Raw genomic sequence first — 288,358 nt, 5'->3', positions numbered from 1 at the left:
ATAAATTTTTTTTTCGCAGTATCTGCAGGAGCTGCTGAAATGTTCAACAAGGTCTCTTCTATCTTCAATAACCCATTCATTCTGGATGACCTTATAGCTCAGCACAGCAATTTCCTCAAGTCTGAAAGAGACAAGTTTGAGCTTGAGGTCCACAGGGGCAGGGTGGTTCTTGCTTACATGGTGCACCAAATTGTGATTCCACAAGACCATCATACAAAAAGTATATAGACCCTAATGGTGTCCTATGCACGAACCAGATTGCAAGCTAATTAAAGAATCCTTTGGGTTCCTTCTATTCTTAAATTTTATATTTGCTAGTCTATTGAATGATCCTTCAAAGGTGATGGATGAGGAGGATCTACCACCTGATGAACAAGATGATGAGGACTTGGAGTCCAATGAGGTTCCTGAGATTGAGGAGGATATTAATATTGAGGCAGAGGCTAAAGAGGTGCAACAAAGCAAAATACTTACAGTTAAAACATTTGACATCAAACTACATTTAGATGTCTCTACCTTTAATGAGAATCAAGACACATTGATGCTTCTTGGACTGCGAGACTTCAAATTTGGTGAGAGATTATACATTTTCCTCCATGACATTCAAAGTATATTTTATTTAAGGGAGGACTTTGCACTTGCCACACTCTCCAAATTTCAAAAGGGGAGGAGTGGATTTGTATCTGATGATAGCAAGGACGAGGAGGTGATGGAAACCTCTAGTAACCTGATGGAGTGCCTCAAACTCTACTTTGACAAGGCAGAAAAGTATAGAGAGACACTCCCAGATGAGGCCACCTTCCAAGCTATCAGAAATAGCCTTAGGCCATCAACCACTACTTACGAAGTAGAGGACTGGTTTCGCATCCCGCACAAGGGTCCACAAGATCAGTGGACCTATGGAAGGATGACTTATATATGCAAGATGAGAGCTACATTGTAAACCCCCCCCCCCCCCCCCCCCCCCCCCCCCCAAAAAAAAAAAAAAAAAAAAAATCTAGTTGTCTATGTCTTTCTCTAACTCATCCTTTTGTGTAGGTTCATGGATTGTTGAAAAGGATGATTTTCTTTGCTGTTGAACAAGATAGTATCGTGGAAGGGATGCAGCACTAGGACAATATCTTGCCAAACTCTGTGAGGCATCCATACTAGTATTTCACAATGGAATGTCCCAAGAGCAAATTACTACAACATTCGCCCTCAAGATGCTCTCACACTTCCTAGGTGGACCAATGCTACCACAAAATGCGGACAAAGTTATCCTCATCAACAAAGTTTTTGCTATAGAATGTTTTGGATATTGTCCAGGGTACACAGGTGGTCGTGCAGCTTATTATTACACGTACACAGCAATGGCACTCACTTTGGAGAAACAAAACCCAAATGAACTATTAGATTATGGAAAACATTTAATGATCCGATACAAGGGTAATAATGTACCAAAGATATGCACTATATGTCATCAAGTGGAGAGACTTATGACGTGTACTGTATCTATTATCTCATTAGGAATCTCTTGTACATGTTGTGACCTAAAATTAAAATCTCTTGATTCACCTATGGTTAACATATTGCATTGTCTCTCTCCACTTTCTCTGGCCTTCACGAGCACCAGAGTTGTTGAATGTCTCTACTCGTTTTCGTTTCCTTTGTTGCAAATGCCTAATTGCTTGTGTTGTTGCCAAACAGTCTCATACATGTTTTTGATGCAACCAATGAAGGATTCTATGATAAAACCACTGAAACAACTCTTTCAAACTGTTTGCCTTATCTCAAGGGCCACCATGACGTGTGTATTTGAAATATGCATTCTTGGGCATGTAATAAGGTTTTTCCAAGCCTTGGGTGTTCCATATGCCTGGGTTTCCATACTTTTGAATGAAGTATGGTAAGTGATTGAAAATGTTGCGCTGCAAATAAAACAAGTTGTCAAGAATTTTAAACAACCTTTTAGCCCTATCATTTAAAAGGGTGTGTTAACAATACAATGTAAAGAGTAATCTGTGTTTCAGTCGATGCTGACCTAAATGCTTTCTTTAGTAGCTGAAGGTTCTCCTTAAACCTTTTTAGATCATTTTGTGTCCACTCATCTTTGTCACACATCTGAAATAGCACATCGATGGAACGCCACATTTCACCCTTGGCATTGTGAGTTGTGGGTTCCTGGTCCTTCACTACCATATGGAGATTTTTCCATAGTTGAAACTCAATTTTGCTGACATAAGTTGAAACTCAATTTTTCCATAGTTGAAACTCAATTTTGCTGACATAAGTGGACTGATATATCCTTCCACCCTTGGTTAGCTTCTCATCTTTGACGCCTGTTGGCTTTGATAAAAAAACAACGTACCTTGACCCCACCAATAGATGGTTTGCAAGGTACATCTTTATCATTGGTTGATCTTCTCTTGTCCCACTAGATTTTCACATTGCCCCCATGGAGACCCTCTCTGACAGAACTAGCTCAAGTGTCACTACCGCAACCTTCTGTTCTTTTGAGTTCTTGATTTTCCAAGCAAACCCAATGTATGGATACACCAACTTCTTCACAATTGTGCAAATAGCATGCATTGTACAAATGTGGACATTAACAAGTGAGTATTTAGAACTGGGGGGAAATTAGGATCCTCATTGTGGCGACTAGGTGCCTTTCTCCACCATTTTGGGTCCATCGTCTTTGCAAGCTCCATACAATACAAAGTATGGAGCCTTTACCATAGCACCCATTTCATAATTATACATACACTTCAGTGTTTTAAGGTCGCCTGCAAGATGCCATTGGACATGAAAGTCTCCCCTCCGATTGACAACCAACACCTCTCCTTGATTCATTTGTTTATCAATGATATCAGGGATGAGGGTTTGATGGAACACCCAATATAAAATGTCATGGTCTTCTTTCTTTACCTTCAAGATTAACTCCATATGAGACGTTAAGGTAAACCTAAAATTAAATCTCATGAGGGCTCACCAAAGCTTAAGAGAAGGTAGAAATGGAATACCATAAAAGTAGCAAGCCACCATATGTTTGTTGAAGTATGAAGGATCATCAATGGTGCATTTTGAAAGAGCCCTATTCATCAATGTTATTGTGACTCGTTCTAGCTTCTTCTCTTTGAGGATCTCACACTCATCTAGCTTCAAAACAAAATGCAGAACGCCACCTGTCTCTTCATATGTTATATAGTAGAACTTAACCATTCTAGTTTGCAACAAAGTGAGGTCCATGAAGATATTGTTGTACTCATCGTAGGTTACAGTTGTTCCGTAAGATCTATAAATACCATCAATATGAAATGGACATCCAATCAAATTTGTTTGTGCATGGTTGAGTTGAAGTCTCTCTTTCCAAACACTTGTTGTTGTTGGTAGAAGTTTAGACTTTATTCCATTCTTCACAAAAATGGAGGAGATAGGCTGTTGAATAGCTGAGTACCCTCTTACTCACACCAAGGGAGTCAAGTGTGCCATGTATTTCACTTGCAGGCACTGCACTCTTTGTAGTAAATGGTCACATCCCGCTGCAAAACCTTATACTTTTTGTCATGCATTATATCCTTTGCGAGACCACTTGTTATCAAAGGCTTCAACTCCTTTCCTACATTGGCCTTTGGATCTATGTTTTATTTGTTTGGATATATAGCATGTCTACATAGAAATATAGCAAACATAAGAAAACAATGTATAGTTGAAATAAACTAAAAAGTTCACAATCCTGACCTCAATGCTTGGATTCTTTCTTGAGACCTCCAGAGCCAACCTTCAAGGTTTCAAGATTTCGTAGTCTCTTCTTTCGCACGCAAGCACCTAAGGTTGTATCTTTCCTTTGTAAGTTACACACTTTTTCTTGCAGTACCTGTATTTCTTGTGTGCATTGCAAAAGGGTTTTTTGGTCCTCACAATGCAAAGTATAAAGTCATATAATCTTATATGCTTGATGGTGAACCATGCTTTTCTGAATTTTTGATTTCCAGCCAAGTAAACCATTTTGTCTGTCACCTGCAAAGGTCAATAAAGTAGTCGGATTTACAAATGCGGGGGAGGCATTGGTCATAGGATTCAAAGGATAGAGGGAGCCATTTTTCCATAAATCTATGTGTTTTTCTCCTTCTACTGTGAGTCTTGCTTTCTTCGTGGATGTTACTATTGTGTTTGTTTTACTTCGCTTGCATAAAGGCTCATATTCAGGACTAAAATCAACGTGTAGATTATATTTATGATGTTCAGTGAGAAGGTTTGAGGGGGTGGTTGAAGGAGCCATGAATACACAATCAAGAAAATCAAGAAACGAAAGAGTATAGCGTCATTACTCCCTAGACTACCTACTGCATACATCGTATGGAAAAGAAATTCCCTCTTATGCGACGAGGTGCATTCAATATAACTGAAAAGGGAAATTCCATCAATCATTACGGCCGTTATGACTCTATCAGAAGAATCCACTTTGAAGTACACTTTTTGAACGGTTGATGAGAAAACCTTTTCTTTTACCACACCAATTTGAGAGAGAGAGAGAGAGAGAGAGAGAGAGAGAGAGAGAGAGAGAGAAGGCAAAAATTTGTACTTTCTTAGAAGGCCCTCCAAATGACCTACCAAATTCCCTAATGAACCATAATTTTTCACACTAGATATCTAATGATGTAGAGATTATTTTGCAAGATCAAATGATCATTTGATAGATCATGACCCGAAGAATATGACCATGCAAAAAAGTGAAATCTTTAAAGGTTTATTTTTTTAGATCTAGCTCAAAAGATAACAAAGACTACTTAGAGGATCTTGAGAGAGTTTTTTAAAAAATTCAAATAAATAATGTACATTGCCACTCATTTTGATTTTCATATATCTTATGACTCTTATTATAAGATCCTCATGGAAAAAATTTAAGTTAGGAAAAGGCATTTTTTCATTGTTTTACTTTTTTTCACTTCCACCATTCACTTAAGGTGTATCTTCTTAGGTTTGGTAAAGTACCAAGCTTAGGAATTTTGACACTTGTCTATATACCATGGTTTGGTCTGTCTCTTTCAATCCTAGTTGGCTAGTCCATCTCATACAAGGAGACCACCACATCATCAAAAGTCCATGTCATCACCCCATCTCACCTTCCACATCACCATAGTCAACAATTTGACCCCAATGCTTGGCTTGCCACATTACCCTAACTACCATCTCACCCACCACCCTCAAGCGACACTTTGCATGCCACCTCACTTTAGATGCCATATCATCCACCACCTCACGTACCACTTGTTCATGGTGCTTGCATGGCTTGCCATGTCACTCCTTGCAAGCCACTAAGAATGCCACATCACCAACTCTTCACCTCACATGCCACTTTTTCGTGGTGCTTGCATGACTTACCATGTCACTCCTCACCTCACAAGCCATTAAGCATGCTACATCACCAACTCTCGAACTCATCATCTACCTTTCTGCCACCTAATCATTCCATGGCACCATTTTGACATGTCATCATATGGCATGACAAATGAGGGGATTTTGTTTGCCACATCATCTTTCCATCTATGCATTCCATTTTGTCAATCATCCACACCGCCTTGCCACATAGACGATCATGGCCTCCATGCATGGCCACCTCAACAGCCACATCATTTATTTTTTTCTTTCAAAGTTTATTTCAAATGAATAAAAAGTCAAGATAATTTAACATAATTATTTAAGTGTCAATCAAAGTAAATTATGTTTGTTAATTTAATTATATTTTTATAATATTATTAATTAATATCAAAATTTTATTTATTTAAATAATTATTGGATGATAAATGAAACATTTAGAATTTAAAATATATTTTTTTTGTATAATAATATCATATAATTCAAAAAATAATTAATATTTTATGCAAAATAATTTCTATAATGGGATTGGTGTGATCTTATCAAGATTTATCTCTTTTTAGATTACATTAGGAGAAAAAGTATATAAACCTTTTATTTTAAGTTCACTTTATTTGAGCATGAGTGAGTTTTGGAGTCTTTAAGCTTCTTTGATTCAATCACTAACTATTCTAACACTCATTTCTCTAACTGAGCATGGGTTCACAATAACCAAGGTCTTGAAAGCATGATAGACATCACAAGGATCCCATCCACAAAGTTCGAAACATGGAGGCAATTGCTATTGTGCAACAAAATTGACAAAAAGCTTAAGAACGCAAGAAATACTCTAGAGAAAGACTAGTACATACGGATGTGCCATAAGAGCCCATTACCCTCCCTACAATCAAGGATTTTGAGATTTGTCACATCCATGTATCACCGTATGAGGATGACACTTCTTCTCTCCCGTTATCACCTAGCTATTCCCCTTCATCCCCTTTCTCAGTTCCCATACCACCAGCATATTTGATATCCATTAGCAAGCCACACCTCCCACAGTGGGTGCCGTTGGCGAGTCTCATATGGTATCTCCAGCTACAGAGCATTTTACCAGTCCATCAACACAACACAATCGCCTCATTTCTTGGAGTGGTTCTCCCTTGCTTGCTCTTGGAGTACTCTCTAGAGTTGGCATGGAGACGTGCGTGTGGAATGAGTTGAATGTGTTCACACAGCTATTCAAGGTTGGTGGTTAGAGTTAGTTCAGTTCAACTTAGACTTCAGTGCACTAGAAGACAAGACTGAAACTGCAATGACAAAATACTAGAAAAGATGATTGGAACTAAAATTATATTATTCAAATGATACAAGAGTACAACTGGGAAATTAGTATTGAATAAGTTTTCAGCTTAATGAGAATACAGAGCGCATTAATCAATGGTCAAGGTACAAGTATTGGGCTTTGGATTATAACTCAAAGTAAGCAAGAAGAAAGAGTCGAGGACTTGAAATAAAATTGTGGGTCCTATTTATAGCCTCTAACTCGGTGTCTAATTGGCTATACACTATCACTTATCATGGTAATTGTCTCTGGATTACTACTTCTATAAGCCTCTGGTGTAATTCTATAAGCCTGTGGTGTAATCACCCGCCAACCACCTGCTAAGAAATGTTCCCACCTTCTACATTTCTCCTCCCCGTTCTAAAATTTAGGTATAAATATTAAAACTTCTAGTAGTGTTCTGGTTTTACCGAGTATCTGTCCATTTAACTTTCTTCTTGTTAGGTGCCTTCTTTTCTGGAGGTTTGTGAAGCACTTGGAGCCACATTGTCCTTCTGAATCAGCTTGAATAGGGTCTCTTTCTCCAACTATTCTTTTCATGTTGTCTCCATTTCCCACTTCATAGGGTGTTAACTGAATCCATGTCTTGGTATCGGGGTCGTACAGGGTGCCCCTTGCCAGCTTATGGCAGTATGATGCATCATACATCAACTCGTGAGGAAATGGTTGCTTGCATTTGATGCAGCCTTGAATAATATCTCAACCATTTCTCTGAACTAGGGTTCAGAGCTTGCCTTATCAGCTAATTCTTTTTCTAGGATTTTGGAGGCTTCGATCATTAGCTGAAGAAGCTGGTTTGTGATCTTAATGAGCCTTCTAATTTGTACTTTTCATTGGCCCATCAAGAGTTGAAACTTTTGTAAATCGGCAATAAGCTCAATAGCCACCGTGTAATGGCTATTTCCCGCACTGGAGCAATAGCCATTACGGGAATGATTACCCGCAACTACATTATATGAACATCAACATATAGAATGACAAGAGAAGGAAGTACGCAGTACACAGGCACAGAACACCTCTTGCTTCATTCATGTATATTCCAGACTCAGAGTTACAACAGTAGATGCCATGAAATCATAGAGATTGGTTAAGTTACATCAAAACACAGGTATGCCCCTCCATATACAACCGCTGCTCTAGCACTGTTTGCGGGTCGCCGCGACGGACGTCCATAGCATAGCTCTCAAGCATCAACATAAAATTATCGATACAGGGGAAGCGACTCAGATGAGGCATGGAAACTCACTAGGGTGTCAATCCTAATGAAGTGAACTCGAAGAGATGCAACTACTAACTCTAGAAGCAAATCGATCGCACTAAAGCCAAGCAAGCTGCCTATGTCCTTCTACACAGCTCTGCAGTCATCACGCCCGTTCACCATGCAAATCATATCGAAATCGCACGAAACTTGAAGGGAAGCTACAGGGGACTATCAGAAACATATCCTATCACTGTCACAACATTCTGGAGAGGTACAACGATCGCGATCGTTCATCCCACAGTACGTAAAAACAGTAAACGAATGATCCGAAAGGGTCGTTTTTAGGTCCCTAAAGCCTCTCCTAGGGTCAAAACAACCTAAAATACGCATATAAATACTCAAAATAGCGATTTAAGGCCTAAACGGATGCGTTTGAAACTTTCACCGAATCTTGAATGCTTACACTTGAATGGAAGAGTAGAGTAAGAGGAACACAATGCAAGAAACAAAACTGAATTTGGATTACCGTAGCCACAGAAGTGATGATTAAAAGTTGGAGCAAAGAGGTAGCTCTCTGTACGTAACGCAGTAGTCCCTTATCTTTAAAAAATAATGCCCCTTTCCCACTAACCTTAGTGTATTATATACCTAGGGCTTTCTAAAGTGGCCGGTGGCCAACTTCTCATGGACCTTTACATACATCACTCGAAAAATTACATCTTTGACTCAGACTCGACATAGACGATTGACATTAGGCTTTTACAGGGTTTGATGTATTAAACATCGGAAAAATAATGTGACCACATCAAAACTTTGGCCGGCTGATCCAACGGCGCCTTGGCTAGGTGGGCACTTGTATGTTGTTATCACCTCCAAACACTCCCCCCTTCCTAGCTCGTGTCGTCCCTTGACACGACCTTGTGCAGTCTTGTCATAGGGTTGTCTTTAGCTTTGTCTTCAAGGTTGGTCTTCATCTTGGGAAGCCCGTTGTCGTTGATGACGCTCCCCCCTTCCTTGAGTGATGCATAGCTGTCATGTTGTTGATACATGATTTGAGCTTTGATTATTGAGGCAACGTTTCTTTTTGTTGTGCATTCGCCTCTTGGTTGTCAATCTTAGTTGCCGTAAAGATGGATGTTGAAGTGTTTGATCGTGTAGAACTGATCCTCCTTGTGGCGTGGACTTTATGATAGATTTTCATTCAAGGTCCACTGCAATTTGAGCTGTTTGCAATAGGTCACCAAAGTTGAAGCACTGTGTGAGCTATTTTTTATTGTTGTGGATAGCTCGCTTGCTAAATTTCTCATTGCTTGATGTTGTAGGCCATTCTTTGACTTGCCATTGTTGGATGGAGCTTTGTTGTCACCCTTGAAGATAAAAGATGCTCTTGATAATCATATGGAGACCTGCTGTTTTTGCTCCAAATTGTTGTTGATTGATTTGGGTAGCCCTTTTCTTATTGTTGATGTAGAAGGAATATATACAAGAAGTTGATGATGAGGTCTAGATTAGGGTCTTAAAACCTGGATGACCAAAGGGAAAAACCCAGTGGGAAAAAAGTGCCTTTGGTATACGCTCTTATTGGAGTTGAGCATTTGGACTGGAATTACCTGTCATGCAAGGTGAGTGCTTGGGAGAAACAAAGGAAGAGTGCCTAATGTAAGTGCCAATTATGGGACACTCTGTTGGGGTATAGGCGCCTGTGCCTTGCCCGGCCGCCCAGAGTCTGGGCGCCCACTGACTTGTATACCTTATACATAGCATAAGTGTATAGGGGCTGCTCACTCTTAGAGTCTCCCCACCCACATCGTGTGTGTCTCCTTCTCTCTCTCTCACTCTCCGTCTGTGGTGCTCCCCGATCCCCTTCAATTGGTATCAGAGCTATGGTCACCGCGGAGAGCACGACGGCTTTGAGAGCTTCGAGGCGATAGCTCGCTCGCTCTCGACGGTGGAGTTCGATCGCGGAGTTTCACGGAGAGCGATTTTAGCTTGAGGAGCATTGTCTTTGGAGCAATAGGAGCTTGGTGTGGTCAAGCTTGGTCGAGGAGGCGGTTGCGGCTTCCTTGGTGAGAGGAGCTTTTGAGCTCAGTGGAGCTCGTTAGAGAAGTGCTCGGCGGAGGAGAGCTTGACATTCGAGTGCTTGGATGCTGTTGTGGCAGAGCTCTTGTGTTGGAGCTTGCATTGAGAGGACATTGCATCACGCAGAGTGGAGCAGGAGCAGGTTCAAGACTGTGTGCAACTCGTTTTTGCCATTTTCGGGCTCTAAAACGCAGTTTTTTGCGTAGCTCCGTCATACAGAGTCAGATCTACATGATCCAGGAGTCTAGGTCAGGGTTTTGGCACGCTCTGGACGCGATGGTGATGTCTATTTGCTGAAATTATGCTTTGAATTACAGTAGGTACAGCAGCAAGTTTATTTGTGCACTCTCGGGTCCCAAAAACACTCTTTTTGGCATAGCTTTCACACCCGGACTCGGATACATATGATCCAGGAGTCTACCTTGGGGTTTTGGCACGCTCCGGATGCGCTCGTCATATCAGAATTTTAAAATTCTGAACGCTGAATTTTCTGCAGCAGCAGTTGTTTATTGTGTGTCGAGGATTCCACACATGGTTTGCTCTCAGATGTGAGAGTGATATTTGCTGCAAGTTTCCTCACAGGTGGGAGGATACGATGTATGCCTTATGTGGTTTGATGCTCAGGGAGACTAATGTGATTGCATTTTGAGCTCGGCAATGTATGCCTCGAGCATGTTTTTTGGCAGTCACAGGTAGAGCAGATATTTGTGTACTAGATTTGCAGGTGTTTGCAATGATGTATGCAAAGTGTGGAGATTGGTGCATGCATTTCGAGTACGGTTTGATGCGCTTTGGTTGCTCATGGTTTTGAGCGTGCAGTCAGTTTGGTTACTGGTTTTGTGGCCGTTTTACTGACGAAACTCTGGCGAAATTTTCCCAGGAGTTTTATGCGCATCATTTATGCGATCTAGGTAGAGATTGCGGGTTGCACTCAGCATTTGTGTGCGGTGTTCTCTGCAGGTGGGAGATTTGTGCGTGTGTATGCATCGTTACCGCACATTGTGGGCTTGGTGATTAGCTCACGGGTTTGACAGGCGTACAGTTATCTTGGCACACTCACAGGAGTGAGTATTGTGATGTATGCTTGTGTGGCTACGAGCTAGGTAGCCGGATTCGAGCACTAATGGCTTGAGGTTTTTCAGCAGGTTTCAGCTACAGGTTTACAAGTTTACATGCAGGTTTGAGGGCTTATTTGGACGCTGAATTTTCAGCCATTGTTTCCTCTTTGCAAGTGTCCATGTATGGCTCAGTTGTAGGCTGATCTGGGACACATTTGTGACTTGTTTATGCAGTTGTTTAAGAGCTGAATTTTGGGGCTGTTTTGGGGCTGATTTGCAGCCATATCTTACAACCATATTTGCAAACTTTTGTTTGATGCGATTCGAGCCAGTTTAGGGCTGATTTGGTTGACATTGCGGGAGCTCTATTTTGGAGTGTGTCTCACAGGTTTTACATTGTGTTTCTGGCCATATTGGTAGACAGTTTCCAGGTGTTGTTGGTGAGGTGGTTTTGCTTTCTAGTTTGCTACATTGTGCTCATGACAGAGACAGGTGATCGATCAGATTGTGACCTCTCACAGATGCGCGTGTTTGATGGGTCAGACTTTGCGGCATGGAGAGAGTGTATGCTTGATGCATTGACACAGCGAGGGTTGCATCGACCATTGAGTGGTGATGTAGGTAGACCTTCAAACATGTCTGACGATCAGTGGCAGGAGCTAGAGGAGATGGCACTATCTACGCTCTCTTTGCACCTTGCGGAATCTGTATATGCTCTTGTTATGTATGAGACTACTTCGAGAGCACTTTGGCGCAGATTACATGATATGTATGATAGATCTGAGTCATCACGGACTCGTGTGAGACATGTACATTCACGAGCACGCCGACATGTGACATGTTGGTATTGTGGTCATTCTGGACACGTTAGACGGCGCTGTTTTCGTCGTATGCGACATCGTAGGAGACATGGCAGTCTCAGAGATGTATGTAGTGATGCCATGGACTCAGTTGCTTTGACAGTTGAGGCACATGTAGTGTCGGAGTATACTAGTGACGGGGATGTCACTTTTACCTCAAGCTATGCACGAGATGCTATACATGTGGATAGTGCACTCCCTTCGCAGTGGTTGCTAGATGCAGATGCTATGTTTCATGTCACGCCGCATCGTGCATGGTTTTGTAGCTATTCTAGCGGGATGCTTGGCAGTGTACGTTTGACCGATGGATCGGTGCATGCGATAGCAGGTGCAGGAGATGTGAGACTGTCATTACCGAGTGGTGCATCTTACTTGTTACGACATGTGCGCTATGTACCAGATTTGACAGTGAGTTTGATCTCGATTGGTCAGCTTAGAGATTGTGGATGTCAGATTTCGCTACGAGAGCGAGATTTTGTGATGCATTTGGGTTCGCTAGTGATTGCGAGAGGTGCCAGGAGTGGTACACGTTACCCATTGCATGTGGATCACACGAGAGACAGTGTTGTCTCTGTGATCACGCAGCCAGGTAGAGAGCGAGAGAGCAGGCGAGTCTCTTTTGCTTGTGGGTTGCAGGATGCTTTGCATGGAGTGCAGAGCAGTGACCTTGTTGTGCATGTTGCGTCTACGGATGCACAGGTAGAGCAGGACAGCTCTAGTGAGTCACAACGGGATGAGTCATCAGAGGTGATGACAGAGATGACTCACATGGATGTTGAGATGTCGACTATTGTGGAGTCATTTCTTGATATGCTTATGCCAGAGCTTGATGCAGATTCAGGACATATGGATACACTTGGTACACATGTGATATGTGGTGGGCACGAGGAGTCACTCCAGAGCTCGGAGTCAGAGTGCCATGGTCTCTATGATAGGGGACAGGATTGCCATGTGTTGAGTTCTGAGTTGGAGGTGGCAGAGGTTGCCAGGGTTGCATCAACGTTCGGTGTCCTTATGTACGAGATGCTGATCTCGAGGCCCGACATAGCAGCTGCAGTGGGAGCATTTGCAGCAGGGTTGATCAGTCGTTCGATGACTGATCTCGGCATAGAGTATAGGGGAGGTTTGCAGGTATTGCGTACATACTTGCAGTACGTGTGCGGTACGTCTGGTGGTGTATAGACTTACACGGGAGCAGGACAGCCGGATGCACACGATCACAGCCAGCCAGTGGGCATCGGTTGAGAGCAGTTTTCTCTCACCTTTTGTAGTCTTTAGACTAGGTTCCCTTGCTTAAAGGCACAATCGCCTTTAAGTGGGAGGTTGTTGGGGTATAGGCGCCTGTGCCTTGCCCGACCGCCCAGAGTCTGGGCGCCCACTGACTTGTATACCTTATACATAGCATAAGTGTATAGGGGGCTACTCACTCTTAGAGTCTCCCCACCCACATCGTGTGTGTCTCCTTCTCTCTCTCTCACTCTCCGTCTGTGGTGCTCCCCGATCCCCTTCACACTCTATATGCTAATGAGAAGTTTTCAAACAAAAGCATGTAGTGTAAAAGATGGAGTTGATGCGTGCTTCAAGGAACAAATGTAGCACATGTGACATCAAAGGACGTCTCAATAGCTTGCACGTTTCCAAGAAGGGTTTTCGATGTAGAAGCTTCTCCACTCATTCCTCACTATGCATGGTGCGTGAGTGTCTTTTGGACTCTCTTCTTCACTTTACCAAACTTAAAATACATAGACTTGGACTCTTATGCTCACCTATACCAGCATGAGCAACACAACATAAATATGCTCAACTCCTCCACCTTGAGCAGTACCTAGAATAGCTAAGACTCTTAGACCATAGAGAATATTACTTGAAGCTTTGGGACTAATGCCTTGCTCATTTAGTGGCTCGGCTGCCCGACTCTTGACTTTTATGCCATGTATTTTTAATGGCGACTTGGACTTACTTGTTCTTGGCCTGAAACCCAATGCCATAAGTTCTTGAGATTAAGGCCTCTATCATTGTGTTGGTCTTTGGATGCCACCATTTTGTCGAGTAGGTTGGCATATTTTGGCTCCTCTTGGCTTGCTTGTTGTATGTTGATACTGCTTTGTAAAACAAGTCCTTCAGCACTGATAGGGCTTGATGTAGCCTTTGCATTAATTTCCATGAGAAGCGATTGTCGAGATGTGTGGGTTCTTTGTGATTGAGTTTCCACTAGCAATTTTGGAACCCATCTTGTTTTTGGTCCTTGTGTGACCGTCTTTGGCATTTTATCTTCTTCTACAATTTATTGACATTAGGCTTTGGTATCCAAACCTGATGATTTCGGGTGTAAAATCCTTGCTTTTGTAATTGATGACAAGGTATCCATCTATAGATTGCAACGGCCTTGGTTGTACTTGGATTCTCTTGGCTTTTGGTTTTCATTGCTTGCTTTGGGGTAGGAGCTCGTGTTGCTTGATTTCTCTTCGTTGTTCCCGATTGAGTTACAATTTTTGGTAACCATATTTGTGTGTTACCTTCATAAAATCCTTGTGCTTCGAGTAGCTTAACTGGAATCATTCGCTGATTCACCTGTTTGAGTTGGGCAATTTGACTAGCGAGTGACTTTGGTACCCAAACTTGTCGCATTGCCCACTTGGAAGGTCTTTTTGTTTGCCTTTTGTTGGTGTTCTTTCGCTTGCCTGAGTATTTTGTATTCCGTTGATAGCGCGTCTTGTTCCTTGTAGAACTCGTTGATTGAGGTGGGTAGGTCCAGGCTGTTACTTTAGGCTTTTTGGCCCAAACATTAGTGTTTCCTTGGAAGTAGCCTTGAGCAGTGATTGACTCATTTGATGCTATCCACCATGTCACCTTTTGCTGTTGTGGTTGAACTCGTGTTTCATGTATCCAAACTGGGTCTTTGACTTGGATGTGCTCTTTGGATACCAACACCTGCTTGACATTCTTCGGCTTCTTCTGGATGCTTTTTTGTGATGGAAACTTTGGTTGATAGACTTTTTGCTTTGGTTTCCATTGCATTGTTGATGGTGTTGCTCTTGATGTAGAGGCTTTGTGGGAAATTCAATGGAAGCTCGTTGAAGGTAAAGTCGTCTGGCAAGGTTGATATACGTCAATGTTTACCTTTGCTTTACCTTTTTCCGCGATGGTTGGCAATTTCTTCTCTGCATGGATTTGAGAAGATTCATGGAGTCTTACCGTTGTTGTTGTTGAAGCTTTTGATTGTTGTCGAAAGAAGATGTTCCTCCAGCTTTCTGTCAAGACTAGAATCTCTTTGATATCATGGGAGTTGATTATGTGGAAAATATCTTTATACTCCCCGGTATTCAATTTGAGCACAGCTTCTGCCACTCCAAAGCTAGGAATCGGCATTTTTGAACTTGTGTAAACTGTTTCTTCTAGCTCATTGATTGGTGGCTTTCCCATCATGATCCACGTTCCATAAGTCATTAGATTCTTTGTTGCTTCTGGATTTATCACAGCTAAACATGTGATTTTGAGTCCTGTTTCTCCGTGTATGCTAAATTTGATCGCCGTAGGAGACAGTCGATCTTCTTCTCTATCCTTGTTCTTGTCTTGATCTTGCACTTGTTGAAGATTTGTTGTTGAACTTGGAATCTTTTCTCCTTCATTTGCTTTCATTTGCACTTTTTCTGGATTCTGCTTCTTTGAAATAGCTTTTGTCGATTCTGCAGGTATGTCAATGATGACATATTCTCGTTGTTGCTCTGCTTTCTTCATGTGCACCTTGGCATCATGCTCCATGACGTAGCTATTTGTTTCACCTTTTCTGCCTTCACACTCACAAATCTCGTTAGCTTCCTTCAACACCTTTATCGTAAATACGGGAGTTATATCATACCCTTCCTCATCACAAAATTTAGTCGGGGTCACCTCATTCACACACACATCAAGAGTCGCCAGTATTTGGTCCCATCCAAAGGGTTAAAATAATTGCTCTGGAAAGGGTTCCGGTATGTAAGCTTCATCGTCCATTGATCTTTCTAGGATGCAATCCTCCTTCACTGAGCTTCCACACTTCGAAGCACCACACATCCAAAGTTCTTGTTTGGTTTGTAGCCACGCAGGTATCTCTTTCCCATTCACTATATAAGAGTCAATTTCTTCTAACGGAGTTCTATTCACATCTCTATAGCTATGGTCTTTTATGCTTATTTTTGTGGTGATCTTTTTATGTCTCAAGTAGATATAGTCATAGCCCCAATCTTGAACCATCTTAAGTTGACGCATGAAAGGTCTTCCTAAAATGATATCAAAATTGTTCCCTTTTCCAAAATCTATTATTGCAAATGTATGTTCATATTCAATTCCACAAGAAGTCACAATAATTTTCTCTAGGATACCCAAAGCTTTTTCCGTGTATCCATCTGCAAGTTGCAGCTTCATTCTAGTTTTTCTAAGCGCTGGTCTACCCCATTTTTCCCAAATGTCTTTTGTGGCTATGGCTACTCCAGCCCCACTATCAAGTATAGCCAATGTTTTAACTCCTTTGTATTCCACAGGTAAGGTGGTGTTTCCTTCTTCTTCTTTGCAATATTCCCCCACCTTGTTTATTGGCACAGGTTTAGCGTCTGCACTTTCTTGTTGAGTTTTGTTTGATTGTTCATTTGAGGGTAGATCTTGAAGAGGTATCTTTAATCCCATCTTCCCCAAATTGTTGCCTACTTCATCCCATACATGTGGTCTAATCTTAAGCAGTTCACATAGAGTAATGGTGCACTGTATTGGAGCTGACATCAACTCTTGCATACTCTTTGTATCCATCATCTTGGATATGTCTCCGAGCCTGCCTCATGTTCTTCTATGTATGAGGGTAAGGTCTTCAAGGACTCTGGTTTGCTTTCAATTGAAACTTCCGTCCCTGCATCTCCATTTAGAGATTGAATGTCTCCCTGATAAACTTCATTCCCTGTATTGACCTCAATTATGGGTGCAGATTGGAAAGTCGCACTTCCATATTTTGCACTTCTAATTGCTTCCCACAATTCATTTGGCCATGGCTCATCTATCTCTGGGATAGGTGCCATAAATTGTGATCTTGACCTTGCATCATTAGTGGTGTTGGCCACTACTTGATCATCTAGTTGAATTTCTAGGTTGTTGGTTTCTTGTGTTGTAGTCTTTGCTTGGATATCCTTTTGTGATTCTAGCTCAATGTTTCTTTGATTTAATGTTTCAACAACCTTTGCCTTAGGCATTTCAAATCCAACACTTTTTGGTTTTGTTTCTGGAGGTGGAATTGGTGCTTCAGGCTCCATCATTGCCTGTGCAGTTTTTACCAATTCCTTACACATTTTCAATCTCTCAATCTCTACCTTAGCATGAGGATATTTCATCCCTCGTTTCTCTAGGGTTTGGTTGGGTTTCAATCTAGCCTCATATGCTTCCAATGCAGCATTTAATGGCTCTAGGAATTTGTCTACCAACACAGATCCTCCCGAAGACGCCTTCCTTGGCTTCTTATCGCTCACCACCATTTTGTTTTCCCGTTCTTGTTTTAATTGCTCCTTTGTCTCTTGTAATTCTGTTTGTAGTGCAGTTTGATTTGTAATTGTTTTTGCTTTAATTCTGTCTCTTTTGGCTTTCCAGGATTTTCTCCCAGTCCTCACTGACACACTAGTTGTTTCCCCTGGTTTGGGTTGTTGATCTTTCTCCTCATTAGCTTGGGCCTCAGCAAATTCTTTTGCTTGGGCTCTCGTCACTACCTTCACAAGAATTTTGGGTTCTGCCTCTGATCCACTTGGAGAGGGTAACACTCCCACAACATTCATTGTCATTTTCTCGTGTTTGTTTGGGTGTTTTGGACAATTTGGAACAACGTGTGTAATGGCACACTCCGAACAATATCCAATTATCTCTACACGAGAACAATTCTTGGCCCAATGATTACCTCCACACTTGTAGCATGGTCCATCTTGTTGAGTCACTGGTGGCACAATTGATGGTTGTTCTTGCTTAGCCACAATGGTCTCTGGTCTACGCTCTTGATTGGCTATGAACATCAGAGTGTCCTCATTCAATGAATAGAGTTTTCTCATAGGTTCTTGCCCTAGCCTAGGTTGTGATACCTCAGCTCTTTGTAAAGCCCTTGATACAACCCTATTTTGAAATAATGGATGATTTGGTAGTGGCGTTTTTTTTCTATTTGATGTCCAAATAGTATCCCCCTCATGTGGGTTTGATTATAATAGCACTCACTCATCTCATGATTGGTCCATTTTTGCTCAATGGCACGCCATTTTATTCGTTGTGCTACTTGTGCTACTAGCTCATCTAGGTTGGTCATTAATTGAGACATAACCAATTGCCTTGTGTTGGTTTCACTAGATGCTAAAGGAGCATTATCCCTAGTGATCTTTGTATCACCAATTTCCTCGCCATAGGCTTTACAATTGTCAACTAGGTATAACGCTTCTCTCGTGACTTGTTCAAAGGAAGTACATCCTTTTAAGTGCAAATATTTCTTGAGAGTTTCATTTATCAAACCCTCTATGAAGAGAATTGATAATCTTTCATCCTGTGGTAACTCGCGTTCCAGACATCTCTCTATATATTGTTTGAAACGTAGCGATGCTTCCTTCACTCTCTCATCTTCTTTTTGCTTGAATGCATAGATTTGGGACACTTTGTTATCCTTGATTCCCCTTTTAGAGAACTCCACAACAAATTCTTGCAACAGTTGTTCAACGTTTGAGAAGGCATTTTTGTCCAACGGTTGGAACCAATTCAATGCTATCCCTTCCAAGGTTAAGCCAAATCCCTCATACTGTGTATGAAAATAAAATACTTGTTCGGCTCTTAACACTTGTTTGAACAAGGATGCATGTACGTATGGATCCCTTAATCCATCATACTTCTTCTTGACACATTTGGCCAATTGATATGGTCTCATTAGTTCTGGTTCTTGGTTCTGGTTCAACCATGTATCTTAGCGTGTTGTGTTCTCTCACAAGGACATCCCTCGTTCTTTCTTCTCGTCTTGGAGAAAATCCTGGTGGAATCCCCTTTGAGACATGTTTTGGAAATGTTGATGGATTTGTAAGTTTCATTGGTGGTCTCTTGGTTCCACTCAATGAGGTAGGAGCTACACTCCCGTGAATAGCTATTTTGGATGTTTGAGGTCCATTTGATCCCATAGTTTCAATGTTAGCTTCTTGCCAATCATTCTCAAAAAACCCTGGTACGCTTACACTCGGTTGAAAGTAGTAAGCAGAGATTGGATTACCCATGTATGTATATTTTTCTAGCTCAATTGGGCTGATAAGTTTGTACTCTCATCCATACTTATCTACCATTAGAACTTGCACTCCCTGGTCATCTGTGTATGTGAAGGCATAGAGGTTCTTATAGTCTGTCAACTCTTTAATGATGGAATTTAAACATCTATAGAAGTTGTTTTGATCCCCAATAGGTAACCTATAAAGGCCATCATAAGTGTAATCCGTTAGAACTCTCATGGTTTCATTGGTTTTGATGAACCTCACGTTGGGTTTGTTGATTAGAGGATGCTCCTCCTCTAAGTCTCCAACAATTTCCACTTTTGCTCTTCCAAACTCCCGCATTTTAGTTGATTGGTTTGGCATCCAGTGAGCTACATGATCACTTGAAAAATATCCATGAGCCCTGCCTTGAGGTTTGGCTTGATATGATTGATAAGCCTCATGGTCTTGTCTCAACCCTCTTGTTATAGGTGTTGCAGTATTTCTGGCTGTTTGTGTAGGTGGCATAGCTCTGAGTTGAGTGGGAAACCTTAATGATGGATGATTTGTCATGTTTAAGCCTCACTCAATACTCTCAAGATGGTCCTTGATAAGAACACCTTGGCTTAGTGCACACAATGCCTTTTTGCCCCTGGTCAAGTCTCAAAAAAGTCAAGAATTTATGACTTTTTGGTCTCTGGAAATTGGTTATGGGTACCCTAAAAGTTTGGATTTAGGAAACCTAGTAAAATTCAGCTCTAGGTGTGTGCTATTGCCCGCAAGCTTTCTTCCTAGCTATACCTGACTCAATTTGGAGTTGTCTATCAAAAGTTAGAGCACTTTTGGTGAACTGCACTTGAAACAACACTCAAAACAATTTCAAGATCAGGACACAGGAACTTTGGCTTGTATCTTGGCTTCTAGAGGGTATTTTTCACTCAAACTTGAGATTTGGGATGTACTCAAGTAGGTCTACATACTTATGAAGTCAGATACCCCCACTATGTAGAGGTACACCGATCACGATCGTTGACCCCATGTCACAGATTTTGAAGATTTTTGCACAGTAGCTAGCCTTTGATCTCCTGATACCAAGTGTCTTTGTATTTTTGAATTTGGAGATGTTTTGACCAATGAAAACCCAAATCCCAGGTGGTTTTGTGGTTATTGGCCTGATTGTGTAACTGGAAATTTTGACCACTTTCTTTTGCTTTTTTGACCTTGCTCATTTTGGAAAATATGTTGCACTAGATGTCAGCTACCTACTCAAAAAATTTCAATCCAAAATGTCACTGGGGTACACCAATCGCGATCGTAGTTCCAGCTCCTTTTTGCATGAAATTTTAGGAGTTGATAGACATGCGTATGATTAGTCTATTCCCAAACCCACTTTGCATTTGGATCACAAAAACTTGAATTTTCTCAAACTTCTGGTCTGAAGGATCAGTGATCAGTGTTTGCCCTATCTGACAACTGTCTTTTGGTTTTTTGACCCTGGTTCTTTTGAGAAAGTTGTTTGTCTAGTCATCAGCTACCTACTCACCAAGTCTCAACTCAAAATGTCAGTATGGTACACCGATCGCGATCGTACTTTTGAGCCCAAATTGGATGAAACTTGTGGATATGGTAGACAATGATGTGTACAGTCTACTCCCCAAATCTTTTTGAATTTGGACAAGAAAAGGTCATGTTTTCACCAAATCTTGGTCTGTTGCAATGGTTTCTTGACTGTCTACTATTTTTGGCTATTTTGGTCACTTTTTTGAATTTTGAAAACTCCTGCTATCTTATATAATCTAGGTGTATGTGTGGGTAAAGTCTGGTCAAAATCTGGCACTGAGGTACACCGATCGCGATCGCAGTTTGGAGCCCAAATTGGATGAAACTTCACCAGCTTGTTCACTAGGCTATTTTAAGACTACCTGCCAAATCTTTTTGAATTTGGACTCAAAAAAGTCAAGAATTTGCAGTTTCTTTGTCTGAAGTGTCTGATTTCCAGAATCTGTCAGTTTGATATGATTTTGGTGTTTGTTTTGGGAAATGAAAGCTATTTGGGACTGTCCTGTGTACAGGCTAACCCTCTGTATGGTTTCTTCCCAGTCTTGATGTGTTTTGGTCTTCTGAAAGTCAATTTCTATGCCAGTTTAGCAGTTTTTGACTCGGATCTGTATTCAATGGTTTTGACCTGTTTTTTGTGGTTTTTGACCCTAGGTCCTTTTGACTTTTATGTTTGTATACACTTGGGGATCCCACAGATGAAATCTGGTCAAAATCTGGCACTAAAGTACACCGATCGCGATCGTAGTTTGGAGCCCAAATTAGACCAAATTTGGCATGCTTGTAGACACTAATGTTTTAAGGCTATCCCCCAAGTCTTTTTGCATTTGGATCATCAAAAGTCAAGATTTTGCAGTTTCTGGGTCTGTCAGGCTAGTTTTACCCAAGTGGCCTAATTTCCTTGATTTTTGATGTTTTTGGGTGTTGTTGCTTTAGACAAACTTGTTTAGAATCTTATCAGGAAGGCACATGTCAAATCTTGTACAATTCTGACACTGAGGTACACCGATCGCGATCGTAGTACCTAGGCCAAATCTGATGAAATTTTGTCTGCTCCCTCTGACAAGTGTTTCCTAGTGTTTGGTGCTACCACTTTGTGATTTGAATCAATTTCAGCTCTGTTTGGTCAGATTTTCAAAATTTCAGAGTCTTATGGCCTTTTTGCCAAAGTTATGGTTTTCTGGTTTCTCGGCTCTAACTTTTACCCCAAATCTGACTGGAATGTGATTTACTTATCCTACTCCTAAGTACAGAAATGAAAGAACATAAGAAAATGAATCAAACAAAACAAATAGGATAAAAAACGGATGATGGATCAGTACTCAATCAATACAAAGAAATTTGAAGAGAAAAATGCTTAAAGCAACCTCACTCACAAATCCCTATATCTCTCAAGAGTAGATCTAGCCACTCCACCGACCCTAGACTCCACTAAGCACTAAACCCCTGTCTAGATGCTTCACTGAAATGTAAATGGAATGGAAATTATCTTTTCGAACAATAAGAAAACTCTGAATACGCACTCGGTCACTCATCACCTAAGATTCATTCCCTGGCAATAGCGCCAATGTTTGCGGGTCGCCGCGACGGACGTCCATAGCATAGCTCTCAAGCATCAACATAAAATTATCGATACAGGGGAAGCGACTCGGATGAGGCATGGAAACTCACTAGGGTGTCAATCCTAATGAAGTGAACTCGAAGAGATGCAACTACTAACTCTACAAGCAAATCGATCGCACTAAAGCCAAGTAATCTGCCTATGTCCTTCTACACAGCTCTGCAGTCATCACACCCGTTCACCATGCAAATCATATCGGAATCGCGCGAAACTTGAAGCGAAGCTACACGGGACTATCAGAAACATATCCTATCACTATCACAGCATTCTGGAGAGGTACAACGATCGTGATCGTTCGTCCCACAGTACGCAAAAACAGTAAACGAATGATCCTAAAGGGTCGTTTTTAGGTCCCTAAAGCCTCTCCTAGGGTCAAAACAACATAAAATACGCATATAAACACTCAAAACAGCGATTTAAGGCCTAAACGGATGCGTCTAAAACCTTCACCGAATCTTGAATGCTTACACTTGAATGGAAGAGCAGAGTAAGAGGAACACAATGCAAGAAACAAAACTGAATTTGGATTACCATAGCCACAGAAGTGATGATTACAAGTTGCAGCAAAGAGGTAGCTCTCTGTACGTAACGCAGTAGTCCATTATCTTTAAAAAATAATCCCCCTTTCCCACTAATCTTAGTGTATTATATACCTAGGGCTTTCTAAAGTGGCCGGCGGCCAACTTCTCATGGACCTTTACATACATCATTGGAAAAATTACATCTTTGACTCAGACTCGACATAGACGATTGACATTAGGCTTTTACAGGGTTTGATGTATTAAACATCGGAAAAATAATGTGACCACATCAAAACTTTGGCCTGCTGACCCAACGGCGCCTTGGCTAGGTGGACACTTGTATGTTGTTATCACCTCCAAGCAAGCGCAGATCAGGAACGGTGCACACACTCCTGTCCCATGATATCCCGTGAATAACTGCCGCTACAGCCGTCGCATACCGCATGACTCCTGATCCGCAGTGTCCAGACCTCCGCAGGACCGCAGGACCGCATGTGCGGCTAATGCCGTAACACACCATCTTCTTCAGTGCCTCCTACAACACTTGATTCCATGCCAACCACTCCGTGGAAGCTTGCTCACTGAGAGTCATCCTGGTCTTGGGTCCTCGATTGCTAGTCACAAGGTTTTCCAATAAGGTTATGACCCTTAGATCCAAAATTCCCCTGGCACTCTTCAATCTATATGAGCAATATCTTTCATACATTGATAGGTTGGTATGGTGCCTAATAATAGCTCCACATGTATCCCCTGATAATTAAGATCAATAGTAACTAAGTCCTTTATAGCTAAGTTTATTGCTTTGTCATCATTTGTCAGGCACCATTTTGAAACTCTTGCTAGTAGTTGCACATAGCTAGGATGTGGGGGTAATTGACACACTATTTGATCATAGTAATTGGCAAATTTATAGTCCAACATCATCCATCTGGCCCCACATATAGCATGTGAAACCTCTCTAGATCTGAATAGGGTGTGTCATCATCCAAGTACTACTAAATCTTGAGGTGTTTCTGCTTATGTAGGCTCTTGTTTACTGTCAATAGCTCATTAGAATGATTATGATCATATTCATAGTCACTCTCCAATAGGATGGTATTGCCCTTACATTAGCTATGATAAGCCTGTTGGCCAGCCTTTTGTTAGTCAGGTGGATTCTGTTGTTGGTTCTCACAGGCAGGTGGTGGTTGATCCTCAGCAGGCCTATCTGTAGCATGAGCTGGAGGCTGGCTCCTAGTGGTGTTGATCCACTTGCGGTTGACCCTGTGTTATGTCCATCTTGATCATCATCATCATCTTTATTTTGGTTCAAATGGTCCTGGGTCTGATCATCCTCTTCATCATCATCCTTCTCGTAAACATCGTCTTGGTTCTTCTAATTCTCCAGGTAATCTTTCAGTGCCTCATTTGCCAATGTGTCATGGTGTACACACTAGCCTTCTCTTGGAGGTCTGACTGAATGGACTCTATGAAATTTTCTAGATCAATGAAGTTCAAGGTCAGATTGCCCTTCTTTTCCACTATCTGTACCAGAGAATGATAAATATAATTTTCCATAATCATGTCCTTCAGGATGTGATGTTTCTAGTACAGCTTCTACTAGTCTACTCTTTTTGCTTCCAACAATGTTTTGAAGCAACCAACATCTCATTGAGCCTTTTCTTTCACTTCTTGCATGTCTCTGTTTTCCTCACTAAGTTTCTTTTGGAGGCCATTTATTTCTTTGTTGGCTTGTTTTTGTTGGAGCTGTGATTGTAGAATTTGTTGTGTCCATCTAGCTTTCTCCTTCTTAATCTTTTCCAACTCAGTGTTGTTCGTTTGAAGCTCCTATTTTAACTTATCTGCTTCTGAGCTGGATATTGATGTATGCACTTCCATCATCTGGCCTATGGAGTTGAAAATTGTATTCCATCCAGATTGTCTTGCTGCATCGCATCCCTATGTGATGACTTTTGGATTGGTTTGATATGTCTCATAAACAGTCATCAAAAAAGCATTAGGTAAATCAGATTGATCTAGTTCTTTAATTACTAATCTCCGTTTAGTGGTTGTTTTTGAAGGCTTTGTAGCCTATCCATCTTCACAATGGATAGCTGGTTGGGATTGGGGTGCTGAGCTGCTACCCGATACTTGATGCCCCTCCCCTTTCGGTCTGGTACTAGTTTGGGCATGTTATGTGCCAGCAGCTTTTCCCTCGATATGCTTCTCTTGTTGTTGCTACCCAGTGGTGTTGCTTTGCATTGTGTCAGCTAGGGTTTTTCAGTGCTCCCTTGCATTTGCGTTCTAGTTTTGAAACCTTTCAAAAGGTCAATTGTCTTCTACTTTTTACTTGATGACTGAGTCTCTGTCTGGTTGATGGTTGTTTTGCTCCAATTTGCACTTTGTATTTCCCTTTGCCTCCAGGTTTCTTTGTTGGAGTGCTTGTTTGTTCTCCAGTCTTGTTAGCCTCCTTGGTGGTCGTTTCTTCAAATGAAGTGGCTGTGATTTTTTGTGCCCTCTCCTTTGTCACTATCCCAAATTTTCTACACATTGTTTTGTGTTGGAGCCAAATCTGCTCGATAGAGAAACTGCCAAACGTACCATGCTTTAAACAAATTTTTGGATTTAGCCTTGGCAATCTGCTGCACTACATTGGTATACAAGAATTTTCTTATATTGATAATGGTTTTTGAGTTTTGTATCTTAGCCACAGTAACATAGCAAACAGCTTCTCTAAAAGATAAGTTGGGTTATTCTTTAAGCTGATGGTTTCAGCTATGAATCTATATGCTGGAGTGCATTCCAGTGTTGCTACTAGAGTGCCCTAGGCACCATCCTTCCTCTTCTTTCTGGCCTAGTTATCTTCTTTCAAAAACCTGTTGACCTCATCAACTATGGGCTGGTGGGGATTTTGGTGCATTTGGAATTATGAACACGTGGGCCAACTCACCAGGTGTCAGTTTGAGTGTCCCGTTGTTCACTACTACTATTGTGCCCTTGTCAACTTGGTATGTGGCTAACACTTGTTGAGTGATTCTTGCATTGAATTGTAGTGCCGCAGCCTCTACCATTACTTCTAAGCACGATAGACTTAACAAATTTTGCTCTTTCTCTTGAAAAACATATTCAGCTATCTTGATGTGGGCTACTACTCCTATGGCTTCTGCTAGATGCTTTCAAACTCTTGGTTTTTGGTCATGTTTTCTAGTGTTTCTTGAATTTACATGAGGTTGCCTTGCTACCTATGCATGACTCAAACAAACACATTAGGGTAGAAGAAGACTTACTTGTTGTGGTGACAGATCCGTAGAAAGAGTAGCATAGGGTTTTGGGTAGCATGATTGCAATTGTTGAGGGTGTTTGTTGTTGCTGCGAGCTTGAACAGGTTGTTGCACATTGCGATGCAAGTGGAACAGGAGGATGCAAGTTAAGTGAAGATGGGTGAACCCTTTCAATAGTTATACGCACATGCACCATGAATGCACCACTCCTCGGCCTTTTGGAAATGATGTGCACTGTTTGTGACGAGTCACACATGCATTGGTCCATTATAACCATTATTATTAACAAGATCCTTTTGATGATGGTGGCATTTATTTTTTGCTAGTGACCGTTCGGTGATGTGACTAAATTGTCCCACTGGTTCTGAACTAGCTTATAAATTTTGGGACTGGTCTGAGGTTGAGTCTGCACTAGTTCTGGAATTTTCCCCATTGGCCTGATATGAAACAAATTCAAAGTTTTATCATCTATTTCAAGTGATACCTCTGGTACTGGTTCTATTGGAATTTCCTATGTTCTAGCATATTATGGCTTGATCTTGGCCCCATTGTATACTCATGGTAGCAGTAGTCCTGACAAATCTTTAAGTCTTATAGCACCATTAGAAAACACCCAATTCACCTCATAAGGTTCTGACCAAGCTATTTTTAGATTTAGTTTCTTAGGTCCCAACTTGGACTAATAAAGTAGTACCAAATCACCTTTCTTGAATTCTCTGACCTTAATCTTACTCTCATGATAGTGCTTTCTCCTCTGCTGGACTACTTCTTGTTCTAGCATGGCTCTCTATATGATTTCATCCAACAGTAAAATCTCGTCCAGTATTTCCTTTAGATTCTTATTAAAGTCCATTTCATATTCAACTGCCATTCTGAAACTGGGAATAGCAAATTCCATTGGTACTACCGCTTATGTGCCGTACACTATCTGAAAAGGTGTCATGCCAGTAGTGACCTTGTAGGCAGTTCTATAGGCCCATAGTGCTGACTGAAGCTTAGTGTCCCACTTATGTGGTTCCTTCTGAAGTATCTTGGTGAGAATAGTCTTGATGGTTTTATTATTGCTTTCTGCTTGGCAGTTGCACCTGGGATAATACCATCAGGATTTTCGGTGCTTTACTATAAACATCTCAGTTGATATCTAAATAGTTTCAGTAATAAAGTGTGTTCCTTGATTTGAAACTATTTCTACTAGACATCTATATCTGCATATGATGTTTTCATACAAAAATGTAGTTGTTGATTTCGCAGAGTTGTCTGGCAAGGCCTTTGCTTCAACCCACTTGCTGACATAAGAGGTTGTCATAACAATATACTTATTATTTCTTGGAGTTACTTTCTTGAATGGCTCCATAAAATCCAAACCCCATTCCATGAAAATTCTCAGTGGATGCACTGGAGTTAGTGGTATCATATCAGTTGCAGTAGGCCTTCCCATCCTCTAGAAAATATCACACTTTTTGCAGAAAGCTTTGACATCAGCCATCACATTTTCCACCATAATCTTTCCTAAAGGATCTTCTTCTATGTGATATCAGTTGAAAAGTGCCGTCCAGCATCTCCATTATGAGCTTCAGTGATCACTTGCACATATGCAAAGCACACCGTCAATGCGTAGTCTGTACAGTGCTCTAGCAATGATAGTGAATTTTACACTTTTTATGATTAGTGCTTTACTCTTATTATGGGATCAGTCATTTGGAAACTTCCCCAACTAAATAAAATCATAAATGTCCTACCATTCTGGGTCTAGCTCTTCTTCAGCTATTGTCTGGAATAATCTGGCTCATCCCTCAATGAAGTTTTTGAACAATATTCTATGCTTCTGGAAAGGAAATCTACTCCACAATGTTTTTTTCTTGGCTTATGGAAAATCTTGAATTTGAACTCCATTAGAAACATCATCCACCTGATTAGCCTTCCTTGTGTAATAGCCTTGTTAATCAGAAACAAAGAGCTTGATGATTTACATAGAAGTGAAATAGTTTGCCCAGTAGATAATGCCTAAATTTGGTAGTGTTGAATACTATATGCAATTTTTCTCTTTCAGTACTCAAATACCCTTGTTCAACTGTATTGAACATGCAGCTCGCGGATTAGGCCGGGTAGTCTGTCTTCCCATCAGGCTGGCCATCATGGCTCCTATAGCCATGCTAGAAGCGTCTACATGAACATGGAAAATAGCATCCCACCTAGGCTAGCAAAGGACTGGCTTCCTGCTGATTTCTTTTAAGCACTAGAAACTTTGTTAACATTTTTCAGTCCAAATGAATTTATTTCCTTTCTAGGTAATGCCTTGGTTACAACATATAAACAAACCTCCTATAGAAGTTTATGTATCCCAGAAACGAACTCAACTCAGACATCGTGGTTGACGCTCTAGCCTACTTAATGCGCTTGATTTTATCATTTGCCATTTCAATCCCATTCCTAGACACTATACGTCCTAGAAGTTGTCGCTTCCAGACCATGAATACTAACTTGAAGGGGTTCAGACATTTCCTTTTCTCTTTACACCTTTTGAACACCATTTCCAAAAATAATAAGTTCATCTCTTCAGTGAAGAAAATCATGACGTCATCCACGAAGATGGTCAAAAACTTATTTAAAATTTCAATGAAAATTTCCATCATACATCATTGAAAAGTTTTTGGAGCATTGCATAGCACAAATGACATCACCACATACATAAATGCTCCCCATTTAGTGATGAATGTAGTCTGTAGTCTTGGTCATATCCTAGGTGCAATCTTTAGTTGATTGTATCCACTATAGCCACCCATAAAGCTATAGATTTTGCGGCATGCAATCTCATCAAGATCCATAATGGTCTGGGCATTCAGTTTTCTGTAGTCCACACATACTCAATTTTCCGTTCTTCTTAGGGACTACCACTATAGGAAACAACCAATCACTACTTGCTACCTTTGTGATGAACCGTGCTTTGAGAAGATTGTCAATCTCCTCCTTAACCTTCTTAGTATAGTTAGGGTTCATTTTGTACCTTTTCAACTTGACTATTCTAGTATCTGGCTTCAGTGGAATGCAATGTTAGTACACTTTTGGATCTACGCCTTTTAGGTCAGTGTATTCCCATGTGAATATGTCCTTGTATTTTTGGAACAGTGCCTTTGCCTTTTCTTTCATCTTTGTCTTCAAGTGTTTGTTGATCTTAATCATTCTAGGATTGTCTTCTGAGCCGAGATTCCACTCCTCAACCCCTTGATCATGTGGGAGTGACAAGTTTGGCCCTCCTCCCTTATGTTTGGCCATTGATTCTGCTTCCTTTTTTGTTTGAATGCCAAGATCATAATTATTGAAAGAATTACCTATTTTCAAAAAATCATTCTGAATTTCAAGTGTCAGTGCTGTTGGATTCCCATCATCATATTTACTGAGCTAGTTTCTTCCTCTGATCTGAAATCAAACTTTGTTGATGCTGACTGTTCTGGCAGATGGCCATCGATCTGGACATCGATCTAAAGTGGTCATTCTCTAGAATTCAATTCAGTAAACTCTTATGGATATGGTTGTTGTTCCCTTTCAACTTTCTCAAATCCATAAGCACAACACTTAGACCAATCTTGGCTAAAGGAAAAATATTCATTGAAGGAAGCATTCTTTCAATCTTCTTCGTACCATACTTCTTGCACAAATCCTAAGGTCTTAGAGCCTTCTTCTAGCTTTTGGTAATATCGTTTCTTATCTGAATTCTTTTGCTAGAGTCTTGAATGGTCAAGATCTGATTTTCATAATCATGGATGGCTTCAGAAGTTCTAAGCCAAGGTCTTCCTAACAACATTCCATAAGCTCTCTGCACATCTAATACCAGAAAACTAGTTTTGAACTTCTCCTTTCCTAGCCTCATCTCCATATTCTCAATGAGTCTTGCAGCTTGGACTACTCTGTGGTCAACCATCCTTACTCTGCATGGGAGCTAATTTCATCTCAATTATCCTCAACTTCTGTCTCAGATGCTTGTCGAGGATGTTTACTCCATCTCCCCCATCCAGGATTGCTCCAGACAATGGTTCTCATTGCTTCTTGAGTTTGTAGTCTATCTGAATCACTAGAACCTCGTCATCCCAAATGGCTGCCAAGTCCACTGCTATGGCTTCAGCTTTTCTCTCAGTTTGATTAATTTTACAGCCGCTGGTAATGTTTGTTTGATATCATCTAACTCAAGTGTCAGCTTCTGTATTCTTTCGTAGACTTTGATATAAATCTTGTCTTGCTCATTACCATAACTATTGTCTGAACTGAAAGATTTGTCTTTAGAATCTTCACAATTCCATTATGCTTCAGTGTTGGCCACTAGCTAGACCTCAAACAAACTCTCGGATTGGCCCTCCTTCACATACTGCCAACTGATAATGTGATGCCAGATTCCAAAGAGGAAGCAAGAAAGATTTTGCAAAACTTGGGGATGGATTACAATTCGATCCACGCTTGTCCTAACCACTGTATTCTTTTCAAACGGGAATAGTACATAAACATGGAGAAGTGTCCGAAATGTGATTTCGAGAGATATCAAGTAGATCTCCAAGGAACAAAAATTCCACAAAAGGTTTTGCGACATTTTCCTCAAGCTTCCTCGCATCAAGCAATTTCTTCAAATGTAAGTCCATGGCCACCCTAGCATCATGGCAACCAAGTATGTCCTGACTTGTTGTACCCCATTGGTCCAGGCTTTGTGCTACAGCTATCATGGACTCATCTAGTCCAAATATTGGCTTCTCCTTCTGTACCTCTGAAGACTCGAGCGGTAGTTTCTGAATCGTACAAACTTTAGAACACTCTGGTTGTTTTGACAGTTTCTTAGCCAAGTTTTTAGTGATTTTTTTTTGTGAGCTCCGTTTGCTCTTGCCATTGATCTACTAGGCTTCTCCTTGCCCTTAGCCTTTGAGAATGCTCTCTGTTGCTCCCACTCCTTAGTCTCAAAAATATGTTTGTCCTCCTCCTCTAGGATGTCTTCAATGATTACCCCTTTACTTCTGGTTACCACCCTGACTCGCACTAGTTTTGGTGCCTTCTAGTCAATGGTTTCTGGCTACAAACCTTCTGGGCACTAAGCAGCAAAGTGGCCATACTTGTTACAACCATAGTAGTTTAGGTTTCTTTTTTCATAACTTCCACATCCTCTGCCCCTGCGAGTGCCTCCTTGCCACTCTCACTTTTCTCAGTATGTTTGTGGCTCCTCTGAGATCCATGGGATTGGCTTCTCCGTACAGCTCGCTCAAAATTTCTTCATTAGGAATGAGTGGAGTATTGAGAATCCCTTGATTCATCACTTGTGCTTGTTCCTTGGGCCACATTCATCTCATTTCCTGGTTGTTGGTCCATTTTAGAGCCTCCCTCTGACTCTTCTAGAATCGAGATGACGCGGTAGGATCTTCCTTAAATATGGTAGCTAGTCTTTGATCTCTTCTAAGCGGCATGTCTAATCTATATTTTCTCTAACACCAATTGGGAGATAGTTCGATGTCGTGCAGCTCCGCTCCCATGCTAAGAAATATGCCAAGAAGATTCAGATCAAGCTTATTGAAAGCCTACTTAATTAATGGTCAGTGATGAGGGCTTGTTAACAGGCCAAGTTTAATGATTAATGTATTCCAGATGCGGCTTAAAAGGGCCAACACATGCCTTAATGATGCCACAAATGATTATGCTTGAAGTGAGCACAAATAGGAGTTTATGATGTAGAATTGTAGTGCTTGAAGTGCTCTACCGTCTTGTCTTTACGGCTCGTCGATTGGAGCTACGGTGAAAAAGTTATGGCAGTTTAAAGTTCAAGTCAATTGCAGATCCGTATCGGATTGGGCAACTGTAGCTAAGGTAACAGAATTGAAATGAATGTATGGGCCTAAAGTGCTCACTCTGAGGAGCACATTGGTCTTTTCAGATCAGTGATGATCGGAGGCCCGGTCGCCAAGATACTGGCCGATAAAGATTCATCGGGGGCTGGTTCAGTACCAATCCGGTCCGCTCAATCGGAGTGCCATTTGAGACCTTTGGCCTCCTCAGCAGGGTTGGTATGTGTTCTATGCAGCTTAAGAGGTCTACAGGGATTTACGGCTTACCAGGTAGAGTCCGACATGATCAGATAATACGGCTTGAGGCCGGTGTCAGTTGTCGGTACGGTTGAGCATGATGAATTTTGAAATCCGAATGTGTTCACTTGTACTTGCATCTTGAAGAGCATTAGATGCGGAGATGCTCAAAATGGCAATGGAGAGTCGGAGGAGAATGCCGTGCTTAGCAATGCCTTGACCGTTATCCATGTTAAATGTGGTGCCACTACAAGGGCCGACTGCTCAAGGGGGATAGGTTTAGTGCCCGCCCAAGAAGGTGGGAATGCCAATCAAGCAAAAAGGTTTTTTTTTAAGTGTGGAGGGGAAAAAGAGAGAGGTCAACGACGGAGCCGTCGTTGCCCCTCTTCAAAGAAATCTTTAATAGGTTTTTTTTTAGGGGAGCAAGGGTAGAAAGAAGCCATGCATGCTTAGAAGAGAAAGAAGAGGAAGGGAAAGGAGGCACCGTGGAGAGGAAGAAGAAGAAGAAGAAAAAGAAAGAAGGAGAAGAAGAAGAAAGAAAAAGAAAAAGAGAAGGAGAAAAGAAGAAGAAAGGAGAACGAAGGAAGCGCCGTGGAGAAGAAAAAGAAAGAAGAGAAGGAAAGAAAGGAAGAAAAACATAAAGAAGCAGGAGAAAGAGAAGAAAAGAAAGAAAGAAGAAGGAGGAAGGGGAGCTCTCACACGGGCTCGCCGGCTCTCTCGATGGAGTGTCTCTCTCGAGCTTGAACAAGAGGACGAGATTCCAAGTGAAGCAAGAGAGGTTGGGTGAGAGAGCGAAGGCAAGAAGCTTAAAGCAAGTAAACAAGAAAGTCTCGTGTTTTCTCTCTCGAGCTTGAACAGGAAGCAAGCTAAGTGGAGACAGGCAAAGCAAGGTTTGAAAGGAGAACAAGAAGGTGGGGAGGGCTCGGAGTGAGGAGCGGAAAGCAAGCTCTCGCTCTCTCTTTCGAGCTTGGACAAGGCAAAGCCCTTTCTCTCTCTCAGCTCTTGTGAAGCTTGAGAGGGCATAAACAAGCAACCAAGGTCAAAGCAATCAAAGGCGAGAAACTCAAGTCGAGGTGACGGAGGGAAATTTCTCTCTCTCTCTCTATCGTCCTCTTTGAAGAAAGGAAAGATCTCTCGAGCTCAGTGTTAGAAAGCAATGCAGATATATAAAGTTCAACGACATCCAAAGCATGGAAATACAACATGGAGGAAAATTTTGATCATCGGCGACGGCATCGTGAACTTAATTAATCCTTTTTGTTAAATCACGGAGCCATTAACGGCCCGAGCAATTGTAATGGGAGCCTAAACTCCTTGATTTCAATGAACCTAAGTGTCGGTGTTGTTAACAACCCGACTTGGCTATTGCCAGCAGAATGTACTCAGAGCTTAAATTGATTAATTGAGGGTTACAGTGATTAACAAAGCCTTTTTCACATGTTGTTCTTGTTCTCCTTACGCCTCCAACAGCTAGAGGCCCGTGCCTGCCCGGCTCACATAGCGAACACATATCCCCCGATATCTTTGGTGAACCCGACGCGAAACGAGCCAGGGTGGGAGATAAAAATGGAGAATTTAGAGCAGATGATGAAGATGATTGCAGAGTTAAGCGCAAACGGTTTTGATGATAAGTCAACAGTTCCAGATTTTTCAAAGACGCTTCAATGGGTTCAAGGATCTCTGCTTGAGATAGAGACCGTAAAGAAGAAAAATCAAATGGATGAAGCTTTAGATGCAGTATACGACGAGAGACGACTCTTTGATGGATACGATCCAGAGGGCTACCTAGAGTGAGCCACTATGAGCTGGAGACCAAGGTAAGAGGGATACCAGAAGAATTGATGATCAAATATTTTGAGCAGTTAGTGAGTTCATATGTGAAGGAGCAGATTCAAGAAGTTACCAAAGCTTGCAACGATGACTAGGAGTACTTCAAAGAAGCTATTGTGCAAGTACGTTATGAGCAGTATGAAGTTTATCAAGAACAGAGTTCAAGTCTACCAAACTAGGCAGATATTCGAGGACAAGTATGATCAAAGTTAGAAGCTATGATTGATGAGTTTATTGTGCAGGATGCTACCTTCTTACAGGCTAATGATGAAGACATAGTCAAAGCTGTGTATGCAAATTTGGGTTTTGCAGATGGCGTGCATTAAGTAGAAGTCTTTGAGGGAGAGTCTTTACAGCTTCAAGATACAGAAGGTGATTTTTCCCAAGAACATATACCTGTAGTACAGGAGGAAAAGAAATCAGGGGATCAAAACAAAAAAGTGTCTAAAGCTCACGAAGAAATTGTGCAGGTGAATGAGTGCAGTCATATTCAGGTAGACATGCAGGAAGATTCGGTTACAGGTGATACTTTTGCTACTGAACCAGAATTAGAGAAAAAATTTTCTGGTGCAGATTCTACCATAGAGGTGATTGAAGATATTGGTACAGGTTTTGCCAAAGAGTTTATTAATGGTACATATGTCATAGGTCAAAGTAGGACTGTTGTTGAGAGCAACAAGATCATGGATTTTGATATACGAGGTTTATCGAATTTGGATGTACCAAATTTTGAGGACTTGGCTAAGCAAGATTATGTGCTTGAAGATCTGCAAAATGTTGATTCAGAGGGGGTGCAGACTCCTTCATTAACAAGTTTTTGTGAAGCACAGCTACCAAATTAAAAAAATTGATCTTGAACGTGAGTATGATGATTCAGAGGGGGTACAGACTCCTTTGACACGCTTCTGTAACTTAGAGCTATCAATCTTGCAGACTGATCCTGAATTTGATGATGGTCATTTAGAGAGGGAGCAAACTTCTTCTCTATCAAGAATTTGTGACACGGTGCTCACACTATGGCATACTGATCGTGAACTGGATGATGTTGATTCAGAGGGGGTACATAGTGAAGTGCAATTTCTTGTTGATGAATATGATTGGTTTCATTGTGCCGATAATACAGACAGGACAGTAGATGAAATTTTCAATGTGCATGCTGAACTTTGTGCTACAGAAGTGCAAAGATATTTAGCTAAGGGTGAAAGACATAAAGAGCAGTTTACAGCAGATGCATTTGGTATGCATGCCACAAGTGGAAATCTTAGTTTACAGCAAACTGAGATGTCCAAGTTGGAGGAACCTTTTGAAGCAGTATACTTGGACCTAATGTGCTTATTGGACGAAGCTTTGGATGCTTATCAGACACAGATGCTAATGATACCAATCAATCTAGATTCATGCATGAGCAAGTTTGTTCAGATTCAGCAGATGATAAACGTATGCAGTTTTTAGATGATGAACGTATGCAGTTGTTAGATGATGCACTACTTGATTTTGAGCCTCTACGAGATAGGGAATTATTTTCAAATGCATTTTTTGAGCCTAATGAAGAGGATTTTACCATAGACTTGATGTATTCAGATATGCATGATCGGAATTCCAATACTAGTGAGAGTGAAGGTGAACTGCGAATGCTTTTACCTGTTATTGATGATCAACAATTGGATGAGCTAGTTGCACATGGGATATGGCATTTTCTAGTGATACCTGATGCGATATGGGATTTGATGTTACCCTATGATGTAGGAGATTTTGAGCTAGCTTTTGACCCAGGAGGTGACAGATATATGCATGGTCCTTTGCAAATGACTTATATGCCATATGATCCAGGCAGTTTGTATGAAGATTTGTGGGCTAATCTATGTTTATGTTGTAATGATTGGAACTTCTTGTATTTTCCCTATGATCCTGGAGGATGGTACAAAATTTTTAAAGGAATGCTCATAGTGGGACAGATGATTAGTTTCCCATTTGATCCTGGGGGACTACTAAAGTCCAAAGTTGCCGATTTGAAGACTACCAGTTATCTGTTGTAACAGGTTGCATGGTACAATATTTTGTTTTCTAGATTATGCCGAGTCAAAATAGTTTTTGTTATGCGGTCAATAAGCTTACATGGTTGGCTTCCAGCTGACTTCTTTGGACAATTGCTAAAGTATCTTTACATCTTTTGAGTTGGTTCTGCTACAAGAATTTGGGGTAAAGGACTTGACGGCCATTCTGTGTGCAGACAGAGTAAGGCATACTTGAGCTTGACAAGGTTCCTTAAAGAGAGCTTAATGGTCAAGCCGTGTGCATCATTAGCTGGAGCACTTGAGTCTAGCGGGGTTCACTGAACAAGTTATCCATGATTGAATGCTTTGAAGATACGGCAAATACAATTCAGAGAATTTTTTATGGACAGCTACCTAGTGATTAAGCTAGAACATTAATGATAGGGTATAAGCCTTATTTTATTTTTCATATGTTTCTCAGGTAAGTGAATTTGATGATGACAAAGAGTTAAAAGTACCCATAGCAGGCGTAGATTGAAGTGCAGTTGGCACAGACCGGAGGCTGTGCAGGTTCAGAGAGGGTGGATGTCGTACAGCTCCCTCTCATGCTAAGAAATATGCCAAGAAGATGCAGATCAAGCTTATTGAAAGCCTACTTAATTAATGGTCAGTGATGAGGGCTTGTTAACAGGCCAAGTTTAATGATTAATGTATGCCAGATGCGGCTTAAAAGGGCCAACAGATGCCTTAATGCTGCCAAAAATGATTATGCTTGAAGTGAGCACAAATAGGAGTTTATGATGTAGAATTGTAGTGCTTGAAGTGCTCTACTGGCTTGTCTTTACAGCTCGTCGATTGGAGCTACGGTGAAAAAGTTATGGCAGTTTAAAGTTCAAGTCAATTGCAGATCCGTCCAGATTGGGCAACTGCAACTAAGGTGACAGAATTGAAATGAATGTATGGGCCTGACTGCTCACTCTGAGGAGCGCGTTGGTCTTTTCAAATCAGTGATCGGAGTCCCGATCGCGAAGATACTAGCCGATAAAGATTCACCAGGGACCGGTTTCGCCCCAGTTTGGTCCGCTCAACCGGAGTGCCATTTGAGAATTTTGGCCTCCTCGGCAGGGTTTGTATGTGTTCTATGCAGCTCAAGAGGTCTACATGGATTTACAGCTTATCAGGTAGAGTCCGACATGATCAGATAATACGACTTGAAACCGGTGTCAGTTGTCGGTACAGTTTAGCATGATGAATTTTGGAATCCGAATACGTTCACCTATACTTGCATCTTGAAGAGCATTAGATGCACGAAATGCTCAAAATGGCAGTGGAGAGTCGGAGGAGAATGCTGTGCTTAGCAATGCCTTGACCGTTATGCATGTTAAATGTGGTGCCACTACAAGGGCCGACCACCCAAGGGGGATAGGTTTAGTGCCTGCCCAAGAAGGTGGGAATGCCAATCAATTTAAAAGGTTTTTTTTTTAAGTGTGGAGGGGAAAAAGAGAGAGGGCAACGACGGCGCCGTCGTTGCCTCTCTTCAAAGAAATCTTTAATAGGTTTTTTTTTTAGGGGAGCAAGGGTAAAAGAAGCCATGCAAGCTTAGAAGAGAAAGAAGAGGAAGGAGAGGAAGGGAAAGGAGGCGCCGTGGAGAGGAAGAAGAAGAAAAAGAAAAAGAAAGAAGGAGAAGAAGAAGAACAAGTGATGAATCACGAGGCCCGCCCTGCAAAGATACAAACTAAACATAGCATAGCTCTTTTTACATACCAGAAAGGAAACATTTCATGAAAGTGCTAATAGTTTCACCACATACATGTTGCTAGACTATTGTCCACACTTTGAGAAAAAAAATGCAACATAGGGTGTGGGTGTGTGTGCATGTGTGTAAATGCTACCAATCACCCCTAGCTTAACCACATCCAATGATTTCACCATCCGATGAGCAAAGAGAGACCTACTCGCCATTGTGTTGACAACAATGTTCAGGAAAAATCATTTTTCCAAACATACAAAATTCCTTTCCTTAGATTTGCCATGAGGAAATTTTAGAAAATTCGGTTTATTTCTTGGGTTTTTAAACTATTTTTCTCTATTTTGGAGCGAAATTTATCCCTTTCCCCTCGTTCTCTACCGGCACTTTTAAAATTGACGATATTCGGCTAAGACACGTTTTTCCCAAACACTGGTTGACAAGCATAGATTGGTTCTAATAGCACTCATGCTTAAACGCTATAGAAGACACACTCCTATCATTTAGCACTATACAGAAGACACTAGAAAACAACAATGCTTCCTATATAAGGTAATGTTAGGACAATCATTAATAGATGCAAAGAAAATTTCCATATACATAAGTAAGAGCCACGTGTAGTAGCAATCAGCCCTCAGTCGTACTAATAATCATCGTAGGTCCTCCGAGTTGTTCGAAGTGAGAGGCTTGCAAGCTTGAGAAATGCTGCCATTGGCAATTGCTTTCCCATGACTTTAGCAATGCAATGGCCCCATCCACTACATTTGGGCAAGTGAGAATATTGAGCTATAGCTCTCCAACCTTTGAAAGCTATGGTAATAGAGATCTTCCATGCTCCTGCCATGCATCCTTTGAAAGCTATGGTAGTAGAGATCTGCCACGCTCCTACCAATGCAACCTTTGAAAGCCATTATAATAGAGATATGATAGGTCATCCTCTGGTGGAAGTTTCTTGCTTGAGGCATTCCCTCATGTCACTACTCATGGATTAGAACATTTGATGGTATACAATATTCTATTTATTCAACAAAAAATGGAGATGCATCTGCCTCCCTATCACTCCATGGCTTTCATTCAGTAGCAACATAGGAGCGAACCATGGAGTCGTTGAGGTTCCACTCTCTTAATAGCATGCATACATGCAATGATTCATCTTTAAAGACAATTCTGGATACTACATTCAATGCCAAAGTTCATAGCTAGATTTGCAATACGCACCTTGGTACCGTCCATTGTACAAAGGTAGTCATCTATAAATTTCCAAATCCCTACAGTGGTGGTAGTTTCAAGATGGTGACATCGGCAGTTGCAAGATGGAGCAGCTCAAAGATGGAGTTCGAGAAAGTCCCATGTGAGGGACGCAATATGGAAAATTGCAAACTGACTTGACTACCATTGCCAGCTAGCTTGGAGTCTCTCCTACCCTATTGCAATTACCACACAAACACTAACATTAGTGCACAATGAAGACTTATTTCACTTGAAGATGATGTAATGGGATGCTAATGTAGTCTTTATGCTACTAGGAAGAAAGAGAGATAGAAAATAAAATTGTTATTTTGCATTATTCTTCAGAGAAGAGATCCTGTGAGATTTGGCAAAAGTAGGTTGGCATGAACGCGACTGTGGGAACATCCATCTATATGGGAGTGGACCGGAGCAGTAGGAAACGAGGGGCAACTCAACAAGGAGCACCTGACAAACACGATTGTGAGGAATTGTCTCTATGGGAGCAAAGCTGAGGGACAACGCAATAAGGAGCAGCTGACAATAGTGGGTGGAGATAAGGGTGGAGAGAGAGAGAGAGAGAGAGAGAGAGAGAGAGAGAGAGAGAGAGAGCCTACAAGAGCCTATTAATACACGGGACATTGCAGTCTGCAGCAACTCTATGGGGCAGCACAACGGCACCAAAGTGGCGCACATGGCAAGGACGTGCAGAAACATGAACGGATAAAGAAGACCGGGCTGAAAGAGTAATTGGAAGCACATAGGGGTGTTTGACACCAGCAACATAGGAACGTGTTGGCAACGGGTGTTGACAAGTCGAGTAGGAGTTGTGAACCAACTGTAGGGTGAGATGGGTGCAAAGCTCAGGAATGCTAGCACCAAGGCGAGGTGTGCAGGCACTAGATAAAACAAAGCAACAAGTAAGCTTTGGCAAAATCGATAGATTAGATAGAAACCAAGCAAGCTTTGGCGCAAACGGTAGATCAAGCCCGAGTGTCTTGGCAAGGTCATTGGTAATCTTGGAGACGACGAGCGAAAGCTCTTAGATCTATGGCATTCGTACATGGAGAGAGAGAGAGAGAGAGAGAGAGAGAGAGAGAGAGAGAGAGAGAGAGAGAGAGAGAGAGAGAGAGAGATGTGTGGGGAGAGAGTGGAAAAGAGGAAGAGAGCGAACCGTGGGGAGAGAGAGCAAGATCGAAAGCTTTAATTGAGAATCATTGTCACTTCTCCATATCTCCCGACTCTCGAGCTTTATCTCTTGCTTCATCATTTTTTTAAGAGCTTTGTTGCTGGACGCACAAGCACTCATGAGCTGCCTTCTATTTTACCACAAACATAACAACTATTTTATTTTATTTTATTAAAACAAGTGATAAAATCACAAAGCCTGCACATGAAAATCTTTACACAACCGGCAAAACAAACAATTAAGGCTTAGTTTCTCCATAAGCACCAACTTTCTTTCCTAATTTGAAACATTCCCTTTGAAATTGTCTTTCATGATGTTTATTTTGCAAAAATTTGTTGCAGCCTCTATATATTATGCTGGGTAGCCATTCTTGACCCCCAAATCTTGTGGGCATCTAAAGCTAGCTTTAAATGACAAGTTTGTGGCAAGTTGTTTGCTTGTCCATGCAGGTGGACAAGGCTAGAAGTTGGAAAACCACCTTCATATGAGGGACACCTAGCTACTCAACCTCTATTGAAAGGCCCAATCCACAATGTATAGCACAAGCAACAACAAGTATATGCACAAAAATATTTCTGTATTTGAAGCATTTCTGTGCAATAAATACTCACTTCAAATATCATATATATCAGAACAAGAAGTGGGCAACGCAAACCGAGCAGGAGGAGGAGGGCAACCGGTACTGAGCTGTGGGAGGACCGACAGGAGCTACATGGGAGTTTAGTGCATTATAAGGGGAGGACGATGGAGGTGGGGCTGCAAGACATACCGGACCAAGCTGTGTGCTTTTATGCTTTGAATTGTGGGTAATGACCCTTCACAATGGTTTAATCAAACACAAGAACAAGCAGACGCCAAGACATTGAATAAAATTAAAGAAACCGCTTTTTGTTTCATTGAAGAGCTCATAAAAATATCACCAGTATGAGCGTCTTCTGCATTCAGACAATGTAGGAGACCTGTATGCGCTGCATACGACCATGGACAACACACTCAAAAGCACCACAAGCCCAAGACACGACTCAAATTCTGACAACAACTCACTTGGCTTGCTACATTTTTACCTCCTGCTCTCAGCCATACATAACCCCCCCACCATCTGCTTTTCCATCAAGTGCCACCATGATCTCCACAATCGCCTCTACCCGACCTCATATATGAGGCCATTGCCATAGTTAGATCTTCCAAACCCATTTTTTTTAACTTATCCCTACTTAGCTACAACTGGCAGAGGTCATCAGGTGTTGCGCTACATGGCAGATGTTCAGATCGTGAACGAACCACATCACCCCAAAAATGGATGCCTTCAGTAGAAAAATCCAGCCAACAACCTCCTTGGAGCAATATTTCTAGCCATATTAGAAACTCACAAACCCTTCAAGATTTCTGCAGCTAAGATACCACCATCATATGCTGGCGAACTGCCATTTATTTCAGGTTTATCATCCCCTTTTGGTGAGAAACCCTACAAAATTTGGACTTTACTCACTGAATAAGAAGTGCTAACTCGCCTCTGGTGCTTATGATTTCTATCATCATCTTCATCATCAGATCCCATTTACTCAAAGTCACCAGAAACAACATTGTCTGCTTCAAACAGCTTCTCCAATTGAGAGCAACTTCTTCCATCTGTGACTACTCCAATGCAAGCAGCTTCGCACTTGACTCTTCTTGCTTCACATACCTCTGGATTAAGTCACACCTCATAACTCTGTCAAACTCAATTCAATCTCCAACTGTAATGTTTGCACTTGCATCATCCTCCCTTGTGTTTGCAGCAAAAAAGTGAATTCTTCTAAGCTAGAGTTTTGTGTAGTCTACTACCTTCACACCACTATCAGAGCAGGAGGAAGAGGAAGTATGTCTTTCTCTTGCACTCAAAAGTGCTTGTTTGGTTCTTCACAGACTTTCCAAAAGAGCCTCTTCAACCTCAATTTTGATTTCAACTCTTTGAAGCGAGCATCATCTACATGTCTCTTCTCCAAGAATTGCTTATATAAAGGTTCCTGCTTAAGGATCTCTCCTATGGAATTTGATGCAAAAACTGTTTTTGGAAGAGTCAAGCTTGTTTCAAAAGCTGCACAACCCACAAGGCCAGTTACAGGACATGAGAGGGACTTTGTCTCTCTGATTTTTGTCCCTCAGGCTGCTTGTAGACGCTCTCATAGCCCATACTCCCGGATGGCAAGGAGAGACACATCTATGATGCAATAAGTTCTACTACTAGCACTAAAAGCCAGGCTATGGCTTCTTACTATTGGAGAGTTATCCTCAAGAAAAAAGGGTTCTTGCCTACGCTAGGGGTGGATGGATGATGGAATAAGGCTCATCCTGTTCTCAATCGCCTATTATCTGCAAAATGTCCAATTGGGATCAAGGTGTTCTGAGACTGGGAGGAACAGATAAGTCTAAAGCAGAGTGTTGTCCATTAAGGGGAATCGCAATTGTTGCAGGCGCCACTGCCCCCCAACCCCCTTCCTCTCTATTGCCACTTCGATGCCCAGAGAGAGAGAGAGAGATTGTTGTTCATGGTTTCGTCACAACTCCTCCTCCTGTTTCACTCTCATGTCCTCACCCCTTCCCCCGTTGGCCTCCTCCTCCTCCTGATATCACCCTCACCCTCACTGCGCGGAGAAGAAGAGAGAGCTCATCCTCTTTCTCCTCGTGCAGCTCCTGTTAGGAAATAAGACGTAGCTAAATAGATAATTGAGTACATTACTTAATGGAGAGAGACAGATTTACATACACGAGATTATAGAGTAGAGAGAGAGAGAGTACACATGATATACGTGGCTCACCCAATGTGGGCTACGTCCACGGGAAAGAAGTCACTCAATGGCTTTAGTACTTCAAAACAAGAAGTAGTTTACAAAGGGATTATACCCTTAATGGAGCTCCCGCCTTGCTTCACTCTCATCACCTCACACTCACCTTGTTTCATCAACTTCACACTATGAAATGTGTGTAGAAATGGCCTCCTTTTATAGGCCAAAAAGGCTGCCCTCTCTTATGAGAGGCAGCCATATGTAGCCGCCCTTGTGCGAATAAGTCCAAATCGGACCCTCCAATCCGCCCATGTGTGGCCGCCCTTGAGAAGACAAGTCCGCTTTTGAATTCGGCCACCGGCCCACCGGCCATTGACTTCCGATCACCGGCCACCGGCCATTGACTACTACCGGCAAACCGACGATTGTTTTCCGACCACTTTCCGGCCGCCGTCCGGCCATAATATTCCGGCGAAAAGGAATATTCCGACGAGGGGGAAAAAAAGTCTCGGAGGCTTCCGTCCCCGAGGCCCCTAAAGTTGCCCCTGGTTTTTGACTGTGTGAAAATTTTGGTTTCCGGTGAGTGATTTACCTTTACACACGATGGCTTCTCCTCATAATGGGGGCCTTACAAATGTGTGCTTTTACCACAGAAAATTACAAGGGTAAATCAGGCTCCATACTCAACAGCTCCAGCTATTGCCGCACCTCCCTCTCCTACTGTCTAGCCTCCTGACTGCTGCTCCACCAGATTGCAGCTTCATGTTTCTCCAATACCCCCTTGACCTATTGTGAGCACGAGAGAGAGAGAGAGAGAGAGAGAGAGAGAGAGAGAGAGAGAGAGAGAGAGAGAGAGAGAGATGTGCACCGACACATACGCATAGAACCTCTTTCCATAAGAGCAAAACCTGCTCGTTTCTATAAATTTTGAGAGGGCTTACCTCCTGAGTCCCTAAGCTACCCTAACTTTCAAGGCTTCCCTACCTAAATGGTGGCATGGCCAAACCTCAACATCGACCTCATCCTGCACAAAGTAGACCTCGTCCTGCAGGTCGTCAACAATGAGCATCGAAAAAGATGCAAGGGACAAGAAAGAGAAGAAATATGTGTGTGTGCACACCTCCATCTAGCTCTGCAATCTCTTAGGCTCAAAAGCCTCCATTTTGATGTGAAGACGACGATGTGAAGACGATGAGCTACACTACTTCCGTCCTTCACAACCTCATAAGCTCCTACGCGTGACATTGCTATGAAGACAGTCATCATTTTTTTTCATAAAATTTAATCATTGTTACAACACTATATCTTTACAATAATTGACCACTACTTGGTTCCATGACTCACTCTTGAGTGTTGTAGTGATCAATAAGCATTTTCAACCAATCAACATTTTCGGCTATCAAAAAATGCTTGAAAATACAACTCTATGTTTTTCCTATTTTAGTCAGCAAAAAGAGAAGGCATCTCTATAGCCTTTGCCCTTTGGGCAGCCAAAAAAGACCACTTCCTTTTTCATTAGCAAAAAGGGAAACCGTCACTAAGGCCTCCCCCTTTGGGGCAGTCCAAAAAGAAAGAAGGAGAAGTTGAAGAAAGAAAAAGAAAAAGAAGAAGGAGAAGAGAAGAAGAAAGGAGAAGGGAAGAAGGAGGAAGAGAAGGAAAGAAAGAAAGAAGAAGGAGAAAAGGAGGAGGAAGGGGAGCTCTCACATGGGCTCATCGGCTCTCTCGACGGAGTCTCTCTCTCTCTCTCTCTCTCACAAGAGGACGAGATTCCAAGTGAAGCAAGAGAGATTTGGCGAGAGAGAAAAGGCGAGAAGTTTAAAGCAAGTAAACAAGAAAGTTTCGTGTTTTCTCTCTCGAGCTTGAACAGGAAGCAAGCTAAGTGGAGACAGGCAAAGCAAGGTTCGAAAGGAGAAGAAGAAGGCGGAGAGGGTGAGGAGTGAGGAGCGGAAAGCAAGCTCTCGCTCTCTCTTTCGAGCTTGAACAAGGCAAAGCGCTTCCTCTCTCTCGGCTCTTGTGAAGCTTGAGAGGGCATGAACAAGCAACCAAGGTCAAAGCAATCAAAGGCGAGAAACTCGAGTCGAGGTCACGGAGGAAAATTTCTCTCTCTCTCTCTCTATCGTCCTCTTTGAAGAAAGGAAAGATCTCTCGAGATCAGTGTTAGAAAGCAATGTAGATATATAAAGTTTAATGACATCCAAAGCATGGAAATACGACAGAGGAAAATTTTGATCATCGACGGCATTGTAAACTTAATTAATCTTTTTTGTTAAATCACGGAGCCGTTAACGGCCCGGGTAATTGTAATGGGAGCCTAAACTCCTTGATTTCAATGAACCTAAGTGTCGGTGTTGTTAACAGCCCAACTTGGCTATTGCCAGCAGAATGTACTCAGAGCTTAAATTGATTAATTGAGGGTTGCGGTGATTGATAAAGCCTTTTTCACCCGTTGTTCTTGTTCTCTTGACACCTCCCACAGCTAGAGGCCCGGTGCCTGCCAGGCTCACGTAGCGAACACATATCCCCCGACATCGCTTGTCTAGAGCATCTTTAGTGCAAGCCACCGTGATCACCAAATTGGAGTGAGATGAATGTGTTCAGAAAACTATTCCAGGTTGGTGGTTAGAGTTAGTTCAATTCAAACTTAGACTTCAATGCACTGGAAGACAAGACTGGAACTAAAATGACAAAATACGGGAAAAGATGACTGGAACTAGAATTATATCATCGAGATGATAAAGAGTACAACTAAGGAATTAGTATCGAATAAGTGTTTATCTTAATGAGAATACAGAGTACATTAATCAATGGTTCAAGATACAAGTATTGGGCTTTGGATTTACAACTCAAAGTAAGCCTAAAGAAAGAGTTGAGGACTTGAAATGAAATAGCGGGTCCTATTTATAGCCTCTAACTAGCGTCTCTGGATGTGCACTATCAGTTACCATGGTAATTGTCTCTAGATTAATGCTTTTAGAAGCCTCTGGTGTAATCACCCGTCAGTCGTCTGCTAAGGGTTGTTCGCGCCTTCTACAATTTGGACCCTAATTTAGCTTTGGAGCATATGAGTTAAAGAGCTTCAATGGTAATACATTCACAATTGGAGAAACTTTAGGCTAGTTTTTATCTAAAAATGTTGGGATCCTAGTACGGATGGCGATGAATTGGATTGTATTGATATGCCTAGCTATGCAAATGTATGCAAACAAATTCAAGCTACAATATCTTGAAGCTATTGTAGAGGAGTGTCTGCTTGAAAACAACGGGTTATTGCAAGATGTAGATGATGAAGAATTTGTATAGGCTATATATGCGAACCTTGGAATTTTAGATTCTACTTATCTAGCTATATACCAATGGATGAAGCTAATGATATACAGGGACTAGAAATACATGAGGATTAAGATGGCTTGGATGTACCAGAGCTGATGTCTAATGAAGTTGAAGATTCACATGGCTTGGATGTACCAGAAAATATGTTTGATAAACTTCCATAGAGAGACAATTATACAATGGGGGAGCAGAAGGAGAGAGGTCTAGCACTATTGTTAGACAAGACGATTGAACAGTTAGCTATTGAAAATTCGAAGCGCTCAATTATTGACAAGCCGAGAATTTTTTATGGCTAAGATTGAGAAGGGTATCTCGAGTGCTATGAAGAGGAATTGGAGTTTCATGGAGTATCCAAGGTAAATTACATTCTAAAATTTGATAGATTTGTGATTCTAGACTTTGCTGAGTGAGTTCAAGAGCTTCAACGGAAATACATTTACAGGTGGAGAAACTTTAGGCTAGTTGTTATCCAAAAATGTTAGGATCCTAGTATGGATGACGATGAATTGGATTGTATTGATGAGCCTAGCTATGTAGATGTATGCAAACAAATTCAAGATAAGCTTGAAGCTATTGTAGATGAGTGTCTGCTTGAAAACAATAGGTTATTGCAAGATGCAGACAATGAAGAAGTTGTAAAGGCTATATATGCGAACATTGGGAATTTAGATTCTACATATCTAGCTATACCAATGGATGAAGTTGATGATATACGGGGACTAGAAATACATTAGGATTCAGATGGCTTGGATGTACCAGAGCCGATGTCTGATGAATTTGGAGATTTACATGGCTTGGATGTACCAGAGCATATGTCTGATGAAGCTCCAGAGAGAGACCGTACATATACCTGTTTCACAATATCAAACAGTATCTGTGAACACTACAGTCGATCCAAAGCTTTTTGCACCTCCCAAATGTAGATCTTTGCAAAATTTTGAACCTTAGTGTTTCTGCATGCGAACGCACTCTAACTCCAAAACGTGGGTTCAAACGCGTTTGAAATGGAAATCTTACTGCACAAATGTAGTCCAAAGGATTGTATAGAACCTTGAGATGCAAATCTCCAAAAAAAAATTCACCTCAATCGGAGATCGTTTGGCAATGGCTCTCAAGAATCCTGAGATCACTTCCTCAACTGCTCTTGCTTGTTGCCCCAAGCTTCTTAGACACAACCAAGCTCTAATACCATGTTAAGAAAGAAAAATAGAGAGCTTGAGCTCTTGCAAGTGCAAGTGCACACACACGGGCACACACACACACACACACAAAAGATGGAGACAAAACCTTATTCTTCTTCTTCACTAGCTCAAGATAAGAGGTCTACATAACGTAAGGCCCAAAATAACAACATAAAAGGAAATTAATACAAATTATGGTCTATTATGAACCGCTAGTGAGTGAGGTGAATGAATAAGTGTGCCATCACTCCGATAAATAGACAACCTCGGTGTAATACAACTGTAATATCATTGGCAAAGATATGCATATCCACCAAGGCGGTGACAGTGATGATGACTATTAGTGATAATTATCCAAGAGTCGTACATGTTGAGCTTGACATCTTAGCAAGACGTAAAAATAACACTACATATTCTCTCACACATAGAATACGCAAGAAAATTGGCATAAGACAATCGCTTCACATTCAGAGATTTTGATAACAATTACATCCGCAAGTCAAATGATTAGCCATTTGTAATAGTTTTTGAATGGCATTATGTCTTTCCAAATCTCTAAGTTTCTTAATAAGGTTCATTCGGGGTCTACTAAATTCCCCTTCTACATGGATTCCAAATGGTCTAAATAAGGTGAAGGGCATCAAGATAACTATAGATAACTTAATCACACATGGCTCAAAGGACAAACAAAAGCAAGATCAAAAGCCATCTTGGCTCAGAGGCAAGTGTTTTGATGTTCAAAGGTTGAGCCACACATATCCTTGAGATGACTCAAAGGCTAGTCATTCCCCTTTGAAGACAGGGTAGAGCAAAACAGTGATTCATTAAATTAACTTATGCAAATGTTAAGAAAAGATGCATGGGTAGTCTCATGGCATGCGAACATCGACATTGTTTAGACCCAACTATATGCAATATTTACAAGTGAAAAGGAAAACCATATTATTCATGATTGAATAATCTTTGAAGAAATGCTAGGTGGTGATTCCCCTTGACCTAAACTTCTATGGTGAAGAAGCTTTGAATATGGTATGTCGAACTTGCAAAAGCTTCAAAATCTACTTGTAACACCATCTCTTGGTCTTGCGCTCATAGCATTCATAAGATCACCAATGTGTGTTTGGGCTAAAAATAGCCGTAACCAAGGGCTAAAAATGTTTGTATGTTGATGCTGCCTCCTTGTCGATGTTGTTCATGAGATGAAAATTTCAGCTGAGACAAGCTCCTAGGGGCTCTTTATAGTGATCTAAAATTTTCAGCCAAGAGAATCTCCTTGCGGTTACCCATAGAGAGCTAAAAATTTCAACCGTGATTATGAAAGTGGTGTACCTTTTTGAAGTGTCGAAGAGTGATGATGCCAATGCTTGAAGAGGGTGTTAAGGGCAAGCCTCTACGTATACATGGGTACATACGACCCTTAGGTTACAAGAAATCAAAGGAAAGGATGGCATGCCAAGTCAGACAAGAACATTATCTATAATTGTACTAAACCATTGTATTGCCTAGTATGATCTCCAATTGTTTAAGATAAAGTCCTGTTTAGAATAAAATGAATAAATCTCTTGGACTTTAATGACACAAGAAAACAAGGGTGTATGCTTATCAGGCGTACCCACTTTTTGTAGTTCCCTCCCAAGCGTGACATCAACAATGCGGATAACTGGACGAGATACTCTTGCTCTTGAGACACCACTACATGCCATGTGGCCTTGCTCCAAACTCACCGAGTTACAAGTCGAAGCCACCATGTAACTTGGTGCGTTACACGGTGACTCCACATGGCCTCTGTCACCTACTACCTCACCTACCCACACTCATCATGGAGGACATACCACACGTAACTCGGCAAGTTACATGGCCGTCTGACTCGACGGGTTGGGTTTGCCACACCGATCCAACTTCAAGTGCCACATCATGCTACTGTGTAACTTGGTGAGTTATGTGGCGGTCCAACTTAACAGGTTGGGTTTGCAACGTCAATTTGGTATCAAGTTCACAGCATGCCAACATTTAACTTGTTGCATGGTAAATCCAACCCGCCGAGTCAGACCGCCAAGTAACTCATCGAGTTGCGTGGCACGTCCTCTATGGTGATCATGCTTTAAATGTGTAACTCCATAAGTTACTTTTAAAAAATTAATTATTGTTATCTGCAAATTTTCATGGCCATCTGCTATCATCTCATTGATCAAGCCCTACGCAATCCCCCAATTTTTTGTCATTGTGCTCATTAAGGGCCCAATGACAAAAAATTGGTGATTGTGCCATCCCTAACCATTGAGACGATTTGTGATGGCCATGGAACTTTACACGGATGGGGAGTAGAGTACTTCCCCCACCCCTCTAAAGTTTCATGGCCATTCGTTGCCATCTCATTGGTCATGACCTGCACAATCGCCAATGTTTTGTCATTTGGCTCCCCAAGGATCCAATGGTAAAAAATTGGCCATTGTGCCATCCCTGACCATTAAGACGGCTTACAATGGCCACAAAACTTTGTAAGGGAAGGGATTAGGGTGCTTCCCCTACAAATTTTCATGATAAAGATGCGTCAAAACCCCTCACATCGACTTTCTACAATTGCATGGGAAGCAAGTAAAAAAGTTCAAAAGACGCATAAAAGCAAGATCTTGAGCACGGGATGGATGCAAGACATAAAGAAGTGGTTTGGGAGATGGGATGCATTACACTTGCTACATGATGCTTCAATTGACTCCCAAGTGAATGAAGCTTTTCTACAACGCCAATGTATTACGGCTTGGGAAAAATCCGGTGGGTCACGCTTCATACATTACACCACCCATATTGCCCCCAACTACAAAACCGTGTTCTTTGCTGAAACAGGAAATCATACTCACACTTACATGCTTGAGCCTATCCCCTTGTCGGCGATACGCACTATCGTAGCCATTCGGCTTAGCTCCCATTTCCTTTGATGCGAGATAGGGTGTTGGGGCAATGGTGAAGAGTCAAATCGACTGTGCACATTGTGCTCACTGCAAGTTCGAGAGTCTGAGTACCACACACTACTAGAGTGCTCAGCTTTTGGTCACATCCGAACTTGCTTCTCTCACATTTTCAGCCATAACTTAGACCTACACACTTTCCTCTCCCAGCCAAAGAGTGGGCTCTCCATTGCGACTCTCATCACCACAATTTTAGAGCATTGAGAGTCACTCATCAGCCATACACATACTACATCACATGTAACTTTGGTCCCATAGGTCATATTTGACCTCCGAGCATGATTTTTAAAATCTCTCTCTCTCTCTCTCTCTCTCTCTCTCTCTCTCTCTCTCTCTCTCTCTCTCTCTCTCTCTCTCTCACACACACACACACACACACACACACACACACACACACACACAAACTGCATCCAGTAGTGTTCAGGAAAAATCAATTTTTCAAACAGACAAAATTCCTTTCCTTGAAATCTCCAGAGGAATTTGAGGAATTAGGTTTATTTTTCTCCTTTTCCCCTTGCCCTCAACCGACACGATATTACGCTAAGACATAGATTTTTCGTGGTCACGACTCTCTCGTACATCCTACATACAATTTTTTTGTGCATCTCTCTCTCTCTCTCTCTCTCTCTCTCTCTCTCTCTCTCTCTCTCTCTCTCTCTCTCTTCAAAATTGCCTCGACTCTCGAGCTATTGGGTCCCTTGCCTTCATGAGCCTCACCTGGGACACATTTTTTCCGTGGTCACAACTCTCCTGCACGTCCTACAGAGACAAATTTTTTGTGCTCTCTCTCTCTCTCTCTCTCAAATGGCCTCGACTCTCGAGCTACTGGGTCCCTTGCCTTCATGAGCCTCACATGGGGGCCCTAGTGTTTGGGAAAGGTGTGCCTCCACTTACCTTGAGCCGGTTGAGAAATCAAAATTTCCCATTGAAGGGAGGAGGAGAAGGAGAAAATCTATTGCAAAAAAAGTCTGTTAATTTGAAAATTTCCTCTTTAAATCTACACTAAAGGGATTTTTTAGAACATTGCAGGGGTGGACTACCAGCCAATTTCTCTCTCTCTCTCTCGCGTGTGAACTGCCCTCCATGGTTTCCCGAACACTGCTCGGGCAGACTGCCGGCCAATTTCTCTCTCTCTCTCGTGCATGAACTACACTCCATGGTTTTCATGTGAGGTTACTGTTTACAGTAAAAGCACCGCCCTCGATTCGAGCGGTGGCTTAAGCCTTTCTCTTCAGCACCATCAAATGTGGAGCTAGCATGGTGCACCATGCACCCCTCTCTCTCTCTCGCTCTCTCGCTCTCTTTCACGCGCGCACACTTTGTGGTTGAAGAAAGAGTGTCACATATCCACTTTCATGTAGCACATGGCTGACTGAGCCGAAACCTGTCCGATGAAGCTTGTAGCACCACATGTCCAAGGGAGGTCTCTCTCTCTCTCTCTCTCTCTCTCTCTCTCTCTCTCTCTCTCTCTCCTCTCTCTCTCTCTCTCTCTCTCTCTCTCTCTCTGTGTGTGTGTGTGTGTGTGTGTGTGTGTGTGTGTGTGTGTGTGTGTGTGTGTGTGTGTGTGTGTGTGTGTAGTGGCTGGCAAAAATATCTCTCTCTCTCTCTCTCTCTCTCTCTCTCTCTCTCTCTCTCTCTCTCTCTCTCTCTCTCTCTCTCTCTCTCTCTCTCTCTCTCTCTCTCTCTCTCTCTCTCTCTCCGTTCATGCACTGGATGCTGGCACAATGCTCTCTCTCTCTCCACATTCATGCACTCATAGTCCAATGTTCGAAAAAAGTGTGCCTTAGCTTAGCTTGTGTCGGTTGGAAAATCCAAACCCACGAGAAGGCAGCGGGAGAAGGAAAAAATCCACTTGGAAAATTTAAGCAAATAGAGTTAAATTATAAAAAATGATAGGGGCACTTTGTATGTTTGCGAAATTGAATTTTTTTAATAGACGATTCCTCTCTCTCTCTCTCTCTCTCTCTCTCTCTCACACACACACACACACACACACGGTCTTAGGCTCTCAGGTATTGGAATTTCGGAACCCCCTCCCCCCCCCCCCCCCCCCCCCCCCCCCCCCCCCCCCCCCCCCCCCCCCCCCCCCAACACACAGTGTAGCATTCTCTTGGCTCTCATCGAGTGCATAGCTATCCAGCAGAATGTAGGTGGGCGCAATCTCTAGCTACGTGGTTGGTCATGCACCTCACGATGGTAGGCTGCTAGTCACAAGCGCTTGGTTGAAAGCAAGGATGTGGTGGAAGTGAAATCGGAGGGGGAGCATCATCGACGGGAATTCCTAGAGGCGGCATGCTTGGATCCTTCTGCTCAAGTGTGGCTCATCAACTGCCATGCCAGCTGCTTGCAAAACCAAGTGGTGTTGGTGGATTGACAGGATGTATAGGTCGAATATTTCGCGGCCATAGATCTCTCATACCTTCGGGATGGAGATGTACCAGGTGTTCGACTGCGAATGCACAGCCAAGTGCTTGACCAAAGTGTTGTGCTACTCTGGCAGACCTTGCCCGACACACTCAACTCCTAGCAATCTGCGCAACCATGTCGTGCACGACATCCTCAACATGTGTGCCATCCTTATGGGTGTTGGGGTGGCTTACGCCTGGCACTAACTAGCTCTCTCTCTCTCTCTCTCTCTCTCTCTCTCTCTCTCTCTCTCTCTCTCTCTCTCTCTCTCTCTCTCTCACCTGTGTTTCCGGACTGTAGACACCAGTGGCCGGATGAAGCTTGTAGCACCACGTGTCTGAGGGGAGGGGTCGGAATCCCTTTCCCCATTATAATAGTATAGATACACACACACATATCATTTGTATACCAAATAGTAACCAGATTATCATAAGATTTGGTAGCCCTCTAGCTACAGTGTAACAACCACAAACACCTCTCTCTCTCTCTCTCTCTCTCTCTCTCTCTCTCTCTCTCTCTCTCTCTCTCTCATTATATATATATATACCAAATAGTAACCAGATTATCATAAGATTTGGTAGCCCTCTAACTATAGTTAACTTGAACTCCACCTCGAAGTCTATTATTATGTCTCTTTGTCTTAGCCATGAGCTGGTTGTGAACCTCTACTCCACCTTGGCACGCGTGCACACACACACACACACACTCAAGAATTTAGTCTTAATGATTTCTAATAATTTAGCCTCCTACTATGGGACTTTTTGCAGTACGCTATCATAATGGTTGTGATCTACATCATACATCCACATATTTATCTAGACATGCACCAAATGTGTACCCTATTGTAGGTGTACTTTTAGTTTTTTATGGTCAGAGAAACCGTGATTTCTAATAATTTAGCCTCCTACTATGGGACTTTTTGCAGTACGCTATCATAATGGTTGTGATCTACATCATACATCCACATATTTATCTAGACATGCACCAAATGTGTACCCTATTGTAGGTGTACTTTTAGTTTTTTATGGTCAGAGAAACCGTGCATATTTGATACCCTATCCCCTTAGGAGTTTCAATTTCATTATCCCTCTCTAATACCTCGCATTGGTGTTTGCTCCTTCTTGAGATTTTAGAAAACCACCACATATTAATGTCTCTAATTGGAGAACCAATTGGAAGTGGTCGCACATGCACACCACCCACTGGAGTTTGGTGAAGGACAGCTCATGAATACATAGCCTCATATATCAAATTTCAAAAACATCTCTAGAGACGAGTGGCTTCTCTCTCTCTTTTGCCATGCGTGTGAAGCTTGTATACTTCTCTCTCCCCATTCTTAGCCCATATACTACACGCCCTTACTTCACCTTGTTCTATCTACCTACCCTTGCTCCTCAAGAGGTATGTACCCTCTTTCACTCTTCAAAAGATACATGTTACGCATTCCCCTCTTCCTCTGCACCTTCCCTCCTATCCCTCGACCCATGTGGCTACATGCACTTGACTTATGTAGCCACACACACACACACACACACATATCGTAACTCCTTATCAAGCAGGTACAGCTATAGAGCTTCCCACATCCATTGTGCCCACATGTATCTCGCGCACATAAAGTTGAGATAAGATTGGTGCATGATTCCTTGCATCCCCCAAAATTCGTACCATGCATAGGCTTGAGTTTTCTCTCATGGGATGAAGGTCCTCATGTGGATACACATGCCCCCTCACCCTCCTCCACTTGCATCAGCATAACATAGTCACGCACGCACATACACACACACACACAGACAATGAAGAGGACGGTTGGATGTTCGGTTACTGATTTTCCTCCGAGTGGTGGTTTTTGAAATGACCATCCTATAGATATGCGCAATTCCCATTCCCTATTCCCTATTTTTTTTATTACACATGGTTGTTTCAAACTGAAGTTATGCTCAATGATGATTAGCTAATTCACATTTAGAGTGAGTATTGGTTTGCATGATGTGGTTTTCTTGAGCCATCTTTCCAACCTCCTCATGATCTCTAGCTTGACTGGCTTGCCTAAGAGCTGGGCTTATCTCTCACTCACACAATCCCACGCTCAAACACCCACACAACATTAGGCTCCTTTGTGTTGAATTGAGTATTATATGGAGAAACCTGGCATGTTTTGGCTCTCTCATGCTCAGCTCAAATTACCACCATCTCAAGAAATGAGATTATCATGATTGTAGATAATGATACATATGACCATATCAGATTGTGATTGTGGGATTTTGCACTGTTGGTGGGACAAACTAGCTATCTTGTTTTGGTATGATATGCGGTCAAGTTAGTCAACCCTCTTCGTCTTCGTTCTCTGTATGAGATGATTGTCACTACTTGGTTTGCAAGCAACCTCGTGTGAGGATATCATAGGATATAGTTGTGGCTGAATTTTTTAAAAATATCGAGCAAAGACAAAGGAAATGTTGCCAAAAAATTTACACAAATTGATCGGCATACATAGAGTAGCTAAAAAATGATTGTTATCTATCTCATAAAAATATTATGAAAGCTTGTATAGCATGTTTAGCTCTACCATGCCTAACATGTTCAATATACTATCAACTTGCTGACTTTTTTAAGTTGTTGGCATTCTTCACGACAATTAACTTGTTGACCTTTTAGCTTGTGGCCTTTTTAAGTTGTTGGCATTCTTCATGAGGACAATCATCTTGTTTACCTTTTAGTTTTTTGATAGTGTTGCATATTGCTATTGCTACATTTTTTGGCTTGTTGAGGATCTGATCAATCGCTATGGCATAGCCAGTGGTGCTAACCATGGTAGTAGTTTTGTGGATTAAACATCTTGAGCAATATGGCTACTACTTTTTTCGCTTTTTCTTTACATTTAATACTTAAGTATTTACTTTGTAGTTAGTTTATTTGTAGTTCTTGACACCAATATAACAAGGGGAAGGGGTCATTAACACTTGTCTTCCCACTTAAATGCCATTACTAAACCATGCTTGTGTTTCTTGGATGGTGGCAGGTAAGAGTCTCCTTCTTTAGGATTACAACACCAACTCAGCGGTAGCAACATGTCATCATCCATAAGCTGATTCCAATCACTGACATTCTTTGAGGATAATTGTATACAAATTCCATGAATATAAAATGTTATATTTCTCATATTGCAAAGTTCACTTTGTATCTTTTGGCAAACTATGATTTTCATTTTTTGTATATTTATAGGATTTGGTCTAATTCCATTCTATGGTTCAATAGATTGTGCATGCCAAACTATTGTTAGGTAATCAAACATAAACACATGTATATTTATGTGTGTGTGTGTGTAGGTATATATATATCACACACACACACATATGTGTATGTGTATGTGTATCTTTGTGTGTGTATATATGTATATGTATATGTATATGTATATGTATATGTGTGCGTGTATGTGTGTGTGTGTGACACACACACACACAAATATTGACCGCATTGAGAATTTGGTTTCATTTATTAGCAACAAGTTGTATCACCAAATATGGTGCGGTTCGTCTTTATAAAAAGCATTCCTAGAAAGGAACCTATACCTTTTGATTGACAAGTTGTAGATGATTGGGACATGAAACTATGTTATGACCTATACCAACATTGCAGACTATAGATAGAGTTTTTGATGGTATTGCACTCTATGAACAAGTGAGTGTCTTTATACACGGGGTAATATTAATTGAGGTATGCATGCATGTTTTTTATTATTAAAAGTTTTTTCTCATGCATAGAGTCACCTCTATGCACGTGCCAAATACCCCTCGACACGACATTTTCGTGATGGAGAAGGTGGTATTGGTTGATCCACACTCACTTTCAAGTTTCATTTATGTTGATTGTGAATGGGCTGAAAAGGCTCTAAATCATAAAGCAAAAAAAATAAAATCAAGTGGCTAAAGCTTCCAATGTCTCTATCCAAGTAGCTAAAGCTTCCAATGTCTCTATTGTCGCAATTGGTTTTCAAAGGAGGTAAAGGAAAACATGATATGTTTGTAAATATTTTGTAGTAGTTGTTTTTATGCTTGAAAAGAGTTTATGGTCATCAACACTTACATTTGTTTACTTATGCATCGATAGTTAGAGTTTGACGCGACATAAAGGGTTGCCAAAGAAAGATTCACTTTACATATTGGCCATGGTTGACTATGCTTATTACAATGACAATGTGCTCAATAATACCAAAGTACACTTTGTAAGAATGGGTTACAAGCTTGCACAAATTGCCAACCGTGACATCTCCATAGTCGGTACCTTCAAGCTTCCTTAAGTTCTATAGCTAGCATTTGGCTGATCTACGCCCAACCTACCAATATATAGGCCCTTACCTATACATAGCCTTTGAATTGCCAGCTCCTTAAGGTTTGCCTCCCACAAAACCCTTGTCCTAATAGTGCATGTCTTCATAGTCAAGATAATTGTGGGTTCTTTCATATTAGTGACAAATTTTCCAAATTAAACAAATTAAAATACATTTCCAAAAAGAGATAAAAAAGTGTTTGAGGTGAGGGGCCTTAGGTGAAGTATCATAATTGATTGGCTAGTAAAGATAGGTGGACAACCATTGACTGTTGTTGGCAATGATAGAGTGTGCCAGGCTCGACATCTAAGAGAGGAAGGAATTTAGGCATTGAGAGTAGGCCGTGCTCACATGTACCTAGGACTCAATATTAAGAAACACGAGAATTGGAGGGGGAGGGGGTGCATCTAAAATCAAGAGTTGTCATTAAATCTCAAGTGGACGTTTTGTGGCCATTGGAAATTGGCCAAAAAGTGGGGGTTGATTCAGCACACCATGTACCATGAGGTCTTTAATGAAACCCAAGAGGTAGGATCGACGGAGGGTGAGAATCTTGAGGTGAGCCACCAAAAAAAAAGTTGAGAGCATTGATTAACCCCCTCCCACCAAAGTCTTGGACCCATGACCTTGCTACTGGTAGCCAAACACCCTAACTTCATGCATTTCATTCTCCCCTAGCCACTTTGCTTAGTTATAAAAATAAGCTCGACCATAAAAGCCTTGTCACTAATTGTCACCTCCCTAGGGAGTTGGGATCAATAACCCACATTAGGCATTGCGAGGTGGGAGCAATCTATGCGATCAGATCACATTTTTGAACTAGATGTGAACTAAGTGTTTGTGAACTCAGTGTGAACTTGATTTGAACAAGGTGTGAACTGAGTGTGAACCACACCAAAAAATTGGTGTAAAGTTGGGAGGGTATGTGAATCACACCAAATTTGTTGTGAACTCATCCGCAATGATTTGATCTATAAACTTCACACACACGCACACACTTTTTTTTTGGTAATGTCATTTTGAATTACCAATGGGAAACCTCAAGACGAGGAAAACCCATGAAAAATACTACAAACGGGAAAGCAGAAACAGTCAAAATAGAGCTCATAGTGACTAACATGAATCTCATCCAAGTCATAGGCCACTCGGAGAGACTGCAATAGAGATGTCTTGAAGAAGAAAACATAGTCCACTTGCATCTGCTGAAACATGAGGGAATTACGTGCTCTCCACACCGGCCAAAGCGCCCAGAATCTGATCCAGTCAAAAGAGTATGCATACGGACGAATCAATGGCAGAAGTACTCCAAAGATCTAGAAAGATCTACCAAAATGCATGCCAACAAAATGCGTGCGAAGAGCAGTAGAGATGTAGTCTGCAGACTGTAGCGTATTAGAACAAGACCACAGTAAATGTGGAATGGTCTCAACTACTGCACCACATCGAACACATCGTGAAGAGGCCAATCTCCTAGAACGTAGAAATTTGCCAATCGGGAGAACCCCAAGTATACATCTCCACAAAAACAATCTCTCCTTCAAAGGCAATTTCGCATGCCACACTTTCATGACTTTACTCCTCCACCAAATAAAACTCTTGTTCATATTCCATACCTTATTACAGTGTTCATAGATCCAAGAGAATGATTGCAAATGGCCATACACTTTCTTTACAGAAATCAAAGAGGCCGAAGAACCAGCATAGCGCCAATCACAAATTCGATTTTCTACAACCAGCGGTGGAACAGGAGATATGGAGTCAACCAGATTTTTAATGGTGTCCCACATGCGCCTATAGTGCATCCCAAGCCCAAAGATAAGAGCAGCCTATCTTAATGAGAGCACCTGTCCGTCAGCATCCATCACATCTGTTATGCTGCCAATACCTTTTTGTGAGAGAAAATAAGCTTGTCTTGGAGAGCATTGAACAAGATTTTGATCAAAAACCCGACTCCAATGTAAACTTTCTAATTGAAGCGAGTTGCCACAGGCATCATCTCTACCATGCCACAACAAGTCCTGTGTGACTAATTTCCAATCCGCTACAAGACTGGAAGCAAAAGGACATCCAGGTATTGCGGCCTGAAACTTACAAAAAACCACATCCCAGTACGACGGCTGCCAATGGCCAAAAGCTGGTATAGAAACCGCATGAGAGCACAAAAACACAAACATTTGCGTCCAAGGTTGCTTTCGCTCAACCAAAACCAACAACAATGTGGCCTTTCTTGCTATAACATGAGAACCCAGATGCATAATATTCAAACCACCACAACACTTCGGAGTACATAACTTATCCATCGCAAGCAAACATAGACCCTTTTTCTGAGAGGAAGTAGACCAAAGGTGCTCCAGTATCCGAGACATCAAAGCTCGAAGACGACGAGGTGGCCAACACAACATAGGCAGAAAAAATTGCATGTAGGCCACCAATATGGAATGCACTATTCTGAATCTTACATGTAGCGGCCAAGTAGATAATTTCCAATAGAGTAATTTGGACCTCAATTTGCTCTCAACCCAATTTAATAATTTTGCATTGATAACCGACCAAGCCAGCAGATATCCAAGATGTCTGACAATTTGATCAGGCTTTACTATCTCCCCTGGCCATAATATTGAGTGCCAATCCATTTGATGCAACGGTAACAATTTAGATTTTTGGAAGTTTACTTGTAGACCTACAACCAGTCCATAAAGATGCAATGCTTCCATTATACATTGAACATCCTCATGTATATTTCTAGGCCAAAACATGGAGTCATCCGCATATGCTTGCACCACAAAATGATCTCGAGATAGCAATTCCAAACCATGTAAATGCCCGGACGCAGTTGAGGAGTCCAAATACAACAAAAGAGGGTGCGTAGCAATAGCATACAGCATAGCACTCAAAGGGAAACCTTGCCTAACCGATCTACCAAGATCTCATAGCCGAGTCAACTCACCATCAACAATTCCAGCAGATTGACTATTCTCATGTAGGAAATAGACCACTTGACACATCTTGGAACCAAAGCCCAAAGCCGTCATAATTTGAGCAATGAAGTCCCACTGAATAGTTTCAAATGATTTTTCTATATGAACGTGCATAATAAGTACATCCTGTCCAGTATATGTCACATACTCGATCCCAACAAAAGCATTAGCAATATTATCCATAATGTGCTGGCAAGGAATGAATCCATATTGAGCAGGATTTATGCCTAAGAACAAATGATCTTTAATACAAGAAGCTATCATTTTTGACACAATTTATAAACCACCGGCATAAGCGTGATCAGACGCCAATGCGAGAAGTATTCACATAACGTTTGCTTGGGAAACAATCTTGCCAATCCTTCTTTCCACGACTTCGGCAATGACTGTGTAGCCCATTCCTGATTAATCATGAAAAGTAGAGACTACTTAAGGGACTCCCAAAAGCGAAGGAAAAATTCAACTGTAAGACCGTCCCATCCAGGGGATTTCGAATGCCCAAGATGCAACAAGTTGTCATGCAGCTCAGCCTCAGTAAAACTAGCCTCAAGGGTAGCTGTATCATTCATTGTCAATATAGGATGCACATACGACAGCAGTAGTTTTTTGGATTGCAAAACCTCACTCGAGGGAACTTCAAGATGAGCAAAAACTTGTTGAAAATGATCAACCATGAAATTCACCAATTGACTTTTGTTGGCCGTCCATTGCCCGCTATCAATCTTAATCCTTTTAATAGACACGGATAACCTCAAATGATGCAAATGCTTAAAGAGTTGCTTCGATGAACAAAATTTATCCATAAAAGCATATTATCTTTATCTAACTTTCCATTTTCAAGTTTCCTTCTGTTATTATGCATCAAAGAGGCTTTAGCTGCACATAATTTGTCTTGTTCCGATCGAGTAAGTCATCTAGTATCTGCAAGACTTTCCAAAGCTTGAGTAGTCAGCTTATCTTCCCGTACTTTATCTCTCATGCGGTGCATGTACCACAAACCATAATCCTTTATGACTGCTTGAATCCACATGACAAAACGGTACCAAGCCACATCCAAACCTATAAACATATGAGAGACAAGCGGCAAAATCACTGCTTCAATCTAGGTTTGGAATTCCTTGTGCGAGAGATATGCATTATTAATATGCAGCAGCCGCTTAGTGGGAAGCGAGGAATCTGTATCCAAGGCCTCCGTATGGATCAAGAGCCAAAGAGGAAAATGATCAGATAGAGTAAAGGAGCGATCAATCCTCATATCACATGCAAACATATCATATTGCTGAGAGCCCAATACATGTCACTGATCCAATTGTGCTCTAAATTTTAAGCGAGCATTATGAGCAAAAGTGTAGCCTCGCTCCAAAGAGTGAGAGCTAGCCCACAGACCCAAAACCCCTGTGCCACTGACCATAGCATTCCATGAAGAACGTTCCAAGTTTAACATATGTGAATGGCCAGTTGTATTGTCCGTGTTTTCCGGTGCATTATTAAAATCCCCACACCAAAAAGCATGTGAATGCTAGGGATATTTTCCCAAATCTTGCCAAAGACGAGATCTATGTGCCAAGGTATTATAAGCACAAATACCATCAAATTCCAAAATATTGCCTTGCACGAGGCATTGAACAACCATCCAACGTCCTGCCGGGTCATTATGGGCCAAAACCGGCTGCAATTCATGACACACCATAATTAAAACTCCCAAAAAAGAACCAGTACCAGCATAAGAAATCCAGAATCTTGCCTAATATGATGATTGACCAACAAAATCATGTTGATTATGCTTCTGTAATACCACTATATCTGCTTTATTTGTATGTACATAATGCCACATCAGCTTCCACTTGTCATGGGTGCACAATGCGTGCACATTATATGTAAAACATCTAAGGGGAGAATGCATCTGTACAATATTTACAATCAAACCACAAGGCACAATCATCAAGTAGGATTACCCATAGGCACATCCGCCTCCATACTAACATTCAATACAGCAGAATCCATATGCATCCCTTGCTGGGGAATTTGATCCATCAGCAAAAACGTAGATTTCGACCCAAGAAAAGCGTCTTTCTATGAATGAACCACTCTATCCCACACTTCAACCAACGACTTATGATCATGGGATGCGAATGCAGAGGTTCCACCACCTCTCTCATCCATAGCAGGTACATGATTCCTTGAGACAGGTGAATTACGAGGTTTTGCAGGCTTCTTAGGAATTTGCCAACCATCAGTGGAATCTACCAATTTGGCTTTACCTTTAGCATCAGCCTTTACAGCAGTCTACATATTAGCCAAATTCTTAATGGAGTCTTTACCTTGTTTGACTTGCATGTTTCCATTAGAATCCCCCAACTTCGGCTTCACGGACGAAGAGGAAAGAGGAGAAACACGAGTTCCAGTCATAGCAATAGCAGATGGTGGCAGTTTAAACAAAGATTCCTGGCATTCAGACTGCATATGGCCAAATTTGCCACAACCAAAACAAGCACCTGCAAACGTCCCCCATTTGAGTTAAAATGGCCTTTTTCCTACCATTGGATCACCAGAGTCAACCGTAATTCCTCACGGCATTGGCTTATCTGTATCCCATAGCATGCAAAATCTATTGGAATTAGTATCCAGGTTTGGGGGGCAAATCACTTTGCGCAATTGTGCAGCCAAAAGAGGCAAGGGATGTTATTAAGTCCGCAAAAATCCAACTATTTCCACCCAGACTGGGCACCTGTGTCATATCAAACTCTGGTAATCTTTAGTAAGCGCCCATGGCAGAACATGTGTCATCTGCATGTTGAAAAACAAAGGCGACATTTCCAACAAACACGAACAAGCATCCATGTCTTCCAAAAGCACCTCATAAAACCCACGGGCACCAAAATACACCCCTCGAACTACTTGTCTTTTCAACAAAAAGTCAACCCATTGACCTACATCTTGTGCCGATGGCATTTTGCTGGGGAAAAACAAAATAACGGCATTCAATGAATACTGTGAAACCGTATCCATCAACTGCTGAACTGGAATAACCACTTCAATAGCGGGTTGCTGACCTTCCCACGCATCCCGAGCATCTGCAAAATCCTTTGACAAACACTCTTTAATGATATTTGCAGCATCCATGGAGGAAAGGTCAACCTGTTTCCTATGCTTATATAGAGCCTCTTCTGCAATGACCAACAAAAGCCTTTCCTTTATACAGACAAAAGTCTACTTCTATTATAAATCACAGCTTGAACTCCACAAGAAAAACACTCTATTTTTTTTTTATCAGTCGTACCAACCTCAGGACTGTACATAAAAAAGGAAACCGCTCTACAAAATTCCGCACAAAACTGTACTGCTAAAGCTTGACAGAAAATCTACAGAGACCTAAAACCCCTTGCAGAAAATTCACCAGAGCAGGATTTTGCGTTGTCTAACGCCTTCACACTAAAGATCAAAGACTGCAACAGACTGACAGAAGGCCTCGAATCTGCAGGTCATGCAGCCGAACAACAGAGGAAAACGCGTGCGCAGGCTGAAGATGGATGATCCATGCGACTGAAGGCACTATAGAGGAGCTGGCTGACGAGACAAAACTCTGACGCAGGGGATCAGCAAGGTTCGCGCAATTTTTTCTCTTATCCACACACACGCGCGCACACACACACACCCGCTGGTGATGGCGCAGGTGCAGTGGGCTGCAGCAGTGCATAGGAGATTCTCGCGACAGAGCATAGATACAACCTCTTGTGCGTCATATCTCTCTCTCTCTCTCTCTCTCACACACACACACACACACAAGTCAACAAGTATGCAATAGCCGAGCGGTTAGAGGCATGTTGAAAGGGGAGAGTGCATATGGGTAGCCCCATATTCGGAACCTTGAAAATCTTTTGCATTTCCTAAACAATCCAATGATTACAATCAACCAACGATCGTAAGCCATTGATCCCACCTACCAAAGGCACTTGTCAATTAGTGACATGTCATAAAAAGTAAACTTGCACACATCAGATGGATCATAAGTGCGACGAAACTTGACAAGACTAATTAAGGGCGGCTAATGCCAAATTAGAGCACCCACATCGTGGGTAGGTAGTCTTGAGTAAGAATATTGCTTGGAAATTGACTTTGAAAGTGAAAATTCGAAGGGTCATTAGTTTTCATCTTAAAAATATAGTAATTTCTTTTTAAGTGGAGCTTCCAAGACTCATTCAAGGGGATCAAGCAAGGCAGCTCTCTCCCTCTCTTTTGTGAGCAGCAAGGCTCTATGCTCTCTCTCTCTCTCTCTCTCTCTCTCTCTCTCTCTCTCTCTCTCTCTCTCTCTCTCTCTCTCTCTCTCTCTCTCTCTCTCTCTCTCTCTCTCTCTCTCTCTCTCTCTCTCTCACATGGGACACTCCCGGAGTAAGAAACATGCCCAAGGGAGGGGGCACGAATCCCTACCGCCAGAGGAGAAAGAGGGCTATGATTTTTAGACTCTATGTAGGTTGCTCATAATGAGCCCATGGCTCGAGCCTACACCAATCTTTGCTTGGTTTGAAGTTCAAACATGGTAGTCGATCAAGATATACATGCAATGGTCTACCTTTTTCCTCAATTTTGATGCTACTCCCACTACCGTTTTTGCTTGAGGATGTTGTTGTCCCTCATGTTCTTGTCCAAGATAAGGGAGAAAGAGAGTGAGAGAGCATTGTCACTAATGTTTTTAAGTCCATAGGCAAGGCAATTGTAGGATGGTGTACATAGTGCAAGACATATCCCAGGTAGGCTATAAGTTGGTACACACATTAATTGGGTAATCTTCTTTCTGTTTGTTGGTGCTACTATATAGTGCACATTTTTTGTGTGCAACCAAACTAGGCAAGGTCTTTCAATGTTTAAAGCTGAGGACGAGGTTCAATTTCTGAATGTTGTCTCCTATGATTGCATTATTTGCAAGATGTACTCTAAAGGGCTGGGCCAAGTGCTCATCTATTTTCATAGAGTGTAGGTTGAGGTCTCTCCGCAAATTTCATCTCTTAGAATGCACTTATAAGAGGATAGGACGAGCTGGAAAATATGTTTTGAACTATTTTGAATGAAAACATTAATAGGAGGGATTGTTCTAAATGCAATTGATTTTATTGAATGTGCTTCATTCAATTTGTCAATTAAGGTGCAACTTGATAATTTTTCCTTTTGGGATATTATGTCTAGACATGTTCATAATGGTGGTTCTGTCATGGATGACCACTCTTGGAATGTGTTTGTTATGAGAAGGGCCAAGTAGCTCTGGGCTAAAGGCAAATACATAGCTTCTCTTCAAGTGTATTCAGCTATGCTTGCATCTCAAAGACACATGAGCTTACTATCTAGATGTCATCTCTTGGTCAAGAAGCTTTGGGTTGTTTTTGGCAGATCCACAACGATGGTTTCTCTCTAGATGCAATCACGCACGCTTGCATCTTGAAGCTCTGGGCCATGTTCGATGGATGCAAAGTGAGGGTGTCTCTCCATTCGCTTGGCCAAGAAGCTCTTGGATGTTTTTGGCAGATGCAAAGCGAGGGTGTCTCTTCAGATGCAATCACATACGCTTGCATCTTGTAGGCAAGGGTCCAGGTCAAGCAACTCTGCGCTATTTTGAGTAGATGTAGAGAGAGGGAATCTCTCCAAATACAATCACATACACTTGCATCGCGAAGGCGTGTGTCATTACACAAGATGCTGATATGGGCAAAAGAATCCACTAATTGAAAGATATGGCCAAGTTGGTTAGGGCCAAGGAGCTTTGGGCATTTTTGAGTGGACACAAAGCAAGGGTGCCTCTCCAAATACAATCACATATGCTCTAGGCTGTTTTCAGCTAATGCCCAACAGGTTTAGGGCCAAGAAGGTCTGGGTTGTTTTTGGTGGATGCGAAGCGAGGGTGTCTCTCCAAATGCAATCACATACGCTTGCATCTTGAAGCCTTGGCTGTTTTGGGTCGATGCAAAGCGAGGGTGTTTCTCTAGATGCAATCACATATGCTTGCATCTTGAAACTATGGACCGTGTTCGGCAGATGCAAATCGAGGGTGTCTCTCCATATGCTTGGCCAAGAAGGTATGGGTTGTTTTCGGCAGATGCAAAGTGAGGGTGTCTCTCCAAATGCAATCACAAATGCTTTGGGCTGTTTTCGGTGGATGTGAAGCGAGTGTCTCCCTCAAGATGCAATGTTGTCTCAAGGAGTGCATTGATTGCAGGATATGTCCAACAGGGTTAGGTTAGGAAGAGAGAGAGAGAGAGTTGTTTTTAGCATATGCAAAGAGACGACATCCCTCCAAATGCAATGATGTACACTTGCACCTTGAAGGCATGTGGCATTACACATGATGCAAATATGGGCAAAAGAATTTATAAAGCACAAAAAGTGTTTGAGGAGCTTCGTGTTTGAGATGTGCCCAACTTGGTTAGGGCCAAGGAGCTCTGGGTGTTTTCACCCCGTTTCCACTGGATGCGCTGTGAGGGTGTCTCTCCATATGCAATCACAAATAATCTGGGTTGTTTTCAGCTGATGTTGAAGCAAGGGTGTCCCTCCAGATGCATGTTGTCTCATGGAGTGCATTGATTGCGGGATATACCCAACAAGGTCACTGTCAAGAAGGTCCAGGCTATTTTTGGTGGATGCGAAGCGAAGGTGTCTCTCCAAATGCAATGACATACGCTTGCATCTTGAAGCTCATGGCTATTTTGGGCAGACGCAAAGCGAGGGTGTCTCTCTAGATGCAACCACATATGCTTGCATCTTGAAGCTCTAGACTGTGTTCGGCGGATGCAAAGCGAGGGTGTCTATCCACGCGCTTGGCCAAGAAGCTTTGGGATGTTTTTGGTAAATGCAATCACATATGCTTTGGGCTGTTTTTGGTGGATGTGAAGCGAGGGTATCTCTTTAGATGCAATGTTGTCTCAAGGAGTGCATTGGTTGCAGGATATATCCAACAAGGTCAGGTCAGGAAGAGAGAGAACTGTTTTTAGCAGATGCAGAGAGAAGACATCTCTCCAAATTTGATGATGTATACTTGCACCTTGAAGGCATGTGGCATTACACAAGTTAATATGGGCAAAAGATTTTGTTGGAATTAGGGTTGCAGAGAAACACAAACAGCTTGGAGAAGACGAAGGAAGCTCAAGGCACACAATAGAGAGTGTATTCCTTAGTGTGCAATGGAAAGATAGATAGCCCTAGAGTGATGGGCGTATATACAATGCACGGAGGAAAAAAACTCCTAAAGAGGGAAAAAATGCCCCGGCGGTCCTAGTGTGTTCACACACATCACTACCACATGTATATGGTAACAAATCCCCCCTGGAGTGATGCGGTGAACGAGAGCTGGCACATGAGTAAAGGGAAGTGCCATGCCCTGAGGACAGGATCAGTCCACAAAGGGGAGTAAGCCCAAAGCTTTGCGGAAAGCTTCAAGCTTCTCACGAGACAATGCCTTTGTGAAAAGATCTGCAAGGTTGTCCTGTGTTGGCACATAAGCCAAGCTGATCTCTCCTGCTGAGAGCCTCTCCCTGACATAGTGGTAATGCACCTCAATGTGCTTTGTGCGAGCATGAAAAACTGGGTTCCTCGCAACTGCCAATGCGCTCTGACTGTCAGTGTAGATAGTGTTGGCAGTGTCCTGTCCAACACCCAAGTCAGCCATAAGGCGTCTGAGCCATACACACTCAACCGTAGCTGTGAAGACTGCCCTGTACTCAGCCTCACAACTCGAAGTGGCCACAGTAGGTTGCTTCTTGCTCAACCATGATATACATGAACTGCCAAGCATGAAACAAAAACCACTTGTGGACACTCGCGTGTCAAAACAACCAGCCCAATCTGAGTCCGAAAAAGCATGTAAGTCTGGCGGCAATGATCCCCCCTTGGGATAAAACAAGCCAAGATGTAAAGTGCCACTAAGGTAGCGGAAAATCCTCTTGACAGCCTGCCAATGCTTAGACCCTGGGCTATGCATAAATCTGCTGAGCTGCGAGACTGCAAACTGAATATCTGGCCTCGTGTTGCATACATAAATGAGGCAGCCAACAGCAGTTTGGTAAAGAGTGACATCAGCAGGATCGCCAGCATCATGTAGACTCAACTTCAAACCTGTTTCCATGGGAGTGGCAATAGGTTTGCAATCCTCAAGTCCAAACTTACATAGCAATGTCTCTATGTAACTTTTCTGACACAAGGCAATACCACCATCACACTGCTTAAACTGTATACCCAAGTAATGATGCAACAGCCCCAAATCTTTCATCTTGAAAGTAGCATTCAAATCAGCCTTAAATTCAGCAATATGTCTCTCATTTGGTCCAGTGATCAGCAAATCATCAACATAAAGAACCACAATGAGAAATACATCATCCTCACGCTTTACATACAATGTGCTTTCTGTTGGACTGTTACGAAAGCCTCGTTTAACCAAATGAGTGTCAGCTTTCTCATACCAAGCACGAGGAGATTGCTTCAACCCATACAAAGCCTTCTTACATTTGCACACTTTGTCCTCTTGTCCTTTTATGACAAAACCGCGAGGCTGCGTTACATAAACTTCCTCAAATATGTCACCATTCAAGAAAGCAGTAACAATGTCTGATTGATGTACATCCCAACCAAAATGAGCTGCCAATGCACATAGAAAACGCACAGTAGTCATACGACAAGTGGGAGCAAAAGTCTCTTCATAATCTATGCCTTTTTGTTGTGCATAACCCTTTGCAACAAGTCGAGCCTTATGGCGATCGATCTCACCATCCGGCTTGCGTTTCAACTTGTAAACCCACTTCGTACCAATGGCCTTTTTGCCAGGAGGCAAATCACATAAAGTCCATGTGTCATTCTCTATAAGTGCATCATATTCTGATTTCATGGCAGCAATCCAATTTTCTGAATTCTGTGCTTCATCAAAAGACAGAGGCTCCTCAACATCATGTAAACTAGACACAGCCAAAGCATAACAATCTGATGCATAAGATGCATGGCGAGAGCCTGAACGAGTACGACTAGATAAAGGTGCATCCAATTTACTGTCACGCAAAGTGTGCACCAGCCATTTTGGCATACCTCTAGCCTGCTCATTTTCAGCCCTTTCCTCATCAAGTACATCATGTACATCTGCATCAGTAATAGGCTGTTCTAAAACATTTTCAGAAACCCCCATAGGCTGTACATTTGCCTCATTGGAACTTACATTCGTATTTCCACCACTGAAAAGAGGCAACAAAGTGTCATAAATGTCCTGTGAGCTTACATTACTGTCTCTAGTACATGACAGCAAGGGTTGAACAGAATCTTCCACAAACACTACATCCCGTGAAACCAAAATACGTTTTGTTTGCGGATGATACAACCTGTAACCTTTGCTTTCAGCACTATAACCAACAAAAATACATTTGACAGCCTTATCATCCAATTTTCTGCGCTGCACTTGTGGCACCAAAGCATATGCCAAACAGCCAAAAACACGCATGTGCTCAATAGAAGGTTTTCTATCATGCCATGCTTCATATGGAGTAATAGACTGCAAAGCTTTCGTAGGACACCTGTTAAGTACATAAGTGGCACACATGATGGCCTCAAGCCAAAAAGAATGCGGCAAAGCTTGACTTTTGACCATACATCGTGCCATTTCCGTTAGTGACCTGTTTTTCCTCTCAGCAACACCATTTTGCTGAGGTGTATAAGGCACTGTACATTGGTGTTTTATCCCACGACTAGCCAGAAATGCATTAAATTCATGAGACATATACTCCCCCCCTCGATCGGAACGGAGGGTGCCCATAGTACATTTTGAGACATTTTCAGCCATAGCCAAAAATTGTTTGAAGCACATAAAAACTTCGGACTTCGCTTTAAGCGGAAATACCCACGCATGCCTGGAGTAATCATCAATGAAAGTCACGAAGTACAGGTAATTGCCCAAGGACGGAGTTTGCATGGGCCCACAAACGTCACTATGCACAAGCTGCAACCTGCATGTGGCCCTAACTGAACCATCCTTTGGAAACTTAGAACGCTGCATTTTACCCAGAATACAGCCTTCACAAACATGTCTGATAGGTGCTTCAAGAGGCGGCAAAGCAGCAACCATATCAGATTTCTGCAAACGCAGCAAACTGGCAAAATTCAGATGACCAAAACGTGCATGCCAAAGTTTTGCATCTGAAATAGCCCTTGAATCTGCAACAGCATTTGCAAAATTTTGTCCACACTTGTCATACAAAGTGAGCTTATACAGCCCACGGCACAAAAGCCCAGATGCAACAATTTCATCACCAAAACTGAGATCATGAACTGTACATCTGTCATCCACAAATTTGACTACAAGTCCAAGTCTAGCAAGTGCGGATACAGACAAGAGATTCTTCTTGATCCCAGGTACATAAAGTGCATCAACAAGTGTGAAGGAACTGCCATTAGCAGCAGTGAGCACAATCTTTCCAACTCCCTGAACTGGATAAGAGGCGTTGTTGGCACAAGTGACTGAATTCCCATGAGGGACAGACTCGAGAGAGGTAAACAATTCACGATGTGAGGTAATGTGCTTTGTAGCACCACTGTCGAAATACCACACATGTGAATCTGCAGCAACTGACAAGCATGCATCATGGACAGCAGGATTGTAAGTGCACTCTGCGCTAAAAGCCCATTCCGCATCAACATCAACATCACAATCTCCTTTCACAGAAGACTCAACAATGGCTGCATTTGTAGTGGAACCAGCATTTGCAGTGGAACCACCCTCTTTCTTTTTAGCCTCTTTGGCCTTCAACTTAGGACACGACTTGATCAAGTGATCATTGGCTTTACAATAATGGCAACGCATCTTCTTTTTGCCCTTATCACCAGAATTGCCAGACGAAGTGCTGCCAACAGAAGTATTAGGAACAGAATTTTTGCCACTCGCAGCAGAACCATAAGAAGTGGCTGCATTACTGTTACCACCCTTTCTTTGAGAAGCAATAAAAGCCTGTTCAACTGCACGCTGCCTAGTCCTGTTTTTTCTAGAAAGTGACTCTTGCAACAGCAATGTGCATAATGCATCAAACTTGACAACTTCAGGATTTCCTTGGGTCATCAGTCTCCAAGTACTAGCAAAAGTCTGGTAGGAATCTGGTAAGGCATCAAGAACAGTCTGCACAAGGGAACTGTCAGAAATGACTTCACCTGCAGAAATGAGTTGCTCATTGATATCCTTGACACTAGCAAGGAAAGTGTCCATATCATCTTCCTCATGCATAATCTTCGACTCTAGCTCTTTACGCAGCAAAGCAATTTTAGCCTCATTGCGGCTTGCATAAAGACCTGCTAGAATATCCCAAGCCTGTTTTGCAGATTTTTCTGAACGGATGTGAGGAATAATGGTGCGCTTCACAGACAACGCAATCAATGCATGAGCCTGCGCATCCTTAACATCCCAACGAGCTTGTTTTGCTGTAGGCAAAACAACTCTAACAGCTGCAATCCTTGCATCAAGACCTGCAACATCCTCAATATCGCCTACATCTTCAGAACCAGGACGTACATCAATGCCCTGCACAATGTTCCAGACACCTTTTGACACAAGAACGTGTTGCATCATATAAGCCCACATAGGGTAGTTGTCCCCATCCAACCTGTCCTCAGCAGCAAACATCTTGAACACATCTGTGTTGTTGTTGTCAGCCATGGTAAATGCTGCACCTGATGTGAAAACTGCCCGAAAATAGGAGAAATGGAGCGGGAACAACTTGTGCTATATAGCACAAACCGTAGAAGACTATAAGGCACCTGTTATGCAGAAAACGGCACTGACAGAAAATCTGCACAAAATGACGAAATAACCTGTGCAGTACTGCCCGTAGTGGAAACGGAGGCCGAAATGAGCCCAAATCAAAATTCTGAGCAGACCAAGCTCTTCGAGCTTCCCAAAATATTTGTCGACCTGCGAACGCTTGCCAAAGCTCACTGAAATCGGAGAAAGTGAGCAGGCGTGTGCTGGAGCAGCTGGCGACTAAGCCCGGGAGGACGTGACCTGCTCTGATACCAATTGTTGGAATTAGGGTTGCAGAGAAACACAAACAGCTGGGAGAAGACGAAGGAAGCTCAAGGCACACAATAGAGAGTGTATTCCTTAGTGTGCAATGGAAAGATAGATAGCCCTGGAGTGATGGGCGTATATACAATGCACGGGGGAAAAAAACTCCTAAAGAGGGAAAAAATGCCCCGGCGGTCCTAGTGTGTTCACACACATCACTACCACATGTATATGGTAACAGATTTCATAAATCACAAAAAGTACTTAAGGAGCTTCATGTCTGGGATTTCATCTCTTGGAATGCATTGATTGCAAATCATGCCCAACTTGGAGAGCCAAATAGCTTTGGGTGTTTTTCACCCAATGCGAAGCGAGGGTGTCTCTCCAAATGCAATTACATACAATCTGTCCTGTTTTCAATTGATGCGAAGCGAGGGTGTCTCTCTAGATGCATGTAGTCTCATGGAGTGCATTGATTGCGGGATATGCCCAAGCAAGGATGTCTCTCCAGATGCAATCACATACACTTGCATCTTGAAGCTGTGGACTGTTTTTGACAGATGCAAAGAGAGGGCATCTCTCTATATGCAATCACATATGCTCTCGACTGTTTTCAGTTGCTACGAAGCCAGATGCAATGTTGTCTCACGAAGTGCATTTCCAAGTGCTAGCAAGTGCGCTCTCCTCCCGCTTCAATGGAGACATTGCAGGAGGATTTTAAATTTCTCTTTCTCTTGGTTGACATAACCCTGTTTCAACTCTCTTTCTCTCTCTCTCTCTCTCTCTCTCTCTCTCTCTCTCTCTCTCTCTCTCTCTCTCTCTCTTACACACACACACACACACACATTCTGTGGTACTTTAGAGATCCTAGCTTATTATTAACTCCTAAAGCTTCACTTCAATAAAGTCCATGGGAATTGGCCCAACTTAAGGGACCTGTTGGGGTAGCGGTTTTTTCTGCCCGGGCTAATTATCACACACACACACACACACACACACTATTTCACTTACGTATTAAGCAATTCGAAGCTTACTCAAACTCTTGGGTTTTTACTAAAACCTACTGCCTATGGTCTCCACCATGGGGCATGGCCCTTGCAAAAGCATGAGTACTACATCGTGGTACTGCCTCGGGTTAACCCAACGGTGAAAGCACTTGGGTTGCCTCTTCATTACACCTTGCAGGTGGCCTCACCATCTTTGCTGGGGATCTCTCCACACATGGAAATCTGCACGCTATGCAGTTATGGCGACCTCCCTCCCTCCTCTATTTAAAAGGTGAGGGCGCAACTCTGCCCCTCACTTAGCTTTGTTTGTGCTCCGTTTTTTACATAAATAAGTACTTCGTTTCTGTCTCTCCACTGCACCAAAGAATGGAGCTCGCCACACAAGTAACACAGGTCTGTTACTTTTACTCATGGTCTTTTTCACACCTAATTTTTAGGGCAATATTTCTGTACTGCGTTAGAAGGCATGACACCTTGAGTAGTTTTTTCACTGTATAATAAGGAACAAATGGTTTTTTTTTTTTTGTAAGGCCTTAATCCCAATATTGGGATTCTCATTGCTATCTGTGTCGTGTTATTTGTGTTGAGGATTCCACACTGGTGTTTCTTTTTTGGTATGGCTTACTACCTGTGGTTGCTTTTAAACTCTAGTTTTTTTCAAATAAGAGGAAAACCTACCTACTAGCTACTGTTCGGTGACTGATCACTGGTTTGGTTACGGCTCTACCCTAGTAAGTGGTTCGAACAAAACAGTTTTTCTGGTGCTCACTAATTTGATTGCAGGTTGGCATGCTATAGTGTGCCTTTTTGCATGGGTTATTATTCTATGACTTAATAAAACTTATGTTTTGGATATTGATGGGAGCTTGAAATATGGTGGTGTTGTTCCACCCTCTGCACACTGATAGTGAATATTTGTCGTGGATAAATGGGCCAGGTGGCATGCTACAAAGGATGGTACTTTACATTTTCTGCATACTCACTAGGGGTTTCTATTTCCTTTAGTGATTGTTATTTGTTCTGGTCTACTGCCTCCCACTACTTAGGTTGATTTTGTGAGCATAAGGGGTTCTTTTATCATTGTAGTGTGTTATGTAACATTATTATGGTATGGGAAGTTGCCATGACTGCATTCCATGAAGACTTTTGGGACTGTTCCCGAATTCTGGTTGAGTTACTACTTACATGGACATAATGGGTTTTTGTTTTTTTATGGTAAAAACAAGGCCTGGCCCTGCTGCATACGGGTGTTTGATGATTTCCTCTGGCCCTACTGTTTTCAGTTACTGGGTGAATGGCTAAAATCGTCGTGCTAAAGTACTGCAAGGATCTCCTCTTTCATTCACATAAGGATTTGGAAACTATGTAGCATAATTCTTCTTTTAGTTAGACTCATATTCTTACTTGATTCAGCAAGGGCATCTTGCCACCTGGGTAGACCATATTGATCTATAAGGTAAGTGACTTGCAAACCGGTGGATTTGGATAACATGGTGGGCCTAAACTTTACCCAACTTAAAACAAACATTGAACTAGCCTATGGTGGATTGGAACTATTATAGGATTTTTTTATACAAATGAAAAATTATTTCTAAAAACTTCATATGATGGTGCTTTCATTAATCTAGGAAGATTAACTGTGATAATAAAAGTGGGGGGTTTCAGACACTTGGATTAGAAGAGGTGATGGCCTTCTAATCAGAATGATATAAAATTCTTCTCAAAATTAAAAAACTTTGGGTTCTTTTTGAAAAACATTGGTCCACATGATTACTTTGGACTTAGCTTGAAAATGTTTAAAAAAAGTTTGTAAGATGGACATGGATAACAACTGGTATAATCCATTAATACTTGTAAAACACATCCAAGGCTAACATATCTGTTGTCTTGTTTGGATGGATGTAGGTAAGGACTCTATCTTATCTTGGAAGGCTTTTTTGACTTTGGCAAGCTGTCCTACAGTGGATTACACACTCACATACGATTCGGGAAGGTCATGTGCTATTTGTATACTGGAACGAGACCTCATTCTTACAAACAGTGTACAAAAATAATTCTAAGATTGAGTTGTTTTCGTACTTATCTTTTCATTTTTGTAAAGCCAACTATCTTTTGAATGTAAAAGTTCAATTATGTCTTATTATTTATGATAAAACAGCTACACATACACACACAGAGAAACTTTTTGAACAACTGTGTCATCTATGAGGTGTCAGCTCCTATATACTTTTTTTTTTTGCTGCAGTGCCTCTCTTGGTCGACATGTTGTGAGATGAGACCCCTCCGTTTCTCTCACTTCATCTTCAATGTGGAGGTCTATTCCATGCCATCATGGTTCAACACTTCTACATTAGATTCCGCACCATGCCTTCTTCATACTGCCATGCTTTGTGCTGCCAAAATATGCCCTTGGCATTAGAGAGAGAGAGAGAGAGAGAGAGAGAGAGAGAGAGAGAGAGAGAGAGAGAGAGAGAGAGAGAGAGAGAGAGAGAGAGAGAGAGAGAGAGAGAGAGAGAGAGAGAGAGAGAGAGAGAGAGAGAGAGAGAGAGAGGGCAACTACTGCCAGAAGCTCTCCGTCATTTGTGCTAACTATGAAAACAACTAATTAAGGTCATACAAACACAACTTAATTTAGAAAGGTTTTTTCACACTTCATGAATACCATGTGTGTCATGGTAAGAGCGAGCTAGGCAACCCTTTGAGTGGAACTCCCACCACCTCAATCTCCTCCAACTGCACTGCCATGCACAATCAACTTTGACCGGCACTTCCTCTCACATTACACTTTCCTCAAGCAATCAAGCCATGAGATATGATAGTGGCTGAAAATAGCTCGGGCATGCACGTGCACACACACACACACACACACACACACACACACACACACACACACACACACACACACACACACACACACACATATATCGATGGTAAGAGCGAACGAGTTACGTGACCGCCTATCGGCGGCTCACGTGACCTAGTAGTATAGAATAGATAGATACATTCAACTAATCGTCCAAAGGTGTGCGCAATGACGCTAGGGTAGAGGAGCCAGTAGGCGGAAGTCTAACTTGGGAGGTGGGTTAGACACATCAAATTTTTGAAAATTTTTTTGGGGAGACATTTGTTAGCTAGGCAAAGTGCTCCTGCACTTGTGGCATTGGAATGATGAAATTCTTGTAATGCCTCATGAGGTTTTGACCCAGCTTATTTTTTCCTGTGGAAAAAAAAAGGTATCCAATGAGGATACCAGAGCACCCCTAAAATGTGTCCACACAAGGTCGTTCCTTGGAGGTTCAACGTTCCAATAAGGGGGTGATTGCTCACCATAAGTAATCCTAACCCGAATCCATAGCAAGCCACTAGAAGCCCACCACGTGGTCGCTTTGGTGAGACCCATGAATGCGCTAGCTACTATCTCCAAGGGCGCAATCCTCTCATTCAAGGGCGTAGCCTGTAGTAGGCAGGTACATGCTCGTGGCTGTTTGAGCGACTCTGGAACTCGCAGTAGCCTACGGAAGCCGTCTCTACTCTACAATGGGCAGGGAACAATCCCTGTGGATTGCGACGATGGACGGGTATTAGCTCTGATGATTTGTCTCCACAAAGGGTTATTTCATTGTTAGTGAGATTACCTCATTTCAATGAAGTGGAGCACACTGTCTGAGTTAAAGTTGCTGCTTGCTGTCCATTGTGATTTCTACTTGCCATTAATGGTGTGGAGTAATTTGTCTGAGCTGGAATTGTTACTTGCTGTCCACCGCAATGGTTACTTGCCATCAATGGAGTTGAGTAACCTACCTGATTTGAAGTTACTTGCTGTCCATTGTGATTTCTACTTGCCATCAATGGTGTGGAGTATTCTGTTTGAGTTGGAGTTGTTGCTTGTTGTCCATCGCAATGGTTACTTGCCATCAATGGAGTTGAGTAACCTGCCTGATTTGAAGTTGTTGCTTGCTGTCCATGGTTCTCAAAGATATTTGAATTATCTTCTTCGTCTAAAAGCTGAGTGTAAGATATGCCATTGAGGTTGGAAATACCTTCTGAAAGCCCATTGTAGTTTAGAAGTTGCTCAGCCATTGTGTTAAGAGTTTCAATCGCATCATACTCAAGACCTGCATTTAACGGTGATTCGGGTACTTGTGACACATCTTCATCAGCTGCTGTCTCATCCACTAGGTTGATGTGGTTGCATGGCATGCCATCAAATTTTACTGCATGAGGATCCAATGGCCAAATGCCTGTGGCCTTAAAACCTACCTTGATGTTAGCCTCTGTAAATGAAGACTATATAGCCTTTGCCACAATTGTGGCCAATTCTATCTTGCTAGCTTGCCTTGAGTGTGTCCTTATGTGCCAAATGTCACGTTCGTTGCGAAAGTGAGTCTTTAATGACTTGAACACCGACACATCTAAGGGTTGAAGCTTGTGAGATGTATGTGCGGGAAGTGTTATAATGTCTATACATGATTCCTTTGCCTTGTTAACAACATCCAAGGAAACATGGCTTCCGTGACCATCTAAAATCAAGAGATGTCTACTCTCTTTGCCAACAGCTGCTGTGATAGCTTTGTCGAAGTGATCTAACCAAGCTTCAAAAAGCTCTCCTGTCATCCATGATTTTTTTTGTACAGCCATGGCTGCGCCTGATTCGCAATTTGCAATATAGTTGTCCTTAATCCGACTCCCCTTGAAGATATAGTATGATGGAATTGCTTTACCAGCCGCATTTACACAACACAAAACTGTCATCCACTCACGTGAATCGCATGTGATGCCATACACAAATTTCACTCCCTTTCATGCTAGCACCTTCATACCTTTGTCTCTTGAGCCTTGGAATCCTGTCTCATCTGCGTTCCATATATTGGAAGGTGGGTAGTTGTGATCTGCATATGCCTTTTGAAGATTGTCATGTAATGTTTTGACAATATCTGGTCTGTAACGCGTTGCGCGCGATTGATCTAAGCTCTCAGAAACACGGAATACAAGAGTGGGATGTCTCTTTCGGAAGCCGTCCCACCAACTCTTGCCTGGTATTCCATTGGAGAAAAGGGTATGTCGTTGTTGACAGATCTCTGCAACTTTAAGCTTTACATCTAGAACGGATACGCCATGCCCGGAGTTGCTCTTTTTGAAAATCCATTCTAATAAAGCAGATTCCTCTTCAATTATCATGACCGTTGGCGGGCCCTTTCTCTTCTTCAAAGTCCTCCCCTCCTCCCAATTAGCAATTGTTGTTTTGCTCATTCCAAATTGTAAAGAGCACTTTTGTAAGGAGAGTCCTGCCTCTCTAGCCTTAAGGGCCTTAGCCATATCTTCTTCTGTCCATTGTCTTTGTATTCAAGTCTTGGTTGTCTTTGGATCTGGTCGCGAGTGTCTGTGTCTTGAGTGGGAAGTGGAATTTGCTCCTCATTTGGTGAGACCCTTGGTTTAGGGAAGGTTGGTTTAGCCACTGACGCCAATGGTGGGCTTTTGGTTAAAGTTTTACTGGCTTTCTTTCTTCTGTCGATGACTTTAGACGGCACCTTCATGTGCTGGTTTGCTGCGGCTTTTTTTGATGTGTTGTTGACTCTTTCGTTCCTGCGTGGAGTTCTCTCTCTCCTTTTTGCCATGATTCTGTAGAAAAAACTCTATTAGAAAGGAGAGTGTCATGCAGCACATGAATGTATGAAAGATAATGTGAAAGCAACATACTTAAAAGTAATGTGTAAGCAACATACTTACTTTGCTGCCTCAGTTTTCTTTATCTTCAAGGAGATGAGAGTATTCTTTTATTGAAAACTTCCTCTTTGGTGGTGATAGAGGAATCTTGTCGGGGCTTGGAAAGCGCTTTTGTGAAGTACTTGCTCTTGAAGATTTGGGACTAACAAAGGGAGCTCTCCTTTTGGCCTCTTTGCATGCGAAAACTGGTATAACGTGGACTTTACCACAACAACGAACCCTACCACTGTTTTTATGTAGCAGAAGAGATGTACAAAGTAATCCTTCTAATTGGGGATGTCTTTCCAACAAGCAGGCCTTACACTCGCATGGTGCGATAGCTACCATCAGAATGTAGATACATGGACTAAATTAATAAGAGCTGTTGTAGTGTATTGTATTGTGTAGCAGAGAATCAAGATGTGTTGGGAAGGATGTTGAGATGAATGTTGTTGTGTTTGTGCAAGCGTTCTGAAGTGGAAGGTGCTGAGTTGTGCTATAGTGTTTTGTAGTGTGTAGCAGAGAATCAGAATCTCATTAGAAGGATGTTGGGTTGATTGTTGCTGTGTTCATGCAAGTGTTCTGTGGTGGAAGGTGGTGAGTTGTGTTGCTGTGTAGTAGAGGATTGACAGGGATTGGAGGGAAGTTGATCATGCGTTCAATTGGCATTTATATATAAATAGTGATAATCTCTGTTTGTGCGTAGTTGATTTCTCACTTTTTGCCAATACTGAGACGTGCTGTAAATGTTTGTTATGATGCTCAGGTAAGGTCATGAAGGAGGAAGATTTTGCAATGGTGGTAGTGGACAGAATATGCAGCTGCGATACGTGAAGTCACCGATGGAGGTGTAGCGGTGGGCTAGTTATGGCAAATATCATTATGTAACTCGGCAATGGTGTCACGTTTTCAAAACATATCTTTACTGGACCTTCATTTTAATTACTTTGGCGCTTAAATGGCTCTAAGTCGTGACTCTCTTTTGGGGTAAATGGCTGCTCTACCCTATAGCGTACACGGATTCACAATTTTTGAAATGTTTATAAGGTCTTGAAATGCTTCGCGAACGAACTCTTTGTATCTCTCCGCTTTCCTTCAACAGTGCAACGCCCCAATCTGATCCAAGGTAACTCGCTCGCGATCTCTTCCACACGCACACGAGCCCTCCTTTCTCTCTCTCACACACACACGATCTCAAGTCTCTCTCTCTCTCTCTCACACACACACACACACAGACACACACAAATCTCTCTCTTCCCCTCTGTATACACCACCCGTGACACACCCCACAACACACACCATCTTGCTTCTCTTTCTCTCACTCCAGACAGAGACACATGCGTGTATTTGCACTGACGTACACAAAACCCATCAAGGGAGAGTTAAAATCACGGATGAGAAATCTTGATTCATCGCAACAGCAGTGACATGAAAAAAACAAATGCTGGATTGTAGGCATGGCAAATACCTATAGCTGATAGTAAAAGCTTCACTGACTAGCATGATCCCATGTGAAAACTCCTCTCAAAATGGTCTGAAATAGAGGTTTGGGGGAATGAAATGTTTTTTATTTATCACCTCTCGGATGGAGTTGTGTGTGTGTTTCAGCATCTCTCGCCTCTCTGGACGAGCGTTATAGGGACTGAGGGTGCTTTTTGGCTGTATATGAGGTAGTGGCCTTGTTTGTGGCCATGTGTTTGCACTGGTGTGTACTTGCTTGCTGATCGATGGGGTGTATCTGCCACTGGCCGCTTGCCTCTTGCCTCTTGCTTGCCTCTTTTACCTAGTGGCTAGAGGGTGTACTTTTAAGCCATCGTGCAAGTTTTATGTCCATACCCTTTTTTAGATGGTTCAGCATGTTGTTGGGGCACATATGTATGTCCCATACCCATGCTCTGTATTGCTGATTGATGGTTTCATATAGCCATAGTGTGCACCAGAAGATGAAGGAATGGTGCAAGTGTGCAGCAGAAGATGAGAGAGAGAGAGAGAGAGAGAGAGAGAGAGAGAGAGACGGGCTACCTCTATACAAGTGTTATACTAGATACGCCGGTCACATGCGCATGGGCCTCGATATGCCACGTGGACATGTTATCACAACTTAGAGCCAATCCATAAGCAAGTTAAATAAGCTTAGGAAATTCCTTGCCGGCATCTTTGCGAGCTTGTTCATTGAACTTTATTTTTGGATTGATCCACTAGATCAGGTAGAATCCTTGCATAGCTCTCTTCGTATATATGAGTGTGCAAGGCACATTCGAGTGATTGGCGATGCTAGTTAGTAGTTTGCCTTGGGCTATGCTTGTTTGTGGTTACACATGATGGGCTTCAGCGGCTAGGGAGGGTGCCATCGAGGAGAAACAGCCATGGTGTGCCGGTGCAAGCAGGGTTGTCCACGTTCGACGTACGGGACGTTCCGTACGTTCTGTACCGACTCGTACGTTCCGTACACGAGTCGTCTGGTTTTTTTTGTTTTTTTGTTTTTTTGTTTTTTGTTTTGTTTTCTTTTTGTTTTTTTTTGTTTTTTTTTTTGCGGCTTTTGCGGGGCGATTTTTGGTGTGGGAATGTTTTGCATCTCGACTGCATTTGAACAAGAGCCCAATGGTTGCATTGGCTCAAACCACCATGACCTATGTGCGATGAGGCTTGGGTAGCAGATCTACTATGGCCGCCACCACTTTGGAGATCATGATTCTTCTTTCTTCGGACATTGCCGTTTCCAATGTCCATGGACAGATCTTTCATGTTCTAACTTTTAAGACTTAAGTTACAAGTATTTAGTACTAAGCAGTGTTAGAAAAAAGCGGGGGTCTAGTGTATTTTAACCGGTTGAAATTATAAAATCCCGGTTAGATTTTGAGCTTGCCTCTAAGAAAACCGGCAAATTTACACAAGTTTTAGTGTAATTACCGGCAAAAGCTTCAAATTTTGACCTGAAAACTCAAGTTTTCCCTTATTTTGATCGGTTAGGAAAAATGTTTGTTTCTAGCCCTGGTACTAAGTACTAAGGTCGATGTCATGACTGATATGATCTATCATGTGTAAGACGCATGATTTTTTTTTGCATCGTACGTTACGTCACCGTACGTCTAATTTTTTTTAGTTCAATTAGTATCGCACGTCTTCGTACGTGTACCCGTCGTACGTGACCGTACGTGTCAACTATGGGTGCAAGGCAAGGAGGAGGTAACAAGAGAGGGAGAGCAGAACGACACAGTATGAAGACACGCTATTGTATTGAATTATGAAAAGCTTTACATGATAATTATAGCAAACTTGCCATGCAAAAAGACTATTAAACTGAAGTTGTATTGCATGCCCTAAGAGGTAATTTCCACGGGCTTGACACGCTGAACTCGGACTTGAATACCCAACAACCGGCCCCCCCCAACCCCCCCCCACCAACCACTAACAATGGACTCGAGACAGACCATGGCAGAGTTCAATCACCTAAAACTATGAGTAGAAGTCCCCCCCTTTGATAACATAGGTGTGTGTGCACTTCCCCCAAACAACCATCAGTGTGAGACTACAAGAACTCATAACCAAACATATAAGGGCGGTCTTACCACTGGTGTGTGGCAGTGTCTATAACCCGTACAAAGATTTTGGCATGACAATCACTGACAATAGACAAGTTTAAAGAAGGCTTTGGCTAAAAAGTATATGCTTGTGTTGACAAACAGACCAAAACTTCTATGACACTGAATAGGTAAAAATAGTTGTGGAATCTTGTACCACAATCTCGAAGCAGATCTTCATGTGTTGTGCTTGAAGCAAACAGTTGGAAGAGTCTTCACTAGCTTCATTGCCAGTCATGTAATCAAAAGCATCTTGGTCCTCTAAGTGATCATCTTTAGTTGGTAGAAAATACTTTAGATTAATTTGCATACCGTATCTCCAACTTAGTCCCACAAACCCAAACGCCTCTTCTAAAATTTCTAACATCGTCGGCAATTCCTTTTGTGATAGCATTTTGAAATGCTTGCTTCCTTGATGTTTGCCAAATACTGCAAATTTTTGTTTGAGGTTGATTGGATAGGGTAGCATTTTGTTATGCATGGGAACCATCCTTCGCAATCTTTAGTAGCGCCATAAAAATCGTAAGGCAGCGTTTCCAATGATTGTAATATTCTTGGCTTTTATCGAATTTTATAGGCAGCTCTGCATGTAAACTTGCTAACCTTTCGATATGCTACCCCAGAAGCCCGTCGGACGGCGTTTTGAGATGCTCTATGCAAAATTCCCAATTGGCTGTTACAGATAGCGTTTTGAGAACCTGCGAAAATTGGTGGCGTTTTGAGATGTTACCTGTTGAGGTGTAAGGAGGAAGTAACGAGAGAGGGAGAGCAGAATGACACAGTATGAAGACACGCTATTGTATTGAATTATGAAAAGCTATGAAGTTGTATTACATGTCCTAAGAGGTAATTCCCACGGGCTTGATATGCTGAACCCGGGCTTGAATACCCATCAACACACCTGTCTAAATTTTGGACCATGATGTGTGCAAGCATGTGCAAAGCCAACTGAGACACTTGGGACGGAGTTTGTGTTAAGATGTAACGTGTAGCGGAAGTGAATGTTGAACTTTGCTTAAGATGAGTGCTCCGAACTGTGCTCAAGGGTTCCTTTTACTCACGAAAGGGAGAGCCTTCCGTTCCTTTAGTGAGAGAGTGCAATGATCACAAACAAAGTGAATGAGAGAGAGAGAGAGAGAGAGAGAGAGAGAGAGAGAGAGAGAGAGAGAGAGAGAGAGAGAGAGAGAGAGACACTTGGGACGGAGTTTGTGTTAAGCCAACGGAGACACTGAGACACTTGGGACGGAGTTTGTGTTAAGATGTAACGTGTAGCGGAAGTGAATGTTGAACTTTGCTTAAGATGAGTGCTCCGAACTGTGCTCAAGGGTTCCTTTTACTCACGAAAGGGAGAGCCTTCCGTTCCTTTAGTGAGAGAGTGCAATGATCACAAACAAAGTGAATGAGACAGAGAGAGAGAGAGAGAGAGAGAGAGAGAGAGAGAGAGAGAGAGAGAGAGAGAGAGAGAGAGAGAGAGAGAGAGAATACGACACCAAACAATTCTCAAACCCTCCTCCAAGGGCCCCCCTCTCTATGGCGAGAGAGGTCTATGCTATTGATTGCACAAATCTGGTACAATGGTCTAAATGCAATGGACTTGCCGACGATGTCAACGACAATGACGACGATGACAAGGGTTCCTTTTACTTACGGAAGGGAGAGCCTTTCGTTCCTTTAGTGAGAGAGTGCAATGATCACAAACAAACAAAGTGAATTGACACTGTGAATGAAGGTGGAGAGAGAGAGAGAGAGAGAGAGAGAGAGAGAGAGAGAGAGAGAGAGAGAGAAGAATACGTGTAAAGTGCAGCGGAATGAATGTTTGAACTTTGCTCAAGATGAGTGCTCCGAACTGTGCTCAAGGTTCCTTTTACTTAGGGAAGGGAGAGCCTTCCGTTCCTTTAGTGAGAGAGTGCAATGGACACAAACAAAGTGAATGGACACTGTGAATGGAAGTGCATGAGACTGAGAGATAGAGAAGAGAATATGATACCAGAGACGTGTGTAAAACCCTCCTCCGAAGGCCCCACTCTATGGCAAGAGCGGTCTACTTATGATTGCACAAATCTCTACAATGCTTGGACTTGCCGACGATGTCGACGACGACGAGACGGGCTGAAATCTGAAAATGCTAATGGTTGAAATCTGCAAATCTTCTATCTGCTGAATTTTGACTCTATGTCGTTGATGATGTTGATGACGATGAGGCGACGACGACGCGCTGAAAACGCGGATGCTGAAATCTACGTCTTTCGGGCTGAAACTGTAAACCTTGCGGAAACTGACCGTGCGGCGAGGAATTGCTGCGGGAAGGTGAGATCTGCGAGGTTCGGGACTTGGTCTGCGATGTCTAAGGGCTGAAAACTGAAAACGTGAGGTTTCTTGATGTTCTGTCGCGGTGAATTTGCAAAACACTGGGTGATGATGCAGATGCAAAAACGCTAGGGCTGAAAATCTGCTTTGCTGCAGTCGGTTGTCCTGCAAATGCAAAACGCTAGGTTGATCTGATATTCTGCTGTCGCCGGGGCTGATCTGCTGTGCACAAAACTCCAAGGCTGATCTGATGCAAAAATGCTAGGTCTTCTGTGAAGAAAATGCCAGAGTTGTCGCGGGTGTTGGTCTTGCTGAGAAGTTGCCTGTTGAGCAAGGTGCTCCTGTTGCCTCTTCTGTCAGAAAGTGCTAACTCCGGTTTGCTTATATATTAACTTAGTAAAATTTCCCTACCTACTTTCCAACAAAAGTTACTTAAAAATAATAAGTGAAAAATGTCAAAAATAGAGAAAATAGGTCAAGTACACTGGAAAATTCCCCAGGATTCTGATGGAATGCTTATGTCATGTTGTTTGCAACCAGAGGATATGCATTTGCACTAAGTGTCTGGACATGCACGGTCTGCGAACAGACTCACAAAAGTGCCAGATCACTTCCTATTCTAGACTGACTTGATTGAACTGAATCGTGATCATGCTGTAGCTTGTCTACGGACACATAGGGTTGGATGTGTCACGTGACATCCCCTCCTTTTCAAAGTGAGGTACTGGTACCGAACTGTATAGCGTCGAGAGAGATCACCAATAGCATCCGGAATCCTGGAAGGGACTCTTCGCCGGCCCACTCTGATGTGTGGGTCGTGCGGTACTTGAACTTCATAAAGGTCTGCAACGCTTGTTTCTTTGGGCCGCGTCGAAAGCGACAAAAGTCTTATGTGGCTCCTTCGATGCTTCAACTTCGTTGAGAGTCATGCTTCTTCCTTCTTCAAGAATCTCCATGGCTGAAAATTCTTGAAACCACTTCCAACACAAAAACATGAACATACCTATTCCATGTAAGGTGAGTGGAAAAAATCTTGTCGTCCTAATCGACTATGCATGCAATGTAGATGAACAAAGAGACGGAGTGCCAAACCGTTCATTACACACATGCAAACAAAGAGATCGAATCTTGTCATTTTGATCTAAAGCAATCAACTGTGGCAATTCACAACGGAAATGCTCATGCGTGGTGCTCATACTTTCATGTGCTCTTTCTACAATTGTGTCGTGCCAAGGAAGAGACATGGAATGTGACTTCCGTGAATGCATACGTTTCAGCTTTTCATGAAAAATCCGTATACATCTGTGCTCATTCATGAGTAAAACGTGCTCAACGTACAATATGTCATACCTAGGAAAAGAGATCTGTAAGGTGCAGCAGAATGAATGTTTGCGCTTTGCTCAAGATGAGTGCTCCAAACTGTGCTCAAGGTTCCTTTTGTTCTTATGGAAGGGAGAGCCTTACGTTCTTAATGAGAGAGTGCTATGATCACAAACAAAGTGAATGGACACGGTGCGTGCAAGTGTATGAGACTGAGAGATAGAGAGAGAAGAGAGATACGACACCAGAGACGAAAACCCTCCTCCGAAGGCCCCACTCTCGTCGGCTCTCGTCGGCGAGAGTGGTCTACTTATGATTGCACAATCTGGTACAATGGGGATGCATGTGACTAATGCAATTCTAGGCTATGTCGACGATGACGACGGTGATGACGAAGGTGACCTAAGGGCTGAAATATGCAATCTTTCTACTGCTGTCCAAAAACGCTATGGGCTGAAATGTGCAAATCTTCTATCTGCTGAATTCTGACTCTATGTCGGTGATGATGTCGATGACGACGATGCGACGACGACGTGCTGAAAACGCAGGGGTTGAAATCTACGTTTTCCAGGTTGAAACTGTAAACCTTGCGGAAATTGACCGTGCGGCGAGGAACTGTTGTGGGAAGGTGAGATCTGCGAGGTTCGGGACTTTATCTGCGGGTTCTAACTGCTGAAAACTGAAAACGCTGATGTTCCTTGCTGTTCCGTCGCGGTAAAGTTGCAAAACGCCAGGGCTGATCTGCAAACAAAAAACGCTAGGGCTGAATTTTTGCTACTGTCACCAGTTGCTTTGACAAAATGCAAAACGCTAGGCTTCTATGAGGTTTGTTGTGTCGCCGGAATCTGCAAGTGCAAAAACACTGGCTGATCTGTGATGAAAACGCTAGGTGATGGCTCTGCTCCAAAAACGCTAGGTCTCCTGGGGGGGTTCTGTTGAGAAGTTGCCTGTTGAGCGTGGAGCTCCTACTGCCTCTTCTACCAAATAGTGCTAGCTCTAGTTTGCTTATATACAAACTTAGCAAAATTGCCCTATCTACTTTTGTTGGAAAGTCACTTAAATTAATAAGTGAAAAATGCCAAAAATAGGTAAAATAGGCTAAATGCATTGGAAAATTCCCCTGACTGATTTTGATGGATTTTGATGGGAATGCTTATGATCATGCTGTGTGCAACCAGAGGATATGCATCTACACTAAGTGACTGGGCATGCATGGTCTACGAATAGACTCACAAAAGCGCCATATCACTTCGAAATCTAGACTGACTGGACTGACTGAACCGTGATCATGCTGTAGCTTGTCCACGGACACATAGGGTTGGATGTGTCACGTGACAGGATCACATAAAGACGCTGACGAAAATACAGGAAACGATCATGATGAAATATTCTGATGGGAATGCTTATGATCATGCTGTGTCCAACCAGAGGATATGCATCTACACTAAGTGACTGGGCATGCACGGTCTACGAATAGACTCACAAAAGCGCCAGATCACTTCGAAATCTAGACTGACTGGATTGACTGAACCTTGATCATGCTATAGCTTGTCCACGGACACATAGGGTTGGATGTGTCACGTGACAGGATCACATAAAGACCCTGACGAAAATATAGAAAACGATGATGAATGAAACACTCGCACAATGCGTGCTGACGAATCATGCGAACACATAATACTTCCTGTAAGGGTTCTTTGGACCTAGGCTTGAGAGCCAAGATCGCTTCTTCTTGAGGGGGTTCTTTGGACCTAGGCTCGAGAGCCAAGATCGATTCTTCGTGATTGATCGAATCTGCAACGAGGTTAGCTTTGCTAGAAAAAGCATCAACTAACGCATCATCCTTGTGAACAATCACATCTTCTTCATGCAAATCATCATGCTTGTGAGAAATCACATCTTGATCATGCAAATCATCATGCTTCACATAATCATGCAAATCCTGTGTGTCATGCTTGGGAGAAGAAGAGATTGAGAGAGTCTCCGTCTCTTGAATCTCTTGCATTTATGCCTGCACTTGAGAAAAGAGTCGCAAGAACTCTTGCATGTGTCGAGTCGCTCTGTTCTTGTCTTGCTTTGGCTGCCTTTCTTTCTGCTTCTCTTTTTGCTTTGCTGTAAGGTGCAGCGGAATGAATGTTTGAACTTTGCTCAAAATGAGTGCTCCGAACTATGCTCAAGGTTCCTTTTGTTCTTATGGAAGGGAGAGCCTTCCGTTCTTAATGAGAGAGTGCAATGATGAATGATCACAAACAAGTGAATGGACACTGTGCGTGAAAGTGTATGAGACTGAGAGATAGAGAGAGAAGAGAGATACGACACCAGAGACGTTGTAAAACCCTCCTCCGAAGGCCCCACTCTCGTCGGCGAGAGTGGTCTACTTATGATTGCACAATCTGGTACAATGGGAATGCATGTGACTGTCCATCACCATCTTGTCGAAAGCCTCCATAGGAGTTAGTGCAATCCTTGATGTAGATGGGGAAGGGGGAGGGTCGGAAAAACTTTTTGGTGAGGAAAATTCTTCTTCGCCTCTCTCATGCTCATCACCTCCAAGCGAAGTATCCATTCCGCTTCGAGTGATGACCATCCACTGAAGTCGAGGGTTCTTGTGGGTTCTTGCGGTCTTGGGTTCTTAAGTTCACGAGAAACTTGGGTTCTTGGGGGTCTTGGGTTCTTGAGGGTCTTGTGGTTCTTGAGGTTCTTGAGGTTTTCTTTCGCTTGCAAACCGTGTTTGAGAAGGATCTTCTCTTCACCCGAGTTTTACTCTTTTCCGCGGGCGCGCCCCTTGGCGGCCTTGCGCTCACACCAAGGTTGCTTTTTCCCACCTCACGTCGATTGGCCGGCCGCTAAGTGCACGGTCCGCTCTCAATGAGTGAAAAGAGGTACAAGGGGAGGCTAGACAAGCCCTTCTTTCCTGGGATTCTTGTCACTCTTCAAAAACACGATTAGGAATCGACACGCCGAAGCAAACTTGGGTTCGTGCGACCTCAACAAGCAAAAAAAAATAAATTTCTGTGGTTCTTTCCTTGAGTTATACAGAACACTGCCAAAGCTCTGATACCAATGTTAGGTGCAGCGGAATGAATGTTTGTGCTTTGCTCAAGATGAGTGCTCCGAACTGTGCTCAAGGTTCCTTTTGTTCTTAATGAGAGAGTGCAATGATCACAAACAAGTGAATGGACACTGTGCGTGAAAGTGTATGAGACTGAGAGATAGAGAGAGAAGAGAGATATGACTCTAGAGAAGACGTAAAACCCTCCTCCGAAGGCCCCACTCTCGTTGGCGAGAGTGGTCTACTTATGATTGCACAATCTGGTACAATGGGAATGCATGTGACTGATGCAAGTGTAGGCTATGTCGGCGATGACGGCGGGGATGACGAAACTGACCGAAGGGCTGAAATCTGCAATCTTTTATTTGATGTCCAAAAACGCTATGGGCTGAAATCTACTACAGCATAAAACGCTGGTTTTGGGGCTGATTCTGTAGGTCTTTGTCGCTGAAAATTTGCAGGTTTTAGGGCTGAAAACTGAGGTTCGTAAAGGCTGAAATTGCTGGTCTTTCCGGGCTGACTACTACTCTCTTAGGGCTGAATTTGCAGGTTCTTCATGGCTGAAAAACGTTGCATGCTGAGGCTGTACCTGTTGAAAACGCTAGGCCAGAACTGGATGGCGATGATAGCTTTTACTAATGCTAGGGCTGAGACATTCTTGTGGTGAAGATCTAATGCAAAAACGCTAGGCTTGTGGTCTTGTTGTCGCCGAAATCTGCAAAGCAAATGGCTGGCTGATCTTGATGGGAAAAACGCTAGGCCTTCTGATGGGTTCTGCTGAGAAGTTGCCTGTTGAGCAAAGTGCTCTTGTTGCCTCTTCTGCCAATTAGTGCTAGTCTAGGTTTGCTTATATACAAACTCACTCAATTATCCCTACCTACTTTTTATTAAAAGTCACTTAAAAATAATAAGTGAAAAATGTCAAAAATAGGTAAATAAGCTAGATGCACTGGAAAATTTTCCTGAAGGATTCTGATGGATTGTGATGGGAATGCTTATGATCATGCTGTGTGCAACCAGAGGATATGCATCTACACTAAGTGACTGGGCATGCACGGTCTACGAATAGACTCACAAAAGTGCCAGATCACTTCTAAATCTAGATTGACTGGACTAACTGAACCCTGATCATGTTGTAGCTTGTCCACGGACACATAGGGTTGGATGTGTCACGTGACATTTGCTTTCTGCGTGTCTGCGATCCATTTCTGCTTTTCTTTCTACGTGTCTTGCTTCGCGTTTTAACTTCATGTCCATCACCATCTTGTCGAAAGCCTCCATAGGAGTTGGTGCAATCCTTGATGTAGATGGGGAAGGGGGAGGGTCGGAAAAACCTCCCGGTGGGGAAAATTCTTCTTCGCCTCTCTCGCTCGTCACCTCTAAGCGAAGTATCCATTCTGCTTCGAGTGATGACCATTCTGAAGTCGTGGGTTCTTGTAGGTTCTTGTGGTCTTGGGTTCTTAAGTTCACGAGCAACTTGGGTTCTTGGGGTCTTGAGGTTCTTGAGTTCTTGAGGTTCTTCTTTTGCTTGCAATCTGTGTTAGAGAAGGATCTTCTCTTCACCCGAGTTCTGCTCTTTTCCGCGGGCGCACCCCTTGGCGGTCTTGCGCTCACACCAAGGTTGCTTTTTCCCACCTCGCGTCGATTGGCCGGCCGCTAAGTGCACGGTCCGCTCTCAATGAGTGAAAAGAGACACAAGGGGAGGCTGGACAAGCCCTTCTTTCCGGGGATTCCTGTCACTCTTCAAAAACACAATTAGGAATCGACACGCCCAAGCGAACTTGGGTTCGTGCGACCTCAACAAGCAAAACAAAAAAAATTCTTGTGATTCTTGTGGTTCTTTCCTTGAGTGATACAAAACACTGCCAAAGCTCTGATACCAATGTAAGGTGGAGCGGAATGAATGTTTGAACTTTGCTCAAGATGAACTGTGCTCAAGGTTCCTTTTACTTAGGGAAGGGAGAGCCTTCCGTTCCTTTAGTGAGAGAGTGCAATGAACACAAACAAAGTGAATGGACACTGTGAATGGAAGTGCATGAGAGTGAGAGATAGAGAAGAGAATACGACACCAAAGACGATGTAAAAACCCTCCTCCGAAGGCCCCACTCTCTATGGCAAGAGCAGTCTACTTATGATTGCACAAATCTCTACAATGCTTGGACTTGCCGACGATGTCGACGACGACGAGACGGGCTGAAATCTGAAAATGGTAATGGCTCAAATCTGCAAATCTTCTATCTGTTGAATCCTGACTCTGTGTCGGTGACGATGTCGATGACGACGATGCGACGACAACGCGTTGAAAACGCAGATGCTGAAATCTATGTTTTCCGGGCTGAAAATCTGCTTTGCTGTAGCCGGTTGTCTTGCAAATGCAAAACGCTAGGCTGATCTGATGTTCTGTTGTCGCCGGGGCTGATCTGCTGCGCACAAAACGCCAAGGCTGATCTAATGCAAAAACTCTAGGTCTTTTGTGAAGAAAACACCAGAGTTGTCACGGGTGTTGGTCTTGCTGAGAAGTTACCTGTTGAGCAAGGTGCTCCTGTTGCCTCTTTTGCCAGAAAGTGCTAACTCTGGTTTGCTTATATATTAACTTAGCAAAATTGCCCTACCTACTTTCCAACAAAAGTCACTTAAAAATAATAAGTGAAGAATATCAAAAATAGAGGAGATAGGTCAAATACACTGGAAATTTCCCCTGAAGGATTCTGATGGGAATGCTTATGATCATGCTGTGTGCAACCAGAGGATATGCATCTACACTAAGTGTCTGGACATGCACGGTCTGCGAACAGACTCACAAAAGTGCCAGATCACTTCCTATTCTAGACTGACTTGATTGAACTGAACCCTGATCTTGTTGTAGCTTGTCCACGGACACATAGGGTTGGATGTGTCACGTGACAATACGACACTAGACGGTTCTCAAACCCTCCTCCAAGGGCCCCCCTCTCTATGGCGAGAGAGGTCTATGCTATTGATTGCACAAATTTGGTACAATGGTCTAGATGCAATGGACTTGCTGACAATGTCGACGACAATGACGACGACGACGAGGACAGGTTGAAATGTGAAAATGCTAGGGCTGAAATCTGCAAACGTTGACTTCTGCTGAATACTGACATTGTGTCGGCGAGGAAAGTGATGGCGACGATTCGATGAAGATGCGCTGAAAATGCAGATGCTGAAATCTGTGGACAGCGGGCTACATCTTAAAACGATGGCTGACTCGATGGTACGGCTGTCGATAGGTGAGATCTGTGAGGCTAGGGGCTTGATCTGATGTGTCTAAGTGCTAAAAACTGAAAACACTGAGGCACTGGGCTGATCTGACGTCGGAAAACGGCAAAACGCTAGGCAATCTGCAAGATGCAAAAATGCTAGGCCTGATTTGCAATCTGCTAACGCCAAGTGCTTGAATCTGAAAACACTGGCTGATCTGCTAACGCTGATCTGACGTCGGAAAACTGCAAAACGCTAGGCAATCTGCAAGATGCAAAAATGCTAGGCCTGATTTGCAATCTGCTAACGCCAAGTGCTTGAATCTGAAAACACTGGCTGATCTGGATGTCCAAAAACGCCAGGTTTGTCTTGTGGCTGAAAACGCCAAGTCTCCTCCCGGTCTTGCTGAGAAGGTGCATTGCAAGTTGTTGGAACTTCTTCTGCCTCTTTTGCCAGAAAGTGCTAGCGCTAGGTTTTATTTAGACACTTAGTAAATTTGCCCTACCCAGTTTCCCAACAAAGTCACTTATTAAATAATAAGTAAAAATTGGATAAATAGAAAAAATGAGTTGTGCACTGTAAAATGCTCATGATGGGTACTGACTATCATGCTGATGATCATGCTGTGTGCAACCAAAGGATATGTAACTACTAAGTGCCTGGACATGCACGGCCTATGCACAGGCTCACAAAGGTATCATAACACTTTCTAAGCTGACCTGAACCTTGGACCTGAAGGCTGAAGTAGCTTGTCCACATGCACATAGGGTTAGATGTGCACGTGACATCCCCTTCTTTTCAAAGCTCGGTACTGGTACCGAGCTGTATGGCGTCGAGAGAGAGCGCCAACAACGTTTGGAATCTTGGGAAGGACTGTTCGCACTCTGATGCGTGGGTCGTGCGATACTTGAACTTCATGAAGGTCTGCAATGCTTGCTTCTTTGGGCCGTGCCGAAAGCGATCCAAAGGGATCTGTGGTTGCTTCAATGCTCCGACTGCGGCTATGGTCGTGCGTCTACCTTCTTCAAGAATCTTCGAGGAGAAAAATTCCTAAAATAACTTTCAACACAAAATCATGATTCATGAACATACCCATTCCATGTAGAGTGACTGGAAAAATACTATGCTTCCTAAATGACTGTGCATGCAATGGAGATGAAGCAAGTGACGGAGTGCCAAACCGTTCACCAAACACACGCAAAGAGTGAGACCGAATCTTGACTTTCCGATCTAAACCTATCAACTGTGGCAAATCACAACGGAAATGCCGATGCTTGATTGACAATCTTTCTTGTGCTCTTTCTAAGACTGTGTCATGTCAAGGAAGAGACATGGAATGTGAATTCCTTCAATGCAAATTGTTTTTCTTTTCGAGAGTGATCTGCATACATCCGTGCTCATCTATGAGTGAATCATGTGCATCGTACAATACGGCATGCCTGTGGAAAGGGAACACATAAAGACGGTGATGAAAATACAAGAAACCGTCACGAATGAAATACTCGAACAATGCGGGCTGACTAATCATGTGAACACACAATACTTCTTGAGTGGGTTCTTTGGACCTCGACTCGAGAGCCAAGATCGGTTCTACGTGATTGATCGAATCTGCAATGAGGTTAGCTTCACTAGAAAAATCATCATCAAAACCATTTTCCTTGTGAACAATCACATCTCTATTATGCAAAACATATGTGTCGTGCTTTGGAGAAGAAAAGACACAGAGAGTCCCCTCCTCCTGTTTCTTTTCAAGCTTCGCCTGCACATTAGAAATGAGAGGTAAAGAATGAACAACCTTTTCACCACGAATGTTTACAGGAGAGTCACTTTTGACATTTAGAGTGAGAGTATTGTCGGCCCCATCAATGAGAGGGTTATGCTCACGAAATCATCTAATGCACAAAATTATATCACATCCTGAAAGAGGAGACACTACAAATTTTCTACGGAAGGAAGCTTGTTGAACAGTGAATAACACATCAAAGCACTCTCGTGTAATAAGAGAGTCCATACCGGGAGCGAAGCCCGACACCTCGAGAGGAGTTGTCTGGCTAACCTCCAAGCGGGCTCTTTCGACAAGAGAGGCACCAATCACATCATGCATACTACCTGAATCAAACAAGACCACCATGTGTTGACCATTCACATGACCATAACACTTCATGAGAGACTCATCAATGAGAGGATCACGATAGTGTTTTTATTTATGGCATTAACAGAGGATGTGGTTTCTGTGGGTTCTTTAGGTTCGTTGGATGGGTTCTTATAACATGTGCTCTTTATATGATGTCACAAAGTGATGATGTGGCGGACAACAGAAACCCTAATTTCCGGAAATCGGAGAGGCTTTTTAAATTTTTTTATTATTTTTATTTTTTTTAATGATGAGCGACGCGAATCTTGCTTTTTCTCTACGCAATGAGAAAGAGAGAGAGAATGCTTTTGCTTTCAAGTTTTGACTCTCTGTGAGAGAGAGAGAGCAGTTGCTTTTGATTTGAAGCTTTTGGGGCTCTGCTTTTGGGCATCCCTTGTAACCTTTAAATTAGTGGTGAGGGCCTCACTTCTCAGAGCATCTGGACGCAGAGTCTGAGAGTGAATCCCAACCCACTTTCTTGTACTTTGAATTGATTAATACAAAAAGAAATACCGAAAGGGACGCCAGTCTTTGGGGCCAATATCTCTAGGCACGGAACTCCGCCGGGCTAGTGCAAATCTATTGTGATATGTGAATTGTTTTGAAGTGGTTATTTGGTGTTGTCGCGATTGATTCTTGACTTGGAGTGTCCAAGTTTGTTACAGTGGTATCAGAGCACGGCCGATTTCTCTTCTACGGGAAATTCGATCCCCAATTTTTTTCCCGCGGCACCTATGGCTTCACTCAAGGATCAGTCGACTCCCTCTGCATCTGGAGCTGCGGGCAGGGATCACAACGAAGATTCCGGCAGAGAGTATGGCCCGCCTCGGCCTACTCGGGCGGAGCGGCGAGAGATGGAGCGTCGCCAATTGATCGGCGATGCAACGAAGATGATGCTCAATTTTGCGAAGGACCCAAAATTTGCAAAATATATGAGCGAGACTTCTTTTCAAGAAGTGCGTGAGCAGTGGCAGAAAACCACTACATCCACTCTCAAGAAACCTTCTGCTCACAAGAAATATTTAGAGAAGGAATTAGAAGAGGTGGTTGATGCACGGATTGCTCAGCTTTTTGACGCGCAAAAGAAAGTCAAAAAGCATGACAAAAAGCAAAAGAAAAGTACTGACTTCCTGGGATATTTGGGTCGTCAATCGACTTTTGACAAGGCAAAGAAACGGAAGAAGCGTGTTCGATTTGAAGGAGTACCTAGTTCTTCTTCTTCTTCTTCTTCTTCTTCTTCTTCTTCATCTGACAGTTCTTCTAGCTCTACACATTCGAGCGAAGAAGACAGAAAAGGTAAAAAGCGAAGCAAGAAACAAAGCTTCGGAAAGGGCAAGAAAAAGGCAAAGAAGGCTACATCTCGCCGAGAGACTGACAGTTCTACTGAGGACTCGTCTACAGATTCCGATGACGGAAACTTTTATGCGAACAAGAAGAATTTTTACAAAGCTAACCAGTATGACTTTCTCGAAGATAAAAGCAAGAAACTCCGAGAGTTTAAGGAAGGTGGCCACTCGATCAAGTTTGATACTTTTTCAGGATAGTCAGATGCTTCGAAGGCTTTGTCTTTTATACAGCAGTTTGACATCGCTTTCGCGGGAGGACGCTATTCAGAGCACTCCAAGATTCGGAGAGCTGCCTCTTGCTTTAAGGGGAATGCTCCTACTTGGTGGTCCACGCTTCTTTTAAACAAGATTACGCCAGTTAAATGGCTGAAATTTAAGAAGCTTTTTATTTCTTCTTGGTTGATGCAAGAATATGAACGAGATATACGAGCTGCTTGGAACCATCTTCGGATGACCAAGAACGATACAATCAATGCTTACTGTGAAAGATTCTGGAGCTCTTTTATACCCGCCTCTTCATTCAAGAAGATCTCGTTGAAAGAACAGATTGATCGGTTTACCTTGGGTCTACCTATAGAGATCCGAGATCACTGCTTGGAACAGAAGTCAGCTTCTATTCAGGAGTTGATGAGTCATGCGAAGCGGGGCTTTGCCATTCACTCGGGCAGTCTGACCTACCCCACTGATGAGGCCATGACACAACGAGCCGAACAGACTTCTGGGAATGAAAGTAGAAAGAAAAAGAGCAACCCAGAGAAAAAGGATACACGACCCAAGCTTACTCCTGAGGAGAGGGCTCGCTTCATCACAGAGGGGAAGTGCTTTGGATGCAGGGAACATGGACATATCTCCGCGAAGTGCCCTAAAAAGGCACAGAGAACAGAATGATAAAGACGACGACAAGCCTGAGAGTTCGAGAGCAGCTGAGGAACGTGGCAGAAAAGACAGATAGAAAAGCAGAACTGGTACCACATGGCGTGGGACCTGCACCGAATCTAATGAATGAAAGTACAAACTTTACCGCTTTTGGGACAAAGTGAAGGATCAGGAAGCTCTTTTGAAGGAGCCAAGGCCAACTTCTTTTCACTTGGAATTGGGGGCTCGATTTGGAATTACGCCCGAGAGACTGACGCCTTAAGCGGAGGTAGTTCGACTGGCACCTGGATGGGATGCTGCCATTACACCGAGCATTGGCAAATTTCGTTTGCAATGAGAGGGGTGTTCAGGGCACGCGAGTGACGTTCTACTCAGGATCCCTTGGTACCACAAAACTACGCCGTGGTTGACTACCGGGCCGAGAAAGCGACTTTGATAAATGAAGGGCTTAGAGATTGTACTTGATGAACTTCAGTGTCTCACTCATTCTTTTGGGAGAGAACTGAACGATGGATAAAGGTTGAATATCTTTTGACCTGATCAAAAGAATGCCAAGATTTTTCTCCACACTCATGCCGATTGCTTTTCAGAGGGCCTGAAGATCAAACCATTGATCTGATACTTGGAAGCACGCCACCGAACCGGCCACCTTACCGTGTGAGCCGAGTACAGAATGAAAAGATTATAAACCCAGTGAAAGACCTCTTGGAAAAGGGTCTTGTCCAGCATAGTACTTCACCGTATTGCTCTCCACTGTTGTTGGATTTCAAGAAAGACGGATCTTGGAGAATGTGTATCGATTATAGCGCTCTCAACGAAATCACCATCAAGAACAGATTTCCGATTCCTAGGATCGATGATATACTCAACAGGTTACAGGGATCCTTGTACTTTAGCAGGATTGACTTGAAGAGTGGATATCATCAGATCCGAATCGCGCCGGGAGACGTCTACAAGACAGCCTTTCGGACGACTTTTGGGTTATTTGAGTTTTTGGTGATGCCTTTTGGATTAACCAATGCTCTACGACATTTAACCGGATGATAGACAGTATTTTTCGAGAGTACAGGCTATTTGTTGACACTTTCTTTGATGCTATCATTGTTTTCTCCAAGAATGAAGCAAAACACAGAGATCATATGCTTTAGAGATACTTTTTTTTTTTTTGGGACACTTTGTCTCAGCAACATGAGTGCAAATGGATCCGGCCAAGATAGACACTATCAGTGATTGGCCCGATTTGAAGAATGTCCATTGTCCATGAAGTTGAAAGCTTCTTGGGACTGTGTTCGTACTATAGACGGTTCATTCGAAAGTTTGCAGAGGTTGCTTCCCCTTTGCATATCTTGATACAGAAAGGAGTCCCTTTCTCGTGGGGATCCACAGAGGTGACTGCCTTTCAAACATTGAAAGAGAAATTGACTACAAGACCAGATTTGACTTTGCCGGATTTGCAGAAGTCATTTGAAGTATTTTGTGATGCTTATGGTCGTAGTCTGGGTGCGGTCTTGATGCAAGAAGGCCATGTCATTGCTTACGAGAGCCGATTGTTCTCTAGGCCGGAGATGACAACACAAATTTATGCGAAAGAGCTTTTGGTGGTTATCCATGCTCTTACTCAATAGCGGCATTACCTACTCGGAGCGGATTTTACTGTCTTTACAGACCATCAGACTTTGCGCTACTTCTTGCCACAGAAGCAACTTTCGGAAAAGCAGATGCGGTGGGCGAACATCTTATCACATTTTCACTTCCAGATTGTCCATGTGCAGGGACAGAAGAATGTGGTGGCACATGCTTTGTCTCGGAAGCCGTTGGTTTTGGCTATTTCCGTGATACATCATAGGAGCTTCGAGGATATGGTCGATCAGTATGCCACAGATACAGATTTTGCAGATATTTTCACACGGATACGGGATGGAGAGACAGTAGCTGGATACTCCCTTCGGGAAGGCTACTTCATGAGAAAGACTATGTTGTGCGTTACACAGCCGTTGCGGGAAAAGGTTATGACTGAATGTCACTATCCACCTTTTACGGGTCACCGCGGCATTGCTACCAAGGGGTAGAGAGATACTTCTTTTGGCCGAGAATCAAAAAGGATGTGGAAGAGTTTGTGCGTAATATGCCAGAAGGTCAAGTTTGACAGGCATAAGGCACAGGAATTGTTACAGCCTTTACCCATACCCACCCACCCCTAGGAAAATATTGAAATGGATTTCATCTTTGATCTCCCGAGAACACAGAATGATCACGATGATTTTCCGATTATATGGCACGTCTGAGACGATTGTCTCCGACAGAGACCCCAGATTTATGAGTTTGTTTTGGAAGGCAATTTGGGAGAACATTGGCACGCGGTTGCAGTTCTCATCATCGTTCCACTTGTAGACTGACGGGCAATCTGAGATTGCCAATTCAGTGGTTTTAGATTTATTGAAGTCTTGTATCTCGGATCAGAAGACTCAATGGAAAAAAAAATTACCTTTGGTGGAATTTGCCTACAATAACAAGATACACTCTTCGACGGGGAAGACACCATTTGAGATTGTTGAAAGTGCTGCGAAGGTTCCATCCTTCCTGAGCACGAAAGATTAGATATTTCAGCGGATGAATATTCGCGAGATTTGGATACGGCTTTTGCCAAGGTTCGCGAGACTTTGCAGAAGTCTCAAGAACGACAGAAAAAAAGGCAGCGGATCGCCATCTTTGCGACTTGAAATTGAAGGAGGATAATTGAGTGCTCTTACATTTTGAGAAGGCACGCCTATGAAAGAAAAAGGGAAAGGAGAGGCTTTTTCCAAAGCTTAGTATGCGATACTACAGACCTTTCCAGATCACTGACAAGATAAATGATGTCTCCTTCCGATTGAAACTGCCAGATACTTGGAGGATTCACAATGCATTGCATGTGAGTCTCTTGAAACCTGTTAAGGGTGATGTGCCTGATGATGGGGAGCCTGATGAGCAACCCAAAGAGGAAGAAAACGAGGAGATCCTTGTTCCTGAACAGATTTTGGCACATAACGATACGAAGAAAGTAAAGTCCGAAGATAGTTCTTGGTTAAGTTCAAGAACTTTCCTGCATTTGATGCGAAGTGGATGGAGGAGGAGGACCTAGCAGATACTCCTCGGATTGTGAAACTTTACCTCGATGTTTTGGTTTAGCATAGTCTACTCCAAACGGAACCCAGAATTTAGCTTGGCCGAAGATCTGGTGTAGTGGGATGCACAAGAGGGGAGTTACTCCGCTCCTTTGTCAACAGATGCCTTGATTTTGATACTAAAGTCATTGATATCTCTTTGAGCTTCAGGGATACTGATAGTTGACAGTATTCTGCTGGATGACTTTATGAAATGGAATTCCTGATATAATGATATTGATTTGTTCTTGACTTCTTTTGAGTGCAAGAACTGATAGCCGAAATGACTGCAGCATTTTGGTCTGATTGATCTTGAATAGACATGGTTGCAATAGGGGTTAGTCAATCGGACATCGATGAGGTCCCGATTGGACCTAGATGTGATTGCTAGCTACATTGCCGATAAATCATGGTCTAAGATCCGAATGAATGTTGAATGTCATGTGATGTCTTGTGATGTCTGGTGATGTCCTGTGATGTTGTGTGATGTGACTGTCGATTTTGTACATGTGCTAGATGTGTGTTCCTAGTACGTATTTGTCGGTTTTGCAGGCGTAATCGGGGTCGATTACAATGCTTTCAAGAGGGGGGTATGTCACAAAGTGATGACGTGGCGGACAACAGAAACCCTAATTTTTGCCAGAAACCCTAATTTCCGAAAATCGCGAATCTTGCTTTTTCTCTACGCAATGAGAAAGAGAGAGAGAATGCTTTTGCTTTCAAGTTTTGACTCTCTGTGAGAGAGAGAGAGAGCAATTGCTTTTGATTTGAAGCTTTTGGGGCTCTGCTTTTGGGCATCCCTTGTAACCTTTAAATTAGTGGTGAGGGCCTTACTTCTCAGAGCATCTGGACGCAAAGTCTGAGAGTGAATCTCGACCCACTCTCTTGTACTTTGAATTGATTAATACAAAAAGAAATACCGAAAGGGGCGCCAGTCTTTGGGGCCAATATCTCTAGGCACGGAACTCCGCCGGGCCAGTGCAAATCTATTGTGATCTGTGAATTGTTTTGAAGTGGTTAACTCGTGCTGTCGCGATTGATTCTTGACTTGGAGTGTCCAAGTCTGTTACATATGACCCTTGACGTGACATTGATAACAACGACCTTCCTTAGAATAAATGACTTGTTCGTCTGCCGTTATGTATCCTCCTATAATTCCTTGTGCAACTTTTTATCTGGGGTGAGCTTAGGTTTAGCAAGTGTTTTAGCTTTACCCTTAGATTCATTTTGAGAGTTCTTTTCCGAAGGATTAGAGGAAGATTGGCTAGAAGAGTTACCGTTCTTACCATTCTTACTGTTCTGTGGGTTCTGAGAGGTACCGTGAGATGACTTGTTCTCCTTAGGCTTTCTTTTGTTGTGCTTCATCTCCTGTGCGAGAGCAATCGCTACCGCCTTGTTGAGATCTACCGGGTCGAAGACTTCGACATCAAACGTGATATACTCGTCCAACCCGAAAATAAAAGCCTCTTTGCACTTCGCATCCAATTTGCGTAATTGGGTGCCAAGCTGAAAAACACGGTTAGAAAAGGACATAATTGGGGTACCATTTTGCTTGAGATTGCGCCAATCTTCCTTTAACTACGCTAGGTACTGAGGTGGCAAGAACCGCGCCTTGAGCTTGTCTTGGAAGTCAGCCCAATTGAAAGAAAGGGGCACGCCTTTCTCGGCTTCCTCTAGGTACGCGGCCAACTGTGCTTCTTGCCACGCTTGATACCAATTAATGGCATCATCGGCAAGATACATCGCTACCGTCAAAACTTTGCTATTTCTTGTCTTCTTAGTTGTCGCAAAATAAGCATTAAATTGATGCAACCAAGAATGAATAACATTAGCATCCATCTTACCGTCATGCTTACTAAATGTCAACTTCTCAGTGACGGGGTTGTTGGAATCCGCTTCTCGACTTGTGCTATTTGATGATTTGTCCACGTCCTTGAGTGGCTCGGACTTCGAGGTGAGTACCTGTAGGACCAACTCTTGCATGCGTTGATCTCTCTGCGCCTCACGTTCTAATTCCAAGGCCGCTCGTCCTTCTTCGACTGCCATGCGCGCTTGCTCACGCTCCAAGGCTATCCTTCTTTCTTCGGCCGCCAAGCGCGCTTGCTCATGCTCATGCTCCAAGGCTGCCTTTCTTTCTTCGCGCTCGCGATCCAAGGCGGTGCATTGCGTTTCTTGTTGTAGCATCATGTCCATCACCGACTTGACCAAAGTCTCCATAGGATTTGGTACAACCTGTGGCGTAGATGGGGAAGGGGGAGGGTCGGAAAATCCTCTTGGTGGGAAAAATTCGTCGTTACCACCTCCATGCTCATCACCTTCACGCAAAGTATCCATTCCGCTTCAGGTAATGACCATACACTGAGTGTCACGACTGTGACTATGTTACATTATTACACCTACTCCTAGTTGCAGATATGCGAAGTGCCATGCTAAGGAGGATCCCTACGGTTGGATGGTTGCGACTCTTCGCTCAAAGGACATGCCTCTTTGTCAAAAGCCACATTCCTTCGACGACTAGTCACACCCCTTCGCTCTATGGGTGCGAGTGTTCGTCGAACTTCGTCCAATGGTTGCAGCTCTTCGCCGAAAGGATGCGTCTTTACGTCTAAAGTCGCGTCTATTCACCGTGAGACGTGTCTTCTCATTTGTGACTCTTCGTCTCCTATGAAAGGAGCCCATTGTACTCAGTTTCAATCAATCAAACTAAGTCTTCTGAGTCAAGTTCAAGTTTCTTAAGTCTTAATCATGATTTTAAGTACTTAATTAAGGATTAGTAACTAGAATCCTCATAGTTGCCATGATGTGGGAATTAACAGAAAGAGCTTTGGATGCAGAAACACTACAACAATACATTTCCTTCTCCCGGAGTTTCTACTACCCTGGGCTTTATTGGCACTGCCGTTAAGGCAGGGTCTAAGGGGAGGAAATTTGTCTCCACTATCATAGCGTCTTTGGCCAATCAAAATTTGGCTTGAGGGGCTTGTTTTTTGAGGTGGACGGCATGCACAAAATTGCTATTTTTTGTTCGTCTAGTAGTAGGGGCGCGTTGACGTCAGCCAAGGTGACCCTTAGTTGGCAACCTCTACAATAACGATGTCTTCTGCCCCTTTCAAATTACCGGCAACCCTTAAAGCAGCCACCTTTGAGCGTGTTGCTGCTGTGTTCCTAAGAAATAGCAACATACAATTAACCTGTTTTCTTCTCTCTTTCCCCAAAATCGGAAAAACCTGAACCTGATGTGGTAACAGGCAATTTAGTACCCAATCTGCACTGTTGGCTAATCCAAAACCACCAGCAAGCTGCCCTATTCACCCTCCTCAAAGACGCTGAGATTAGAGCTTCAGAAGGGAAGCGTGGCGTTTCTAAACACTAGAACAACCATACATACAACCGTGCCCCCGGTAAGGTGTGAGTTTCACAAATCAACTATTCACCATTTGAGAACAAGAAATAAAGCTTCAAATAATAACTACATCTTTTGTGGAAAACTTCAATAGTAAATTGTAGAGGAAACACAAAACTTCACAACTTGCATTATTCATGCCACGCTAAGCATGAGAGAGAGAGAGAGAGAGAGAGAGAGAGAGAGAGAGAGAGAGAGAGAGAGAGAGAGAGAGAGAGAAATGAATGCATAAAAATCAAGAAAGGATAGAGATAGTTATATAAACTCGGCAGCTGTCATGAGTGATTGTCGATAATCGAATCAAAGAATGGGAGAATCTGTCTGCAAATTCTATCAAAAGAAAACTGTACTATAAAAGCTTTTATATACTATTCCGTCAAACAGGACTGCCAGTTTCAACATTGTCCTTGAGCAGCTCTTATCTTAACGGCAAGTGCCCTTTGAAAGAATTGTTCCCTGGAAAGCATTTTTACAAGTCTCATGTAAGAATCCACTGGTACAATACCCATTTGGGCAGCTTGATCTAGACAGTATAATTCATCTTCTATAGCCAGGTCTAAAGATGTACATTCAAGAAGTTGGTATGAGAGAACATCACAAGGTTTGAAACTATCATCTACATCTATTTCCACATTATTCTTGTCATTAGCCAAGAGCCATGTCTCCAAAAAGTCTGTATTTACTTCAAGATTCTCTTTTTGCAATTCGAGCTCTTCAACACCCTTTTTGCACAACCCTTGCCGGTGCTTCAACAGGCCCTCCATGTCCATCAAGTTGAGCATATCTTTCTCTTTGACCATTCTATACTCGCCTAGGTCCTGTTGCAGGCAACCAGTAAGTGTATTCAACAGATCCTGCCTTTTGTGAGGAGTATGACCTGTTGTACCAAGCAGAGGATTTGTAAATGTTGACGTTGAGTCTTTGCCATTGGTTGACCATTGGTGTGTAGGAGGGGACTTCAACATGTTGGAGGACCCTTCTGACAGGATCGAAGGCAGCCATGCTACTGTGCATGGAGTCGAGTTAGCAGCTTGGGAGAGGTTCTGTATGACCTTGAGGGTCTCGGATACATGGCAGCATTCTGGCTTTGTGAGGCCTCCAGAGAGTCTTGCCTTCTCTAGATCATACCGCAGAGTGGGAGGAGTGAATCTATCGCGGATAGATCGCTTCTACACTAGTGACCACTCAGTGACTTGGGGGGATCAGTGGGCATCCTGGCAGGGACATCCTTCTCGGACCATGCACCAGTGATCCTCACAGTGGCAGACAGGCAGAGGAGTGGGAGCACGATGCTTCGCATCCCAGAGCGGGTCTTGTTGGACACAGCACTCAGAGAGAGGGTAGAGGCTCTTTGGACAGAGGGCATGGACAGCCAGGCTCTACCGGCAGACAGAGTGGCCTTAGGCCTAGCTCAGCTTAGCCACTTTTTTCTCCAGGAGTCTTTGGCTCGACGGGCCGCAGCGAGAGAGGAGGAGCAGCGTCTTAGACGAGGCATTGCTTCACTACAGAGGATGCAGGAGCAGCATCCAGACAGTCCATGGTTGGAGGAGCAGTTACAACAGGCTCGACAGGAGCTTGTTCGCACAGAGGAGAGGCGCCATGAGTTTGCCTTTCACCGACAGGCATCTCAGTGGACTCAGGTAGGTGACAGAGTGACAGGTGCCTTTTTTGAGACAGTAGGACCTCGGCACTCGCATGCCAAGGTCACTCAGCTGAGGAGACCCGATGGGTCAGTTGCTTGTGAGCCTGAGGATATGCGTGCAGTTGCTATTGACTTTTACCGTGAGCTACTGACGGCTGAGTCCCAGTCAGAGAGACAAGATGCATGCAGGGAGCAGGTTTGTGCGCAGATGCCTTGTCTTGTGACTGAGGAGATGCGCCAGAGGCTGGAGATACCTCTTCAGCTTGAGGAGCTGCACACGGCTCTTAGGGCCCTTCCTCGTGGTAGTTGTCCAGGTGAGGATGGGCTGACTCCCAGTTTCTTCTTGGAGTACTGGGACTTGCTTGGCCCAGATCTTTGTAGTGCCTTTCAGTACATTCTGCACACAGGAGTGATGCCGGATAGCATGAGTGAGGGCCTGATTTACCTCATTCCAAAGGAGGGTGGCTCCTTGGATGAGATTCGACAGTGGTGTCCCATCACCATCCTCAACTCAGCCTACAAAATTCTTGCCAAGGCTCTGAGTTTGAGGATTTAGCCACTTTTGGAGAGCCTTATACATGGGACTCAGACAGGTTTTGTCAAGGAACGCAGTATCCTTGACAACATCTTCACTTTCTGGGAGGCTTTTGCCTTGGCACGTCTCCGTGGGGAGGACCTTGTGATTCTTCTTCTCGATTTTGAGAAGGCATACGACAGAGTTGACTGGGACTTTCTAGAGGGCACGCTTCGCAGGATGGGCTTTTCAGATGCTTGGATCAGAGGGGTGTCGGCTTTGTACAGACAGGCTCACAGTCAGGTGCTTTTGGCAGGAGGTAGAGGAGAGCGCTTCATGCTCACACGATCGGTCAGACAGGGTTGTCCTCTTGCCCCCTTTCTCTTTCTGTTCTATGCGGAGGCGATGAGCAGATTTTTGGTGTCACAGCAGGTTGGTTTGAGGGGCTTAGCACTCCCGATATGGGGAGATAAGCTTCTAGACGCTGAGTTTGCCGACGACTCAGCCTTGTACTTAGAGGGCTAGGAGGCCAATTTACACAGGTGTGGGTAGGCTCTTGAGACCTTCTGCTGTGCATCGGGCACATTGATCAAATGGAGAAAGACAGTGGCTTTCTCGGTTGGCAGTGCTCCTGTGCCAGAGTGGATGCCAGGAGAGGGTTTCAGGTGGATTCCCCCAGGGACTGCAGTTCGATACTTGGGTTGTCAGGTTGGTTTGGATTTGTCCCCCGAGCAGCAGATTGCTCCTCTTCTCCTGTCCATCAGGAGAAAGCTGTTCCACTGGAGCTCAGCACGACTTTCGCTGGCTGGTAGAGTAGTAGTTGCCAACCAGGTGTTGTTGGAAACTATGTGGTACATCACTTCTTGCTGGATCTTCTCGAGTTCTTGTATCAGCCAGGTAGAGAGGCTGATCAGGAAGTTCCTTTGGTCAGGTCGCGACACTCAGGTTGCCCGAGCCAAGGTGGCTTGGTCGGTCATCACACTTCCTTGTTCTCAGGGAGGGCTTGGGATCATTGATCCAGCACAGCAGAGCAGAGCCCTTCTTGGGAAGTTCGTCGTCAGAGGACTTCTTCCAGGTGAGGAGCCCTGGAAAGAGTTCTTGCTGCAGAGGCTTCGTGCCAGGGTGCCTCAGTCAGGAGGCCCTTGGCAACCTTTGACCAGATGGATCTTTACAGAGTTGCGCCGAGTTGGTTTGAGCAGGAGACTGGAGGACCGATTCGCTGTGAGTTTGCTTCGCTCTTGGGAGCTCTTACGGCGTGGCCTAGAGCAGAGACAACCGACATGCACGGAGGAGCGCCTACGACAACCCCTCGTCTGGAACCCCATGGTTAGCACTCAGAGAGGCCACCTGGTTGGGAGTAGGTCTCATGTGTCATGGGGTCCCATGGCAGCAGGTCCAGCGCGCTCTCTAGGTGACTGGCTAGAGTTCACAGGTTTGTCAGAGGAGGTGCAGGGTGTCCAGCTACAGGGCATGAGAGGGGTTCAGAGCATGTATCAGGACATCTCAGAGTCAGTTCCAGCTGAGTGGCTCACGCCTCTCGAGCCAGTAGCACCCCGATGGATGGGAGCCTTCACACGACTGGAGGTTCTCATCTCAGTCAGGGCTTGTTCAGAGACTGTCCCAGCCCTGTTCTTTGAGCTTCAGGGTGGGGGACGATTACAGCGAGTTACAGTAGAGGCCTCGCAGGTAGCAGAGTGCTGTTTCCAGAGGATCCGAGTTGTGGGCATCTGTGGGAGGACTTGCGTCATAGACCCTGACCCAGCAGCTCTCGAGACAGGACACTGGAGGCTATGGGCTTGGGAGTGTTGTCCATTGACACGAGTACAGTGGGACCCTGGTGAGTGGCTATGGAGGGACCCCCTTCTCTTCTGCAGACCGCCCAGGAGTCCCTTTCTTTCAGTACACTGTTCGGCTTGGACGTCATATACTTGCAGCGCAGAGAGAGGCCCGCCCCGCTGCAGCACGTCATTGGCAGGAGGAGGGTCTCACAGTTGAGTTCTTGGCAGCTTTTTGGCAGAGGCTGTGGGACTCCAGACAGCCGAGGCGCGTCACTTTGTTCCAGTGGTTGGTTGCACACAGAGCCACAGCAGTAGGGAGCTGGCTTGTGCATAGTGGTCTCTCGGCCGCATGTACAGCCTGTGACCAGTTGGTGGAGAGTCAGCGACACTGTCTTTGGGACTGTCCTTCGGCCCAGGAGGTGTGGCTACGAGTTCTTGGGCTGATGCCTGCCCTCTCCGCGGCTCGACAGTACACTTGGGGGGCAGCGGCTTGGTCCACCCTCACGGGCCCGGCACTGCAGTTTGAGCTATCTTCCACCAGCAGGATGATAGTGATACAGGGGGGGCGACCTGCACTCCAGCCTGCTACAGACCTTACTCCACAGGAGTGGTGCAGTGAGAGAGAGGAGTGCTGGGAGCTCATCAGCAGCCTAGCTCTTTGGTTCATCTGGCGGGCCCGTTGTTTCCGCATCTTTGAGGCTCGCCCTGTGCCACCAGCAGAGACTGTTCGTGACTTTTGGCTAGAGCTGATCCATACTCTCAGAGGACAGCTTGAGGGACTACAGGGCAGCTCCGACCGCATGCGGGAGCGCTGCGAGGCTTTCCTTCGACTCTCGCGCCTTGGGCCTTTCTACACCATGGTCCAAGGGGTGCTTAGATGGCACTACTGTCCACCTGTGTGGCTCTTCCCTCCTCCCATTTCTTGATCTAGCCCCATTGTATATATGCTGTTTTTTCATTGGGAGAGTCTCCCCATCATGCTTGTTGTAGCCCTCTCTTGCAGAGGTGGATGTAGCCCTATGGGCAGTTCTCATTAACTAATAGAAGGATCTTTTTCTTGGAAAAAAAAAAAAAAGTGAAAAATGGTTTGCATTTGGTTCCCTTAGTTCGTTAGAACCCTCGGATGCGCTACCATCTGATTCCCTTACTGCTCCGGAATCCTGTGATGAGCCGTCATCTGGTCTCCTTGATTCATTCTCTTCACTTGAGACTCTTGCCCTGTTGAGGTGGATACTATCCCGTCTGTACGCATTCCAAATCCTTGCTTAGCATGTCCCATAGGTCTGTGAATAGAGTTAGACTTTGGTTCTAGAAAATACTTTGGCCTCTCTTATGGAAAACCACAATAAAACCACTCAATCTAGTCCCTCAAAGTAATCTTCCGAAACGGAGACATTGGCAAATACGTATCCCAAAACGTTTGGCAATAATCATCATCCGTATCTTTCTTCAAATGATGCCAAGCCGTGATGACATCTCTTTCATGTTCGTCTGATATCCAAGTTGACATCAAAATTTTCTTGAGTTTTAACCACGTTGCAGGTGCTTCTCTGCGTAACAACAGAGTAGACCACCATGTGTGTGCAGTTCCTCTCAAGATGCTGCCCTTAGCACCTTGGAAGGTTCGGTGAACCAACCTCTAGATAAGGCGACGTTAGACTACTGTATAAACTCAACAACTCGATGGGTGTCGTGGTAGCGTGAAAACATCTCAAACATGACGGCTTGACCCCCTCCCTTGAACTCCTTGGTCTTCTTGCTCATCTGTTCACTGTCAGAAGAGGACGAGCTCTCCTCCTATGAAGTGCTAGATGGCCTCCCATGCCTTATGGACTTTTTTAGAAATTTGTTTTCCTAGCTTTTCTTGCTTTTTTTTCGCTTCTTCCGCCTTTTTTCATCCAAATAACCAAGGAAATCCATCGATTTTCTCTTCTTCCGAGAGTGCTTCAAGCCTTTCATTATCCGGTTCATCTTCTTGTCAAGAGCTCTTTCTACGATTACAATTTCCACTTTTATGCACTCCGCTTGTCTCCTAGCTTTCTTCCCGACCTCAGAGGAGAATCAATGACCTCACGCCATCTTGAGTGAGTCTCATCCATCAAGTAATTCTTCAGGTGTTTCACATGTTTCGGATTTTGGGAGTACTTTATTAATTTTGTCACACACGTGTCAACCTGCAATTGACGTCTGTACTCCGCTTTGGCTAACTTCTCCGCTGAAAATTTTCCCAATTCTTTATTCTTTTCTTCAATTCCCGCGCCAAATTTAACTTTTCTTTACCTCCCCGTTGAGTGTTGTTATCTCCGTCAGATTCTTCGTGAGAACCCATGTGTGCTCTTGGGTTCTTTATGGCTTATGCCCCTTAAGACACAGCGATGAAGACGGGAGCTCGCCCGATGCGCGATGGAGTAAGGGTGGGAGTGGCTAATAAGCCCGGGCCAAGGACACGCAGCTTTTTTGACAAATAAAATCTTCACTGCTCTGTTAGATTCTTCTCGAGAACCTGTGTGTGTTGCAGAAGGAATCGGATCCTCCGTAGAAGAAGAATCTTTTTGAGCTCTGATACCACTGCTATAGGCTTTTGGACACTCCAAGCGAGAAATCAATAGCAAGACACGAAAAGAAACTTCAAATCCATTGAACTTTAGTAGAGAGAGAGAGAGAGTCAACACGGCACGGCAGAGTTCTGCGCCCAGATACACTAGCCCCAAAGTCTGGCGCCCCTTTCGGTATTTCTTTATTATTGCTCACAGCAAAGTACAACTCTCGGGGTCCTCTGCCCTTAGACTTTGGGTCTAGATGCGCTGCAGAGAGTGAGAGGCCCAAGGGCTCTTTCAAACTTACAAGGGATGCCCAAAAGCAGAGCCCCAAAAGCATCTACTCTCAAAAGCTAGTGCTGGAGACTCCAAAAGCAACTAGTGTAATTTGTGGAAATCCGTACAGCCTGCCACGTGGCACCAGCAGTGCAAAATGCGAAAATCCGTACGGCTTGCCCCGTCAGCATGTTAATGCGATTTACGAAAATCTCTCCTAGAGTCCAAGCTTTTTGTCTTTTAGGATTTTGGGCCCCCCTGCCGGTGGTTCATAAGTTCTTTTAGTTGGTCGCTTCAATCTCTCTTGTCCACTTGGCCATTTCTCTTCCAGTTGGGCATGCGACATCATCACTTTGTAACACGCTCCTCTCCGAAAAAACTAGTAAATCCGGGGTCTCATCAATCTTTGTTTGTGTAGAGCTTTGAACACTTGGTCAGATGCTTTCAAAGCTCTTCTTTGGATTTGGAGAAAACTATGATACTATGAAACAATGCACATACATAGTGTTAATGCACACACATAGTCTTGTTGAACGTTGCGGGGGCATTTGTGAGGCCAAATGGCATCAGCAAAAACTCGTACAATCCGAAGAATATCTTGAACACGGTCTTGTATACATCTCCATGAGGGACCCTATTTGATGATATCAACTTTTAAGGTCGATCCCACTGAAACAAGTAGAATCTTGTAATCTATCAAGTATGTATCATCGATCTTGGGTATTGGAACCCTGTTTTTGATGGTAATCTTATCAAGACCCTCGTAATCTATACACATCCTCCATGATCCGTCTTTCTTGTGCACAAGTAGCATTGAAAAACAAAAAGGTGAAAAATAGTACTGGATCAAACCCTCTTCTTTTTTATTTTCAAATCAAAACTTCTAGAAACTTCACATCTTTAGATTGCGAAAAGCATATTGACCAGTGCTTTTTTGTCTTTCACTATACCTTGGTAGTAGACCTTGCCTAGTCTTGAATTGATTTCCTCTCAACGTCACGTCCTCTTTCTGTTTCTTCAGTTGCAACTTTGTCGAAAAGCAACCTCTCCAAAAAGACACCTTCCCTCAAAAGAAAATTCTCCCAAAAAGCAGCTTCTTCCAAAAGCAACTTGTCCTAAAAAGCAGCTTGTTCAAAAAACCAATTTATTTAAAAAGTGCTTCTTTAAAAGGCACCTTCGTAAAAATGAAATTTATGTAGAATGCTTCTTTTGAAAAAAAAAAAAAGCCTTTGTCGCCTTAAATTCTTTGTTCTCATGTTGCTTCTGCTCTTCTTCGCGCATTCTGGAAGATGAAAAAGCTGTAGTTCTGGATTGGACTGCTCTGAGAGAAATATTTTTTTGATCTCTAAGACCACTATAACCGGCAAGCCACTAGCGAATTGGTGGAATCACAACAATCACCAAACTGAACCAAAACAGCAAAATACTTGAAAGTTGAGAAAGAGAGAACATCACATTGCAAACAGGACACTATAGATAGGAGGCACGGAGTGCTGAACTTCCACTCTCAGAAGCATTGGCTCCTTAGTCCAGCGCCCCCTTTTGATTTTTTTATATTCATAATCGTAAAGCACTATTGCTGGGGAGTCGCTCTCTGCAATCGTGCCACTAGGCAGTGACTTGCCATATAAGATCCCCGAGGGTGCCCAAAAGCAACTATTACAGAAACTGCCGCCCAAAAGCTCTCTTGCTAAAAACATAGCGCCCAAAAAAAGCTTTGCAAATAATCTACTTGCCAAAAACTGTCAAAAAGTTGCATGCTCAGCGTACCACATCACCACCCAGAAATCCAGCGGGATTCGTAGGCAGCCACATCATCATTTCATTAGTCTCTCTCTCTGGTATGCGCAACTGTCCTCGTGGTTTCAGAGACACGGGTTCAGTATGGAAAGATTGCCCCCCTTCCAATACTCTCTTGAGGCTCCATCACTGGCAATTACACGAAAGGAGATTAATAAAATCATCCGAGAGGATCTTATACAGTTGGATACTAAGAGGACATGGGTAGACCCTACACAAGAATTGGGCACGAAGATGGCCGACTACAAAGAAAACTTCCTACAACTATCTGAAGATGGATTTGTGATTCGCCCGAGTTACATGGATACCCACCTGTCTCACTGAGAGCAGAATTTGCAAGTTATGCAGAATGGAGCCGGAGACAGAATTACACTATATATGCCACTGCACAGTATACTACGAGATACGTGGGCGTTTTCACTGCCTCTTTAAAGAAGGCTTTGGACCTCTAGATAGAATCATGCAATACCAAGATCAAAGATGCTTAGTCTTGTACCTACTGGAACTACATCGGCACAGGGATAATCTAATGAGAAGACAAAGAGCACTACAGCCTCAGAGGCAGATCACAGACTTCTTCGGATCGAGAGAAGCAGGAGTGGAAGGGGAAGCAAGAGGCCAGCAGCCAACACAAAGGAGTACCCACATTCATACCAAAGGCACCCTAATTGACAGAGCAATTGAGCTTAGGAAATCGAGACGACCACGACCAAGATGCAGAAGCACACTTCACAGGAGGAGACTACAACAAAGGATTAGAAGCATTCTAGCTAGACACCCAGAATGATCCTAAGAAGTTTATTTAATACTTTGTATTTAGTTTCACATTTAAATTTCACACTTTTCACACTTAGTACTTCAGTACTAAGGTACCTAGACATTGTAACAGATTCACCACTTTTGTATCAGTTTGGTCTCATAGGTCATTCTGGCCTTTTGAAGATGTTAATATAACATTTCATTTCATTTCATTTCTCTCTCTCTCTCTCTCTCTCTCTCTCTCTCTCTCTCTCTCTCTCTCTCTCTCTCTCTCTCTCTCTCTCTCTCCTCCATTCAGGCTGGGTCTGTTTTGCCACGCCATCATCATTTTGTGACAGTAGGGGTATAAGAGAGGAAGGAGACTCCAAGTCTTGTTGTAGAATTCTTAGTCCTTAAAAACTTTGTGTGTGTCCGCGCGCGCACGAGTGCCAGAAATGCTCTAGCATACAAGACATAAGAGACCCAAGGTGCCATTGAGGCCAGGTTAAGAGCGGTAAATAGAATTACACATAAGGCATCATAATGCATTGGACTATTCTGAGACGCACATGCAATAGCCACGTTGATAGTTTCCAATAGCTGAGCTTTAAATGCAATCTTTGGAGTACCCAATTGAGTTTTTGCGCCGCAGACACATTCCAGCCAATTGGATATCCTAGGTGGCGTACTATGACCTGAGGGGGAACAATCTCCCCTGGCCATAGAATCTTGTGCCAATCAGGTTCTTGGATTTATGAAAGTTAACATGCAGTCCAGCTGCCAAACCAAATAAATGCAGAGCATGCATAATCCGTTGTACATCCTCCTTAGCGTTTTTGGGCATGAAAAGGGAGTCATCAACATAGACTTGTCCTATAAATTGCTTCCCGGAAGGCAGAGCCAACCCATGCAAACGGCCATAAGAAGTGAGGGCCTCAAGATGTAACGGCAAGGGGTGCGAAGCAATTGCATAAAGCAAAGCACTAAGAGGACAGCCTTGTCTGATCGAACGCCTGAGAGCCCAAGCACTTGTGCAGAAGTGCTCTGAGCATCCAAAAGAAAGACCATTTGTGAGATTTTCGGTCCAAAACCGAGGCTCTACGTTGTTTCTGGAATAGAATCCCAAACACGGTATCAAAGGCCTTATGTCAACTTGCACGACTGATACATCATACTGAGTGTATTTTGCATATTCCATGCCAATAATGACATTTGCCAGATTGTCAATAATGTGTTGACGAGGTATGAGACCGTACTCGGATTGATGAAGTCCTTGATGGAGGCAATCTTTAATACGGTTGACTATCATTTTGGACATCAATTTGTAAACCACCGGCATAAGAGTGATGGGCCACCACTTAGAAAATTGGTCATAAAAAGCAATAGGGGGAACATCCTGCTTGTTCCAAGCTGTATTCATCATTACCAGTAATGGTTGCTTAAGGTGATCCCAAAAGGACAAGAAAAATTCAACGGTAACCCCATCCCAGCCAAGAGATTTTCATCTACCCAAGTCCCGCAAACTTGCATGCAACTCTGCCTCAATGCACGCAACTTCTAAACTTTGTGCTTGATGTACAGAAATGATAGGAGCAACATGTGACAGAAAAAGATTGCGTGGTTGTCTGGCTTCTTGGGTAAGAGGGGGCGGGGCTTCAAAGATCTTCCCAATATGAGCAACCAAAGCATCTATCAACTGCTGTGGGGAAGATTTTTATTCCCCGGAGGGAAGTTTGACTCTTTTAATGTCCTCAAATTGACGAGAATGATGCAAATGCTTGAAGAACTGTTTGGAGGCACAACCTTTATCAGCAAAAGCATGTTGCCTTGCACGAATCTGCCACTTAGCCAATTTGCTCTCATCATTATGTTGTATAGTAGTGCGGGCTGAAATCAATGTATTAAGTTCAGCCTTCGAAAGTGAGAAGGAATTAGCGATATGCATTAATCGTTGATAGGTATCCCTTGCCTGCTGAACATTGCCCCGGAACTGAGACATATAGTGCTTGCCATAATCACGAACCACACATTGGACATGCATAACGAGACAAGATCCTCTCTCTTCTTCTTGGAAGATAAAATTAGTTGAGAAAAATTTCCTTATGCTAGAGAGAAAATATGCGGAAAACTTTAGAGAGAACAACAAGAAGTTCTAGAGAGAGGATTTTGCTAAGAGAGAAAGGAGTCCCCAATTGTTATAGAGAAAACTGTAGTTTTCTAGAGAGAATAGTAAAATCCCGTCACATAGTACTTTAAAAAATATTGAAGACATATTAAGTTGACTCTGTTTACAATTCTATTTGACTTGTTGGCAAGAGAGTGGAGTGGCTCTCCCTAATGTAGTAGGTAGTACACCCAACTCAAACCACTAAATCTGTCCAAATTCTTTGCATGGTAGGTGCCAATCCAAAACCCTCAAGGTAAAGCTGAAACAGTTGAGGATTATCTGTCAAGTCCTCCGAACGAGCTTTCCCTTGACTTTCATTTCCTTATGCTCCAAGATCTGCTTAGGTTAAAGAATTGCCTTTGTTTCTTCTACCTTTCGCTACTAGTTAGGCCCCATATCTTGTGGCACTTGTCCCTGGAAAGGTTGTAGAAGACTTACATGAAATGCATTATGAATCCTCCAATGATATGGAAACTTCAGTTGGAAGGATACATTGTTGATCTTCTACAAGATCTGGAAAGGTCCATAGTATTGCATACTAAGCTTTCCCTTTCCCTCATCTTTCTAAGTCTTGTCTCCTTAAACTTGAGGAGCACCCAATCTCTTTCCTTTACAAGGCAAGTTACGTCTATGCTTATTTGTGTCTCTCTTATGCATGTCGTGAGACTTTTGCAAAGTCTCCCTAACCTTGGCAAAAGACGTAGAAAGATCTTCAACAAAGCGATCTGCTTGACATATCTTGTCCTAGGTGCACAAGATAAGGCAGAACCTTATTGCCACCCCTTAACAAGCTCAAAAGGTGCCTTACTTGTGGACGTGTGAACTTTGTTGTGGGCAAACTCCACCAATGGCTTACATATGCTACTCGGATTTATGGGAAACATAGACTTCAATAAGTCCAAAACCTCTGAATTGGTAACCTTTGACTCGCCAGTGGTCTGTAGATGAAATGATGAAGAAAACTCTATGAGTGGTGTACCCAAATGCTCACAGAATGCCCTCCAAAACAAGCTAGCCACTTTCGAATCTTTGTTTGACGCAATAGACTCTTAACAGGTGGGACATGACTTGCTCGAAGATTTACGAAATGTTTCGGCTCAACAGCCGAACTATGAAACTTGTTTCAGGTAACGCATTTAGCAGCTCTAAAACCTTGATACGTTTCGGTGAAAACACTTGTTGAAACAACTGAAACTTTTGTTGTATTCAACTAATGTTTCGTAACTTCATCGACTTAACGAGACTTAAATATAAAGCTTTTGTAGACACAACAAAAGAATATATATTTTTTTCCCTCATGCCAAAAAAATGATATTGGCTTTTTTCTTCTTAAGCTTCCAACACAGTGGGCACTCCATCTCTCTATCTTTCCCTCCATTTGTCACTCTAATTGTACACATTTGGTTATTTAAGAGTGTGCATATGTGGAAAGAAATTATTACAAGGCGGGCACCACGTGCCAATAGAAAAGAACAGACTGAACAGACTTTTAGCACTCCAATAACAACTGAACTGAGAGAGAGAGAGAGACGACACGCGACACGGAGTAGCGGAATTCCACCCCAGAGAGTATTGGCCCCAAACCTTGGCGCCCCTTTCGGTATTTCTTTATATTGCATCAACACAGTACAAGCCGGTACTCCAGAGTCTGCACCTTCGCCAGGAAGCATGCCAGAGAATGAGCTCTAGCCTCATATTAAAGGCCCTTGGCCTGAAAAGCAGTTACAGTAAAAAGCCTTTAAATCTCAAAAGCTTCTGGTCCAAAAAGCAATGCCAAAAGCTGCCAGCATAATTTACGAAAATCCGTACAGCCTGCCACGTCATTTGCCAACGCAAAACGCGGAAATCCGTACAGCTTGCCACGTCATCATGCCAGTGCAATTTTCGGAAATCTACCATGTCATCAGTTTTTGCGTGTGTCCGGATCCTGCTTATTTTCTTCCTTTATGTCACTTGGGGCCCCATCGAACGGGGTCCCCATAAGTTGGTAGGACTTCTTCTGTTACTTGTTCCTCTTAGGGTTTAGGCCCCTCGGCCACATTTGTATTTTGGCTCCATTCTTTAGGCTTTGACACGTCAGCAGTTTGTTACAGAAATAAATGTATCTGTATGTTTAGTTACTTATACATGCATGCACACACCCATATATGGGTGTGTGCTTATGAATGTAGATGTGGCTGTGCATTGTGTACATACACACACATATATTGGTGTGTGCCTATAGATGTCGATGGGGCTGTACATTGTGTACATACACACATATTTATACACGTGTTATTACTAAACCGGTTTTTCTCTTTTCTTATCCTCAAACGAAACATTTCAAAACCTCGAAACCCCAAAACAAACAAAATCACAAAACGTTCACTTTACAATGCTTTGGTATCCCATGATATATTAAAACATGGTTAATGAACAATCTAGCCATATAATCTGCTTTGATTGTCTTCTTCACTAGAACAAGGTGAGTCTGCTTGTTCTATCCACAAATAGTTCAGATGCCATCATCCCCACTTTGAGTCTTCAAGGGGTCAAATATAAAATTCATACCAATACTCTGCCATACCAACACCGATACTCAATCTGGAATTGGTAAACGTCATAGGGGTCTTGTTGCTTTGTACCTGTCATACTTCCATCTGTTGGCATCCACACAAAGTTACAAACACATCCACATCTGACTTTGAGCTGAGGCCAATAGAAGTAGTTCTCTACTGCCGTGAGAGTCCCTCAATGCCTCCGTGCCCAACATATGGTGCGTATAACAATTTCTGCCACAAAGCCTATGTCACACACAACTTCGTCCTGTGCATGAGGGAATCGTCCTTGAGAGTGTATCTAGACATCATCCTCATTGTGCAGTTTATCAAAGATAATATAAAAATTTCGATTCGAAGCGTACTACTCCCTCTTATCATTAAACTCAAAGAGGAATATGGTCGTGACTGGAAAAATCTGTAGCTTGCGAGATAAGACATCTGCAACCACTTCTTCTTGCCCTCACATAGACAAATGAAACTGAAACTGCATCAGACAACTTCAGCTAAGGCAAAAAATATCTTAAATTCTGATGTTAGTGTGCACTGTAAAGTCTGCGCCAAGCAAATAATGCTTCCAAGAACTCCAAGCATGTATCACAGCTAAGAGCACCTTGTTGAAGATCTGTGCAGCCTTTTCTAACTTTAGGAGAAGGCGAATCTCATAAGCCACTACATGGCCATGCTGTATCAGCTACATTTTCAACAGAGTAATTAAGGCAGTTGGAAATCAGAGAGCTAATATTATTTTGTAACTCATCAAAACAATGTTGTGTGGTTTACTTGTGCATGCATAATACATTTTCTTGGTATGTTGTTTGTATCTGTTTTGGCAAGCAGAAGCTCTGCTTTTTCTGCACAATGCACCTGTGACCAAAAAGAAAACAGGAGAAAAGCAACATCAGTAGAATTTCTATGGAATACTGATGACCTGTTTTAACATGACATCACATAATTCAACATGCTCTGTCGTCGTGCAGGTGACTGAGCCTTTGCATGAATTCCAGGGAGGAGCAGAGTAAGAGCTCTCTAAAGTCTCTGTATACTTATTATTCCTTGAAACTTCTGGGCCACAGCATCTATGGCTTCCACCATGTATGCTCCTTTCGATAACCAGCATTACATGTGTGGCCATGTCTCGTCACAAAATTTCTCTTTCGGATCCAGTATGTACAACATGGAGACTGTTGGAGAGTCCGACACTCGAAGCCAAAGAACAGCTGAAGTTTGCCAGGATCGAATGTATTCCTTTTCAGAAACAAATTCAGAAGATTCTTGCAGTGTGAGAGATGATTCGACAAGAACTCATTGTGACACATCTGTCAACTCAGCTTCTATACTGCTCAGCTCAAAGGTATCCCTTGCCACCAGGGTGGGAAGAAATAACTTGCGTAAACAACTTAAGAAGGAACTGGACTTGGTTAGAAACATGATTTCTATTCTAGAAGCTCGGGAGTCTGATCTTAGAAGCTTTTCAATGATGCCTGAGTTTGAGACTAATGTATCATCATCAAAGTCTGCTTGTGAACCTGCTCGTAAGCGAGGCGAGTATTTGGAGGATGCCGGTAAGGGATCAGTCATTTTACATGTTTTTTTGGTGAAGGTCAAAGAAAGGTCATAACCTAGATCATTTATGTAGATTTTGCACCTGCAAATGAGAGATTGGTGAGACTGGACAAACCGAGAACAAAGGGGGGTGTGAAGCGAGCCCTGCATTTGAATGCAGACTTGCAGATCTCAAAGCGGCAGAGGTTTGACTCTGATGCCAAAAAGCTGGCAGACTTGATGCGACAATGTGGAACAATCTTGAAGAAGCTTAGAACCCACAAGTACAGCTGGGTCTTTAATCAGCCAGTCGATTTTGTAGCGCTTCAAATTCCTGACTATCCACTTATAATCAGATACCCTATGGATTTGGGAACCATAAAATCGAAGATGGAACTTCATGTATACAGTTCCCCTTTAGAATTTGCAGCAGATGTAAGATTGACATTTGCTAATGCCATGAAATTCAATCCCAAAGGTCACGATGTGCATTTTATGGCCGACTTTTTGTTGAAGGTCTTCGAGGAAAGGTGGGAAAATATGGAAAGAAAGCTTAAGCAAGTAAACCTTCACGGTGATAATAGGATAAGGGCATATAACACACCTATAGAGACTGTAGTGCAAAGTTCCAATCCCTGGGGTTCTGCTGGCTATTCTTCTGCTACCGCCGCGTCAAGGGACCACAAACAGTTGAACGGCAAAGTCCTCAGGTCGAAGGCGATGACCTTTGAAGAGAAGCAAGTTTTGACTGAGATGCTAGAGGAAGTTCCTATTGAGAAGTTGGATCAAGTGATGGCAATTATAAAGAGGAAGGATCCTGATGTAAAACCAGTGGATGGTGAAGTCACAATTGAAATAGACTGTTTGGATACAGATTCATTGTGGGAACTTTACGACCTGCTGATGCATCCCAAAGTGGCCAGTAAAGCAATCTGTCAGGAGTACAAACAGCATAACGGTGGAAGTGCTCAAGTAAGCAAGCCACCCTTTCTTAACTCAAGTTATTCTTTCATAGTAATTTATATTTGACTAAATTTGTGATCCGTATTTATAGCCCCACCCTCGAGCTGCCAACCCATATCAAATTTCTGCTGGAGGTAAGTGGCTTTCTAGATGGAAACGGGTCTCTAGTAGCTTGAGGTTTGGAGATCTTAGGGTTTTGTCTGCTTTACATTCTGTGTCTTGATTCATCAGGTGGGGAGATGAACGATGAAGATGTTGATATTGGTGGTGATGTGCCCCCTACAAGCTTTGCTCCCGTTTCTATTGATAAAGATCCAGTTGCCTGTAGCAGTCCAAGTATCGGTTCAAGCAGTGACTCGTCGTCTAGTAGTGGTTTGTTCTTTCGGGATCAATTTTGGCTTCTTGGTGGCATTTTCCGATGCAGCTTATTCGAAAGAGCCAATGATTGAGTGATGCTAATCTGGTTGCAGATTCCGAGTCCGGCGACTCTTCTAGTAGTGACTCAGATGCAGAAGATGCTCAATCTCGTGGGTCAGAATTAAAGCTTTGTTCGGGAAAGGTATGGGCAGGCAATCTTATCTTCTTTTAGTTCCATTTTCTTGCTTTATCTGCATGCGTGAATGAACACCTTATGTGAAGGAGCCTGAAACTTAGTGCCCTTCTTTGTGGACTTTGTTCATCCTTCTACAACTGCAGGAACCCGTTGGTTCAGGTGCTGTCTGCGAGCCAAGGGGCAGCCCCACCCCGAAGATGGATGACGCAAAAAGTGCGTGTGCCCACAAGACACGCAAGTTCAGTTTCTTATTTCTGTGGGTGCACATTGAAATCTGTGCTCATGCAGGCTAAACTTTTTGTACTATTAATCGTCTGAATACAGGACCTTTAAGTGACCTTGACGAGGAGGTTTCTGTAAGCAGACCAACTGCCTTGGAGGCAGAGCATGTTAAATCAGGTCTTTCACTGGATGATAATTGCGCTTGTGTGTGCAGTTTCCTGTGCTTTAATTCTTAATTAACTGGTGGTATTTCAGCAGATGATGCTCATGGTCAAGAGCCTCAGACTAAGGAGAAGCTTCACCGAGCTGCTCTACTGAGAAGTAGATTTGCAGATACAATACTGAAGGCACGGGAGAAGACTTTTCCATCTACTAAGGTACCCCTTTGTTATGTACTTTTTATTTTCAAGTTTTTGGTTTCTCATGATATACTCTTTGCATGTTGGCATTTCTTCCTGTGACTTGTCGTTTTTGGACTAGAACTTATTCCGGGCGATTGAGAGTGACTTTCATTTTTTTTTTTCTGAGAAAAAGATCTTACCATTAGTTAATGAAAACTGCCCATAGGGCTGCAAACCACCTCTACTAGAGAGGGCTACATCAAAGGCATGTGGAGACTCTCCGAGTAAGTGAACAAAATATGTACAATGAGGCTAAATCAAAAAATGGGAGGAGGATAGAGCTACACAGGTGGCCGTGGGGTCATCTGGGCGCACCCTGGACCATGGTCAAGAAAAGCCCTGGGCGCCAGAGTTGCAGGATAGCCTCTCTGCGCTCCCGCATGCGGTAGGAGCTGCCGTGAAATCTCTCGAACTGACCCGTGAGAGTATGGATCAACTCCAACCAAAAGTCACGAACAGTCTCCGCCAGTGGGACAGGGCGAGCCTCGAAGATGCGGAAGCAATGGGCCCACCAAATGAACGAGAGTGTCTGGCCACAGACGAGCTCCCAACATACCTCTCTCTCATTGCACCACTCCTAGGGGGTAAGCTCTGTGGGAGGCTGAAGTGTAGGTCGACCCCCTTGGATCACTATCATACTGCTGGTGGAGGCTAGCTCAAAATGGAGCGCAGGGCCCGAAAGGGTGGACCAGAGAGCAGCACCCCAAGTGTATTGTCGCGCTGTGGAAAGAGTTGGCATCAGTCAAAGAACCTGAAGCCAAATCTGTTGTGCCATGGGGCAGTCCCACAGACGGTACTCCCGACAGTTCATGTCACAAATTGGTGACGTGGCACCCTTCTGGCCACAGGACCAAGGGCCCCTGATAAAATGCGCCGAAAGGCTGAAATGCTGATGTGGCAGCCCAGAAATCGTGCCGGATTTTGCACCGGCAGTCCGTACACAGTACGGAAATTACATTGATGACGTACAGTCCGTATGCTATACGGATTTGTGCAAATTATGCTGGCTGTTTTAATTAGCAGCGTTTGGGAACTTTGCTTTTGAGTTAAAAGATTTTTGGGGCTCCGCTTTTGGGCATCCCTTGTACCAATAAATAAGTGGGTTGGGCCTCATTACTCAGGGCATCTGGACGCAGAGTCTGAGAGTGAGCGCCTATCGACTTTCTTTGTACTTTGAACACAGTGTCACAAACGGGAGCGCGTAGCAATATAGAATGTACTTGGATAAATAGAATTTATCACTTAATATTGAGCCAGAGTATATAGAGAGAAATAGATAGAGAAATGAAATGAAATGAAATGTTATATTAACGTCTTCAAAAGGCCAGAGTGACCTATGAGACCAAACTGATACAAAAGTGGTGAGTCTGTTACAACGTCTGAAAAGTGTGAAAATGTGAAAATAAATGCGAAAAACTAAATACAAAGTATTAGATAAACTTCTTAGGAGCATTCTGGGTGTCTGGCTAGAATGCTTCTAATCCTTTGTTGTAGTCTCCTCCGGTGAAGTGTGCTTCTGCATCTCGGTCGTGGTCGTCTCGATTTCCTAAGCTCAATCGCCCTGTCAATGAGGGTGCCTTTGGTATGAATGTGGGTACTCCTTTGTGCTCGCTGCTGGCCTCTCGCTTCTCCTTCCATTCCTGCTTCTCTCGATCCGAAGAAATCTGTGATCTGCCTCTGAGGCTGTAGTGCTCTTTGTCTTCTCATTAGATTATCCCTGTGCCAATGTAGTTCCAGTAGGTACAGGCCTAAGCACCTTTAATCTTGGTATTGCATGACTCTATCTAGAGGTTCAAAGCCTTCTTTAAACATAACTTGCAAATTCTGCTCTCAGGTGGGATTCCCCTAAATCTGCCAAATTCAATTTCCAACTGGTGTGAGGATGTACGAATCTGACCAATAGCACATCTCAAACCATGAGACAGGTGGGTATCCATGTAGCTCGGGCGAATCACAAAGCCATCTTCAGATAGCTGTAGGAAGTTTTCTTTGTAGTCGGCCATCTTCGTGCCCAATTCTTGTGTAGGGTCTACCCATGTACTCTTAGTGTCCAACTGTATAAGATCCTGACGGATGATTTTATTAATCTCCGTTCGTGTGATTGCCAGTGATGGAGCCTCAAGAGAGTATTGGAAGGGGGGTAATCTTTCCATACTGAACCCGTGTCTCTGAAACCACGAGGACAGTTGCGCATACCAGCATGATGTATCTCCTTTCATTGCTAATTGTCGAGAGGATTCGAGGGCCAATCTAGTGTATCGGCAATTATTTGTATCCCATAAACCATGTATAAAGGACACTGATCTGGTAAGAGCTTCAATTTCTATTGGAGGGCAGCTAGTTCCGCTCGGCTAATCGCGTGTGGTACGGAGGCCTTGGCTCTAATCATTCGGGAAATCATAGATACCAAAGGTCTCTCCATTGACTTCCAATTATCGTGATCCATAGATGGTCCCCAAATTTGGACCCCATACAGCATAGCCGAAGCCACCACAGTATCAAAGAGCCAAAGTTTTGTTCGTGGTTCTTGAAACTGCACTTGTGAACACATCCTCTCCAACCCTCCCAAGGCCGCAGAGGCTCTGGACAATCTAGCATCCGCTGCTTTCTTAAGAGTAAACTTCAGTCTTGTAAATACCACACCAAGGTATGTGTATGCATCTGTGTACTCTACTGTATCCTGGCCATATGCAAATGTAGGTGCCGATCTCCTAACCCACTGTGGTGTGGTGTTAAACACCATAACTTTGGTTTTACCCAAATTTACCGACAGTCCGCTGTCCTCCGCGAATTTATGTAATGCATCTAACTGCCTCTGCATTCCATCTGGTGATTCTGCTATCAATACAATATCATCTGCATACAACAACAAAAGGGATCCATGACCCTGCAAGTTGAGCACCTCTGTCACCCTCTCTATCAATGTAATCTGATACCTCATCTATATACATACCAAATAAAGTAGGGGACAGTGGGCATCCTTGCTTTACTCCAACGGTGGAATGAACAATGTCGGAATCCCCTTCTGGAGTACGTACATAACCAGTTACTGACCCGTTGAAGCGGTCCGGGGCGGGCAACAAGAAGAGCAACCTCTAGACACCCTTCAAGGCTCCCGTGCTGCTCAATGGGGCTGGGGCACAACACAACACAAACCAAAACAACAAACCCACAGCCAAATCCCAACTACACAAGGAGCACCACCTAGTTTAAGAGCGAACTAGGACGCAAAAGAGGAGAATCGTTAGAGCAACCCACAAACAAGCAAGGAATTTACACTAATCCTAACACCAATGGAACACTCTCACACACTAAAACACGAGAGAGAGAGAGAGAGAGAGAGAGAGAGAGAGAGAGAGAGAGAGAGAGAGAGATGGTGCTCGGGCTGCTTTGAAGTGTATCGTTAATGATCAAGCAAACATAAATATATATATGTAAGAAAGAGAGAGAAGGGGGAAGGGGATGCTTGTTGCACTAATGCCTTCTTACAAATCTGTCATGACCAATCAAGGTGAGATTAGTATTTGTTCAACATAGCCTGAGTAAATTACACCATAACACATCACAAGAAAAAAACCACCCCAATCACTGTCTTAAGGCCAGGGGAGTGCTCTCCACCCTGTCGCCCTCTTACATCATGTGGGATTTATGGCTAAATTGATAACAATACCCGGAGACAAGCTATCAAGAACTTAAATAAAACACCAAGACACTTACACATCATTATTGTCCATGACTTCACGTTGGAAGGGAGACAAGGTATCCATGCTTAGTCCAAATTCACCCTCCTTGATTCAGCAAATGTTGGGCTTACTCTAGTAGGAGAAATGATAGATTTCCTACTCTCAATTTAATGATCACTCTCTCTTACAATGGCATAGAGTTCCCTTGCTAATCACCCCTAATACAACACATACATATGCCTAATGCCAATGAGATTCCACTTAAGAGCTCCTTCTCAAGAGGTTGAGCTTGGCTTCTCAAGCTATAGTATAGTGCTCTTTCTTCTCCCCCCTTTTTGTGCTAGCTACACCCTCCTTTTATAGCAATTTTGAAGGCTAGGGTTACTCCTCTAACCATGGTTGGGTTAGATTTTCAGCAATTTATCTAATTTCTTTTGCTTGGAATTATCAAGAAGTTGGTGGGGAAAGAGAGAGGAGAGAAATGGAGGTGATAGGACTTTTCATAATGGGTTAGTGCTAGTAGAGTTAGTATTAATTTACAAATGGAATTGGATATTTACAATGGGAGTATCCATGTAGGATACAAATAAGGAGGAAAAACTCTTAAGAGGTAAGAAAAGGTGGATTTCTTACAAGGTTGATGCTCCAAGTGTCTTGAGTAGGGCCAATTTTGACGCTTGTTGACGGTCCACTAGCTTTGACGGTACATTTTTTCTCCACTCTTGACCTTCCTTGAGAGACAAGGTAATTGAAGCTGAGTAATCAACCACCATGATGCTGTCTTTTAAGAGAAGAGGCTGAATTTTGTGGTTTTTTTGATAGATATGGGTAATTTGGAGGAGGAAAAATGAGACTAAGTGGTCAATTTTGGAATGGAATTGTGTGTGGGAGGTATGAGTTCACCATGGTTTCTCTTATTCTTCAAGGTTGAGGAGAAGGTCAGTAGGGTGCAGAGAGGAGTGGTGAGAGAGGTGGGGATGATGAGTGGAGAAGTGTGTGTGAAAGAGGAAAATGATAAAGTGGAAGAGAGAGTGTGGCTGCATAGCATGGAAAAACTGGGGTCCATAAATAAAATCATAGCTCACAGCTCGTAGGTCAAAAAAATATGAAAAGATTTGAGGCAAAAGTTCAGCCCACGAGCTACAACTTTTGTTTGTATCACTTTTTCAAATTCGGAGAGCAAGTGAACTTTAAAAATTCAGCAAAACCGACGGTTTTTTTCCACTGCACAAGGTCCTTGTGGGGTCCTTCTTTGGATGATTCTTTTGAATACCTCCAAGAGTGAGTCCTCCATAGTATATGTATGCATGCCACTTACCCTTGACCTTATTTGGTAGGTCTATAATTGAAGATATTGTTGAGATCATGATATAAGTGAATAGTAGAACTAAGAAAATCAAATATTGAGGGGTCTAAAAAATATGTACATGTCAAATATAAATAATATAAGTGGAAAAAATATAAAGGGGTCAAAAGAAATCTCTCTCATTATGAGGCTACCATAAAAAGATAAATATTTTTGGTGTTCTAATTATTTAGAAAAAAAACAAAATAGATGTAGGAAGAGAAAAATCACAATAGTGAAAAAATATACACATAAATAAAACTAGTTTTTTTGGATTTTTGTTGGGGTGGAGTTACACTAAATATAAGAGAAGCTTACATGAAAATATTTCTATATGGAATAAAGAGTATGAAAAATGGTAAGAAAAATTGTGGTAATGGTGAGGCAATGTACAGAGCATAAATAACACACACCTAGGTAGAAATATTTAAATAAATACCAAAATAATTATGAAAAAATCTTTTATTTAGGCCCTATATACAAAGAAATATTTACATACGCATGGACCATAATATATTTATATTTTTTATATTTTTTATTTTTTTGGCTCAACTAGCCCAATGACTAGCTAATTGAGGGTTTTTTATTTCAGTAAGGAGATATGGGAAAAGTCCCCTAATTCACACGCACCTATATACAGTGAAAGGGTGAGGGTAACCACAGTGTTTGAGTGATTTGATAGGGTGAGATAACTCACTATGGCAATTACAGAGAGCCGAAAAAACGGCTATCATTAGCCCTCTCCCAGGATGATGGTATATTCTTGTGCCATCATAAAGAATCTTTTCCAAAGAGAGTGCTTCAGAGTCCTTGACAAGATCTTCATTGTTTTGTCCCTTGGAATTTTGGTTTGTGTTGCACTCATGCTTCATGGAACAATACTTACATGGGATAGTTGCCTTTTGCTCTGGTAGATCCTTTGGTAGAAGGCGACTCAAGTAAGACTTCAAGCGATATCCGTTTACCTTCCTGGAGTGCTCTTTCCCATTCAAGTCCATAAGTTGATAGTAACTTGAATTGAAAGTCTTCTTGACTATGTACGGCCCCTGCCATCTTGTTTCAAATTTGGCATCAAAACGATTATCGAGTCGATTGTCATACCTTAGCACAAGATCTCCTTCATTGATGCTTTTGTCCTTCAGTTTCTTGTCAAGCTTCTCCATTGTCTGTGCGGCTTTTCTCTTATAGCACTCGTATGTTGCTTCTCTTTTCCACTCAAGCTCAGCTAAGGTAAGAAGTCGATCCATCCATGAATCTTGATCATCTTGTGCTGATTTGCCATGAAGTCGCATTGTTGGAATGTTTAGCTCAATTGGCTGTAAAGCCTCTTGACCATAGACCAAGTGAAATGGTGTCAACTCCGTGGCTTCCCTATATGTGGTTCGATACGCCTTACAGCCTCTTGACCATAGACCAAGTGAAATGGTGTCAACTCCGTGGCTTCCCTATATGTGGTTCGATACGCCCACAAGGCACCATCCAAGAAGTCATCCCACAACTTTGTCTTGTTTTTCACCATCTTTCTAATGATGCCTGCAATGACACCATTAGCTTTTTCTACCAAACCATTTGATTGGGGATAGTAGGGTGTACTGTGACGATGTAGAATGCGAAGTTCTTCACAGACTTCTGTGAGCAATCCCTTTCTAAACCCTGGACCATTATCAGAAACAATCTCCAAAGGTGTGTCAAATCTACAACAAATGTGAGTGTAGACGAATTTGCTCACTGTCCTCTCATTTACCTTTGCCACACTTTGTGCTTCCACCCACCTAGTCATATAGTCTACAACCACTAGAATGTAGAGTTTACCATTTTTTGTCCTATGCAGAGGATCCATAGCATCAATGCCCCACTTTTCAAAGGGTCCATTTGCAAGCACGATTTGCCTTGGACCATAAATCAATCTTCTATTCCCATTTACCTGACAATTGTGACAACTTTTACACCAATGTTGGACATCCACTTGTAGACTTGGCCAAACATACTCCGCAAGCAAAATCTTCTTCACAGTTAATTCTTGGGAAAAATGACCACCACATGCCTCTTCATGCAAACCTTTTAGAATGGCTGGAATTTCCGCGATAGTTGGTACTCTTCTGCACACTTTATCCTTTCCTCTTTGATAGAGGGAGCCTTCTAGGAAGAGATACATGCTTGCCTTCTTCATGAGTCTCCTCTTTTGAGCTTTTGTGAAGTCTGGTGGAAACTCACTCTCCAAAATGTAGCCAATGATGGGAGCCAATGACTCCAATCCCTGGTACCTCGGTTGCTTCACAGCAGCCGCCACCATGATGACCTGCACTTCTTTCTTTACACATGCAACGGCTTGTTGTGCAAGTAAATCAACATCTTCATTTTGTTTCCTAAGAATATGATATAATTGCACCTCCTCAAATTGATTAAATAGCCTACGGATGGTATGAACTTTGGCCCTTAGTCTTTCATTTTTGCATGCCCAGATGCCTAAAATCTGCTTCACAATGAGAAGTGCATCCCCTTTTACCATGAGACGTTGTATACCATGGCCAATGCATATTTTTAAACCATGAAGTAGTGTGTCATATTCTGCTTCATTGTTGCTAGCTGAACTTGGTAGATTGAACTTCTCTTTCATGACCGCCTCTCCACTTGGGTTGAGCAACACTAGCCCTCCCCCTGCTTTTCCTGTGGCTCGACGAAAAGCTCCATCAAAGAACAAGGTAAAAGCATTAGGAATACTTTTTGGTGGTGGCAATGGTAGGGTCTTTACTTCAGGCACCTTAATCTTCTTTTCATGCACCCTATAAGTGAGAATCCCTGCCAATTGTGCACGCACACTATCTTCTACCTTGAAAGAGTATTGAAACTCTTGCAACTCCATAATCCACTTTGAGATCCTAGTACTAAGATTCATTTGAGATGACACCCAAGGGAACAAATTCTCTGCGGTGAGGATTACAAAAGGTTTTGGGAGCAAGTAGGATCTAAACTTCCTTATCGCAAACATGAGAGAAAGCATCATGAGTTCTGCCTCCGTGTAGCCTCTCTCTAAAGCATTCATGACCCTACTAGCAAAGTAGATGGGCCGCATCCTGGTACTATAGGGATCTTGTTGTAGCAAAACTGCACCAATTGTTTCTTTCCCAGCACTAGAGCTAACAAAGAATGTGTACTCCCAACAAGGAGGCATGAGTGTTGGTAGCTCTGACAAAATGACTTTAATGTTACAAAAGTACTCTTCAAGCTCATCAGACCATGCAAATTCTACTTGTTGTGTCAACTTTTGCTAAGGGTGAAGTAACTCCGAGGCTAAGTGAATGAAGCGTGACATATACTTCACCTGAATGAGATGACCTCCATAAGACTCTTGGGTGATGGTAGCTCAATAAGAGCCTTTGCCTTTGAAGGATCCACTTCAATGCCTTTGTAAGAAACTTTATGACCAAGCAAGATTACTTCATCCTCACCTATATGGCACTTGTCGGGGTTGAGTTGACCTCCCATGTCGTAGAGCTTCTTTAAACCTTCTTCTACCCTTTGTAGATGCAATGATTTTGAGCTATAAATACAGAAATCATCAATGAACACCCTAATTGACTTTCCAAAGAATGCTTGAAACACCATATTCATGAAACGTTGGAATGTTGCAGGAGCATTTGTCAGACCAAATGGCATGACTCTAAAAGCATAACAACCCCAAGGAGTGATAAAGGTTGTTTTCAATTGATCCTCCAATGCAATCCCTATTTGAAAGTAACCTGAGTAACCATCGCACACAGTGTACTTCTCATGACCAGCTACCTCATTTAGTATCTCATCCTGGAATGGGAGGGGAAAGTGATCTCTTTTTGTTGCCTCAGTGAGGGGACGGTAATCCACACACACCCTCCACTTGCCATTTTTCTTAGGAGTGACAACAACAGGAGAGACCCACTCTGAATTCTCCACTGGATAAATGAAACTTGCTGCTAGAAGCTTTCTTACCTCCTTGAGTAGAGCCTGCTCCTTTATAACTCCTAGCCTTCGTAGCTTCTGAGCTTTAGGTGTGGCCTCAGGCTTTAACTCAATCTTGTGTTGAACAACATCTACCCCACGCACGTCGGTGTAGTCTTTAGCAAAAAGCCTAGGAAACTTCCTTAGCACACATTTGAACTCCTCTCTTTCATCCTTTGTAAGTGTTGTTGATAGCATACCTTCCAGCATCCCTTCATCTTGAACACCTTCGTTCTCTTGAGGACCTACCTCCTCCAAGCCTTGACAAGAGGTCTCTTAGTTGCTTGGCTTAAACTTTACCCCCATGACTTCGATGGAAGACTCCTCTTCAGTAATGCTGCCGCTACTTTCTTCTTCTGAAGTGCTATCGGTCCAACCTTCTTCCGTCTCACTTTGAGATGATTCTTCATGGAGCTCCTCTTGGCGTTGCTCCTTCATGTCAAAGACAACCTTCTTATGATTGTCGTTCCTGCAAATTAGCTTTCCACTCTCCCAATCCTGCAAAGCTCGCATTTTCATTAGCCATGGTCTCCCTAGGATAAATGGGTAACCATTTCCTTTGGTAGACATGACATAGAAATCCACCGCCTTCTTAATGCCAAAGGCCTCCACAAAAACATTTTTACAAATGCCTACGCACCTAGCCTTGCTATTGTTTGCCATCTTGACCTTAATTTCAGGTGTCTCATGGATGTGCAAGCCTAGTTTTTGCATGAGTCCCTCTGTCATGATGCAAATTTGTGCACCCCCATCCACTAGACCTTTCCTAACCAATCTCCCTTTTATGTAACAATCTAGCACAGGTGTAATGTCCTTATTCATTTCAGCTTGTGCAATTTTTACAACAGGCACACTCTCTTTCACCTTTCTCCTAGTGCTAATTGCCCTTGTTAAATCCCTCCTAACTTGTGGACATAATGCAAGAAATTGAGGCCATGAGATATTAGGACCCTTATCTCTCATGTCTTCCAACAGGTTGTATGGAGCCATTCCATGTCCAAGAGGAAAGTCTTGGAGGTTGATACGACGTCGAGTCCTCTTAGCTTCCTTGGTCTCCTTTGCCTTCTTTTCTCGTCCATGGTCACTTTGTGATGTAACTCCTTCTTTCTCCTTACCTTTCCCTCGGCCACGCTTAATGCCATTTGCTTCCATGACAACCTCTCTTGAATTTGTCACCTCTACCACATGCACGTTTGGGTCTGGCAAAGGTGGAACTCCTTCCACTCCTTGTGGAGGTGGTCTTGGTCCATTTGGCCTTTGTAGAAGCCTTGGTTGTTGACAAGCTCCTTCTCCTGCATTAATCACTGGGTAATTCAAGTTAGGTCTCCCTGGCTCTCCACGGGGCCAAGGACAATTATACATCCCATGTCCAGACCCTCCGCAATTCCAACATTGCAAGACTCTCCTAGTTCGTGGCTCTCTCTCTTCTGACTTCTTTGCTTGTCCCTTTGGACCTACAGCTTGTGCAAGGTGAATTGACAGGCTGCTTAAAGATTCATTTAACTTCTCAATCACTTCAGCCGTTACCTCAGGAAGCTCCCTAGATGTTGATGCTTGTGACTTACCTTTGGTCTAAGACCTTCTATTGGAACCTCTCCCCTTAAGTACTTGAGTTTCCTATACTTCTCAGCAGCCCTAGTTTCAGCTGCATCAAAAGTAGCAGGTGCACCCGCCTCAACTTTTACCTTAAGGTCAGGAAAGAGTCCGGCTATGAACCTCTCCTTCTCTAAAAATTCTGCACCATCACCAGGGTTAGCAACATTTCGTATCCATAGAGCCCAAAGACGTAGAAACTTTCGCTTGTACAAGTAGTAGTCATCTAAGTCTTTTTGCTTATGAGAAACAATGTCTTGCCATAGTTTTTGAGTGTTTTGGGGATCAAAGAAGTATCTCTTAAAACGATTCAAAACTTCTGTGTAATTCCCCTTAACTTCCTCAGGCAAAGAGTCAAACCAAGTACTAGCATCTTTCCTAAGGACCACCTCAAACATTTCTACACGTTCTTGATCGGTTACTATCCTCTTGATACGGCAAGACATCTTGAAATTTGCTAAAAATAATTCTGCATCCTCTCCAGGCTCTCCAAAGAAAAGAGGATATCCAGACATTTGGCGTTGGCTCTCCATTATTATGAAAGATTACAACAGGAGTTACAATAAGGGATACAATGGAGATTTAGAACCACTCGCCTGCAAATGAAGAAGTAAGAAAATACCACTCTAGGTTTTCTTCTTCAGCTATCCAAGCTTCAATGAGGTCTCGATTTGTATGATTAAAACAAAAAGGTAGACTATTGATGAGCTCTAAGAAGGGTTGAAATTCTTCAAAGCTAAGGCGATAATCAGAAATCTCTAGAACTTCATTTTTTGGATCCAAAAGAGCAACCACGTCCCAAGTGATAAATTGCACTTGCTCTACAATTCCCAACGCACAAGCGGTTTGTATAAAAACTAGATCTTTATGCTCGTCGAAGGCCGTGAGAAAGTAGCAATTGACTAGGAGCTCCTTTCCTTCGAGTTCCACACAGTCGGAGTGAGGCAACCTTCTCACAATTTCATAAAGAACATCCTCATTAAGTCCAATCAAGTTTGCAAGATTTAAAGACTCCACTTGTGCTACAAAATTCCTGGACAAAAACTCCTTAGGATTATGGTTAAATCATTCAAAAGCATAAAGAGATTTACAATGTATCTATGAACAAAGTGTCATAGAAAGTAGAGAAGGATGAGAATTTATACAAATTTGCAATTTTCTCTATGCTCTCTTTATTAAAACAAGCTCTGAATAGCTCCCTATCTCCTTTGTTGAAAGCGAAAGGAAGACTATTAATAAGACGCAAATGAGGGAAAAATTCACTAAATGTGAGTCTATGAAGCATGAACTCTGGCCGCAAGTTTCCTGAAGAGTCTTTCTTAATGGTGAAATGCACTCGCCAAACGCCAAATTTCACTCTATTTACCAATCTTAGGGCACACACTAGTTGGATGAATGCGCGGTCTTCCTTAGTGCCCAACAACAAGAGGAAAATGGAATCCACGCGTAGGACCTTTCGTCTTTAACTTCACCACCCTCTTGTTATGAGGGAGACGCCTTACTACTTGCTCATGTAACTCAATTGGTAATAGAGCTAGATCTCTAAGGATTGAACTTTCACTGCACACACATTCCCTGTTAGAACAAATGATCTTTTTTTGTTTCTTGTAACAACTTAGACAAAGAAAAAACAAACACACACACTATTTTGCCGGACTGCACTTCATTTTAAAATAAAATGAACACATGTACATCAAAAGAAGTGTGGTAGTTGATGAGAGGTAGAATGACAGGGTTTGGTGATGCAAGAATTTCTCCTACTCTTTGGGCACCAAACATAAACACCATTCGTTGTTGAAAATAGATCTTTCTACTAATTGCAACGTTTATTCTAATGTGTGGAGTAAAATGAAAGGGAAAAACCTCTATTCCTAGGCCATTATCCATGGCCTATGCATGTCCTAATGCTTAAAATAACACAAAAATATAGACGTCCAAGCTAATATCGTACCTAATGAGAGGCAAAATAAAAGAATTTACCGAAGTGTTTATCTCGGCTAACCTAAGAGGACCTAAAATCCTACGAATTACTCGCTGAAATTGCAACTTAGTACTAACAATTATGTGTACCTTTTGCCTTGCAATGGGAATGAAGGGATCATACAAATTCTCGTGATTCATGCAAGCTACTTGATTATGCTAAAGGTTGAACCTTCACAAACATACACAAGCCTTTCCTCCGTGGGGGCACCAATTTGAAGCGGTCCGGGGCGGGCAACAAGAAGAGCAACCTCTAGACACCCTTCAAGGCTCCCGTGCTGCTCAATGGGACTGGGGCACAACACAACACAAACCAAAACAACAAACCCACAGCTAAATCCCAACTACACAAGGGGCACCACCTAGTTTAAGAGCGAACTAGGACGCAAAAGAGGAGAATCGTTAGAGCAACCCACAAACAAGCAAGGAATTTACACTAACCCTAACACCAATGGAACACTCTCACACACTAAAACACGAGAGAGAGAGAGAGAGAGAGAGAGAGAGAGAGAGAGAGAGAGAGAGAGAGAGAGAGAGATGGTGCTCGGGCTGCTTTGAAGTGTATCGTTAATGATCAAGCAAACATAAATATATATATGTAAGAAAGAGAGAGAAGGGGGAAGGGGGTGCTTGTTGCACTAATGCCTTCTTACAAATCTGTCATGACCAATCAAGGTGAGATTAGTATTTGTTCAACATAGCCTGAGTAAATTACACCACAACACATCACAAGAAAAAAACCACCCCAATCAATGTCTTAAGGCCAGGGGAGTCCTCTCCACCCTGTCGCCCTCTTACAGCATGTGGGATTTATGGCTAAATTGATAACAATACCCGAAGACAAGCTATCAAGAACTTAAATAAAACACCAAGACACTTACACATCATTATTGTCCATGACTTCACGTTGGAGGGAGACAAGGTATCCATACTTAGTCCAAATTCACCCTCCTTGATTCAGCAAATGTTGGGCTTACTCTAGTAGGAGAAATGATAGATTTCCTACTCTCAATTTAATGATCACTCTCTCTTACAATGGCATAGAGTTCCCTTGCTAATCACCCCTAATACAACACATACATATGCCTAATGCCAATGAGATTCCACTCAAGAGCTCCTTCTCAAGAGGTTGAGCTTGGCTTCTCAAGCTATAGTATAGTGCTCTTTCTTCTCCCCCCTTTTTGTGCTAGCTACACCCTCCTTTTATAGCAATTTTGAAGGCTAGGGTTACTCCTCTAACCATGGTTGGGTTAGATTTTCAGCAATTTATCTAATTTCTTTTGCTTGGAATTATCAAGAAGTTGGTGGGGAAAGAGAGAGGAGAGAAATGGAGGTGATAGGACTTTTCATAATAGGTTAGTGTTAGTAGAGTTAGTATTAATTTACAAATGGAATTGGATATTTACAATGGGAGTATCCATGTAGGATACAAATAAGGAAGAAAAACTCTTAAGAGGTAAGAAAAGGTGGATTTCTTACAAGGTTGATGCTCCAAGTGTCTTGAGTAGGGCCAATTTTGACGCTTGTTGACGGTCCACTAGCTTTGACGGTACATTTTTTCTCCACTCTTGACCTTCCTTGAGAGACAATGTAATTGAAGCTGAGTAATCAACCACCATGATGCTGTCTTTTAAGAGAAGAGGCTGAATTTTGTGGTTTTTTTGATAGATATGGGTAATTTGGAGGAGGAAAAATGAGACTAGGTGGTCAATTTTGGAATGGAATTGTGTGTGGGAGGTATGAGTTCACCATGGTTTCTCTTATTCTTCAAGGTTGAGGAGAAGGTGAGTAGGGTGCAGAGAGGAGTGGTGAGAGAGGTGGGGATGATGAGTGGAGAAGTGTGTGTGAAAGAGGAAAATGATAAAGTGGAAGAGAGAGTGTGGCTGCATAGCATGGAAAAACTGGGGTCCATTAATAAAATCATAGCTCACAGCTCGTAGGTCAAAAAAATATGAAAAAATTTGAGGCAAAAGTTCAGCCCACGAGCTACAACTTTTGTTTGTATCACCTTTTCAAATTCGGAGAGCAAGTGAACTTTAAAAATTCAGCAAAACCGACGGTTTTTTTCCACTGCACAAGGTCCTTGTGGGGTCCTTCTTTGGATGATTCTATAAGGGAAGTACGTGCCACTTCCCCCAACTTTCCAGCCCCGTTTTCCAGTGATTACTCGCGTCCCTTGTATTCGGCACTTTCTTATGATATTGATCATTCGTTCGCGTCCCTCATTCTCGTGTCCCTCTTGCGTTCAGTGTTCAAGTTGCGTTCTTGTATGTGCGTTTGCTTGCCTGCAGGTCCCGTTTGCATCGCAGGTGAGCCGGCGCGGCCCTGTTTCAGCGACGCTCCGAACGAGGGCGTCACACTTGGTATCAGAGCTTCGGCTGGAGTCCCCGACGTCGGCCCACGGCGCGTGGTTGTTACCACGTTTTCGGCCCGTTCTGCCTCGTTTTTCCACTTTTGCTCCGCGTTCTCGGCCCGTGTGGCCCCGTTTTGCCCCGTTTCACCACCTTCCTTGCGGGATTGCCTCGTTTTGCCCCGTTGCGCGCGTTTTCTCCACGTTCCTCACAGTTTTTCACCATTTTGCCTCGTTTGACCCGCGTTTCGCCCCGTTTTCACCGCGTTCTTCGCATTCTTGGCCCGTTGTGCCCCGTTTTGCCCCGTTTTTCAGCGTTTTACCTCGTTTTGCCCCGTCTTACACCGTTTGGGACCGGTGTTCACCGTTTTTGAGCAGTTTTTCGCAGTTTTCGCCGTTTTGGACCCAGTTTCGCACTGTTTTATAGTTTTTCAACGTTTTCAAGCCGTTTTCGCACAGTGTGTCAATTTTCGACATTTTTTAGTTTTTCTTTTCGGTTTCGGCCACAATAATACAGGAATGGCTGGAGATCAAGAATATGATGACGGATACAGAACCGAGCCTGATCTAAATAAGAAGAAGAAGAAAGAAACGAAGACACGACAAGATGCACAAGACACAATAGAAAGAAGACTCGAGGCCCGCATCATGGCCTCCGTGGAACAACAAATCAACCTGATGTCGGCTAACCTGGGTGAATTGATTCAAACACAGCTAGGCCAACGATACGAAGACCAACCAGGTCCCATCAATGTCAACACGCGGCGTAACACCCAAAGACGACCACGACCCGAAGACGAAGATGATCAGGATGATCGAAGTGAAAGACGCTACTACAGCCCGGACCGACATCTAGAAGATGAAAACAGACTGGGAAAATTCAAACCCAGTCCCCCAGAGAAATACAAAGGCAACCGCTCCTCACTGGCACTCAACAAGTGGTTCAGTGAGGTAGAAGACTAGATGCAGTGGAACAGCATAGGCAGACGCAGATATGTGCAAGTGGCCAAAACCTTTCTGGCCGACGACGCCTATGTCTGGTTCCTCAGTGAACAGCAATCAAAGCACTGGGAGGACTGGGAGGATCTACAAAAAGACATGCTCAGCTACTTTGTCCCAGAAAATGAGGGCAACAAAGTCAGGGATTCGTGGCGCGATCTACACCAAGACGGCCACATATCAGACTACATTGTCAAGTACCGGCGACTCATGCTCCAACTCCCATTGATGCACACAGCAGACAGGCTGCATGGTTTCCTGTACGGCCTTAAGCACTGGGCCTGCCGAGAGATAGAGAAACAGAGTCCCAACACCTGGGAAGTGGCCGCCAACATGGCAGAAAAGCTCCGTGACACAAACACCACACCAGGTTTGCCTCCAAACAACCGTCCCAACAATTTTGCACCCAACCACTGGCCTAACCCACCCGTCGAGCAAGGTCGCGGATTTGTACAGAATAACAGAAGCAATGTTACCCGCCTCCCACCGCCCAATCTCAACCCGGGCCTAGGCCGCGGAAATGGCGCCTTAGTCCCACGCAGCGTTTTTGCAAGCAACTCCTACAATCCCACACCCAACAGTTTTGCCTCCCAGAACTACAACGGCAATAATAACAACCTGTTCCCTGACCGCGTGTGGTGCAACGACTGCAAGAAGGATCATGGTCCCTACTACGCTTGTGTACGCAAGCGCAATTACGCCTCAACATCATATGGCAGAGCCAACACCATACAAATCGAAGAACCACCCTCCCCCCCCCAACGAAGAATCGAAGAAACGGCTGACACTAGTGCTGACCAACAACTTCGGATTGGAGCCGTAGCCCTCCACCCTCAATGCATAGCAGCAGCAATCACGGACATTCAGAACTTGTATGTCCAGACAACGATTGGGACCCAGCAACAATGGATCATGGTAGACTCAGGCGCTACACATAATTTCCTATCCCCTCAGTGCGCCGCTCGCCTGGGCCTACGTCTCACCACCGTCAATGAAACTACCGTCAAATTTGCCCAAGGAAAGGATAACAACGTAAAGGCAGCACGTCAAGTCAGGGTCGAGATGGGTGAATTCACATGTCGCCTTGACTTCATAGTGGTCCCAATGGACGACTTTGAGGCCATCATTGGTCTGTCCTTCAACGACAAGTATCTTGTTGCACTCCTCGGCATGAAGGTGGATCAATTACTGCTGAATAATCAAGGCAAAGCAGCGACAGTGCAAGGCGCCAGACTCACAACGAAGCAAGCATTCACCCGTCAGGCGCATACGCAAACCAAAGCCCCCCCCATCAACCGCCAAGACCCTGCACAGTTAGCAGCGATGAAAGGAAAACAGAAACTCCCGGAATACTCGTCCCCCAAACTCAACCTCATGAGTGCAAAGCAAACAGAGAGGGCTCTCAAGAAAGGAGCTCAGGTTCATCTCTGCATCATGCAAGCAAAGGAGCAACCCACAGCAAGGCTCAACTCCATCACCATCGAGCAAGCCAAAGTGGGCGACCCCTCCCTTACCCCCATCCTCCAGAAGTACAAGGATGTCATGCCCCCAGAACTCCCCCCCGGCCTACCCCCCCCTCGGCAAATTCAACATGAAATTGACCTCATCCCAGGAAGCACACCCCCGGCAAAGGCCCCCTACCGCATGAACGACACCGAGCTCAAAGAGCTCAAGAAGCAACTCCAAGAGTTAGAAGACCAAGGGTTCATCCGACCAAGCAGCTCCCCTTTTGGCGCCCCAGTCTTGTTCGTCAAGAAGAAAGACGGTTCGATGCGACTCTGCGTGGATTACCGGGCCCTGAACAAGATCACTATCAAGAACAGGTACCCAGTCCCCCTCATGGAAGACCTGCTGGACAGACTACAGGGTGCCCAATACTTTACTCGCATCGACCTCCGATCAGGCTACCACCAAGTCCGCATCGCCTCTAAAGACATCCCGAAGACTGCCTTCCGCACCCGCTACGGCTCCTGGGAATGGATGGTCCTGGGGTTCGGTCTCACCGGCGGTCCGGGTACTTTCTGCAGAATCATCCATGACAGTTTTCGCGACATGATTGACGACTATCTCATCACTTACATCGATGATCTGCTCATTTACAGCAAAACCTTAGAAGAGCACCAGAAGCATGTCGCGGCAGTACTCCAGCGCCTCCGGGAACAACAACTTTATGCCAAGCTGGAGAAGTGTGAGTTCGCTGTCCAGAAGATCGAGTTCCTTGGCTTCATTGTCACGTCCGAAGGGATTATGGTGGACCCCAAGAAAGTCGACGCTGTCATCAAGTGGGCCCCACCGACATCCATCAAAGAAGTCCGAGAGTTCGTGGGTTTCTGTCAGTACACCCGCCGCTTCATCCGCGACTTCAGCAAGATTGCGGGGCCACTGACAGAGATAACCAAAGGCCACAAACCCTTTCAGTGGACCTCTAAAGAAGAAGAAGCCTTTGAGAACCTGAAGATAGCCATGTGTAGTACCCCTGTCCTTTGACTACCCGACTTCACCAAACCCTTTGAAGTCCACACCGATGCCTCCGATGGTGCCATTGGCGGTGTCCTCATGCAAGAACATCAACCCATCGCCTACGAGTCCCACAAGTTCACAGATGTGGAGACCAGATGGACCACCCATGAGAAGGAAATGCTCGTTGTCGTCCACTGCCTCCGAAAGTGGCGACACTATGTCCAAGACAAACACACCAAGGTATACACTGACAACATCTCCCTCAAGTACTTCCAGACACAACCCAAACTCACCCCCAAGCAAGCTAGATGGCAAGATACTCTCGCAGAATACGACATCGACATCATACACAAACCAGGTACTACAAATGTCATGCCAGATGCTCTCCGCCGAATGCCCACCCTCACGGCTATATCCACAGCAACCAGCACTTTACGCCAACGGATCCTTGACGCCCAAAAAGCTGATCTTGCTGTCCTCCGCATGCTCAACGACCACATCTCTGGGAGAGCGGCAGTGGGTCTTTTTGAAGTCAAAGATAACCTCTTCTACGCACATGGAAAAATCTACATCCCCAATGATCCAGAGTTAAAGAAAGACCTCATGTGGGAGGCTCATGACTGCAAGCTAGCTGGACATGGGGGCCAGAAGAGGTCGTATGACAAACTCCATCAACACTACATGTGGCCAAAAATGAAGGACGACGTAATCGACTACGTGCGTACCTGCCCAACCTGCCAACTGGTCAAAGCTCAAAGAGTCAAGCCTGCTGGCCTCCTCCACCCAATGCCAACACCCTCCCGGCCTTGGGACATGGTAAGTATGGACTTCATCGTCGACCTCCCCCCCTCCCACGGCCACACCACCATCATCGTGGTCGTCGACTACTTCACCAAGCAAGCTCACTTCATACCTGCAAAGCCTCCCATCACAACCTACCAAGTAGCCAAACACTTCTTCGCCAAAGTATTCAAATACCACGGCCTCCCCTTAGCCATAGTTTCTGATCGCGACACCCGCTTCCTCAGCTACCTCTGGCGCGAGCTCTTCAAGCTGCTAGGAACCCAGCTCCGCTTCTCCTCCGCCTACCACCCAGAAACCGATGGCCAAACAGAAAGAGTCAACCAAGGCATTGAAGACTACATCCGCAACTACGTCAAAGCAGATCAAAAGGACTGGTCCGAATACATGGACATCATGGAATTCCACTACAACAACTCCATCCATAGCAGCACTGGCTACACCCCCTTCGAACTCTCCACAAGTAAAGAAGTCATCACCCCTCTTGCACTGGCAACCGGCGACGTGCATGCCCAGGATCTGGAATGTGAAGAGTTTTTGCAGCAATGGCAAACACGCATGCAACGCGCAAAGAAGAGTCTTGAGCAAAGCAAGGTACGCATAGCCAAATACGCTAACCAAAAGAGAAGACCGGCCGAGCTGTTCCAAGAAGGTGACTTGGTACTGGTAAGCTCCCAAAATATCAACCTCCCTCAAGGCCTCTCCCCGAAGTTCAACCACCGATTCTACGGGCCATACAAGGTGCTCAAGAGCTACAACGACATCACCTACAAGCTGGAGCTACCCCCACAAATCAACATCCACAACGCTTTCCATGTAAGTCTCCTCAAGAGGTTTGCACCGGATAGCACCTATGGTCGGAATGTCCCCGAATATGTAAAGGATGGCCCGCCAAATGAGCCGGAGGCCATCCTAAAGTCGCGCTTTGGGCGCCGGGGACAACTATTCTATGTCAAGTGGCGCAACCGACCCATGACGGAATGCACTTGGGTACCTGAAGAAATCATGCTCCGTCTCGGACGGCCCCTTGTGCTCCGATTCTACAACATGCCCACTGAAGAGGAGGACATCGATCAACATGACACCACATAGAATAGTCCTCACCCCCCTTGTAAATAGCACCACCCTAGGTAGCTAGACATTTTTGAGCAACACCAAACTCTCATCTTTGTAAATATCCACCCCTCAACCTCGGCAACAAATTTTGTATCGGCACGCCTCAAACCCCGGCTTGACGTGGGCGTCGAGCTCTCTCAACCCGGGGGAGTATATAAGGGAAGTATGTGCCACTTCCCCCAACTTTCCAGCCTCGTTTTCCAGTGATTACTCGCGTCCCTTGTATTCGGCACTTTCTTATGATATTGATCATTCGTTCGCGTCCCTCATTCTCGTGTCCCTCTTGCGTTCAGTTTTCAAGTTGCGTTCTTGTATTTGCGTTTGCTTGCCTGCAGGTCCCGTTTGCATCGCAGGTGAGCCGGCGCGGCCCCGTTTCAGCGACGCCCCGAACGAGGGCGTCACACTTTTTGAATACCTCCAAGAGTGAGCCCTCCATAGTGCATGTATGCATGCCACCTACCCTTGACCTTATTTGGTAGGTCTATAATTGAAGATATTGTTGAGATCATGATATAAGTGAATAGTACAACTAAGAAAATTCAAATATTGAGGGGTCTAAAAAATATGTACATGTCAAATATAAATAATATAAGTGGAAAAAATATAAAGGGGTCAAAAGAAATCTCTCTCATTATGAGGCTACCATAAAAAGATAAATATTTTTGATGTTCTAATTTTTTAGAAAAAAAACAAAATAGATGTAGGAAGGAAAAAATCACAATAGTGAAAAAATAAACACATAAATAAAACTAGTTTTTTTGGATTTTTGTTGGGGTGGAGTTACACCAAATATAAGAGAAGCTTACATGAAAATATTTCTATATGGAATAAAGAGTATGAAAAATGGTAAGAAAAATTGTGGTAATGGTGAGGCAATGTACAGAGCATAAATAACACACACCTAAGTAGAAATATTTAAATAAATACCAAAATAATTATGAAAAAATCTTTTATTTAGACCCTATATACAAAGAAATATTTACATACGCATGGGCTATAATATATTTATATTTTTTATATTTTTTATTTTTTGGCTCAACTAGCCCAATGACTAGCTAATTGAGGGTTTTTTATTTCAGTAAGGAGATATGGGAAAAGTCCCCTAACTCACACGCACCTATATACAGTGAAAGGGTGAGGGTAACCACAGTGTTTGAGTGATTTGATAGGGTGAGATAACTCACTATGGCAATTACAGAGAGCCGAAAAAACGGCTATCACCGTATAAGGCCATGATCCCCCAGATAATCTCTTTGGGGACCCCTAACTCTTGCATTCTGCGCAGCAATCTGGCCCTTGATACTGTATCAAAAGCTTTCCGAAAATCCACAAAGCAACAATACATCCTTCTCCCGCTTGCTCTTCCTTCCTCAATAATGGTTCTGAGCGTAAGAATGTGATCTAAAGTGGAATAACCCCTCCTGAATCCAGCTTGTCCTGTTGCCCTTATGCCCTCATTCTTTGCCCATCTACTCAATTTTTGTTCCAGAATGGATGCGTACAGTCAGGGCAATGTGTGACCCACCATAATGGTACGGTAGTTCCCGGGTATCATAGGATCCCCTGACTTGAAAATAGGTACGATAGTAGATAATTTCCAAGATTCAGGTAATCCTTCACACATGACCCGATTAAACAGACGAGCAAGGACTTCTGAAAGTAGATCCCTTGCATGGATCAGATGTTCTGCTACTAAACCCTCATGATCATATGCTCTTCTTGTCTTCATCTTATCAATGGCTTTTTCTACCATTTCGGCAGTAAAGAAAGTACTAGTAGCAGGGCGTGGCTCTAGCGGATCTGGTAATGGAGGCTGTCCAGATACCGTATATAATAATGTTACATATTGACCCCAAATCTCAGGAGAAGTAATTGTCGAAGGTGATGAGTGCTCGTGAAATAAAGGCCAGGCCTCATGTGAGTCCTGACTCAAGAAGAGCTGATATAATCCTTCTCCAGTTTGGCTAAAAATGCCCTTTTCTTGCGACGTACTATACGTCGAAGAGCAATCTGAGACTGCTTATATGTGATGATCCCAAGTGTAAGCTCTTTCTGGACTTGGGTTCTCGTCTCTCTGCATTCCTCGTCGTACCAACTGTTTTGAGGCATGTTCCCAGATCCTCTCTTCTGATCAGGCTGAGTATGTGGGTATGCCTCTCGTGCTGCTCCATGTAGTATCTCTGTTAGCTGAGAGGTAATCTCCTCTACAGTATATACTGGCTCGGCTGCCCACATCCTATTATAGATCTGTTCTACATAGACTGAATCAGTCTCTGGCGTGAAAGTATATCTTGTGTGTGTCTTCTTCCTTTGGACTTGAGAGGCATTGTATTGGAAGGAGATTGATAAGGTCAAGAGAGCATGATCCACTGCAATCCCAACCGGTCTGGGTCCCACCTTAAAGTCGTCGATACTAGAAATAAAGCTTGGTGAGGTCATGACATAATCCACTGTACTGGCCCCATGCCTGTGCGGGAAGCATGTGAATCCCCCAGATAAAGGGTAATTCTCTAGACCATTAAGTATGGCCAAACCATGTGTAGTTGCCATCTCCATGAGATGTCTCCCATATTCAGTGTGTTCTTTATCCTGTGAATTTCTAGTAAGCCCCTCCTTTGATAAATCCACTTCTCTGAGCATTTCCTCAGAAGTATCATAGAATACTGCTTGAGAGTTGGCCGTTCTGGCATTAAAGTCTCCTAAGAGAACGATGTCTCCATCTCTAGAGAACTCCCATATGTCATTATTCAATATGGAGAAAGGGGACTGTCCTTTAGGTGAGGGGTAGACTGATGTACTTGGAGGGAAGTAGCATATAGCGATATATAGAAATCTACCTGTCTCGGCTCTCATTCTCACCCACATATACCTTGCTTGTTCATCTTTCCTGATAATCTGTAGTAGTGGTCTCAACTCCTCTTTAAATAAGACTGCTACTCCTCCTGAACCCCGGCTACCTCGTAGAGATCTCTTGTCTGGTCGACCAGCTATTTCCCATAAATACCCCTTCACATGTGGCATAAGCTGTCCCGGTATTCGGTGTGTCTCTGAGTAGAAAACTATGTCTCTGTCCCTAAAGTTGTCTTCAAAGGCACCTACATCTAGCCTATATGATCCATTACAATTCCACGCCGCTATCCGGAGCGTCGCTCCATAGGTCTCGCACCGTCATGATGAGCGCTTTTCCAGAACCACTACTTTCCCTCCTCTATAAAAGGCGATTTTCCCCTTTTCTCTTGCTGCCCTGATCTCTGGCATCAACTCTTGCATGTGTGCCACTTGTGCCAATGTAAGGTCATCTCCTAGGAAAATACCGGTTTTCTTAAGAGTTGGCCTCTTCTGTAGAAATTCTTTCCTTATTTCTATATTAGGGAAGCGGAGAATAAGTGCCCTATCCTTTATGTTTCCCTTCTCGTCGATTCCTTTCTTGCCCACTCTCCATACACTTGTGTGAGTAGGCTCTGTGATGCCCATGCGTTGTAGCAGTTCCCTCACTTCTTCATCTACATTCTCTTTGTCTTTGACTCCTGTGACCCGCACATGCAGAGCCCGATTCTTCCTTTTTTGCTCTTCCTCAATGGTCATATTAATAATGGTGGAGGTAGGTGTCGTCTCAGGCATCTGGGCCTTCCCTTTCTTCGCATCTTCAATCCATTTCTCTGCTTCATCAACCTTTTCTTGTGTCTTAACAAGACGTTCCGCCCATGAAGATGCCGTTTTCGATTTCTGTTCATCTCCTTCCCGTAGAGCTTTCATCTGATCCTTCATGTTCTCGAGCTCCTTCAGCACCGAAGGTTGGTCGTCTCCCTTCTCCTTAGTTGCAGATTTGCAAGCCGCAAGTTCTCCTTTTAGCTCCTCGATTATTGCATCTTTTTCCCCCATGTGCTTTTCCATATTTGTTTTCCATGCTTCAAAACTTGCTACTGCCTCATCGAGTTTCTTTTGCATAATGCATTCTGTTACATTTACTTCGGCCTTGATTAGGTTTCGTAATTCCGTTTTCACGGTCTGAATTTCCTCATTCTGTATCCCCCGGATCTCTCTCCTTAGTTCTCTCATCATGTCTCCATACACGGAGTTCCTGTAGCTCTCAGCGTTCGTGTGCATTTCCTTCCTGATGTCATCCCTCATATAGTTTAGCTCTGATTTGAGCATCACTTGGACCTTCTCCATCAGTAGCTCATCATGTATCCTGGAGGTTTTCCCGACTCGTAAGGATCCTGGTGATAGTACAGTATCTCTGTTCCTTCGTTTGAAAGTAGCCGTCATTTTTTTTGGGGTGGTGTAGCTATCTACACCCGGGCCTTCCCCTTCGGTAGGCGGATCCATCGAACCCGAGCCACAAATGTGGGGTAGGGCACTAGGGAAAGCTTTAAAACTTTTAAACTTTAAAAGTTTGTTTCAAAGCTTAAAGGCCTTTAAACTTTAAGGCTTAAAATCTCTTTTAACTTAAAATTTCCTTAAGGCTTAAAATGAAATAGCGTAGGAGATATTGATTTCCTACGCGTAGAACAACTGGGCGTGCGTAGGTTTGCCGGACGTGCTACGCGTAGAACATGCGGGACTCTCTCGCGTAGGCCTCAGCAGGAGTACGCAGGGCAGTGCGTGCAGGTCTCAAGGCAGCGCTGAGAGAGGCCCTGTCGTGCTTTGCTCTGCAGCCTCCGCCTCGTCGCGAATGCCCTCAGCCCTGCAATCGTTCCTCTGCGCGCTACTGGTTTTCAGTAGTGAGCAGCCCTGCGCATAAGCCTCTGCAGCGTGCGCATTCTCATGCAGTGCCCGCGGTGCTCCTGTGTATGCTTCCTTTCGCCCTCAAATGTCTCTGCTGCCTCCTACGTACCTTGTTTCCAGCCTCCAGAGAGAGAGAGAGAGATGAAATGAAATGTTATATTAACGTCTTCAAAAGAGAGAGACAGATAGAGAAACAGAGACAGCATAGCAAGCGATCATCCTGAGCCTATCGAGCATTCGGCTGAACAGCCACGCTTGTAGAGTACGCGAGACGTACAGACATGACACACACACACACAGTCACAGCAGCCAAGACCACCTTCTCTCAATAGAATGAGCGGAGAGAGAGAGAGAGAGAGAGAGAGAGAGAGAGAGAGAGAGAGAGAGAGAGAGAGAGAGAGAGAGAGAGAGAGAGAGAGAGAGAGAGAGAGAGAGAGAGAGAAGAGATCAACACGGTACTGGGGACCAGAAGATGGGCTATTCCCCCACCCCCTCGTAATAGTATCTTTATTACTGAGGAGAAGTCTATACAAGCACTTGAACCGAATGTAGTATCACGATCGTTCTAGAATAAGACTTGATGGAATAGGGTTTTGCCCTAGGAAGAGGAAACCCTCATTGTTCTGCCAGAAAAAGAGAGAGAGAGAGAGAGAGAGAGAGAGAGAGAGAGAGAGAGAGAGAGAGAGAGAGAGAGAGAGAGAGAGAAAACGCTGGCTGATATGTTGCCTTATTTATCAGATGGCTGTCCACTTATTAAGTGGGCGGCTGGCGTATTTTAAAAATAGTCTGAATCTGCCCAAAAACTCAATAAAACCTTATAAGTTGAAAACAATGCTTTCACAGCACTTCCCAGGTGTCCCTAGATGCAATCACATGCACAGTGGCAATGCAGACATAGACTTCCTAGCGTGAAAGCATCTGCTTTCCCGAAAAGCAATCCCGCTTTCTCAGAAAGCATCTGTTTTTCCCTCAAAGTTTCCTCTGAACCCATCTTCATTCAAGTGCTTGCTTTTCCTTGTGCACAATTCTAACACAATTCGGAATTTCCTCTCAACTATGGATTTCCCCTTTCCGATGCACCCGTTACCCACCTTGTGATGCATCAGGAATACCCATCACCTAGTCCTTTCCTACCAAACTTACGGTACAATATTCTTCGCGATGCTGTATGTCACCCATCCTATGACGCATTAGAGATGTCCGTTCCCGGATGGTCGGATACTTTTTCCCGATGCTCCCTGTCAACCATCCGATGTGACGCATCAGAAGTACTCGTTCCTGGTGGCCTTACAGATATTCCCTTTCACAGTGCTCCCATCATTACTCTGAATGACGCACTAGGAATACTTTATACTCGGATGTCTCCAATGAGAAAAACCCTCTCACTGAAAATTCCAATAATTCATTTAAAATTATTTTTCCTTGGAACAAATGGCAGAAAGCCACAGAACCACCCATCAAACCGGCAATCAAGAAACCTCCTTCTCGGAGGATGTTTACAGAGCAAGAATTACAAGAGGTTGTTAAGACACAGATAGTCAGCTTTTGGACGCAAACAACAAATCCAAAAATCACAAGAAGAAGACTGACTTCCCGGGTTATTTGGGTCGTCAATCTTCTTTTGCATTGGCAAGAAATCAGAAGAAGCATGTACGATTTGAAGGACTACACAGTTCTTCTTCTTCTTCTTCTTGTGACAGTTCTTCTAGCTCTTCTGACTCGCGCGAGGAAGACAAAAAAGGTAAAAAGCGAAGCAAAATGCAAAGATTCAAAAAGGGAAAGAAAGAGGCAAAGAAGCCCAAATTTTACCCTGTTTCTGACAGTTCTACAGAGGAGTCATCCTCGGACAGTTTGGACTCTGACGATCACATGTTTTATGCGAAGAAGAAGCATTTTTATAGAGCCAACCAATATGACTTTCTTGAAGATAAAAGCAAGAAAGTAAAAGAATTCAAAGAAGGTGGATATTCGATTAAGTTTGAATCCTTTTCTGGGTTCCGAGATGCTCTGAGGTTCATTCAGCAGTTTGACATGGCTTTCTCTAGAGGGTATTACTCAGAGCACTCCAAGATTAAGAGGGCTACATCTTTCTTCAAAGGAAATGCTCGAAGATGGTGGTCCACTCTTCTTCTGTTTGTTTACTCAATCTACTTGAAAGAGTTAAATGATGAACACAGAACGAACATGTATGAACTTGATAAAGAACGCCAAGATTTTCTCCACACTCATGCCGATTGCTTTTCTGAGGGCCTGCCAGGCGAGTTGCCACGATCTCGTCCTGAGGATCACACTATTGATCTGATACTTGGAAGCACACGACCGAACCGGCCACCTTACCGTGTTAGTCGAGCCCAGAATGAAGAGATTATGAACCAAGTGAAAGACATTTTGGAAAAGGGTCTTATCCTGGGTTATCCAGCCGAGTACTTCACCCTACTTCTCTCTGGTGTTGTTGGTTTTAAAGAAAGACGGATCTTGGAGAATGTGCATTGATTACAGAGCTCTCAATAAAATCACCATCAAGAACAGATTTTGGATTCCGAGGATCGATGATATTCTTGACTGACTACAGGAATCCTCCTGTTTCAACAGGATTGATTTGAAAAGCGGATATCATTAGATCAGAATGAGATGTCTACAAGACATCTTTTTGGACGAGCTTCGGTTTATATGAATTTTTGGTGATGTCTTTTGGCCTTACTGAAGCTCCAGCGACTTTCAACCGAATGATGCATAGGAGTTTTAGAGAGTACAGATTATTTGTCGGCACTTTCTTCGATGACATTATAGTCTTCTCCAAGGATGAGGCAGTACATAGACACCATCTGCTACAGTTCTTTCAGGCATTGCGAGATCACAAGTTAGTTATCAATGCCAAGAAGAGTGAATTTTTCTTGCCGGAGATACACTTTTTGGGACACATCGTCTCAGCACAGCAGGAGTACAGATGGAGCCCGCCAAGATTGAGACTATACGTGATTGGCCCGCTTTGAAGAATGTTCATGAAGTTAGAAGCTTCTTGGGCTTATGTTCTTACTACCGGCGGTTCATTCGAAAGTTTGCAGAGGTAGCTTCCCCTTTGCACATTCTGATACAGAAAGGAGTCCCTTTCTTTTGGGGACCCCCCACAAAGGTGACTGCCTTTCAGACTTTAAAAGAGAAATTGATTACGGGACCAGTATTGACTTTGCCGGATTTGCAAAAGTCATTCGAAGTATATTATGATGCTTGTGGTCGTAGTTTGGGTGCGGTCTTAATGCAAGAAGGCCATGTCATTGCCTATGAGAGCCGATTGTTTTCAAGGTCAGAATTGACAGCACAGATTTATGAGAAAGAGCTTTTGGTGGCATGGTTGATCAATACGCCGCAGATCCAAGTTTTTCTGATGTATTCACTCGATTACAGAATGGGGAGGTAGTAGCGGGATATACCATACAAGATGGCTACTTGAATCTTGATGAGGAAAACGATGTTGTGCGTTACACAGCCGTTGAGGGAAAGGCATCCCTTGTACCAATAAATAAGTGGGTCCTCATTATTCAGGGCATCAAGACGCAGAGTTTGAGAGTAAGCGCCTGCCGACTCGCTTTGTACTTTGAACACAGATTAATATAAAAAGAAATACCGAAAGGGGCGTTAGTCGTTGGAGCCAATACCTCTGGGCACGGAACTACGCCGGGCCGTGTCGTCTTTGTGGACTGTTTTGAAGTAAATCTCTGTTGTGTCGCGGTAGAATCTTGACTTGGGGTGTCCAAGTTTGTTACAAGAACTTAGCTATGAGACCCTTGTCACAAGACGGGCACCACGTGCCAATAGAAAAGAGTATACTGAACAGACTTTTAACACTTCAATAACAATTGGATTGAGAGAGAGAGAGAGAGAGAGAGAGAGAGAGAGAGAGAGAGAGAGAGAGAGAGAGGACACGCGACACTCATCAAGTTCCTCAACTTCTGGCTGATCCTCAACTGGCATATCTTCTGGCACATCACCCACGAAGGGTCTTAGAAGACTCACGTGAAACGCATTATGAATCTTCCACGCATCAGGCAATTTCAGCCTGTAAGCCACATCGCTGATCTTGTCAAGCACTTGAAAAGGCCCATAGTAACGCATGCTGAGCTTAGGAAACAACCGTTCCTTGCCCTTCATCTTCTTTAACCTTGCCTTTTCGAACCTTAAGAGAACCCAATCACCAGGTGATAGTAACAATTCACGACGGTGACGATCAGTAGCCTTTTTCTGTTTTGCCTGAGTCTTCTCCAAGGCAACTTTAATCTTCTTATACATCTCATCCATGTTCTCAACATATCGATCTGCCTCAAAGATCCTGTCCTTTGTGTGCAAAATGGGAGGAACCTTTTTGCCGCCTTCAACAATTTCAAAAGGTGCTTTGTCAGTAGACGAATGCACCGTATTATTGTACGCATACTCAAGCATAGGCAAATACTGTTCCCACTTGCCCTTATTATCTGACACATAGCATTTCAGCAGATCTAAGACAGTAGAATTGGCCTCTTCTGACTGTCCATCAGTTTGTGGATGAAATGAAGACGAGAACTTGAGCGTAGTGCCCATGTTCTCAAACAATCCTCTCCAGAACAAACTGGTCATGCGAGGATCACGATCACTGATAATCGATTGTGGCATACCATGGTACTTAAACACATTGTACATGAACAAGCGTGCCATCTGATCAGATTTTATCTTCTTCCTGACAGGGATAAAATGGGCCTGCTTGCTGAACCTGCAGATAATGGTCCATATACCATCATTCCGTGTTGGTGTCCTTGGAAGATCAAAGATAAAGTCCATAGCAATGCTTTCCCATGGCTTATCCGGAATCGGTAGTGGTTGTAACAACCCTGGTGCCTTTTGCCTGTCAAACTTGACCTTTTGGCAAACTATGCATGCTCGCACAAAGGCATCCACATCTCTCCTCAAGGTAGGCCAATAGAACGTCTCTACCGCTTTAACTGTTGCATCAATGCCACGATGCCCTGCATACGGTGGGACATGACTCTCTTCCATGACCTTACGTCGCAGTGGCCTAGTGACACAAAGTCTGCCATGCATCATGATAAAACCATCTCTGAGGAGGTAGTGCTCGTGATGTTGCCCCTCTTGTAACTGTTCAAAGATCCTTGCAAAATCTTCATCAGTAGTATATTGTTCCTTCATGTCATCTAACTCGTGATGATAAGGAATTGACACAGCTGAAATTTGTGGCTTTCTTGATAACGCATCAGCCACAACATTCTTCTTGCCTTCCACATGCATAATCTGGAAGTGGAACATGGAAAGAATGTTTGCCCATCGCATATGCTTTTCGGATAACTTTGACTGTGTCAAGAAGTATCGCAAGGTCTGATGATCTGTTTGGACAACAAAATCAGCACCTAAGAGGTAGTGCTTCCAGCTAGAAAGCGCATGAATCACGGCCAAGAGCTCTTTCTCATAGACTTGCATAGTCCTCTCTGGCCCTTGCAAAATTCGGCTTTCATAGGCTACTACCCGTCCATCTTGCATTAGCACTGCTCCGATGCTACTGCCACACGCGTCACACTGGACCACGAATGACTTCCTGAGATCTGGCAAAACAATAACTGGATCTGAAGTCAACTTTTCCTTTAAGAGACTAAAAGCTGAAATCTCTTTTTTGGTCCATCTGAAAGTGACCTCTTTCTTTTGCAATGCGTGAAGAGGCGATGCTATCTCTGCAAAATTTCTGATAAACCTTCTATAGTAGGAACACAATCCCAAGAAGCTTCTGACATCGTGCACAGTCTTCAAGTCTGGCCATGTCTTGATAGCTTCGACCTTTGTGGGATCCATTCTAACACCATCCTTTGAGACTATGTGGCCCAGAAAGTGGATCTCTTCGAGGAAGAATTCACTTTTCTTAGGATTGACAAGTAACCTGTGACTGCGCAGCTCTTCGAATACAATGGTCAAGTGACGCCTATGCTCCTCTTCATTCTTCGAATACACAATCATGTCATCGAAGAATGTTCCAACAAACTGTTGATGCGAGCGGAAAATCCGGTCCATCATTCTGTTGAACGTGGCAAGAGCATTTGTTAGCCCAAACGGCATCACTAGAAACTCATAAAGACCAAATGTCGTTCTAAACGCAGTCTTGTGCACATCCTCTGGGCTTATACGAATCTGATGGTACCCACTCTTAAGGTCTATCCTGCTGAAAATTGCAGCACCCTCTAAACGATCGAGAATATCATCAATACGAGGAATAGGAAACCTATTCTTGATGGTATTCTTATTCAACGCACGGTAATCAATACACATGCGCCATGAGCCATCCTTCTTTTGCACTAGGAGCACTGGGGAGCAAAAGGGTGAAGAACTAGGCTGAATCAGCCCCTTCTCTAATAACTCCTCAACCTGGCCCATAATCTCTTTCTGTTGCGCCGCACTAACCCTGTAGGGAGGTCTATTTGGTGGGCTACACCCTGGCACCTAATCTATCCGATGGTTCTCAGGTCTCTCTGGCAGCAATTGCGACGGTAATGAATCAGAAAAACAGTCACTAAACTTTTGCAAAAATGCTGACCTTTCTTTATCTAACACAGATAAATTTGACTGATCATTATCTGAGACATCACGTGCAAAAATCAGATACATAGAAAGATGATTCTTTATTACAGAAGTGATAGCAGAAGCAGATACAATAGGGACTGACTCTCCTTTAAGCTTTACATCCAAGATGTGAGTTTTGTCCCTATGCTGTACAGTGATCTTTTTGTTGTAGGCATCCAAGACTCCATGCACTCGGAACATCCACGGGATCCCCAACAAGGCGTCACAACCTTCCAGCGGCATGATGTAAAACTCTTCAGTGTCCACATACGACTGAATATGCAGACGCAGTTTTCCAATGATGGGAGTAACACACTCTGAGTGGCCAGGACATGCCAACCCTGCCTCTGCGGTGTACCCCATCTCTTCAGCTCTGATGCCCAGCTTCATAGCTAACTCTGGTGAGATAAAGTTGGCTTTGGCACCTGGATCAAAGAAGATGAGTGCCGTCTGATCCCTAACTTTACCCCATGCCCTGCATAACTCACTGGCATCTGTGCTGGGCCTGTCACCCACCATGTCTGGCACTAAACCTGTCGTGGGTTTAGGCTTCTTGCCTTTCTGGTCTTCTTTATCCTCTGAGTCAGCTGGCCTTTTCCTTTGTGGACAATTGATAGAAATATGACCAGGCTGCTCGCATATAAAGCATTTGTTCTCAGCCATTAGGACCTTCTTTTCCTCGAGCGACTTGCGCACAAAAGGCTTCCTTTTCTGTTCCTTTGCCTGCGCTCCAGAAGTCCCAGCTGAATCCTTGTCTTTGGTGGCCTGTTCTGACCCCTGTGACGCATCGGGAGCCATTTTCAGAAAGGACTTCTTCGCTGAATTTTTCTTTTGCTGCCCTCCTTTATCACTGCTCGGAAATCCACTGTCCTCTCCTTTCAACAGGGCAAGACCAATGTTCGCAACTTCCATAAGCTGAGTAAGGGTAGCCACTCTGTTCTTTGTACAGTAATCGCGAAGCCCTTTAGGCAGCCCACAACAATACTTCTCTATCTGCTCTGTCAATGGCACAAATCTGTAGGAGGTCACTGAGAGTAATGCTTTACAAAACCTCCTATTGTACTCCAGCAAGCTCTTGCACGAAGCTGCCGTAAGCTGGTGCCAATCTGTCAGGACATCGGCTTCAAATTCATTTGATAGCCAAGCAGATGCAAACATTTGCTTGAAGTAAACCCAAGTGGCGGGTGCGTGTCCTTGCATTAACAATGTCGTCCACCATGTAAGCGCATTGTCCTTTAAGAAAGTGGTAGCTTTCCTAACCTTCGAGGCCTCTGTAAAATTCCCTCCCGCATAAGCTGCATCAAACTGCTGGAGGAAAGTGAGTGCCTTGGTCTTATCCTCGAAACCACTGAAGGTACTGAACTTTACTGCTGCACCACCCTCTTTGTAAGCCTTGGGCTTCTCTAGTGCCCCCAAGTTGTCATACGGGATGGTTTGCAACATGGGCACTGTACTAGGCATGATCGGCACGTGTTGGCCATTCACATTTTGCGTCAGAGGTGCGATATCTGGCTGCTGTCCAGAAAAACCAGCCATGCCAAAATGACCCTGTGGCACCCCAAACTGGCCCTGGTTGCCGTGGAAACCTTGCTGCATGTCGATAGTACCATACATGGGGTTTGGCATGATGCCTTGCATACCCCCGAACACTGTTCCTGGCATGTACGGCTGACTTCCAGACGCATAACCAGCCATACTTTGGAACACTGATCCACCCCCGAAATACCCAGGATGTACCGTGGGTGGTGGAAAAACTGAGTGCATAGCCTGGTATCCAGCTCCCTGCCCATTCAAGACAGCATGCTGGCTCTGAAAGGTGGCGGGCTGAACTGGCATAACCTGTGGAATAGGCGTTCTAGCCACCTGTTCAAGCACGGGAGGAACCTGCTTTGGAGCCCCCGACTCCGCAACATGCGAGTGTTCCCTTTCCTCCTGCGCCTCATGAAGTACCTGGGCTTGAGCTTCAACAAGCTCTGTACGCGGCGTAGGTTGCCTATTTTGCTGTTGCACTAGTGGCGCTTGCAAGAATTCCATAAACCTCGGATTCTGCACCACCTGCGAAAAGACATTCACCGCGGCAACTAACTGAGTCTTAAACGCATCATCCTCAAGTTGCCCTGTCATAAAGCCCTGTACTACTGGAGGGACATTCACGTTGACAAGAGGTGCAGACTGACGTGGCCGTGAGCTCTCGCCAATCTCAAAAACCATAGGAAACTCCTGTCTGTCCTTTGAAGAGGAACCCTCTTCCATAATTCCCTTACCCTTGTCGGCCATAGTGTAATCCCCGCGTTCTTGCACTGTGTGTCTTTACCCTGAACAATCCAGGCTCACTCTTTGTGGAAAAAGTGATTGATGTCCCGGCAATGGAACCATGAAACCGGCCCGTAGGGCGGTAGGCGTTGGCTTTCACCCGAAATTCTTTACTTTATACACACACACAGAGGACTTTGCAAAGAGAACCTGCGACGGGAGTTAACACTTAAACACACACACGGCTCGGAAGCTAGAATGCTCCGAGCACACGCCGACAACCTGTAGGCCCCAAAATTGGCGTCCCTTTCGGTATTTCTTTATTCTTTAGGAGGGTAAATTACAAGGTAAGGTCTAGGGAATCCTTCACGTGTATCCACCTAGATACCATTTGATTTGGCCAAATTTCGGCAGCATAACAGCCCCAAAACTTGCGCGAAACCAATTCCCCTGTTGGAACTCGCTTGCACTGTCGTATACCCTCTGATTCCTGTCCAAAAACACTAAATTCAGCACGCTGTATTTACTGGTTTTGCCCTATTTTCAGCCCCAAACAGTCCCCTAATTGTCCTTTGCCAGTGGGGCACGATTCCCAATGGTCCTGGCGTCCGTACGGCTGAAAAACAGTGAATTTACAGCGCATACACAGCGCTGATTTTGCACCTGTACGGTGAGGTTATGACCCTCACCAGTGCCTGCTTTGGAACAGCAGCTAGCTACCCCTGTTCCTGCTCAAGGAGGCTCTTGCCTCAGCACAAAAGCATGAACCCACACAACTGTACATCAGTCAAATGAGTAGCCCTCTTGTGGGGCATCACATAACTGCACGTAGGGGAGAGAGAGAGCAGTGTGTAGTGTGCAGGGCATCACTCCTAGCACCACACTATACATGAGAGAGAAAGGAAGCACTCCATAGCTCTTAACCTGTGACAAAAGCTGAAATGAGACCTCTCCCAGCATAAAAATCAGCGCCCATTTTTCTGCAAGAGGAAAGTTCACGAAAATGTGACACTTGGCGCATTTTCAAGCATTTTCCCGTTTCGGGTTCGCCGCTTAAAAATATCCTGACCGGTTGCCCAGTTGACTTCACGGTAGAGTTATAAAATGTTCCCCTAGTCATACCGGAGGTAATGACGCGAACACATTTCACGGCCCAAAATAGCAGTTCCCTAAATTTTAGGAGATGCTTCCATTGGGCTCCCACTGGTCTTCTGACCATCTATCCTCATTTGGACCGCATCCAAAAGTGCAATGTGGCCCAACTGTCGGATACTTTTTGTTGGTAGTCCCACCTTGACTTTACGCCTTAATTGAGTTCACTTCCTAGTATCCACCAACTTGCTAAGTGCGAGGGGGGGACCTATATGATCTTGCTCTGAGCCTAGACATCCTCTTACCATACGAATTCCAGTGCCGACCACTTCCCGTCTGCGGGTGAATCTACCGTTCACATTGGCCATACAATGTCCGACCGTTTGCTACTTCAAAAAGAGGGTCTCAAAACAAATAAAATAAACCCCATTGGAAAGAAACCAACAACCAAGGTTAGCAGTTGCCACATCTCTGTGACATGGTTAATAACTGCCACGTCCTCGTGACAGCCCCCATCCATTTGGGAGCTGCTGACTCTAGAGGGGTGAGCCACTTAGCTGGTAAAGCCTCCGTAATGTCCTCACACATGCTCTGCACCCCTCTCCTGCCTCGTAGTTGGATGCTCTGTGCCTCCTCCGGCAAACCTGAAAACTGAAGCCAATCGTCGAGAGTGCGGGTTGGGTCCTCTCCCAATGGGACCCCAAGAAACATGAGGCCTACTACCAACCAAGTGGCCTCTCTGAGTGCTAACCATGGGGTTCCAAACAAGGGGTTGTCACAAGCGCTCCTCCGTGCAAGTGGGTTGGTGTTGCTCCAGGCCACTCTGCAGCTGCTCCCAAGATCGAAGCAGGCTCGTAGCAAACCGATCCTCCAACCTCATGCTCAGACCAACTCTACGCATCTCTGTTAAGATCCACATGATGGAAGGGCTCCAAGGGCCTCCTGCATGAGGGACTCGAGCTCGAAGCCGTTGAAGCAACGACTCCTTCCAGGGCTCCTCCCCTGGAAGCAATCCTTTGACAACAAACTTCCCAAGAAGGGCTCTGCTCTGTTGTGCTGGGTCTATGATTCCCAACCCCCCCTGAGAACACGGTAAGGTGATGACCTGTCAGGCTACTTTGGCGAACTGGGTGTCCCCCCTTGACCAAAGAAAGTTCTTGATTAGGCTCTCTAGCTGGCTGATACAAGAGCTTGAGAAGATCAAGCAAGACGTGATGTACAACATAGTAGCCAATAGGGGAGCAGTCTGCTGCTCAGGAGAGAAGTCCAGGCCAACCTGACAACGCAAGTAACGAATTGTAGTCCCTCTAAAACCCTCACCTCGTGACCAATTGGGCGTAGGAGCACTACCAACCCAGAAAGCAACTGCCTTCCTCCAGTTGATCAGTGCTCTTGATGCACAACATAACACCTCAAGAGCTTGCTCACACTTGGCCTCCTAGCCCTCCAAGTACAAGGGTTGAATCTTCGGCAAACTCAACATCAATAAGCTCATCTGCTAGAATAGGGAGATCAAAACCATGCAAACCAACTTGCTAAGAAGTCAAAAATCTGCTCATTGCCTCAACATAGAACAAAAAGAGGAAGGGGGCTAGAGGGCAACCCTGTCTGACTGAACGCGTGAGCAAGAAGCGTCCCCCTCTTCCCCCTGCCAAGAGCATCTGATTGTGCGCCCGCCAAGAGAGAGCTGACACACCCCGGATCCAAGCATCTGAGAAACCCATCCTGCATAGTGTCCTCTAGGAAGTCCCAATCAACTCTGTCGTAGGCCTTCTCAAAATCGAGAAGGAGTATCACTAGATCCTCTCCTCGGAGATGCGTGAGGTCAACGCCTCCCAAAACGTGAAGATGTTAAGGATACTACGGCGTAGGAGCACTACCAACCCAGAAAGCAATTGTCTTCCTCAAGTTGATCAGTGCTCTTGATGCACAACATAACACCTCAAGAGCTTGCTCACACTTGTGCAAATTGGCCTCCTGGCCCTCCAAGTACAAGGGTTGAATCTTCGGCAAACTCAACATCATTAAGCTCATCTGCCCGAATAGGGAGCTCAAAACCATGCAAGCCAACTTGCTAAGAAGTCAAAAATCTGCTGATCGCCTCAACATAGAACAAAAAGAGGAAGGGGGCTAGAGGGTAACCCTGTCTGACTGAACGCGGGAGCAAGAAGCGTCCCCCTCTTCCCCCTGCCAAGAGCATCTGACCGTGCGCCCGCCAAAAGAGAGCTGACACACCCCGGATCCAAGCATCTGAGAAACCCATCCTACATAGTGTCCTCTAGGAAGTCCCAATCAACTCTGTCGTAGGCCTTCTCAAAATCGAGAAGGAGTATCATTAGATCCTCTCCTCGGAGACGCGCGAGGTCAGACACCTCCCAAAAAGTGAAGATGTTGTCAGGATACTACGCTTCTTGACAAAACCTGTTTGGGTCCCATGAATAATGCTCTCTAGTAGTGGCTGGATCCTCAAGCTCAGAGCCTTTGCTAGAATTTTGTAGGATGAGTTGAGGATGGTAATGGGTCGTCCCTATCGAATCTCATCCAAGGAGCCTCCCTCCTTGGGAATTAGGTAAATCAAGCCCTCTCATGCTGTCAGGCATCTTGCGAGTGTGCAAAACGTACATGCTAGCCAACTCTTGTCTAGCTTGCTGCATTTGCTCCTCCAACCAAGGACTGTCTGAATGCTGCTCATGCATTCTCTGCAAGGAAACAATGCCCCGTCAAAGACGCTTCTCCTCCTCTCGGCTTGCAGCCAAGCGAGTTGCAGACTCCTGGAGGAAAAAGCGACTAAGCTCAACCAATCCAGAGGCCACTCTACCAGCAACGGTGTCCTGCGTATCCAAGCTCTCTTTCCAAAGTGCCTCCACTCGCTCGCGAAGCTCGGGATCTAGCAAGATCCTCTCAGGGATGCGAATCATCCCCCCCCCCTTTCTCTGTCTGTCTGCCACAATCAGAATCACTGGCGCATGGTCGGAAAAAGTAGTCCTTGTCAGGATGCAAACAGACCCCCCCATGTCACAGAAGTGGTCACTGGCGTAGAAGCGATCTATCTGAGATAGATTCACTCCTCCTACTTTGCGGTCAGAGTGAGAGAAAGACAGGCTGTTTGCGGGCCTCACAAAGCCTGAGTGCTGCCAAACATCAGAGACCCTCAAAGTCATACATAACCTCTACCAAGCTTCCAACTCAGGCCCGTGCACAGTATCAAGGCCACCTCCAATCCTGTCAGAGGGGTCCTCCAACAAGTTGAAGTCCCCCCCAACACACCACTGCTTTGCATGTGGCAAAGACTCAACAACGTGAGGCCAAAACTCTGCTCGAGCACGTGTCACATTGGGCGCATAGATTTTTAGGAAACCCAGGAGGCAACCCTGAACCTGCATAGTAATCCACTGAGCTCTGCCTGGCACAGTAATACCTTTGCCTACAATGGCCTACTGCCATGAGTTCGTTGCCCGCAATAGTCATACATACCCCTCCCTGGATACCTCAAGGTCTAAATGCAGTTGACCAAAATGTCTCATAGCGACCACGCAAAATCTGACCACACCGTCTAATGCAGCTCTAACAAAATGATGCTCCTGTAGCATAAGAAGATCAACCTCACCACCCACAAGGCATCACCGAAGCTCTTGATGCAACCGACCCCTTTGACGCTGAAACTAGGGCGACTTTGGTGACTTCTGCTATAACCGGCCTGTACAACGTAGAGGGCGTTACTATTTCAATTTACCTGTTAACTTTACACAGAGCACTGAGAAGGAAAGAGAACACAGTTGCGTCCAGCGACTAGAATGCCACTGCGCACACGAGATCGACACCCTGTGGGCCCCAAAGACTGGCGCCCCTTTCGGTATTTCTTTATTCAAATTAAAGTAGACGATCCGACCACTTCGCACAAGCTTTCACAAAGCTGTCCAAACCTGACGAGGGCTGAAAACGCAGGTTTTCGACCTGATTTTGGCAACATAACGGCGCAAAAACCCCTGTAGGTCGAAAGCACCTGTCTAGAACGGATTCCCTCGCTATCTGGAAGCTTTCTGGTGAGCTGTCACAGAAATTCAGCGGGCTGTAATTTCCTGTTTTTCACTGCCGGGTGCCCAAAAGCCTGTACACGCATCCCAAGGCTCTCACGAGGCTCCCCCGGGGTTCCCTTGCAGTTTAGGTGCGAAACCCTAAACCTGCAGAAAAACACAGCAGGCTGTAATTCGCTGTTTCGGATCGTTTTTAGCGGAGCGAACACGCCTACGCGTGTCCCAAGGGCTCCCGCACGCAATGGGAAAGTTCCCCTGTGAATTGGACGAGTTTTCACGCGAGAAAACTCTCCAAACTTGCAATCTTTCGCAATGGAACTGTGCGTACCTGTGGGGGATTAGCAATTAGCTAATCCGGTTCCTGTTCAGAAGGCTTTTGCCTTGGCAAACGCGCATAAACCCCCAGAACTGTACATGTTCATCTGAGTAGCCCAACTAGTGGGGCATTACCATATGTGCCAAAGGGGAGAGAAAGATGCACGAGAGCAAATCATCGCGCTACATGAGACAGAGGAGAAGGCAAGCTTTCCATTAAAGCTGTAGACCTACACCCACTACTCACACACACTGTAGGTCACTTCTGTGTGAAAAATCAGCCCCCTCTCTCTCTTGGGCGCCTCCTCCAGCTGAGGTGTCCTGCAGACTGACCTCCTCCTGCCAAGTGTCCAGTTTGCCCCTTTTAGTTAATTCTCTAGTTCCCACTCACTTATAAAGTTGTAAGTGACTTTTCGAGTGGCCCAGATTTCGTTTGGCGGGCACAGGCTTCCATACTCATCAGAATTCAGTGCTAACTGGCCCGACCAGTCCCAGATTGACCGACCCAGACTCCCGATGTGAGAAACTTATTCGGCCGCAGCCGTTTCACACTGGCTATGCAATGTCCACTTGCACCTTTTTAAGGGTTCCGGGGAAAACAAGTAAAAATAAAAATAAATAAAAATATCTAGTACTTATTTACGAAAGGCAACAGGAAAAATACACCTCTTGGTGACACACCCCACCCTTGAAATACTACAAGCGACCTCGCTTGCATGCCAATAATACATGCGGTATCTCCTGATATCACATATATTCTATGATGGGGATCCAAGATATACATGCTTCCGGAAATGTAGTGTTGGACGATTAAACAATCCCACCAAACTGGCTACGACACATATATCAAGCATAGAAGTCTTCTAGTGTACTCTCAAGCACAAACTTCTCTAGCTAAATTCTGTATGGAAAGAGTAGATACAATTGCTTAACCACTCTCTTGAGCATCATGAACCATGCTCTTGCCTTGCTCCAGAAAAGGCTACATCAAGTCACTGTGGGTTCCATCTGAAAGGCTTCAAGATATAATTGCAATAGCTGAGGTGAATCAACCAATTCAGACTCTTCCATCCATTTGGCATCCAACGATGGATAGTTCTTGAACTTCACCAAATAGCGTCTTGCAACCTTTCCTCTAACCTTTCTTTCTTTATGTGCCAATATCTGTTCAGGAACAAGGATTTCATCCAATTCTTCCACCTCGGGTTGTTCCTCATCAAGCATATTCTCTGGCACATCACCAACAAAGGGTCTTAGAAGGCTGACATGAAAAGCATTATGTATTTTCCAGCCTTCGGGTAGCTTTAATCTATAAGCTATATCGCTGATCTTTTCTGAAATTTGAAAAGGACCATAATATCGCATACTGAGCTTAGGAAACAAGCGTTCCTTGCCTTTCCTTTTCCTTAACCTGGCCTTTTCAAAGCGCAAAAGCACCCAATCACCAAGTGAAAATACAAGTTCACGACGGTGACGATCAACAGCTTTCTTTTGCTTAGCCTGAGTCTTCTCAAGAGCAATCTTTATCTTCCTGTATGTTTCATCCATATCTTGCACATACTTGTCTACCTCAAAAATCTTTTCCTTAGTCTGCAAAATGGGCGGGACTTTCTTCCCTCCTTCCACTATCTCAAATGGTGCCTTACCTGTTGACGTATGCACAGTGTTATTGTAAGCATATTCAACCAATGGAAGATGGTGTTCCCAAGTTGCCTTGTGCTCTGACACATAACATTTGAGCAGGTCCAGAACAATAGAATTTGCCTCTTCTGACTGTCCATCAGTTTGCGGATGAAACGAAGAAGAGAACTTTAGCGTAGTGCCCATGTTCTCAAACAATGCCTTCCAAAAAAGACTCGTCATATGTGGATCCCTGTCACTGACAATTGACTGAGGCATCCCGTGATATTTAAGGATATTGCTCATAAATATCTTGACCATGTGTTCTGGCTTTATCTTCTTCCTCACAGGAATGAAATGGGCCTGCTTACTGAACCTACAAATGATAGTCCAAATCCCATCATTGCCTGTTTGCGTTCTTGGAAGATCAAAGATAAAGTCCATTGCTATGCTTTCCCATGGCCTATCAGGGATCGGCAATGGCTGCAACAATCCCGGTTGCTTTTGCCTGTCAAATTTGACTTTTTGGCAAACTAAGCATGATCTTACAAATGTGTCAACATCTTGACGCAAAGCTGGCCAATAGAAGAATGCCTCAACCCCTTTCACTGTCGCATCAATTCCACGATGCCCAGCATAAGGTGGAGCGTGACTTTCCATCAAAATCTTTGGTCGTAACTGTTTAGTAACGCATAACTTTCCATGCATCATGAGAAAGTCATTCTTAAGCATATAGTGCTCATGATGTTGCCCATCAACAAGCTGGTCATAGATCCTTGCAAAATCTGAATCTTAAGCATATTGTGTCTTCATTTCGTCTAGTTCACAATGATACGGAATTGACACTGCTGAAATTTGGGGCTTTCGTGACAACGCATCAGCCACCACATTCTTTTTCCCTTGCACATGCACAATCTGAAAATGGAACATTGACAAGATGTTTGCCCATCGCATGTGCTTCTCAGACAACTTCGTTTGTGTGAGAAAATATCGTAAGGTTTGATGATCCGTTTGGACAACAAAATCAGCCCCTAGCAGATAGTGTTTCCAACTAGTGAGAGCATGAATTACTGCCAGCAATTCTTTCTCATAGACTTGCAAGTTTCTTTCAGTCTTCAAAAGAATTCTGCTCTCATATGCGACTACTCGGCCATTCTGCATTAGAACTGCACCAAGACTATGGCCACATGCATCACACTGAACCACAAAAGGTTTTGAAAGATCTGGCAAAATGATTACCAGATCTGAAGTCAGCTTCTCTTTCAAGTGTTTGAATGCTAAAATTTCCTTGGCTGTCCACTTGAAAGTAACTCCTTTTACTTGTAGTGCATGGAGTGGAGAAGCAATCTCAGCAAAATTTCGGATGAACCTCTTGTAGTAGGAACATAAGCCTAGAAAGCTTCGAATGTCATGTACGGACTTCAAGTCTGGCCATGACTTAATTGCTTCCACTTCAACGGGATCCATGAGTACCCCATCCTTTGAAACAATGTGCCCAAGGAAGTGAATTTCTTGCAAAAAGAATTCACTCTTCTTCGCATTAATGAGTAGCCTGTTCTTACGTAACTCATTGAAAACTACAGTCAAGTGATCCCTATGCTCCTCTTTAGACTTCGAATAGACAATCATGTCATCAAAGAAGGTACCCACGAAGTTTCTATGTGGTCTAAAAATTCTGTCCATCATTCTATTAAACGTGGCAGGAGCATTTGTGAGACCAAATGGCATAACAAGAAACTCATAGAGACCAAATGTTGTCCTAAAACCAGTCTTATGGACATCTTGGCCTAATGCGTATCTGATGGTACCCACTCTTTAGGTCTATTCTTGTAAACAATGACGCTCCCTCAAGCCGATCAAGAATGTCATCTATCCTCGGTATGGGGAACCTGTTCTTGATGGTCGCGATAGTCAATGCACATGCGCCATGAACCATCCTTCTTCTGCACTAAGAGTACAGGCGAACAAAAAGGGGATGAACTGGGCTGAATCAGCCCCTTCTCTAAAAGCTCGTTGACCTGACTCATAATCTCTTTTTGCTGGGCTGCACTAACCCTGTATGGTGGTCTATTCGGTGGACTAGAACCTGGCACAAGACCTATGGTATGATCCTCAGGTCTCTCAGGAGGTAACTCCCCTGGCAAAGAGTCCGAAAAACAATCACTGAAACCACTCAAAAAAGTTGACTTGTCTTTATCTAAGGTAGACAAATTAGATACAACTTGAGGTACTTCTTTTGCAAAGATCAAGTACGCAGAAAGATGATTCTTTATTACAGATGAAATAGCAGAAGCAAAAACAACTGGAACAGACTCGCCTTTAAGCTTTACATCAAGGACATGAGTCTTTCCTCTATGTACAAGGGTAATCTTTTTGTTGTAAGTATCCACCATAGCATGCAACCTGTAACACCATGGGATACCCAGTAACACATCACAGCCCTCAAGTGGCATAATATGAAATTCTTTCGCATCCACATAGCTCTGAATGTGCAGACAAAGCTTTCCCAAAATGGGAGTAACAGGCTTTGAATGACCTGGGCATGCCAAACCTGCTTCCCCTGTCATACCCATCTCCTTTGCACGAATGCCCAACTTTGATACCAATTCTGGTGATATGAAATTTGCACGGGCTCCTGGATTAAAGAAAACCAGCACTGTCTGGTCTCTAACTTTGCCCCAAGCTCTGCACAGCTCCGTGGCATCTGTGTTTGGCTGGTCTCCAACCAAATCTGGAACAAGTCTTGCACTTGGATTTGGCTTCTTCCCTTTATGGTCTGACTTGTCATCCTTATCATGTGACTTCTTCTGTGGGCATTCATTCGCAAAATGTCCTTCCTGTTCACAAATGTAGCATTTCTTGGCCTCCCTAATAGCTTTCCGTTCTTCAAAAGTTTTGCCAGAAAAATGTCTCTTTTGTCCTTGTCCTCGTCCCGAAGAAGACTTAGACTGCTTCTTGGACGTATCACCTTCTTCAGTGGAGGGCTTCTTTGTGGGAGGCTCAGAAGGCTTTGCTGCAACATTGCCCTTGGCTGAAAACTGTTTGCCCTGGGACCCTTTCTTATGGCTATTAAATCCATCAGAATCTCCCTTCGACAGATTGCTGGCCACTCTTGCATTCTCTATCAACTGAAACATATTCATGACAGTAGTCTTTGTGCAATAGTCCCTGATTTTCTTGGGCAATCCGCAACAGTACTTCTCAATCTGTTCTGACAATGGCACAAACCTGTAAGAGGTGACTAGCAACAGTGCGGCCCAAAACTGTTTATTGTACTCTTCCAGATTCGCACACTGTTTAGTATTCAACTCGTGCCATTCTGTCATCACATCCACTTCAAAAGTGTTTGTCAACCATGCAGGCGCAAAAAGCTGTTTGAATTGGACCCACGTTGTTGGGGCTTGACCCTGGTTCAACAATGCGGTCCACCATTGAAGCGCATTCCCTTTCAAGAAAGTGGCATCCTTGTGTATCTTTGAAGATTCCGTGAAGTTTCCTCCAGCATAAGCTGCATTGAACTGTTGTATGAAGGTCAAAGCCTTCAATTGATCCTCAGTTCCTTTGAAAGTTTCAAACTTCACTCCCTGCCCACCTTCCTTGTAATCCTTAAGCTGACTCAAAGGAGCCACATTATCATAAACAGGTGCTTGTAACAGTGATGCTCCATGATTGTTCATTCCAGCACTCACATCAACTGTTTTACCTGTCATATCTGCATTTTGTACGTATGGCTGCGAAAAACCAGCCATACCAAATTGTGTTTCAGGCACTCGAAACTCGCCGTAGGCACCCTGAAAACCTAGTTGGACACCCATGTTCGCGTACATAGGGTTACCCATGCCTGTTTGCATTGTCCCGAACACATTCCCTGGCATATAACCTGTGGAAGGTCCAGCCATAGCTTGAAACATTGAACCACCTCCAAAATAAACAGGATAAGTATTAGGTAATGGAAGGGTCTCACGCATAGCGTGTTCATTACTCCCTTGACCATTCACAAACGGTTCTTGTCCAGCTAAAGCAAGTTGCTTTGGATCATTGGACACCGCTAGTTGCTCAACCACATGGGCTTTCCCTTGAGCATCATGAGTCCTCTGCGCATTGGAAATCTCCTTTTCCTGCAACGGCTCAATCATGCCCTGTGTAGGAGGCTGAAAACCCTGTGTCGAAGCCTGTAAAAACTCCTACATCCTTGGGTTGTTAGCCAACTGCTGAAACATGTCCATGCAGCAACGCAGTTGAGTTCTAAACAACCTGTCCTCTTCTTGAGGAGTTGAAGGAACTTTCTCCGTGCCATGTGAGGAAGATCCCTCTTCAGGCACTTGGTCTCTCTTCTCTGCGATAACGACAAGCTCTGTGTTGCTTTCACCCACAACAATCCACGCTGCACTTTTTGAAAAAAAAAAGTGACTATCCCGTCGATGGAACCATATAACCGGCCTGTACAACGTAGAGGACGGTACTATTTCAATTTACCTGTTAACTTTACACAGAGCACTGAGAAGGAAAGAGAACACAGTTGAGTCCAACGACTAGAATGCCACTGCGCACACGAGACCGACATCCTGTGGGCCCCAAAGAATGGCGCCCCTTTCGGTATTTCTTTATTCAAATTAAAGTAAACGATCCGACCACTTCGCACAAGCTTTCACAAAGCTGTCCAAACCTGGCGAGGGCTGAAAATGCAGGTTTTCGACCTGATTTTGGCAACATAACGGTGCAAAAACCCCTGTAGGTCAAAAGCACCTGTCTAGAACGGATTCCCTCGCTATTTGGAAGCTTTCTGGTGAGCTGTCACAGAAATTCAGCGGGCTGTAATTTCCTGTTTTTCACTGCCGGGTGCCCAAAAGCCTGTACACGCATCCCAAGGCTCTCACGAGGCTCCCCCGGGGTTCCCTTGCAGTTTAGGTGCGAAACCCTAAACCTGCAGAAAAACACAGCAGGCTGTAATTCGCTGTTTCGGATCGTTTTTAGCGGAGCGAACACGCCTACGCGTGTCCCAAGGGCTCCCGCACGCAATGGGACAGTTCCTCTGTGAATTGGACGAGTTTTCACGCGAGAAAACTCTCCAAACTTGCAATCTTTCGCGATGGAACTGTGCGTACCTGTGGGGGATTAGCAATTAGCTAATTCGGTTCCTGTTCAGAAGGCTTTTGCCTTGGCAAACGCGCATAAACCCCCAGAACTGTACATGTTCATCTGAGTAGCCCAACTAGTGGGGCATTACCATATGTGCCAAAGGTGAGAGAGAGATGCACGAGAGCAAATCATCGCGCTACATGAGACAGAGGAGAAGGCAAGCTTTCCATTAAAGCTGTAGACCTGCACCCACTACTCACACACACACTGTAGGTCACTTCTGTGTGAAAAATCAGCCCCCTCTCTCTCTTGGGCGCCTCCTCCAACTGAGGTGTCCTGCAGATTGCCCTGACCTCCTCCTGCCAAGTGTCCAATTTGCCCCTTTTAGTTAATTCTCTAGTTCCCACTCACTTATGAAGTTGTAAGTGACTTTCCGAGTGGCCCAGATTTCGTTTGGCGGGCACAGGCTTCCATACTCATCAGAATTCAGTGCTAACTGGCCCGACCAGTCCCAGACTGACCGACCCAGACTCCCGATGTGAGAAACTTATTCGGCCGCAGCCGTTTCACACTGGCCATGCAATGTCCACTTGCACCTTTTCAAAGGTTCCGGGGAAAACAAGTAAAAATAAAAATAAATAAAAATATCTAGTACTTATTTACGAAAGGCAACAGGAAAAATACACCTCCTGGTGACATCTGCCACCTCTAATAGAACTCAAGAATTGGTTGGCTCTTTAGAAACTTCACATAATTTGGATCCGTAGCGTACTTCATTGACCGTTTTACATAGGTGGTGACTTGCAAATTGCCGGCAAAGATCTACAAATTGTAGACCCTCGATGGGAGTTTTCTCGAGTGGGTTCATTTAATTCCTTATCATCAATTTGTTGTTGTTTGAATCTCTGATGCCATTAGAATCATTTTTTTGCAAAATTGTAGGCGGGGCACGCCTGTGTTCTTGATCACTCTCTATCAGAATCCATGGCGTGTGTCGCAAAAGTCAGGTCATATTGTCTGTAGAAGGAGAATTGACTGAAGCTTTGATACATTGTAACTGGCTTGGCACTGACAAGACGGTAATCTCACAACAACACACAACAGAACTATAAATTCTTAACAATTCCAACTTCAAGACTCAATATAGTTGCAACACGAAATGGTGGAGTTCCACTCCCAAATGCCGTGGCCCCAAAGTTTGGCGCATCTTTTGGTAATTATTCTTATATTAGTAATCACAGAGTACAAAAGTGCCGGTGAGTCACTCTACAATTGTGCAACCATGCATTGATCTGCCACAGATGACCCTCATGGGTCCTTTTAAAGGCCCCTAGCCAAAAAGTATTGCTAACAAAATGGTGGCACTACATGTGATTCGCCCGAGTTACATGGATACCCACCTGTCTCATGGTTTGAGATGTGCTATTGGTCAGATTCGTACATCCTCACACCAATTGGAAATTGAATTTGGCAGATTTAGGGGAATCTCACCTGAGAACAGAATTTGCAAGTTATGCAGAATGGAGCCGGAGACAGAATTACACTATATATGCCATTGCACAGTATACTATGAGATACGTGGGCGTTTTCATTGCCTCTTTAAAGACGGCTTTGGACCTCTAGATAGAATCATGCAATACCAAGATCAAAGATGCTTAGGCTTGTATCTACTGGAACTACATTGGCACAGGGATAATCTAATGAGAAGACAAAGAGCACTACAGCCTCAGAGGCAGATCACAGATTTCTTCGGATCGAGAGAAGCAGGAGTGGAAGGGGAAGCAAGAGGCCAGCAGCCAACACAAAGGAGTACCCACATTCATACCAAAGGCACTCTAATTGACAGAGCGATTGAGCTTAGGAAATCGAGACGACCACGACCAAGATGCAGAAGCACACTTCATCGGAGGAGACTACAACAAAGGATTAGAAGCATTCTAGCCAGACACCCAGAATGCTCCTAAGAAGTTTATTCAATACTTTGTATTTAGTTTTTCACATTTACCTTCACACTTTCACACTTTTCACTTTTCACACTTAGTACTTTACCCAGACATTGTAACAGATTCACCACTTTTGTATCAGTTTGGTCTCATAGGTCATTCTGGCCTTTTGAAGACGTTAATATAACATTTCATTTCATTTCTCTCGGGAGGAGAGATCACTAGCATAGGTATACTGAGTGATTGGACATATATAATGCATCTCCGTCTCTTCTGTATGGTATAGACGGCATATCTTGCTAGCTGCTGGTATCCCTCTAAATCTACCAGTCTCAAGATCAAGCTGTCTTCTTAAGGCCAAAATGACCTACGAGACCAAAGAGTGACATCATTGTCAATCTGATACAAAATCTGGATAAAAAGAAAGAAACTTAATAAACAGAAACACTAGAGAGCTGTAAAAGGTGGGTACCAAGAGCCTGAGGGGTACATATACAAAAGATGGGTATGTATCTCAGAGAATAGATACAAAATGGTGGATATGTGTGAATCCAAAGATGGCTCACATTGGTCAGTGCATGATCGTGTCGATGTCCCATGGAAACCAGTCTGCATAGGGCATCTCCCATGTCTCACCAAGATAGATCTGATCCTTTGTTGCAACCTCCTCCTGCGATGGGAGCATCCCCTCATCCTCGGCCTCCTGAATCTCCCCACTATCTACCCTTCTCTAGAGTCATGAGCTATCAGGACCAGAGATGTCTTGGATTGTCTCTGCTTGAGTTACATAGACACAGAGATATTTTATTGAGGAGATCTGGAGAGAGACAATCTGAGAGACAGATTACCGATTTCTTCACACTAGACACTGGATAGATAGAGGAGCAGCCACCATTGCAAAGCTCAATTCATATTCACACCCGCGGTACTCTTGTTGACCGAGCATTGGCGCATGGTCAGAAAAAGTAGTCCTTGCCAGGATGCAAACAGATCCCCCCATGTCACAGAAGTGGTCACTGGCGTAGAAGCGATCTATCCGAGATAGATTCACTCCTCCTACTTTGCGGTCAGAGTGAGAGAAAGACAGGCTGTTATTTATTTATTTCCTATTTCTTATTTATTTCCATATTCATTATTATTTTCCATCATGTCTCTCGTTTAATTCTCGTGAGGCGGGTACTACTTCATGTAGTCTTCAGTGTGTGCAAGATCAATTTTGTTTCCATCAACTTTAATTCTCCTCCGGGGTGTAGTTTTCTTTCGAGTCTTAACATCCTTTGATTAAGTTTTAAATCTTTGATAAGATTCTTTGCATCTGATGTATCTGATTTGTAGAATAATGCCACTGATCCGGAGAAGTTGAAAAGGGAAAGGGAAGAGCATGAGAGATTACAACAAGAAGGTGATGCATGATTCAGATGCATTTCTGTACAACTTTCAACTTTCTACTGACAAGAAAGTATATATTTGATGAAACAGAAAAGGCCAGGTTACAGGCCGAAGCCCAAGCAGTAGAAAGTGCTCGAAAGAAAGTGGAGACGATCGCCATTGAGAAAGCAAGGCATGAAAGGGAAGCCCAGCGCCATGCGGCTCGTCTAGTCATTCAACAGGTTATTTCAGTTTCCTTTGGTTTACTAATTTGTTGAAAGCACGAGTATGAGAAGGTTGTGGACAACCTAAAATCCTAAAAATGAGAATTTCCCATGGCGCATACGTCATGTTTGACCTTGGAGGACGATTATAAAATCTATCTATCTATCACTTTGTTAGACGGCAAAGGTCACGAATCTAAGGGTCTTGCCTGGATGGCCGAGAGGACCTCTGAGGGGGGGGTGCCGTCAAGGGACCGTGGCCGAGGCCAAGTGCTCAGAGGTTATTTTCAAGAGGGTGGGCAAGCTAAGAAATAACCCTTTGCACCCAACCTCGGACAGTCCCTTGGCGGCACACCCCGATTACAGGGCCTCTCGGCCATCCTGGCCAGACCCTTAATTCATGACACACCTCTCTCTCTCTCTCTCTCTCTCTCTCTCTCTCTCTCTCTCTCTCTCTCTCTCTCTCTGGATAGTTTCCTACAACATTAAAGCTTCTTTTTGGGTGTGTGTGTGCGCGCTAATAAAAAGAGGAAAATGGTATAACCTTTCTATCACCCAAGTGTGGTAGATTGGTTATGCCATTTCCCTCTTGTCTTGAGTTCAACTCTCCTCGTCGGATAGATCTTTAAAGTCTCTTGGGATAGTTTCCTATGACATTAAAACAATTTTCTTCTTCTTCTTTTCTCTCTCATATGTATATATATATATATATATATCTGTGTGTGTGTGTGTGTATATGTGTGTATATATATATAAACACACACACACACGCACACATGCACACTCACACACAGTACATTCGACCTTAGGATTAAAAATATTATATTTATGGTTGCAGATGGAGAAGACTGTAGAAATTGATGAACATAATGACTTTCTGAAAGATCTTGAGCTGCTGGGGAGTGCACCAGTTGTGGGTCCTCCCCTACTATGTGATTTTAGTCCATCTCACTCACAGGATGGGTCGGCCATTCTTCCTTTCCAATGCAGCAATCCACTTGAGAGGTTGGGCCTCTTCATGAAAGAAGACGATGAGGAGGATGAGCAAGAGACACTTCAGCCTTCAGAACAAGAGATTTTTTCATCCCCCAACCTGAATGAAGAGGGGGAAATAGATGATTAATTTTACCTAGTTCTCTATTCTTTGCACCTCATTACAGTCTGTAATGACATGCCACGCCCTTCGAATTTTTTTTGAGGGGGTGACTTTTTTAGTTTTTCTCACCTGGTTGAGCTGATGCACAAAATGTACTTTTACGGACGGTATGTCTTGCCTTATAGGCATGTGCAAGACTTGTACAGTATTATCTGCCACGAGAGGTCAATTATTCTTTTCTTGGAGAAGGGTTGAAGGAGATTTGTGATTGGGCTTGGCGAACGGATGCTGTGTTCTAATGATATACACAGAAAATCATGGTGGCCACCAAAGAAAGCAACATCTCCCAGAACATTGAATGGAATGCTGTCATAAAAAAGCATTTAATTCCTTTGAAGGTTTCACCGTTTCTCCCACAGCATACTTTTTCCCATTATTGTGAAGTAACGCCTGTTATTTTCAAGGCAGGTATGTTTCCTTGAGTTGCCGACCGGATTGGTCATGAGGGTACTATTGTCGTAGCTCGTTGGCTTGACGAAGTGAATGTGTGGAGTAATATAACTCTTAATGGAGAGTGCAGTTGATGCAGGAGACCACGCATCATCTGCTGATTGATATGTGATCCAAGAACTTGGTGTACCATCATAAATATCTTTGGTATTGTCTCTGGCTTCTTGGCTATGGCTTGGACTGCAGTAAATAAGGTTTGGGTTGATAATTGAAGAATACATTGTCAGTGTGATGATGGATTTTTGCAACATATTTTTCTTTCAAAGTGTTATGCTTCTGTCTTTACTTCTCTCTTTAGAATATGAAGGATCTTTTCTCTTCCAGTTGCTTGGTATTGAGTCCTGCAGAGTGTTCATTTAAAATAATAACTTATATGCAATTCTGCCGTGGTATTTTGTGCCCAAAGTTCGGTGAAACCATACTAAATGCAATTCACACAAATCTGTAATTTGTCAGTGTGAACCAAACCTGTAAATTGTCGACTGGATTCTGTTTTTATGAATTGCGGTCATAATTCTCCAAAAAACTATATGAAGTTTTGTAAAACGCATGTAAAATTTCAATTTCTCAATTCTTTTATGCTTTTAGAAAAATGTGTTTTTGCAAAAAACCGAGTCCCGAGGCTCTCTCTCTCTCTCTTGCATGCCCCTATTACACCCATTGCATATATTTCATTTTCCCAGATTTTAGGTATCTTTTATTCAGCTTTGTTCAAGACATTGGTATCACACACATAATGGTTGTAACTTAGGGTCTCATAGGCTAACTTCAGCCTCCAGAAGACATTAATAAAGCTCTCTCTCTCTCTCTCTCTCTCTCTCTCTCTCTCTCTCTCTCTCTCTCTCTCACACACACACACACACAAGTCAGCTTTTCAGCATGCAAACTTTCACGATATGCAAGTAATATGGTCAAATATTTGCCTTGTAATGGTGTGCAAAAGAGAGGTTAATCTCTAGGGAAACAAGAGATACTAACTATGTTTGGAGTCTGGCTAATGTTGGGCCTTATCTCAAATCCACTGAATCATCTTTTTCACGAAAGGTATTTTTGGGAATATTTCTAGGATTTTCCTTGGTAGGATCTTCATAATTTTCCTCTCGAGTTGGCAAAAAGTGTCCATACACAAAATTTATATTGGCGCATATGCAAAGGGGTTATCTATTCTTGCTTGGCTAACAAAGGGCCCGAAAACCAAACACCTCTGCTATTGCTTAGTGTGTGGAAGGTCGTCACAACTGTGAACCGCATTTGGCAACACTATCTAAATTCCTTGTGAATGTTCTCCATAACATGACATTTGTATGATTAATTGCACTTGAAAAAGTCTTAAGATGAGATTTGATGCTACAATGGAAGTATGGGTCCTATTACACATTTTAGAAGGGGTTCAATACTCCCTTGGTCAAATTTTTTTGGTTAAAAGGCAATTAATAGAAGGAATTGAATGGTGTTCCTTTAATCACCGGTTACAACGCTTTTTTCTGAGTATTGCCTTCTTATTCCCAATTTTATTGATTCATTTGTTTTCGAGTCAAGCTAAAGGATGCATTGTCAATGATTGGCAATAGATGCTAAATTAGGGCATACTTAAAATGGATAGTATCTCAACTATTGTCTATCACGAGAGCATGAGAAAAATAAAGATTTGACATTACTTAGATCTCTTGATGATTACCTACTTGGGAACTTGGCAAAGCGGATAAATTTTTGCTTGAACATTTTATTGGTGGTGCACACTCCACAAAGTTCACCAAGAAATGTTGGCTCTAACCTTTGGGATGTGAATTGATATGCATTCACAGGGGAAAAATCACCTATAGCATATGTGCAACTTGTCGAGGAGGGTCTTCCGACATTGACATTCTATATGAACCTCACCTAGGATTCTAGAAAATGCTCTCTTATCAAGTTGCAGCCTTTGTGGCATAGAGGCGTATGGGGAAACAAAAAAGAATTTAGAAAATTTAGAAATCTCTCCTAGAATGTGGAAATGCTCGTGTAGGTGCTCTACTTCTTTCTAGGTGTTTTCCTCTAAACTATAAAAACAAATAAACTAATGGATCCGTGGTGGTTGTAATCATTGTGTTTTTTCTCGCATTTTCAAGATCGAGTGTAGCCATGTAATGATCATATTTTAAAGAGCGAATGTAGAAGTCAACGACTATACTTTTGGTCTATTCAATAAGCATAAAACTGTTTTTACATGAAATTCAACACGTCTTGGTTGATCTTTTTTGCCATCGACTCTTGGCCTTTTATGCTTTAGCTGTTGGCAGGGGGTGCTTTCAATGCACAAGGGCTTCATCCATAGAGCTCCTTTATCTATAGTTGATTGAGCTTCATGAAAAAATAGTGTTACTTTGCCTTGATCTTCCATTAAACATGCTAACCATAAACCGTTCTTGCTTGCCTCTGACATTGCCACATAATCTTTGTGGTGGAAGAGGGCATGCGATCTTGAAAACATGATCTCCAAGAGATAAGCTCCTTCAACAAACATGAAAACATAGCCAAACGTAGACCTCCTCATGTCTACAATGTCCACATTTGTACTCCCCATTTTTATGGTTGTATATTTGAGCCACGGGCTACCATGCTTTGGGGACACCAGCAAGTAATTTGTCAAGTGATTATAGCATTAGATCTTTTCCTTAAGAACAAACACATGAGAGAGAGAGAGAGAGAGAGAGAGAGAGAGAGAGAGAGAGAGAGAGAGTTGAGATCATAGGGGCCAAATAGAGCTGACCTATGAGACGACCGTGTACATGTCTATGTCATTCGGATATTATAAGATTCAACAAAAGAGATTCTAGTCTGCAATGTAACATTGTCAAAGACTGTATGGATATGGATATGTGTACAGTATACAAGGGCGCAGAGAGAGAGAGAGAGAGAGAGAGAGAGAGAGAGAGAGAGAGAGAGAGAGAGACGCTGCTTGATCAGATACCTCAGAAGGTTCCTATGAATGGATGTTTTTTCTTCAAGAATGCTGATAACCTTCGATTCCAAAACATTTACAGTCAACATCATTACAAATGCCGAGAAGATGTACACTCTTGTGGTTATGTCTTCACTGGGCTGTTAGAAGTACACTAGTATATTACAAAAATTGAAAAAATCAGGAAAAATAGATCTGTTAATGTTTGAGCATGCGAATTGATTGGTCGTGTACAATGTTATACGCCGAGTTTTTGAGTGATATGTTCCGACAGGTTGGCAATCATAAATCCAGTAAATACCTGTGTACAAAAAGGATAAGCATCCACAAGAGAGTCAAAAACTCCTCAAAAATCAGGGAAAGTCGTATAAGTAACCCATGCCAGAGTGGTATTACCTGCACTGAACCAAGCACATAAATTGCCGAAAAATACCTCCCATGAATAAACATATCAGCTACCATAGCCAGTGGTATCGTTAAGGACATGCCCAGTGTAGCAACGAGAGGAGTTGTCCACACAACAGACAAAGCCCTGCTTGTGCAACACAAATACTCACAAACAGCTGGAAAATGCGGTGTGCCGTACATAAAACGATAGAAGTACACCTGCTTATGCTTACCAGAAATAGTCGGAGAGAAAACTCCCCACAAATCCATTAGCAATCAGGACTTCATCTATCTTAAGAGAAGTGGGTACACTAAATGTGGGCTCCAGATGCAAGGCAGTTAGCGGCCATACTGTTCCATTAAAGACAGTTTACAAGTCTTGTGAGAAAATGCCAAACCAAAACTGTAATTTTTAACCAACAAGGATAGATGAGAGATAAAGCTCCAGTTATGGAATACCCCAGAATCCTTACAAAAAATTCTTAGACTTAAAAGCCAAGGAATTAGCTCACTTACATACTTATCTTGGTGACTTCAAACAAACATGCATTATATTGAAGAAGCATGCCGGTGCGTGTATACTGCTGGACATAGTGACTCAAAACTACCAGAATCTCGACTTCTTTTGCATGTCTCCTTTCCAATTTTGTTCCCAACTCATTCCCTATATTTACTGGAAACTCTCCAATAACTCCAAATTTTTCCGTTTGTGCTTCCCTTTTCATTTCTCTTCCAGTTTTCTCGTCTCCCTCAACTATGCTTATGGTACTCATCACGGTCAGATTCAATATAAAGGCACGCAACATTTGCGAGAAGGAAAACATGAAGGATCACCCCCATGAGAGGATGTGCCCATGTAAAGGATGGGGAACTATGCTAGCATAGGCACACACACAAACAAGAGTCCTCGATGATAGAGGATTGAGAGTAGACTCTGTAAGTTTTAACAGTCTCTGCAAGTGAGCTTTTAAAATGTTTCAGACTTTTTTGAAAAAGTTCCAGGTCACATTTTAAAAGAGGGGGGCACCTTTAAAAAAATCAATGCATAGTGAAGGGAGTCCCTAGCGTTAAGAAAATCTGTGAAGGCTATACGAACACTTGCAAACGCGTGGAGAAAAAATTTTCTGGCTTGTGCCCAACACACAAGGGCAGCCACGTTGGAAAACTCTGCAATCGGCAATCTCTCTCTCTCTCTCTCTCTCTCTCTCTCTCTCTCTCTCTCTCTCTCTCTCTCTCTCTCTCTATATATATATATATATATATATATATATATATAGATAGATATATACACACACATATATACATATATATATAATACATATATATTTGCGAGATCTGAGCATGGGAGTAGAGGATCCGGGGGGGTTTGGTTTGCAGTTCTTTTTAGGGAAGATTTGCAGTCGCTTGTTCATATTGTTCGAAGAGACGATCATGCTAGGTACATGTGGGTGAGATTGAAGGCAGACACAAGCAGATGTCTCTATATTGCCATATGCTACAGTACATCAACCTATGCGTCCCCTAGAGGAGAGTCTCCTTTCTCTGTACTTGATGATGACATATGGGAGTTCTCTAGGCATGGGGACATCATTCTCCTGGGGGATTTCAATGCCCGAACGGGCAACCATCAGACAGTCTTCTATGATACCTCGGAGGAGATGTTGAGAGAGTTGGACACCATAGACATAGCTGGACAGACGCTCACAGGATATAGAATGTACAGAGTATGGAGATACTTGCTTGATATGGGCCGCTAGCGCACATGGGTCAGCCATACTGAATGGCTTACAGAGATTCCCAGCAGCCGCCAGGTTTACTTCTATCACAGTGGATTATATTATGGCCACGCCGAGCTTTTTTTCCCATATTGAGGACTTCATAGTTGGACCCCGGCCCATTGGGTAGCAATGGACCATGCCCTTTTGACACTGGACATCTCCTTCGAGTTCACTACAGCTTAGAGGACACGAGCAGAAGGTCCACCGTTCTACAAGATTTACTTTCACTTCGAAGACCGACTCTGTTTACATGGATGGAATCTATAAACGCCTATGCACAGAGGATCCAAGTCGAGCTCACCCATATTCTGAAAGAGACTCTACGGGATGCGGCTAGGGAGGCTTATCCACATAGACAGCCCGAGCAGAGATGCCGTTCTGGAATTATGCCCTAGAATTTTGGTATGATGAGAATGCAGAGATTTGAGAGCCCGGCTACAGAGAGAGGTCTCTCTAAAAGTCAACACTCATAGACATTCGCGTATTTCCTTCCAACGTTTAGTACATCGGAAGAAGAGTGCCTTTCTGGCTAGCCTTGAGCAAGAGTTATACCAACTATTTTTGAGTCAAGATTTGGTTAAGGCTTAACGGCTTTTTCATGAATCCTCTCCCGCTCTAGCTATTACTTCTCCGGAGGTGTGGGGCCGATATGCAGCATCCCTATATACAGTCTCGGGACAGCACCTTTACCGGATCCACTGGAGCCATGCCCACATTCATATGTTTTCTTTACAGTGGAGATGGTTAAGGAAAGCCATTGACAGGATGAAACATGGAGAGCTTATGACGAGCATTTTATTCATGCCAGAGATATGCTTGCAGAGCTTCTAGCTATGATGTTCAACAGTGCACTGTGTGAGGGCTAGTCTGAGACTTGGAGTTTGTCTAGTATCGTGCCGAGCATCTTATTCATGCCAGAGATATGCTTGCAGAGCTTCTAGCTATGATGTTCAACCGTGCAATGTGTGAGGGCCAGTTTGAGACTTGGAGTTTGTCTACTATCGTGCCTATCCTAAAGGCAGGAGACCCTATGGAGCCTGGGAACTACCGTACTATTATGATCGGTCACACATTATACGCATCCATTCTCGAGTAGCAGTGGGTATACCAGCAACAGGACAGACAGGCTTCAGGAGAGGTTTCTCTACTCTTGATCACATCCTCACTCTACGAGCCATTATTGAGGAGGGCAGCTCACATGGGAAATGGATATATTGTAGCTTTGTGGACTTTTGCAAAGCTTTTGATACAGTACCCAGAGCTAGACTTATGCGGTGACTGCAGGTCATGGGGGTACCCACAGAGCTCATTTGAGGGATTATGGCTTTATACAGATCAGTTGCAGGGCAAGTGCGCACTCCCAAGGGGATTTCTACCCTGGTTCACTCCACTATTGGAGTGAAGCAGGGATACCCGCTATCCCCTACTTTGTTTGGTATGTATGTAGATGAGGCCTCTAATTACATTACGAGACTAGGGTATAGAGGAGCACAGCTAGCAAGGACATGGATCCCACTTTTGTTATATGCTGATTATCCCCCAGACAGAATGCAATGCCAATTGGATGCCTTACATGTGTTTGCAGAGGATAGTGGATTGTCTATCAACCTTGGTAAAGCCAAGGTTATGGTGTTTAACACATCACTGAAACTGGCCCATAGGGCGGTAGACTTTGGCTTTCACCCGAATCTAGTATAACGGCCCCAAAACTTGCTTTGAACAAACCCCCATGTTAGGACTTACTTCCAATGGCATAAACCCTCTGTTTTCAGCTCAAAAACAGTAATTACAGCTCTCTGTAATTACTGGTTTTTCACTTGTTTTCAGCCCTAAACACCTCCATTACTGTCCTCTAACAGCAGGGCACTGTTCCCAATTCTTCTGGCATCCATATGGCTGAAAAATGGTCCAAAAACAGCACTTAACCAGTGCTGAAAATGCACCTGTACGGGGAGGTTATTACCCTCACCGGTGCTTGCTTTTGGAGTAGCAGTTAGCTACTCTTGTTTTTGCTCAAAGAGGCTCTTGCCTCGGCACAAAAGCATATGACCACACAGCTGTACATAGGTCAAATGAAAAGCCCTCTTGTGGGGCATCACATAACTGCACGGAGGGGGGGAGAGAGAGAGCAGTTAATGTTGTGCAAGGCTTCAGTTCTTGCACTTCACTGTACATAGAGGGTAGGCAAGCACACAGTAGCTTTTGTACCTGCAACAATCCACCATACGGCTAAAAATACAGCCCCACGTTTTATTTCAACGCCTCTCTCTCTCTCTCAAGCCGGAAAGTGCCCAAAAATGTGCCGAATGGCACTCATGCATGGTTTTCCCGTTTTGTATCTTCCGGTCTAAAAATATCTCAACCGGTTGCTCAGTTGACTTAGCGGCAGAATAATAAAATGTTCCTCTTGTCATTCCGGAGCTAATGACGCGGACAGATTTCATGGCCCAAAATAGCAATTCGCTCGGATTCCAATGCCGATCGGCCCGACCAACTCCCGTGTGCGGGTGAAACTCTCGGCCGTTGGCCGTTTTACACTGGCCATACAATGTCCGGCCATTTGCAACTTCAAAAAGGAGGGTCCCAAAAATTGAACAAAAATCATTGGAAAGAAACCAACAACTAAGGTTAGCACTCCACACATCCTCGTGGCAGTAATTAGCAGTTCCCACGTCCTCGTGACATACCCCCCTCTTGAAATCACAAACGTCCTCGATTGCATGCAATATATACATGCCATTGATGATCTTGTGGTGTCAGCACGCTTTTATCATCGCGTGTACCCGCAAGAAAGGTCATAACACACAGATACAAATGACTTAATGAGACCTTCATACTTTTGTCATAATACCTTTAACACTTGAAGAGCGATGCACACTTCTATTGCACTGAATCCGTATGTAAATTTGATGTGCTAGCTCCATCATTACCCCTCCTTTGAACACGTTGGGTTGGGACATACGTAGGCTATAACTCAAAGGCCTCAAGGTAGAGCTGCAATACATTTGGTGACTCTGAGAGTTCATGCTCTTCTATCCACTTTGCATCCATAGGTGGATAGTTCTTGAACTTCACCAAGTAGCGTCTTGCAACTTGTCCCTTAACTTTTCTTTTTTTATGTGCCAAAATTTGCTCAGGTACTAAGATCTCATCAAGTTCCTCAACTTCTGGTTGATCTTCCTGTGGCATATCTTCTGGCACATCACCCACAAAGGATCTTAGAAGACTCACGTGAAACGCATTATGAATCTTCCAAGTGTCCGGCAATTTCAGCCTATACCATAAAAATGGCCATTCCCTGTTACTATGGCCCAAGGGTCCTTATAAAGTTACATGGGGTGCCAAAAAGCAGAGCCTAAAAGCTTCCAATCCAAAAGCACTTTCGCCCAAAAGCTCCTGCTCTCAAAAGCCGTCACAAAAACTGCCATGTCAACAACCAGTGCCGAACGCGAAAATCCATACAACCTGCCATGTGGCACAGGCATCGCAAATCACGGGATTCAGTACAGTCTGCCACGTGTCATGCCAATGCGATTTACGGAAGTCACCCTCAAAGTTCAAGCTTTCGGTTTTTAGGGTTTTAGCCCCTCGGTCAGTGCTCCATAAGTCATCAGGTCACTAGGGGTTAGGTTTGTAATTCCTAACCCCTTTTAGGCCTCTCGGCTGCACTTTCTGGGTTCAAACTTATTTTGTTCTTCTGGGTTCAATTTCTCCTCATCTTGGCCATTTCTCGTCCAGTTGGGTAGGCCACGTCTTCACTTTGTGACATCAAACACAGGGCCATCACTTAGCGACAGATCAGCCCAGCGTTTTCAGATTTTTTAGCCCTTTCCCTCGCCTGAACCGGCCCGGATCTACCAACGCTAGCCTCTCCGTTGCAGACCAGTACTTCGACAACCCATTGAGCCTCTTCTCGGCCATTCCCTCGCCGCATTGAGTGCTCCCAACGCTACCCATCGTCGGCATCATCAAGATCTGTGTTTTCAGACCTGCTTTGTGCCACAGATCGTTTGCGTTTTATTAACCAGATCTGCGTTTTTGCAGCCGGCTTTCAGCCCTCGTTTCCTTTCACAACACGAGTGCAAATCAGCCCCAGATCTACCCCTTAATGGCCATCAATCGAGACGGATCCAAAGGTGCATCAAATAGGCCCCGGATGTGCTTCAACTTGAAGAGTTCCCGCGGCAACATTCCCATCGAGTTAGTAGAGTCTGCATTGAGGTATTTGTAGCAGGGCTACAGTGTCACTTCATAGGACAGGCAAACAGTTGGACAGTTAGCTACAGTTGGTCTGGTTCACACTGGACGGACCCTTTGGGCTGGGAGTGACATGTGGCAGGGTACCTACGCTGGTCTAGTGGACATCGTGGCCAGGTCACCACCACCACTCAGTTTGTAGATAGACTTAGCTAACTAGACATTCATGAGCCGTTGGTGGCTCTTTATGGTTGTACATATGAGTAGTCGTTTTGGGCCAGTTGGATTGTCTTGTACGTAGTCGTCTAGAGCGAGTCTTACACTGAGCTCCACCATCCTTGCACATTTGAGCCTCGACACCCCCATTTGTACCTGTGAGTCCTGGGCTGGAGCTGAGTGCTGCCACGCCAGAGTCTGTACATGGTTCTTTGAGCTAGTCGAGTCCACATGTTCTCGTCCACTGTTGTGTCTTTGTTGTTGTTATCCATTGTTTCTGTGTTTCATTCTGTTTGAGAGAGTTTCCATTTGTTTGAGTGAGATTGTCACGCACATTGCACTGAGGGGCACCCACATTGTAGAGAGCACAACACATTATCCGCGCTACAGGTGCTCTCATTTTGGCGATCACGGTGGGACCTCAACTGAAGTCTCACTCTGTTGAGTAGCTGGTTTCTTCGCTTCGCCTGTGCAGCCTGTTGGTCTGGTCCAGTTTCACCCTTGGCAGCTTAATCTAGCTAGTCTAGTCTCCCGCCTTGTTGGTCTGGTCCTCTCTCGCCCTGGTCCACCCAGTCCTCGTCCTGGTCTAGTCCTTCTCGTCCCTGGTCTAGTCCTTCCTCGTCCTAGTCCAGGCCAGTTGGTCTAGTCACTCGCCCTGGTCTAGTAGAGTCTAGACCAATGTTCAGCCAAGTGAAGGTTGTCTTGCCCAAGTGAAGGTCTTCTTGCCCAAAGCTTGGTGGGGTTGGCGGTTACTACATGACACATACAAGGAGGTCATTGGAGCGTCAAAGTGCACTACTGAGTCCTCTGAAGTACTACCACAGACGGTGTCAACCCTTGGTGTCCAGTAGAAGCATATTAACCCCATCACTCATACCTACTCATACGGCTACCTCTATTCCTTCGACCGGTTCTACATCCTCCAGGTCACCTTCTCCGGTAAGGCTCTCCCCCATTTTGTTACAGCAAGCTAGTGAATAACAGACTCAGGAGCAAGAGGCCATGGAGGAGCTCACAAGTGTTCTGGCAAAGGTGAACATCAAGTTCCCTACCTTTAAAGGTCTCTCCATAGAAGATGCAGACGACCATGCTCGGAGGTTTGTCTCTCTTTGCAGAGGTCGTGGTCTCAACAGAGAAGACGCATACCTGGTGCTCTTTCCGTCCACCTTGGATGGTCTTGCAGATAAATGGTACAGTCAGTTTGCTGAAAACCACTTTACTACTTGGACCATGTTAAGACAGCAGTTCTGTGAAGCTTTACGGCCAGGGTATTATCAAGAGAAGATTCTAGATGAGTTGGCCAACCTGTTGCTCCAGCCCAAGAAGACATTTGCAGAGCTCATGACCAGAACAAAGTCCCTAGTCGCCAAGCTGCCTCAGCAACCAAGGGAATTCATGGTGAAGAAGTGGGTAGAGAAGGCTCTGCCTAAGACTTCTCAACAAAAGCTCAGAGAAAGTCTCCGTCCTGAAGCCAGTCTGGGGGACTTTGTTGCTACTGCTACTAGAATAGAGGGAGCAAGAAGGCAGTTCACTGACTCTCCTTAGTTAGATACTGCCCCTGTACTCGTGGACAGTCCATCAGACCCCTTGACTTCTTTACAAAGGGAACTGGAAGCCCTAGAGTTACATCGGGCCCTTCAAGAAGAGAGATCCTTCTCTCTCAGACAAGAGAAGCCTCCACATCAAGAGGCTTATGATCAACTTAAAAGAGAGTTATAAGAGCTCCGGTCTCAACAGGAGACTAAGGCTATGGTATGGTGTAGTTCATGCCGCTCTCCAGGACACCCTCCACAAGACTGTCCCCTTCGCTCTTATTGTCACTTCTACGAAAAATTGGGTCATGAAGATAAGGATTGCTACTATATAAAGGGATTGCACAAAATACAGCAAAGTCTTGGTCCTACTCTCCAACAGGGGTTAGCACCAGCATCCAACATGGTTTCCCACTACGGCAATCCCAACTACATGCCACCTTTGCTCAATACCCCTGCTGTCCAAGGTATGTCAAGTACTTTCCCGACTCAAAGTTTTTATAATGCTACTGCCACCTCAACCCCTCAGAGCTTCTACACTTCAGCCTCCAACTCCATGCAGCAACCACCTCGTCCCCCGTTTCGTCCTTCCAATCGGCCCATACTCTGCTACAGATGCGGAGAATATGGGCATTATCAGAGCAAGTGTCCTTTACCTGAGGGGTCCCCTCCTTGTCGTCATTGCCCTGATTCAAAGGATCACTACAGTAAGGATTGTCCCACGCAAAGGGCATCCACGTCTTCAGGCTTGACTCAGAACCAGCAAGATTTCACCTTCCCGAAGATAAATTTGATTACTGTGAACACCGTGCCTCAACCATCACCTACTACTCATGTGGTTAAGCCACTGCAAGTGGAGGAGCCTGCTGGTGTCCTTACTCGGGCACAAAGAGCAGCTCTTGGTCTCAGTCTGCCCACAGGTCCACCTCGCCAGTTCCCACTTCCTCAATCTGGTCTACCTGACCCAAAGGACGAGTCCTTCAAAATTGCTCAGAGCAAACCAACTTCCCTGTTATCTGACATTGATGGAGCCTTCTTGGAAGCAGTGGCTGACTTGGAACAGATTGAGGTCCCAAAGGGAGCCCAGTTCGAAGGCGACAAGCCCACAGCAAAAGCCATCTTGAAAAATACTTTTCAGCAGGTGTCACTATACGACATGCTAAGGCTCGACGCAACACTTAGAAGTGACACCCTGTCAGTCATTCAGTCTCTCTACCCGGGGGCTGGGCCTAGTGGCGGGCACCTCCCTGTACAGCCCTCAGAGTCTTATTTGATTTCCTATCCAACTGCTCCCCTCACCGATTATAAAAATCCTCGTCTCACTGTATCTATTTTTGGGCACCAGCTATCCGGTGTCATCCTTGATGGTGGATCTGGAATCAATTTGATGCCCGAATTCACTATGATGGCCTTAGGTCTAAAGCCTACCCGACCTGCTCCTTTCACTGTTACATTGGCTGATCAGAGAACAGTCTACCCAGTGGGCATAGTCGACAAGGTGCCTCTGAAGGTACAAGATTTCACTTTTAAATTGGATTTTGTGGTAGTTAATCTTCCCCAGGTAGAGGGAGGTTATCCCTTGCTGATTGGTAGGCCATGGTTGCGACATACGAAAGCACTTCACGACTGGGGAAACGACGCCATGTGGATACATACTCCTGGCTCTCCAATGCAACAAATTCGTCTCCAAGGAGATATGGATCCGGTCGTTCAGCATAGCTCTTTGTCAGTAGAGTCCAACCCTGACTTGGAGCAGCCGGTCCCTCCTGATGGGTCCGATGAAGAGTTACTATAGTGGTTAGAAGCTACCTCTTCGATGCCATGCTATGTGGTCTCTCTTCAACCTTTGCCAACAGATTCACCATCTCCTCCTGAAGCTACACCTGAAGCCAGTAATCCCAGTCAGCCAAATGCGCCAGAACCAAGTGGACCGGTCTCTGGTGACCATCCTTCAGAGGGTCCCTTGGTGGAAACCGTCGGGCTGGGTGAGCCTATAACCCACCATAGAAGGGGGAAAAAGTCTCCCTTGCAAGAGTTGGCCAACACCCCAGCTCCTTCCTTAGCCTCTACTCAATCTGACTCTCCACCCATGCCGGAGCACTTTGAGGTATCTGAGGATTTACCATTCGCAGAGCTTCCATCAGGATGGTTGCAGGAAGAGTATGCTGATTTCAACATTGATCAGACGCCAGCTCATAATGTCCAGAAGCTCAGAGAGGCGGCAGGGTCTTCTCTCCCTGACGCAACCTCGCCCACGGCACCGCCTGACCCAGTCAGAGAGGTCAACCTAGGCGGCCCTGACAACCATCAGCCCATCTTGTTAGCCGCTTGGTTATGGGATCACCCCGCTCTACTCGACCTGGTAATCTCTTTCATGCGCTCTTTCAAGGATGTGTTTGCCTGGTCTTACCACGATTTGGAAGGAATCCCAGCAGAGCTAGGAGTCCACACAATTCCTCTGGTTAAGGGGGCTAAGCCGGTCAGAGGACGGGCTTACAAACTGAATCCCAAGTATGCAGAAGCAGTCAAAATCGAGTTGGATAAAATGCAAGAAGCAGGTATTATTGTACCAGTAGAGCACTCAGAATGGTTGTCCCCTATGGTTATTGCCCCAAAGAAGCAGTCCAACAAAATTCGAGTTTGCGTCGACTACCGGGCTCTGAATAAGGTCACAATCCCGAATGGATTTCCGACCCCTTCCACTGAGAGAGTCCTCGAAGATGTCGCTGGCCATGTACTGTATAGTTTTATGGACGGGTTCAGCGGCTACAATCAGTTAAGAATACATCTTGACGACCAAGTCAAAACAGCTTTTGTGACTCCCTGGGGTATTTTCATCTACACTAGAATGTCTTTTGGGCTTAAAAATGCACCGCCTTCTTTAAATCGCATAGTATATCTCATCTTTTGTCCTCTGCTTACTGCTTACTGATCACCTTCGCATATTCATGGACGACTTTTCCACCTTCTCGGAAGCTCAATGTTCGACCCCAGTAGAAAATCTAAAGGAGCATCTTGCTCAGCTCTCTGCACTCTTCCTCAGGTGCAGAGAGGCACGTTTGAAGCTCAATCCGAACAAGTGTCATTTTTTGGTCACCGAGGGCACACTGTTGGGCCATGTGGTGTCTGCTCAAGGTTTAGCACCAGACCCAGAGAAGACAGTGGCCATCTTAAAGTTACCTCCTCCCATAAATCCCAAAGGTGTTCAAAGCTTTGTGGGCCACACCGGCTATCATCGCAGGCTTATACGTATGTATGCACAGGTGGCTCAACCATTGACCCAGCTCACCAGTGCTGCTGTTCCCTTCCAGTGGTCAACACCCGAGGCTGAAGCATTTGCATACTCAAAAAACGCCTCACTGAAGCGCCTATTGTAGTTGCCCCGGATTGGGCCCTACCTTTTCATGTGCATACAGATGCCAGTCTGCTAGCTGTGGGTGCTGTGCTGACTCAGCCTAGCAAAGAGTTCAACTTGGATCGCCCTGTACATTATGCAAGTCGCCTGCTCACCAAAGCAGAGCGCAACTATAGCACCACAGAGAGGGAAGGTTTGGCTATAGTGTATGCTCTACAAAAATTTCGTCACTATTTGCTAGGGGTCCACTTCACAATTATTACTGATCACCATGCCTTGCGCTATCTGCTTAATAAGCCACAGGTCGCAGGTCGAGTATGGCGATGGCTCCTCCTATTCCAAGAGTTTGATTTTGAAGTGGTGCTCCGTCCTGGTAAGCATCATGTAATGGCTGACCACCTCTCTCGCATTCACACAGGTGAAGAAGCTATAGGGATTGCGGATGACTTTCCAGATAGCAGTCTTTTTAAAATAGATACAACACCGGAATGGTATGGTGAGGTCTTACATTTTCTATCTACTGGGTTGTACCCAGAGAAGGCATCTCCACTGCAGAAGAGGAGATTGCTGTTGAAGTCCAAGCCTTTCACTCTAATTGGCGGCCAGCTCTACAAATCGGGACCAGATGGTGTTCTGAAGCGTTGTGTCTCGCCTCATGAGGTGGAGCATATTCTGGAGGATGCCCACAATGGTCCCACTAGTGGCCATTACCCTGGTCACATCACCGCCCAGAAGATTCTACAGAGTGGTCTATGGTGGCCCTACGTTTTTAAGGATGCAATAGCATATTCTAAGGGTTGTGATGTGTGCCAGCGCTGTGGGCCGAAGCCAAGTAAGCAATCCAACCGTCCTCTGCAGGTCTCGATGGCGTGGCTACCTTTTGAGAGATGGGGCTTGGACTTTGTAGGTCCAATATATCCCCCGGCTCAACCAAGTAATCGCAAATATCTGCTAGTGGCTACAGACTATGCAACAAAGTGGGCAGAGGTACTGGCGACAGTAGATTGCACTGGCAATACAGTAGCCAAATTTTTATATGAAAATATTTTATGCAAATTTGGATGTCCCTTAGAGATCACCAGTGATAGGGACAGTCATTTTGTCAATGACATGATCTCAACTTTGCTGGCCAATTACAAGATTTTTCATCACAAGTCGTGCTCTTATTACCCTAGAGCCAATGGGCAGGCCGAGAGCACCAACAAGGTTCTGATCGCCAACCTGCGGAAAGCATGTCATCTCCATCCAACATCGTGGGCTCAGGCTGTGCACGGCACTCTTTGGGCATACCGCACATCTTTCAAAGCAACAACGAATCACACGCCTTTTAACTCGCTTTCGGCTTGGAAGCCATAGCTCCATTTGAGTTCAACTCCGGATCCCCTAGGGTGGGCAATCTGCGTGTAAGTTGGGGCATGGAATCTGCTTCTATATCCCGTCTCACCTTATTGGATGAAAGCCGCCGTTTAGCTTCACATGCTCTGCAAGCGGAGCAACTTCGTCGCAAAGCGTGGCATGATCGCCACCTCAGAAAGCCGAAAATAACGCAAGGCACACTAGTGCTACTCTGTCAGGCAAAATATTTGAAAAAAGCAAAGAAGCTGGTTCCAGCTTGGCAAGGCCCTTCAGAGTAGAGGAAATTTTGCCACAGGGGGCTGTCCAGTTAGTCACTTTGGAAGGCGTTCCTTTGCCACTGGTAAATGGCTCCCGGATCAAATGCTATTACTCCTCTGAGTAAAGTGTGCAACTATTCCACAAACTATTCCGCCATATGTAGGTTCTAGGTCCCATCTCTCTCCACCCCACTATCTTTCCATCAGAACGGGTGTTCTGTTACTGTCTCAGTTTCTGCTGTGTCTGTAAGTTTCCGCCTTTCCTCTAAGATATCTTTTCTCCACTAAGTCTTGGTAATTGGGTACTGTCGTGAACTTCTACAGTCCAATCACTCCTCCTCTAATCGTTTCTATCCTCAGTGTTAATTGTTGTTAAGTGCTAAGATCTTTCCAGTTCGAGAGTCTCCAAAAGTCGTGGTTTTGTTCAGATTGAACAAGTGTAATTGCTTAGATGGCGATTGAGACAGGGATAACATGTAATCAAGGACTTGGACTTGATGAGGCTCACAATGCAAAACTCTCTATGTGAAGAATATGGTGGAGTATGTCAAAAATCTTTTGGTCCCACTAGCAATACTAGTTGCAGGAATCGGCCATTAGAGTTCTGGACTTTTGACTCCAAAACTTGCTTGGTTGCTTAAGAACCTACACTTTTCTCCTTGCATCTGACCATTGCATCCTTCTCTTCTCGGTTATCTGCGCAACCTTTACTCTCTCCCTGGACCCTATCCCTCTACCCAACCTCTCGCCCTACTCTCCCTCACCCCCTCGACTCTAACTTACCCTAACCCCCTCCCCTTAAATTCTCGACCCTACCCTCCCCTTACTTCCCTCGCCTCTACCCTACCTAACACCCCTCGCCCCTACCCTCTAACCACCCCCCTCGCCCCTACCCACCCTCAACCCCTCGCCCCTACCCTACCCCACCCCCTCTCGCCCCTACCCTCTAACCACCCCCCTCGCCCCTACCCACCCTCAACCCCCTCGCCCCTATCCCATAGTTACCAGGAACGGGAAACCGGAACGGGAACATGGAACGGGAACGCGGAACAAAATGCCATTCCCTATTACGGGTACTCACGTTTGAAACACGGAACGGGGATTCGAGACGGGAACTTGGAATGGGAACGGGGAACGAAGACCTGAAAATGGCCATTCCCTGTTACTATGCCCTATCCACCCTCACCCCCTCGCCCCAACCCACCCTCACCCCCCTCGCCCCTACCCCCTCCCTTTCTACCCTCATCCCTACCCTCCCTCTTCACTCGCCCCTATCCAATCTCTACCCTCGCCCCTACCCTCCTCCTTGCACCCCTCGCCCCTACCCCAACCCAACCCCCACCTTACTTCCCTCGCCCTTACCCTACCCAAATCCCTCGTCCTCACTAGTCCCCTCACCCAAACTCCTCTTCCTGCATCGTCCGCCTGTATCCAGCGCTTTGTTGAAAGCATCGTCAGCTGCATCCATCGCTTTTTGAAAGTACAGGCTACTACTCGCCTCTTGCTTAATCAAGCTTTTCCAAGTAATAAGCTTTTCCAGGTACAGCTTTTGGGAAATAGTATACTTCAACTATAGCGCTACATCTCTCATCTCTGAATCTGGGCGTTCCAGAGTTCACCCTGCACACTGCACATTGGCCAAGCCAGGGAGCTAGCTTTACGATGGCTAGTACAAGCAAACAAGGAAGGAAGAAGAAAGCTCTCTCTCCAGAGAGGCCAACTGAGACATCCCAAAGTTTTGCAGAGGAAGAGGATGTGGATACCTCCAGCCATGGCCTCACCGATGTTTCTTCCACTGATCACAGTGATGAAAATTACAAGGCGTCCGACTCAAGCTCTGCTTCGACTCAGAATCTTCTAGCAAAGAGGAAGAGGAGGAGGATGATGAAGAAGAAGAAGCTGTAAAGAACCAAAAGAAGAGGAAAGCCATCATGCAGGTATTGAGTCATCAAATTCCTCGGCCTCCTTATGCCAAGACCCAAACCAAGTTCACACTGAACTTCCATCTGCAGCAGCCTCATCCGTCTCTTAGAGAAGTCTTATCAAAAGACCAGCTACACAAGCTAGGTCTGTCAGCATTAGCAGACACCGATCTACCTTCAGATATTCCCATGGATATGGTGCATGCACTCCTCAAGTTTTTTCCAAAAGTCAGAGGACACCCACTGACTGCTACACGAATTGGTAACGTTTTGGGGATGACAACCTTTCCGGCAGTCAAACCAGCTACGAGAACCTATTCACAACTTTCGAAAGATGCGACAATCGAGGCATGCAAAGAGCTACTTAGTACGAGTCATGCTGATTATGCAAGGAATAAAAAGCTCTGTGCCATTTTCAAGTATTATTTTTTGGTCAGAGATCCTAAAGTCAGCAAGGGCAAGGGCAAGGGCAAATGTGACGTGCCTACTATATTCTCGCACTGCGAAGGCCTATACTGCCTCATCCACACCATCCCGTGTGGCTTTCATCAAATTTTATTTACCTCTTTACAGTCGCGGGCAAAAAGATTCAGAGCTCAGGTGCAATCTGTGCAATCTAGCTTTCAATGCTTCGCAGCTCCGATGCTGGCCTGGGTCATTAATATACCTGTTAGTCCTATGGATGTGGATTCGGCGATGCGGCGTAAAAGCTCTAAGGGAAAAGGGAAAGATATTGAACAAACAATGGATCTATCTGAAAAGCCAAAGAAAAAGAGAGCAAAGGTAGTGAAGGACACAGTAGAATCTTTGGTATCCCTGCCAGTTTCGGAAAGCCAACAGCTTCGAGTGAAGCAACCAGTTCGACGTTCCTTGCATACAGTTAGCAGAGCGTTTAGCGGCCACACACCAGCGTCACGCAGCTACTTACGCAGCTATGGAGGGAGCTTTGAAGGTTGCTGAGAGCGCCATTGCTGATAGGGATGCCACTATTTTCGCACTCCAACAAGCCCTGAAGTTAAAGTCTCAAGTGATTAGTGACCTTCAGAATCAACTACAAGGATTAAGAGAATTGTTGTTACATGAAAATAGGGCAACGCAACCTACGATGACGGGTATGGGATATGGGTGGACTGGAGCAGGTACACCAGTGCAGCATGCAGCAACAGGTCCTTCTCAGCAATTTATGGGACTTTACTCACAGACTCCAGTTCTCGTTCAGTACTACAATCAACAACAACAACAGTATCCTCCTCCTCAGGGGTTTCAGTCTTCACCATTGCCTCAGATGCAAAATATGACTTGTTGTGATGGAGTTGCTGGAGCACATCGCCATGGCTGTGTTACTCGACGTCCTCAGTACACTACAGGACAGGTGCTACCATAGGCAGCAGGTGGCTGGTCATTTCTCAGGAAACACACTTACTGACAGGAGAGCTCACATACAGCAAGGTCCCACAATCGATTTGATGGCTCCACCTCCAGAGGCTGATACTTCGGAGGCAGCAGTGGCCACCACTCTATCTCTTGGATGACAGATTCAGGAGCTCACCATTGTACATACTAGTAGTTTTCTTTCACAGTTTCACTCTTCCTCTCACCGAGACGATGAGCGGTCTTGTGGCGGGCAACCTGTAGCAGGGCTACAGTGTCACTTCACAGGACAGGCAGACAGTTGGACAGTTAGCTACAGTTGGTCTGGTTCACACTAGACGGACCCTTTGGGCTGGGAGTGACACATGGCAGGGTACCTACGCTGGTCTAGTGGACATCGTGGCCAGGTCACCACCACCACTTAGTTTGGAGATAGACTTAGCTGACTAGACATTTATGAGCCGTTGGTGGCTCTTTATGGTTGTACATATGAGTAGTCGTTTTGGGCCAGTTGGATTGTCTTGTACGTAGTTGTCTAAAGCGAGTCTTACACTGAGCACTGCTCCACCATCCTTGCACATCTGAGCCTCGACACCCCCATTTGTACTTGTGAGTCCTGGGCTGGAGCTGAGTGTGCTGCCACACCAGAGTCTGTACATGGTTCTTTGAGCTAGTCGAGTCCACATGTTCTGGTCCACTATTGTGTCTCTGTTGTTATCCATTGTTTCTGTATTTCATTCTGTTTGAGAGAGTTTCCATTTGTTTGAGTGAGATTGTCACGCACATTGCACTGAGGGGCACCCACACTGTAGAGAGCACGACGCATTATCCGCGCTACAGTATTGCATGTGTACATTCCATTTACGCAATCAAAAGCAAATACCACATCAGCAACGGTGTGGGGGGCCCTTGAGAGGGTTGGTTGGCACCCCATTGGTCTCTCTCTCTCTCTCTCTCTCTCTCTCTCTCTCTCTCTCTCTCTCTCTCTCTCTCTCTCTCTCTGCGCGAACCCTAAGCTAACCCTTGCGAGTCCCCCTTGGGCGAGGGCGGCCCTGTGGGGGGCGTTACGCCCAAGCTCTGCCCATACAAACAGCCCGTTAGCATTTTTCTGCTCTACTGCGACCTGCCCATCACGACCTGCTGTGACAGTCCAAGCCGGGTCTGGTTCAGGCTGCCAAGGTGCGCCTGGGTCGGGCTGCCAAGGTACGCTAGCTCTGGTTTCGGGCTCTGCCCAACAGTCGAGAAACCTGCCGCCTGCAGATCTCAAGAAGTATAAAGCAAGTATTGTCAAGTACAGAACTCTGTCGACAATGAGTTGACTCTGGTTCCTGCCTCGGCCTGCCCGACAGTCGAGAAACCTGACAAAGCAAGTTTTCTTCAAATACAGAGCTCTGTCAACAGTGAGTTGGTTCCGGTTCGTGTGACAGTAAGCACTGGAGCCGACCTCAAGAAGTACAAAGCTTTGACAGTGAACATTTGTTGAGTGAGCATTTGTTTGACAGTGAGCGTTTGTTTGCTCTCTACACTGACCATTCAATTTTGTTTGGTCTTCGACAGTAAGCATTTGTTTGCTCTTCGAGAGTAAACATTTGATTGCTTCGGCGACAGTAATTAGCCACAGACAAAGGCTCTTGCACAACAGATCGAAGATTTCTCAATCATGACTTCTTTCAATACACCGACCTCTGACACACGCAAGAGTTTTCTTGCTGTGGCAGTTGCGCCCAGGAAAGATCTCGCCGCTCGCCAAGATGCACGGATCACGGCCCTAGAGATTCAGATCCAAGAACTTGCTTTGGAGAATGCCGAGCTGAAAAAACGTTTGTGTAAGCTCGAGGATACAAAAGCAACGGAGAGTGAAACTTTGCTCGCAAAGAAACTCGAAGTTGAAGCTTTTCTCATCGAGACTGTCAAGACAACTCAGAAAGAAGCCAATGAGGCATCACATAAGAAGATTGAGAACGACATACAAGCAGCCTTACAAGAATGCCGGATACAAGAATCCCTTGCCCTAAAAATTAGGATTGGAGGACTCTCCTCACCATGGTGCACCGAGGAGGATTCCCTCGAAGAATCCATCGTCAAGCTCAACAACATTCTTCAACCAATCAACATTGAGCCCGACACTGTCTCTTGGATCAACGACACACATAGGCATGTGCCTCTTGGACAGTGCATCCTCACTTTCAAGAACAAAGAAGAACGGACAAGGTTGCTGCGCCAATCATATCACCTCAAAGGGACAAAGCTTTGGATTGTCGAGGAATTGACTACAAACCAACTCAAGCACAAAGCACGCCAGCTCAAAAAGATGCATGAAGCTCGTAAACAAGGTAAATGGGCAGTCTACCGTGGCGGTAAAGCCATCATTCAAGAGTTTCGAACTCCCAAGCCAGCTCCCCCTCTACCTGACCCCCCCTAGGTTTTGTTTTTTGTCTTGTATCCTTTCCTTTTCCTTTACCCCTAATGGACCCTCAGTCCCTAACTGATATGTATCTAACGCCTCCACCCCGAAAACACAGATGTAATGTTTTTGTTTTGGTCCCATGGGTCATATCTGACCTTCGTGGACGATAATTAAATCTCTCTCTCTCTCTCTCTCTCTCTCTCTCTCTCTCTCTCTCTCTCTCTCTCTCTCTCTCTCTCTCTCTCTCTCTCTCTCTCTCTCTCATGGCGGGCTGTCAGACGCGCAAGGCTGGGGTTACTGAGGCTGTTGAACGCGCAAGGCTGTGGAAACGCAGGGGGAGAAAGTCACGCAGGTACACCCTCTCTCTCTCTGCAGACACGACGTAACAAGCTACACAGCAGCAGTCATAGCAATGCACAGGTGCAGACACAACAGTACGCGTAGGCGGGCAGCTTATAGCAGTGCAATGTGGGGGTTGGGCGTTGTCGAAGGAGGCGGCACACAACAGCAGACTTGCTGGTTCGCGTAGCCCTGCTGGTTTGCGCAAACCCTCCCCCACCATCGCACAGCCCTGCTACTGCTTATCAAGTGCACGCAGAGCAAGCAGCATGTGCTGCGCGAAGTAGGTTGCACACGCTGTACAGTGCGAGTGGTGTACGGGGCTTTGCGGCAGACCTGGGACAGTTTGCACAGCAGATCGCGACAAGGTGGGTATATTTACAGCAGATCTGGGACAGTTTGCACAGCAAATCGCCATCGCGTTTAGCCAATGCAGGTTGGAGCAGCAGAACCCCATCAGTACTCAGCAGTGTTACTAAACACGAGCAGAATTGAGGGCCTGCGTAACTGGGGCCGTTACAATGGAGGTCATGAGCGCTTCACCAGTTTGCAAGTCCCGTGAAGGCGACCTTCATGCTTATAAACAAGCGGATAACACAAGTGGAAAGGGAGATGAAGGAATGGAAAGTAGAGAGGGAAGGATGGTGGAAGGAGGAGGCCAACCTTCTTCAAATGTTTCTCAACGAAGGCACGCAATGGAAGAAGGAGAAAGAGGACCTGCACATAGAGATACAAGCACTGAAGGCGGATTCACAAAAGCACTCAAAGAAGAGGTCTCAACCCTCAAGCGAGAACTTGCTGACAGAGCAAGCAATGGACTAGAGGAAGGTGACTTCCAGCCCTCGATGATAGAGGAAATCAAGGTCATCAAGGAACAGGTACGGATGATCAAAGAGGAAGAGAAACAGAATGGAGCAAAGACGTCTTCGTGGGTGTATGTAACCATGAAGACACAGAAGAAGGCCGATGAGGCCGAGAACTGGGTGGAAGTCGCTAAGAAAGGGAAAGGGAAAGAAACCACATCTATCCCCACTCCTACAATCATCAACATGACTCTAGAAGAAGAGCAGCGAAGGAAAACTAGAGCTTTGCACACGCGAATAACCGGTCTAAAAGACCGAGAGGATGTAGAAGGGGAAGTAAAAGAACTTCTCTGCATGATGGGTAGTGAGGCTACTCATACAAAGGCATGGAGGGTAGGGAAGAAGACACAAGGAAATGGGGAGACTTCAAAAGAAAGACCTCTAATCATGCGCTTCCCATGCATGGGGGCAAAGAAGGACTTCTTGAAGAAGCATCCTATACTAAAGAAAACGCGCATAATCCTTGGAGATGACCTCAAACTCATAGCTTGCTCATATGAAAGAAGTTATGGCCAAGATAATGACAGCTCGAGAGCTCGAGAGAAGGGAAAAGTGGCCTTCTAGAGAGATGGACAAGTGGTTATTTTGGAGAAGCATCCTGCATGACGGTGCGAGACTTGTGGGACCACACTCAGAGTGGCTACATGGAAATGTAATGGATCTTTGCGCCTTGATGTAGGGGCCTTTGAGGATAGTTTCACAAGGAGAGACACCATTTTCTACTCTTGAGACGCATCAGGTCCCGGGGCAATCCATGGCCCATGTGAGCAGATACAGATAGGAGACAACTTGCAGACAGGAGACTCGATCAGAGCACAGAGGACGAGGTTCGGGGGGAGTGGCAGTCCTATTCAAGGAGGACGAGGTCTCTCTCTCTCTCTCTCTGTGCACATCTCTACCTTCATTCCCTCTCTTCATGGAAATTAAAAAAACCATCTCTCATGCTAAGTAGCAATCATTAACACAAAGAAAGTTGTAAAGATGTGTGGAAGTGTAAAGTCTAGATCTTCACCATTTCAATTTAGCTACACCTGACAAAAGTTATCTTTTAGGATGTATGGTCCATTTCCAATCATTAAAAAGATAAATGATGTCTCTATGAAATTATGGTTGCCTAACTCATGGTCAATGCACAACGTTTTCCATGTTGCTTGGAAGTTGTTTCAAGGAGATTTCTCAAGAGGAGATACCCGAGAGCATAGACGAGGCTGAGGTCATGGAGCCTGAGCAAATTTTACTCCATCATTTTCACTATGGCTCAAAGAAACAAGCACAACGATACTTTTTGAAGTTCAAGGATCAAGGAACCCATGAGGCAATGTGGGTCGACGAAGATTTCTTCACAGATTACCCTAAGGGAGTTGTTGCCAGATTACGGGGAAGCCATGCAGCTCGGTACCAGTACCTCACCATAAAAAGAGGGGGATGTTACCTACACATCTAGCCCTATGTAAATGTGGACAAGCTGTAATTCCTACTTCTAGGGTTTAAAGTAGCCTAGGAAGTGTTTTGGCACCCTTGTGAGCCTGTACATGGGACATGCACGTCTAGGCACTTTAACGTAGTTGTATACCCTCCGATTCCATCTCTAGTGTTTCACACATCTCTCTCATGAAAGTGGTATAAAATAAAGGTAAAGATCGCTTTTGTTGGAATAACCTTCTGGCTTAGGCTGGGTTCACAGTGTGCGGTGGAAGTCGCTCCCGTAAGCTGCGAGCCAATCAGCTTACCCGCTTTTTCCTGCCCCGTTCACATAGGGCCGTGGAAGTGGTTAACGGGGCAGCCATGTCAAGGAAGAAAATTGCTTTTTTTCTTCCACCTTGCCCTGTAGCTCTTCCGACCCCCTTCCCCCCCCTCTGCCCGTGAGGACTTCCACCCTGACAGGGTCTTCTCCAACCTATGGTGCTGCCACGCAAGCGAAGGGAGCCCAAATTGCTTCCGCCTTGTGTGAATGATGGTTCGGCAGAAGTGTTGGCTCCCCTGTGTTCCACCTGGAAGAGCTGAGAAGTCGCCTTTTCTTCCACCTTTCCAGTCTGAACCAGGCCTTATTCAAAAGCATGTGTCAATTTCAGTGTGGCAGTGGCCTCGCTGGTAGTAAATGATGGGTGGTGGAGATGTCGATAATGATAAGAAGAATAGACATATAAATTATAAAACAAATCGAAAATGAATGAATGAATGAAGTAACCAAACTAACCTCACCTAACCACCAAAGAGCCACCAATGTGAAAAGGCCTATGTAGCCAAACACTTTCTGCACATCTGCACCTTCTCCTTCTTTTCCAGCAAACTTTTTCAGCAGCACTACACCAACAAACCACTCAGGAAAGTCAAGATTACCAATAGGGTCCAGAAACTTCATTGATAGTCCATGAACTTTTACCGGTAAAGAGGCCATACGAGACTGCAGATAACAAACCCAAAATATCCCCTGTTATAGAATGTTCCATTGCTCTGCATATATCCAGAAAAGATAACCTCATTGATACTAAGAGGTACCTAGCTGAAAGCCCAATAAACAAAGAGATGCACACTAAAGAGAGCTAGAATGGGAAAAACGTACTGAGCTGAAGAAACTTGTGGTTCATCTGCTGCCCATGTGCTGCCGAGTGTTGTCATAAAGACACCTGTAATGCTAACAAAAACTGCTACAATCTTGCTTACATTTAAAGAATCTTGACCGAGGAGTGCTCCAAAAAAGAGCGTAAAAAGACCCGACGTTGATGAGAGAATTGTTGTACTTGCAACACTAGTGTAAGCAAGGGCAGCATTGGATAGATACTGTTATCAACAAAAAAAGTGGTTAATTGAAACCTGACTGGCTGGTTGGGAGCAGCCACACCAGTAGCATGTGGCTTCTAGAAATATCAGTAAACTACATCACACTCTTACCTTGTGCACTGCTATATGTATTTATCAGAGAGTCTACTAAGCACGTGAATATAACCCGAACAAACAAGTTGAAATAATGTGAGCGTAACATGTTCCAAGAACAAATGAATGTGCATAAACTGAAAAAGCAAACTTGTAATCAAATAAATAGACATTGTTAAACAGGTCTTACACATTACTAATTAGACATTTGTAACATTACAGCTCAGGGCCCTACACTTAAGCATGAAAAAGCAGCCACAATATGAACTGATAAAAGATGCTATGCTACCTCACAGCGAGGCACAACACCATGATTGTATAAGAAATTAACCTAGAGAAAGTGAACCATTACCTCATTAAAAAACCAAAGAGGAGCTATATAAAAGCTGTGCTTCGCAAGATCTCTTGGAGTTAAAGCAACTGACTTCTTACTAACTTTAGAATTGTCCGCCTCCAATTCAATAGTATGCTCAGTGTTACCATTGATGAATATGGAATGTTGTAAATCGAGCTCTGTTCCTCTCAGTGAAACTCCATTTACCTTTGAAGGAGACACTGGAACAACTGAATTCTTTAAGCTGATAATTTCTAGAGGACTATCTGCTAATTTTTGTCGTGTTGAAAATCTTCTAGTCACCCACACATATATCCAGTCCTTTGCCGCGGCAACAGGTAGGTAAATAACCATAAGGGAGACTCCTAGGTATGTGAGAACAAAAGGATGTCTATAGGCTGTAAATATGCTCTGCAAAAAATGACTTGCTTAGTCCATCCATCTCTCTCTCTCTCTCTCTCTCTCTCTCTCTCTCTCTCTCTCTCTCTCTCTCTCTCTCTCTCTCTCAAATTACAATAGGACCGTGTGCATAGTGTATGATAGCGTGTAGGCATAGCCTTCTGAAGCAGTAATACCTGGGTGACTTCTGCAGATGTGACCCAAATGAGCACAACGGTGCCAATGAGTAGCAAGCCTGCATTGTACTTCCAGCCCATTGCTGTTAAAACTTTGGGGTATACACGCCGGTGTTAAGGTGAGGATGCCATTGATGGTAACAAGAGAAGGAATTCTGCAGAGAGATCATTGTGTAGAGCAAGCGAACGCAGAGATGAGATCGTCATAGCTGGCAAATTCACAGAAGAAAAGCAGATCGCTTTTCAGACGCGCCGTTGAGGGTTCCAATTCATTTCTTTGCTTTTGTCTCAGCACGTAGGTGGGTCGTGTGCACACACACAACGGAGAGAGGGTGATTTTTTTGTTTGAGGTTTTTTTTTTTTGTTGGGGTGTGGGGGGGGGGGGGGGGGGGGGGGGGGGGGGGGGGGGGGGGGGCGGGGGGGCGGGCCTCGTCGTGAACACGGGGTCGTCTCGAGGGATCAACGGTGCCAGTTGGATCCACCGTCGATCTCGAGTGCGTGACCTAAAAAATATAAGGCCCCTTCGTAGCGCTCGTTGCTCGAGCCCCCGACCTCACCCTACAAACTCCCACGCTCTATCCAACTCGCCTATCACGCATACAAGTTCGCGCATACAAGTTCTTGCCCTCCCCTAGCGCGTGCATCCAATGGTCCAAAGCCCTCCTGCTTCGCCGTTAATGAGCCCCGCCGTTGATCCCATGAGTGACACCCCGTGTCACTTATAAACGAGGGGGGGCCGCCGGGGGGGGGGGGGGGGATCAAGTGTATGTGCCTATGATCGAAATAAAATAGGGGAATTATGGGAGATCCTCGTAGGAGACTCTATTGAAGAGCGGGGACACCTCATCAATTGTTTAAAGAACTGTGTGTGTGTGTGTGTGTGTGTGTGTGTGTGTGTGTGTGTGTGTGTGTGTAGCCCCATGCCATATTGGCCTTGACATGACATTGTTGTGGCCTTCATCATGGAGGTGAGAGGTGTTCGGGAGGGGCACCCATGGTAGATGCAAAGGGAGGGTAGCGTCAGGTCTGCATGCTATGGGGGCACGGCACATGCGCAATCGACGTAGCAACTCTATTATGCTTCTCTCATGGCAAGTTGATTGAAGGTAGGCTAGAGAAGGTAGGGTTGGGAGGAGCATGAGGTGGGGAGCTCAGGCGCAGGAGGGGAGGACGGAGGAAGATGGGGGGAATCCTCGAGGGGACAGGGGGTGGGAAAGGGAATCTTTCAAATATTGTTCTTGTCAAAATGTGTAAATGTGCAATTATGAAGTTAGGTAATTCTATCCTCTTATTTAAATGAGCTCGTAGGAGAGAGTTCTTTTTTTGGTGGGTGGGTGGGTGGGTGGGTGGGGGGGGGACGCTAGACTAGTTGACACCTAATTTTCAATAGGGATTTCAAAAACAATAAGAAAGTGATAAAATTGTTAGGTTGAATTAAACTCGTATCAGTGTTTGGGAAAGGATTGCCTCAGCCTAGTCTTGAGTCGATTGAAAATCGAGACTAGCTAGCTGCAAACCATGGTAAACGGAAGAAAAATCCATATAATATGTGAGAAAGTCATCCAACAATTCTGCAAATCTCAAAAAATTGCTAGTATTTCTGGTTTTCTTCTTTGTGAGGAGAAAACTTGATCAACAGCCGCTTAATAAAAGAGACTTTCTCAAACGTTAACGCTGGAATCAAGCTAGTATGTTGTCCCAATCTTGCAAGCAGGTCACATTAAAGCGAATCTCGCGAGATGCGGAATTGTTGATCGAACAGGAAAAGAGAGGGACGGCATGTGGCAGGCGAGAGAGAAGAGCACGACTTTTAACGTGAGGTGGCAGGCGAGAGAAGAGTAGACGATGTCGGCGCAAGCGTGGGAAGAGAAAGAGAGAGAGAGAGAGAGAGAGAGAGAGAGAGAGAGAGAGAGAGAGAGAGAGGCAGGTGGTAGTCGGGTTGCAGGCGTGGTGGGCTCCTGTTGTGTGCAGGTCGGAGAAGTGTCTGTAGGGACTAATGCGCAAGCTGTGGAGGGTGCGTAGGAAATCCAAAGCAGGGTATGCTGGATACAGTCCGCACGGTGGGGAAACGGTTGTGTGCGCAGGACAGGACAAGCAGGTGATGGACAACGGCTGTATGCGAGGAAACTGGGAGCAAGGGCTTTCGTGAGACTGCAGCAGAGAGAGCCAAGGTTGTCTTGAATAGTGGTGCATGGAAAGTTTGTTCGAGTGCATCAAGATGCAAAGGGGTCGGAAGTCAAGCGCGAAGGGGCGCCATTGCGGCAGGTCGTGAGAAGCTTGCTGCAGGGGAGGGTTTTTCCTTCTGGCTGACTGTTGGAGGGTGCAAGAGCCAGAGACAAAGCACAACGAGTAGAGGTCGGAGGAGTCCCATGCAGGCTTGGTACGTGCATCGAGTCCAACGCAGATATTGGAGTTAACAATTAACATCTAGGGGAATCTACGAAAGAAATTAATTACCGGTTTACGTTTTGGACCCAATAATATGAGGGACAAAGCTATAAAATGCAAGAAATGTAAAGCCATGTGAAATTGTGAAATGAAAGGTGAAATAAAAAGAACTAATTTATTAGAATTATGCAAGGTAAAGCTTCACTTTAGCATTCTAAAACAATAGAATGCAAAAAAAAAACATATGTGTGTGTGTGTGTAAAATTTACTAAAAGTATGCAAGGTGAAGCTTCACTTTAGCATTCTAAATAGAATCCAAGAAAAGTAAAAACATTTTAGGACGTGAAATGAAAGGTAAGTCTCCATCATGCACTCATGCACTGAAAACAATGAAATCTCCCTAGCCCAGCACCACACTAATGGTTTCGTTTAGAAAGCCAAAAAACCTCATGAATTAAGCCAAGTTTTGTAAAGTTCTTTTCTTTGCATGTTGCTTGCGTAGGGGGCGCTCAAACCCTACCATGTGCTCGCTTGGGTTAGCTTCAATGACGTCTCTTTGGGTGGGGGCCGCATTGTGAGGGCTATCTGGAGAATCATGGTGGGCTCGGGGTTGGAGCTACGTTTGCTGCCATCATAGCTGGTGTTGGAGAGGGATCTTTAGTGTTCGAGACAAGGCAAGCCATAGGAGGGGGACTATCGGTTGTCTCCTCCTCCGACATTGTTTGGGTGTGCAGTCGTGGCTTATTTTTCTCTCCGAGGGAGACCTTCTCTCCGTCTTCCCATGGGGAAGGCAACGAAGGTTAGATCTTGTGCGTAGCTGGTTGGCATGGAGTACTGTGGCGACTTTCAGGTGTGGTTCCGAGTTGTTGTTGCCGTGAGATGAGGCTCTGACGATGGTGCAAGTGGTGGTTCTCTTATAGGATTGGCTTTTCCTGTACGGGCTGGCTGTGGTACTGTGTTCTCAAGTTGGTGATGTTGTTTCTTGTGGATGTTGCCTCATTTTGGAACCTACATGAGTGTTGTTCGACGACCGTGATTCACTCCATGGTGGTCGAGTTGATGATGCTTGGCATCAACTTGGCAGACTTAGCTCTTTGTGGTCGTGGTAGACTCCTTGAGGCAAGCTCGAGTGGTGTGGCAGACTTGGTGGGCTTGGTGGCAGCTTGAGGATGTTGTAGATGTATGGTTATAGTTGTCTGGTGTACGGGTTAAGGGCTTCCCTATAAAAAGCCCGTATTTTATGAACGATTTGTAGGTTCAGTTGTATCAGATTCTCGAGGCATGCTCGACCTATTGGGCATAGTGGCACCTTAGGTCTACTTGTATAGGTTGTATAGGTCGTAGCTTTGAACGGTGTGTTTTTGGTGGTCATGGCTCGGTTTGCTGAGCATGGTGCTTTTGTAGTAGGTTTCTTTTTTTTCTAATATAATTCCACTCTCTCTATGAGAGAGTTTTGCAAAGAAAAGAAAAAAGAAATTCTATCTACCTACAGAAAGAACGCCTTCCCTTGAAAAAGTACATCTTTCCATCTTCAAGTTGGGATGGTAACTCAACTTCTAAACATTGGTTAGCCATCTTAGCCTATTTCATGGATCTTAGCCATGAAATAGGCTTTACTTCTAAGGATGGAAAGAGTTGCTGATATCGGATGCGAAGGGTTCCCCATTATTTCAAAGGATAGACACTAGAAAGTATTACGCTTCCCTATGGAAGTGCTTATTTTCACTTTCTTTTGATAATAAAATATCAGAAAAATTAAAGCGTATTTTTGTAAGTTAGTGACATGGTTATAAGAAGGCAGCATGTTTCGTAAAAAAAAAAACAATAGAATTTCTATTTACAAGCCTTTGAGTGGGTCAAAAGATTCTCCAGTAATGTTTTGGGGATACATAAAGACGAGAAGAGAATCCTATTTTTTCATTCTACTTTCACTATTTCAATGTTGTAAGGTGTCTGTCGTTTCAAATTAAACGAGCAACTTAATGTGCTCATCTTCTATTGTTGGTACCTTTTTTGGCTTTCTAAAAGAAACCTTTAGTGTTGTGTTGGGTTATGCGAACTTTCATTGTTTTCAGTGCATGATGGAGACTTACCTGACATGTCTTCACTTTTTTTGCATTCTATTGTTTTAGAATGCTAAAGTAAAGTTTCACCTTGTATAATTTTAATAAATTCTACGCACACACACATATATTAATTAGTTCTTTTTATTTCACCTTTCATTTCACTACCTCAAATGGCTTTACATTTCTTGCATTTTATAGCTTGATTCCAGTTAGTGTTAACGTTCGAGAAAGTCTCTTTTATTAAGCGGCTACTAATTGAGTTTCCTCTTCACAAAGAAGAAAACTGGAAATACTAGCGGAAATTTTGAGATTTGTAGAATTTTTGGACACCTTTCTCACATATTTTATCGGTTTTTCTTATGTTTATCATGGTTTGCAGCTAGCTAGTCTCGAATTTCAATCGGCTCAAGACTAAGCTGATGCAATCCTTTTCCAAACACTGATACCAGTTTAATTCAACCTAACAATTTTATCACTTTCTTATTGTTTTTGAAAGCCGTCGTGACCTTATCACTTGTTATTTCTCATCTATACTATATATAATTGAACTTAAAATTTTCAAGGAAAGAGAGGGCATCTATGTGTCACTCTCTTCATCGTTTCAAGAACTTAAGAAACATTTGGTTTGAAATGTAAAAGTGAAGGGTAAGTCATAAATCATTTGGTTTGAAATGTAAAAGTGAAGGGTAAGTAGCAACTACAATGATGGTAGAAAATGAAAAGACTTAGTTTCGACTTCTTAGTTCTGTCAAAAAGTCACAATATATATATATATTTATATTATTTAAACTCTTTTAGCAAGGCCATGGAGTTTCGGCCTTCAATTTTGAAGGGTGATTACTTTTGTTTTTGTTAAGGGTGGCTCTACTTCATAGCTTGGGAAAATAATGAGCAACGAGCTGTGTCACACATCGATAAGTTGGTTCGCCTCGAACGTGCGTGTGTGTGTGTTTGTGTGTTTGTGTGTGTGTGTGTGTGTGTGTGTGTGTGTGTGAGAGAGAGAGAGAGAGAGAGAGAGAGATGCGGCACATCGCAGATCTGAGAGAGAGATCAGGTTTCATTTTCTATGGCCCCGTCATGTGTGTCGCAGGTCACACACACACACACACACACACACACACAGAGAGAGAGAGAGAGAGAGAGAGAGAGAGAGAGAGAGAGAGAGAGAGAGAGAGAGAGAGAGAGGGCCAATCCCATTTAGTCTTGTTGAGGAGTATGTATGCCTATTTCTATTCAAAAGAGAGTGAGAGTGCCATTGATTGGCCTTGGCACTTGACAGAGAATGCTCCCCCCCCCCCCCCCCCCCCCTCCCCTTCTTAAACTCGATCATGAACACAACCCACCACTTAGTTCATGTATAACTTCTCAAATGTTGCCACAACAGGCCTCATGTAGTCTCCTCTATCAACACCCCTAGCTGCCAACAGCTGATCCGCCACGAGCCCCACTATTAGGGGTTGACCACCCTAACAGTATTTCAGTACTGTTAGGGGCTAACCACCCTAACAGTATTTCAGTACAGGTACACAATTAAACTGCATACTACACTATACTACTGCATAAGAGAGTACTGAAGAACACATGGAATAGAGAAGAGAATTCACTGCATTAATTACTGTTCATCAATCCACAAACGCTTACAAAACAACACCGAGAGTAGTGTGACTGCATAAGAAAAAAGTTAATTGCCGAACTGCAAGATAGCGTCAAGAACTAAGGAGAACCTTTCTACCTTCACATGATCGTCTAGTTACAACTTCCAAAGTACTAGTGTAAATACACCCTTAGAGTCCAAAGCTAGCTTGTAACACTTGGCACACCCAGTGGGCAATGTTTTCAAAACATTGTAAGAACCCAAAAAACCCTTGACATAAAAACATAACAACCAAAATGAATTTACTGCTCCTAAACACCTGTTTCTTTAGTTTCTGCCACTCCTCCTGACTGTGCATTGACATCATCATCAACTTCCATTAATGTAACCTCAATAATTAGATCTTCTGACATTTTCTCAATAATTTTTAGCAATGGGTCTTCAAGTTGCTACTGATTATTTGTATCACCATTGTGTGTAACTCCATCTGAAACTGCACCCTGTACTTCATCTTGAACTGTACTATGAACTTCAACTTCAACTGTAATCTGATCTGCATCATTTGTTGCAGTATCCATTTGCACATCCATTTGTACCAGCTGCTGCAACTGTGCATACTGCTCCTTTAGCTTTATATACTGTCTCTCCAAGATTAGAATTTCCTTCTTTGTCTCCTCCTCTGCAAAAGCTTGATAAGGTTTACTCACAACATCATACATTTTAATCTTAATCTATTCCCACACCCCTTTCATATACTCCATGACTTCATTTTTCATTTTGTCGATATCCCCTGAGCTAACATACCAACCATCTACATCTAGCTCTTCATCAGACATGTCTCTAATCTTTTCTTCAACTTTCTTGCAAGCTGCAACCCTGCTTAACAAGACTCTATTGCTACTTTCCAATGTAGCATTAACAGTAGACATTTCAATTAGCTGTGATTGCAGTATCTAAAACCGCTCCTCCTTCCACTGAGAAATTTTTACTGAAGTCTTCTCTTTGAAGGACACCACCTGTTTATAAGATTTCAACTCCTGTTGCATGAGTTCCCGACTTTTAGTCAATTCTTGAACTTTTTTGTTCAAAATTTCTATTTCAGTCTGAGTCTTTTTATCCTTTAAAGCTCCTCTTTAATCTGTTTTAGTTCAGTATGCATACCATCATTCTCTCTGCTCAAAAAGGTAAGATCTAGAGATTGATGCTCAACATGTTCTTTGACTAGCTTTAGTGCAGTTTGCACTTCATCCAATGACACAGTAAAAAAACAAAGCCTTAGAAATTCTAGGTCTCTCCAAAATTTGATCCCCAAACATTGTTACAGGTCCCTGCTCTGCCAGTTTGTCCTTTAATTTTTTGATCTTGAAACCTGTTTTAGCAGTTGAAGACATAATAGGTTTGTCAGTCAAATGGACTACAGTGTCAGTAAATAAGTCTCCAAACTCTTTATCCATTTTATTCTTTACTGCATCCAAAGACTCTTGTTGTGAATAATCTGCAGATAAAAGTTCTTGAACATCTGTAGTCATTTGCAAAGACCTATGATCAAATTGCAGTTTCTGTCTTTTCTCCCTTCTCACTGTATTTCTTGCATCTTCAGACATCTGTGCTCGAATTTGAGAGATTCTCCCCTGCATAATACTTTTGTTATTGACATACTAAAAGATAGCAACTAGATAAGGCCCAACCTTAGTAGTTATGTCCTTCCTTTTCTGCTTTGTGTAAATTTCAAACTTTATCGTGTCAAATAAGATATTGGCCCATCCTATTTGCCTACCACTCTCAGCTGTCAACAAAATGCCATAGTTTTCCCTATTGATGTATTGTGATTTCACCAACAAAAAGACTCTCTCTATAAACCACCTGACCTACTGAAGTTTGATTGAATTCTTCATGCCTGTCAACAACTGATAATAATGCATTTCCCCCTCAGATTGACCAAAAGCCCTGGTCATGTCCTTTTCAGTTTCCTTACTGACTTCACTATCATCTGCTGTAGAAAGGTCAAACACCTTGGCAACTCTTCACTCAAGTAGTCCTGTTCGAAAACCTGTCCATCATTCATCTGCAGGTGCTCCAAGTAAACTGAGGCCATCTGGTGATTTCTCCAACTTGCCCAAGGCAATCTTGAAAAATCAAGCAAACCAATATTGCCAAGCCATAAATCATTTGCCTCAGTGTGCTCTAAATCATACATGAAGTCGAGAAAAGTATTATAAAAATATATATCGTCCCTTTGCAAGTTGTACCATGTGAGTAGGAGTAACCATTTCGGCTCATCATCTGAACTTTGGTCTCGCACCATTGGACCTTGATAGCGAGTTTTCCTTGCAGACCGCAGTAGTGTAGGTGCAACTTCTTCCTCTTCTTGTGTATCCAGACCAGCACTCGCAGACGAGTTGCGGACTATTGACAGTTTCACCCCCTTCGTAAAATGCACAGGCTTGTTGTACACAAGGTGGTGATTACACGTTACCCCTTCGCATGCATAACTAGTCACTCTCCCAAATTCATCATTAATAGGATGTTCCCCTTGATTCCTGATGATTTGTCCAAAAAATGGTTTAAACCGGAATCCATTAATGGGCTTTCCAATTATTTTACCTTCTTGATCAAATAGTACAAAAGTATTTGGTCCCACTGGCCTGATTATTTAAAATGGCCCCACGTACCTGAGTTTGAGTTTACCTGGCCTCAATCCTAATTTACTGTTATAGACCAACACCCAATCACCTGAAGAAAAAGTTTTGAACTTGATATTTCTGCTAATCCAAGCTTGTTTTCTTTGTTGAATAATATGTGCAGCATACTGGCTATGGATTCTTTCCTCTTCCAACCTCAGTAAGGCCTCCTTCTTGTAACTGACTAACTCTTCTGAAAATAATTTTTCTTGGACTGCAACCCTGAGGCTTGGCACTATAAATTTCATGGGTACCACTACTTCTAATCCATACACCAGCTTAAATGGTGTCATGCCAGTAGTCACTTTATATGTTGTTTTGAAAGCCCATAGTGTTGAGTCCAATTTCTCATCCCAGTCTATCGTGTTTTGATTAACCAGCTTCTTGATAATCCTAACCAAAATCTTATTGGTACTTTCTGCTTGTCCATTGGCCTGGGGGTAGTACACTGTTGACTTCTTATGTAATATGATATGCAGTTCAGTAAATTTATTAATCACCTTGTTGATAAAATGCCCTCCCTGATTAAAACTAGCTCAATGGGACAGCCAAAGCCTGGTCATGATGTTTTTGTACAAAAATTTGGCTACACTTTTTGCTTTATCATCTCTTAAAGCCACTGCTTCAACCCACTTTGTACAATAGTCAGGTTGCAACCAATATATATCTGTTTTGTGTAAATCTTGCAGGTGGTTTGATTGGACCAACAAAATCCAACCCCCACTTCTGGAATGGTTCCAAAGGCAAAATAGGTTGTAATGGCAATCTATCCACATTGTGTGGTGGCCTGCCCTCTCTTTGGCATAACTTCTTACTGAACTCCTGAACATCCTTAATTACTGTTGGCCACCAAAGTCCTGCTTGGAATATTTTTCTTGTAGTTACCTCTCCTGAAAAATGTCCCCCTGCATTACCTGCATGAGTCTCTGCCAGTACTGCCTTCTGCTCAAATTGAGGTACATATCTCCTTATCACCTGATCAATTCCTCTCTTATATAAGAGTCCTGCAATAACTGTAGTTGGTTTACTCTTCAATGCCATTCTCTTCATGTGGTCTTTGGTCATTGTATCAGGTAACACCCCTTCAGTCAAAAACTGAAACATGTCATCATACCAATCCCTTGATTGGTTAGTCACCTGAACTAAAAACAATTCTGAATTGGGTAATTGATCAGGTACACCTGAAGGATCACTCTCACCTATTTCTAATCTACTGAGATAGTCAGCCAAAACATGAAGTCTACCAGGTGTATGTATTACCACATATTCAAATTCCTGCAAAAGCAGTATCCATCTGGCCAATCTTCTTGACATATGTGGTTTGTTCACCAAATAAATAAGGGCTTGATGATCTACATGGAAGATTACCCTATTGACTAAAAGATAATATCTTAAGTTTTGCAATGCATAGATAATTCCTAAGCATTCTCCCTTAGTCACTGTGTAATTCTTCTCTGTAGGTGTCAATACTCTGCTTCCATAATAAATTGGTCTAAACCAACCTCTTCTGGTTTCTTGCATCAATGATGCACCACCTGTCACATGATATGCATCCACAAAAATATGGAATGATAATTTCCAATCAGGAACAATTAAAATTGGTGCTACTGTCAACATCTCCTTCAAAATCTTGAATGCTCTACCTTGCTCTTCTCCCCATGCAAATACTGCATCTTTCTTTGTAAGCTTTCTTAGTGGTCCACAAACATGTGCTAGATATCTCAAAAATCTGTTATGCCACTTCACTTGACCCAAAAATCTAGCCAATTGCTTAATTGTCCTTGGTTCTGGTGCTTTACTGATTGCTTTCACCTTACTTGGATCTATAGATACTCCTTCCTCAGAAATTACATGTCCCAACAGAATTCCTCTCTTAACTGCAAATGCACACTTGGCTGGGATCGGTGTCAGTCTGAATTCCGTGCATTTCTCAAAACACAACCTCAAGTGCTCAAGATGCTCTTGCTTCTTTCCAAAAACACTAAAATCATCCAAAAAAACTCTCATAAATGTTGTAAGGAATTCAACAAACACATGATGTACCACCTTCTAAAATGTTGGTGGACCATTCTTTAAGCCAAATGTCATCACATTGCTAGCATAAACTCCCCACTCAGTGACAAAAGCTGTTTTCTCCTTGTCCTCTAGTGCCATTAAAATTTGGTTGTATCCACTAAAGCCATCCAAGAAACTATAAAGTTCATGTCCAACTACTGCATCCAATAGTGTATCACAAAAAGGTAATGGAAATGGATCAGTCACTGTAGCAGCAGTCAGTTTCCTATAATCTACACACACCTTGATCTTTGCATTCTTCTTGGGAACAACAACAATTGGTGACAACCAAATGACCTTATCCAATGGGTAAATGGAACCCACATCCAACAATTTATCAATCTCCTCTTTAACCTGTTTGGCATAGTTATGATTCATCCTACATCTTTGTTGTATCATTGGAACTGCATCTGCTTTCAAGTTAATTTTGTGTTGACAAAAGCTAGCATCTACTCCCTTCATATCTGTATATTTCCATGCAAATACATCTTTAAATTCTAGCAACTACTCCTTCAGTTTCTCCCTGAACTCTTCATCTAGTTCAGTTGACACCTTCATTGTTTGTGGTTCCTCCTGAGTGTTCATGTTTAGTTCATGCAGTTCATCCTGAGTGACCCTAGCAGTTCTTTCCATCTGATGTTCCAAAGATCTTTCTGCCTGCTTTACTGCTTCAATAGCTTCCAATTTTTCTTTGTTTCCAATCTGCAAATTTTTCAACAACTCATTGACCAATTTGGTAGATGACTGCTTGCCCTAAGCAATCAGTGCTTCCTGATTCAAAGACTTCAACCCATCATCCTGATGCTGCACAACATCTTAGTTGCTATCTTTTGTACATCCACTTCAAAAATAGGTACCACTAATGAATTGGTTCTCAAAAATTCTTCCTCTACATCCTCTCCAATTTCTTATACCATATTCAGTCCCTCTGCTTGTAGTGCCCTGAAACCTGGTGGTATTACCTTTTCAGCATCCATTTGCATTCTGAATTTCTTCTTACCTCTTTTGATCACAATGGAGTCTACACCCCATAGTTGTTTTACTCTTGCTTCTCTTAACCATGGTCTTCCCAACGTTATTGGATAAGAACAAACAGATTCTTCCAACTTGAGTACTACAAAGTTGGCTACAAACTGCAGTCCCCCAACTGAGATCTGCAAATTTCTCAAAATTCCCAAAGGTTGAACTCGCCTTTGGTCTGCCATTTTCACTTGAAAAGGAGCTGGATCCCACTTCAAAAGATTCAAACGTTTGTAAGTTGACTCCGGGAGGATATTAACTCCTGACCCCCTGTCCAAGAGTACACCAAGGAAAAACACTTTTCCAATGGAAGCCCCAACTATTGGTACCTTATAATCAACATGCAAAGGTTGAACTTCACAAGATTCCCCACAATTAGTTTCCTGAGTACATCCCTGTTTCCTGATTCTTTCTTGCTACTTCCTTGGTAAGTCTCTTTAACAATTGTTATGAAAATGCAGGTACCAGCCTCAACATTTGCTTCATTGTCATAGCTAATGGAGCTGATAACAAAGCTTCATAAAATTCATCACCACCAATGTGTTCTTGCAGTACAGTTGTACTATGATTTGAAGTCCTTCTTTCCTAATCATCCAATGATCTTATAACAAAATTCAAATCCTCAGGTGGTACACCTCCTCTCTACGAGTCCTACACTTCCTTGAGTGCCCCTATCCGACCTGTTTTTTGCTCTTTCCAGTTCAAACCGTCTGGGTTGTCCACTTCTTCCAAGATGGGTTTTCCAACCTTGACCTTTGCCCTAGTGACCACCATGGCATTGGTACATCCAAAGGGTTCTGGAGTATCCTCAATCATGATACAAGCCGTGTAGTCACAATTATAATGCCTAGGGGCTTCCTGATTCAGGTTGCTCTCCTGCACCTACAGATCAGTCTACTGTTTCTATTTGAGAAACTCTACTTTTTTCTCAATCCATGCTTCTTCAGCCACTCTTCCAAAATCACTAAATTAGCATGACCTGGAGGTCTCTGTTTTGCTGTTGTGGTGGAAGTGACTGATTTTGTTCTGGAGGTCGATTATTATTGTTATTATTTTTATTATTGTACTTAATTATAGGGATTACCCTATCATTTTGATGTCTACACCAGAGTTCACAATCAGGTCCCTGCCTGTGTCTCATGACCCCACAATAATTGCATGGTGACTGTTGCATATTGTTCTGATTCCTATTTTGATATCCCCAATTATTGGGATTTTGGAACCTTCTTTGAGGTGTAGGTCCCTGATATCTCTTGTTAGCACCCCGAGGAGCTACCACAATTGCAGTTGCCTCCCTCATTTTTTGAGTAATATACTCAGGTCTTCTTCCTCTGACATCTGGATTATAATAATAGTTTTCATATTCATGACCAAACCTTTGACAAACCTGGCAATATGGTTATTCTGACATTCCAAATTGATTCATTCCAATTGTCTGCAATTTCTCCTAAATTATTTTGCTAACTGAATCCGCAGTTATTGCTTCCTTTCTGAAGGAGTATGAGCGGAAGTGCGACGTGAGAGAGAGTGCGAGAAGAAGAGCACGACGATATGGTGAACTCGCTCTACTGTAATGTGTAGAGCATAGTGAGTTCTTATTAGGTTTTTACAAAAGAACATGTGTACATACCTAGCGGCCCGCCCACTTACCTGGGCGACCACATTGGGCTTTATACCCCAACAACCTCCCACTTAAAGTCCAATGTGGTACTTTAAGTGTGAGAGAAGCTACTATACAAGCTAATATACAAGAGATGTAGAGAAGTGATGTACTACCCTACACCTAACTGCTTGCGAAAATGTGCAAAGCTCTCTGAGGGAAGTCCTTTTGTAAGTAGATCAGCAGGATTTTCTGTGGTGTGAACTTTGACAAGCTGAAGTTGCTTATCCTCGAGCATTTCCCTGATGAAATGATACTTCACATCCACATGCTTTGTCTTTGAGTGATAAACTCGATTGCGAGCCAATTGTATAGCACTTTGACTATCACAATATAACACAGGCATCTCTTCTTTGATTCCCAAATCTGTTACTAGTCGATTAAGACAAATTGATTCTTTGCATGCCTCTGATGCTGCAACATATTCAGCCTCTGTAGTAGACTGAGTAACACAATCTTGTAATCTAGAACGCCATGATACTGCTCCACCAGCCAATGTAAAGACATACCATGACGTAGACCTTCGGTTGTCTAAGTCACCTGCATAATCTGAGTCTATAAAACCCTTTACACTTAGCTCCTGACTCCCATAGCATATACGCATACTCTTTGTAGCTTTCAGGTATCTCAATATTCCTTTCACTGCCTCCCAATGTTTCTTGCCTGGGTTTGACATGTATCGACTTACTACTCCCACTGCAAATGCAATGTCTGGGCGAGTAGCAATCATTGTATACATCAAACTACCCACTGCAGACGCATATGGAATCTTATCCGTTTCAGCCTGTTCTTCCTCAGACACAGGACAATCTTGTTTGCTAAGTTTCACATATGGTGGCAATGGAACACTCAATGCCTTTCCCTTCTCCATATTGAAACGTTGCAAAACCTTGTCAATATACTCTGTTTGAGATAACCAAATCAACTTCTTTGATCTGTCTCTCTCAATGCGGATACCAAGTATATGGCTTGCCTCACCCATGTCTTTCATGTCAAACGATTTTGCCATCTTTGACTTCAAAGCTGAAATTTCTTCCAAGTGCTTGCCAGCAATCAACATGTCATCCACATACAAAATAGGGATCAGCCAACTACCATCCTTAGCCTTCTTTGTATATAGACAGTGATTGAACTCACTACGTTTGTAGCCTTGAGAAAGCATAAACTTGTGGAATTTATGGTACCATGCCCTCGGTGATTGTTTTAAGCCATAAAGACTCTTTAACAACTAGCATACCCAATCTTCCTTGCCTTTCTCAACAAACCCTTCTGGCTGCTGCATGTAAATTTCCACATCTAAATCACCATGCAAGAACGCTGTCTTGACATCCATTTGGTGCAACACCAAATCTAATATGGCAACCAATGCAAGAAAGCATCTCAATGTAGTCATCTTGACCACCGGAAAGAAGACTTCATCAAAGTCAATGCTTTGTTCTTGCTTAAAGCCCTTGGCAACAAGCCTTGCTTTGTACTTTGGCTGACTATCATGAGCGGTGATCTTATACCTGTAAACCCATTTACAGGGTAGAGCCTTTTTGCCCCGCGGTAATTTAACTAGCTTCCATGTCTGGTTTTTATGCAGAGCTGTCATCTCTGACTGCATGGCCAATTGCCAATTCCCGGAGTCCTTCATTTGCACTGCTTCCTTGTAACATGAAGGCTCATTGCAATCAGTCAACATGACATAGTTCATAGATGGAACAAACCTATCAGGAGGTCGCGTGACACGTCCAGATCTACGCACAATAGGTGGCTCAGGCTCAACCACAACCTGTGGTTCCAATCTATCCTGTCCTTGCTCCTGTTGAGCCCTGACATTTTGTCTTGCACGTGCAGGTCCATCTTCTTGGAAGACAACTCTTCTAATCTCCTCAACCCTCTCTGGTTTAGAATGATATTTGGATTCATTAAAGTGAACATCATTGCTTCGGACAACCTTTCTGGATTCGGGATCCCAAAGTCTCTACCCCATCTCACCAGAATTACCATAGCCTAGAAAGATGCACTTTCTACTCTTTGGCTCAAGTTTGTTCCTAAATTCCTTTGGAACGTGAGTATATGCCTCACAGCCAAAGACTCTGAGATGCTTGTATGAGGGCATTTTGCCTGACCATACCATCTCTGGCACTGAATCCTTCTGCAAAACCTTGCTAGGAGATCTATTTACAAGATGAGCAGCTGTTGATACAGCTTCAGCCCAAAACCCATTTGGCAGCTGTGCATTAGACAACATACTTCTGACCTTCTCTTGTATGGTCCTATTCATCCTCTCAGCAACACCATTTTGAGGAGGATTGTAAGGAGCAGTAAGTTCACGTTTTATACCTTTTGAATCACAAAAGTCCTGAAAGGCCTTTGAAACATACTCTCCACCATTGTCAGTGCGTAAGCATTTAAGCTTCTTGCCACTCTGATTCTCCACAAGTGTCACAAACGTTTTGAAAACACTAAACGCTTCATCCTTGTGCTTGAGAAAGTAAACCCATACTTTCCTCGAGTAATCATCTATAAATGTCATAAAGTAAGAAGCTCCCCCTAGAGATAGGTTAGGCATAGGTCCACACAAATCACTATGAACAAGTGCCAACTGTGTATCTCTTCTACTGCTTCTATGCTTATGTGGCTGCTGTGTTTGCTTACCATACAGACAATGTTCACATAATTCAAAATCATTAAATGAAAAGCCAGGCAAATAAACAGAACGAGACAAGATTTCCATTCCCTTCTTGGACATATGTCCTAACCGGCTATGCCACAAAGAAACGTTCGGCTGCTCAGTTACATTGATTACATTTTTAGAGACATTTGATACATAAATCATGTAAAGTCCTCCAGACTTTACTCCATGTGCTACTGTCATAGAACCCCTGGATATCTTCCACATGTTCTGTCCAAAAGTGGTGACGTAGCCAGCATCATCAAGTAAACCTGTGGTGATCAAGCTCTTTGTAATTGCGGGAACATGTCTCACATTCTTCAGCGTGAAAGAAGAGCCATTCTGAAACTTCAATTGAACATCTCCAACACCTAAGATCTCACATGTCTGCCCATTGCCTAGCCGAACATGATCTTTAGTGGTCACATAAGAGGTAAACCACTCCTTGTTTGGAGACACATGAAGTGATGCCCCTGAGTCTATAATCCAGTCACTCAGTGCATTTCCATCAGATGTTGTAAGAAGAGCTGAGTCCATTGTATTCTTCAAGAAGTAGATGTCTCCTGACACTAGACTGTCATCCTCTGCAACAGTGTTTGTCACATTTATTTCTTGAATCTTCACTGAGGACTTTTTCTTCTCACCATGGTCTTCAGCTTTCTCTTTGCCTTTTTCTGCTTTCCATTCTCTGCAGTCTCTTTTCATGTGACCCTTCTTGCCACAATGGTAGCATTCTATGTCACTCTTGCCTTTAGCACTGCGGGACTTGCTATGAGACTGATTCCTCTTTCCACCTTTGTACTTTTCTTTGGTCCTTCCCCTGACAACTAAGGCTGTTCCTTTGCCTTTGTCCATTGTCTTTCTATTGGTTTCTTCAGTAAGCAGACTTCCTTCTACACTTGCTATGTTCAAACCATCTGGAGGTGCAGAATTACTCAAAGCCGTGCGAAAAGTGTCCCAACTTTCTGGCAATGTGATCAACAGGAACATAGCTCTAACAGGTTCATCAAACTTGACACCTTGAGCTGACAACTGACTATAGATTTTGTTGAATTCATTCAGATGATTGGACATAGGTGTCCCTTCTTTCATCTTCAAGTCAACAAGCTTCTTAAGCCAGTATACCTGTGAAGCTGCACTCTGCTTCTCATAAAGATCACTCATCTTTAACCATGCTTGATAAGTCGACATCTCGTCTGCTACATTGAAGTAAACGCTTTCTGCCAAAGTCAGCATAATGGTAGAAAGTGCCAATTCATCCATTTCGCTCCATTCATCTTCGTCCATATCTTCTTGTTTTATCCCCTTGAGCTTTATAGGTTTTATCTGCTTCTTTTGTACCAACACATGCCAAATCTGCTTCTTCCACAATGGGAAATTGGTTCCATCCAGCTTCTTGATATTGTAAAGAGTAGTGTCCTGTGATCCAGCCATAGCTACGCTTCACAGTAGTTTACTTTCCTGGGAAAAATTCGGCAGAGTTTCCCCTGTAAACTGACCTCTGAACCAATATCAACCTGTCAAATGAACCAAGAAAGCTTCAGATTTTGCAAAAATTTTGGCAGAGTCTCCTTTTTAAAATGGCTATGGTGTACTAAAAACAGACCAAAAAACAACTCAAAAAAACATTGTCTCTCTAACACTGTAAGCTGTGGGTAAACCTGTCCTGCACCTGTACTGTCTCTGACTGTCCTGTCACTGTCCTGTAAGCATAGACTGCGACAATGCCTCAACGGCAGTAAAGCAAAGATGCAATCCCAACTGTCTAACTCACAGTCAATACATCCTAGCTGCCTATCTAAGGGTGCTCGAGGGATCGCTCCAAGACCTGTATCACCGAAAGGATCTCAACATTCGAAAATCCCCCAGCTCAACAAAACCTCACTCGACCCTCAACAAAGGCTGCAGTAAATCTGACAGTACATAGACTTCCCACAAAGTCATACATCCACAAATTTCCCACTGTATGCTGTAACCGCTGCGGCGGTTGTTTGCTGCGTGACTCATAGCCAGCAAACCCTCAACAGACATACATCATCTCTGACAATATATCCCATGTGGAAGTACCTGCAATGTCAGGATGAAATCTGGAATATCAAGCAGCAAACACAAGCTACCTGATGAACTAGTGGATGTCGACTACAGTCTGTGTGTAGATGCGCCCGTGTCGTATGTGACACGCCTCCAAGAACTGTGAGCCGTCCTTCGATGTGTAGACAGCCACAAATCAACACTCTGGGAGTGTTGATATCCTCAGCACCTGCAGTCGTAGGCCAAAAAACCCAAATTTGCAGAGTCGGATCTACACCCGCTGAGACCACGTAGTCGAAAGTGGCCTGCGCAGAACTTTGTCGAAGCCGAACGGTGACCGAGATGACCTCAGAATGAAATTCAAAGCACACCAAGCCCTACAGACTCTCCCACAGGATTTGGGGCCGTGTCTTTGCCTGTCGAATTTCACTCCAATCTGAGCTGGTGACTCTAGACTCCTGCAGTGCTGCCCCGAGCCTCGATCTGAGCTCTGATACCAGTTGAAGGAGTACGAGCGGAAGTGCGATGCGAGAGAGAGTGCGAGAAGAAGAGCACGACGATATGGTGAACTCGCTCTACTGTAATGTGTAGAGCATGGTGAGTTCTTATTAGGTTTTTACAAAAGAACATGTGTACATACTTGGCGGCCCGCCCACTTACCTGGGCGACCACATTGGGCTTCATACCCCAACACTTTCCCTGCTTCTTATCATTCTTATGCTTTTTTTTTTTCTTTTTCTTCTTCTTTTCTGACCAATCTTCTTCCTCATCACTATTAATGTCAACTTCAGTATCTTGATCTGAATCATCAATATCTGACTCTGAGTCTAAGTCCTTAGTTTTCTTCTTCTTCTCCTCCTTAAGTTCTAACTTACCTCCATATCTTCTTTCTGCTCTTGTTGCTGCTTCCACCAAATCAGTAAAATCCTGTGCATTTGCTAATGCGTCTCCCTGCTATTGCACTTATGAATTCCTTTTTGAGTCCCTTACAAAAATAATCTCCCAATTGCTCCATAGAAGGTTGTTGTGCTGCTTCCAACCTATTATTTAAGTTTCTAAACTTCTGTGCATAATCTTCAACTAACCAATTTTTCTGCTTCAATTTCCTCAACTTCTTCAAAATGTCTTCAGGTGTTTCATCCTCCCTGAACCTTAATAGAAATCTCTACCTTAAATCATTATAATCAGCAAAAGTTGCCATGCCATACCGCAAGAACCAATCCATGGCCTTATCCTGCAATGTTGCTGCAAAGTGCTCTTTTTTCACTACATCCGGATGTAACACCTCATAACCACTTGCAGACCACCTTGTTTGAAATCGACCACCATGGCTATCAGCATCTTGGGACTTTTTCCCGCTGAACTTTGCCACACCCACATTGGGATTTGGTGCAGCCATTGGAGGTATCGGAAGTGTCTTGAGTACTCTTACTGAGAGTGGATTAAAAGGTAAAGTACCCGTTCCTGCTGGTACAAACTGCAATTGTCTTCTTGCCCTTAAGATTGTTTGAGTGAGCAGTACATTAACCAATTGTCCCAAAAGTGGGTCTGCTATGGGAGGAGTTGCTTGTTGGCCTCCTTGGTTTGCAGGCGGGGTCTCCTACAGCCTGTGTTCAGGTTCTTGCAGTTTTGTACATACCCTAATAGTTTCTTCCCCTGTAGCAAGCCCCCTTAATGGTTTTTCCTGGTCATCACTACTCAACTCTTCTTCCTGTCTTCCTCTTGTAGAAAACTCTCTCCTCACTGTAAACCTTGTGCCATATGAGTGTTGTGGTAAATTGGACCCTTGCCTGACCCACTCCTACATGTTTTCTTCTTTTCTGTCTTAAATATTGTACCAACACCTTCCTTTCATACAGACTGTAACATGAAGATAAATTGCATGACCCAAAAGGTAAAAATGAAGTGACCACCTTGTCAGCTATTGCAATTTTGACTTCCCTTGGCAGATTATTCGGGAAGAACTCCTCCAAGAATTTGGTTGCATATTCCTCAGAATCTTCCTACGGGTTACCCAATTTGAGAATTCCCTCAGGTGGTCTATGTCCACTTGCATATCAGTTCCCTGCTTTATTCCTGACTGCCATATGGTTCAGGCTGAACTCGAACCGAAAGCAGGATCGCCAAAGTGTTAGGGCTAACCCCGCTAACAGGATTTCAGTACAGGTACACAGTAAAACTGTATACTACACTATACTACTGCATAAGAGAGTACTGAAGAACATATGGAATAGAGAAGAGAATGCACTGCATTAATTACTTTTCATCAATCCACAAATGCTTACAAAATAGCACCGAGAGCAGTGCGACTACATAAGAGAAAAGCTAACTACCAAACTACAAGACAACGTCAAGAACTAAGAAGAACCTTTCTACCTTCACATGACTGTCTAGTTACAACTTCCAAAGTACTGGTGTATAAATACACCCTTAGAGCCCAAAGCTACAACCTTAGTTACTGTCTCTACAGGTAATACTGAACTGTTATTGAGGCATCAATGACTGTAACACCCACACCCTTATACAACCTCAATCCTCTGCTGGCCAGGACGCCAAGACTTTGGATCCAATACATGTCCCACTAGCCACAAGCGCTTGTTGAGCCACCTACTCCTTTGCCACCCTTGATCCCAACGAGCTCCATTTTTGCCTAGCTACAACCCTCAACACCGCGAGAGAGAGAGAGAGAGAGAGAGAGAGAGAGAGAGAGAGAGAGAGAGAGAGAGAGAGAGTCCCACATCCGTCTCCACACTTTCTTCGTCTTTTTTTGGCCAGTCAGCAAATGCTACAATGTTGAAAGCTCCAACATGACCATCTAGGCTTTTTAGCTTTCCCTAGTTTTCACATCTTGAACTCCTGACATAGGCAAGAAAAAAGGGGTTCTGCAAAGGGGATAGGTTGCATTGCCCTCTGCAACAGTGCTCACGACAATGGTCGTGCAAGGCGGGTCTTCCATTCAATGTTTGGGAAAAATGTGTCTCACCTTAATATCATGCCGTTTTGAATTTCAAAAATGCCGGTTGAGGGCAAGGGGAAAAGGAGAAATCCCACCCCAAAATAGAGAAAAATAGTGTAAAAATCATTAAAATAAACCTATTTTTCTATATTTTTTGTTGGAAAATTAAAGAAAAGCAATTTTGTACGTTTGAAAAATGTTTTTTCTAGAACATTGATGTGATTGCATTGGAGGATGATCATTGTCAGTGGAGGGTATTGATCTTGGTCTTGGAGTTAGCAATCCTTTGCTCATTTGGATCCTCCTTGGTGTTGCAGACCTAATGTGGGCCTTTTACCTCCCCCTAGAAATAATGACTCCGGTCTCTTATTGCAGGGCTGCCTCCATGCATGTGCCTCCATGTCATTTTGCTTACATTTAGAGCCTGGTCACTTTGGAACGGCTAAATAGCCTTCCAGCTTTGTTTGCAAGTCAAGAAAATCGGTGGCTTTTTGAAGATAAATACTTGATTTGATTGGGTGATGAGACAGATATTGAGCAGGTTCCTGCTAACCGAGAGGACCTCAAAAGTCAACCATGTGAAAGGCTATGCCCGTTTTGAGGCTCTTAACTACCACAATTAGATAGGTAGAGAAAGAAGAGTTGGCTTGTGACCGAGCAGAAAGCAGGCTCGCTGGTACACGCGACCAGGCTCTTCGCCTCTCACATTCTTCATTTTAATACTACAACTAGACATGCAGTCTGAGATAGATAGATAGATAGATAGAGAGAGAGAGAGAGAGAGAGAGAGAGAGAGAGAGAGAGAGAGAGAGAGAGAGAGAGAGATAGAGAGAGAGAGAGAGATGTTTTTCTTCCTACTGACATGGTTTGAGACCCGTTAATCTTGAGACCGACTAATCTCGACACTCAGCTATTAAGTTTAGGCAAACCTTATCCAATCCAAACATTGTTGGCAACAAGCGTCATGTTGCATAGCAGAGAGAGAGAGAGAGAGAGAGGAAGAAGAAGAAGAAGAAGATCACAAGAGATGTAAGGACATGGGTCCTATGGGCAAGGCCACCGGCATGGCCAGACAGTGTGTACGCTAGGGGGAGGCTATAAGATAGCATGGTTGGGTGGAGACTAGGACACACATTACCACCACCCTTTCACTGGTATTCAAGCTATTTTTGGGAGGAGGCTAAAAGCGGCTTGCATGTGGTGCGACGCCCTACTTCTCTCCCATGTTTCGCAAACAGCGACGTCTCTGATGCACAGCAAAAGAAGACAGGCACACTTTCCTACGCATGGATAGAAAATGACAGCCCAACACAACAGGCGACCAAGGCAAACTCGACTTGCAACTCAACAACACCTAGACTCTAGAGGCTTTCGTTGGCTGTGTGCGTAGGAAGGCCCACTTAACCCTTGCATGAAGAAGGGTTGAACCCACCCCATGAGGGTAAGAGGCCAACACTTTACCATCAAGCTATTGACCCTTGTTGTGTATAACGAGGAAAGATAGCCTACTTGTGTTGAAAAGAAAACTAGAAGGAAAGTGAAAGCTTCAAACTTCTAGAAGGAAAGGGAAACCTTCAAACTTCAAGGAAGCAACTTCACCCTTTCTTTTCACTTCTTGGAGGAAGAAGCTTTCCTCCAAAAAATCTTTTTTTCTCAAGGAGGTAGCTTCAAAGTGAACAAAAGTCTTCACAAAAATGACGGGTTTTTGTGAAGAATCAACAAATGTGTTTTACAACGAACGACAAGTGAAGCGCTCAAATTCCCGCAAGGCGAGGTTCACATACAACACAAATCGCAGAGCATACAAAACACAAAGACTTGAATTTCTCAAGGTACAAGTTGTCGTTTTTTTTTTTCTTTCTTTGCATTAGTGTGTATTTACCATGGCCAATGAGTATATCCCACCTACACACACGTTTGATTTTGAGCACGCAGATCAAAATCAGGGCACCACGGGTGCTGCTGACACTAATATGCATGATGATGATGATCTAGGAGATCATGGGCTTGTAGATATAGCTTCTTTCAAGACTTTGGAACATCACCAAAGCATACTTGAAATCAACCTCTCTGCACTCAATGCAAATGTTACCAATCTTACGGAGTTACTTGTGAAATTTATGAATTCACAGACGACTCAAGGAGCCACAAGTGACACGGTTCAAGGGAACCAAGCTCGCACGACTCAAGGAGTCCAAGAGACAAGTGCCGCAGAAGATGCAGAAGGTAGCAATGTATTACTTAAGAATATGACCATTCCCGAGTTTCACAGGGAAGAGCGTGATCGCAACAAGGATGCGGTCAATACGTTCTTACACAAAAAAATGGATTGATATTCATAGATTGAGACACACCCCGGATATAAAGATGACAGTGGAAACAAGTCTATCTCTTAAAGGCAAGGCCTATAAGTGGTGGATGACATTTCAATAGATGCTCGTCCTCCATCTTGGGCTGCGTTTCAAGCTTCTTTATCCAAAGTGTTTTTGGACTCCAATGAAGAAGATAAGAATTGGTTAGCATGGGATGCATGCCGCATGTCTGGCCTCTCTCTCACATAGTATCTTTTGAAGTATCGAGAAATCATATTAAAACTAGAAGGTCTAGATGAATTCCAAAAGATACGGGGTTTTAATAGGGGTCTTGACAAAGACTATCATCTTCATGTCAAGACCCAACATCCAAAAACTTTGGAAGAAGCCATCAGTCATGCGCAAAGATATGATGATGACCAAGAGAGGAAAGGAAATGTTACCTACTCTAAAAATACTTTTGCTAAGAGCAATGTGGCTAAGAGCCAATGGCGAGGTAGATCTCCCACACGTTCCAAGAGGAATAAGAGACAATCTACCTCTCCATGCCCACAAGAGGCTAAGAAGCCTAAGCACTGACGAGATACTCCACGTGGGTCTCTCAGCACTGCTGATTTTGAGCGTGCAAAGAAACACAATTTGTGCTTTAGATGTCTTTCGGACCAACATAAGAAGAAAGATTGTCCTCTTTTGCAAGGCAAAGAAAAGGCCATGTACACGGTGCAACGCCTCATCTCCTAAATATTGTGTTGTAGAGATTCTTCATATGGAAGAAAAGCACAAGTGTTGTGTGCCTGCTTCAATGTGGTAGCCCACCTTTGGCCCCCATGATTTGATTCGCATGCATGACACTATTAATGGACAATGTTTTCGTATTTTAGTGGATGATGGTGAAACTCATAACTTCTTGAACTATAAGCTAGTCAAGAAATTGAAGCTTACACAGACTCCCTGCTCTCACAAGTATGTGGTGGAGCAGATGTCTGGGAATGATAAAGAAGTATGGGACATGGTAGTTCAAGATCATACAATGACCCTTGACTTCCAAGTTATGAACATGGACCGTGCTGATGTGATTTTAGGATGGGAGTGGCTGCATGGTTTAGGAAACACATTGCACACTAGTTATGAACACAACTACTTATCCTTTATGGCCAATGGTAAACATGTGCTTTTGCTTGGTGAGAAAAATATACCATCTGCAGCCGAGCTTTCTATTTTGCAGAAAGCAGATTTAATAGATGAAGTCCTTTTGTGTTACTGCTTGTCTCCAAGTCTTGTGAATTCTCAAGAGCAAAGTGCGGTGAATTCTAGTAATGGTATGCAAAGTGCAATGAATTCTACTGATAAACAAAGTGTTAACAAATCTAACGAGCAAAGTGCTCTCAATTTTAATTCTATAGAGCAATGTGCAACTGTTGTAAAACAAACATTACAGGAATTACAAGATCCTCCATCCCAGCATAACTCTAGTTTACTTTCTCCTTTTGCACGACAAAAGCTGACTCACTTACTCACGGAGTATAGTAATGTGTTCTCAAGTGATTTACCGCCGGGTTTACCCCCTACACGTGATGTGCAACATGGCATAGATGTCTTGCCAGGCACTAAACCGGTGAGTAAACCACCTTATCATATGAGTACTAAAGAAGCCAAGGAGGTTGAGAGTCAGTTGGTTGACTACCTTGCCCGTGGTTTCATTAGACCTAGCACTTCGCCTTGGGCATCACCAATTCTATTGGTAAAAAAGAAAGATGGTACTATGCGCATGTGCGTAGATTATCGCGGAACGCCATAACCATCAAGAACAAGTATCCTCTACAAAGAGTAGATGAGTTGTTTGATCAACTTCATGGGGCAAGATACTATACAAAGATACCACTAGGTGCGTATCCTTTTAGAAGATATCTCCAAAACTGCCTTTAGAACACGGTTCGAGCAGGATACCACCAGGTGCGTATCCTTTTACAAGATATCTCCAAAACTGCCTTTAGAACACGGTTCGAGCATTCTGAATTTTTGGTTATGCCTTTTGGTCTAACCAATGCTCCAGCTACATTTATGACACTCATGGATAGTGTCTTACGTCCCTATCTTGGAAAATTTGTTGTGGTTTTCCTTGATGACATTCTCATTTACAGTAAGACTGAAGCTGAACACATAGAACAATTACGATTAGTGTTTGAACAGCTACGAGCTCACGCGCTGTATGCTAAGCAAAGCAAGTGCGATTTCTTTAAAATAGAGATACATTACCTCGGTCATGTGATCTCTTATTCTGACATCAAGATGGACACTAACAAGGTTGCTACCATTCTTCGATGGCCACATCCCAACACGGTTGAGGAACTTCAAATATTTTTAGACATGGCAAGATTTTATTGACATAATATCCGTGACTATGCCAAAATCCTTGTTTCTATGACGGATCAACTTAAATCAAAAGGTAAGACCTTTTCTTGGGAAGAAGCTCAAAAACGCAGTTTCGAACAACTCAAGGTAGCTATAGCCACTGCTCCCAACCTAGCAATCGTTGACCCACTTAAGCCGTTTGTGGTAGAGACTGATGCTAGTGATAAAGCCATTGGTGCGATACTTCTCCAGGAGGGAAGACCTATAGCCTTTGAAAGTACAAAGTTAGATAGAGCTCAATAGAATTATTCTATTTATGAGAGAGAGCTCTATGCCATAATTCACGCTTTACGAAAGTGGCGACACTATTTATATGGTACCGAGTTTGAAGTAGTTTTTGACCATGAGAGTATCAAATGGTTTACTATTCAACCAGACTTGAAGGGCCGTAAAGCTAGATGGGCATAAATCCTTCAAGATTATGATTGTAAGCTACGATATCACAAGGGGCAATATAATGTAGTAGCGGATGCACTAAGTCGGATGCCTCAAATTAATTCACTTGCTTTCACGGAACTAAAGAGTGGATTCTTGGAGTCATTACGTGGCAAGTGTGCACAAGATCAATCATATGCTAAAGTGTGGAGTGCAGTTTTGAAAAGGGATCCCTCACACTCACATGTCTCTGAACAACCAGATCAACATGTCTCTGCGCGCGCAGATAGAAACTCCAACACACAGAGCTCCACCCCTACTCAGGAAGAGATTAAGAGATGGAAGAATTTTTCCATTGATGATGGCTACTTACTCCACAAAGGTAGAGCACGTGTGCCAAAGGACGCAGACACTAGGTGCCAAATCTTATTTGAGTGTCATGATAGTCCAAGTGCTGGTCATCCAGGTATCCGCCGTAAGACATATGCCTTAGTTCGACGATAATTTTATTGGCCGGGCTTACATCATGATGTTCAAGAGTACGTACAAAACTGCCAACATTGCTAAGTTAATAAGGTAGAGTGCCTCAAGGTAGGTGACCTTTTACATCCTTTAGAGATTCCACAAGGTAAGTGGGAGAGTATCTCTATGGATTTTGTAGTAGGACTACCTACTACAAATCGTGGCCATGATGCCATTTGGGTAATTGTAGACCGTCTCACAAAGATGGGTCAATTCATTCCCTCTAAGACTACAGTTAAGACACCAAAATTAGCACGGCTATTTGTAGAGCATATATATAAACTCTACGGTCTTCTAGCTAGTATCATTAATGACAGAGATCGAAAGTTCGATAATCACTTCTGGAGAGCTGTGTTCCAAAAGTTGGAAACTAAACTTAATCTAAGTACGGCTGATCATCCAGAAATGGATGGTCAAATAGAAAGAGTTAATCAAGTGCTAGAGGGTATGCTACGAGCATACGTTAGCAAGAAGCAAACTAATTGGGAAGACTACTTACCTATATTGGAATTTGCTTATAATAGTTCAAAGCATGTGACTACAGGGTTTAGTCCATTTATGCTTTTATATGGATTTCAACCTAGATCACCCGTTTACGATGGGGTGTCTAAGGAGAAGATACAACAAGCGAAGGATTTCTCCAAGACCATTTTGACATGCTTCGAGTTGCTCGACAGAATGTTAAGCAAGCTCAAGATCGATATAAGAAGTACGCAGATGAGCATCATTTTGTCTTGCTACTTTCGAAGAAGGAGACAAGGTTTTCCTCAAAGTTCTGGAGCATTCAAAAAGTCTAAAGACAATAAAAGATGCTAAACTTTCACCACGCTATTGTGGACCGTTTATTATTCTCAAATGTATAGGTCAAGTGGCCTATAAGTTAGCTCTCCCAGAGCACTCATGAGTTCGTCCTATTTTTCATGTTAGCCATTTACGAAAACAGCTAGGACAGAATGATAACGTCATTGAAACAGGTGTGTTAGTTGACCTTATCGAACCGCCAAGCATTCCTCATGAGCCCGAAAAGATTTTGGATTCTCATGAGCTTTGCAACAGACATCATGTCAGACGACAAGTGTTGGTAAAATGGCTAGATAGACGTGAAGAAGGTTCTACATGGGAGAATGTCTCCGTACTTAAGAAACGTTTTCCTACATTCATTTTTGAGGACAAAAATGATTCTCCAAGGGGGGGGGGGGGGGGGGGGGGGTAATGTAAGGACATGGGTCCTATGGGCAAGGCCACCGGCACGGTCGGATAGTGTGTATGCTAGGGAGAGGCTATAAGATAGCATGGTTGGGTGGAGACTAGGACACGCATTACCACCGCCCTTTCAAGAGACCTAAAAATATTAGGCGATAAACGTTGATTCTTGAACTCAAGGGCTTGCATGCTCACATACTTATACAAGGAGAGGGGGACAGAGTGACCTCAAAGGTTAATGCGAGAGAGAGAGAGAGAGAGAGAGAGAGAGAGAGAGAGAGAGAGAGAGAGAGAGAGAGAGAGAGAGAGAGAGAGAGAGAGAGAGAGATCATCCTTAAAGGTCAGATTGACGTATGGGACCGAGTACAACATGTAACATGCTTGAAAACTATGGATATAAGGGTGGCCACTGACAAGTTGAATCCATGAGGTGGCTAGGAGAGAAAGGTATGTAGGCCATGGTATGGGCTAAAATGTGGGTAAAGAAAGTTTGATGTGATCAAAATATGAGCACTCATGTATGAGGATCGCACTCTCAAATTGTTAAGGATATAATTCGCGTACAAAAAGAGACTCTCCTCCATGTAGTGCCTCAATGCTCTGTCTCACATTTAAGGGAGTGGGAGATAAGCCAAATGGCTGCTATGGTATAAAATATGGGTAAGGGCAAGCATGTGAATGGTTGAATACAATCTGCTCTCTCAAAGAAGAACATGCATGCTTGCGTGTGTGTGTTTTGCAGCACGCCCTTTCTTTTAGCATGATGCCCAAAACTCTTGCAAAAAGAAACGATTGAGTGAACTTTTCTCCTTTCATTGCCCTCACATTTTACGGTGCCAATGGTGCCCAAATTTACACAAAAAAACAATATGTGCCTTATATTACTAACATGCTTATGGTCAATTGCAAGAGACCTCAACATCCATGCGGCGAGTCTTGGTAGATGCAAGTGTACATACTAGCTAGATTGAGTGCAATCCAGCCTCTAAATTTTGAAATTTACCCACATATAGAGACAAAGTTGTTGTAGCCATTCAATCACCTCCATGTCACACACCCATCATGAATACTGCCTTAGAGAAGAAAACGACACACTACTCACCAAATCAGTTGTGCACAATGGCAAAGTTTCTTCTACTACTATGCGGTGTAATGTTGGCATGTTGGGTCATGGCTGGTACATGCATCCTAAGTGCCAACAAATAACTATTGATGACTTAGTTGACTGGGATGCCCCAAATGCAAGACCAAACCTACACGAGAGAAGCATGGGAGAGTTGCTATCATGACCAATGCCTTGATTGGTAAGGATGGTGAGAGGGGATGCTAATGCATCTAAAGAATTCGTCGTTCAATGCACACACTATATCCAAAGAAGGATACCAGCTCTCTATTAGTTTATTTAGAGGGCCACTACCACTCACCAGGGTCCCATATCAATTGTGTGAGGGGGACGTCTCTAGCCTAATCGCAAATTCGCTGCCTCCTTAGAGAGAAACATAGGATGTTAAGACAAGACATCATGCAAAGGGAGCCCATTACTTAATTCATTCCCAAGAGACCTCAAATTGACCTGATAATTCTTGAACTCAGCACACACACACACACACACACACACACACACACACACACACACACACACACACACACACACACACACACACACACACACACACACACACACACACACACACACACACACACACACACACAAGTGGCAAGGAGTATTAGCTTAAAATGGAGGATTTTAGGCTCCCTTGTGCAAAGACCCCTACAATATGAAATTCACACCCTATTGAAGTAAAAGGTACTATGGGGATCTAATCCTTGGGATGGAGCATCTCGACAACTTCAAACACCATTGATAGGAGCAAACCTAAACACTATCATCTATGCATGCTAGGTGATATGGTAAAGCCTTTGAATTAAATAAAAAAGTGAATCTAATTGAGATCTATGCAGTAAAACCTGCCTCGTGGGAAGCTGGGCTTTATAAAAGGTTTTAAAAGGGCAATTTTCCCTTAAGTGAGGCTTTGTAAGAATAGGGGCTCACTTAGAGCGCGTAAGAGGGATGGCGGATTCTCTGCAACGCGGTGATTCAACCAAAGGTGGGAAGCGTAGGTGGCGAGAGCGCTGACGAAGCACATGGGCCATTCAAGGCTACCCGAGTGGATAGTTGGAACTGAGCTGCAAGACGAAGGATATTCGGGCTAATCCGAGCTGCGAATGTATAAAAGGTGAGGGCTAATCCGAGCTGCGAATGTATAATCCGGTCTCCCTCACTTAGCTGGCGAGTATGTGAGTTTGAAATCCTTATCCACTTTGTGTGGTAACTGAGGGTTAGTGCATAAGAAGTAGTGATTGGTGTGTATTAAACCATGGCGAAGGGAAGCAAGTATTGGAGGTCCAACCATTGGCTACTGCTTCGTCTCAGGTCGAGTTCCTTTGCATAATATAATAGTAATAATGCCTGGTACTGTGGAAACCTTTCCCTGAGATGGAAAGTTCTGTTCATTCGGGTTTGCAAGTAGTGAAAAAATTCAGTTTTTTACTGCATACCTAGCACTCACACTTAGTTTTATTTGGCATCTAATCTGACAGTGACATAAAGTACTTTGAGTTTTGTTTTGGTGAGTATATGGCTGGTATTTCTGGTTATGCCGCCATGAAGAACATTGGTTTTGATTTTCAAAGGAATCTGGTTTTTATGCTTGACAGCCGGTTATATACATGCAAATTCTGGTTTTTTCACAGCTTGGTATTTGGTATTTCTAACCAAGTAGGTTAAAAGGTTACTAACTGATACCCCCTAACTTGTGCTGTTACTTCTCGGAGCCGAGGATTGCTGATACTATGGGTTTTGATAAGTATGGCATAAGATGGTTGTGCTTTACATGAAATTCCGACTGGCTCTGGCTGGTACCTTTCTGACCTAAGCAAATACGTCTCAGTGTAGTCACATAGATTTCCATGAGGAACTCTGGCTCTGGCTGTTGCTCTTTTGGCCTAGGATTATACTTCTCAGAGCTTATGACTTTCTGAGTTGTTTACTAACTAAAAGTTGTATGATACTATGGTAAAAGGAAATTGATCTTAACTTGCAGATTCGGACTGTATTACTTGGATGCTTTACTTGGTTATAGGTTTTTTATAACTAAATTTGAAAGAAGCTCTTGGTATGCCGACATAAAAAATTGGGGATTCTGGTTTTATGATTAAACAACCTGGTGTTTACATGCAAATTCTGGTTTTTCTCTTCACAGCTTGAGATTTGGTATATGCTTATAACCAGGTAAGTTACTAGAGTTCTGATTGATACTTCCATAGATTGTACTGTTACTTCTCGGGCTGAGGAGTTTTGATGCAGTGGGGTTGGATATTATGGTTATGCTTTACATAGAACTCTGACGAACTCACGTTGATACCCTTCTGGCTTGAGCTTGTACTTCTCGGAGGAAGTCGCATATGATTTCCATTGGAAACCCTAGCTTTGGCTAGCACTTTTCTGGCACGAGATAATACTTCTTGAATCGGGATCTTGTAAAAGCTTGATACAGCCTGCATTATGGCTGAAATCTGGTTGGTAGTTTCTGGTTATGCCGTCATGAAGAACATTGGTTTTTCTTTTCAAAGGAATCTACTTTTTATGCTTCACAACCAGTTATATACATGCAATTTTTGGTTTTTTCACAGCTTGGTATTTGGTATTTCTAACCAAGTAGGGTAGAAGGTTACTAACTGATACTTCCCTAACTTGTGTTGTTACTTCTCAAAGCTGAGGATTGCTCATATTGTGGGATTTGATAAGTATGGCATAAGATGGTTGTGCTTTACATGAAATTCCGATTGGCTTTGGCTGGTACCTTTCTGGCCTAAGCAAATATGTCTCGGTGTAGTCGCATAGATTTCCATGAGGAAATCTGGCTCTAGCTGTTGCTCTTTTGGCATGGGATTATACTTCTCGGAGCTGATGACTTTTTGAGTTGTTTACTAACTAAAAACTGTATGATACTATGGTAAAATGAAATTGATCTTAACTTGCAGATTCGGACTGTATCAGACTGTATTACTTGGATGCTTTACTTGGTTATAAATTTTTCATAACTAAATTTGGAAGAAGCTCCTTGTATGCCGACATAAAAAATTGGGGATTCTGGTTTTCTGCTTAAACAACCTGGTGTTTTCATGAAAATGCTGGTTTTTTTCTTCCAGCTTGAGATTTGGTATATAATTATAACCAGGTAAGGTACTAGGGTTCTGACAAATACTTCCATAGATTGTACTGTTACTTCTCGGGCTGAGGAGTTTTGATGCAGTGGGGTTGGATATTATGGTTATGCTTCACATAGAATTCTGACGGACTCAGGCTGGTACCCTTCTGGCTTGAGCGTGTACTTCTGGGAGGACATCGCATAGGATTTCCATTGGAAACCCTAGCTCTGGCTAGCACTCTTCTGGCACGAGATAATACTTCTCGGATCTGTATCTGGTAAAAGCTTGATACAGCCTGCACTATGGCAGGCTTGACTCTGGTTCGGGCTCTAGCTCTGGCTAATAACATATATTTAACCGTGGAAGGTACGTCTCTGAAAAGGGGACCCTGGATAGTAACTGAGTATAGATGATTTCAAAACATCTAACCTACATCATTTGCTTGGATTTGATGTAGTGATCTGGTTTTTATACAGTCTTGGTCCAATACATCGAGTAATAATGCTACCTTAAATATTCTATGGTTTAGATGCTTTTTTCCAGGCTTACAAAAGAATATGACCTTCTACTATGTACTTAGTGGTCTAGCTTAGATATGGCCCTTAGTACCATATTCAGGTTCATTATTTTATAAAAGACTACGGGAGATTGGGCAAAGTATAGAATTTGAACTAAGAAGGATATGGGGGTAAAGTTGCATATGGCTCTGGCTTGCTGGTACTCCTCTAGCCTTGGATGGAACTTCTCGGAGTTGATGGTTCGGCCTGTTTTCTTTGGCTTCAAGGGAAACACTTTATGACTGTGTAAATATGCATGACTGGTAAACATGCACGGTTGTGTAACTACAAACTCATGAATTCTAGCGTAAAATGGTCGAAAGATAACCCTAGCTGATTCTGGCCTGGAAGGCCTCGACCTTGAGGCATAGGATATAGAATAGGACACAGATAGGTATAGACCGGCGAGTGGAAAATGGAATTTCATAAATGTTCGCTAAACTCTGTGACTTGACATTCTACCTTAGTATGTACAGATCATTTAAGGTTTAATCATTTGTTTATTGATAACAGGGTCTACCAAGGTATAGGTTGACTGCTCGAATGAGTACTAATCTTGATCCAATCAAGAGAGCTTAAAGTGGCTAGGGCTGAATATATAGCAACATTTGCAGCAAAGAACATAACATGGTCAAGGCAGAGAGCATATCTTAATCGAACCTGCAAGAATAAGGAGATAAATTATAAAGATACTTAAATAGAGAATCATTGCCAATTTCTAAACTGATGAAGTTCAATGTAATGATGTAATTGACTGCTCAAGTCTTGTTAAAGTTCGTTCAATTTTTAATAAAGTTGATTTGCAAAAAAAAGTTGAAATTTGTGACATGGATAACAACTAGGATGCCCATACATCACCTGCATACAGAGCCAATGCTAACTGAATGTTATGTTGTTCTATGGGTGCAGGTGAGGGCTACTCTCTTTGGTTTAGCTTTTTGGTTGCTTTATTGTTGGGAGGAATGGCTGCTGGTTCGTAGTTTGTAAAAGAATTTCTACATTCGGATGGTGACTTGTACCAATCTGATAAGATTTAAATTATACAAAATCATGCTGTCTAAAGTTTGTTTTGTATAATAAACCTTGTATTTATTTGGGTACCTTGGTTTTTGAACATTTGTGTGTTCGTTTGTGATTATTATAAGTAGATAACTAAAACACACACCTTTGGCACTTAGATCCAGTTTTACGACCACTGGGTCAGGACCAAGCTCCCTGTATTTTTTCTAGGATTGGTTGATCATAGTGTACATTCAATCTAACTAGAGGGGCTAACCTCACACAGTCATTATGAATTATGTCGGACTAGTTGAAGGTTGAGGAAGCTACCAGAGTACTATATTAAAATTTAGGTCTTAGTCTAAGATTATACCGTTTACATATTTTCCTTTTGAGATTTCTCTAACTACGCCTTCTTCAGGCTATTTTCTTGTATTAGAGATTGGAATTGCCAATGGAGAGCTTCACTATTGGTTCTAAGATGCATTCAGGATGCTGAAGCATCTATCCTCATTGTGGCGTCATCGAGTAATCCTAACACCTCCCTTATTCACACAATCTCATTTGACAAATGGGTCAAAACATTAGCAATATTAGTCAAAAGCAGTAAGGATGGTGTTTCAGCTATCTCTGATATTATTGCAAATGTCCCGACTATCTCTAAGGCACATAAAGAGGACTTGGCTAAGTTCTCATCTGATGGTGCTGAACTTGCTAACCTTCTCAGAAAGCAATGTGGACTAGGCCACAGTTTTGTCACAGCCCTGACTATTCCTATTCTCCCACCTACCCACAATATTTTTTGTAAGGATGCAGCGGCTGCAGAAGCAGTTAAAGAATTTCAAAAAGATTTATGTTCTCTAAGTGAAACTTCGCTTTTGGAAAGGTTTCCAGGATATTTCCTTTCTTACCAATACGACACAAGTTGAGGTGGAATCCTTAGGGGTGGAGCACAAACTTTGGTTACTTCCTAATAAGGGGTTTTTGGCTCCTATTTCTATAGAGACCTGGGTTTTTTTGGCAAATCTACCGGCCTCCACAATGGAGGACTCTCGACTGAAGATACTCAAAGGAGTGCAATGTTTAGACAAAGGTGAGTTGATTAAAGCTCCATTCAACATGAATTTTTTGGACTCCAAGAAGTGTGGGTCTAATGCAAGACTTTATGTGAGAACGAAAGGACTCATGGAATTTAGGAAAAGCAATGCTGACTATTATGCAGAATCAGTCTGGAATATTTACAGGCCCTATCTCAAGTGCGCTTGTAGATTTTTGGACCCTAAAGTGTCTTGTGAGTCTAGCATCATATGGTTCAACCATGCAGTTTGGTTTGCCATCAACAATCTGGAATCTATATTCCCAGAAAAGCCTACATCATTTCATCTTACTCTCATTTGCTCATGGTTAGGTGGACAAGCCAAGGAGTTAGTTATAGCGCAAATTGCCTTCATACAATTTCGTACTTTGATGGTTGAAATGCTCAAAGAGCTAGGGGCAAATGAACCAAGAATGCTCCTCACTACCTCTGGTTCTTACAAAGGGATAAAAACTATTCTGGGTCTGCTGAAACCTAACTTTAAAGATGATGAATCTCCCTCTCAAAAGAGACCCAACACACTGCTAACTCCAAATTCCACGTTTACCTCCTCTCTTACCCCATCTTCGTCTGCTGACTTCAGTTTTGGAAGAGGAAAGTCTAGAAGCTTTACAAGAGGAAGAGGTCGAGGACTACATGTTAAAACATCTGTTGAAAATGTGACTCTGCAGGTAGCGGTCAATGAAATCGGGAGGCGCTATCTACTGATAGCCGTTTTTGGCTATCCAAATTGCTATAGTGAGCTACCTCAACCTACCAAAATAATCCAAACACTGTGGCTATCCCTACCATTTCACTGTACATAGGCGTGTGTGAGTTAGGGGACTTTTCCCATATTTTCTTAAAAAAACCATCAATTAGCTAGTCACTCGGCTAGTTGAGCCAAAAAAATAAAAAAATAAAAGTATATTATGGCCCATTTGTGTGTAAATATTTCATTGTATATAGGGCCTAAATAAAAGGATTTTTCATAATTATTTTGGTATTTATTTAAATATTTCTACCTAGGTGTGTGTTATTTGTGCTATGTACATTGACTCACCATTACCACAAGTTTTCTTACTATTTTTCATACTCTTTTTTCCATATAGAAATAATTTCATGCAAGCTTCTCTTATTTTTGGTGTAACTCCATCACAACAAAAATCCACAAAACTAGTTTTATTTATGCGTATATTTTTTTAGATTGTGATTTTTTCCTTCCTACATCTATTCTCTATTACTCTCATAAATTAGAACACAAAAAATATTCATCTTTTTATGGTAGACTTATAATGAGAGAGATTTATTTTGACCCCTTTATATTTTTTCCACCTATATTGTGAGGTCCCCACCCCGCCGTCTCCAATGGCGGATCTGATGGTGAACCCATTGGCCACTAGATCTATTGCAAAAGCAAACAAAATGGTTCACGGTTCGACTAGCGGACGATCTCTCATCACAAGGTGAGTCGAGTTCAAGCCTACTAGCAGGGAGATCTAGCTCCACCTCGCAGGGGAAGCGTACTTAAACTATCTAGCGATCCTAAGACCCACCTTCCAAGAGGAGAGAAACCTCGAGTGCCTTTTTTCCCATGTTTCAGAGGCACGTACTCTCGAGATTTCACCGCTCTAGGTGCAATGAGTATTACTAATATCGAAGTAAGCACTATGGGGACAGAGAGTTCCCGACCAATAGGGACCACCCATCTCGTAGGCATTGGCAACCTGAGCCAAGCCTCCACTTGCCACCCCCACACTCACACTTCCTTGTGTGACCTAATTACTAACACAAAGGTTGTTCAACATAGATATTCCTTGTTTAATTCCGAATCACATTGTTCCTTAACACAGCCCTTCAACCAGTATTGCAAACAACACCAAGACAGAATTCTAGTAAAAATTCTACTCAAACTTATTCATAAAAGTTCCAATGTTCTGGAAGTACAATATCCCCCCTCCAGCGAGAGTTCACTCCTCCCGTTGTCGCCTAGCTGCCCATACAACTAGGTATGTCCACCGCATAGAAAGCACGTCATGGACACTCCCACCGCATAGAAAGCAAGACGTGGGTTCCCACCGCATAGAAAGAAAGTCGTGGGTATCCACCGCATAAAAAGCAAGTCGTGGATTCAAGATCCCTTAACGAGGAACTTTGCCCCCTGTGATCAGTAGGGGGGGTCAGGACTGATTCAACATTGGAAATAAAATGAACATGTCGAGCTAAATTTTCCCTAGCACACATTCTTTCCTAATTGCAACCAGCATACACATCAATCATTTCCTTCCTACTTTAGAACTTAATGTACAATAAATTCAATGCCGAGGTTTCCGTCGGATTTCTCCAACATGTTTGGGGATATTTTCATTCCTAACTAAACGTGTGCAATGTTAAATTAAACAACTTGAATGAAATTATGATCTACCTCTTCCATTTCTTCGTCGATGGCCCGTGAGATGGCCGGTAGTTGTTCTTCCATGGGAGCTTTTCCCTTCCCGTTCACCTTACTCGTTCCGGCCTCGTGGTTGTGGGATCCACCAAAGCGAGTCCTCTTAACCGGGGCCATTTTAAACTCACTACTTTAAATAATTAATTTGGAGAAAAGAGCTAATGTCCGCGAGCGTCATAACAAGCCAATGATAGATTAGCAACATCAAACAATGCCTGCTCCATGAGAGGTTTAGATTTTTCCATATAGGAATCATTATGGATGACACATAATCCTATGGGAACCGCCTCTAAAGATAATTACTCGGCTTACATGATTAAGAATAATAGGATTTCACTAATGGAATTACCAGAGAGATGAATTAAGCATGATTAATCTCTTTCCTAGCAATTAGAGGGTGTAGAATCACCGCATGCATAGGTGTGAGAAAAACCACCTCTTAGAGACTTAATGACAGATTAATCTTACCTTAATTATATCTTAATGCATAACAGAGATGAATCTAAATCAGCTACAATATTAATGCGTGATAGAAAGAGTGATTCTCATCAATCTACACAATTACCAGCTTACCGATTAATTTCTATGCTACCTAGAGAGAGAAAATTCTAATAATCGTGCACTAATCATTAATTAAGAGTGATGAATGGTTGATAATTCAGCTATGGGATGATGATTACATAATAGAATATGGTTAAGGAGAATTTAGAGAGTAATTATAGAGAATTACGACTAGGAATAAGCATAATAGACGAGAAATTTAGATGGTAGAGAAAGGAATTTATAGATAACATTAATTAAACTGTGGTTACCGTGATTAAGGGCTGATAATCTTCTCGATTTTATGATCTAATCGAGCTTCTTGAGGCGAGAATTCGATAGCACCTCCCTCCCTGCTTCTCCTTCAAAAGGTGTGTGAACCGGCAACACCTTCCCAGTGTGTGTAGGTGTGTGTGTGTATGCACTGTGTGTGTGTGTGTGTGTGTGTGTGTGTGTGCAGGTCTTTAAATAGGCCCCTACAGGCTGAAAATCAACGAGCCTTGCTAAATGGAACTGCAGGAGCACTCAGTCTTTGCATTGGCAAGTCCAGTTCCCCTACCCACCAAGTGTCAGGTTGGTTTGGTTAACTGGCTCTGAGACTTAGTTACTAGCTTGGAAACTTCCCAAAGATTCCCACAAGGCAAGAGGGCGCCCCCTAGCTGCTAAAGCTGGTATGGAGTGGCCTGGAACCTGTTCCCACACAGTCCCGGGCCCCCGGTACCTCCCCGGATACTTTTTAGGAAATTTGGTTCTAGGCTAAAACGGGTCATACGAGTCGGATTTTGATGCCGAAAATTGCTATACGAAGCTCTAACTAAGATGTACTGGCCCGAGTACCTGCCATATTTAGCAGCCCCCGGGGTCCGAAAATGCATTTTTTCAAATTTGGGGTACGGGTGCAGTTTTTCGAGACGATCACAACTGGACGGGTCGGGTGACCAAAAACTTGCTATTTTTGGAAATTTTTTACAAAAATTATTTTAATTCACATTTCGAAGCTTTAAAACATCCTAAACATCATGGCACTGACAGAATTTGGAAAACTGCTAAAAATAGTAACTTATTCCATTATATTCATTTCATGGTACGAGGGTGCTCTTTTTGATCGGGGTTAGAGACCTTACAACCTCCCCAACGTGAAAAATTTGAGATGTCCTCATCTCAAGAATGTGTTTGGGTAGTCTTTTATGAGTGTTGGTTCGTCCTCGCAAGTTGCATCTTCTTCAGGATAATCCTTCCACTTTACCAGATGCTCCGTGATAGTTCTGTTGCGTAACTTCCTTTCCCTTGTTTCCAGTACGTAGTCAGGTTGGAGCTCAAGTACTCCTTGTGCTGGCATGACTATCTGATCTGAGTCCAAGAATTGATCAGGGTTAGGAATATAGGGTTTGAGTAAGCTGACGTGAAATACATCATGAACCTTCAAGTTTGCAGGTAACTTTAGCTTGTAGGCTTGGTCACTTACAACCTTAACGATCTCGAATGGTCCACAATACCTTGGGCTTAGCTTCTTATATCTGCCTAGTGATAAGTTGCTTTTCTTTGGTCGGACTCGCAGAAAAACCTTATTCCCTTCTTTGAAAGTTCTTTCTGAACGGTTCTTATCTGCATAGTGCTTTTGTCTATTCTGAGCGGCCTGAATGTCCTGGAGAATAGCTCTAGTCTGTGCTTCCATATCTTCTAACATCTTTCTAGAGGCTTCTACCATGATGGTTGGATCTGAGAAGTTCAGTGGTGCTAAGCAGTCCTGTCCATAAAGAGCTTTGAAAGGTGACATTCCAATGCTTCTGTGTTCGGAAGAATTGTAAGCATACTCCACCAAAGGTAGATATTGTAACCACTTCTTTGGCTCTTGTGAACAATAGGCTCTGAGAATGTCCTCGATGACTTGATTAACTCTTTCAGTTTGCCCATCTGTCTGCTGATGATACGCTGTACTGAAGGCTAATTGTGACCCAAAAGATTGGAAAAGGGAAGTCCAAAATTTCGATGTAAACTTGGCATCTCTATCGCTGACGATATGCTTGGGCAGACCATGTAACCTAAAAATCTCCTTAATGAATACCCGACTAACATCTGAAGCAGTAAAGGTTGTCTTTACGTGTATTAGATGAGCCACTTTTGTGAGCATATCAACAACCATGAAAACAGAATCATAACCTCCTGTAGAAGGTAATCCTGTACCAAAATCCATACTGATGCATTCCCATTTCATCTGGGGTATGTCAAGAGGTTGAAGTTGCCTTGGTAACTTGATTCTTTCGGCCTTTATCCGCTTACAAGAAAGACATTGCCTCACATAGCGAAGGATGTCCCCTTTCATCCCAGACCAAAAATAACTCCTCCTAACAGCGTGAAGAGTCTTAGCATAGCCTGGATGTCCGGATGTAGGGCTATCGTGTGCTTCATACAAAATGGTCTTCTTTAAGGCTGAATCTCTGGGTACACAGAGCCTATGTCTGTAGTAAAGACATCCTCCCATAAGAGAGTAATCTTTAGCTTCAGGCATCTTATTTTGCTGGACTAGGGATACTATACGCTGGTATTCTGGATCTACTAAAGATGCTTCTTTGATTCTATCCCAGATAGGGTTATTTGGAATAGAGATAGCTCCGAGAAAGGATTTTTGGCTAAGACCATCTGCAACTGCATTTTCCTTCCCTGGTCTATACTTTATGTCACGGTCATATTCCTGTAATAGCTCTATCCATCGTCGTTGTCGCATATTGAGAATAGGTTGAGTAAAAATCCATTTTAAGCTCTTGTGGTCTGTAACCAGCTGAAACTTGCGCCCAAGAAGATAATGTCTCCATAACTTCAATGCATGAATAACTGCTAGAAGTTCCAAATCATGAGTAGGATAATTCTTCTCATGATCTCTCAACTTTTGCGAAGTATACGCCATTGGTCTTCCTTCTTGAGTAAGAACTCCGCCTAGAGCAAATTTGCTAGCGTCGGCCGCTACTTCAAATTCCTTGCTGAAATCTGGAAGCTTTAAAATAGGAGCCGAGACCAAGAACTCTTTTAACTTAGCAAAGCTAGACTCGTGCTTGGTCTTCCATTCGATCCTCATTCCTTTCTTCAGGAGTTCCGTCAAAGGTGCAGCAATACGAGCATAATCCTTAACAAAAATCCTGTACCATCCCGTTATTCCAAGAAATCCTCTTACTTCGCTGACGGTGGATGGTTGAGGCCAATCAACGATGTGCTTGAACTTGTCTGGGTCCACTGAAATACCTTCAGCCGATATGACAAATTCAAGATAGTTGACTTTTGGTGAGCAAAAAGTGCACTTGCTCTCTTTAGCGCAAAGCTGATGTTTTCGAAGAAGATCAAGTACTTTGTGAACATGTTCTTCGTGATCTGCCTCGTTCTTAGAGTAGATCAGAATGTCATCAAAGAAAACCAAGACAAAATCATCCAGGTAAGGTCTGAAAATATCCTGCATAAGTCGATTGAAGCTTGCAGGAGCATTTGTTAGACCAAAAGACATTACTGTGAATTCGTAGTGCCCATACCTAGTATTGAAAGCTGTCTTCGGAGTATCTGATTCCTTGATCCTGATTTGGTAATATCCTGACCTTAGATCTATCTTTGTAAACATTTTGGCACCATGGAGTCTGTCTAAAAGTTCGTCAATCCTTGGAATTGGATACTTGTTCTTGACAGTTACCTGGTTCAGTCCACGATAGTCTATGCATAGCCTTAAGGTCCCATCCTTCTTCTTCTGAAAAAGAACTGGAGCACCCCAAGGAGAAGTACTGGGTCGAATGAATCCTTGCTCAATGAGTTGCCTAAGCTGTTCTTTGAGTTCGGTGGCCTCTAGAAGTGACATTTTATAAGGTCTTTTTGAGATAGGTTCACACCCAAGGATAGTCTCAATCTCATGATCTACCTCTCTATGTGGTGGAAGATTCATAAGGTCTTCAGGGAATACATCATCATACTCCCTCAACCAGTTTGGCCGAAGTGAGTTATCTGATTGGTCCACCTTGTTGAGTTTAACCGCATAAATTTTCTGACCCTTCCTTAGTCCCTTCTAAAGTCTTCTGGCCTTAACTAGAGTAGCCTTAGGTTTCCCATTTTCCCCCTGGATTAAGGCTTCATTACCCAAGTTATCTGTAAAGGTAAAATTCCCTTGTGCACAATGTATGTGGGCCCTATTTTGCTTTAGCCAGTCCATCCCTAGTATCCCATCAAAGAATCCTAAGGGTAAGGTTCGAAATTGGGCAGAAGTTGGGTGTCCCCCTAAATCAAAGTCAATTTTGCCTGCAGAGTGTTGAGATACTACCTCCTTGCCGTTTGCTAACTCTACAACTAGCTTGCTTGTTGGATACTTATCTAACTTTAGCTTCCTCATGCATCTGGGTGAAAGAAACGAAAGAGCACTACCACAATCTATAAGGAAGTTAACTTGTTCACCTCTGAGAGATCCTGGCGTATGAATGATTGCGTATTGCTCGCAACCATTGGGATTGTCAATTGCAGCATGTAGGGTTGCTCTCTCCACTGCTTCGTCACCCACAGTTGGTTGTACCACTGCGGCATTCACTCTGGCAGTAGCTCCACGCCCTCGCCCTCTGTTCATCCTTCCTCGTCCTCCTCTCCCATTAGCTTGGCCACGCCCACGGGTATTCAAGGGTATGGCATTGGCATTGGTTGCCTGAATGTTCCTGGGGCAATTGGATCTATAATGTCCATGCTCGCCGCAGCCATAGCATCGGACATCAGGGAACTCCATGGTTGTGGTGGTAGCCACAATAGGGCGCTGGTTATACGCTTGGTTGGCTGGCCTGCTATCCCAAGCAATTGTCCTTGCCCTCTTTGCCCAATGATTCCTCCTGTTGTGATTAGTGTTTTGTACTTCGAGAGCTAGAGGTTTGGCCCTCAACAAGGCATCCTGTAGCGTCGTCGGCCTGAGAGCTTCCAACTGAGTATTCAGGGGGTCAATTAGTCCTTGGCAGAACCTTGCCACCTGTTGTTCCAAGGTCATCTTAGGAGCATATCTCCGAAGAGTGACAAAATTTGCATAGTATTCTTCGACAGATGAATTCAGCTGCCGAAGTGAAAAGAATTCATTCATCCTCAAGGTTCTATAGGCAGGCGATAAATAACGTCCCATTATTGCAGCTTTGATGTCTTCCCATGATTGGGAAGATCCCTTAATATCCATGTCTCTGCAATGTTGCTTCCACCATATCTTGGCATCGCCAGTCAAGCGGAACATCGCAAGCATGGTCTGATTTACGGGTTGGGTCCCCGCAGCTTCAAAGTAATCATCCATGGCTTCCATCCATACTTCTGCATCTCTCTCCACATTTGTCCCCTTGCCCTTAAAGATCGGAGGTTGGGCTTGCTTAAGGAGGAGTTTCTTCTCTTGCGCTGCCGAGTACAGAGCAACAGGCGGTACCTACATGGATTATACGAATTCTTGATACCATTACTTGGATTTCAAAATAGACACGAGACTTTAATAAAATTCAAAATTCCACTTTATCAAGAGACAGCGATTCAGAGACAAAAGCGCTTTATTGATGAAAATTTATTACAATCGAACCCTTCAAGGTTTAGGATAACTGATGATCGACTTATTACATGGCTTTATGGATTTGCGTATAACATACGCCTAGGAGATGGTATTCACATGATGCACTACTTCATTCGTGTAGTAGTTCCTATACTCATTCTTGAGTGGATAATAAGCTAAGATATCGAGTCGGAGTTCCGCTTTCAGTAATCCAAAGGTTTTGACTCGGTTCGCTGGGATCACATTGGTGACCTTCTCCAAGAGCCAGTCGTTGATGGTTTGATTGGAGTTTTCTGAAACAGTCTGGTTCAATTGTGTAGGCACCAAGTAGAATATCTCTATTACCCTCAACTCTTCTCCCCAACTTATCTTCTTCAAGTCGGTAGCCAGGCATCCTAGCTTCCGCGCGTTGATGTAGTAAACCCCTCCTGGAAATGTCCAATCAAGTTCCCATCCTCTATCAATGCGAGTGGAGTGTGGCGTATAAGCCTTCAACAATATCTCCATGACATCTCGCCTGAACTGGTAAACTGGGGATCTTCGAGCTTGCTCATAAATAAGCTCAAACACTTGGAACTTCCGATATTCGAGCACGGGGTCTTCCTGCAACACCAATGCAAGGAATTCAGATCAACTACCTATATACTTTTAGTTCCTTATTTAAATATTCAAATGGTACGACTTTATTTCCCAGCCTAATCTAGGCTCTGATACCAGGTGTGAGGTCCTCACCCCGCCGTCTCCAATGGCGGATCTGATGGTGAACCCGGTGGCCACTAGATCTATTGCGGAAGCAAACAAAATGGTTCAGGGTTTGACTAGCGGACGATCTCCCATCACAAGGTGAGTCGAGTTCGAGTCTACTAGCAAGGAGATCTAGCTCCACCTCGTAGGGGAAGCGTACTTAAACTATCTAGCGATCCTAAGACCCACCTTTCAAGAGGAGAGAAACCCCGAGTGCCTTTTTCCCAATGTTTCACAGGCACGTACTCTCGAGATTTCACAACTCTAGGTGCAATGAGTATTACTAATATCGAAGTAAGCACTATGCGGACAGAGAGTTCCCGAACAATCGGGACCACCCATCTCGTAGGCATTGGCAACCTGAGCCAAGCCCCCACTTTCCACCCCCACACTCACACTTCCTTGTGTGACCTAATTACTACCACAAAGGTTGTTCAACATAGATATTCCTTGTTTAATTCTGAATCACATTGTTCGTTAATACAACCCTTCAACCAGTATTGCAAACAGCACCAAGATAAAATTCTAGTAAAAATTCTACTCAAACTTATTCATAAAAGTTCCAATGTTCTGGAGGTACAACATCCCCTCTCCAGCGAGAGTTCACTCCTCCCGTTGTCTCCTAGCTGCCCATACAACTAGGTATGTCCACCGCATAGAAAGCACGTCATGGACACTCCCACCGCATAGAAAGCAAGACGTGGGTTCCCACCGCATAGAAAGCAAGTCGTGGGTATCCACCGCATAAAAAGCAAGTCGTGGATTCAAGAGCCCTTAACGAGGAACTTGGCCCCTGTGATCAGTAGGAGGGGTCAGGACTGATTCAACATTGGAAATAAAATGAACATGTCGAGCTAAATTTTCCCTAGCACACATTCTTTCCTAATTGCAACCAGCATACCCATCAATCATTTCCTTCCTACTTTAGAACTTAATGTACAATGAATTCAATGCCGAGGTTTCCGTCGGATTTCTCCAACATGTTTGGGGATATTTTCATTCCTAACTAAACGTGTGCAATGTTAAATTAAACAACTTGAATGAAATTATGATCTACCTCTTCCATTTCTTCGTCGATGGCCCGTGAGATGGCCGGTAGTTGTTCTTCCATGGGAGCTTTTCCCTTCCCGTTCACCTTACTCGTTCCGGCCTCGTGGTCGTGGGCTCCACCAAAGCGAGTCCTCTTAACCGGGGTCATTTTAAACTCACTACTTTAAATAATTAACTTGGAGAAAAGAGCTAATGTCCGCGAGCGTCATAACAAGCCAATGATAGATTAGCAACATCAAACAATGCCTGCTGCATGAGAGGTTTAGATTTTTCCATATAGCAATCATTATGGATGACACATAATCCTATGGGAACCACCTCTAAAGATAATTACTCGGCTTACATGATTAAGAATAATAGGATTTCACTAATGGAATTACCAGAGAGATGAATTAAGCACGATTAATCTCCTTCCTAGCAATTAGAGGGTGCAGAATCACCGCATGCATAGGTGTGAGAAAAACCACCTCTTAGAGACTTAATGACAGATTAATCTTACCTTAATTATATCTTAATGCATAACAGAGATGAATCTAAATCAGCTACAATATTAATGCGTGATAGAAAGAGTGATTCTCATCAATCTACACAATTACCAGCTTACCGATTAATTTCTATGCTACCTAGAGAGAGAAAATTCTAATAATCGTGCACTAATCATTAATTAAGAGTGATGAATGGCTGATAATTCAGCTATGGGATGATGATTACATAATAGAATATGGTTAAGGATAATTTAGAGAGTAATTATAGAGAATTACGACTAGGAATAAGCATAATAGACGAGAAATTTAGATGGTAGAGAAAGGAATTTACAGATAACATTAATTAAACCGTGGTTACCGTGATTAAGGGCTGATAATCTTCTCGATTTTCTGATCTAATCGAGCTTCTTGAGGTGAGAATTCGACAGCACCTCCCTCCCTGCTTCTCCTTCAAAAGGTGTGTGAACCGGCAACACCTTCCCAGTGTGTGTAGGTGTGTGTGTATGCACTGTGTGTGTGTGTGTGTGTGTGTGTAGGTCTTTAAATAGGCCCCTAAAGGCTGAAAATCGACCAGCCTTTGCTAAATGCAACTGCAAGAGCACTCAGTCTTTGCATTGGCAAGTCCAGTTCCTCTACCCACCAAGTGTCAGGTTGGCTTGGTTAACTGGCTCTGAGACTTAGTTACTGGCTTGGAAACTTCCCAAAGACTCCCACAAGGCAAGAGGGCGCCCCCTAGCTGCTAAAGCTGGTCTGGAGTGGCCTGGAACCTGTTCCCACACAGTCCCGGGCCCCAGTACCTCCCCGGACAATTTTTAGGAAATTTGGTTCTAGGCTAAAACGGGTCATACGAGTCGGATTTTGATGCCGAAAATTGCTATACGAAGCTCTAACTAAGATGTACTGGCCCGAGTACCTGCCATATTTAGCAGCCCTCGGGGTCCGAAAATGCATTTTTTCAAATTTGGGGTACGGGTGCAGTTTTTCGAGACGATCAAAACTGGACGGGTCGGGTGACCAAAAACTTGCTATTTTTGGAAATTTTTTGCAAAAATTATTTTAATTCACATTTCGAAGCTTTAAAACATCCTAAACATCATGGCACTAACAGAATTTGGAAAACTGCTAAAAATAGTAACTTATTCCATTATATTCATTTCATGGTACGAGGGTGCTCTTTTTGATCGGGGTTAGAGACCTTACATATATTATTAATATTTGACATGTACACATTTTTTAGACCCCTCAATATTTGATTTCCTTAGTTGTATTATCCATTTATATCATGATCTCAATAATATCTTCAATTAATCCGCAAAATAAGGTCAAAGATATGTGGCATGCATGCATGCACTATGGAGGGCTCACTCTTGGAGGCATTCAAAAGAATCTTCCAAAGAAGGACCCCACAAGGACTTTGTGCAGTGGAAAAAAACAATCGTTTTGCTGAATTTTTAAAGGACACTTGCTCTCCAAATTTGAAAAGAGATACAAACAAAAGTTGTAGCTGATGAGTTGAACTTTTGCCTCAATTTCATATTTTTTTGAGGTACGAGCTGGGACCTATGATTTTATTGTGGACCCCAGTTTGCCCATTGCCATGCAGCCACACTCTCTCTTCCACTTTATCATTTTCCTCTTTCACACACACTTCTCCACTCATCCTCCCCACCTCTCTCACCACTCGTCTCTGCACCCTACTCACCTTCTCCTCAACCTTGAAGAATAAGAGAAACCATGGTGAACTCATGCCTCCTACACACACTTCCATTTCAAAATTGACCACCTAGTCTCATTTTTCCTCCTCCAAATTACCCATATCTATAAAAAAACCACAAAATTTAGCCTCTTCTCTTGAAAGACAACATCCCTTGTGAGCTACCTCCTAAACGAGGTAATGATGACCATGCAATTGAACTTCTTCCAAGAAGTTCACCGCCTAACAAACCTCCTTATAGAGTATCTCAAGCTCAACAAGAGGAGATTATGCGGCAGGTGCATGAGTTAGTTGAGAAGGGCATGGTTAGGCCTAGCTCATCTCCATTTTGCTCACCTGTGCTATTAGTGCAAAAGAAAGACAGCACATATCGTATGTGTGTCGACTATAGAGCACTAAATAGGATCACTATCAAGAATAGGTTTCCCGTTCCACAGGTAGAAGACCTATTTGATAAGCTACAAGGATTGACCTACTTCAGTAGGATTGACCTAAAAAGTGGCTATCATCAAATAAGGATAGTTGATCAAGACATTGTAAAGACCGCATTTCGCACCGCATTTGGTCTTTACGAATACATTGTCATGTCTTTTGGCTTGACCAATGCACCAGCCACATTCAACCACTTGATGGAGAAGCTGTTCAGGCCTCATCGAACCTTCACTGGAGTGTTCTTTGATGATATTATCATCTACTCTAATTCATTAGAAGAACACAAGCAACACCTCCAGGTAATATTTCAAGTTTTAAGAGAGAATAAACTTTATGTTAATCGAAAGAAAAGTGAATTTTTCTTGCAAGAGATTCAATATTTAGGTCACATTATCTCTCAAGATGGCATCCAAATGGATCCATCAAAGTTGGAGGTAATAAAAGGATGGCCTAAACCAAAGAATCTTCATGAACTAAGAAGCTTGATAGGTATGTGTGCATACTATAGACGCTTCATAGAAAAGTTCTCACAAATTGCGGGACCATTACATGACCTAACAAAGAAAAGCGTTAGGTATACATGGTCTGCTAAGGAGAACAATGCTTTCGAAAAGCTTATCTCTCAACCTGTGCTTACACTACCGGACCTCTTAAAACCATTTGAGGTCCAATGTGATGCTTGTGGTGATTTCCTTGGAGCTGTTTTGCTTCAAGAAGGGCACAACATAGGCTATGAAAGTCGAAGGATCGACCCTGTTGAGCAAGCTCTAGGCATATATGAAAAGGAACTCCTTGCAGTTCTATAGACTCATGGAAGCACTATTTATTGGGGACTCTTTTCATTCTGCGAACAGATCACCAAAGTCTTAAGTACTTCATGACGCAGATCAACCTCTCCGACAAACAAATGAGGTGGGCAAATTTCCTTTCGCAATTTCATTTTCATATTGCTCACATTGCTGGCAAGCATAATCAAGTAGCTGATGCACTCTCAAGACGTCCGAGAGTGAATGCGGTTTCCATAGCAACTCACAATGATCTATCTTCAATGATAGATGAGTATGCTATTGATCCCGATTTTAGAGATGTGATTTCAACCTTTGCATTAGGGAAGAAAGAAGAGCCATTTACTTTACAAGATGGTTATCTTCTCTACGGCAATAGACTATGTGTTACTAACTCACTACGTGAGAAAGTAATGTATGAATCACATGCTCCACCTTATGCGGGGCATAGAGGGATTCAGTCTACCTTAAAAGGAATTGAAACATATTTCCATTGGCCTACCATGAAAGTGAACATACAAGAGTATGTTTCTAAATGTGTGGTATGCCAAAAGACAAAATTTGATAGAGGGAAGCAACTTGGATTGCTTCAACCCTTGCCAATCCCTAATTCACCATGGGAGAGCATATCCATGGATTTTATCTTTGGATTGCCTAAGTCTATCCATGGGAATACGAGAATATGGACGATAGTAGACAGGTTCAGTAAACAAGCTCATTTTATACCTGTCAAAAAGACTATCAAAGCCCATCAAATGGCAACCCTCTTCACTTCACAAATTTTCAAGTACCATGGCTTGCCAATGTCCATAGTGTCGGATAGAGATCCTAGAATGACCAGTAATTTCTGGAAGGGTCTCTTTGAGAATTTAGGGACAAGGCTAAACTTCTCTTCGGCCTATCACCCACAAACGGATGGTCAAAGTGAAATAGCTAACCTAACTATTCTCGATCTACTAAAAGCCTATGTAATGGAAGTAGATCAAAGATCCCAATGGGAGAAGTACTTACCCTTAGTGGAGTATGCTTACAATAACACTGTACATACTTCCACGGGAAAAGCACCTTTCGAGGTAATTGAGGGAAGATAAAAAAGTCCCATGCTACTTAAAGTACATGGGAAGATCTTCGCTGCAGATGAGTATAGCCGAGACCTACAAGAATCTTTTCAAAAGATTAAGGATGCTATCTCTATCTCACAGCAAAGGCAAAAGGTTGTTGCTGACAAGCATAGAAGAGCCCAAGCCTTTAAAGAAAATGATTGGGTCTTATTAAAGTTTCCCAAGGCTCGATTAAGGCACACGACGGGCAAGAATCCTACGGGATACCAAAAGTACTATGCTAAACTAGCAAAAAGGTACTATGGTCCCTTCCAGATTCTTAGGCCAATCAATGAGATGGCCTATCAACTCAAGTTGCCTAATCATTGGCTCATACACAATGCTTTCCATGTGAGCCTATTAAAGCCTTACAAAGGAGAGCCACCTCAAGAACCAACTATTGAAGACCCACCGGAGATCGAGGACCAAGAGGAGGTGCTGCAGCCTGAGTCCATTCTCTGACATGAAGACAAGGTATTAAGAGGCGGTAAGACTATCCGACGATATCTTATTAAGTTTAAGAATTATCCTTTTGAAGATGCTAGATGGATGCAAGGCATACAATTAAAGGATAACCTAAACCTTGTGAATGCTTACAATGCTTCCCAAGAGTAAGCAAATGTACAAAATGTTAAAAAAGAACAAAGTTTTTGTCTTATAAGACTCTCTTTTCTTTATTGTGCACAAAAATGAAGTAGTATGCATGCTTAGATCAAGTTTGCGGAGACGACATCTCCCAAACACCAAGTAGAGCTTGTCACTCTACTATGGAAGACTGATAGGACTAATGTGCAGACATGCTTGCGGCAGCCTCACGCTCTCAAGCGCCAAATGGACTAGTCATCCATTGTGGAATGATATCGTAGGGTAACATAGGGATCCTCTACCCGCTAAGAAAAGGACACATGAATATGCTTATCTTCTCTACACCATAGTCAAGGACGACTATGATTTCAAGAGAGAGGTAATGTCATAATAATCAATATCTAATTCTCCTAAATGATTTTCTCATGTTAAACTGATCATTTAATATGGAGAAGTGCCAGGGGAGAAAAATCTAGATATTGGTTAAGCTAGCAGACCGGCCACAGTAGGGATCCAAAGGAGGAAAAATAGGGACCCAAAGGGGGGGCCATGTGCAAAAGAGCCATGTCCAACAATAGACCTTAAGGTTCAGCCCATTAAGACTTCCAAAATGCTAAGGTTCCAAAATTCAAAGGTTGTGTCCAAAGGTCAACCTTAAGGGAATTGGATGCTTTGTGCGTGTACAAAAAAGTCTTTGCAATCCCTACTTGGGAGGGGGCGAGCCTTGCATGTAGGGGATGAGAGAGAAAGCCACACACACACACACACAAGCTCCCTTTACACAAAGGGAATGAGAGACACATGTCAGCTCCCTAGGCCAGATTCCCACAAGGTGTACCCAATTCCTATTGGATGGCCTTGGAGGTGGACCAATGAGAATTAGGCTAGAGTAAATCTAGTTTAATTAATTTAAAAACACTTAATAAAAGAACCAATGAGAATTAAGTCCTCTAGAAGACTATTGGATAGTCTCCCAAGGGGTCCAATGAGCATTCAGCAGCCCAATGGCTTGCCTGATTCCTATTGGCCAGGAGGAAAAGGGGTCCAATGAGAGTTTAGTTGAATTATTAAATTACCTAAAGCTCTCACAGAAGGGGAAAGGGGGACACATGTCAGAAGGCTATCACTTATGCTGCTTAATAGTCATTGGCTAGCCCTGGGGAGGTCCAATGGGAGGGTAGCAAGAGCAATTAGCAAGAGGGCTCACCCAAGAGAGAGAGGGGGCTGATTTTTGCAAGGCATTATCACACACACACTCACACAGTCTATGTGAGAAGCAAGAAAAAGGCTATCTCTTCCCAAGCTTTAATGGATAGCTCATCACCTACTCCAAGCTCGTGAGATAGAAGCCTACATCGACACACTCTTGGCATGTGGATGCAAATCCAACCAAGAGCCAAGCTTCAATGCATGCTCATCTCCTCTACCATGCTAATTACTAAGCTAAGCTTTGCTAATATGAGTGATTATGTGAGGAGATGTACATCTTTCTCGTAAGATACTCCTTCTTCCTCTCAATCTACTCTCATACCCTGCTAGCTCTCACCATCTTCTAAGGTGTGTGAGGTATTGGGTCTGAGACCGGGGATAATTGATGTTGTGTTTGCTAAGTGTTTTGCTTAGTGCATGAAGCTTTCATCTTCATTGCACTAGCTAGTCTTGAAGGAACACAAAGAAGTGTATTGTACAATGTCTCTCTTGATGGGAGAAACCATAATACAAAGCCTTTTGGAGGGGGGACCGGATCCATGCAGATCCGGTCCTCAACTGTTGTCAATAGCTTAATTTCTCTCTCTTTTGAAAGTATTGTTCATGCTATCTAACTAGGTGTTATTCTTTTTGTTGCTCTCTCCACCCAAGCACTCTTGTAATTCTCAATAGGAATCTATTCTAATGAAATGCCCACTATGTTCATGCTAATTTCCGCTACACACAAGTTTTTAGGCCATTAAATGTTACATGATGTGTAAGTCTCTTGGTGTTTTATTTAAGTTCTTGATAGCTTGTCTCCGGGTGTTGTTATCAATTTAGCCATAAATCCCACATGGTGTAAGAGGGCGATAGGCTGGAGAGGACTCCCTTGGCCTTAAGATAGTGATTGGGGCGGCTTTTTTTGTGATGTGTTGCGGTTACTCAAGCTATGTTGAACAAAGACTAATCTCACTTTGATTGATCACGACAAATTTGTAAGAAGGTACTAGTACAACAAGCAGCCCCTTCCCCCCTTCTCTCTCTTTCTTACGTATTTATTCGCGTTGGCTTGATCACTGTCGATACATTTCAAAGGAGCCCGAGCACTCCCTCTCTCTCTCTCTACGCGTCCTAGTTCGCATCCAAGACTAAGTGGTGCCCCAAATTTGTGTAGGGTTAGGTTGCAGGTTTGTGTATGTGTTTGTTTTTTTTTCCAACCCCAACCCAATTGAGCAGCATGGGAGCCTAGAAGTGTGCTTAGAGGCCACTTTTGTTGTTGCCTGCCCCGGACCGCGTCAAATTGATGCCCCCACGGAGGAACGGCTTGTGTATCTTTTTGTGTAGGTTCAACCTTTAGCATAGTCAAGTAGTTTGCATGAATCACGAGAATTTGTATGATTCTTTCATTCCCAATGCAAGGCAAAAGGTGCACATCATTGTTGGTACTAAGTTACAATTTCAACGAGTAATTCGTAGAATTTTGGGCCCTCTTAAGCTGGTCGAGATAAACGCATTAGTAAATCCCTTTATTTTGCCTCTCATTAGGTACGACCTTAGTTTGGACGTCTATATTTTTGTTTTGTTTTAAGCATTAGGTCATGCATAGACCATGGATAATGGCCCAAGAATAGAGGTTTTCCCCTTCCATTTCACTCCACACATTAGAATAAACGTTGCAAATAGTAGGAAGATCCATTCTCAACAACGTATGGTGTTCATGTTTGGTGCCCAAAGAGTAGGAGAAATTCTTGCATCACCAAACCCTGTCATCCTGCCTCTTGTTGATTATCGTAGGTCATTTGATGTGCATATTTTTATTTTGTTGTAGAACAGATTGTAATTTAGAAAACATTATTGCGTAAATCCTTTTAAGTAAGAAAAAAAAAACGTGTTGTCACTTTGAAATTGATTCAATGGAGGCCCAACGCCAAATGTCCGGATCTCCTCTTTCTTTGGAGAGCCGGAAGAGGATGCAAAATTATTTTTAGCAAATTTCAAGATGTCTTGCCGTATCAAGAGGATAGTAACTGATCAAGAACGTGTAGAAATGTTTGAGGTGGTCCTTGGAAAAGGTGCTAGCACTTGGTTTGACTCTTTGCCTGAGGAAGTTAAGGGGGATTACACGGAAGTTGTGAATCATTTCAAGTGATACTTCTTTGATCCCCAAAACACTCAAAAACTATGGCAAGACATTGTTTCTCATAAGCAAAAAGACTTAGATGACTAATACTTGTACAAGCAAGAGTTTCTACGTCTTTGGGATCTATGGATACGAAATGTTGCTAACCTTGGTGATGGTGCAGAATTTCTAAAGAAGGAGAGGTTTATAGCTGGAATCTTCCCTGATCTTAAGGTAAAGGTGGAGGCAGATGCACCTGCTACCTATGATACAGCTAAAACTAGGGCTGTTGAGAAGTATAGAAAACTCAAGTGCCTAAGGGGAGAGGTTCCAGAAGAAGGTCTTAGACCCAAAGTTAAGTCACAAGCATAGACACCTAGGGAGCTTCCTGAGGTAACGACAGAAGTGATTGAGAAGTTAAATGAATCTTTAAGCAGCTTGTCAATTCACCTTGCACAAGCTGTAGGTCCAAAGAGACAAACAAAGAAAGCCGAGGAGAGAGAGCCACGAGCTAGGAGAGTCTTGCAATGTTGGAATTGCGGAGAGTTTGGACATGGGATGTATAATCGTCCTTGGCCCCGTGGGGAGCCAGGGAGACCTAACTTGAATTACCCAATAATGAATGTAGGTGAAGGAATGGGTCAACAACCAAGGCTTCTACAAAGGCCAAATGGAACAAGACCACCTCCACAAGGGGTAGAAGGAGTTCCACCTTTGCCAGATCCAAATGTGCATGTGGTAGAGGTGATGCATTCCATTGAGGTTAACATGGAAGCAAATGGCATTAAGCGTGGCCAAGGAAAAGGTAAAGAGAAAGAAGGAGTCACATCACAAAGTGACCATGGACGAGGCAAGAAGGAAAAGGAGACCAAGGAAGCTAAGAGGACTCAACGTCATATCAACCTCCAAGACTTACCTCTTGGACATGGTACGGCTCCATACAACCTGTTGGAAGACATGAGAGGTAAGGGTCCTGATATCTCATGGCCTTAATTTCTTGCATTATGCCCACAAGTTAGGAGGGATTTAACAAAGGCAGTTAGCACTAGGAGAAAGGTAAAAGAGAGTGTGCCTGTTGTAAAAATCGCACAAGCTGAAATGAATGAGGATATTACACCTGTGCTAGATTGTTACATTAAAGGAAGATTGGTTAGGAAAGGCCTAGTGGATGGGGGTGCACAAATTTGCATCATGACAGAGGGACTCATGCAAAGACTAGGCATGCACACCCATGAGACACCTGAAATCAAAGTAAAAATGGCAAACAATAGCAAGGCTAGGTGCGTAGGCATTTGTAAAAATGTTTTTGTGGAGGCCTTTGGTATTAAGAAGGCAATGGATTTCTATGTTATGTCTACCAAAGGAAATGGTTATCCATTTATCCTAGGAAGACCATGGCTAATGAAAATGAGAGCTTTGTAGGATTCGGAGAGTGGAAAATTAATTTGCAGGAATGACAATCATAAGAAGGCTGTCTTTGACATGAAGGAGCAACGCCAAGAGGAGTCCATGAAGAATCATCACAAAGTGAGACGGAGGAAGGCTAGACCGATAGCACTTCAGAAGAAGAAAGTAGCGGCAGCATTACTGAAGAGGAGTCTTCCATCGAAGTCATGGGGGTAAGGTTTAAGCCAAACAACCAAGAGACCTCTTGCCCAGGTTTGGAAGAGGTAAGTTCCCAAGAGAACCAAAATGTGGAAGATGAAGGAATGTTAGAAGGTATGTTGTCTACAACACTTACAAAAGATGAAAGAGAGGATTCAAAAGTGTGTTAAGGAAATTTCCTAGGCTTTTTGCTAAAGACTACACCGATGTGCGTGGAGTAGATGCTGTTCAACACAAGATCGAGTTGAAGACAGAGGCCACACCTAAGGCTCAAAAGCTACGAAGGTTAGGAGTCATCAAGGAGCAGGATTTACTTAAGGAGGTTAGGAAGCTTCTAGCAGCAGGTTTTATTTATCTAGTGGAGAATTCAGAGTGGGTCTCTTCCATTGTTGTCACTCCCAAGAAAAACAAAAAGTGGAGGGTGTGTGTGGATTACTGTCCACTGAATGAGGCAACAAAAAGAGATCACTTTCCCCTCCCATTTCAGGATGAGATGCTAAATGAGGTAGCTGGTCATGGGAAGTACACTATGTGTGATGGCTACTCAGGTTACTTTCAAATAGGGATTGCATTGGAGTATCAATTGAAAACAACCTTCATCACTCCTTGGGATTGTTATGCTTTTAGAGTCATGCCATTTGGTCTGACAAATGCTCCTGCAACATTCCAACGTTTCATGAACATGGTGTTTCAAGCATTCTTTGGAAAGTCAATTAGGGTGTTCATTGATGATTTTTCCATTTATAGCTCAAAATCATTGCATCTACAAAGGGTATAAGAAGGTTTAAAGAAGCTCTACGACATGAGAGGTCAACTCAACCCTGACAAGTGTCACATAGGTGAGGATGAAGTGATCTTGCTTGGTCACAAGGTTTCCTATAAAGACATTGAGGTGGATCCTTCAAAGGCAAAGGCTCTTATTGAGCTCCCATCACCCAAGAATCTCAAAGAGGTCATCTCATTCATTGAAAAGGTGAAGTATATGTCATGCTTCATTCACTTAGCTTCGGAGTTACTTCACCCTTTGCAAAAGTTGACACAACAAGTAGAATTTTCATGGTCTGATGAGCTTGAAGAGTACTTTTTTAACATCAAAGTCATTTTGTTAGAGCTACCAACACTCATGCCTCCTTGTTGGGAGTACACATTCTTTGTTAGCTCTAGTGTTGGGAAAGAAACAATTGGTGCAGTTTTATTACAACAAGATCCCTACAGTACCAGGATGCGGCCCATCTACTTTGCTAGTAGGGTCATGAATGCTTTAGAGAGAGGCTACACGGAGGCAGAAGTCATGATGCTTTCTCTCATGTTTGCGATAAGGAAGTTTAGATCCTACTTGATACCAAAACCTTTTTTAATTCTCACTGTAGAAAATTTGTTTCCTTGGGTGTCATCTCGAATGAATCTTAGTACGAGGATCTCAAAGTGGGTTATAGAGTTGCAAGAGTTCCAATACTCTTTCAAGGTAGAAGATAGTGTGCGTGCACAATTGGCAGGGATCCTTGATTATAGGGTACATGAGAAGGAGATTAAGGTGCCTGAAATAAAGACCATACCATTGCCACCACCAAAAAGTATTCCTAATGCTTTTACCTTGTTCTTTGATGGAGCTTTTCGACGAGCCACAGAAAAGTAGGGGGAGGGCTAGTGTTGCTCAACCCAAGTGGAGAGGGGTTATGAAAAAGAGGGTCAATCTACCAGGTTCAACTAGCAACAATGAAGCAGAATACAACACACTACTTCATGGTTTAAAGATATGCATCGGCCAAGGTATACAACGTTTCATGGTAAAAGGAGATGCACTTATCATTGTGAAGCAGATTTTAGGCATTTGGGCATGCAAGAATGAAAGCCTAAGAACAAAAGTTCATGCCATTCGTAGATTGTTTAATCAGTTTGAAGAAGTGCAATTATATCATATTCTTAGGAAACAAAATGAAGATGCTGATTTACTTGCACAACAAGCCGCTGCATGTGTTGAGAAAGATGTGCAGGTCATCATGGTGACGGCTGCTATGAAGCAATCGAGGTACTAGGGATTGGAGTCATTGGCTCCCATTATTGGCTACATTTTGGAGGGTGAGTTTCCACAAGACTTCATAAAAGCTCAGAAGAGGAGATTCATGAAGAAGTCAAGTGTGTATCTCTTCCTAGAAGGCTCCCTTTATCAAAGAGGAAAGGATCAAGTGTGCAGAAGAGTACCATTTATCGCGGAAATTCGAGCCATTCTAAAAGGTTTGCATGAAGAGGCATGTGGTGGTCATTTTGCCCAAGAGTTAACTCTGAAGAAGATTTTGCTTGCGGGGTATGTTTGGCCAAGTTTGCATGTGGATGTCCAACATTGGTGTAAAAGTTGTCACACTTGTCAGGTAAATGGGAATAGAAGATTGATTTATGGTCCAAGGCAAATCGTGCTTGCAAATGGACCCTTTGAAAAGTGGCGCATTGATGCTATGGGTCCTCTGCTTAGGTCGAAAAATGGTAAACTCTACATTCTAGTGGCTGTAGACTATATGGCTAGGTGGGTGGAAGCACAAAGTGTGGCAAAGGCAAATGAGAGGACAGTGAGCAAATTCGTCTACACTCACATTTGTTGTAGATTTGGCACACCTTTGGAGATTGTTTCTAATAATGGTCCAGGGTTTAGAAAGGGCTTGCTCACAGAAGTCTGTGAAGAGCTTCACATTCTACATCGTCACAGTACACCCTGCTATCCCCAATCAAATGGTTTGGTAGAAAAAGCTAATGGTGTCATTGCAGGCATCATTAGAAAGATGGTGAAAAAGAAGACAAAGTTGTGGGATGACTTCTTGGATGGTGGCTTATGGGCGTGTCAAACCACATATAGGGAAGCCACGGAGTTCACACCATTTCACTTGGTCTATGGTCAAGAGGCTTTACAGCCAATTGAGCTAAACATTCCAACAATGTGACTTCATGGAAAAGCAGCACAAGATGATCAAGAAGCATGGATGGATTGACTTTTTACCTTAGTTGAGCTTGAGTGGAAAAGAGAAGCAGCATACGAGTGCTACACACAGACGAAGGAGAAGCTTGCCATGAAACTGAAGGACAAAGGCATCAATGAAGGAGATCTTGTGCTAAGGTATGACAATCGAATCGATAATCGTTTTGATGCCAAGTTTGAAACTAGATGGCAGGGGCCATACATAGTCAAGAAGGCTTTCAATTCAAGTTACTATCAACTAATGGACTTGAATGGGAAAGAGCACTCCAGGAAGGTAAACGGTTATCGCTTGAAGCCTTATTTGAGTTGCCTTCTACCAAAGGATCTACCAAAGATCTGTCAAAAGCCAGCTATCTCATGTAAGTATTGTTCCGTGATGCAAGAGTGTAACTCGAGCCAAAATGCCAAGGGGCCAAACAATGAAGATCTTGTCAAAGACTCCGAAGCACTCTCTTTGGAAAAGATGCTTTATGATGGTACATAAATATACCATCATCCTGGGGGAGGGCTAATGATAGCAATTTTTTGGCTATCCAAATTGCCATAGTGAGCTACCTCACCCTACCAAAATCACCTAAACACAGTGGCTATCCCTACCATTTCACTGTACATAGGCGTGTGTGAGTTAGGGGACTTTCCTCATATTTTCTTAAAAAAACCCTCAATTAGCTAGTCACTGAGCTAGTTGAGCCAAAAAAATAAAAAAAATAAAAGTATATTATGACCCATTTGTGTGTAAATATTTCATTGTATATAGAGCCTAAATAAAATGATTTTTCATATCTATTTTGGTATTTATTTAAATATTTCTACCTAGGTGTGTGTTATTTATGCTATGTACATTGACTCACCATTACCACAATTTTTCTTACCATTTTGCATACTCTTTATTCCATAAAGAAATAATTTCATGCAAGCTTCTCTTATTTTGGTGTAACTCCATCTCAACAAAAATCCAAAAAAACTAGTTTTATTTATGTGTATATTTTTTTAGATTGTGATTTTTTCCTTCCTACATCTATTCTCTATTACTCTCATAAATTAGAACACCAAAAATATTCATCTTTTTATGGTAGACTTATAATGAGAGAGATTTATTTTGACCCCTTTATATTTTTTCCACCTATATTATTAATATTTGATATGTACATATTTTTTAAGACCTCTCAATATTTGATTTCCTTAGTTGTACTACTCATTTATATCATGATCTCAATAATATCTTCACTTATAAATCCACAAAATAAGTTCAAAGATATGTGGAATGCATGCATGCACTATGGAGGGCTCACTCTTGGAGGGATTCAAAAGAATCATCCAAAGAAGGATCCCACAAGGACTTTGTGCAGTGGAAAAAAAAAAGTCGGTTTTGCTGAATTTTTAAAGGCCACTTTCTCTCCAAATTTGAAAAGAGGATACAAATAAAAGTTGTAGCTCGTGAGCTGAAATTTTGCCTCAAATTTTTTCATATTTTTTGGAGCTACGAGCTGTGAGCTATGATTTTATTGTGGACCCCAGTTTGCCCATTGCCATGCAGCCACACTCTCTTTTCCACTTTATCATTTTCCTCTTTCACACACACTTCTCCACTCATCATCCCCACCTCTCTCACCACTTCTCTCTGCACCCTACTCACCTTCTCCTCAACCTTAAAGAATAAGAGAAACCATGGTGAACTCATGCCTCCTACACATACTTCCATTCCAAAATTGACCACCTAATCTCATTTTTCCTCCTCCAAATTACCCATATCTATAAAAAAAACCACAAAATTCAGCCTCTTCTCTTGAAAGACAAGATCATGGTGATTGATTACTCATCTTCATTACCTTGGCTCCCAAGGAAGGCAAGATGGGAAAAAAAATGCACCGTCAAAGTTAGTGGATCGTCAACAAGCGTCAAAATTGGCCCTACTCAAGACACTTGGAGCATCAACCTTGTAAGAAATCCATCTTTTCTTACCTCTTAAGAGTTTTTCTTCTTTATTTGTATCCTACATGGATACTCCCATTGTAAATATCCAATTCCATTTGTAAATTAATAAAAATACTAACTCTAGTAATCTACTAACACTAACCCGCTATGAAAGTCCTATCACCTCCATTTCTCTCCTCTCTCTTTTCTTCATATATCCCCACCAACTTCTTGATAATTCCAAGCAAAAGAAATTAGATAAAGTGCTGAAATCTAACCCAACCATGGTTACAGGAGTAACCCTAGCCTTCAAAATTGCTATAAAAGGAGGGTGTAGCTAGCACAAAGAGGAGAAGCGATAAGCAAGAGCACTATGCTATAGCTTGAGAAGCCAAGCTCAACCTCTTGAGAAGGAGCTCTTGAGTGGAATCTCATTGGCTCATGCATATGTATGTGTTGTATTAGGGGTGATTAGCAAGGGAGCTCTATGCCATTGTAAGAGAGGGTGATCATTCAATTGAGAGTAGGAAACCTATCATCCCTTCTACTAGTGTAAGCCCAACATTTGATGAATCAAGGAGGGTGAATTTGGACCAAGCATGGATACTTTGTCTCCCTTCCAACGTGAAGTCATGGACAATAATGATGTGTAAGTGTCTTGGTGTTTTATTTAAGTTCTTGATAGCTTGTCTCCGGGTGTTGTTATCAATTTAGCCATAAGTCCCACATGCTGTAAGAGGGCGATAGGGTGGAGAGGACTCCCCTGGCCTTAAGATAGTGATTGGGGTGGCTTTTTTGGTGATGTGTTGCGGTTGCTCAAGCTATGTTGAACAAAGACTAATCTCACTTTGATTGATCATGGCAGATTTGTAAGAAGGTACTAGTACAACAAGCAGCCCCTTCCCCCCTTCTCTCTCTTTCTTACGTATTTATTCGTGTTGGCTTGAGCACTATCGATACATTTCAAAGCAACCCGAGCAATCCCTCTCTCTCTCTCTCTCTCTCTCTCTCTCTCTCTCTCTCTCTCTCTCTCTCTCTCTCTCTCTCTCTACGTGTCCTAGTTCGCATCCAAAACTAGGTGGTGCCCCAAATTTGTGTAGGGTTAGGTTGCAGGTTTGTGTGTGTGTTTGTTGTTTTTTCCAATCCCAACCCAATTGAGCAGCACATGAGCCTAGAAGGGTGCTTAGAGCCACTTTTCTTGTTGCCCGCCCCGGACCGCCTACCAAGCAAAGTCGAGGATTGCAGTAGTTGTTTCATTCATTGTCATTTCATGAATAGAATTTTTGAGTTCTTTTCACCTAAATCAATTTTTATAGAATGCTTTGATTTGGTATACGGGGATCATTCTTTGATAGACAATATGGTATTTGGCTGAAAATACTTTGAAACTATTAAAAGCCTTGTGTATTCAAATAAATTTTTGAGATATGAACCTATTTTAAGAGGTAACTGTGAAAATCTTACTACCCTCTGTAAGGAGTTCGAATCACTTGGTTCGCATGTCTGTACGACAAACCTTGCTATCCTTAAGGCTTCTTCTCTTCGAAATCTACTTGGAATGGGTTTGAATCACATACCTGTGGGACCGCTAAACCCTGCAATTATAGAATGTTTGGCTAACATAGCCTTAAAGCTCCAATAGGATCTCACTGAGAAACTAGAAGCTATCTTTTATCAAAAGATTACTCTTCTGCCGGTAAAATGGCTCAGTATGAATACTACTTGGGTCACACCAAAAATTATGCAAGAATGTCATGAGATGACTCGTGAGTGGTTTATTATCGGGCTTCGGGGGACCTGAATTTGAAAAGAAAAATGAAACACTGAAGGATGTAGCTCTAGCATTATTGAGAGATTTGGACACCATGGATTACGTTGAAGCTTCTAGTAAGCTTCCGGTTTTGTTTCCAACTTTTGAAAAACACAAACAAAAGTTCAGATGAATTTCTGACGCTTCGAACTGTATATTCTCCAATATTATGAAAGATGTAACTTCTTGTCTAAATCTTATCATGACTGAGATGAGTAATCTTTGCGCGGAAGAAGAGCAAATCTTAAAAGGTTCAGTGGTATAGAGTGCTGTACCTTCTAGCTTGCTAAGAATTTAGCAGAGGTATTTATTAACTTACCTGCCGATATCTATTGTATCTTTACTACTGAGTATTACACAATGTTATGAAAACATTCCTCTCTCAGGAAATTATGGCCTTATTGAAGTACTCGAAGAGATAATTAACCTAGCTTTTTCCAACAAAAAGTCACAAGGGTTTGAAAAGACCTCGTTGGTAAGAACACCTTGTTGGGTTAAAAAATCAGAAAGAGAACAACCGATGTGCTTTGGAAAAAATTCGCTTATTATGGTAACTACATGGATATTACATAATTGCCTTATCCAGGTTGGGCCAAAATGTTATAGACAAAAAATGGGAATGCCTATGGGGTTCTGTTGCTCACATGTAATGTGTAATCTATACTTATTGTATTTTGAATACAAATGGGTATGCTCTAAGTATGAATAATCAGAACTTCAAAAATCAACTAGCAGAAACTTACCCACCTTGCCTCATGATAGAGCCTACCTCACTAGAAGAATTGGTGATAGATGGTAGGACTATAGTTAAGAGAACCTGTTTTTTAAACATGGAGATACAGCTTCACTCCCCTTACACTGGCCTTTACACTACACGTTTCTTTTGGAAGCGACACAATCTGTCACTTAGTCCTGCTGAATTCGTTAAAAAGAAAAGTAACAGATCAATTAAGAATGCGAGTAACACGTGCTTAGGTATTTTGTCACTTATAATATACTCTTCATCAGATAACTTCTTTGCATTTGAAGAAATAAACAAGCTGATTGGAAAATTCTGTAATAATGGGTTTTTACGTAAGGAATTGGTTGCTAGTATTACTAAAGAAATTTGCTTGAATAATTGGTCGGGTGCCAGAATAGATGCTGGGTGTCTCTGCAATCTACTAAGGAAGTAGGCCCATACCTAATGGGTCTACGACCTTATTAGGTATGTGCCTGGGTATGGGTGGACACACAAACACACACACACACACACACACACACACACACACACACACACACACACAAGTGGCAAGGAGTATTAGCTTAAAATGGAGGATTTTAGGCTCCCTTGTGCAAAGGTCCCTACAGTATGAAATTCACACCCTATTGAATTAAAAGGTACTATGGGGATCTAATCCTTGGGATGGAGCATCCCGACAACTTCAAACACCATTGATGGGAGCAAACCTAAACACTATCATCTATGCATGCTAGGTGATATGGTAAAGCCTTTGAATTAAATAAAGAAGTGAATCTAATTGAGACCTATGCAGTAAAACCTACCTCGTGGGAAGCTGGGCTTTATAAAAGGTTTTAAAAGGGAAATTTTTCCTTAAGTGAGGTTTTCTAAGAATAGGGGCTCACTTAGAGCGCGTAAAGAGGGATGGCGGATTCTCTGCAGCGTGGTGATTCAGCCGACAAAGGTGGTGACGGGAGCAAAGCGAACCCCGAACCCCGACGGCCTCTAAAACACCGGGGACCGAAAGGCGCGCCTCGAGCCTGTCACGGTAAAGCAAACAGGGGGCACCACCTAGCTTCAACGGCTAGGACGCAAACAACACACCACCATAACAAAGTTTTCATCCAAGAGAGATGGATGCTTGGGAGTAATGATGAAGAGGAAAGGGAATGAGATCAAGTGAGAGAGAGAGAGTGAGGGAGGGGGTATAGTGGCTTAGTACTTAGGCACCACAAAAGGATGGCAAATCCGCACACCCTTCACACATACACAAGCTCACTCCAAAACACAAAACTAGGTGGAGATTCCGCACACCTCAGATGGGCAAAACATTGCAAGAAAACATACTCACAAAACCTCAAGATTTATTTAGAGAATTAGGCGATGAAATGGGGAGCATAGGGTAGGGGAATGAGAAGGGAGACAGTGGTAGAGCACATGGCGGATAGGTGGGAGTTGATGGCGAAGACTCGCACGAGGATTATGGCCATCATCCTTCATTTAGTTGCCCTCATAGCCAAGGGTGTAGAGGTCATGCTCAAGACAAGCATGGTGATTGCGGTGATGGTGATGGTGATGGTGTGGGTGTGTGTGTGTGTGCACTAGGCACACACAGTGCATAGTGTGTTCTTTGGTGATGTTGTGTGTCTTTAGTGTGATGGTGACCCCTCTTTATATAGGGGAGGAGGGGGGGAGGAATTCTAGAATTTAGAAATGAAGAAATCATTATCTACATAGGCCATGTGACTGTGGGCCCCACTTGTCTGGCTGTGTGTATATGTGCCAGAACAGCAGTCTCATGAGAGAGAGACTAAGAGAGAGAGATGGGTTGATGAAAAAAAGTGAGAGGTGACATGGAGAATAAAGTAATTACAAGAGGGGAGAGAGGGGAGTGTGTTCAGAGGTGAATCTGTGTGCAGATGTGTGTGAACACAAGAAAAATCAGGTAACCACTGGGTGGGGATGGGTCTGTGGGCACCGTTTTCAGTGAAACTTAGTGTGTGTGAGTGTGGGGGAGGTTATTTAGCTACAAGACAAGAGACATGGCGCCCTTTGGAGAGAGAGGGGGGTATTTGGGTCATGGGATATGATAGGAGAGAGAAAGGGGGGGTGGGGTATACTATTTTGGAAGATAGCATAAGTTGCATGTGAGTTAGGGTGCATTATTGGTGAGTTATAATGCATTATTGGTGAGAGGTGGGGTAGCTTGAGGGGAGAGAGAAAGGAGAAAGGACAAGGGGAAGAGAGAGGTGGTTGACCTTTTGAGTGGAGGAGAGGAAAAGGGACACACGGCGGGGCAACAGTGAAGAAAAAGGAGGCAAGGTGGGGATGGGCTGCCCCGCAGGCATGAGGTGGCCTATTTTACCTTTCTCATATATTTACATAATCATACTTTATTTTTTCTTACTTTTTTCCAATGCCTTTTATCACTCCCTCCCTAAGAGGAGGTTTCCATGGGGTGGGGACGAGAGAAGAGGGGTATGGGAGCTTGGTTTGTGAAAAGCCCCCATCAGTGGGAAGCGTAGGTGGCGAGAGCGCTGACGAAGCACATAGGCCATTCAAGTCTACACGAGTGCATAGCTGGAACTGAGCTGCAAGACAAAGGATATTCAGGCTAATCTAAGCTGCGAATGTATAAAAGGTGAGGGTCTCCCTCACTTAGCTGGCGAGTATGTGAGTTTGAAATCCTTATACACTCTGTGTGGTAACTGAGGGTTAGTGCATAAGAAGTAGTGCTTGGTGTGTATTAAACCATGGCGAAAGGGAAGCAAGTATTGGAGGTCCAACCATTGGCTATTGTGTCATCTCAGGTCGAGTTCCTTTGCATAATATAGTAGTAATATTACTTGGTACTGTGGAAACCTTTCCCTGAGATGGAAAGTTCTGTTCATTCGGGTTTGCAAGTAGTGACACTTAGTTTTATTTGGCATCTAATTTGGCAGTGACATAAAGTACTTTGAGTTTTGTTTTGGTGAGTATATGGCTAAAATCTGGTTGGTATTTCTGGTTATGCCGCCATAAAGAACATTGGTTTTGCTTTTCAAAGGAATCTGGTTTTCATGCTTGACAACCGGTTATATACATGCAAAATCTTGGTTTTCTTTCAGCTTGGTATTTGGTATTTCTAACCAAGTAGGGTAAAAGGTTACTAACTGATACTTCCCTAACTTGTGCTGTTACTTCTCGGAGGTGAGGATTGCTGATATTGTGGGATTTGATAAGTATGGCATAAGATGGTTGTGCTTTACATGAAATTCCGGCTGGCTCTGGCTTGGTACCTTTCTGACCTAAGCAAATACATCTCAGTGTAGTCGCATATATTTCCATGAGGAACTCTGGCTCTGGCTGTTGCTCTTTTGGCCTGGGATTATACTTCTCGGAGCTGATGACTTTCTGAGTTGTTTACTAACTAAAAGCTGTATGATACTATAGTAAAAGGAAATTGATCTTAACTTGCAGATTCACACTGTATTACTTGGATGCTTTACTTGGTTATAGGTTTTTTATAACTAAATTTGAAAGAAGCTCTTGGTATGGCTACATAAAAAATTGGAGATTCTGGTTTCATGATTAAACAACCTGGTGGTTACATGCAAATTCTGGTTTTTCTCTTCACAGCTTGAGATTTGGTATATGCTTATAACCAGGTAAGTTACTAGAGTTCTGACTGATACTTCCATAGATTGTACTGTTACTTCTCAGGCTAAGGAGTTTTGATACAGTGGGGTGGTTTGATATTATGGTTACGCTTTACATAGAATTCCGACGGACTCAGATTGATACCCTTCTGGCTTGAGCTTGTACTTCTCGGAGGTAGTCGCATAGGATTTCCATTGGAAGCCCTAGCTCTGGCTAGCACTCTTCTGGCACGAGATAATACTTCTCGGATCTCGATCTTCTAAAAGCCTTATACAGCCTACATTATGGCTGAAATCTGGTTGGTATTTTTGGTAATGCCGCCATGAAGAATATTGGTGTTTCTTTTCAAAGGAATCTGGTTTTTATGCTTCACAACCGGTTATATACATGCAATTTCTGGTTTTTCCACAGCTTGGAATTTGGTATTTATAACCAAGTAGGGTAAAAGGTTACTAACTGATACTTCCCTAACTTGTGCTGTTACTTCTTGGAGCTGAGGATTGTTGATACTATGGGATTTGATAAGTATGGCATAAGATGGTTGTGCTTTACATGAAATTCCAACTCTCTTTGGCTGGTACCTTTCTGGCCTAAGCAAATACGCCTCGGTGTAGTCACATAGATTTCCATGAGGAACTCTGGCTCTGGCTGTTGCTCTTTTGGCTTGGGATTATACTTCTCGGAGCTGATGACTTTCTGAGTTGTTTACTAACTAAAAGCTGTATGATACTATAGTAAAAGGAAATTGATCTTAACTTGCAGATTCACAGTGTATTACTTGGATGCTTTACTTGGTTATAGGTTTTTTATAACTAAATTTGAAAGAAGCTCTTGGTATGCCGACATAAAAAATTGGGGATTCTGGTTTCATGATTAAACAACCTGGTGGTTACATGCAAATTCTGGTTTTTCTCTTCACAGCTTGAGATTTGGTATATACTTATAACTAGGTAAGTTACTAGAGTTCTGACTGATACTTCCATAGATTGTACTGTTACTTCTCGCGCTGAGGAGTTTTGATGCAGTGGGGTTGGATATTATGGTTATGCTTCACATAGAATTCTGACGGACTCAGGCTGGTACCCTACTGGCTTGAGCGTGTACTTCTCGGAGGAAGTCGCATAGGATTTCCATTGGAAACCCTAGCTCTGGCTAGCACTCTTCTGGCACAAGATAATACTTCTCGGATCTATATGTGGTAAAAGCTTGATACAGCCTGCATTATGGCTGGCTTAAGTCCGGTTTGGGCTCGAGCTCTGGCTAATAACGTATCTGACCGTGGAAGGTACGTCTCTGAAAAGGGGACCTTGGATAGTATCTGAGTATAGATGATTGCAAAACATCTAACCTACATCGGTTGCTTGGATTTGATGTAGTGATCTGGTTTTTATACAGTCTTGGTCCAATACATCGAGTAATAATGCTACCTTAAATATTCTATGGTTTAGATGCTTTTTTTCAGGCTTACAAAAGAATATGACCTTCTGCTATGTACTTAGTGGTCTAGCTTAGATATGGCCCTTACTACCATATTCTGGTTCATTATTTTATAAAAGACTACGTGAGATTGGGCAAAGTATAGAATTCAAACTAAGAAGGATATGGGGGTAAAGTTGCATATGGATCTGGTTGGCTAGTACTCCTCTAGCCTTGGCTGTTTGGAACTTCTCGGAGCTGATGGTTTGGCCCTTTTTCTTTGGCTTCAAGGGAAACACTTTATGACTGTGTAAACATGCATGACTGGTAAACATGCATGACTGTGTAACTACAAACTCATGAATTCTAGCATAAAAATGGTCGAAAGATAACCCTAGCTGATTCTGGCCTAGAAGGGCTCGACCTTGAGGCGTAGGATATAGAATAGGACACAGATAGTGATAGATCGACGAGTGGAAAATGGAATTTCATAAATGTCTGCTAAACTCTCTGACTTGACATTCTACTATAGTATGTACATATCATTTCAGGCTTAATCATTTGTTTACTGATAATAGGGTCTACCAAGGTATAGGTTGACTGCTCGAATGAGTACTACTCTTGATCTGATCAAGAGAGCACAGATCTCAAAAAAGCTTAAAGCGGCTAGGGCTGAATATATAGCAACATTTGCGGCAAAGAACAGAACATGGTCAAGGCAGAGAGCATATCTTAATGGAACTTGCAAGAATAAGGAGATAAATTATAAAGATACTTAAATAGAGAATCATTGGCAGTTTGTAAACTGATGAAGTTCAGTGTAATGATGTAACTGACTACCTAAGTCTTGTTAAAGTTCGTTCAATTTTTAATAAAGTTGATTTGCAAAAAAAAGTTGAAACTTTGTGACATGGATAACAACTAGGATGCCCATACATCACCTGCATACAGAGCCAATGCTAACTGAATGTTATGTTGTTCTATGGGTGTAGGTGAGGGCTACTCTCTTTGATTCAACTTTTTGGTTGCTTTATTATTGGGAGAAATGGCTGCTGGTTCGCAGTTTGTAAAAGAAATTCTACATTTGGATGGTGACTTGTACCAATCTAATAAGATTTAAATTATACAAAATCATGCTGTCTAAATTTTGTTTTGTATAATAAACCTTGTATTTATCTGGGTACCTTGGTCTTTGAACATATGTGTGTTCTTTTGTGAGTATTATAAGTAGATAACTAAAAGACACACACACACACACACACACACACACACACACACACACACACACACACACACACACACACACACACACACACACACACACACACACACACACACACACACACACACACACACAGAGATAGAGAGAAGGGGGGGTGTGGGTAGGGGGGAAGGACAAACTTGCCATGATTAGGAGGAGTATGCTGTAGCTTGGCATGACCAACTAGAAGGATATTTGTCCTTGGTCAATCCACAAGAATGTGGAGAGTAGCTACACTTCATTCCTCTCTATTTAGAGGGCCACTACCACTCACCAGGGTCCCATATCAATTGTGTGAGGGGGATTTCTCTAGCCTAATCGAAAATTCGATGCCTCCTTAGAGAGAAACATAGGATGTTAAGACAAGACATCATGCGAAGGGATCCCATTACTTAATCCATTCCCAAGAGACCTCAAATTGACCTGATAATTCTTGAACTCAACAAACACACACACACACACACACACACACACACACACACACACACACACACACACACACACACACACACACACACACACACACACACACACACATGGATAGAGAGAAGCGGGGGAGGGGGGGGGGTGTGGACAAACTTGCCATGATTAGGAGGAGTATGTTGGAGCTTGGCATGACCAAATAGAAGGAGATTTCTCCTTGGTCAATCCACAAGAATGTGGAGAGTAACTACAGGCTATTAGTTGTTCGATCTTACACTCGAAAAGGTAGACATAGTGTTGGTCCAAAAGATACATTTGTGCTTGGTTGATGTGAATGTGGAGGGCACTTAGACCTTGTGTGTTGCCATACATTGTCATCTAGAAAGTAGTTATAGTGGTGGTTGATGCACAAGTGTATTAGAGAGCTATAAAATCTCACATGAGAATCATAGGAATTTGCCCACATTTGCCCTCCTTGTGAAGGGAAGGAGAACAATGGTTGCTTCAATTGACGCACATGTAGCTGCGGCAACGCGCGGGTCACATACTAGTTCATTGTAGAAAGGAAAATTCTAAACAAGGCCTTCTAGTAGTCTCATGAAATTTTTTCCTTCAGAGGATGGAAAAACATGGATTGAGATGGGTAGATGGGTGTCAAACCCTATCGAGTCCACCTTACCAATTTGGGAGGAATGCCTTTCTTTTTTCTTAAGTGCTCAGTTGAGCTGGATTTGTATTAATCATAGAAAGTTACAAAGAGCCCTTGCATATCCTTTGCATAGGGTTATCCCAAAAAAGAATAATACAATGGCAGGGCGAGCCCCCAAGATAATCTTACTTGTGTCGTTTGTAGTTTTGGTTCCAGATACCATGGAACTCCCTCTCTTCACAACCTCTCTAGTCTCGCATGTAGAATCCAAATTATCCTCTTTCGACAAAGAGATAAGTCTTGATTTTTCTATGTTGCATTGAGAACCCGAAGCTGGATCTAATACCTAGACAATCTCCAAGGCTGTCTAAAATTGAGCCCATCTGCTTGGAGGAAGAGCAATGAGTCATCTGCAAACATCTTGATAAGCAATTGTTTGCCATTATGGATTTGCAATCCTTTTGCCGTCGCTTGTTCCAACATTGTAATAAGAGAGGGTAAGTGCAGGCGGCAAACCAAAGCGGTGCTAGGGGGCACCCTTGATGAATGGACCTCTTGACATCAAAGCAACCAATTATTCTGGAGTTGAGAAGAAGCTTAGAGGATCTTCCTTCTCCAAGAGTACTAACAGCTTGATAGATTCATGGACCGAATCCCAAAGCTTGTAGTGTCTCTTGCACAAATTCCCAAATAATCCTATCATATGCCTTATCAAGGTCCATTTATAGTTGGATACATGCCTTCTTCTTGGACTTAGCATATTCCATACCTATCATGGCCGCTAGAATGTTGTCATATATGATCTGCCTTTAATAAAACCATGTTGGTGGGGAGAGATAACATCAGCTAACACCGGGGACATTCTGTCAGCAATGAGCTTAGCGAGTACCTTGTACACTACTGTCATCATCATGATTGGTCTCTAGTGTTTGAGTTGGGAGCAAGCAAATTGCTTGGGGATGAGTTTTATAATTCCGTTCTATACCCCTGATTCAAGTGAACCTTTAGTAAAGGCTCTGTTAACCATATGAAAGAAACATTGACCTAGAACCTCCCAGAACTCTAGACAAAACTCGGTCGTGATCCCATCTCAACATGGCAACCTTTCTTTTACCAGCTTTAGGAGTGTCATCCACCAACATTCATCCAATTTAAAGGGCCTTTCCAAGTAGGTCGCTCGGACAGAGTCCACTAATGTTGGGGTGTCCTGTTGGGGTGGCCGTAAACATCTTTGCCCTAGCTTCTTTGATTAAGTAGAGGGGGATCTTCTTTTCCAATAATTTAACTATGATGGCCAAGCATAGCTTTGCCAATCTGATTAGGGTTGTTGATATTCTGGACTCCTTGGTTATCAATCAAGGAAGAGATGGTGGCCTGTCTTTTTCTTAGCTTGGTCGTTTTGAGTAGGGTTTTTTGATCAGCTTCCTTAGTCTTGATGCAACTCTCCTTAAGTCGAGGAGATTAGTCTTCTCCGTTTCCCTTTTGTGCAAGGTCTGATCGATCTTCAGCCAGTCAGTGTGCTCTTGGGTCCGAGACCTTGCCTTGCATTTTCTTCTGACCTAGCTGTAGATCTGCAGACGGAGATTACATGGTTGTTAGAATTTTTGAGCACATGACCCACTCTCTTGATTACAGATTGGATTTTTTACTAAATCTTTTCCAGGGGTCAATCCTTTCATTGATGATGTCCTGGCACACAGATGTTCTACAGCCCGAGACACTATAGCCTTAAAGTGAGCATTTGTAAATAGAGTTGGGTAGGTGATAAGAATTTTCTTGGCACCCTGCGACTGACGTGATTCTTCAGAAGAAAATATTAAGGTTCCAAGAAGGGGAAAATGGTGGGACAGACTTTCATTCACAAGGACTTGCATAAAGCAACGAAGAAGGCACCCAATCTCCACTGTGAGAGAAATATAGTCTATCAAGTCCGGAGCCAGACTCGGAGGAATGGAGATTGTGGTAAGTGTGCCCCGTATCATCCTTCCAAGGACCAACCCTCCAGGCATCAATCGTAGCTCATTTATCTTCCAGGGAGATCCATATATTACGCTCTCTCCCCATGAGAATTCTTGAAGGGCCTTGCCTATCTTGTCTGGAACCAACCACATTAAAGTCTCCCATCAAGAAAAATTATTCCTCTATTTGAAGTTGCAAGAGTTCTTTCCATAACATCATCCTTCCTTTGGAATTGTTTGGAGTGTAAATGTTGACAATAGTGAGAAAGTTGTTATGCACCTTAATAGACAATGCCAGATCCCTTTCGGATGGGTGTTGAAAAACAAATTTAGGCTTTAATCCCTTGTACTCCTGTCACCATTCCACTAAACCCATTAGAAGTGGTGCCGTAAAAAAAGAGCTCCCCAAGCACTTGTTTCCTCGGCCTTGAGGCATCAAGGTGGTACTCTGGAAGACACCACCAATTAATATCTTTTCTCCTCTTCATGCACTACCAAAGATTTTCTTGTTTCTCTTTTGTTCTTATGCCCTTCACATTCTAGGACAATATTTGTAATGTGGGATTCATTAGGAGAGAGCAACAAATTCCTTGATATCCGTCAAACCCTGTCCCTTCTCCGCATCCCCTAACCCAGGAGAATGTAGAGGATTTTTAGAGTCAGGGAATTTATTTTCTTGTAGCACGTCAAAGGGATTGTGAAGGGGGGTGCCACTAGTCCCACCTTTTAGTTGGGCAGCCCGCGGGGGGGGGGGGGGGGGGGGGGGGGGGGGGGGGGGGGCTTTTTCTTTCAAGGCTCCATATCCTCCAGTACAAGGCTTCTCTAGCCATTGCCTTCACACTTTTGAACCTTTTCAATCCTGGGACTTGCACCATCGACGTAGTTGTTATTGTCAAAAGCTTATGTGTAGAAGCAGGAAAAACAAAAGCCTTCTCTCATTGCATGGGCCTTTAGGGATTTGCATAGCAAAGCTCTACTTCTCCACCGTCTTCTCCTATTGTTTGGTGTCTTGTTTGTCATAGATCATAGCTGAAGAGAGCATAGTGTGGTGCGCGGTGCGGTATACAGTGCGATGCGTGTGTGTGATGCATGCGAGAAGGGGAAGGGGAAGAAGGAGAAGGAGTGCAAGGTGTGTGGTGGAGCCACACTTAAGAATGATTTATCCCTTAGTCTTTGTATATGCACAAAAGAATAAGGTGGTCAATGGGCGAGCGCCCATAGCCTAGGCGGCCGGGGGCAAGGCACAGAGGCCACAATCTCCCACTTAAAGGCGAATGCACCAATAAGTGGGTCCTACTAGAAAAACTACTAGTATGTACAAGAAAACATGTGAGAGACTCTCTCAACTTATGTCCATTGGCTTGCTTAGTCGATCTACATGCAGCCATATTGGCTCTAGAGATAGGGGAGCGTGTGTATCCATGCTAGATCCTGTATGTAAATTGCACAAACAACTTTGTATGGTCTACAAAACTCCACTATGCATCATGCTAGTGCTAGTCATCGTACGACTGACAATCCCTGTTGAAAATGCTCCCACTACAGCTGCTAGGTTGGGCCTCGACACTAGTAGGTCGTACATGAGATGCACGAATGCTGATGAACTATGCACAAACCTAGCTATCCTAGCCCCCCTTGTGCTATTTACATGTACTGCATCATCAAGACTATCCATCATGTATGGATGTGTCAACGTCGACACTGGGATGGCTACATCCCTCTCACCCATAGGCAGAATTGTGCGTCTTGGCACCAACTCATCAGACTCTAGCATGATCATATCAAAGAACTTCATGTTCGTCATCTCCATCTATGTCTCTAGGGAGCAGACCCGCTCTACCTATGTCTCCACAGACTCTTACAACACTTGTTGTGTCTCACTAGAGCACTGCCACTCTACCACTATCTCTATAGAGTCTATTGGCATGTCCTGCACAACTAAATGCTCTTTATCACCCTCAAAGGATACACGTCTCATCTCTCGCTCAAAGTATGCCATCAACAAAACCGAGACCATGTCATCTCGTACCTCAAATACATGCATAGGATATACCAAGACACTGCGGGCTCCCCTGGCAATCATCACTAGTGAGCCACAATGTATCTAGAAAGAGTGCTCTCTATGCAGAATCTGACACCCATAATCTGCTAACCGTCTCAATGAGATCAAGCTTTGTCTCAACTGAGGAACATAGCACACATGTAATGCACCGCTAGGCAATGACAAGTAAGCATCTCCTGCACCTACAATGCCAAAAGTCAAACCATTGGCCAAGTTCACACAGCCAAAGTTCCCACAAGAGAAGGTGCTAAACCAGTCATGATGGGGTGTGACGTGGAAAACTGCATCCTCATCTAGCAACCAACATGGAGAAGTGTCACCTCTAGAGGACATGTATGCAGGAGGAACACTAAAGGGAAATGTGACATCACCGTCACTGTCATATGAAGCCAGCACTCTAGCATGTGCCAAAACCTCATTTGTACCATGCATACATTTTTGATGCTGCACGCCTAATGTGTCTTGTGTGACCACAATGCCAACATCACATGTATCGGCAACTATGAGACCATCGTCTCTCATGAGTCATTAGTGTAGACTCTAAACCATTACACAATGATAAGTGAATGTCAAGAAACTATGGCGAGAAAACCTGGGAGAAATCTGGCAGAGTCTCCCTTGTAAACTGAGCAAAAAACTCAAGTACAATCTCTAGCATAAACCATGTCAAACTGGCAACAAAGTGAGAGATAACTCGACCACTACACAATTATGAAAAACCATGATCAATTGCTCGCATATCCATAAAACAACTCCACAATCTGCTATCTGCAAACACATAATCTGAGAGAAACAACTCAAACGAGCATAAAGCGCATAACCATATGCACAAGTACTGAGCAAACAGTGCTCAAAACGCATCCCAAGTAGGCCTGCAAAGATCTGCAAAAAAACCTTGTAGAACTTGTGACTGCTTTTAATTTGTACCCACACAAGCATAAGCAATCCTCACTCCTACGAGAGTGGATACAAGAACACTAGTTCGTGTCCAAGCTGACAAAACCTATCAAAGTGGGAGTCAAACTCGACCACTAAACCATCATAGAGTAAAGCTGCAGATACACATAAAAGATGGCGATAATCTGGAAAAACTAAAACAAAGCTTTTCCTAAAAACTGAGTGAAAACTCAAAAAAAGCTCACCAATACCGCATAACAGATCCACAAAATGGTATACATGCACTGCCAAAACCCTGGCAAGCTGGCCCACTCCTGAACTAGTGGACCTATACCTAACCAAAAACATTGTAAATCTGTGAACCTAGTACCTGCAAGCTATACCTAGCTCAAGTTGTATCCGCATGCATACATAGCATGAAAATTGCACAAAAACGTGGTAAAAGTTGCTCTCTGGAATGCCCCACACAATCATACATAGTTTGCACTACAAGAAAGTGCAAATTGTGAGCAAAATCGCATGGAAACTGGCACACTACCTCATCGATCGTAAAAACACGTCGATCAAAAACCCAGTGCAAAGCATGATCAACTAGCTACTTGTGGTTGAAATCACCGTTGAAGAGCTCCGCTTGATGGAAAAACTACTCCCAAAGGTCCGTCGGAGTTGCTATGCGTCGATGTGTGCCACCAAAGCTAAAAACTAGGGAATTGTCAAAGCGGAAATGACGTTGAGGGGGGGGGGGGGGGGTCGCCAAGGAGACATTGAGGAGCCGAGCCGCTGCAGATGCGGGCTAGAGGAAAACCGATGCCACTCTCGCTTGTCTGTCTCTTACCAAGTCAAAGACAAGATGTCGAGAATGCCAGGGGGAAGTGGAGCCAAAATTGCTCTAGATGAGCATGTGGGAGGGTAGTCGATGGTGAAGCTACACCGAAGGAGAGCCCAACTTATCTCTCTTGCTCTCGCCATCTCCAAGCCTAGAAAAACCTGGTCGATGTTGTCTTCCACCGCCGGATGGAAGTGATCGTCAAAATTGTAGCCGATGCGAATCGCCAATGCCGAGAAGAATGTGAAAGAACGAGAAAACCTATACTCTATGTCGTGCCTGAGGAGAGCCGATGCGCTCTCCCTCCCTCCCTCGATCTATGCTGAAGCCGTCAGAGGGTGACTGACTAATGTCGGGTGTTGCCCGGGCTTATTCGGATGTAGGCATCGCCTATGTCTTCACGGTGAGCGTTCCTTTCTTTTTCTCTTTCCGCTTTTGCTCTTTCCCTCAACTCACTTGTGAGCCAAGAATCGTGTGTGTCTATGTCTAAACACACACTTAGATGAAACAAGTGATAAAATCACAAGGCCTGCAAGGCGTGCCTATAAGGGCTAGGGTAGAAAGGGGAAGGCACAAAAGAATGTGCATGTTGTAGGATCCAAGATTGTTTCTTGAAACCCTACAAGCGCTCATGCCAATTGGAAGGCATTAGGCTATCTTTCTAGAAGAAAAGTGCACCTTCCAGTCTTTGAAGTCAATGTGGAGAATGTAGCCCCCAACCCCATGATATTCATCTTCGTAGCCATCAGCCGCTTCCAAAAAAAGGAAGAGAGAGAGAGAGAGACTCTCATAGATCGTGTACCCTTCACTCGGGGCCACATAAACTATTGGCACAATGCTCTACTTCGAGGCTCATTCAGGGAGACCATCACACCTTCAAGGAGTATGGAGAGAATGTGGTGTTATGGATGAGCATTCGTTGCCCACCCCACGCCCCTCTAGTGCAAGGTGCTCATCATCGTATGTTTTTGCTAGCGGCTATAGATTTCCTACTTTTCATGCTACTACGCCTGCTCCACCCTAGGCATATGTCACTAAGCACTATTTGCATCCATGTCGGCTTCTTCCAGTTGCCCATCATTGTTCTTCTTCCTATTCTGCTACGTCTCACCCCTAGACCTTTGGTGCTGTATATATAGCGGAAGACCAGGGCAAATCCATTGAATGCAACAGAGAAACCAATAGTAACAACGGACGTGTCTAAAAGAAGGGGGAAGTGTAGTGCAACTAGGGTCACCAGATTTTAATGCAATTTCTCTTTTGCTCTATATTGCCAGCTATAGTATAACCAGCAAGCACGGCAATGAGTGTTTCCGGTCTTGCTAATTCAAGCAGCACTAACGGCCATGAATTGTGACATCAACCGAAAAAAAATTTTAAAGCGGATTTTGTTGTAGGCAAGATTTAGGCTCTAATGCCATGTCTAATTTTGACGCTAAGAAGGGTGTCTAACTGTTGTAAGAGTAGTGCTTTTTTCCTTGTATTCACCTATGACTTGCATGGCGCCATTTGCAACATCAATGATTTGAAAAGGTTGAGATGTCTTTATGTCAAATGAGTCGCCGAGCATCTCAAGAGCTCAAGGAGCGCAAATTACACTAAGGGAATCATGGCAGCTCCTAAAGTGCCCATCTCAGAAACACAGATGAACGAGTTGCATCGACCCCCCTGTGAGAGAGAGAGAGAGAGAGAGAGAGAGAGAGAGAGAGAGAGAGAGAGAGAGAGAGAGAGAGAGAGAGATCTCAAATTGAGTGTATTCAGAACTGAAGAAAAAGTCAGGAGTGCCACGCTTGAAACCATGATAGGGTAAGGCAGCAAACATGCATCATGGAAAAACATTGTCCACAAAGCTTGCTCAGTCAAAATAGTGCACGATCGCTATTTTTTATGAGATCTATTATTTGGAGAACTCAAGAATACTATTTTCTATGAGATCTATCATTTTGAGAACTCAAAGAACACATTGTAAGAATTCGCAAGAAGTGTCTCGTAGACTGAAGCATCCTACCACTATCTAGGGCACAAGCTAGAGATGCTATCCACCTCCAACAATAAGGAATCCAAGGATAGTACTAAACCGTCTAACCATTTGCACAACATACGTGGGATGTAGGACTTGAAATGAAAGACATTTAAGACAAAGAAATCACGAACTTTGTGTACATGCTTGCACTCTATACATGAGACTCAAAAATGTAGCTCAAAACGTGCATAGAGTCGCTCAAAACATGCGGCACAAATTTGCAGAGAGACCTCAATTAAGGAAACTAACTTAGGCTAATTAAAGTGTACTTACATTAAGTCCATTAATTTCTTAGGAAGATTCCCAAGACACTATGAATTACAAAGGGAAACCCTTTTCCACGTTGCTAGGGTAAAGGGGCCATTTGTTGGACGGGGCCATATTAAAGCCAAAAGTAAAAATTTTCCAGGGTCCAATTTAAGGACTCATCACAACAGATTAAAGTAACAAAATAAACGTGGTCTTGCGAGTAGCAACTAGAGACCTTCTGGAACCAAAAAACAAGCCCTCTCTCCCAGCTACTAGTGCCGTTCCTGCATGAATAACAAGACAAAACATCTCAGCAATCATGACAACGACACTTAGATTCCCACTACCTCTCTCAAGAACTGACACCTCCTCTCTCATGAATTCAAGCAATTATGTTCATTAACTACAGACTGTTCATTAAACTGAATGCTGTTGTTCATTACGTTTTTTACATTATCAAACATAATTCAGCGCATTCAAACAAAAGTATTGGCGCCAAGAAGTTGCGTGGCTCCCCTAGATATGGGGAAACCATAAAAGATGAAGCAAAATCAGCAATTCATCTCTCTGTTACACTTCTCTTATCAACCTCATCACCATCAAGCTCTCTGCTGCACTTCTCTTATCCCAGCCATTCATGATTGAGGAAAATCAACAATGTGTTTTCTCTGCTTGTGAGTCTTTAGACTACCTCTACAACATCATGCGCACACACTTACTTTCTTCCCTGTCATGTCACAACCATGTTAGGCATATTGCAGCTGCTGCAATCACCAGCACAATCATCAAAGCATGTTTCCCTTATCAAGACCACATTGAAGCTTCAGATCATCATAGCCACAACAACAATCAAAGATAATACTATGCACTCTTGATGGCCTCCTTAGCTCCATGTGAGTGCAAAAGTTGCTTGATAGAAAGACACCCAGAACTTGCAAACTTCCTTTGCAGTTCCACTTTGGTTCATCGGAGCGGCGGTCGAGTTTGTTGTTGCGGACATGTGCATGTAAAGCCCTCATTTCTCTGCACTATTCCTAGAAAGAAAGCCCCCTTCATATCTCCAAAAACCCAATCATCAGCTCAGTCAGAGAAAAGGCAAGCTACTAGCCCTGAAACAATTCCTCCTCGAGTTACCAAAAAGAAATTTTCAGTGAAAGAGTACGAAAACCTTCTTCAAGATTATCAAGAATAAGTCAACAAGTTTTTATTGAGAAGACAAATCTCACATTTCCAGTGTAAGTCTTCTCCTTCTTTTCTTCATAGAGTGCATGTGTAAGTTTTTTATTTCGTACCCTTTTCTCTTCCCTTTTGTTTGTAAGCTTTATGGTTTATACTCTTTGATCTTCACAGCCATACGTAGTTTCATGCTTCCTTTTCTCTTCATTTGTATGTGAGTTTATGTTTTATGCTCTTTCATCTTCATAGTCATTAGTAGTTTCTGATTCTTTTTATTACATTTAGGCCATTCTTAATACAATCTTCACAAATTGATTGTGTTGCTAACAATCTGATATTTGAATAGGTCATGGCAAAGAGAGTGACAAGACCCAAACGCAATACTAAAGGCAAAACCTTGTCTTCGACAAAAAATCCATCCACTTCACCGTCCTTGAGAGTCAATCAGAAAAGCAAAAATCAAAGATGCACAAAGGCCTCAAAAACAACAGCTCCTCTTGCACAAGAAGCAAGAGTCAGATTTCCAAAATTGGTGATTCAAGAGCCGATTGCGCAGACTAGAGAGCTTCCTACGAATGATGAAGATAAAGCAAGAAAGCAGAGAAAGAAACCATTGAAGCGAAGTTCACTACCATGGACAGAAGAGGATATGACCAAGGCTCTTGCTGCTCGCGAAGAAGGACTTTCTTTACAAAAATGCTCAATTCAATTTGGCATCAGTAAATCTACTATAGCAAACTGGGAGGAAGGAAGAACATGCAAGAAAAGACGAGGTCCTGAGACCATGCTTTCATCAGAAGAAGAGGAAGCTTTATTAAAGTGGATATTTCTCAAATGTGATTCTGGGCATGGAGTTTCAGTCATAGATGTGAAACTGAAGGTTGTTGAAATGTGTCAAACGAGGCACACACTTTTCACCAATGGTATCCTTGGGAAAAGCTGGTGGCTTGCCTTTCGAAAGCGCCATCCAGGATTAGTCTTTCGAGTCTCTGAAGGGTTAGATCAATCAAGAGCTGTGAGATTTCGGCCAGAGATTGTGAAGACATTACATGACAACTTGGCCAAGCTTTATGCTGAAAACAGTTATCCACCTACAAATATTTGGAATGCAGATGAGACAGGATTCCAAGGATCCAGGGACAAAGGCATTAAAATTCTGGCAAGAAAAGGGACAAAGTCAGTTTATGGAATAACATGTGATTCACGAGAGTGGATGACTGTTTTATGTTGTGTAAATGCAGCTGGTCATTCTATTCCATCATATTATATTTTCAAAGGTAGAAAATTCAAGAGCAATTACGTTCAACACTGTGAGCCAGGTGCAGCTATGGCAATGCAGCATAAGGCATGGATGACGGGTGAACTATTCCAGGCATGGATGGATCATTTCAAAAAGGCCATAAGCCAAGACATGGGTTTTCAGAACAGACATTTATTGGTCCTTGATGGACATGGAAGCCATGTCTCTTTAGAGGTAGTCACAAGTGCCTATGATTCAGGAATTGACATTGTAACTTTGCCAGCACATGCATCCCATAAGCTACAACCTTTAGATGTGTCGGTTTTCAAATCTCTCAAGACACATTTTCGCAAAGAGAGAGCCATATGGCAACAAAGGACAACGAGCTCTCAAGCTAGTAAAAGTGAATTGGCCTCAATTGCATCAAAAGCTTTAACATTGTCTTTCTCAGAAGAAAACATTAAAGCAAGCTTCAAGGCTATAGGAATTTGGCCACATAATGCAAATGCTGTGAAATTTGAAGGTATGCCATGCAATCATATGTCAATAGTTGAGGAGAACAGCAATCATTTTCATGATAACGAATCTCAAGTACCAAACACTCCACCCAATTCATATGTTGGTGCTGATACACAAGATATTCAAGCAATGGAAGACACAACACCATCTGCAGCCACAATGGATGGCGACTCACGATTCACGCAAGGTGATTTGCAAGCTACGAAAGGTGCAACACAATATGCTACATCTATGGAAGATGCAATTCAATGTGCAACACAGTCCACAATAATCCTACAACAATCTACAACGGCCATTGAAGGTGCAACACCATCTTTAGAAAGTCACTTGCCATCTACAGAAGGAGACTCGCCAGCTATGGAAGGTGTAGCAGTTCAAGCTTTGAAGACCATGGCAAAAGGCATTCCGTTGGAAGTTCCTACTATGATTGAATCAACAAATGTAGAAGTTATGCTGAATCTTACACATCATGAGTTGGCTAACTTAGACGAACCCATCAATGGAGATGGATTTTTGTTTTTTTCTGAAGCTGGATATCCAAGCAATGACATCATGCAAGAGGCACAAGAAGGAGGCAACAACCCAGTCATGTCACTAAATCAGTCTACTCAAGCAAGAATTGAAGTACAACATCTTGGGCAAGAGAACAATCCTCCAACCTCAAGTAAAGAGCAAAGACACACTGCAGATGAGCGAAGAGAGCAAGAGAACAATCCTCCAACCTCAAGTACAGAGCAAAGACACCCAGTAGATGAGCAAATCCGAATTGTTGATCTCTTGTGAGTGCCTATAATGGAGGTTTGTGTGAGGCAGGCACCACGAGAAGCTTTTGTGGATTACACAAACAATTTAATTATAACATATTCTCAATATGTTGAAAGCATGAAGGCAAAAAACGCAAAGAAAGAGGACATAGCTAAAGCCAGGGAAGAGCGAAAATTAGAAAAGGATAAAAGACGGCTGCAATCTATTGCTAAGAAGGATGAGCGCCGAAAACAAAAGGAAGATGCAGCCATAGCTAGGCACTCTAAAAGAGAATGGGACTTGGAACAACAAAATTTTGAGAAACGGATGAGATCTGTACTTTGGGAGAAGGGCTCTCTTGAAGGTCTCTTCCTCAAACCCCTCCACAAGGATCAGCCACACCAAGCATTCACAAGGAAGATGCGCTTGGAAAAGCTCAGAAGATCTTGACAGCGAACAATATCATAAACTGGGTTTATGGTGTAATGGAATTTGCCTATTCAATTTGAGAGTAGCGGAATTTAATGAGAATACTTTCAAGAAATGATTTTGTGAGCATAGCGGGTAGACATAATTGAAGATAGCAACATAATCATAGCAATTAGTTAACTTGGCATAGACAATACTTTTGCAAGAGAGAGAATTTTGAGAACATGACAACAGTTGAGGACCGGATTTATGTGGAGCCGGTCCCCCCTCCAATAGGCATTTGTATTATGATTTCTCCCATAAAGAGAGACTTGTTACAATACATTCTTTGTGTTCCTTGTGACCTAGGTGAAGCAATGAAGATGGAAAGCTTCATGCATCACCATCATAGCATAACCTAAACTTGAAGAAAGCTTTAACTATCCCAAGCCTCAGTCCCAAGACCTCAAACACCTTCGAAGGTGGAGAGAGCTAGCAGGGAATGAGGGTAGGGAAGAGGAAGAAGAAACATTTCGTAGGAGAAAGAATTAGTTCCTCACTTATCATACTCTTGTTGCTAGAATACATAATAGCATAGTAATGAAGAAGAAGGAGATGGCAAGCTTAAGCATTGAAGCATGGCTCTTGGATGGATTTGCACTCCATAGCCAAGAGTGTTGGTGTAGGCCCTCAACCTCTACTTGCTTGGAGAAGGAGAGGGAGCTCTTGCACTTTGCATAGTACACAATGAGAGTGTTTGTGAGTGTGTGTGGGTGAGTATACCCCCTTAGCACCCCCCTAGCTTGCTTGGGTCGACCCCCCCTTGTAGCTCATGCTTGAAGCTCATTGGACCCCTCCAGGCCTAGCCAATCACAAGCAGGAGCCATTACAAGCAATAGGGGTAGCCTTGGGACAAGTGTCCCCCTTTCCCCTTTGAGAGAGAGGACTTGATAAATGCAAAATCAATTAATTAAATATCCTAAATTATCATTGGACCCCTTGGGTGGCCAACCAATAGGCTTCAGGCACACCGTGAGGGCAACATGAGGAGGAACTTGACAAGTGTCCTTGCTGCCTCTTCAAGCTGGGGCTTCCCTTGTGTGTGTGAGTGTGTGTTCTCTCTCATCCCCCCCCCTTGTAGGCTCGCCCCCCTCCTTGTAGGGATCTTTTTGACTTTAGGAGCTCAAGCACCTTAGTCATCAAGCATGACAAAGCACTTGGACTAGGGGGTATTCCCACAAGCATCTCAGGCAAGCATGTCAAGGCACCTCAAGCACCTTAATCAAGCGGCAAGTCAAGCACCTCAAGCATGGAGTAAGTCAAGCACCTCAAGCACCTTAATCAAGCACCTCAAGCAGGACAAACACCTCAAGCACGACAAGCACCTCAAGTAGGTCAAGCACCTCGATCTTGGGCCGGGTTCCCACCTCAAGCTCAGCCCTAGCTTACCTAAGGTCAAAGGAATTTTTCACACATTATTGGAGGTCTTCAATGAAGCTAACCCTAAGGTCTTATGCTCCATTGGTTAGCCTTGCTCTTGATAGACCATCTCCCATTTGGGCCCCTTTACTATTGGCCCCGTGTTGAGATAGATCTATAAGCACATATCTATATCTTAACACTTGTTCCCGTTTATTCTCCCACATTAAGTGATCAATTTAATATGAGAAAATCATTTGGGTTGGTTAGATATTAGATTTTATGACATTACCTCTCTCTTGAAATCATAGTCGTCCTCGACTATGAGGTAGAAGAGATAAAGGCTTAGTCATTAGTCAATTGTACTTAGCGGGTAGAGGATCCCTTTTTTACCCTACGACATCTTTCCAAGATGGATGACTAATCCATTTGGTGCTTGGGAGACATAGCTGCCGCAAGCATGTCTGCTCTTTTAGTCCATTTCATTCTCCCAAAGTAGAGTGAAAAATTCTACTTGGTGTTTGAGAGACGTCATCATCACAAACATGATTCTAAGCATGCATACTAGTTAAATTTGTGCACAATTAAAAAGAGGATTAGTCTTATAAGACAAAAACATGAGTCATTTAAAAGAGAGTTGTACATTTGCTTACTCTAATGTAGCATTGTAAGCATTGACAAGGTTCATACTATCCTTAAGTTGTACTCCTTGCATCCATTTAGCATCTTCAAACGGATAATTTTTGAACTTAATAAGATACCGTCGGATTATCTTACCATGTCATAGTACCTTGTCTTCATGCCGAAGGTTAGCTTCGGGTTGTAGTACCTCTTCTTGGTCTTCAACTTCGGGAGGGTCTTCAATAATTGGTTCAGTTGGTGGCTCTCCTTTGTAGGGCTTAAGTAGGCTTACATGAAAGGCATTGTGTATAAGCCAATGGTTGGGCAACTTGAGTTGATAAGCCGTCTCATTGATGGGCTTCAAGATTTGGAAAGGACCATAGTATCTTTTTGCTAGTTTAGCATAATACTTTTGATGGCCCGTAGGATTTTTGACCGTCGTTTGCCTTAATCGAGCCTTAGGAAACTTGAGTAAGACCCAATCATTTTCTTTGAACATTAAGGCTCTTCTGTGCTTATCAGCAGAAGCTTTTTGCCTTTGTTGAGAGATGGCTATAGCCTCCCTAATCTTTTGAAAAGATTCTTGTAGGTCACGGCTATACTCATCGGCGGCGAAGATCTTCCCATGTACTTTGAGTAGCAAGGGACTTTTAGGTTTCCCCTCAATGATCTCAAAAGGTGCTTTTTCCATAGAAGTATGTACAGTATTATTGTAGGCATACTCTACAAGAGGTAAGTACTTTTCCCATTGTGAGCGTTGATCTACTTCGGTAACATAAGTCTTGAGTAGATCGAGTATCGTAAGATTGGCTATCTCACTTTGGCCATCCGTTTGTGGGTGATAGGCCGAAGAGAAATTCAATCTTGTTCCTAGATTTTCAAAGAGACCTTTCCAAAAATTACTGGTCATTCTAGGATCTCTATCTGACACGATGGATGTGGGTAATCCATGGTGCTTGAAAATCTGAGATATGAAGAGAGTTGCCATTTGATGTGCCTTAATAGTCCTTTGACAGGAATAAAATGTGCTTGCTTGCTAAACCTGTCGACTATTGTCCATATTCCTGTATTCCCATGGATAGACTTGGGTAATCCAAAGATGAAATCCATGGATATACTCTCCCATGGTGAATTTGGAATAGGCAATGGCTGGAGTAATCCAGGTTGCTTCCCTCTATCATACTTGGTCTTTTGGCATACTACACATTTTGAAACATACTCTTGTATGTCCACTTTCATGGTACACCAATAGAAGTACGTCTCTACTCCTCGGAGAATAGGTTGAATGCCTCTATGCCCCGCATATGGAGGAGCATGGGATTCATACATAACTTTCTCACGAAGGGAATGGGTAACACATAGCCTATTGCCGTGGAGAAGTAACCTTCCTGCAAGGTGAATGGTTCCTCTTTCTTCCCCAAAGCAAGGGCTGACATTATGTCTCTAAAGTCCAGGTCAGTAGCATACTCATCTATCATAGAGGATAGATCATTGTGAGTAGCTATAGACACCACATTAACTTTGGGTCGTCGTGAAAGTGCATCGGCAACTTGATTGTGCTTACCAGCTATGTGAGCAATATGGAAATTAAATTGTGAAAGAAAATTTGCCCACCTCATTTGTTTGTCGGAAAGCTTGGTTTGCATCATGAAATACGTGAGACTTTGGTGGTCGGTTCGTAGGATAAATGGAGTCCCCAATAGGTAGTGCTTCCATGTGTCTAGGGCATGTAGAATAGCTCAAAGCTCTTTCTCATAAATGCCCACGACTCGTTCATCACTATTGAGCCTTCGGCTCTCATATGCTATGGCATGCCCTTGTTGAAGCAAAACCGCTCCAAGGCAATCACCACAAGCATCACATTGGACCTCAAATGGCTTTGAGAGACCCAGAAGCACGAGGACTGGTTGGGAAGTAAGCTTCTCTTTGAGTTTTTCAAAAGCATTTTGCTCCTTAGCAGTCCATACAAACTTAACGTTCTTCTTTGTTAAGTCGTGTAGTGGTCCTGCTACTTGAGAGAATTTTGCTATGAAGCGTCTATAGTATGCACACATACCAATAAAGATTCTTAGCTCATGTAGATTGCTTGGGTTAGGCCATGATTTTATTACCTCTAACTTTGATGGATCCATACGAATACCATCGTGAGAGATAATATGACCTAGATATTGAATCTCTTGAAGGAAGAATTCACTTTTCTTTTGGTTGAGAAAAAGTTTGTTCTCCCTCAAGGCTTGAAAAATCACTTGGAGATGTTGCTTATGTTCCTCCAAAGACTTGGAGTAGATGATGATATCATCAAAGAACACTCCAGTGAATTTACGATATGGTCTAAAAATTTTCTCCATGAGACAATTGAAAGTAGCTCGTGCATTAGTCAAGCCAAAAGGCATGACTAGATATTCATAAAGACCAAATGTTGTGCGAAACGCGGTATTTAGGATATCTTCATCCACTATCCTTATTTGATGATAGCCACTCTTAAGGTCAATCCTACTGAAGTAGATAGAGCCTTGTAGCTTATCAAACAGATCTTCTACCCGAGGCACGGGAAATCTGTTTTTGATAGTGATATGGTTTAGTGCTCGATAGTCCACACACATACGGTATGTACCATCTTTCTTTTGCACTAAAAGGACTAGAGAACAAAAGGGAGAGAAACTAGGCCTCACCATCCCTTTGTCTACCAATTCCTGTACTTGCCTCATAATCTCCTCTTGTTGAGCTTGTAAGACTCGATAAGGAGGTTTGTTAGGCGGTGAGCTTCCTGGAAGGAGCTCAATACGATGGTCATCATCCCCTCGTTTTGGAGGTAGGTCCATAGGGACATCATCGATGAACACATCTTGGAATCCTTTTAGAAAAGTATACAAGTCTAACTCTTCTTGATTCCTATCATTTTCATTTGATGAAACATTATTAGCTCTTAGAGACTCTTTGACATAAATCATGTACGCAGAAACTGAGCTCTTCATTGATTTATCAAAAGAAAGAGGATTTACAAGTGGAATAGTGCGACCACGCTCACTAGCATCTATATACATGTTCTTTCCCCTGTAGGTCAAGTAAATTCTCCTTTCAGGGAACTTCATGTTGGCAGCCATGCGATCAAACCATGGTGCCCCTAGAATAACATCCTGATGTTGGAGAGGAGAGATGAAGAAGTCTTCTTTGTCGACATAGCTTTGGACATGAAGCCTCAACTTCCCAATCAAGGGAGTAACAGAGGCTTGTTGTCCCTTGAAAGCTGCATCGACGGTTACTATATCTCCCATCTCAAAAGCTTGAATGCCCAACTTGGTGGCCAACTCTATTGATATGAAGTTGAGAGTAGAGCCTGGGTCAAACAAGATGAAGGCATCATGCTCTCTTACCTTTCCCCACGCATAGGAAAGTGATGATCCTTTGCAATGACCATCCTCTTTTGGAGCTTCGATGGTGGAAGCCCTAGGAGTCTCATTGCGAGTATTCTTCTTGGGGCAAGAATGATAGCCATGTCCTTGCTCTCCACACTTGAAACACTTATGGTCCATGCGAAAAGCTTCAAGCTCTTCAGGAGAAAGTTTGTTTTTACCTTTGTAAACTCCCTTCTCCTTGGACCGATTGTTGTTGTTGTTGTTGGAAGTGCCTTGGGAATTATTTTGAGCATTGGATTTCCCCTTTGCATCATTTTTATCTTTGTTTTCCATGGGCTTGACATTACGTCTAGCCCCTTGATGGAAATTGATGCGTGAAGCAACCATGGTGTGGTGGATTACTTCGGTAATAGTACCGGGCCGTTGAGAGTTGATGTATTCGGCCATCTCTTCAGGTAATCCTGCACAGAATTACTGTCTTTGTTCGGCAAAGTCTATCTTTTGAAAGACAGTAGCTTTGAGATGTAAATCCCAAAACTTGTCTACATACTTGTTGATAGACTCATGAGAGAGAAGCTTCAAGCCGCGCCATTCGGTAAGAACTTTATCTTTAGTATCACTTGGAAGAAATTGCTTCATGATGGAAACTCGTAGAGTTTTCCATGTCTTTGGGGCTTCTCCATTGCCACGAAGGCTAGCCCACCATTGACGAGCTAATTTTTGGAAGTGCATAGCTACATGGCGTAGCTTGGAGGACTCTGTGAAGCCCTCGTCCCCAAAGGCCGCATCAAATTGCTGGATGAAGGCCAACACTTTGTCGGTAGCACCAAAGGTGCCATCGTAGGTGAGAAAAGAGATACTCTTTCCTCCATCCTTGAACTTCTTTAGCTTTGGTGACCTTCGCCATGCAGGAAATGATTTGCGATGTCCTCCCCTCTTGTATTCTCTAGGAGAATAGCCATAACTTTCATCGGAAGAGGAGGAAGGTGAAGAAGAAGGAGAAGAGGGTGACCTCTTCCTAGCCCTTTTCTTCCTTTGTTTCCTCTCTTGCCTTTCAGAGTGATGAGGAGAAGGACTATAGGTTGCTCTTTTCCTCTTGGCAGGAGTAGGCGATCGTCTAGACCGCCGTCTTCGTGGAGCCACATCTTCAGAAGAACTTAGACTGTCATTGCTTTCTTTCTCTTTGGATTACTCCTCTCGAATGGGAGAGAGTCTTCTTTTGGGGGTCTCTTCAAGAGGCCTCCTAAGCTCTCTTTCTTCTGGGAGAGGAAGGGAAATTCCATAAGCACGAAGTTGTTGAGTAACTTCGGCTTGCAAAACAGGGTTGCCCATAGCTTGTTGCAACCTAGTGACGAGATAATTCACAAACATGGGAGCATCATCATTAGCACCTTCATGTGCAAAATCAAAGCTATCAATGTTCATTCTACTCTCTTGATTATTGTCAGCCATGTTAAAAAAATTTATGTTTATACTTAGTGTATGCTTTGGCAATACAAAACCTTAGTTGCCACTCCTCTTAGCCTTTGAAAATCGGCTCTTAAGTATCTACACCCACGGCTCAAAGTGGTTAATTATAGAGAGTAGAGGAGTAGGTCTAACATAGCAGAGTTGCCAAGGGTTAGCTCCTTTCGGACTTCTTATGGCTCAATAATGGTAAAGCCGTAGGCAAGTCTAAAAAGACTCCATTATTAAGTCCAAAGCTCCCGAGGTGTGCACCATCCCCCACATAGTGGGCTTAACAAAACCGATATTAGATCCCAGTTCCACTTACTCTATTATAATTAACAACATCAACCATTTATAGGCTACTTAAGTACCCCTCTTCTTAAGCAAGAAAAGAGAAACCAAATGCTCTGATACCAATGTAATGGAATTTGCCTATTCAATTTGAGAGTAGCGGAATTTAATGAGAATACTTTCAAGAAATGATTTTGTGAGCATAGCGGGTAGACATAATTGAAGATAGCAACATAATCATAGCAATTAGTTAACTTGGCATAGACAATACTTTTGCAAGAGAGAGAATTTTGAGAACATGACAACAGTTGAGGACCGGATTTATGTGGAGCCGGTCCCCCCTCCAATAGGCATTTGTATTATGATTTCTCCCATAAAGAGAGACTTGTTACAATACATTCTTTGTGTTCCTTGTGACCTACGTGAAGCAATGAAGATGGAAAGCTTTATGGATCACCATCATAGCATAACCTAAACTTGAAGAAAGCTTTAACTATCCCAAGCCTCAGTCCCAAGACCTCAAACACCTTC

At 43.3% G+C, this 288,358-nt stretch overlaps 3 protein-coding genes and 1 pseudogene across 4 annotated transcripts; 2 read left to right on the top strand and 2 right to left on the bottom strand.

The window, feature by feature from the left end:
* The first annotated feature begins 79,782 nt into the window (after positions 1–79,782).
* On the top strand, positions 79,783–172,229 carry LOC147435910 (transcription factor GTE9-like). Of its 2 annotated transcripts, none has more exons than XM_086488819.1 (12): positions 79,783–79,892; positions 118,120–118,704; positions 118,779–119,656; positions 119,739–119,781; positions 119,879–120,019; positions 120,118–120,206; positions 120,344–120,413; positions 120,525–120,599; positions 120,681–120,799; positions 170,119–170,185; positions 170,263–170,393; positions 171,214–172,229. In XM_086488819.1, exons 2-12 carry the CDS (start codon positions 118,221–118,223, stop codon positions 171,496–171,498), a joined length of 2,382 nt encoding a protein of 793 aa, XP_086344945.1. In that variant the 5' UTR covers positions 79,783–79,892; positions 118,120–118,220; the 3' UTR covers positions 171,499–172,229. The 2 variants fall into 2 exon arrangements, with proteins under 2 accessions (XP_086344945.1, XP_086344944.1); XM_086488818.1 differs by having other exon boundaries at positions 120,678–120,799.
* Positions 103,546–103,950, bottom strand: LOC147435911 (protein ELC pseudogene; annotated as a pseudogene).
* A 2,719-nt stretch (positions 172,230–174,948) lies between the features above and the next one.
* Positions 174,949–198,967, bottom strand: LOC147435909 (thiamine-repressible mitochondrial transport protein THI74-like). Its single transcript, XM_086488817.1, has 8 exons — positions 198,686–198,967; positions 198,129–198,521; positions 197,466–197,683; positions 197,286–197,356; positions 197,105–197,206; positions 175,543–175,660; positions 175,319–175,454; positions 174,949–175,223 (listed from the first exon to the last, which is right to left on the bottom strand). The coding sequence occupies exons 1-8, from the start codon at positions 198,764–198,766 to the stop codon at positions 175,161–175,163; spliced, it is 1,182 nt and encodes a 393-aa protein (XP_086344943.1). The 5' UTR covers positions 198,767–198,967; the 3' UTR covers positions 174,949–175,160.
* A 79,462-nt stretch (positions 198,968–278,429) lies between these two features.
* LOC147435908 (uncharacterized) lies at positions 278,430–280,322 on the top strand. Its single transcript, XM_086487804.1, has one exon. The coding sequence runs from the start codon at positions 278,430–278,432 to the stop codon at positions 280,320–280,322; it is 1,893 nt and encodes a 630-aa protein (XP_086343930.1).
* Positions 280,323–288,358: the final 8,036 nt, after the last annotated feature.

Source organism: Adiantum capillus-veneris, chromosome 18 (assembly GCF_014529385.1).
Source record: "Adiantum capillus-veneris isolate H3 chromosome 18, ASM1452938v2, whole genome shotgun sequence".
In the NCBI taxonomy this organism is placed as follows: domain Eukaryota; kingdom Viridiplantae; phylum Streptophyta; class Polypodiopsida; order Polypodiales; family Pteridaceae; genus Adiantum; species Adiantum capillus-veneris.
The sequence above is the reverse complement of the archived record's forward strand: the minus strand, read 5'-3'. Positions and strand labels throughout refer to the sequence as shown.

Bases quoted from the DNA above. Each gene is read 5' to 3' on its own strand.
- LOC147435910 (XM_086488818.1), top strand. From the start codon at position 118,221: ATGGCTTCCACCATGTATGCTCCTTTCGATAACCAGCATTACATGTGT. The intron at 119,782-119,878 runs GTAAGTGGCTTT...TTGATTCATCAG, and splicing joins ATATCAAATTTCTGCTGGAG to GTGGGGAGATGAACGATGAA. The intron at 170,394-171,213 runs GTTATTTCAGTT...TTATGGTTGCAG, and splicing joins CTCGTCTAGTCATTCAACAG to ATGGAGAAGACTGTAGAAAT.
- LOC147435909 (XM_086488817.1), bottom strand. From the start codon at position 198,766: ATGGGCTGGAAGTACAATGCAGGCTTGCTACTCATTGGCACCGTTGTG. The intron at 197,684-198,128 runs GTAATGGTTCAC...TGTTGATAACAG, and splicing joins CTCTTTGGTTTTTTAATGAG to TATCTATCCAATGCTGCCCT. The intron at 175,224-175,318 runs GTAATACCACTC...TTTTGTACACAG, and splicing joins ATGTGCTTGGTTCAGTGCAG to GTATTTACTGGATTTATGAT.
- LOC147435908 (XM_086487804.1), top strand. From the start codon at position 278,430: ATGACCAAGGCTCTTGCTGCTCGCGAAGAAGGACTTTCTTTACAAAAA.